This window comes from Mustelus asterias, unplaced genomic scaffold (genome assembly GCF_964213995.1).
Source record: "Mustelus asterias unplaced genomic scaffold, sMusAst1.hap1.1 HAP1_SCAFFOLD_92, whole genome shotgun sequence".
Classification (NCBI taxonomy): Eukaryota; Metazoa; Chordata; class Chondrichthyes; order Carcharhiniformes; family Triakidae; genus Mustelus; species Mustelus asterias.
In genome coordinates this window covers 1027903-1316260 of record NW_027590141.1, presented here as the reverse complement: position 1 = coordinate 1316260, position 288358 = coordinate 1027903, and the positions used below count along the sequence as shown (strand labels likewise).

At 45.7% G+C, this 288358-nt stretch overlaps 9 protein-coding genes, 2 non-coding genes and 1 gene segment (V, D, J or C); 6 read left to right on the top strand and 6 right to left on the bottom strand.

Moving 5' to 3' along the window:
- Window positions 1-1021: 1021 nt before the first annotated feature.
- On the bottom strand, window positions 1022-94260 carry LOC144484127 (uncharacterized). Its single transcript, XM_078202677.1, has 3 exons — window positions 93634-94260; window positions 2478-2634; window positions 1022-2102 (listed from the first exon to the last, which is right to left on the bottom strand). The coding sequence occupies exons 1-3, from the start codon at window positions 94134-94136 to the stop codon at window positions 1323-1325; spliced, it is 1440 nt and encodes a 479-aa protein (XP_078058803.1). The 5' UTR covers window positions 94137-94260; the 3' UTR covers window positions 1022-1322.
- LOC144484102 (uncharacterized) lies at window positions 13883-16839 on the bottom strand. Of its 3 annotated transcripts, none has more exons than XM_078202653.1 (2): window positions 16769-16839; window positions 13883-15351 (listed from the first exon to the last, which is right to left on the bottom strand). In XM_078202653.1, the coding sequence occupies exon 2, from the start codon at window positions 14778-14780 to the stop codon at window positions 14406-14408; it is 375 nt and encodes a 124-aa protein (XP_078058779.1). In that variant the 5' UTR covers window positions 14781-15351; window positions 16769-16839; the 3' UTR covers window positions 13883-14405. The 3 variants fall into 3 exon arrangements, with proteins under 3 accessions (XP_078058779.1, XP_078058780.1, XP_078058781.1); XM_078202654.1 differs by having other exon boundaries at window positions 13890-15351; window positions 16766-16839; XM_078202655.1 differs by lacking the exon at window positions 16769-16839 and adding an exon at window positions 16023-16123 and having other exon boundaries at window positions 13890-15351.
- LOC144484082 (uncharacterized) lies at window positions 52070-53463 on the bottom strand. Its single transcript, XM_078202616.1, has one exon. It carries the CDS (start codon window positions 53354-53356, stop codon window positions 52070-52072), a length of 1287 nt encoding a protein of 428 aa, XP_078058742.1. The 5' UTR covers window positions 53357-53463.
- A 2916-nt stretch (window positions 94261-97176) lies between the features above and the next one.
- On the top strand, window positions 97177-190447 carry LOC144484126 (uncharacterized). The gene is made up of 7 exons (XM_078202675.1): window positions 97177-98861; window positions 99291-99348; window positions 118803-119807; window positions 130105-131121; window positions 181466-181653; window positions 181738-182146; window positions 189433-190447. Exons 1-7 carry the CDS (start codon window positions 97432-97434, stop codon window positions 189805-189807), a joined length of 4482 nt encoding a protein of 1493 aa, XP_078058801.1. The 5' UTR covers window positions 97177-97431; the 3' UTR covers window positions 189808-190447.
- On the top strand, window positions 100046-108089 carry LOC144484094 (uncharacterized). 5 transcript variants are annotated; one of them, XM_078202636.1, is made up of 3 exons: window positions 100046-100098; window positions 100881-100985; window positions 106893-108089. In XM_078202636.1, exon 3 carries the CDS (start codon window positions 107000-107002, stop codon window positions 107867-107869), a length of 870 nt encoding a protein of 289 aa, XP_078058762.1. In that variant the 5' UTR covers window positions 100046-100098; window positions 100881-100985; window positions 106893-106999; the 3' UTR covers window positions 107870-108089. The 5 variants fall into 5 exon arrangements, with proteins under 5 accessions (XP_078058762.1, XP_078058765.1, XP_078058764.1 ...); XM_078202639.1 differs by having other exon boundaries at window positions 100068-100098; window positions 100881-101029; XM_078202638.1 differs by having other exon boundaries at window positions 100068-100225.
- LOC144484096 (uncharacterized) lies at window positions 123673-128080 on the bottom strand. The gene is made up of 2 exons (XM_078202643.1): window positions 127628-128080; window positions 123673-127200 (listed from the first exon to the last, which is right to left on the bottom strand). The coding sequence occupies exon 2, from the start codon at window positions 126519-126521 to the stop codon at window positions 125712-125714; it is 810 nt and encodes a 269-aa protein (XP_078058769.1). The 5' UTR covers window positions 126522-127200; window positions 127628-128080; the 3' UTR covers window positions 123673-125711.
- LOC144484113 (uncharacterized) lies at window positions 144350-157777 on the bottom strand. The gene is made up of 2 exons (XM_078202662.1): window positions 156175-157777; window positions 144350-146873 (listed from the first exon to the last, which is right to left on the bottom strand). The coding sequence occupies exons 1-2, from the start codon at window positions 157315-157317 to the stop codon at window positions 145461-145463; spliced, it is 2556 nt and encodes an 851-aa protein (XP_078058788.1). The 5' UTR covers window positions 157318-157777; the 3' UTR covers window positions 144350-145460.
- LOC144484098 (uncharacterized) lies at window positions 158453-168276 on the top strand. Of its 4 annotated transcripts, none has more exons than XM_078202646.1 (2): window positions 158453-158515; window positions 165969-168270. In XM_078202646.1, the coding sequence occupies exon 2, from the start codon at window positions 166314-166316 to the stop codon at window positions 167070-167072; it is 759 nt and encodes a 252-aa protein (XP_078058772.1). In that variant the 5' UTR covers window positions 158453-158515; window positions 165969-166313; the 3' UTR covers window positions 167073-168270. The 4 variants fall into 4 exon arrangements, with proteins under 4 accessions (XP_078058772.1, XP_078058770.1, XP_078058771.1 ...); XM_078202644.1 differs by lacking the exon at window positions 158453-158515 and adding an exon at window positions 158618-158777 and having other exon boundaries at window positions 165969-168276; XM_078202645.1 differs by lacking the exon at window positions 158453-158515 and adding an exon at window positions 158618-158749.
- Window positions 190448-191501: 1054 nt separating the features above from the next.
- On the top strand, window positions 191502-204365 carry LOC144484125 (uncharacterized). Its single transcript, XM_078202674.1, has 8 exons — window positions 191502-191551; window positions 194636-194896; window positions 194981-196091; window positions 197287-197373; window positions 200458-200580; window positions 202087-202352; window positions 202438-202611; window positions 204320-204365. The coding sequence occupies exons 1-8, from the start codon at window positions 191502-191504 to the stop codon at window positions 204363-204365; spliced, it is 2118 nt and encodes a 705-aa protein (XP_078058800.1).
- Window positions 204366-207856: 3491 nt separating this feature from the next.
- Window positions 207857-225384, bottom strand: LOC144484104 (Ig heavy chain C region-like). The segment is given in 7 exon segments: window positions 207857-209135; window positions 209638-209946; window positions 210867-211178; window positions 212150-212449; window positions 223559-223609; window positions 224833-225138; window positions 225271-225384. Coding segments are annotated over 7 exon segments (1716 nt in total).
- A 51145-nt stretch (window positions 225385-276529) lies between these two features.
- trnap-agg (transfer RNA proline (anticodon AGG)) lies at window positions 276530-276619 on the top strand. Its single transcript is given in 2 exon segments — window positions 276530-276565; window positions 276584-276619. It is a non-coding gene; the product is annotated as a tRNA-Pro (tRNA).
- Window positions 276620-280855: 4236 nt separating this feature from the next.
- trnar-acg (transfer RNA arginine (anticodon ACG)) lies at window positions 280856-280928 on the top strand. The gene has a single exon. It is a non-coding gene; the product is annotated as a tRNA-Arg (tRNA).
- Window positions 280929-288358: the final 7430 nt, after the last annotated feature.

Below are 288358 nucleotides of genomic sequence, written 5' to 3'. Positions count from 1 at the left end.
TGGTAAAAGTGAATATCCCAATTTATTCACTTTATTCCTTCAAGCTGAGGTTTACAAAGTGAAAATTCCGCTGTTTATAGCAGTGACTAAATAAGCAATGACCCACCACATAGCTAGTAATGCAGAATTTATCCCATAGGCAGCTCCTTGGCTCATTGTCTGCTGATGTGTCATCCAGAGCTGTTTTCCTGGCAGTTTGTGTCAGTAGCAGGCTGCCGTTACCATCCACTCTTGGGCAGGGTGAGGAGACAGCTCCGACACCGACCTCAGCTGGAATGGGGATTGAACCAGACATTAGTCCGCAGGCCAGCAATGCTGCAGGAATTGCAAAGGGGCTCCACAGAGGCCCAGAATTAGAAGAGGGGGTTGTGAAGATGGAGGAAGTGTCTGCAAGACATGGGGACATTTTGGATTATCTCAAAATTACAGAATATGGGAGACCAGTCAGAAATGTGTTGAAATTGTCAAGTCTGACGGTAATGTGTGGATGTGGGCTTCAGCAGCAGATGAAGGGCTGCACGGTGGAACAGTGGTTAACACTGCTGCCTAACAGCACTGGGTTTGAATCCAGCCTTGGGTTTCTGTGTGGAGTTTGCACCTTCTCCCTGTGTCTGAGTTTCCTCTGGGTACTTCAGTTTCCTCCTACAGTCCAAAGATGTGCAGGTTAGGTGGATTGGCCATGTTAAATTATCTGTTTGCGTCCAAAGATGTGTAGGTTAGGGGGGTTAGCAGGGTAAATGCACAAGGGTACAGGGCCCATCGAGTCTGCACAGACTCTCCAACAGAGCATCTTACCCAGGCCCTATCCCCGTAGCCCCACATATTTATCCCGCTATTCCACTGTGTTACTTATTCATTACAATAGGGACCAGAGTCTGAGGTTATAAATGGGTGAGTTTACTCCAATAGTAATTCTTTCGACATCTGACAAGTTTACAGCTATTAACATCCTGCCTATCAAATAGCTCCAGTCTACATATGAGAGGGCCAACATTCAGAGCTTTCAAATCCTTATCCTGAAGTTACAAAACAGACTTTAGTCATCGGCCTGCTGATACATCGGCACATTCACACAGGGGTGGATTGGACTGTCATCTGTTTATTATTCATCTTTAGTTCAATACAGTTTCTGAGTGATTTAAATTTAAAACAAGGTCTGCAGGCGTGAAGATTTATTGACACATGAATGAGAGATGCTGTGGGGTATTCTACAAGTCCAACAGGGCTGATTTACATCAGATAAACTCCAACTATCAGTATAAACATTATTTAGTTGGGATGTAATTAACAGCAGCAATAACAGCAGAATCACACCCCTGTGATCACTGGTGAACTCGCTGGTGTCTCACCAGGTTGTATGACTGGGTGAATCTCTTTCCACACATTGAACAAGGGAACGGCTTCTCCTCACTGTGAACTTGTTGGTGTCTCAGCAGAATAGATGACCGGGTGAATCCTTTCCCACACTCAGTGCAGGTGAACGGTTTGTCCTCAGAGTGATTTCGCTGGTGTGCGAGCAGAAGTTTTCTGCTTTTAAAGCTCTTCTCACAGTCAGAACATTTGAACGGTCTCTCATTTGTGTGAACAAGTTGGTGTGAAGTGAGAGAGGATAAACAAGTGAATCCCTTCCCACACACAGGGCAGGTGAACGGCCTCTCCCCAGTGTGAATTCGCTGGTGTACAGAGAGGTCGCCTGATCGCCTGAAGCCAGTCCCGCAGTGAGAACACGTGAATGGTCTCTCGTCAGAGTGAACACGTTGATGGTGACGTAGTTCCTCAGAACTTTTATAGCCCTTCCCGCAGTCTGGACATTTAAACGGTCTCTCTTCACTGTGAACTCGTTGGTGTTTCTGCAGGTTGGATGATCGGTTAAATCCCTTCCCACATTCAGAGCAGGTGAATGGCCTCTCTCCAGTGTGAATGCGCTCATGTGCCACAAGGTGGAATGATGTCCTGAACCCCTTCTGGCAGTGGGAGCAGCTGAACGGTGTGGAACCGGTGTGAATGTACTGGTGCTCCCGGAGTGTGCGTGGAGTTTTAAAACTCTTTCCACACTCAGTGCATTTAAACTCTCTCCTGTCGGTGTGAACCCGCTGGTGTCTCTGCAGGGCAGAGAAATCTGTGAATCCCTTCCCGCACTCAGAGCAGGTGAAAGGCCTCTCCCCTGTGTGAATGTGCCAATGTATCAGCAGGGCCGATGACTGAGTAAATCCTTTTCCACATTCGGAGCAGGTGAACTGCCTCTCCCTGCTGTGAATGCGCTGGTGAATCAACAGGCCAGCTGTCTGAGTGAATCCCTTCCCACACACAGAGCAGGTAAAAGGTCTCTCTCCAGTGTGAGTGCGTTGGTGATTTTGCAGGTCAACTGGATAATTGAATCCTTTCCCACAGTCTCCACATTTATACGGTCTCTCCCTGGTGTGACTGCGCTTGTGTCTCGACAGGCCAGATGATCGATTGAAGCCTTGTCCACATACAGAACACTTGTACAGTGTCTCCTCTCTGTGAATGGTGCTTTTTTCTTCCATGTTCAAAGGCCGATGATGTTTAGATCCTGATGAATCAAAGCTCCCTGTCTGATCGTGATGTGATCCTTGATTTACAATTTTCTGTAATTCCTCACCTTCTAATCCGCTGAAAAATGAATTGAAAACAGAAAGAGAGACAAGCCATAAATATACAAAGACAAAATGTGAAATTGAGTTGAACTAATCTGGTAAATTGTGGGATTCGGACGAGGACATAGTGGATATGAAAGCTGCTGGATTGTGACAAAGCCTCAAACTGTTCACCAATGCACTGAGGGAAAGGAGCCCTCCACCTCTTCAGAGCCAACAACAAGAATCCAGCCTTTATGCGTGAAGAGGGAGAGGTCGGGAGGAGGGTGACGGAGAGAGACTTTATACATCAGCAACTCAACCAGGATTTTGGCAGAATCTCCTCAACCCACAATCTTCCCCACCTGGAAGTACCAGAGCAGCTGGGACATGGGCAAACCAAACAACTTCCTGACTTGGACAAATATCACTGTCCCTTCAACGTGACTGGGTTAAAATTCTAATACTCTTGCATTGTGGGAGCACCTTTACTATATGGACTGCAGAGGTTCAAGAAGAAGAAGGCCAACTATCACCATCACAAAGGACAATTGGTGATTGGTAACGTATCGCTGTCTGTGATAGTAATTCAGGACAAATACCTGGGCCTTTTTTGTTCTTTTGCAAATCTGTATGAAACCTGCAATTTCATAAGATATAGGAGCAGAATTAGACCATTCGGCCCCTCGAGTCCGCTCCGCCATTCAATCATGGCTGATATGCTTCTCATCCCCATTTTCCTGCCTTCTCCCCATAACCTTTCAACCCATAACCAATTAAAAATCTGTCTAACTCCTCCTTAAATTACTCACTGCCCAGCATCCACCGCACTTTGGGGTAGCAAATTCCACAGATGAAAGGAAAACAAGGAAACAAAACCAATGACCGCTACAATCCAGGAGGACAAGGACAGTGGACAGGTGGGGAAAACCACTACCTGGAAGTCCCCCCCCAAGCCACTCAGCATCTTGACTTGGAAATATGTCACTGTTCCTTCAATGTCATTGGATCAAAATCCTGGAATTCCCTCCCTAACAACACTGTGGATGTACCTACACCACATAGACTGCAGCGATTCAAGAAGGCAGCTCACCACCACCTTTTCAAAGGCAATTAAGGATGGCCAATAAATGCTAGTCTAGCCAACGACTAGAATCAATTGAACAATTTAAAAAATGACTTGGAATATCCATCAGAAAACAATCCTGACAGTTACTCAAATAAATACTTCACTCAGTCACACCAGCTTCTGAGTTTATATTTGACTGAAATAGTTGGATTTTGCTGTTGTTTGTGGAAAACTTTGGGACATTTGCGCAGTCCATTACGCAAACTAGCCTCCCATCCATTGACTCCATCTACACTTCCCGCTGCCTCGGAAAAGCAGCCAACATAATCGAGAATGTCACACACCCCGGACATACTCTCTTCAACCTTCTTCTGACAAGAAAAAGGTACAAAAGTCTGAGATCATGTACCAACCGATTCAAGAACACCTTCTTCCCTGCTGCCATCAGACTTTTGAATAGACCTACTTCTCATTAATTTGATCTTTCTCTACAGCCCAACTGTGACTGTAATACTACATTCTGCACTCTCTCCTTTCCTTCCCTATGTACAGTATGCTTTGTCTGTACAGTGCACAAGGAACAATGCTTTTCACTGTACACTAATACATGTGACAATAATAAATCAAATCAAAAAAGAACCCCACACACTCCGGACACACTCTCTTCCACCTTCTTCCATCGGGAAAAAGGATAAAAAAGTCTGAGATCAGGTACCAACTGACTCAAAAACAGCTTAATCCCTACTGCCATCAGAATTTTGAATGGAGCTGACTTATATTAAGTTGATCTTTTGCTACACCCTGGATATGACTGTAACACTACATTCTGCACCCTTTTCTTTCCTTCTCTCCTATCTGCTCTATGAATGGAATGCTTTGTCTGTACAGTGCGCAAGAAATAATAATTTTCACTGTAAACCATAACGTGACAATAATAAATCAAAATTATCCACCAGTTCCCACTTCTGTTCTTTCTGATGAATGAAGGATCTGTGCACAGCTTTTTCGACCCTCCTCCCAATCTCCACATCACAGCAAAAAAATCACCAGTCAATAATAACGACTTTCAATGACGGAGGGTTTACCCAGCATTCGCCGCGGTGGTGAATGTCCCCTATTTACACCAGAGGAAGGTACTGCGCAGCCGCAGTATCGCTCAGTATTGGAGCATGCGCACTGTCAGTCATGGCGATGGGGTGAGTCTCTCTTTTTGTCTCTTTGCCACGGGGAAGGAAACGGAAACTCTGAGGGAGCGATGGAGCCGGCTCTGGAGAAGAAGAGTTTCTAAACACCTGGCGGGTGCCTCAAACCCCGATTGAGATTCGTGTTTGCAGCTCCGGATCTTTTTTCCCCCCGAAACCCAAGTCCAGTCCAACGGCCACCATCTTGGATCAGCGAGAGGCGCATGCGCCAGGGTCTTCATGACGCAACAGTGAGGGCGGGGCTTAGGTTTTACAGTTCCTCCCGGGTCCCAGTTTCCAGCACATCAGCGTGAATATTATTGATTAGTGTCAGAAGGAGGTTTACATTGACACTACAATGAAGTTACTGTGAAAATCCCCCAGTCGCCACACTCCGACACCTGTTCAGGTACACAGAGAGAATTTAGCACGGCCAGTGCACCTAACCAGCACATCTTTCGGACTGTGGGAGGAAACCTGAGCACCTGAAGGAAACCCACACAGACACAGGGATAATGTGCAAACTCTACACAGACAGTGACCCAATCCGGGAACTGAAGCCAGGTCTAACCACTGTGTCACCGTGCCTCCCAGCAAACTGGGCAACAGGTGTCTAAACAGTTTCACCCGCTCCCAGCCTGCAGCTGATGTTTGCAGAAGTCCATGAACCATGTACATATTCAGTGTGAGAGGTTGCAGTCCCTGAAGGAGCTGCTTCTCCACTTTTAGTTCCACTTCTATTCTGCCCCACGCTCCTAATCATTGGCTGCCCATGTGGAGGAGGCTTGGGAGGTCAGAGGATCTTTTCCTGGATCTGCTCTTGGGGCTGGTTAAAACAGTGATTTGTAGATCTGCATGGGGTAACTTGGCTGTCGGCCTCTCTCCCACGGTCTTGTCCATGCTCGTGTGGTCCTGGAGAAGAACCGTGCAGTGTCGACTGGAACACTCGATACCTCCCACAACTCAGGGTACAGAGTGTCTCATAGACACTGGAAACAAAGTTCTGGTTTAGTTGAGATGGAAGTTTGATTGGACCACAAGATTGGGGAAACAAAAGATAAAAGAATATTCCATGGAAACTAGAATTGTCTGTTCTGACTTTCTATCCTGTGCTGACAGCGATACTGACTCTGTCAATATCTTTTACAAGGTCCACGAGGGCGATGAATTGCTGATGGGAAACTGAAACCAAACATCACATCAAGAGCTGACAGAGTCCCTCAATTCATCAGAACCTGAATATCATCGACCTTTAAATGTGGAAGGAGAAATGTTTTTCTCTTTTGGCGGTGAGGAAAGATTTCAAACATCAGTGTGACTGGAAAAGCACCAAGACATACACACACACCTGGGTGAGAGTGTTCCAGTAAACTGACTGAGGAAAGAGCTTTAACCAGTTACACAGCCTGATTTTTTTTAAAAACTCACTATTCACAGCAGAGAGCCAAAGGATGAGAAGATCTTGGAGCAGAATTAGGCCATTGGGCCCATTCAGTCTGCTCACTATTCACTGATCTGATATAATCCTGAATTCCACTTTCCTGCCTTATCCCCATGACCCTTGATTCCTTTACTGAGAAATAATACACACGTTCTTTGTGTGGACAAGGCTTGAACAGATTGTTTAACCTCGACGGACACAAGGACACCCAAGGAAACCACGGAAATGTGGGGACTGTGGGAAGGGATTCAGTTACCCTTCGCTGCTGGAAATACATCGCCGCAGTCACACTGGGGAGAAACCATTCACTTGCTCTGTGCGCAGGAAGGGATTCATTCAGTCATCCCACCTGCTGACCCACCAGCAAGTTCACATTGAAGATGGAAGACAATGTGGAGAAGTGTGAGGTTATGCACTTTGGAAGGAGGAATGGAGGCGTAGACTATTTTCTAAATGGGAAAATGCTTAGGAAATCAGAAACACAAAAGGACTTGGGAGTCCGTGTTCAAGATTCTCTTAAGGTTAACCTGCAGGTTCAGTTGGCAGTTAGGAAGGAAAATGCAATGTTAGCATTCATGTCGAGAGGGCTAGAATACAAGAGCAGGGATGTACTTCTGAAGCTGTCTAAGGCTCTGGTCAGGCTCCATTTGGACTATTATGAGCAGTTTTGGGCCTCGTATCTAAGGAAGGATGTGCTGGCCTTGGAAAGGGTCCAGAGGAGGTTCACAAGAATGATCCCTGGAATGAAGAGCTTGTCGTATGAGGAACGGTTGAGGACTCTGGGTCTGTACTGGTTGGAGTTTAGAAGGATGAGGGGGGATCTTATTGAAACTTACAGGATACTGCGAGGCCTGGATAGTGTGGATGTGGAGAGGATGTTTCCACTAGTAGGAAAAACTAGAACCAGAGGGAACACAACCTCAGGCTAAAGGGATGATCCTTTAAAACAGAGATGAGGAATTTCTTCAGCCAGAGAGTGGTGAATCTGTGGAAGTCTTTGCCGCAGGAGGCTGTTGAGGCCAGGTCATTGAGTGTCTTTAAGACAGAGGTCGATAGGTTCTTGATTAATAAGGGGATCAGCGGTTATTGGGAAAAGGTAGGAGAATGGGGATGAGAAAAATATCAGCCATGATTGAATGGTGGAGCAGACGCAATGGGCCAAGTGGCCTAATTCTGCTCCTATGTCTTATGGTCTTATTGGGAAGAGTGTGGGGTTGGGAGTTATTTAAGACAAAGATTGATATCGGATACAAAGGGAATTTAGCATTATGGGGAGGGTGAAGATCAGGCATGATCTTATTGAGTAGCAGAGCAGGCCTGAAGGGCTGAATGGCCTCTTCCTGCTTCTATTTCTTATGTTTAATCAGCAACTTCCTCATTAGTGTAGAGGTTAGTATCCCCGCCTGTCAGGGGACGCGGTGGTATAGTGGTATCGTCACTGGACTAGCAATCCAGAGACCCAGGGTGATCCTCTGGGAACCCAGGTTCAAATTCCAGCGCGGCAGATGGTGAAATTTGAATTCAATAAAAATATAGAACATAGAACATAGAACATAGAACATTACAGCGCAGAACAGGCCCTTCGGCCCACGATGTTGCACCGACCAGTTAAAAAAAAAAAAAAACTGTGACCCTCCAACCTAAACCAATTTCTTTTCGTCCATGAACCTATCTACGGATCTCTTAAACGCCCCCAAACTAGGCGCATTTACTACTGATGCTGGCAGGGCATTCCAATCCCTCACCACCCTCTGGGTAAAGAACCTACCCCTGACATCGGTTCTATAACTACCCCCCCTCAATTTAAAGCCATGCCCCCTCGTGCTGGATTTCTCCATCAGAGGAAAAAGGCTATCACTATCCACCCTATCTAAACCTCTAATCATCTTATATGTTTCAATAAGATCCCCTCTTAGCCGCCGCCTTTCCAGCGAAAACAATCCCAAATCCCTCAGCCTCTCCTCATAGGATCTCCCCTCCATACCAGGCAACATCCTGGTAAACCTCCTCTGCACCCTCTCCAAAGCCTCCACATCCTTCCTGTAATGTGGGGACCAGAACTGCACACAGTACTCCAAGTGCGGCCGCACCAGAGTTGTGTACAGTTGCAACATAACGCTACGACTCCTAAATTCAATCCCCCTACCAATAAACGCCAAGACACCATATGCCTTCTTAACAACCTTATCTACTTGATTCCCAACTTTCAGGGATCTATGCACACATACACCTAGATCCCTCTGCTCCTCCACACTATTCAAAGTCCTCCCGTTAGCCCTATACTCAACACATCTGTTATTCCTACCAAAGTGAATTACCTCACACTTCTCCGCATTAAACTCCATCCGCCACCTCTCGGCCCAACTTTGCAACCTGTCTAAGTCTTCCTGCAAACTACGACACCCTTCCTCACTGTCTACCACACCACCGACTTTGGTGTCATCAGCAAATTTGCTAATCCACCCAACTATACCCTCATCCAGATCATTAATAAATATTACAAACAGCAGTGGCCCCAAAACAGATCCCTGAGGTACACCACTTGTAACCGCACTCCATGATGAATATTTACTATCAACCACCACCCTCTGTTTCCTATCCGCTAGCCAATTCCTGATCCAATTTCCTAGATCACCCCCAATCCCATACATCTGCATTTTCTGCAGAAGCCTACCATGGTGAACCTTATCAAACGCCTTACTAAAATCCATATATACCACGTCCACTGCCTTGCCCCCATCCACCTCCTTGGTCACTTTCTCAAAAAACTCAATAAGGTTAGTAAGGCACGACCTACCTGCCACAAAACCATGCTGACTATCACCTATCAATTCATTACTCTCCAAATAACTATAAATCCTATCCCTTATAATTTTTTCCAACATCTTGCCGACAACAGAAGTGAGACTCACCGGTCTATAATTCCCGGGGAAGTCTCTGTTCCCCTTCTTAAACAATGGGACAACATTCGCTAACCTCCAATCTTCTGGTACTATACCAGAGGCCAACGACGACCTGAAGATCAGAGCCAGAGGCTCTGCAATCACTTCTCTTGCCTCCCAGAGAATCCTTGGATAAATCCCATCCGGACCAGGGGATTTATCTATTTTCAGACCCTCCAGAATATCCTGCACATCCTCCTTATCAACTGTAATACTGTCTATTCTACTCCCTTGCAACCCAGTGTCCTCCTCAGCTATATTCATGTCCCCTTGCGTGAACACCGAAGAGAAATATTGGTTCAATGCTTCACCAATCTCCTCCGGTTCCACACATAACTTCCCTCTGCCATCTATAACTGGCCCTAAACTTGCCCTAACCAACCTTCTGTTCTTGACATACCTATAGAACGCCTTAGGATTCTCTTTAACCCTATCCGCCAAAGTCTTCTCATGTCCCCTTTTAGCCCTTCTAAGCTCGCTCTTCAACTCCCTCTTAGCCAATCTAAAGCTTTCTAGTGCACTACCCGAGTGCTCACGTCTCATCCGAACATAAGCCTCCTTTTTCTTTTTAACCAACAAAGAAACTTTTTTGGTGCACCACGGTTCCCTAGCCCTACCAATTCCTCCTTGCCTGACAGGGACATACCTATCACAGACTCGCAGTAGCTGCTCCTTGAAAAAACTCCACATGTCGGACGTTCCCAGTCCCTGTAATCTCCTAGTCCAACCTATGTTTCCTAATTCTCTCCTAATAGCCTCATAATTACCCTTCCCCCAGCTAAAACCACTGGCCCGAGGTTCATGCCTATCCCTTTCCATCACTAAGGTGAACGTAACCGAATTGTGGTCACTATCACCAAAATGCACACCAACTTCCAAGTCTAGCACCTGGTCTGGCTCATTTCCCAGCACCAGATCCAATATAGCCTCACCTCTAGTTGGCCTGTCTACATACTGAGTCAAAAAACCTTCCTGCACGCTTTGAACAAAAACTGACCCCTCTAACGAGCTAGAGCTATAACAATTCCAGTCAATATTAGTCAAGTTAAAATCCCCCATAACAATTGCCCTATTACTTTCACTCCTAAGCAGGATTGACTCCGCAATCCTTTCCTCAACCTCTCTAGAACTTTTAGGAGGTCTATAAAAGACTCCCAACAGGGTGACCTCTCCTCTCCTATTTCTAATCTCCGCCCATACTACCTCAACAGATAAGTCCTCATCAAACCTCCTCTCTGACACTGTGATACAATCTCTGACCAATAATGCTACCCCTCCCCCTCTTCTACCTCCTTCCCTACTTCGACTAAAACATTTGAACCCCGGGACCTGCAGCATCCATTCCTGCCCCTGCTCTATCCATGTCTCTGAAATAGCCACAACATCGAAGTCCCAGGTACTGATCCACGCTGCAAGTTCACCCACTTTATTGCGAATACTCCTGGCATTGAAGTATACACATTTCAAACCCTGCTCCACCCCACCTCTGCAATGCCGTGCATTGCAGTCCGCATCCATGCATCCCTCACTTTCAGCCCCACTACTCAGGATCCCTCCCCCCCCCCGAATCAGTTTAAACCTCCTTGCATGGCCTTAGCAAATTTACCCCCCAGGATATTGGTCCCCTTCTGATTAAGGTGTAGACCATCCTTCTCATAGAGGTCACACCTTCCCCAGTACGAGCCCCAATTGCTTAAGTACCTGAACCCCTCCCTCTTGCACCATCCCCTCAGCCATGAATTCAAACCTTCCCTCTCCCTATTCCTCTCTAAACTATCCCGTGGTACAGGCAAGAGTCCAGAGATAACCACTCTGTCAGTCTTGGCCTTTAGTTTCCACCCCAACTCCATAAATCCCTGCCTAATATCCCCTTCCCCTATCCTCCCTATGTCGTGTGTCCCCACATGTACAATAACTTGTGGTTTATCTCCCTCCCCCCTAAGAATCCTGAATACCCTGTCAGACACATCCCGGACCCCAGCCCCTGGTAGGCAACACACCAACCCTGAGTCCCTACCTTTAGTTCCGACCCTCCTATCTGTCCCCTTAATTGTGGAGTCCCCAATCACAAGGCCCAGTCTTTTACAGCCCCTAACCACCTGAGCTTTCTCACTCGGCTCACCCCCAGAGATCTGCTCTCTATGCTCAGTTGATTCCTCCTCAACTGTAGCCTCCAGCACCGAAAACCTATTATGGAGGGGAACCGCCCCAGGGGATTGTCTTCCCGATTGCTTCTTACCCCTCCTCCTGGCATTGACCCAAGCCTCATTTCTAGGAGTTACTATTTCTCTATAACTCCTATCAACTTCCACCTCCGCCTCCCGAATTATGCGGAGTTCCTCTACCTCCCCCTCCAGCTCCTTTACACGCTCCTCCAGAAGCTGCAATCTAATGCACTTCTTACAACTAAAATCTCCTGAAACACTACTGGATTTCCTCACCACATACATCCCACAGGAGATGCAGCATACTGCCTGAACTGCCATCCCTGAAGCCATTACCAGCAAGAAAAAAAGAAAACAAAAAAAAAAAACTTCCCCACACTTCCCCAACTGTCACTCTCCACTGCAGCCCGAGCAGCACAATATGGAATTAAATGTCTGATGATGACCATGAAACCATTGTCAATTGTTGTAAAAACCCATCTGGTTCACCATCTGATCCTTTAGGGAAGGAAATCTGCCATCCTTACCCGGTCTGGCCTACAATGTGACTCCAGATCCTCAGCAATGTGGTCGACTCTTAAATGCCCTCAGAGATGGGCAACAAATGCTGGCCCAGCCAGTGACCCTCACATCCCATGGACGAATAAAAAAAGATTAACCCTCAGTCTGGTTCCCCTCAAACTGCTGAGTGAGTGAAGTTAATCTTCTTTCACAAATTACCAAGACATCAGACTATACGTCAGGACATGAACATTATTTGTTGGTTACAAATTGCAGTTAAATTTGGCACACAGACCCTTTCTAGACATGTCTAAATGTAATCAGAGTTATCCTGCAGTTCAAAACTAATGGGGAGAACTAGTTCACAAAACAAGTAACCAAGGTCCTACAGGATAGTCAGTGATTCACTGTAAGTCAGCCCTAATGGATGCTGAGTATTCATTACAGCAGGGACCAGAGTCTGAGGATATAAACTGTTAAATTTACTTTCAGAATAATTCCTTCAATATCTGACAAGTTAATAACTTTGAACAACCTGTCAAACAGCTCAAAACAACATGTGATTACCAACATTCAGAGCTAACACAGTCTCATCCTAGAGCTGCAAGATTGGACTGTGATCTGTTTATTGTTCATCTTTATTTCAACACGGTTTCTAAATGATATAAATTTAAAATGAGGTTTGCAGACATGACGATCTATTGTTTGAGAGATGCGGTGGGGTACATGCTCAGTCTAACATGGGTAACTGACATTAGAGATCAGCTTCAACTGTCAGAATGAACATGTTTCAGTCCTGGATGGGATTAACAGCACCAATACCTGCAAAATATAACTTCTGTAATCACTGTGAACTCGCTGCTGTGTCACCAGATGGGGTAAGTGAGAGAATCCACTTCCACACTGGGAACAGGTGAATGGTCTCTCCCCAGTGTGAATTTATTGATGGGTCAGCAGGTTGGAGGATCGAGTGAATCTCTTCCCCCACTCGGAGCAGCTGAACGGTCTCTCCCGAGTGTGAACTCGCTGGTGTCCAGTGAGATGAGATGATCGCTTGAATCCAGTCTTACTGTGAGAGCACCTGAATGGTCTCTCCTCAGTGTGAACACGTTGATGTTACTGCAGTTCCCCAGAACTTTTAAAGCACTTCCCACACTCTGGACGTTTAAAAGGTCTCTCGTCAGTGTGAACACGCTGGTGTTTTTTAAAATTCATTTATTAGTCACAAGTAAGGCTTACATTAACACTGCAATGAAGTTACTGTGTAATTCCCCTAGTCGCAACAGTCCAGCGCCTGTTCGGGTCAATGCACCTAAACAGCGCATCTTTCAGAATGTGGGAGGAAACTGGAGCACCCAGAGGAAACTCACGCAGACACGGGGAGAACATGCAAACTCCACACAGACAATGACCCAAGCCGGGAATCGAACCTGGGTCCCTGGCGTTGTGAGGCAGCAGTGTTAACCTACTGTGCCACTGTGCCATCCCCGTGTCTGAAGGTGGGGTTATGTCCTGAAACTCTTCCCACACTGTGAGCAGCTGAACGGTGATCTGCTGCTTCCGGCTTCTTCCCACAATCTCCAACAAAGAAAGCAGCTCCCTCCGCCAGCCACCCACACAACCCGCCCAGATAGATAAAAGCAAAATACTGCGGATGCTGGAATTTCAAACAAAAACAGAAAATGCTGGAAAATCTCAGCAGGTCTGACAGCATCTGTGGCAAGCCAACGTTTTGAGTCTAGATGACCCTTCCTCAGAGCCGATTGACTGCAGGTTCAGAGATGTGGATTCAGGGTTAGGGAAACTGGGAACTTGATCCAGTGGTCTAGCGGAAGGGAGGGAAACAGCAGAGGAATCTGATCAGATTGTCTCAATCTTAGTAACGAAGAAGCTCCATGAGCTCCTCACACTTGTTGGAGGTGAGGATGGAGGAGACAGGGGAGAGGGAGAGCCCTTCAAAAAAAACTAACTTGTTTCAGAGATATTGAAGAGTTGGCATTGTATTTAATACATAGTTGATTTATTTGACATTTATTTTCAATTTCCTAAACCTAGTCTGAGAAGTCTCTCATTGGTCAGAATACGTTGCTTGTAGATCATTTCAAAGGTTTCTCCAGTGGGAACTCAGTGTCCTTTCTGCTGAAATGACACTAAGTGAATCCCATCTGTCATTCGGGGCAGCTGAATGGTCTCTCCCCAGTGAGAAGCTGCTGTTTTGTCGGGGTGGCACGATAGCACAGTGGTTAGCACTGCTGCCTCAAAACGCCAGGGACCTGGGTTCAATTCCTGGTTTGGGTCACTGTCTGTGTGGCGTTTGCACGTTCTCCCCGTGTCTGCGTGGGTTTCCTCCGGGTGCTCTGGTTTCCTCCCACATTCTGAAAGACATGCTGGTTAGGTGCATTGACCCGAGCAGGCACCGGAGTGTGGCAACTAGGGGATTTTCACAATAACTTCATTGCAGTGTTAATGTAAGCTAACTTGTGATGAATAAACTTTACTTTTTTCTACTTTAGGAGGGTGGCTGTTGAGTGAATCCGTTCCCAAACATGGACAAAGTGAATGGTCTCTCCCCAGTGTGAGCTCGTTGGTGTCTCAACAGGTTGGATGACTGAGTGAATCTCTTCCCACACTTGGAGCAGGTGAACGGCCTTTCCCCAGTGTGACTGCGCTGGTGTGTAATGAGGTCAGATGATCGCCTGAACCCAGTCCCGCAGTGAGAGCATCTGAACGGTCTCTCGTCAGTGTGAGTACGGCGATGGGACCCCAGGTCCCAGGAACTTTTAAAGCACTGCCCACAGTCTGAGCATTTAAAAGGTCTCTCATCAGTGTGAACTTGCTGGTGTCTCTGTAGGTGGGAGGACCGAGTGAATCCCTTCCCGCACATGGAGCAGGTAAAAGGCCTCTCCCCAGTGTGAATTTGCTGGTGTGTTAGCAGGTCGGATGACCGAGTGAATCCCTTCCCACACACAGAGCAAGTGAAGAACCGCTCCCCAGTGTGAACTTGCCGATGTGTCAACAGATTGGTAGAATTAATGAATGCTTTTCCACACTCTGAGCAGGTGAACGGTCTCTCCCCAGTGTGAACTCGCTCGTGTGTCCGCAGCGTTGATGACTGAGTGAATCCCTTCCCACACTGAGGGCAGGTGAATGGCGTCTCCCGAGTGTGAATGCATCGATGAGTCTCCAGCTTAGATTGGTAATTGAATCCCTTCCCACAGTCCCCACATTTCCATGATTTTTCCTTGTTATGACTGCATTTATGTTCTAACAGGTCAGATGATTGGTTGAAGCCTCGTCCACACACAGAACATATGCAGATTCTCCCCACTGTGAATGGTGCTTTTTCCTTCCATTTTCAAAATCCAATGATATTCTGGTTAAAATGAGCGACTGTCAGATCTTGATGTAATGCTCACAGTGAGCTTCGTGACTGCAAATCCTCCTGTTCTAATCCCCTGTGAAATTGATTTAAAATAGAAAAAAGGGAATGAGAGAGAATCCACAAAAACACAAACACAGGTCATGAAATTGAGGCCAGCACTAGGAAAAAGTGACCATTAAAACTGGTGCGTTGTCATAACCCAACTGATTCACTCATGTCCTTCACGGAAGGAAACCCGCCACTTGGTCTAAAGTTTTAAAGTTTATTCATTTGTGTCACAAGTAGGCTTACATTAACACTGCAATGAAGTTACTGTGAAAATCCTCTAGTTGCCACACCCGGCGCCTGTTCAGGTACACTGAAGGAAAATTTAGCATGGCCAATGCACCTAACCAGCACGTCTTTCGGACTGTGGGAGGAAACCAGAGAACCCAGAGGAAACCCACGCAGACACGGGGAGAATGTGCAGACTCCATGCAGAAAGTGACCAAAGCCAGGATTCAAACCCGGGTCCCTAGCGCTGTGAGGCAGCAGTGCTAACCACTGTGCCACCCGACCTAGAATGTAGCCTCAATGGGAGGAGGAGAGTTGGGGTGGGGGAGAGGGCCTAGGTAAGACACTCTGTCACAAAGCCGGTGCAGACTTGATGGGCTGAATAGCCTCCTTCTGCACTGTAGGGATTCTATGAATGGACTCAAGGCTGGGTGAAGCATATTTTTAACCCACACGGGAGCCAAGGGTTACCAGTGGTGTGGGTATGCAGGGCAGGGTCAGGAAAGTTGTGTGCACACAAGCCATGATCCTGCTGAATTGAAAGTATTATTGATGGACCGAATGGCCTCTTCCTGAACCTAATTCTGATGTTCCTCTGATGGAGGGACACGTGGCCATGAGCAGATGGTGACCCTGAGCCCGGGCCCGTCGCCACGTCCTGAGCCCGGGCCCGTCACCACACCCTGAACCCGGGCTCGTCACGTGCCCTGAACCCGGGCTCGTCGCCGTGCCCTGAGCCCGGGCCTGTCACCGTGCCCTGAACCCGGGCCCGTCACCGTGCCCTGAACCCGGGCCTGTCACCGCGCCCTGAACCCGGGCCCATCACCGTGCCCCGAACCCGGGCCCTGAACCCGGGCCTGTCGCCGCGCCCTGAACCTGGGCCTGTCACCGTGCCCTGAACCCGGGCCTGTCACCGCGCCCTGTGCTCAGACTGAGGAGACAATGATTTTCTCTCCTGGTAACTGGGACCCTGAAACCCAGCCCACTATCTATTGCGTCACGGGGATAGCCACGCATGCGCCCTGCTCCCTGCTGAACAAAGATGGCGGCAGCGGCACTGGGCCTGATCCCGGGAAAATCCCCACTGCGAAACACCCGGGACCCGCAGGCTCTTATTCCAGTCTTGCGGCCTACAGTGGGTGTTTGTGAAGCCTCCGCTCCCTCCCCACGCCGACTCCCGGCTCCATTCCTCCCTCCGCCCCACCGACTCTCACCACCTGAAAAAACGCGTCTCATGCACTCGGAGCAAAGTGACACCGCGCATGCGTCCCAAAAGAGCACCACGCCTGCGCACTGGACTCCTGTGGAGTGAATAGCGCACCTTCACATCCGCAACGAATGTTGGGTAATAGCAGCGCCATTGAATAATGAACCTGAGGATCAAAATAACGTCACCCAATTAAGAAAAATTACTTTAAAAAAAAATCTCACATTTTTGTGAATCGGTACTCTGTTATGTTCCATTCCTGAAAATTATTTAAACACCTGCTCTCCTCTGCGAATAAGCAGAAGTTTTTTGAACTGAAAGTTTTAAAGTTTATTTATCATACACAAGTAAGGCTTACGTTAACGTTGCAGTGAAGTTACTGTGAAACTTCCCTAGTCGCCACAGTCCGGCACCTGTTTGGTTCAATGAACCTAACCAGGACGTCTTTCAGAATATGGGAGGAAACCCTCGCAGACACGGGAGGAACATGCAAACTCCACAGTGACCCAAGCCAGAAATCGAACCTGGGGCCCTGACGCTGTGAGGCAGCAGTCCTCATCACTGTGCTACTACAGTGCTGTCCTGGCTTTCCAAACTGTTGTCCTATCTCTCCCCCCCCCGCCCCCATCGTAGTGGGTCACATCTCAAACAATGACGAGACAGAGTACAGGAATGAGATAGAGAATCTGGTGAACTGGTGCAATGACAATAATCTCCCCCTCAATGTCAAGTAAACAAAGGAGATTGTCATCGACTTCAGGAAGCATAGTGGAGAACATGCCCCTGTCTACATCAACGGGGACGAAGTAGAAAGGGTCGAGATCCTCAAGTTTTTAGGTGTCCAGATCACCAACAACCTGTCCTGGTCCCCCCATGCAGACACTATAGTTAAGAAAGCCCATCAAGGCCTCTACTTTCTCAGAAGACTAAGGAGATTTGGCATGTCAGCTATGACTCTCACCAACTTTTACAGATGCACCATAGAAAGCATTCTTTCTGGTTGTATCACAGCTTGGTATGGCTCCTGCTCTGCCCAAGGATCTACAAAAGGTCGTGAATGTAGCCCAATCCATCATGCAAACTAGCCTCCCAACTATAGACTCTGTCTATACTTCCTGCTGCCTCGGCAAAGCAGCCAGCATAATTAAGGACCCAACGCACCCCGGAACAATCTCTCTTCCACTTTCTTCCGTCAGGAAAAGATACAAAAGTCTGAGGTCACGTACCATCCGACTCAAGAACAGCTTCTTCCCTGCTGCTGTCAGACTTTTGCATGGACCTACCTCGCATTAAGTTGATCTTTCTCTACACCCAAGCTATGACTGTAACACTACATTCTGCACTCTCTCCTTTCCTTCTCTATGAATGGTATGCTTTGTCTGTATAGCCGCACAAGAAACAATTCTTTTCACTGTATCCCAATAGAACATAGAACACTACAGCACAGAACAGGCCCTTCGGCCCATGATGTTGTGCCGAGCTTTATCTGAAACCAAGATCAAGCTATCCCACTCCCTATCATCCTGGTGTGCTCCATGTGCCTATCCAAAGCCGCTTAAATGTTCCTAAAGTGTCTGACTCCACTATCACTGCAGGCAGTCCATTCCACACCCCAACCACTCGCTGCGTAAAGAATCTACCTCTGATATCCTTCCTATATCTCCCACCATGAACCCTATAGTTATGCCCCCTTGTAATAGCTCCATCCACCAGAGGAAATAGTCTTTGAACGTTCACTCTATCTATCCCCTTCATCATTTCATAAACCTCTATTAAGTCTCCCCTCAGCCTCCTCCGCTCCAGAGAGAACAGCCCCAGCTCCCTGAACCTTTCCTCATAAGACCTACCCTCCAAACCAAGCAGCATCCTGGTAAATCTCCTCTGCACTCTTTCCAGCGCTTCCACATCCTTCTTATACATGAGACAAATCAAATCAAATCACCCACTGCTTCCTCACGGCAGAAAGGAAACCACTCGTTCACTAATTCAAACTCTAAGTGATTATAGATATTGCTGGTAAGAGCCCAGGATAAATTGTTATTTGTAAAGTGAAAACAGGAGTTAGTGAGGAGGGTGATGGTAATAACCAGGAAAGGTGTTTCAGAGGGGATTCCTTGGTATCCACCCAAAACACAGTCATTGTCACAGTTAAACCTTATTTAAACACTTGTCAGGACACGGACCCTGGTGTGACTGTGGTCAAAGAGACTGTACACCATAGGAAAGACTTTCCCTCATCGTTCACAGCAAATAAGGACTTACCCATCCTGCCCGATGAGAGTTTCTATCACAAAGATATCTCTAATTTTACTTGGGCCACACCTTAGAAAATAATTAATTTTGTTTATGCATCAAATTGAACAGATTTCTCTTTCCAGTCTTCAATATGTTAGATGATTACTGTTGTAGGTAAAGATACCTCTCAGTCTATTCGTAGGTCAAAATACATTGGTTTATTTTCACAATTGTGGGAGACCGTCCGGTGCCTAACACGGCCGCAGACCTCTCAGCAAATACAGGTTAAGAACATACATTTATACCCTTCCTTGCACGTCCGCAGTTTCCGAGGCCTCACAGGTTCCCAGGCTGTTGCTTGTGAACCTTGCTGCCTTGGGGTTTTCTTCACGGTTATCCCAAGGCCGTGAGTGTTGTTGTTCTCTGTGAGCACAGGTGGGGTATCTTACTAATGTACAAGGTTACAGTCTTCGCACAAACAAGTTAATTGGCATACAACAATTTATACGTAGGTACTTGTATAATGTATATCGGTACAGGCTATGAATATATATGAAGATATCATTATACGTCACAGAAGGCCGACATGTAGGTTTCCACTGTTACACAGCAAATACATAATTAAAGAATACAAAATGGTGGGTTAGCCAAATTCTTAAACAGAAAAACATACAACAGCTGTGCTCTTATCTGTTCTTGGATACATGAGCATGAAAACACCCAAACGTAAACATGAGTTCCACAGTATTTCTCACAATCCCCAAATATCACAGAATTCACTTTGACACTTTGAGTATTAGAGTTCATGAACCCATTCCCGACTTCACTCCCCCCTTTTGGTCGGGTGCCAGGTGGTCCACACATGGCCCCATGACCAATTCAGAACCACATGTTATCGGCGAATCGGCCTAGCTCCAGCTCCTTTGTCGGGGGGCCTGCCCCCTCTGCCTGTACACTTGCGCCTGCTGTTACTGTTTTGCAACAGGCGTTCAATAATGCCATACAAACACAGCAAGTAATTACAATTACAATTAATACAATCAATCCATGCACCCGGTACGCACCCACGACCCGAACCATTGCCCCAGCCATCCCAGAAGGTAATAATTGTGATATTGGTTCCCCTCATCCTGTATTGTTTTCGCCAGGTGTTTATTATGATCTGCTAAGCGAGTTATATTCTCCGAAGCATCGGGAATATACGTACAGCATTCCGAGCCAACTATGTTCCACCTTGGGAGGCTAGCACATAATCGAGTGCCAATCGGTTCTGTAATGCCACAGTCCGAATAGCTACGACCACTGCTGATGTTTCAGAGACGGCCGTGCTCACCTCCTCGAACCCGTCCTTAGTCTCATTCGCAATTCCCTTTAGGGTCGAGGCCATCCATATAAGTTCCTGTGCTGCCTTTGCTGTCCCATAAAGTGGGTAGGCTATCATGAAGAACCGTTCTGTCTCACAAATGGCTCGCTTAGCCCCAAGGGTGTTGGGGCCTCCAGCGGGTGTTTGTGAATCCCCCCCGCCCACCTCCCAGGGTTTCCTTCCTTCCCAGAGATCAGAGTCCTCATTGATTTGAGGCCAAAGTGTAACCTCTTATTTATTGTCCCCCTCCCCCATCCTCTGATGTGAACCATCCTCCAGTGGCTGAGCCAGGATGGGGCCGTTAACCTGGGCCTGTTCCCGGGAGGGAGGGAGAGAGAAGCCCCGCAGCTGCAAACCAGGGAGCTGACAATGATTCTGAAGGGTTTGCGGATCCACAAAGTGTTTCCAAATCCTCCCAGCCACCGCCTAACGCTGACTCCGCTTCTCCGGGACAAACAAGCGCCAAGGCCAGCAATGACACTGCGCATGCTCCACATCACAATGCCCGGGGACTGATTGACGGCAGCTCCGGACCAATAGGAAGAGGGGGCGGGGCTGGAGGACAGCGCGGGAGTGGCTGATCCTCCAACCAATCAGAGTGAATGAGGGGCGGGGCCAGAAGCATGCGCAGTGCGGGTAATGGCGCGGACGGTCGGTTTTAATTTGGAAGCGAGATCAATACGAGGTAGAGGGCGGCGTGCGGGGAATGATAAATGTGGCGGGTGGGTGGAGAGGCTTTGTAAACATGTTGTTCAATCCCAAACCCCGGAAATGAACTTCCCGGTCCCCCCCCTTTGTACCAAATGGAGCGGCAGCTTGTAGTGTTAGACCCGGGCTGACTGCCGCCATTGAGGCTGCATGTGGGAGGCCGGCAGGGATTGTGATCGGAGAGTGAAGCCCTGACGTCACAATGGAATGGGTGGGGGTGTGATGTCACAATGGAATGGGCGATGGTGTGATGTCACAATGGAATGGGCGATGGTGTGATGTCACAATGGAATGGGTGAGGGTGTGATGTCACAATGGAATGGGTGATGGTGTGACGTCACAATGGAATGGGTGAGGGTGGGACGTCACAATGGAATGGGTGAGGGTGGGACGTCACAATGGAATGGGTGAGGGTGGGACGTCACAATGGAATGGGTGAGGGTGGGACGTCACAATGGAATGGGTGAGGGTGGGACGTCACAATGGAATGGGTGAGGGTGGGACGTCACAATGGAAATGCGAGAGGGTGTGACATCACAATGGAATGGGTGATAGTGTGACGTCACAATGGAATGGGTGAGGGTTCCAGATGAGCTGAGACTGGGCTGGAGTCGGGCGATGGCACTGACATGTGGCCCGGTGGCACAGTGGTTAGTGCAGCTGCCTAACAGCGCCAGGGACCCGGGTTCAATTCCAGCCTCGGGTCGCTGTCTGTGCAGAGTTTCTACATTCTCCCCGTGTCTGTGTGGGTTTCCTCCGGGTGTTCCGGTTTCCTTCCACAGTCCAAAGATGTGCCGGTTAGACGGATTGGCCATGATAAATTGCCGCTTGGTATCAGGGGGATTAACAGGTAAATATGTGGATAGGGCCTGGATGGGATTTTTGTCGGTGCAGGCTCGATGGGCTGAATGGCCTCCTTCAACACTGTATTTTATTAATCATTATTGTTAATTAATTACTATCAATGCTTCTATGAATGAAGGTGGTCTTGATGATGATGTGGACATGTGGCTGGAAGCTCATCTTGGGATGAACTATTTCACCCTGGTTGTCAACAGTGTGGTTCAGCCTCAGACAGTTGCCAGGTGGAGAGATAAAGTTGTTGGCGAGGGAGTGGAGTTTGTAGTGGGGACTGAACACAATGGGTTCAGTCTTCCCAGTATTTATATGAAATAAATTTCTGTTCTTTCAGTACTGGATGTCAGACAAGTCAGGATGGTGTGTGAGTTGGAGAGGAACTTGGAGCTGATCATGTTCACAGGGTTTGGAAATTCTGTCAAAGTTCCTGTTGAGTTGTAGATGTATAAAATCTCTCTCCTCACCTCCGGCCTCTCCTACTTCTCTCTGTTTCCACTCAGGGTGGAGATGCCAGCGTTGGACTGGGGTAAGCACAGTAAGAAGTCTCACAACACCATGTTAAAATCCAACAGGTTAATTTGGTAGAATAAGCCACAGGCTTTCGGAGCACTGCTCCTTCATCAGGTGAGTGAGAGTTCTGTTCACAAACAGGGCACAGAGACACGAACTCAATTTACAAGATAAGATAATGGTTGGAATGTGAGTCTTTACAGGTAATTAAGTCTTAAATGTACTGACAATGTGAGTGGAGAGAGGGTTAAGCACAGGTTAAAGAGATGTGTATTGTCTCCAGCCAGGACAGTTAGTGAGATTTTGCAAGCCCAGGCAAGTCGTGGGGGTTACAGTTAGTGTGAGATGAACTCAAGATCCTGGTTGAGGCCGTCCTCATGTGATTGACAGATCCATGCTCACTGCTTCCTGCCCTGGACGCAGAGAGCTGAAAATTTCCATGCAGGCTGCCAGACAGATAGATGTCCACATTACTGGAGTAAAAATGTGTGGAATATACAGACCAAATTCACTTCATTCCCTACAGTTGCTGCAAGTCCCCAATTTCCCCCAGAATGAGGAAAGAAATGGAAAGGGGGAAACATTGATTTCCTCCCAGATGTTGGACAGAGGAGTAAGTTTCAATCTGAAGCTCATTGGACAACGTCCACAATGCCTGAATCAGCCAATAGGAATCACTCTGCTCCGTGTTCATGTCTCCGGGTTCCAGTGCGCAGGCCCGGGCGCGCGGACCCGGGAGCCCCGCCCCCACCCATTGTTCCCCTCCCCCTGCACCACATCGAGCCAAGATTTCCAGGCAACCGGCTGGCAGCTCCGGCCAGAGCGAGAAGCTGATCAGTGATCTCCCCCTCCCCGGGACTGTAAATGTGCGAGGGAGAGGGGAAGCTGTGCATGTGCAGGGGAGAACCCACCCTCTGATCTTCATGCTGAGGTGTTGACCAATGGGAAGAGTTGGAGGACCGGAAGGACTCTGGTCCTCCAGCCAATCAGAGCGTGGGCTTTGTGTGAATGAAGATTGATCTTCAGACAGACTCAAACCTCCTCCTGTCTCAAACATTGGAGTTTGTTTCTGTAGTGAAGTGGCTTCACGTTCGCCTGAAACGCAGAAGTCCCCGGGTCAGAACCGGGCAGAAACTTGGACTTGTTTCTCTGATACATCTGTGAGTAACACACTTTCTTTTTCCACCACAGTTTGTTCACAGGTTTTTGGCTTCCTGCAGGGAGGAAGGGAAGGGGGAAGGGAAGGGAAGGGAAGGGGGAAGGAAGGTGGGAGGTGAACTGTTGCCTGCCTGCCTGCTGCCTGGCCTGCCTGCCTCTGGAGGGTGTGCTCTCCCCGGAGGGAGGGAGGAAGAGAGGACGAGGAGTGACTGGAGAGGAGGGGGGGGCGAAGCCATTTCAGACTGTCTATTTTTTCCATCTGCAGTGGGGGGGTGAAGATAACAGACTTTAACTGTTTGCGCCCAACAGGGCCCCAAGACCCAAGTCCCCCACCCACTGCTGCTGACCCCAACACCGGCACCCCCTCCCCTCCTGACTGGGGCACCGGCCCCCCCTCCGTGCCTTGTCCCTCGTCTTCCTCCTGCTCCTGACCTCCTCTCTCACTCCAGGGAGAGAGCACCTGGACCCCCATCCACCTACCCTACCCTCCCTTATTTTTCCCTCCTCTTATACGTCGTGCCGTGCATCTGGGCAGTCTCGGGGTGGGCGTAGCACTCCCTTGATTACTATGGCGGCATCGCCAGTGTCGCCGGTGGCAGAGCCTTCTCAGCCCACTTATGCGGGCGTGACGGCTACCAGAGCCCCCGCCGCTCCCAAGGCCCTGCCGCCATTCTCTCTGATCACCAGACAGCTCGGGGTGAAGTGCTACGCCCACCCCGACATGTCCATCGAGGCCTGTGTCAAGGCAATGGCTGGGGTTGTCGGCCCCTCAGCCATTGTCGCGGCCTCGAAGATGTACGGCCGGGCCGTATTTTTCCTGAAGGCCGAGCGGGCGGTCCACCTCGCCCTGGAGAGGGGGCTCACGGTGGGCGGGACGTTCCTGGCGGTGGACCCATTGGAGGCCACCGCCCATAAGATCATGTTATCGAACGTCCCGCCCTTCCTACTGAGTGAGCTCCTCCTCCCCCACCTCCATCTACTGGGGGAGGTCAGGTCCGGGGTGCAGCCGATCCCGCTCGGCCTCCGGGACCCCTCCCTCCGCCACATATACTCCTTCCGGCGCCAGGTTTTTGTCCGCCTGGCCCGGGAGGAGGAACTGGAGGGAGGGTTCAATGTCCCCCACGAGGGGACCACTTACCGGGTCTTTTGGTCCGCGGACGGTGTGCGGTGCCATGCCTGTAAGGAGGTGGGGCACGTGAGGAAAAACTGCCCCGTCTCCAAGGCCGCCGACCACCAACCCAAGGCGGCCGCAGCTGGCACCGCAGCCCCCTCTCCCCCCAAGCGAGTACCATCTGCCCCCCCGCGAGGGGAGGCCACGCCGGCAGCAGCTGCCACCTCAGCTGCCGGCGGGGGGAGAGTGGAGCCTCCGCGTGGCCAGAAGGCCCAGAAGGGCACGACAAAAAAGAAGGGGGTACCGGAACCCCGGCCCCCAAGAAAGACACCCCAACCACCCCGGCAGCCGGCTCGGGGACTACCTCAGTCTCCACCTGCACCCCCCCCCCCCCCCCATCTGCCGGGCCCATGGGCTCTCCGGGGCCGCAGATGCCCAGGATCATGGGCCCGAGCATGGGGGGGGGGGGTTAGCGACCCCGAGCCGTCAAAACTGGCGACGCCGCCACCTCGGGGGGACGTGACGGGGGAGCAGGGGGGGGTGCGGCAAGGCGAAGAGGGGCGGAGGGCGAGGGGCCTCACTTGCCCGAGAGCAGGTTAACAAAAAGAGGCGGGGCCCCTCGGGCACCGTGGAGTTCGAGGTCTGCGTGCCCCTCCCCCCTTGTGAATCATCTCCTGCCGTGCCCCCACCTGTCTTTGTGCCTTGTCCCCTGAAAAAAGGGGGCAAGGCACCCTATAAATCGAAACATGTGCTGCCTCAGTCCCCCGGCGAGGAGTCCCCGGGGCCGGGTGGCAGCGGGGCCCCCACGGCTCTGTTCCACCCGGTCGATTACAACCCGGAGTTCTTCTTTAGCATGTCGGGGGACTGGGGCAACACCCCAATGTTCGTGTCCCTATCATCAGGTGGTCCACGGGAGGAGGCCAAGTGGGTGACGGCCAGGAAGGGTAAAGCTCGGGTGATTGAGAGCACCCCGGTGGATGTGCCCCCACACAACAAGTACTCCTGCCTGAGTACTGTTGGGAGGGACAGCCCGCCTGGGGGAAGCAGCAGTGACCGTGTCTCCGGGGTGGAGTCCGGCCCTGTAACTCAGAGGGCTAAAGAAAAGAGGGGAAGGCAGTATTAATCGGGGACTCGGCAGTCAGGGGGACGGACAGGCGATTTTGCGGAGGCAGGCGGGAGTCTCGGATGGTGGTCTGCCTCCCTGGGGCCGGGATCCAGGATGTCGCTGGGCGAATCCCAGAAATCCTGAGGTGGGAGGGAGAGGAGCCGGAGGTAGCGGTACATATTGGTACCGCTGATGTGGGAAGGAAGGGGGAAGGGGTCATGAAAAGGGAGTATCGGGAATTAGGGAGACAGCTGAGAAGGAGGAAAGCAAAGGTAGTAATCTCAGGATTGCTGCCTGTGCCATGGGAAGGTGAGGACAGGAATGGAGTGAGGTGGAGGATGAATGTGTGGCTGAGGGACTGGTGCAGGGGGCAGGGATTCAGGTTCCTGGACCATTGGGACCTCTTTAGGGGCAAGTGTGACCTGTACACAAAAAACGGGTGGCACTTGAATCCCAGGGGGACCAATATCCTGGCAGGAAGGTTGGCGAAGGCGACTGGGGAGAGTTTAAACTCGATAGGTTGGGGGGAGGGGATCAGAGTGAGGAAGGTCGCTCGCAAACAGAGAAGGGTTATAGGCAGTGCAAGAGGGTGGATGGACAGGGAATTAAGGGGAGAGCTCAGACCATAGGATTGAGATGTGTTTACTTTAATGCCAGGAGTATAGTGAATAAAGGGGATGAGCTCAGAGCGTGGATCGATGCCTGGAAGTATGATGTGGTGGCCATTACGGAGACTTGGATGTCTCAGGGACAGGACTGGATACTCCAGGTGCCGGGATTCAGATGTTTCAGGAAGGACAGGGAGGGAGGCAAGAGAGGGGGTGGAGTGGCACTGCTGATCAGGGATAGTGTCACAGCTGTAGAGAAGGTGTATGCTGTGGAGGGATTGTCCACCGAGTCTCTGTGGGTGGAGGTACAGAGTGCAAAGGGGCCGGTCACTTTGCTGGGAGTTTTCTACAGGCCGCCTAATAGTAACAGGGAGGTGGAGGAGCAGATAGGGTAACAGATCCTGGAGAGATGCAGTAATAGCAGAGTTGTTGTGATGGGAGACTTTAATTTCCCAAACATAGATTGCAATATCCCGAGGGTAAGGGGATTGGATGGGAAAGAGTTCATTAGGTGTGTTCAGGAGGGTTTCCTGACACAGCATGTGGACAAGCCTACAAGAGGAGAGGCTGTACTTGATCTGATACTGACCAATGAACCTGGACAGGTGTCAGATCTCTCAGTGGGAGAGCATCTTGGGGATAGCGGTCATAACTATCTCCTTTAGGCTTGCATTAGAAAAAACGAGAGGATCAGGCAAGCCAGGAAAGTGTTTATATGGAGTAAGGGGAAATATGAAGACATTAGACAGCAAATTAGAGGAGTAAATTGGAAGGAGGTATTCTCAGGGAAATGTACTGAAGAGAGGTGGCAGTTTTTCAAGGAATGCCTGTCTAGAGTTCTACAGAACAATGTTCCGAGCAGACGGGGAGGTGTTGGTCAGTTAAAGGAACCGTGGTGCACGAAAGCTGTGCGGGACCTAGTCGAGAAGAAAAGGAAAGCGTACAAAAGACTCAGAGCTTGGCAAAGATAGGGATTTAGAAGAGTATACGACTTGTCGGAAGGGACTAAAGAAGGAAATTAGGAGAGCCAGAATGGGTCACGAGAAGGCCCTGGCAGGTAGGATTAAGGAGAACCCCAAGGCATTCTATAAATATGTGAAGAGTAAAAGGATGAGACGTGATGGAATAGGGCCTATAAAAGGTGAAGGCGGGAAAGTCTGTACGGAACCAGTAGAAATGGCAGAGGTGCTCAATGAGTATTTTGCCTCTGTTTTCACAGAGGAGAAGGACCTGGGTGGATGTACTGCGGGCTTGTGGTGGACTGAAAAGATTGAGTATGTGGACTTTAAGAAAGAGGTTGTGCTGGAATCTTTGAATGGCATCAAGATAGATAAGTCGCCGGGTCCGGATGGGATGTACCCCAGGTTACTCGGCCTGGGGAGGTTTGTTGCTGGCTTTAAAAAGGGATTGCCTTGGAGGTTTCAGCCTCACTGTTCCACAGAGAGAGCTGAGGGTAAGAGAGAGTGTTTTTTAGTGGAGATTTTTTTTTTTTTTCAGTTAATTTTGTGCGTAAAATCGGAGGGTTTTTTTTTCAAAACCGGAAGTAGGCCTGGGGAGGTTTGTTGCTGGCTTTAAAAGGCAGGCAGCACTTACGAGCGGGCAGTGGAGCAAGTGAAGCAGAGTGGGAGCTGTCAGGGCTTTGGCTCAGAGGGCTTAGGCGGTAAGGGCGAGGCAGGGCAAGTTATTTTTATCCAAACCTATACAGGAAAAGGGTAACTATGAATGATAGGCCAGTTCTGTGCTTCCGCTGTGGGATGTGGGAGTTCCTGGAAACACCTAGCCTCCCGGAGGACCACATTTGTGCCAGGTGCGTGGAACTGCAGCTCCTGAGGGACCGTGTCACGGAACTGGAGCTGCAGATTGCTGACCTTGGTCTAGTCAGGGAGAATGAGAGAATAATTGACACGAGTTATAGGGAACTAGTTACACCGGGGCATCGGGAGGAAGACATGTGGGTCACAGTTAGGAGGAGTAAAGGTCAGAAGGGTAATGTACCAGAGAGTACTCCAGTGGCTGTCTCTCATAATAGGAAGGGCTCGGCGACAGGTGTGAGAGGGGAGGGGAGTGAGCAATTAGTGGAGGGGTCACCCGTGGTTGTCCCCCTCCAAAACAAGCATATTGTTTTGGATAGTGTGGAGGAGGATGACTCTCCAGGGGTAAGCCACAGTGACCAGGTCACTGGCAGAGTCAGGCTCTGTGGCCCAGAAAGGAAAGAGAGGGGTTAGGAGAGAAATAGTGGTGGGGGATGCGTCGGTTAGAGGCACGGACAGGCGATTCTGTGGGTGCAAACGGGACTCCAGGATGGTAGTCTGCCTACCTGGTGCTGGGGTACTGGATGTCTCCAAGCGGATAGGAGGCATCTTAAAAAGCGGAAGATAAAGAAACGGATGTCATTGTACACATTGGTGCAAATGACGTAGATAGGAAGAGCAGGGGGATCCTACGAGAGCAATTCAGGGAGTTGGGAAATAGACTAAAAAGTAGGGCCTCCAGGGTGGCCATCTCTGGGCTGCTCCCAATGCCTCATGCCAGTGAGGCTAAGAATAGGGAGTTAGTACAATTGAATGCTTGGCTAAAGGACTGGTCCAGGAGGGAGGGCTTCATTTTCCTAGTTCAATGGGAAGTTTTCAGGAGAGGATGGCACCTGTACAAGGAGGACGGGTCACAACTAAGTTGGAAGGGCACGAATATCCTGGCTGGGAGTTTTGCTAGTGCAGTTCGGGGGGGTTTAAACTAGTATGGCAGGGGGGTGGGGATCAAAATATTAGGTCTACAAGTGTAGAGGCTGGGGACGAGATTGGGGCTGGGACAAGGCTGGCAAAGAAGAAGTGCACTCTGGGGGAGGATGACCTCACTGGGCCTGGAGGTCTGGAGTGCTTATACTTCAATGCAAGGAGCGTAGCAGGTAAGACAGACGAACTGAGGGCCTTAATGCTCACGAGGAATTTGGATGTGGTTGCGGTGACAGAGACTTGGTTGAAAGAGGGACAGGACTGGCAGCTGAACATTCCGGGGTACAAGTGTTTTAGGTGAGACAGAGGAGGGGCCAAAAGAGGTGGGGGAGTAGCAGTATTAGTTGGAGAGCATATTACAGCGGTGCAGAGGGAGGACAATTCAGAGGGGTTGTGTAACAAGTCACTCTGGGTGGAGCTTAGAAACAGGAAGGGTGCAGTCACTATGTTGGGAGTATACTACAGGCCCCCCAACAGCCCAAGGGAAGTGGGAGTTCGGATATGTCAGGAGATACTGGATAGGTGCAGGAAAAATAGGGTTGTTGTAGTGACTTCAATTTCCCTGGTATAAACTGGAAATCGCTGAGAGCAGGGACTCTGAATGGGGAGGAATTTGTGAAATGCGTACAGGAGAGTTCTTTGGAACAATATGGCAGGGGGGTGGGGATCGACCTCTTTGTTTGACTGGGGGAGAGAGTCTTAGCAGGAGTGCTGAGAGTAAGCAAAGAAGTGATTTAATTATTCATTTAAGGGTATTCCTAGTATATTTCGCGGGCTTTTTTCAGGGTTTTGAATTGAGGAAGTGAGGTCAGCTGAAGGGGATTCTGGGAGGTTGAGTCTTAGTATAAAAGGCAGTTACCTGGGGGGTTCGCAGGGAGCATAAAAAGCCGGCTGCACTATACAGTGGGCAGCGTCGGGAGCGGGCAGTGGAGTGAGTGGGTAGCAGAGTGTGCACTATAAGGGCTTTGGCTCACAGGGCTTAGGCTGAAAGGGCGAGGCAAGGCTAGTTATTTTTTTACCCAACCCTATAAAGAATAAGGGCAGGTATGAGTGATCGGCCAGTTCAGTGCTTCCGATGTGGGATGTGGGAGTTCCTGCAAACACCTAGCTTCCCAGAGGTTCACATATGTGCCAGGTGCGTGGAACTGCAGCTCTTGAGGGACCGTGTCATGGAACTGGAGCTGCAGATCGCTGACCTTAGTCTAGTCAGGGAAAATGGGAGAAAAATTGACAGGAGTTATAGGCAACTAGTTACACCGGGGCATCGGGAGGAAGACACGTGGGTCACAGTTAGGAGGAGTAAAGGGCAGAAGGGTAAAGTACAAGGGAGGACTCCAGTGGTGGTCTCTCAAAATAGGAAGGGCTTGGTGACAGGTGTGAGAGGGGAGGGGAGTGAACAGTTAGAAGAGGTGTCACCTGTGGTTGTCCCACTCCAAAACAGGTACATTGTTTTATAGTGTGGAGGAGTGTGCCTCTCCAGGGGTAAGACACAGTGACCAGGTCACTGGCACACAGTCAGGCTCTGTGGCCCGGAAAGGGAAGAGAGGGGTTAGGAGAGCGATAGTGGTGGGGGATGCATCAGTTAGAGGCACAGACAGGCGATTCTGTGGGGGCGAACAGGACTCCAGGATGGTAGTCTGCCTACCTGGTGCTGGGGTCACGGATGTCTCCAAGCGGATAGGAGGCATATTAAAAGGGGAAGATAATGAAACGGATGTCATTATACACATTGGTGGAAATGACGTAGATAGGAAGAGTAGGGGGATCCTAAGAGAGCAATTCAGGGAGTTGGGAAATAGGTTAAAAAGTAGGGTCACTAGGGTGGCCATCTCTGGGCTGCTCCCAATGCCTCGTGCCAGTGAGGCTAAGAATAGGGAGTTGGTACAAATGAATGCCTGGCTAAAGGACTGGTCCAGGAGGGAGGGCTTCATTTTCATAGATCAATGGGAGGTTTTCAGGAGAGGATGGCACCTGTACAAGAGGGAGGGGTCACAACTAAGTTGGAAGGGCACAAATATCCTGGCTGGGAGCTTTGCTAGTGCAGTTCGGGGGGGTTTAAACTAGTATGGCAGGGGGGTGGGGATCAAACTATTAGGTCTATAAGTGTGGAGGCTGGGGACGAGCTTGGGGCTGGGACAAGGCTGGCAAAGAAGAAGAGCACTCTGGGGGAGGATGACCTCACTGGGCCTGGAGGTCTGGAGTGCTTATACTTCAATGCAAGGAGCGTAGCAGGTAAGACAGACGAACTTGGGGCCTTAATGCGCACGAGGAATTTGGATGTGGTTGCAGTGACAGAGACTTGGTTGAAAGAGGGACAGGACTGGCAGCTGAATATTCCAGGGTACAAGTGTTTTAGGCGAGACAGAGGAGGGGCCAAAAGAGGTGGGGAGTAGCGGTATTAGTTGGAGAGCATATTACAGCGGTGCAGAGGGAGGACAATTCAGAGGGGTCGTGTAACGAGTCACTCTGGGTGGAGCTTAGAAACAGGAAAGGCGCAGTCACTATGTTGGGGGTGTACTACAGGCCCCCCAACAGCCCAAGGGAAGTGGAAGAATGGATATGTCAGGAGATACTGGATAGGTGCAGGAAAAATAGGGTTGTTGTAGTGGGAGACTTCAATTTCCCTGGTATAGACTGGAAATCGCTGAGGACAGGTACTCTGGATGGGGAGGAATTTGTAAAATGTGTACTGGAGGGTTCGTTGGAACAATATGTAAACAGCCCGACTAGAGAGGGGGCTATACTGGACCTGGTACTGGGGAATGAGCCCGGTCAGGTCTTCAAAGTTTTGGTAGGGGAACATGTGGCAAATAGTGACCACAATTCTGTTAGCTTTAGGATAGTGATGGAAAAGGATGAGTGGTGTCCCAAGGGTAAGGTGTTGGATTGGGGGAAGGCTAACTTTAGTGGGATTATGCAGAAATTGGCAGCTGTTGATTGGGAGAGGCTGTTTGAGGATAAATCCACATCTGGCATGTGGGAGTCTTTTAAGGAACAGTTGTTAGGGCCACAGGACAGGCATGTGCCTGTAAAAAAGGATAGGATTCGAGAACTGTGGATAACCAGGGAAATTGAGGGACTGGTCAAAAAGAAAAGAGGCGCATGTTAGGTCCAGGCAGCTAAAAACGGAGGGAGCTCTGGAGGAGTACAAAGAAAGTAGGAAAGAACTCAAACGGGGAATTAGAAGAGCAAAAAGGGGTCACGAAATGTCCTTGGCAGACAGGATTAAGGAGAATCCAAAGGCATTTTATTCATACGTTAGGAACAAAAGGGTTGTCAGGGGAAAAAAAAAAATCAGACCTCAGGGACAAAAGTGGGGAATTATCCTTGGAGCCCAAAGAAGTAGGGGAGATCCTAAATGAATACTTTGCGTCGGTATTCACAATGGAGGGGGATGTGTTGACTGGGAGTGTCTCAGAGGGGAGTGTTGAACCGTTGGAGAAAATCTCCATTACAAGGGAGGAAGTGTTAGGTTTGTTAGAGAATATAAAGACTGACAAATCCCCAGGGCCTGATGGAATCTATCCAAGGCTGCTCAGGGAGACGAGAGATGAAATTGCTGGGCCTCTGACGCAAATCTTTGTCTCGTCACTGGGCACAGGCGAGGTCCCAGAGGATTGGAGGATAGCTAATGTGGTCCCGTTAGTTAACCCGGGTAATTATAGGCCGGTGAGCTTGACGTCCGTGGTGGGGAAGTTGTTGGAGAAGATTCTTAGAGATAGGATGTATGTGCATTTAGAAAGGAATAAACTCATTAACGATAGTCAGCATGGTTTTGAGAGAAGGAGGTCATGCCTCACTAACCTGGTGGAGTTTTTTGAAGAAGTGACCAGAATGGTTGACGAGGGAAGGGCCGTGGATGCCATCTATATGGACTTTAGTAAAGCATTTGACAAAGTCCCTCATGGTAGGTTGGTGAAAAAGGTTGGATCTCATGGGATAAAGGGGGAGGTGGTTGGATGGGTGGAGAACTGGCTTGGTCACAGAAGACAGAGGGTGGTAGTGGAAGGGTCTTTTTCCGGCTGGAGGCCTGTGACTAGTGGTGTTCCGCAGGGCTCTGTATTGGGACCTCTGCTGTTTGTGATTTATATAAACGATCTGGAAGAAGGTGTAACTAGGGTGATCAGTAAGTTTGTGGACGACACAAAATTGGCAGGACTTGCAGATAGTGAGGAGCATTGTCAGAGGCTACAGAAGGATATAGATAGGCTGGAAATTTGGGCAAAGAAATGGCAGATGGAGTTCAATCCTGATGAATGCGAAGTGATGCATTTTGGTAGAAATAATGTAAGGAGGAGCTATACGATAAATGGCAGAACCATAAAGGGTGTAGATATGCAGAGGGACCTGGGTGTGCAAGTCCACAGATAAGACCATAAGACATAGGAGCGGAAGTAAGGCCATTCGGCCCATCGAGTCCACTCCACCATTCAATCATGGTTGATTTCAACTCCATTTACCCGCTCCATTTACCAGTGACGTCACTGGTGGAGAAGGTGGTGAAGAAGGCATATGGCAAGTTGGGGTCTGATGTTGCAGATGTATAGAACGTTGGTTCGGCTGCATTTTGAATAATGTGTCCAGTTCTGGTCGCCACACTACCAGAAGGACATGGAGGCTTTGGAGAGAGTACAGAGGAGGTTTACCAGGATGTTGCTTGGTATGGAGGGGCTTAGTTATGAGGAGAGATTGGGTAAACTGGGGTTGTTCTCCCTGGAAAGATGGAGGATGAGGGGAGACTTAATAGAGGTGTATAACATTATGAAAAGGCATAGATAGGGTAAACGCTGGGAAGCTTTTCCCCAGGTCGGTGGTGACGTTCACGAGGGGTCATAGGTTCAAGGTGAAGGGGGGGGGCGGTTTAACACAGATATCAGAAGGACATATTTTACAGAGGGTGGTGGGGGCCTGGAATGCACTGCTAGGCAAGGTGGTGGAGGCAGACACACTGGTAACGTTTAAGACTTATCTAGATAGCCACATGAACGGAGTGGGAATGGAGGGATACAAAAGAATGGTCTAGTTTGGACCAGGGAGCGGCACGGGCTTGGGGGGCCGAAGGGCCTGTTCTTGTGCTGTATTGTTCTTTGTTCTGTGGGAGACGAGGGAAGAGATTGCAGAGCCTCTGGCGATGATCTTTGCGTCGTCGATGGAGACGGGAGAGGTGCCGGGAGAGGTGCCGGAGGATTGCAGATGTGGTTCCTATTTTCAAGGGGAATAGGGATAGCCCAGCTAATTACCGACCGGTGAGTCTAACCTGGCTGTTCACTGGAAAACTCATTCGGTTGTGTGTGTGTCTGTGCTTTTCCGCGGGGCTGGCCATCCGGCACACGGCCAAAGCCGTCCCAGACCTTAGGACGGTTGTGCTCGGCCCCGAAACTGCACGCAAACTCGAGGCGGCGCAGGCGTGCGGTGGGATCCCGCCCGAGCGTTGGCCAGCCTTGTTGCCGCCAGGTGGCGGAGGTCCCCGCTGGAGGTCCCTCTACGGAGGGATCTCCCCCAATTACGTCGGGGACCTGGGGTGGAGGGTGATGCATGCAGCAGTTCCGCACAACCGTAGGATTCACTGGTTCACGGGCTCCGAAGACTGCCCTTTCTGTGGCCTTGTGGACTCCGTGGACCATGTCTATGTTGTGTGTCTTCGGCTGCACTCCCTTTATGTTTTCCTGAAGAACCTTTTATTGATGTTCTGTTTGCACTTCAGTCCCACGCTCCTGATCTACAGACACCTGGTGCGGGGAGGGGAGGGTCGGGTAGGCGACCTCCTCGTGAACCTGCTCCTGGGCCTGGCGAAACGCGCCATTTACCGGTCCAGGCAGCGGGCGATCGAGGGGGCCGTCCATCCTGACTGTCTTCCCCTCTACCGCGGCTACGTTCGCGGCCAGGTGTCCCTGGAGAGGGAGCATGCGGTGTCCACGGGCGAGGTTGACACCTTCCGCGCCCGTTGGGCAGCGCAGGGGTTGGGGTGCGTTATTGACCCTAATAATCACATTTTAATTTGATGTTTAAGTTTCCTTTGTATTTTGATTTCTGTTCGGGCTGTTCCCCCTCCTTCTGGGGAGCTGCCCCTTTTACTTTGTCCTGATTTAACCCGAGTTTGTTTATTTGGTTTGACCTAAGAAGAGGCCAACATCTGTGAGTAACACACTTTAGAGCTTGCTTGCTGGAGACGCCCGTTTTCTATCGTTTCTGCCGATTTGTTGGCTTCCTGCAAGAAGGAGGGAGGAAGGGGGAGGAAGGTGAGCTATCGCCTGCCTGCCGTCTGCTGGAGGGTGCTCTCTCCCTGGAGGGAGAGGGGGAAAGAGGACACGGAGACACTTTCTTTCTTTACTTTTTTCCACCGACGGGAGGGAAGACTGCACAGCCTCCTCATATCAACATCAGGGGACTGAGTGGGGCTGATGCCCTCATCAGAAGGTCGGTGCCTGAAAGGGAGGTTTGCGGGGGGGAGAAAATTTAGACTGTTTTCCATCTGCAGTGGGTGGGTGGGGAGGGGGTGAAGACACCCTGGACTTAGTTTGCGCCCAAGAGAGTTGGAAGAGTAAAGTCCCCCCACCCACTGCTGCTGCCCCCAACACCGACACCCACCCCCCCTCCCCCCTCCTTCCTCCTGACTGGGGCACCGGCCCTCCTCAGTGCCCTGTCCCTCCTCAGTGCCCTGTCCCTCGGGTGCGATCTACACCTGCGTCCTTGCAGATTGCCACTTTACTGAAACCCGGGAATGGCGGTGATCCGCTTTGCTCCCAAAACAGGTGCAATGGCGATTTAAATTGAATTAATGAACTGCCCGCCCAACTTTCAGCATTTCCCCCTTTACCACCGCGTTTGCCAATCCGGAACCGCGCCGTAATGGACCTGCTCAATAAAAGTCTGAATCGGGGCTCCAGCTTCTGAAGAGTGCGTTCAGTGTTTCCAACGGCTCTCTGACTCAGATCAGTGGTGTGGGGGGGGGGGGGGGGCAGGGGAGAGGAGGGTCAGATCATTCTCTGGTTGGGGGGGGGGGGGGGGGGGTGGAGGAGGAGGACGATCGGTCTGGGTAACGGGGTGGTGGGGGGGGGGGGGGGGGGAGGGTGTTTGATTCTTTACTCAGGAGAGTGGTTGGGGTGTGGAATGGACTACCTGCTGTGCTAGTGGAGTCGGACACTTTAGGAACTTTCAAGCGGTTATTGGATAGGCTCATGGAGCACACCAGGATGACAGAGAGTGAGATAGCTTGATTTTGGTTTTGGACAAAGCTCAGCACAACATCGAGGGCCGAAGGGCCTGTACTGTACTATGTTCTATATAATCCAAGGTTGTCCTCCTCGCTATTTACCACACCACCAATGACAATTTGTTCAATTATATCACACACCCGTCCCTGCTTTCTGTACCTACATTGTCCTTCCACACAGTGAACACAGATGCAAAATACTAATTTAGTACCTCAAATACATCTTCGATTTTTTCTTTAGTTCTAACCTTCTGTGGCAACGCACTGCCTCAATCAGACATTGGGACTCAGAGTTGATGCAGTTTGATGGACAAGTTGTCTTCATTCTGAACAATGGGGAACAAGCTCCTCCCATTCACTGACAATTTGCCCCTTACAAAGATGGTGATCGCCCATCCACACATCACCATCTTTATTGGGGGCAGTCATTAAGATCTCAGGGATCTTTGACCTGCTTGATGCAAATGAGGGAACTGGTGAATTTTCTTTCTGCACTGTGAAGAAGCTGTGATGTGAGTTCCTGACTGATGGGGAATGATCACAGACAGCAGTTCTTAAAGGGAAATGGCAACCCTGAAAACACAATCAGCTCTAGATCCAGAATATTAAACTCCAGCCCAGTTACAGGGGTTGTTAACATCAGCAGAAACAAACCTCAGATGTCAGAATGAATGTGGCTCACTCCTGGATGTGATTAACAGCAGCAGCTACAGCAGAATCCACTCCCTGCACACTCGTGAAGTCGCTGGTGTGTCACCAGGTGGGAGGAGGTAGTGAATCCCTTCCCACACTCTGAGCAGGTGAATGGTCTCTCCCCAGTGTGAGGTCGCTGATGTGCTTTGAGGCTGGATCAATGTCTGAAGCTCTTTCCACAGTTAATGCAGCTGAACGGCCTCTCCTCAGTGTGAACTCTCTGGTGTGTCACTCGGTTGGATGAATTAATGAATCGCTTCCCACACACTGAGCAGGTGAATGGCCGCTCCCCGGTATGAACTCTCCGGTGTAGTTGTAGGTTACACATCTGGACGAATCCCTTCCCACACACAGCAGGTGTACGGTCTCTCAGTGTGAACTCGCTGGTGTAATGTTCGGCAGGATGATGGAGTACATTCCTTCCAACACAGGGCAGTTGAAGGGTCTCTCCCCAGTGTGGGTGCGTCGATGAGTTTCCAGTTTGGATGGGCAAGTGAATGCTTTCCCACAGTCCCCACATATCCACAGTTTCTCTATGGTGTCAGTATCATCATGTCTCTCCATATTGAGTGATTAGTTGAAGCCTCGTCCACACACACAACACATGCACAGATTCACATTGCTGTGAATGGTGTGATCTTTTTACAGGCTGTTGACTGGAAAACTAATTTGGTTGTGTGCGCGTCTCGGTGCTTTTCCAGTCACGCTGAGTCCAGTCATCTTTTCCCACACTCCACATTCAAAGGCTGATGGTGTTCAGGTGCTGCTGAATTGAGCGACTGTTAAATCTTGGTGTGAAACTTGATTCCATTTTGCTGACTGTAAATCTTCCCCTTCAAATATCCTGCAAAAGGAGTTTACAAAACTACTGTCAGTCCAGGATTGAAATTCTGATCAGACAAGTCTAATTTCAAAAAGGAACAACTTTTCTGTTCCTGTTGCCCAAAACAGTAAATCTATGTCCCACTCACTCTCCCTCCTCCGAGTTGAGGGCAGCACGGTGGCAGTGGTTAGCACTGCTGCCTCACAGCACCACAGACCCAAGTTTGATTCCCAGCTTGGGTCACTGTCTGTTTGCACAGTCTCCCCGTGTCTGCATGGGTTTTCTCCAAGTGCTCTGGTTTCCTCCCACAGTCCAAACAGGTGCAGGTTAGGTGGATTGGCTATGCTAAATTACCCTTGGTGTCAGGGGGACTAGCTAGGGTAAATGCATGGGGTAATGGGGATAGGGCGTGGACGGGATTGTGGTCAGTGCAGACTCGATGGGCTGAATGGCCCCCTTCTGCACTGTCAGATTCTATGAGATCTAAATGAAATGTTGCATATTTTTCATGCATCCCAACTACTAATTTTTCCAAATCACTCCAAGGCCTGTTCTTCCCCATCTCTGGAATCGCCTCTAGCATTGCTCCAATTCTGGCTTCCTGCACATTCCCTATTTTAATCACTCCACCATTAGTGACTAGACCTTCAGTGCACAGGGATGACTTCTCAAAGAATTCCTACAGTGCAGAAGGAAAGCATTTGGCCCATCAAGTCTGCACCAACTCTGAATATTTTACCCCTGATCTACACTTGTAACCCACATTTTTAACCCCACTAATCCACCTTACCTGTACATCTTTGTACACGAAGGGGCAAAATAGCATGGCCAATCCCCCCAAGCATCACATCTTTGGACAGTGGGAGGCAACTGGAGCATCCAGAGGAAACCCACAGTCACAGGGATAACGTGCAAACTCCACACAGACAGTGACCCAGGGCTGGAATCGAACCTGGGACCCTGGAGCTGTGAGGCAGCAGTGTTAACCACCCTGATATTAATGGTGTTTTATCAATAGAAGTTGTTGTTGGCTGTAACCCTAAATTCCAGTTTTACACACAGTTTGTTATTAAATCAATCTGATTTTTTTTGTCCCCTGTGGGTTATTCATTTGGTTTCACCCCCAAGAAATACAGTGGCTGTGCATGCGTTGTTCCAAATTACCCTCAATAAAGATGGCGGATGCGCATGCGCTTTGCAGTACGTGGATTCCTATAAAGATGGCGGATATTAACTCGGTCCTGAAGCCTTCGGAAGGCCCAAGGAATTTGCTTTGCTAATTGAGGCCAACACCGGGTGTTTATAAAGCCTCACCACCCACCCACCAACTCCATTTATGTTTCCAGTTTTATTTCGGGCTCTGCATCCGCACTCAGTCTTTGTAAACACATTCCTCTTAGAGTGAAGGGCAAGGCTGGCAGAAGTCAGGAACCCTGGATGACTCGGGTTATTGAGGCCCTGGTCAAGAAGAAGAAAGAGGCACATGACATGCATAGGGAGCTGGGATCAAGTGAATCCCTTGGCGTATAGGGGATGTAGGAGTAGAGTTAAGCGATAAATCAGGAGGGCAAAAAGGGGACACAAGATTGTTTTGGCAGATAAGGCAAAGGAGAATCCAAAGAGCTTCTACAAATACATAAAGGGCAAAAGAGTAACAAGGGAGAGAGTAGGGCCTCTTCAGGATCAACAAGGTCACCTATGTGAGGATCCACAAGAGATGGGTGAGATCCTATATGAATATTTCTCATCAGTATTTACTGTTGAGAAAAGCATGGAACTTGGGGAAATAGTGATGTCTTGAGGAGTGTACATATTACAGAGAAGGAGGTGTTCGAAGTCTTAAAGTGCATCAAGGTAGATAAATCCCCAGGACCTGAAGAAGAGTATCCCAGAACATTGTGCAAGGCTAGGGAGGAAATTGCAGTTCCCCTTGCTGAGATATTTGAATCATCGATAGTCACGGGTGAGGTGCCTGAAGATTGGAGTGTGGCAAATGTTGTGCCTTTGTTTAAAAAGGGCTGCAGGGAAAAGCCTGGGAACTACAGGCCAGTGAGCCTCACATCTGTGGTGGGTAAATTGTTGGAAGGTATTTTGATCCACAGGCATTTAGAGACGCAAGGACTGATTAGGGACAGTTCCGCATAGCTTTGAGTGGAAAATCATGTCTCACAAACTTGACTGAGTTTTTTTGAAGGGGTAACCAAGAAGGTAGATGAGGGGAGTGCAGTTGATGTTATCGACAAAGACTTTAAGCAAGGCCTTTGACAAGGTACCACACGGTAGGTTGTTACAGAAGGTTAAATCTCACGGGATCCAGGGTGAGGTGTCTAAATGGATACAAAATTGGCTTCTTGACAGAATAAGAAGTCTCACAACACCAGGTTAAAGTCCAACAGGTTTATTTGGTAGCCAATACCATAAGCTTTCGGAGCACTGCTCCTTCGTGGAGCAGTGCTCCGAAAGCTTATGGTATTTGCTACCAAATAAACCTGTTGGACTTTAACCTGGTGTTGTGAGACTTCTTATTGTGTTCACCCCAGTCCAACGCCAGCATCTCCACATCATGACTTCTTGACAGAAGCCAGAGGATGGGTTGTAGTGAATTGTTTTTCAAACGGGAGGACTGTGACCAGCGGTGTGCCTCAGGGATCAGTGCTGGGTCCACTGTTATTTGTCATTTATATTCATGATTTGGATGAGAATATGGGCGGCGTGGTTAGTAAGTTTGCAGATGACACTAAGATTAGTGGCATAATGGACAGTGAAGAGAGTTATCTTGATCAATTGGACCAGTGGGCTGACGAATGGCAGATGGAGTTTAATTTGGATAAATGCGAGGTGATGCATCTTGGTAGATCGAACCAGGGCAGGACTTACTCAGTTCAGGAGAGTTATAGAACAAAGATCATGGGGTACAGGTTCATAGCTCCTCGAAAGTGGAGTCACAGATGGACAGAGTGGTGAAGAAGGCATTTGGCATGCTTGGTTTCATCGGTCAGAACATTGAATGCAGAAGTTGGCACAATTTGTTGAAGTTGTACAAGACATTGGTAAGACCACATTTGGAATACTGTGTACAGTTCTGGTCACCCTATTATAGGAAGGATAATATTAAACTAGAAAGTGTGCAGAGAAGTTTTACGAGGATGCTACCAGGACTTGGTGTGAATGACAAGGAGGCGCTGGATAGAGGGAGGGGAGGGTAGGGAAGGCAGGCCCCAGCTCCCCCACTCTCAGGGCACTGAGCTGCACCTGCCTCCCCACAGGCAGCACTAACTCCAGGCCCAAGTGGGCAGGAGGTGGTGAAGCGGATCCTTACCTGGGAGGCACTGACACATTTCCCCCAGGGCTGTGCAGGGCAGGATATCTCAGTGCAGGGGGCCCCACTCTCTCTGAGCCACAGCCCAAGGCACTGACCAGTCCTTCCACACCAACCTAACCTGCTGGCACCAGAGGACCTGCAATTTTCTCCCGAGCCTCCCACTCCATCAAGTCCTGGGGATTTATCTACCTTGATGTACTTTAAGACTTCCAGCACCTCCTTCTCTGCAGCACTATTTTAACCTCAATGAATATAAAATAACATTGTTAGCTATTGAGATAAATTAATTTTAAAAAAAAACACAAATTGCAAATTGATGATCTGCTATGTTAAATTCTCCTGTGGGACTAGAGATTTAGAAACTTTTACTTTATCTCCTCTCTCTCTCCCCTTGACTCTGGCTGGATTCAATCACAGTCACTGGTTCTTCTCGTTCTGTCTCTTCCTGATTCTGAATATTCATTGTTTTACAGAATGATACAGCACAGATGGGAACCATTCAGCTCAGTATGCCTGGAAGATCTATCCAATAAATTCAATAGCCCTGTTGGCAAAGTCAGAACAATAAGGCCACACTTGGAATACTGTGTGCAGTTCTGGTCACCCTATTATAGAAAGGGTATTATTAAACTAGAAAGAGTGCAGAAGAGATTGACTGGGATGCTACCGGACTTGATGGTTTGCGTTATAAGGAGAGGCTGGGACTTTTTTCCTCTGGAGTGCAGGAGGCTGAGGGGTGACCTTATAGAGGTCTATAAAATAATGAGGGGCACAGATCAGCGAGATAGTCAATATCTTTTCCCAAAGGTAGGGGAGTCTAAAACTAGAGGGCAGAGGTTTAAGGTGAGAGGGGAGAGATACAGAAGTGTCCAGAGGGGCAGTTTGTTCACACAGAGGGTGGAGAGTGTCTGGAACAAGCTGCCAGAGTAGTAGTAGAGGCGGGTACAATTTTGTCTTTTAAAAAGCATTGAGACAGTGACATGGGTACGATGGGTACAGAGGGATATGGGCCAAACACGGGCAAATGGGACTAGCTTAGGGGTTTTAAAAAGTGCAGCATGGACAAGTTGGGCCGAAGGGCCTGTTTCCAGGCTGTAAACCTCTGACTCTATAAAAATCCCCATTTAAAACCCGCTCGCTCGAGCTCCTTACCGTCTGCCGCAGGCACTGCGCATGCTCCAGCTCCCAAACCAGGGTGGGGCCGTTAACCTGGGCCTGTTCCCGGGAGGGAGGGAGGGAGAAGCCCCGCAGCTGCAAACCAGGGAGCTGACAGTGATTCTGAAGGGTTTGCGGATCCTCCCCAATCTCCAACCGCCGGCTCCGCCGCTGCGATGTTGACTCCGCCCCCACCAGGTTTTATCTGAGTGTTGGTCCTCCAGCCCCGCCCCTCATTCACTCTGATTGGTTGGAGGACCAGCCGCTCCCGAACGGTCCTCCAGCTCCGCCCCCTCTTCCTATTGGTCCGGAGCTGCCGTCAATCATTCCCCGGGCATTGTGATGTGGAGCATGCGCACTGTCATTGCTGTCCTTGGCGCTTGTTTGTCCCGGAGAAGCGGAGTCAGCGTTAGGCGGTGGCTGGGAGGATTTGGAAACACTTTGTGGATCCGCAAACCCTTCAGAATCATTGTCAGCTCCCTGGTTTGCAGCTGCGGGGCTTCTCCCTCCCGGAACAGGCCCAGGTTAACGGCCCCATCCTGGCTCAGCCACTGGAGGATGGTTCACATCAGAGGATGGGGGAGGGGGACAATAAATAAGAGGTTACACTTTGGCCTCAAATCAATGAGGACTCTGATCTCTGGGAAGGAAGGAAACCCTGGGAGGTGGGCGGGGAGGATTCACAAACACCCGCTGGAGGCCCCAACACCCCCAATAAGACCCATTCGTTTTATTGTCAGTCTGCAGACAGGAGCTGGAGAACTGAACCCAGACAGAGGAGAGGGAGGGAGAAAACTGGGAGTGGAGGAAAGAGATGGTGAGATGGGTTTGGATTTCAGCCCAGGGAGGAGGGAAGAGTGTGTGGGACGGGGATTTACAGATTTGGGGGAACAAGAGAGGAAAAATTGTTCCAGAGAAACTAGAATTGTGTGTTTCGATTTTTTTTCCAATACTGACAGTGGTTTTGTAAACTTCTTTTGCAGAATATTTGAAGTGGAAGTTTTACAGACAGGAAACTCAAATCAAAATTCTTACTAATATTTCACAGTTGGTCAATTTATCAGCACACGAACACTGTCAACCTTAGAATGTGGATGGAGAAATGTTTCTCTGTTCTGTCTGTGGGAAAAGATTTCAAACATCAGTGTGACTGGAAAAGCACCGAGACACATGCACACACCGGAGTGAGAGCGTTCCATTGAACTGACTGTGGAAAGAGATTTAACCAGTTACACAGCTTGAAAAAATATCACACCACTCAAAGTGAGGTGAAACTGCAGATGAATCTTGAACTGATTGTCCAACCCGGAGAGATACAAGGATACTGGCACCATGGAGAAAATATGGAAATGTGGGGACTGTGGGAAGGGATTCCGTTGCCCGTCTGACCTGGAAACTCATCAACGGGTTCACACTGGGGAGAGACCATTCACCTGTTCCACGTGTGGGCAGGGATTTAGCAAGTCATCCACACTGCAGTCACACCTGCGTGTTCACACTGGAGAGAGGCCATTCATCTGCTCTGTGTGTGGGAAAGGATTCACTCAGTCAACCAACTTGCTGACACACCATCGAGTTCACACCAGGGAGAGACCATTTACTTGCTCTGAGTGTGGGAAGGGATTCACTCAGTCATCCAACCTGCTAATACACCAGCGAGTTCACACTGGAGAGAAGTCATTCACCTGCTTTGAGTGTGGGAAGAGATTCACACAGTCATCCAACCAGCGAATTCACACTGGAGAGAGACCGTTCACCTGCTCTGCATGCGGGAAGGGATTCAGCAGATTATCTATCCTGCAGGAGCACCAGCGCGTTCACACCAGGGAGAGGCCATTCACCTGCTCTGTTTGTGGGCAGAGATTTACTTGTTCCTCCCTCCTGCTGAGACACAGGCGAGTTCCCAAGTGATTGCATGAGTTGGATTCTGTTGTTATTGCTGCTGCTAACCGTATCCAGGACTGAAACATGTTTATTCATACAGGATGTTGATGGGAGGTGTGTCTGTCCCATTGTTTGGAGTGAATTGAAATTATGAGTTGAACCATCGAATCCCTACGGTGCAGAAGGAGGCCTTTCGGCCCATCAAATCTGCACTGACTCTTTGGTAAAGGAATCTGTTATTGTTCGTGTTGTTTCCAAGTTACCCATTAGTCATGTAGATTTTATCCTGGGAAATGACATAGTTCACAGTATAGTGTTTAGAAACATAGAAAATAGAAACAGGAGTAGGCCATTCGGCCCTTCAAGCCTGCTCCACTATTCATTTTGATCATAGCTGATCATCAATTTCAATATCCTGATCCCGCCTTCCCCCCCATATCCCTTGCTCCCTTTAGCCCCAAGAGCTATATCTAATTTCTTCTTGAAATCACGCAATGTTTTGGCCTCAACCACTTTCTATGGTAATGAATTCCACAGATTCACCACCCTCTGGGTGAAGATGTTTCTCTTCACCTTAGTCCAGTTCTGGACTCCCCCACCATCGGGAACATTCTTTCTGAATCTACCCTGTCTAATCCTGTTAGAATTTTATACGTTTCTATGAGATCCGCTCTCACTTTTCTAAACCCCAATGAATATCATCCTAACCGACTTAATCTCTCCTCATATGACAGACCTGCCATCCCAGGAATCAGCCTGATAAACCACAACCAGGAACAGTGTACCATTGTTCAGAAGTTATCCATGAGTAAAAACTCCTCAACGATTTGTATTCCAGTTAAAGAATTGATTCAAATAAAAATGCTGATGTATCCACCCCAGTAATAGACAAAGGACTTAAGGCCTCATAGTGACTTTGAAGGGTTGTTAACACTAAACATTGAATTAAATGTGCTTGTCAGTGCTGAGATAATATAGGATATAACAGCAGGAGTTCAATCAAATCAACTGTTCACAGTTGATCATTTAAAATCTCAAAATGATGCGGTTTGTAAATTGTGCAGAAGATTCAATGTATTCATAAAATAAAGATCCAAAATGAGGAAGTTGTTGATATCCCTCTAAAAGAGTTAATAAAATTCATTCTGAATGGCATGAGGAAAAACTGAAGGATTACAGAATGTTGGAATTGTGGGAAGGGATTCAAAGCCCCATTTCAACTGGAAATTCACCGACACATCCACACTGGGAAAAGACCTTTTACCTGCTTTGAGTGTGGGAAGAGATTCACTCAGTCATCACACCTGCAGACACACAAGCGAGTTCATAGTGGGGTGAGGCCATTCACCTGCGCTGAGTGTGAGGAGGGATTCAAGGATTCATCTACCCTGTGGACACACCAGTGAGTTCACACCAGGGAGAGACCATTCACCTGCGCTGAATGTGGGCAAGGATTCATTCAGTTATCCAAGATTTCCACGGTTTCTCCATAGTGTTGCTGTCCTTGTGAATCTACAAGATTGATGATCAACTGAAGCCTCGTCCACACACACACAACACGTGTCCGGTTTCTCCTCACTGCGAATGGTGTGATGTTTTTTCAGGCTGTGTAACTGGTTAAAGCTCTTTCCGCAGTCAGGTCACTGGAACACTCTCAATCGGATATGTGTGTCTCGATGCTTTTCCAGTCACACTGCTGTTTAGAACCTTCTGAAGCAGACAGAACACCATTTCTTTATACACGCTTTCTTCATACACACTCATATAATGATCCAATCAACCTCCTCCATCTGTACATACTTAAACTCAATTCTAGACTGAAAGACCGATGATATTCAGGTCCCTTTGAATTGAGTGAATGTGTCAGGTCTTGACGTGACATTTGGTTTTGAGATTTCTGTCTGCAAATCTTCTCCTTCTCAAAACCTGTAAAAGGAATTTACAAAAGTCATCCCTGTCAATACAGGAGAGAAATTCAGAATACACAATTCCACTTTCAGTTAAATATTGTTTCCTCTCTTGTTTACCAAAAGCTGCAAATCTCAATCACACACATTCCCTCTACTCTCACTCTGCCGTACCTGATATACACCCTCCCAATTCTCCTGAAGATGCTGATTCATGCTGACTGACAGACCCATGCTCACTGCTTCTTGACCTGGAGACCTGAAAACCTTGTTGCAGACTGCTAGACTCAATACAAACACAGAGGTACAGATTCTGGAGGAAAACATATGTTTAATAAACACTGCTGTATTACTTGATCAGAGATTGTCAGAGAGGACTTGATCAGAGAGGTTGTGAATGTAGCCCAATCCATTACGCAACCCAGTCTCCCATCCATTAACTCTGTCTACACTTCCCGCCACCTCAGCAAAGCAGTCAGCGTAATTAAGGACCTCACGCATCCCGGACATTCCCTCTTCCACCTTCCGTCAGGAAAAAGATACAAAAGTCTGAGGTCACGTACCAAATGATTCAAGAACAGCTTCTTCCCTGCTGTCATCAGACTTTTGAATGGACCAACCTTGCATTAGGTTGATCTTTCTCTAAACCCTAGCTATGACTGTAACACTACACTCTGCACTCTCTCCTTTCCTTCTCTATGAACGGTATGCTTTGTCTGTATAGTGCGCAAGAAGCAATACTTCTCACCGTATACTAAGACATGTGACAATAATAAATCAAATCAGATCAAAAAGGATTCACGACCAGGTCATGAAGAACTTCATTGAGGTGCTGAGTGTTCACAAACACAAACTCGCTGCTTATGAGAAAGGTGGAATTAGAGATGATCCAAGATTTCAAACTGAACTGGCTGGACAATTGGAGGAAATAATCTTGTGAGATACAGGGGTACAGAGGGAGAATGGGACTGACTGGATTGCTCTACAGAGAGTCAGTACAGATTCGAACTGACATATTCTGTGCTGTAATGGATCAATGACTGGAAAGGTATGTCACTACAGTGTTATATTACAAACTTGAAATAACAATAAATGAAATTTATCACAGAACCATAAATAATATATCTAATATGCATCTAATAGCAAAACTAGACATAACTCTGTCCTATATAAAATTACTGTCCCACAAAGAATCATAAATTTACACCAAATTACACCAAAAATACCCATATCTGTCATACCTTACTATATTGTCCACTTAAATGTCAACCATCTCCTGGGGGAACCAGCCTTCAATTGTGAACATTCGGAAAGAGGTCACCGTTTTAGCCAGACAAATAAATGTGTCAAACTGAGGGAGTTAAAGAATGTCAATATCTTTAAGAGAGAGAGAGACCTGGGCCAGCCTTGCCAGAGTCTGCAGCCTCCCTGGATTCACTTCCTTTCCCTTCAGTTGCTGCAAGTCCCCAATTTCCCCCAGAATGAGAAAAGAAGTGGAAAGAGGGAGAAAAGAAAGTGTTTTACTCACAGATGTTGGCCTCTTTTAAGGTCAAACCAAATAAACAAACTCAAGTTAAATCAGGACAAAGTAAAAGGGGCAGCTCCCCAAAAGGAGGGGGAAACAGCCCGAACAAAAATCAAAGTACAAAGGAAACTTAAAAACATCAAATCATAATGTGATTATTAGGGTCAATAATGCACCCCAACCCCTGCGGTGCCCAACGGGCGCAGAAGGCGTCAACTGCGCCCGTGGAGGCCAGGTTATTGAGTGTCTTTAAGACAGAGATAGATAGGTTCTTTAGGAAAAAGGGGATCAGGGATTATTTCTCTATACCCTAGCTATGACTGTAACACTACATTCTGCACTCTCTCCTTTTCTTCTCTATGAATGGTATGCTTTGTCTGTGTAGTGTGGAAGAAATAATACTTTTCAGTGTATACTAATACATGTGACAATAATAAATCAAATCAAATCATAGTATTGTATGCTATGGCATTTCAGGTGCTCATCTCAATGCTTGTTCAATGTTGTGAGGGTTCCCGAGCAGCCTGTCACCCGTGTGAATGTGTTTGTGTATCAACAGATACATTTTGCATTCAACTCTCTTCTCACAAACAGGACTTTGAAAGGTTCCTTATCAGTGTGAACAAGTTGATGTGTTTTGAAGTGGGACAACTGAGTGAATCTCTCCCCACGCATGGAGCAGGTGAGTGGTTCTCCTCAGAGTCAATACGCTGGTGGACACTGAGTTCACATGATCACCTGAACCCAGTCCCACAGTGAGAGCTTCTGGATGGGTTCCTGTCAGAGTGAACATGCTGATGGCAAATCAACTCCACAGATTTTAAAACACTTTGTATTATCCATACATTTAAAAGATATTCCATCAGCGTGGACCCACTGGTGTGTTAACAAGGTGAATGAATTAGTGAATTGCTTCCCACACATGAAGCAGGTGAATGACCTCTCCTCGAAGTGAACTCACTAGTTTTGCATCAGGATGACAATCACCTGAACCTCTTCCTGGACTGAGAACAGATGAGTGGAGTGGAACCATGTGAATGCACTGGTGAAGCATCAGTAAATATGGGTTTTTAATGCTCCTGTCACAATCTCAGCATTTAAATAGAATACAAGAGCAGGGATGTACTTCTGAGGCTGTACAAGGCTCTGGTCAGCCCCCAATTGGAGTATTGTGAGCAGTTTTGGGCCCCATATCTAAGGAAGGATGTGCTGGCCTTAGAAAGGGTCCAGAGGAGTTAACAAGAATGATCCCTGGAATGAAGAGCCCCCCCCCCCCCGCCGCCACCCCCCCCCCCCCCCCCCCCGCCGCCGCCCCCCCGCCGCCCCCCCCCCCCCCCGCCGCCCCCCCCCCCCCCGCCGCCCCCCCGCCACCCCCCCCCCCCCCCGCCGCCGCGCCGCCGCGCCCCCCCCCCCCAAATCCAACCCCCAAAATCTTCATTTTAGCTTCTCTGCCGTTTGGCCACTCACATCCTTTATTCTCTCTATGGGCAGCTATTAGCTGGTTTCCCTGGTTTCTGTGGCTATGACTCATCTTTCACTCCCTCACCCTGCAGTATAAATATCTCCCACTTTCTATGCCTTTTAGCTTTGACAAAGGGTCATCTGGACTCGAAACATCAGCTCTTTTTGCTCCTTACAGATGCTGCCAGACCCGCTGAGATTTTCCAGCATTTTCTCTTTTGGTTTCAGATTCCAGCATCCACAGTAATTTGCTTTTATCCAGTAGTTTCTTGCAATCTTGGGCAGAGCAGGAGCCATACCAAGCTGAAATACAACCGGAAAGAATGCTTTCTATGGTGCATTTGTAAAAGTTGGTGAGTGTTGTAGTTGACATGCCAAATTTCCTTCGTCTTCTGAGAAAGTAAAGGCGTTGGTGGGCTTTCTTAACTATAGTCAGCATGGGGGACCAGGACAGGTTGTTGGTGATCTGGACACCTAAAACCTTGAAGCTCTCGACTCTTTCTAGTTCATCCCCATTGATGTAGACATGGGTATGTTCTCCTTTACGCTTCCTGAAGTCGATGACAATCTCCTTCATTTTGTTGACATTGAGGGAGAGATTATTGTTGCTGCACCAGTTCACCAGATTATCTGTCTCATTCTTGTACTCTGTCTTGTAATTGTTTGAGATCCGACCCACTACGGTGGTGTCGTCAGCAAACTTGAAAATCGAATTGGAGGGGAATTTGGCCACACAGTCATAGGTGTATAAGGTGTAGCTAGGGTGCAGAGAAAGATCAACTTGCTGCGAGGTAAGTCCATTCAAAAGTCTGATGGTAGCAGGATAGAAGCTGTTCTTGAGTCGGTTGGTACATGACCTCAGACTTTTGTGTCTTTTCCCCGATGGAAAAAGGTGGAAGAAAGAAGGTCCGGGGTACGTGGGGTCCTTAATTATGCTGGCTGCTTTGCCGAGGCAGTGGTAAGTGTAGACAGAGTCAATGGATTGGAGGCTGGTTTGCATGATGGATTGGGCTACATTCATGATCTTTTGTAGTTTCTTGCATTCTTCAGCTTCTCACATTCATCCCCATTTACCATCCCTCTCTCCCTCCATCCATCCCTCCCTACAACAAGAAACATTCACTCTGCATGGAAGTTTCATCCTCATTCCCCAGTCTGTATTCCAGCCTTTATCACATCCATTCAATTCCCAGATACTTTACAGCAATAGATATTACTGTTCAAACTTTATAATCCCTACAATTTAATATTTGTTGAAGGTGATCGCAGACAGCAGATACATCATTAATTCCACTCCAACCCGAAGCTATGGAGATATATTTATAATTTAGCTCATTTTACAATAAAACCCACACACCAAGCTTCAGATTTGCTTCTGTTATTATTTTAGTGCAGGTGTTATTATTTAAGCAGGTGGATTAGGGTGAGATTGACACCAACTCTTCATGGTCTCAGTCTGTCTCTGTGTTTGTGTGTGTGATAGTGTGTATGTCTGTGTGTCTCTGTTTGTCTGCATGCATCTGTGAACGTGTTTGTGTGTGTCTGCCAGTTTGCCTGTAGCTGTTTGTCTGAGATAGTGTGTATCTGCATATGTATTTGTGAGTTTCCCTGTGTCTGTAAATGTGTGTGCCTGCAAGTTTGCTTGTTGCTGTTTCTGAGATTGTTATCGAGTCTGTGAATAGGTTCATCTGCATTAAAGCATATTACAATAAAAAATAATGGCAACAAGAAAAATACAGCAGCACAATTCTTCAATAAGATCCTTTCATCGTCTGAGAAAATCAGTGATCTCCCAGGTAGAGACCAATTACCTCACAGCACCACAAGAGGGAGCGCCCTCACTGTGTCTGTGTGTTCACTGCAGCAGGAGGAGGGTGGAATGAAGGAATCTTGTGTTGTCAACCTTTTCATGTTTAAGAAATATTTTTGCTAAAAATAAATTGGCCATTCAGTGACTCTGTTCATCCACAATTCTAAAACAAAATGGTAAAAATTATGGTCACTTGAGCCAGGGTTTTATTCTTGGACCCTCCTGTCCAATAGTAACATCAGCTGGGATTGCAACATTCCATCTCCTCTTGGCAGCTCATCTTGTCCAGGGAACCCACCTTCTGTTCTCTTCACCCAATTCCCACTAAACTGCTTTCAGATTTGGGTGAGTTTGTACAAAATAAATAAAGGTCGATATTTAAAACACTTTAGTGAATAAAGGCACAAGATTCCACAGATCCTGAACAAGCAAAATAAACTTTTCCATACACTGTGAGAAAGGTAAAACAATTCACAATATGTCGAAGGTAAAACATTCAAGGACTTTAGAGAGGATGGGGAGATGGGATGGTAGTTTACAGGGCATGTGTCAAGGATATTTTATAGAGAAGTGGGTGACGATATTGGATTTGGAGGAGAGGGAGCTATTGACGATATCAGCTCACAAGAAGAAGTCATGTTGTCGGTAGCTCAGTGGGAATAGGATTGAGGGATCAGGTGGTGGGTCTCATGGACAAGATGAGCTCTAAGAGGACATGAGGGGAGGCGGGAGAGAAACTGCAGAGAGATGAGAGTTCAGAGCTCAGATAAAGGGCAGCGTTAGAGGAGGTTTGTTCCAGTGGGTTAGGGGAAGGAGGGAAGCAGTAGAGGCAGCTGATTGGATTGTCTCAAACTCAGTGACAAAGAAGATTGTGAGTTTTATTCCCAATGAGCACTTGCGGGGAAGTAAGCTGGAAGAGGGACAAAGGGAGAGCAACTCAGAAGGAATTCAGTTGTGCTGATGATGTTAAAAAGATTCACAGTACTGAACACATAGCTAATTTATTTGACTTTTATTCAGAATATTAAACCACATAACTGACTGGAGTTCATTAACATCAACAAAAACAAACCCAATTAACATATTAGAGTCCTGGATAGGATAACAGTAGATTCCAATCACTGTGGTTACTAGTGAATTCTTTGGTGTTTAAGCAGGTAGGATGACTGAGTGAATCCCTTCCCACACTCAGAGCAGGTGAACGGCCTCTCCCCAGTGTGAACTCGCTGGTGTTGCAGCAGGTGGGATGACCGAGTGAATCCCTTTCCACACTCGGAGCAGGTGAATGGTCTCTCCCCAGTGTGGGTGTGCTGGTGTAGAATGAGGTCATATGATCGCCTGAACCCAGTCCCACAGTGAGAGCACCTGAACGGTCTCTCATCAGTGTGAACACGTTGATGGGAAATCAGTTCACCAGAACTTTTATAGCACTTCCCACAGTCAGAGCATTTAAAAGGTCTCTCCCCAGTGTGAGTGCGCTGGTGTGTCAGCAGGGTGGATGAATTAGTGAATCCTTTTCCACACTTGGAGCAGGTGAACGGCCTCTCCCCAGTGTGAACTCTCTGGTGTTGCAGCAGGCGGGATGACCGAGTGAATCCCTTTCCACACTCGGAGCAGGTGAATGGCCTTTCCCCAGTGTGGGTGCGCTGGTGTAGAATGAGGTCATATGATTGCCTGAACCCAGCCTCACAGTGAGAGCACCTGAACGGTCTCTCATCAGTGTGAACACGTTGATGGGACATCAGTTCACCAGAACTTTTATAGCACTTCCCACAGTCAGAGCATTTAAAAGGTCTCTCCCCAGTGTGAATACGCTGGTGTGTCAGTAGATGGGATGGCCGAGTGAATCCCTTTCCACACTCGGAGCAGGTGAATGGCCTCTCCCCAGTGTGCGTGTGCTGGTGTGTCAGTAGATGGGATGACCGAGTGAATCCTTTTCCACACTCAGAGCAGGTGAATGGCCTCTCCCCAGTGTGGGTGCGCTGGTGTACAGTGAGGTGATGTGAATGCCTGAACCCAGTCCCACAGTAAGGGCACCTGAATGGTCTCTCATCAGTGTGAACACGTTGATGGGACAACAGTTCACCAGAACTTTTGAAGCACTTCCAACAGTCTGAGCATTTAAAAGGTCTCTCCCCAGTGTGAACACGTTGATGAGTAAGTAGGTGGGATGACAGAGCGAATCCCTTCCCACACTCAGAGCAGGTGAACGGTCTCTCCCCAGTGTGACTGCGCCGATGAGTTTCCAGCTGGGATGGGGAATTGAATTCCTTCCCACAGTCCACACATTTCTGCAGTTTTTCCATGGAGTGGCTGCATTCATGTTTTGCCAGACCAGATGATCGGCTGAAGCCTCGTCCACACACGGAACACGTGTACAGTGTCTCTCCACTGTGAACGGTGCTTTTTCCTTCCATGTTCAAAATCCACTGATAATCAGTTGCAATAAATTGGGTGACTCTGGCAGATCCTGATCTATTTATTTTCAGTTTCCAGACTGCAAATCGTCCGCTTCTAGTCCCTGTGAAACTGATTTAAAACAGAAAAAAGGGGATTGAGAGAGAACCCAGAGAGAATAGAACTCAGAAAAAAGCAACAATAAAAAAACCCACACAGGAGGCAGGAACCGAGTTCTGCATCCAACACGCAGCCTGATTCAAACCGACTCCTAACTGCTTCTAAACTCGAACCTCTAAAACAATAAAACAGAAACAAAACTCTGTAGAGACTGTATCTGAGACAAAGAAAATAAATACTGGAGATATTCATCAGGCCAGGCAGCCTCTGAGAGTCACAAACAGAATTGAGGGCTCAGGTTGCTGACCTGCCCTCAGTCTGCAATTGAACATTTAGAGTCAGTCATTGACTAATGGCGGTCACAATTCCCACAATGCTTTGCGCCTCAGAAACCCCTCTATTCAAAAGTTGTTCACCGTAATTCACTAATCATAGAATCCTCACAGTGCAGAAAGAGGCCATTCAACCCATCGAGTCTCTACTGACTCTCTGACAGGGTATCTTTCTCAGGCACACACTCTATCTCGGTAACCCCACGCATTTACCCTGCTAATCCCCCTACTGACCTTTCTCTTCACACACTCTGCAACTGCAACATTATGTTCTGCACCCGACTCTTTTCCTTTCCCTCCATGCACTTTATCAAGTTATGTTTTTTTTCTGTATAGCACGGAAGAAATAATAAATTTCACTGTATCCCAGAATGTGCGACAATAATAAATCAAATCAGACCCTCCACACCTTGGGACACTCAGGGACAGGTTTAACATGGTCAATCCAGCTCACATCCTTGGGCTGTGCGAGTAAACCAGAGCATCCAGAGGGCGATTGTGCAAACTCCATACATGAGGTGGACATGCCGGTGTTGGACTCGGGTTGGCACAGGAAGAAGTCTCACAACACCAGGTTAAAGTCCAACAGGTTTATTTGGAACCACGAGCTTTCTGAGTGCTGATGGAGTAGCTTTGAAAAAGGGTCATCTGGACTCGAAACGTCAGCCCTTTTCTCTCCTTACAGATATACCAGACCTGCTGAAAATTTCCAGCTTTTTCTCTTTTGATTTCAGATTCCAGCGTCCGCAGTAATTTGCTTTGATTCCAAATAAACTTATTGGACTTCAACCTGGTGTTGTGAGACTTCTTACTGTGCAAACTCCACACAGTCAACTATCCAGGGCTGGAGTCGAGCCCTGGTGCTATGAGGCAGCAGTGCTAATCACTGTGTCACAGTGAAGGTAGTCTGCTGCCACTTTCAGGAGATAACAATGGGCTGGATGCTGCTCAGAATGTGGAGCACTGCAGCAAAGTACAGAGAGACAGAGACAGAGCAGCAAACTGGACTGAGAAATGGAGTCTGCAGACTGGAACTGGCAGCATGAGGAGAGGTTATTTAGTCTAACACTCACAGCAATCTACAACCCACCCCCATTACCGAGATAGCCAGGCAGAGATGACAAACACTCACCAACACAGCTCCAGTCAAACGTCCCAAGAAAAAAGAGGGAATCTGTGGCAGTTCTTGTCCTGAAATAGCCCCAGGACTGTCACTCAAACCCCAACCCCGCCCAGTTCACAGTTTAGCCTCTCAGCTTGCAGCTTCCTGCACCTTGAGCCAACCCTGCCCAGGTGTGGGAGGGTCTGTGGAACCACAGAGTGGGGGAAGGGGTGACCTCCTGCAGTGTCCCAAATAGTTTCTCCTTCCCCTCCCCCTTGGCGCTCTCAATGTGGATGTGTTGATGTACATTGCAGAGCCTCACTGAGCTGTGGCTGTACCTTATCCTGAGTCACCCCCTCCTCCTGGGTTCAGTGTGTGTGAACTCGCTGCTTATTTCCCTGCTGAACCTTCAATTAAACACAAACAGAAAGTGCTGGAAAACCTCAGCGGGTCTGACAGCATCTGTGATCATCCAGACTCGAAACATTAACTCCATTCTCTCTCCACAGATGCTGTCAGATCTGCTCAGATTTTCCAGCATTTTCTGTTTCAGATTCCAGCACCTGCAGTATTTTGCTTTTATCTTCATTTAAACACGCATTCTTTGATGGCCTTTACCCCCATTGCTCCTTTCCAGAGCTTCCCACCTTCTGCTATTGTCCCTGACTCCCACATTAACCCTGTCATTCCTCCCCTGTACCCCGCTCACCCTGTCTAAACTCAGGCTCAGAGTTTTCCCGCCATCTCCCCCTCCCCCAGCCTCCACATCCCAACACCCGGAATCTCTAACCCAGCGGTTCCAGTTTGTCTGGTTTGAGTTCAGATTTGCCGCAGCACCGACAGGATTTCACTTCAAACCAGCCGGAACTGACTGCTCACAAATCCCCAAATGTTTCTCCAGCAGCCCGGGCTTGTTAATGTTGTTTAAAGTCAGCGCCCAAATGCAGTTACTCTCCTCAGTTTAAAAAACTTCTCCGTTTAATCTAAGGTATTATTCGCGCCAGACACAAATATAAAACAGTGAACATTATCCCCCCACCCTGACCCGAGCTGGGGTGTCCCGAGGAAGAGACATCTGTTCCGGGTGTGACAATTCTTACACATTCTCTGTGACATAAAACAGAAAACGCTGGAAATACTCATGAATGAAAGCAAATTGTTGCTTTTGTCAAGAGAGTCATAGAAACCCTCCAGGTCAGAAGGAGGCCATTCGGCCCATCGAGTCTGCACCGACCACAATCCCACCCAGGCCCTACCCCCACATATTTACCCGCTAATCCCTCTAACCTATGCATTTTAGGATTCTAAGGGGCAATTTTTAACCTGGCCAATCAACCTAACCCGCACATCTTTGGATTGTGGGAGGAAACCGGAGCACCCGGAGGGGACCCACGCAGACACGAGGAGAATGTGCAAACTCCACACAGACAGTGACCCGAGCCGGGAATCGAACCCGGGACCCTGGAGCTCTGAAGCAGCAGTGCTAACCACTGCGCTACCGTGCCGCCCTGGACTCGAAACGGCAGCTCTTTCATCTATTTACCGATGCTGCCAGACCTGCTGAGTTTTTCCAGCATTTTCTCTTTTGGCTGGAAACACTCAACAAGTCAGGCAGCCTCTGTGGAGAGAGAAACAGACTGACTGTGACCTGTCATCGAACTGGGAAATATATTTCCCGCAACTGAAAGAGGTATCTTACAACCTTCGGAACAAAATTGAGTTCAACAATTTTACACCACATTCTCTGCCCCCTTTGCGTTCTGTGTTTCGTTGTTGCTTTCTTCGCCTTTTGTTTTATTTACTTCGTATTCAGACTGCTGCTGTTCACACCTCATCCAGAACATCTTTTGTGACTTTACTTGTCCCATTACCACTCGCTTTGGTATTGAGCCGTGAATCATTTTGTCAGTTTGCAGACCTTTCATTTTGTTCTTCTCCATCTCCCTCTCTCCCTCCTTCACAGGCCTGGCTTTCTCTGTGTGGCACTGGAGAGCGAGCTAGACTTGAGATGTTTGAGACAGAGAGATTGAAATGTTTTTTTCTCTCAGAGGGTCTTTGGTTTCTCTTCCCCAGAGAGCAGTGAAGACAGAGTCATTGAATGTTTTCAAGACTGAGTAAATGGATAAAAGCAAATTACTGCGGATGCTGGAATCTGAAACCAAAAGAGAAAATGCTGGAAAATCTCAGCAGGTCTGGCAGCATCTATAAAGTGAGAAAAGAGTGGACGTTTCGACTCCAGATGACCCTTTGTCAAAGCTAAAAGGCATAGAAAGTGGGAGATATTTATACTGCAGGGTGAGGGAATGAAAAATGAGTCACAGCCACAGAAACTCGGGTAAAGAGCTGCTAATGGCATCCATCGAGAGAATAAAGGGTGTGAATGGCCAACGGCAGAGAAGCTGAAATCAGCTGTGACAGATGAAGATGTGGGGGGAGGGGGAGAGGGAATGGGAAGGAGAGAGGTAAAATGGGAAAAGGGGGGAAGGGAAATAAAAGGGGGAGAAAAGGTAAGGAAAGGATGGAGGTAGACAGGAAAGTGGAGTTGTGGTCGCAATCAGATCAGCCAGGATCTTATCAAATGCTGGAGCAGAGGGGCCACTGCTGCTCCGGATTCATGTGGGTGTTTGACTGTATGTTTCACTCTGTTTCTGTCTCCACAGAAGCTGCCGGGCCTGTTGACTATTTGGGGCTTTGACTATTTTTATTTCAGATTTGAAGCATCTGCAGGATATTCTGTCCATGCAAACCCAACACATCTTTCATTGTTTAATGCAGAGCAGTGCATGTGCACGGTGCTCCCTGTCAACAGGAGAGAATGTTGTGAATTCCTATCCTGGATTGACAGGGATGGATTTTGTAAATTAATTTTATCTGGGTTAGAAGGGAAGGATTTACACACACAAAATTCAAAACCCTGTTTCTTATTTCAATATTGGATTTATGAGTCGCTGGTAAGGTCGCTGCATTTCAAACAGAGCTTGCGAGTGTTTTGAAGTGTTTTCTTTAAAAGTCCCCTTCACTCCTGTGCTACTCAGGAGAAGATTTCACATTCACATTCTCCAGGATAGAGGGGCAAGAGAACGGGCGGCACGGTGGCACAGTGTTCAGCACCACTGCCTCACAGCACCAGGGAAATCATAGAAGCCCTACAGTACAGAAAGAGGCCATTTGGCCCATCGAGTCTGCACCAACCACAATCCCACCCCACCCCTACCCCCTTATCCCTACATATTTACCCGCTAATCCCTCTAACCTACGCATCTCAGGACACTAAGGGGCAATTTTAGCATGGTCAATCAACCTAACCCGCACATTTTTGGACTGAGGGAGGAAACCGGAACACCCGGAGGAAACCCACGCAGACACGAGGAGAATGTGCAAACTCCACACACAGGGGTCCCAGGTTCAATTCTGGCCTCGGGTCACTGTCTGTGTGGAGTTTGCACATTCTCCCCGTGTCTGCGTGGGTTTCCTCCAGGTGCCCTGGTTTCCTCCCACAGTCCAAAGATGTGTGGGCTAGGTTGATTGGCTGTGCTAAATTGCCCCTTAGTGTCAGGGGGATTAGCAGGGTAAATATGTGGCGTTACAGGAATAGGGCCTGGGTGGGATTGTGGTTGGTACACACTCGATGGGTCAAATGGCCTCCTTCTGCACTGTAGGGATTCTATGATTCAGACCAATTGCAGGTGTAGCTTTCTTCCCACCTCACTCTCACAGACTCCAGTGAAGACAGTGTGGAAAGGCTTTGGGACAAGATCAGATCTGGGATGCAGTGAACACCCACTCAGCTCATCGGGTTTGAATTGCTCAGGCCGTCACACTGGCTCAACAAGAATGACAAAGAAGTGAGCAAAATCAGAAACTGTCTCTGGATTGAATGGAGTAGTATTCCTCCTATTGAACCATTCACACTGATGTATCACTGACTGTACCTGTACCAGCTCTCTAACCTGACACATAGTCATATTAAATGGATAAGTGGGCATAGCCTTTAGGTGTTGGTCTGTTAACTACAAGGGAACCATTTCCTTAATTGATTCATGGACATGGGCAGCGCTGGCTGGCCAGCATTTATCGCCCATCCCCAGCTGCCCTTGAGAAGGTGGCGGTGAGCTGCCTTCTTGAAACCCTGCAGTCCATGTGCTGTGGGTTCACCCACAATGCCGTTAGGGAGGAAATTCCAGGATTATGACCCGGTGACTGTGAAGGAACGGTGATACATTTCCAATTTAGGATGGTGAATGGCTTGGAGGGAACTTGCAGGTGGTGGTATTCCCATGTATTTTCTGCCCTTCCGATGAAGGGTCATCTGGACTCAAAGCATTGGGTCTATTCACTCCCCCCAGGTGCTGTCCGACCTGCTGAGATTTTCCACCATATTCTGTTTTTGTTTCACATTCCTGCATCGACAGTATTTTGCTTTTATCTTCTGTCCTTGTCCTTTAAGATGGAAGTGGTTGTGGCTTTGGAAGGTGCTGCCTCAGGAGCCTTGGTGAATTGCTGCAGTGCATCTTCCTTTAGCAATATACTATATCATCTCTCTGGCTTGTTCCACCAACCAAGATCCATACATTGTACATTCAGTAGATTCACTTAATACAATTTTACTTTCTTTAATAATTTGATTGATCATTTGTACGTGAGACTTTAGGGCCTGACCATATGTTGTAAATGTATGGTTAAGATCCGATCTTCAGAGTGGCTAAGTTAATGGTATTAACAACCCTGGTGTTAAAAGCTGTTGAAGCATCATTCATTATACCCCGTTACTGTCTGACATTTTGGATATTATTCCCCTTCCTAATGTGGTTTTGGATAACATCCAGATGAAGATGCTGAGGGGGATTGAGCTTCCATCTTAACGTCCTCCTGACACAATAGCCATGGTACAGGTGCACTTTTCACTTCTTTTTCATCATTGTCCCAGGTCCGCAGCATATTCTTCACCGTGTACGTAACAGTCCTGATCCTTCTCAGCTTCTTCCATTATCTGGGACTCTGAGCTTCACCGAGTTATGAGAAAACCATTTGACTTTTTAGTAAAAACATTTATTATTTTATTTGTGCCACAAATAGGCTTATATTAGCACTGCAATGAAGTTGCTGTGAAAATCCCCTAGTTGCCACACTCCGTGCCTGTTCACGTACACTGGGGGAGAATTTAGTATGGCCAATTCATCTAACCAGCACGTCTTTCAGACTGTGGGAGGAAACTGGAGCACCCAGAGGAAACCCACGCAGACACGCGGTGAACGTGCAAACTCCGCATAGATAGTACCCAAGCCAGGAATTGAACCCAGGTCCCTGGCGCTGTGAGGCAGCAATGCTATCCACTGTGCCCCACCGTGCCGTCCGTTTGCATATTCAATACAACTGACATTATCCACCGTAGTGTATGGTCCCTTATACAGGGGTCCAAACACATCTCCCTTTGCACAATTTCTTACCCTCACTTGGTCTCCAATATGACACTCCTGTGGTTCGATGGGGCTAATAGGGACCTACTCCTGATACTCATGAGAACCAGTGGAAGTTCTTCATTCCACTTTGTGCTGTTCCATCCAGTTATTTTCTGAGAACGAGCTTCATGTGCGGTTCATTCTTTCGACAATTCCCAGCAATTGGTGTGAGCGACTTGCCATCTCCCTCCTTTCAATTTTCCAATTAAACAAAAGCACGGAGGAACAAACTGTTCTCTGGGGCATTCCACATTGCAATGACTCAGCCAAAGTCAACTTCCCAACCCACCAGCAACCTCTTTACATCCAGAATAAATTGTTGTTCCCTTTGAAATTTGCTATTCTTGTATCTGTCATGTTAAGTGAAAAAGTTTCTGCAGCATGGCTCATTTTACAGCAATCCTCTGCACTTACAAAGCGACTATTTAAGAAGCATCGTAAAGAAGGAGAAAGAGGGAGAGAGGCTTATGGAGGGATTTCCAGAGCTTACAGGTGATGACGCTGAAAGCACTGCCACCATCGGTGGAGCAAATGAAATATGGTCACTACAAGAGGCCAGAATTGGAAATGATCTGATGTTTGAGAGTTGTGGGGCTGGAGAAGATTACAAAGATAGGGACGGGCGAGGCCATACAGTGATTGAAAATAAGGATCGAAACTTTAAAACAAGGTGCTGCTTAACCAGGGGCTGATGCAGGAGTGATGTGGTTGTTATTTTGGGGGGAGTGGGGGGAGATGACAACAGATTAAAGGAAAGAGGGACAATACCTGAAGAAAGAAGCGAACCATTAACAATGTAAGCTCACATGGGGATGTTGTGTAGTCAGCAGTTCAGCGAGAATAGGATAGAAGGAACAGGAAGTGGGTCTTGAGGGCAGAGGTCATGAGGGGAGGTGGGAGAATCGAGAGAAAGATACAGATGCAGGACTCAGATAAGGGGTATTTTAGCTCGGTGGGTTAGTGCATGGGATGGACACGGCAGAGGCAACTGTCACTAAGATTGAAATCTTCCAATCAAAGAAGATCCATGAGTTCCTCTCACTTGGAGGTGAGGATGGAGCAGATAGAAAGTCGGAGAATCCTTCAGAAGGAATTAACTTGTGTCAGATATTCAGGCGACTCACATTGTTTAACACAAAGCCAGTTTATTTGACTTTTAGCCAGGAGATTAGCACTTGTATAACTGGACTGGAGGTTAGTAACATCAGCAAAAACAGACCACAAATGAACACAGTTCAATCCTGGACGTGATTAACAATATCCAATCATTGCAATTACTTGTGACCTCGCTGGTGTTTCAACATATGGGACGAATGAGCAAATTTTTTCTTACAGCCAGTGCAAGTGAATGGTTTCTCCCCAGAGTGAACTCGTTCGTGTAACCGAAGATGGGGTGACTGAGTGAATTTCTTCCCACACTGGGAGCAGGTGTACGGCCTCTCCCCAGTGTGAGTGCGCTGGTGGAGAGAGAGTTGATACGAATGCTTGAACCCAGCCTCACAGTGAGAGCACCTGAATGGTCTTTCATCAGAGTGAATGAGCTGATGGCTCCTCAGTTCCCTTGAACTTTTAAAGCATTTCCCGCATTCTGCGCATTTGAAAGGTCTTTCGTCCGTATGAACCTGCTTGTGTCTCAGCAGGATAGATGAACTAGTAAATCCCTTCTCACACACTGAGCAAGTGAATGGTCTCTCCCTCGTGTGAACGCGCTGGTGTTGCTGCAGATGCGCATTGCGATTAAATCCCTTCCCACACTCGGAGCAGTTAAACAGCTTTTCCGCGGTGTGACAGAGTCTATGCGTTTCCAGCTCAGATGGGAAATCAAATTCCTTCCCACAATCCCCACATTTACACAACTTCTTTCCACTATGACTGCGTTTGTGTTTCGACAGGCCAGATGATCGACTGTAGCCTTGTCCACACACAACACACATGAACGGTTTCTCTCCACTGTGAACGCTGCTTTTTTCATCCATGTTCAAAGTAAAATGATAGTCGGGTTACGATAAATTGGGTAATTCTGTCAGATTCTGCTGTGGGTTTGAATGTCCCGGCTGCAAATCCTTCTCTTCAAATATTCTGAGAGATTTAAAACAGAAAAAAAGTGAGAATGAGAAAACCCACAAGATCACAAAGGCAGTTTGTAAAATTGAACGGAATGGATCTGCTGATTTATGGAACCAACATGAGGGCAGGAAACTTGCCACAGCAATGGGATGAGAGAGAAAGAGGTGAGAGAGGCAGAGCGAAGTAGAGATTTTTTATAGATGTACAACTTGACAGGAACAGTGACAGAATCTCCCAAACCCTCAATCTCCACAGTCTAGAATGACTAGGGTAAGCAGCTATATGTGAACATCACCTCCAAGTTGCCCTGCACATCAGCCTGATGTTTAATTTGTCTGACACCAGTCCTCCAATAATAAACTGGGAAATCTGAAGACATTGTCCAATTCCTGGCTGCTGACTTTTCCTCACAACTGTGGCAGAACCAATCTGTATCATTGTGTGTTTTTTTTAATTAATGGGATGTGAGCATTGCCAATGTTTATTGTCCATCCCTAACCATATTGCCAAATAAGGATGGCAGATTTCCTTCCCTAAAGGATATCAGTGAACCAAGATGGGTTGCTACGACAATTGTCATTAGCCTTTTTATATTTTATTTTTATTGAATTCAAATGGCCCCCAGATCTTGGCCTGAGTCTCTGGGCTCCTAGTCCAGCGACAATACCATTACGGGGAGTTGATGGCCAAGTGGTATTGTCACTAGACTATTAATCCAGAAACTCAGCCAACGTTCTGGAGGCCCGGGTTCGAATCCCACCACGGAAAGTGATGGAATTTGAATTCAATAAACAAAAAAATTAGCTGGAATTAAGAATCTACCGATGACCATGTAACCATTGTTGTAAAAACCTATTTGGAAATCTGCCATCCTTACTCCGTCAGGCCTACCCATGACTCCAGAGCCACAGCTATGTGCTTGACTCTCAACTGCCCTCAGGCAATTAGGGATGGGCAATAAATGCTGGTCAGCCAGCAATGACCACATCCCATGAATGAATAATAACACCACCACCTTCCCTCATATTGGACCCCAAGATGAGTTTCTGACCACATTTCCATGTCATCATTAGAATCCTATTTTGGTCAGAGTATCATCAAACTTCACCTTTGCCTCATCTCATTGTCCACTGAAACCCTCATCTTACCCTCACAAGCTTCTGGTTAAGACACCACCTTAATGTTTGAAATGATTTTTCAAATCTCTTCATGGCCTTGACTCTCATGATCTCTATAATCTCCTCCAGATGCACAATGCTGACAAATCACCACTCCTCTAATTCTGGCCTCCTCGCTCTCTACAGCTGTCCACCTCCCTTTCCTCTTTAAAATCTACCTCTTTGACCAAGCTTTTAGATATCTGCCCAAATATTTCCGACCATGGCTGATTGTTAATTGCTAACTCAGCAGGCCGGGTACTGCCTGTGGGGAGAGAAAGAGACAGAATGAACAATTCAGGAAGGTACTGCAGAATGAAATTTGGAGAATAAAAATGGTGCAGGATTTGATGGTCAATAAGCTCAGAAATGGAAGAGAAATTGACTACAGGAAAAAAAAACGTCCTGATGCTGAAAGATGCACGGTGGCACAGTGGTTAGCACTGCTGCCTCACAGCACCAGGGATCCGGGTTGAATTCCAGCCTTGGGTGACTGTCAGTGTGCTGTTTGCACATTCTCCCTGTGCTGGCATGGGTTTCCTCCGGGTGCTCCGGTTTCCTCCCACACTCCAAAAATGTGCAGGTAAGATGGATTGGTCAAACTAAATTGCCCATTACTGTCAGAGGGGTTAGCAGGGTAAATATGTGAGGTTATGGGGATAGGGCCTAGGTGGGATTATTGTTGGTGCAAACTTGATGGGCTGAATGGCCTCCTTCTGCACTGTAGGTATTCCATGATTCTATGCTGTGGGAAGATAAAGCTAGTAATTTTTTTAAAAAGTCATTCACAGAAGGACGAGCCAGCATTTATTGCCCATCCCGAATTGCCCTTGGACTGAGTGGCTTGCTCAGCCATTCCAGAAGACAGATAAGAGTCAACCACATTGCTGAAAATCTGGAGTCACATGTAGGCCAGGCCAGGTAAGGACAGCAGATCTTCTTCCCGAAAGGACATTAGTGAACCAGATAGGTTTTTTACAACAATCGACAATGGTTTCATGGTCATCAGTAGACTTTAAATTCCAGATTTTTTGACTGCATTCAAATATCACCATCAATACATAGTCGGGGGAGGGACAACAGTTGAAACTTCATTTCGACAATCTAACAGTAAAATATTAAACACAGTTAAAACACACCCAGCATTAGAGACAGAGGGAAGTTAGACAATGACAGAAAGGTGATCAGGGAGGGCAGAGGTAAAACTGAGCAATGGATGGACATGGATTCAGATCCAAAGATGTGCGGGTTAGGTTGATTGGCCAGGTTAAAAATTGCCCCTTAGAGTCCTGGGATGCGGAGGTTAGAGGGATTATCGGGTAAAATATGTGGGGGTAGGGCCTGAGTGGGATTGTGGTCGGTGCAGACTCGATGGGCCGAATGGCCTCCTTCTGCACTGTAGGGTTTCTATGATTCTATGATCCACAGTAAAGAAGTCAGACCAGCCACACGTGGAACCTCTCTCAGATAACAGAACACACCACTAAAAACTCTCAGTTTCAGAGGAATGGTCACAAGCACTCACCTCTGAAACAATGCCGCTGTTTTTAAAGATAAATCTGTTGCTGGGAGCTGCAGCTGGAAAGATCAGAAACCAGAGAGAGAGATTTCAAAACTCCCGCCACTGTGGGAACCCCGGAAGTGGGCGTGATGACACCACAATGGTGTGTGCGTGATGGCGTCACCGCATGGTTGCGACTGCGCGATTAGCTCAGAATCTGCACGTGCGCAAACACGTTGACAGGCTGTTCCAATGACGTCACCCAAGGGAAAACTGCGCTTGCGCTGGCAGTGCAGATGCACAGAGGTCTTGCAATTGGATGTTGGGACATTATAACCATAACCTTTTCTTCATGGGATAGGAAATTCTGAATTTAAGAAACATAGAACACTACAGCACAAAACAGGCCCTTCGGCCCCACAAGTTGTGCCAAACATATCCCTACCTTTTAGGCCTACCTATAACGCTCCATCCTATTAAGTCCCATGTACTCATCCAGGAGTCTCTTAAAAGACCCTATTGAGTTTGCCTCCACCACCACTGATGGCAGCCGATTCCACTCGCCCACCACCCTCTGTGTGAAAAACTTCCCCCTAACATAGAGTGCACTCGACACCAGCATCCCCCACGAGGATGGCATTGCTGCAACGGCCTCAGTACTCAATGCCGTCAACTGCCAGTTTCCAGATGCAATTTTACAACTCATCCGCTTCATCCTGGACCACAATATCTTCACCTTCAACAACCAGTTCTTCATCCAGACACACGGAACAGCCCTGGGGACAAAATACGCACCTCAATATGCCAACATCTTCATGCACAGGTTCGAACAAGACTTCTTCACCGCACAGGACCTTCAGCCGATGCTATACACTAGACACATCGATGACATTTTCTTCCTTTGGAGTCATAGTGAGCAATCACTGAAACAACTATATGATGACATCAACAAGTTCCATCCCACCATCTGACTCACCAGGGACTACTCTCCGGAATCGGTTGCATTCTTGGACACACGCATCTCCATTAAGGACGGTCACCTCAGCACCTCACTGTATCGCAAGCCCACGGATAACCTCATGATGCTCCACTTCTCCAGCTTCCACCCTAAACACGTAAAAGAAGCCATCCCCTACGGACAAGCCCTCCGAATACACAGGATCTGCTCGGATGAGGAGGATCGCAACAGGCACCTCCAGACGCTGAAAGATGCCCTCATAAGAACAGGATGTGGCGCTCGACTCATCGATCAACAGTTCCGACACGCCACAGCGAAAAACCGCACGGAGCTCCTCAGAAGACAAACACGGGACACGGTGGACAGAGTACCCTTCGTCATCCAGTACTTCCCCGGAGTGGAGAAGCTACGGCATCTCCTCCGGAGCCTTCAACATGTCATTGGTGAAGACGAACATCTCGCCAAGGCCTTCCCCACACCCCCACTTCTTGCCTTCAAACAACCACGCAACCTCAAACAGACCATTGTCCGCAGCAAACTACCCAGCCTTCAGGAGAACAGTGACCATGACACCACACAACCCTGCCACAGCAACCTCTGCAAGACGTGCCGGATCATCGACACGGATGCCATCATCTCACGTGAGAACACCATCCACCAGGTACACGGTACCTACTCTTGCAACTCGGCCAACGTTGTCTACCTGATACGCTGCAGGAAAGGATGTCCCGAGGCATGGTACATTGGGGAAACCATGCAGACGCTACGACAACGGATGAATGAACACCGCTCGACAATCACCAGGCAAGACTGTTCTCTTCCTGTGGGGGAGCACTTCAGCAGTCACGGACATTCAGCCTTGGATCTTCAGGTAAGCGTTCTCCAAGGTGGCCTTCACGACACACGACAGCGCAGAGTCGCTGAGCAGAAACTGATAGCCAAGTTCCGCACACATGAGGACGGCCTAAACCGGGATGTTGGATTTATGTCACATTATCAGTAACCCCCACAGCTTTCCCGCGATCTTGCAGAATCTTACTAGCTGTTCTGTCTGGAGACAATACACATCTCTTTAACCTGTGTTTAATGTTCCCTCCACCCACATTGTCTGTACCTTTAAGACCTGGCTGGCTGTAGAGATTTGCATTCTAATTAGTATTCTGTAACTTGATTTCTGTGTCTCTGTGCACTGTTGGAGAACAGATATCCACTCCATCTGACGAAGGGGCAGCGCTCCGAAAGCTTATGGTATTTGCAAATAAACCTGTTGGACTTTAACCTGGTGTTGTGAGACTTCTTACTGTGCTTACCCCAGTCCAACGCCAGCATCTCCACATCATGATATAAACCCCACAGTCACTGACACCAATCTCCTCCTATCTGATTATAATGTAGCCCCACATTCTCAGAAAGAATATACACAAGTTTGTTATTTCGATTGGACTTTTTCCATTCCTGAGCTGAGGGGACTTCTGTACCAGACGGGATGGGTAACGTTTGGAGACTCAATTCTCCATCAATTCCCATTCCCCTTCTCTCTGGGGGATAACGGAGCTCTCACTGTGTGTAATGTGCAGGTCAGTAAGAATTCTCAGCAAGGATTAATCAGCACTTTCTAATTGGAGATGTTCATCAGTGGAACCTCTCAGGCATTTGTAGAGTTTGAACCAAAGATCAATTTAGGATTCAAGTAAAAGTTTAATACTTGTGCCAAAATAATTGCTGGTGGAATTCTCTGAATTCAGGGGAATGATCATAGACACATATTCTGAAAGGGAGACTGCAGGCCCAAGAACATAATCAGCCAATTATGGTTAGTAACATCAGATAAAGAAACCTGAATTGTCAGAATGAAATGGTTCAGTACTGGGCATTGTGAATGCCAGCAACATCAGTGGAATCCAAACCCTTCAGTCACTTGTGAACTTGCTGGTGTGTCAGCAGGTGGGCTAGCTGACTGAATCCCCTCTCACACACTGAACAGGTGAATGGCTTCTCCCGGGTGTGAATTCGCTGGTGTGTCAGAAGGTTGGATGAAGTTGTGAACCTTTTCTCACACATGGAACAAATGAATGGTCTCTCGCCAGTGTGAACGCGCTGGTGTGTCAGAAGGTTTGATGAATTAGTGAATCTCTTCTCACACACAGAGCAGGTGAATGGCCTCTCCCCAGTGTGAACTCGCTGGTGTGTCAGCAGCTGGGATAACTGAGTGAATCCCCTCCCACAAACAGGACAGGTGAATGGCTTCTCCCCAGTGTGAACTCGCTGGTGTACCAGTAGCTCGGATGACTGAGTGAATCCCTTCCCACACACACAACAGGGGAACGGTCTCTCCCCTGTGTGAAATCGCTGGTGTCTCAGCAGAGTGGTTGACTGAGTGAATCCCTTCCTGCATACGGAACAGGTGAATGGCTTCTCTCCAGTGTGACTGCGTCGATGAATTTCCAGCAGGGATGGGTATTTGAATCCTTTTCCACAATCCCCACATTTACACGGTTTCTCCATGGTGCTGGTGTCCTTGTTTCTCTCCACATTGGATGGTCAGTTCAAGCCTCGTCCACAAAACACATGTACAGATTCTCTCTGGTTCAAATGTTGTAATTTTTTGCAGGCTTTGCAATTGGTTAAAACAATCCTCCTTCCACATTCAAAGGCCAATGATACTCACTCCGATTCATTGAGTATCAGATGTTTATGTGACATTTGGTTTGCATTTCTCATCTCCAAATCCTCTTCTTCTAATAACCTGATAAGTGAGTTGAAAAAGTCATCATTGTCAGAACAAGATAGAAATTCAGAACAGACAATTCTCATTTGGTGGAATATTTTCTGCTGTAATTCCCCAAAATGACTCTGATCCTGAATTGACGCTTAGTTGATTTTCTTTCTCCACAAATCCTCATATCTCGGAAATGGAGTTTACATGGCGGCACGGCAGCACAGTGGTTAGCACTGCTGCTTCACAGCTCCAGGGAACCAGGGTTCGATTCCCGGCTTGGGTCACTGTCTGTGTGGAGTTTGCACATTCTCCTCGTGTCTGCGTGGGTTTCCTCCGGGTGCTCCGGTTTCCTCCCACAGTCCAAAGATGTGCGGGTTAGGTTGATTGGCCAGGTTAAAAATTGCCCCCTAGAGTCCTGAGATGTGTAGGTTAGAGGGATTAGTGGGTAAATATGTGGGGGTAGGGCCTGGGTGGGATTGTGGTCGGTGCAGACTCGATGGGCCAAATGGCCTCCTTCTGCACTGTAGGGTTTCTATGATGAAAAGTAACCAGCGTCCGTCAAGGATAGAAACTCTGAACAGACAATTCTAGTTTAAAGTTTATTTATTGTCACAAGTAGTCTAACATTAACACTGCAATGAAGTTACTGTGAAAATCCCCTATTCGCCACACTTCAGTGCCTGTTTTGGGTGCACAGAGAGAATTTAGCACGGCCAATGCACCCAACCAGCACATCTTTCAGACTGTGGGAGGGAACCGGAGAACCCGGAGAAAACCCATGCAGACACGGGGAGAGTGTGCAAGCTCCACACAGACAGTGACCCAAGCCGGGAATCAAACCCGGATCCCTCATGCTGTGAGGCAGAGGTGCTCATCATGTTGTCGTTTTCCACTCTTGTTCCTCCAAATCTGTAAATCCCCGTCCCACACACTCTCCTTCCTCCCTGGGCTGAAATCCAAATAAAGTTTTGGATGTTTCTTTCCAGATCCTTTTAACACATTTCAAAACTGGAGATAATTTCATTCATGACTTTTGTCAAAACATGAATCTGAATCACCCAGAATAACAGACGGTTAACCTTGTGTTCCAAACTGTGTGTGTGTGGAGATTTTCTCAGAGGAGCCTCAGTCACCATCACTGAGTCTAACTTTAAATTGCAGATTTTATGAGTTGAATGGATTTGAAGCCCTGTCCCCAGAACATTGTGCTGACTCTCTAAATTACTAATGCAGTGGCATTGCCACTTGGTCAGTGTGTTCCCTTGTTGGTTGTGGGGAGAAGCCGGAAGCGAGGAATAGTGAGTGGGGAATGTTGATTGTTTCACATTGGGCATTTGGAATCCCCCAGCCCAGACACTGACCTCTCACCTCACACCTCACAATGCACCAGTGAATGATTGACGGCGGCTCCGGACCAATAGGAGGAGAAAGGGCGGGGCTGGAGGAAGGAACGCGAACAGCTGGTCCTCCAACCAGGAGGGGGCGAGGCTGGGCTGTGAGTGACGCATGCGCAGTGTCATTAATGGCGATGGGCAGACGGTTCTTGTCGGATCGACAATGAATTAAAGAATGACAAGAACCGGAGGGAGCGATGGATCAGGCGGGGGGAGGTGTTGGCGAGCCTTCATAAACGTGTTATATAAACCGCAAATCCTTGAAAAAGAATTACCGATATCCGGGGATGGTCCCGGCCCTTTGCACAGAGCAGGGCCGCAGCTTTCTCCCAGTTACAGACCCGGGTTAACCGCCGCCATGTTTATCGGGCACTGGCAGGAAGGCGCATGTGCGATCGCCATTTTTATCGGGGGCATTTTGAGCAGGGCGCATGCGCAACCGACATGTTTGTTGAAGGCGTTTGAAATTCTTCCCAGTGACAGAATGTGAACAACTTGTCCATCAAACTGCTTCACTCTTTCACTTCCAATTTCTTACTGATGAGAAAACAACAATATCAGGGCAGTGACAATTATTTATATCCACATTGTGTCTTTAACAAAATAAACTAGTCCCAGACATTTTACAGAAACGTTACAAAGTGACTCTTGACACAGCCATTTGATTTAATTTATTATTGTCGCATATACTGGGATACAGTGAAAATTATTGTTTTTTGTGTGCTATACAGACAAAGAATACCGTACATAGAGTACATAGGGGAGAAGGAAAAGAGAGGGTGCAGAATATAGTGTTGCAATCACAACATGCAGAGAACGGTTAGGTGCATTGACACAAAGAGGCTCTGGAGTGTGGCGACGAGGGGAATTTCACAGTAACTTCACTGCAGTGTTAATGTAAGCCTTCTTGTGACTAATAAATAAACTTTAACCTTAAAGATCAGAACGAGAGTGAAAGATAGAACTAGAGGGCATTCTGGGGACAGCTTGCAAGCCATGCTAAATTCTCCCTCAGTGTACCCAAACAGGTGTCAGAATGTGGTGACTCGGGGATTTTCACAGTAACTTCATTGCAGTGTTAAGGTAAGGCTACCTGTGACACTAATGAATAAACTTATGTCAACTCGCTTTGGCGCTATTTTGTTTAGGTCAGGCAACCAAAAGTTTGGTCAAAGAGTTATCTTTTAAAGCAAGCAGAGGAGGTTGGCAAGCAGAGGGGTTTCACAAAGAAATTCCAGAGCTTGTGGCCCAGGCAACTAAAAGAATGGTCAGCAATGGAGGAACAAATAAATTGGGGAATGTTCAAGAGGCTGGAATATGATGAGTGCAGTGATCTCAGAGGGGTGTGTAGCAAAGGGATCTGTAACTATTTTCTATTATTTTCTTATTAATTACTCATTCTTAAACATCGCTACACAATTATATTGAAATCTCTACCATTATCATTTATTTTCCCCCAACACTAACATGACCAGCAGCAATTATTCCCCATCCCCAGTTACCTGAGTGAAGATGATGTATTATTTTCTTGAACCACTGCAGTCTGTGTGGTGAAGATGCTCTCACAGTGCTGTTAGATAAAGTATTACAGGTTATTCACCCAGTGTTGATGAACAGTTACATCTCCAAATCAACAACAGCAATATGTAAAGTGAGGTTGAGAGCAGTAGATATTTAGGGAGGAAATTCCACAGCCTGGAGCCTGGGTAACTGAAAAAATGGCCAACACTTACATAGCGATTCAAATCAGGAATGTTCAAGTGACCAGAATGAGATGAGTTGCAAAGGTCTTAAAGGTTGTTTAGATGGAGGAGATGACAGAGATAAGGATGATCACAGCCATGCTAGTAAACAAGGATGAGAATTTTAAAATTGAGATGATTATTCACCGAGAGCGTTTACAGGCCAGTGAGCACAGGGGTGATGGGTGAACAAGACGGTGTGAGTAAGCACATGGGCAGCAGAGTTCAGGATGACCTCAAGCTTGCAGGGAGGCTGAAAGTGGGAGTGTGTGATGAGAGTTAAGTCTCGAAGTAACAAAGGAATGGATGAGAGTTTCAGCAGCAGACGAGCTGAGACCAGGGCAGAATCAACCAATGTTACTGAAGTGGGCTCGCTGATGATGCCAATTGTGGTTGGAAGCTCAACACAGGGTCACATAGTTCACTGAATCAGTGCGTCAGACAGCGACCGGAGAGAGGGATGGAGTCAGTGGTGAGGAAAGTGAAGTTTGTCGGGGGGATTGAGGTCAATGACACCCATCTCCCAATATTTAAATGGAAGAAATTTCAGCTAATCCAGTGCTGGATGTCAGACAAGTCAGGAAGGTGTGTGAGTTAGAGCGGAACTTGCAGGTGATGAAATTCACATACTTCGGTTGCCCTGGTCCTTCTAGACATTGGAGGTTGAGAATTTGGAAGATTCTGTCAAAGTTTTGTTTCCGTATTCGGGAGAAAATCCATCTCTTTTGCCTCCTGTCTTTTCTACCCCCTTTCTCTCCCAATAAGGCGAGAGTTTTGTGTGGACCCAGACCAGGTGGCAGGTTACCTGAAGGACATTAATGAACCAGTTTCTTACAACAGTCCAGCAGTTTTCATGGTCATTTTTTCCGAGTGCCAGGCCCAAAAATTACCAGATTCATTCAGCTCAATTTCACAACCTACCTTTCTATCTCACTCTCTTTTTTATTTTAAATCTGTCTCACAGGGTGTTAGAAAGGGAGGATTTGCAGTTGGGAGACTGAAACTGAACATCAGGATCTGTGGAGTCACCCAATTTATCATAACCTGAATAGGATTTTGAACATGGAAGAAACATCAGAGTGGAGAGAAACCGTACACGTGTTCTGTTTGTGGACGAGGTTTCAGCCAATCATCTGGTCTTTCAAGACATAAATGCAGTCACAACAGGGAGAAACCATAGAAATGCAAGGACTGTGGGAAAGGATTTGATTATCCAGTTAGGCTGGAAACTCATTGGCATAGTCACACTGGGGCGAGGCCGTTCACCTGCTCCACATGTGGGAAAGGATTCACTCAGTCATTCGCTATGATGGCAAACCAACATAGTCACACTGGAGAGAGGCTGTTCGCCTGCCCCAAATGTGGGAAGGGATTCGCTCAGTCATCCCACTTGCTGACACACCAGAGAGTTCACATTGGGGAGAGACCGTTCACCTGCTCCGAATGTGGGAAAGGATTCATTCAGTCATCTCACCTGCAGAAACACCAACATAGTCACACTGGGGTGAGGCCATTTACCTGCTTTGACTGTGGGAAGGGATTCACTCAGTCATCCCATCTGCAGAAACACCAGCGAGATCACACTGGGGAGGGACCGTTCACCTGCTCTATGTGTGGGAAGGGATTCACTCAGTCATCTGACTTGCTGTTGCACCAGCAAATTCATTCTGGGGAGAGACCATTCATCTGTTCCCAATGTGGGAAGGGATTAATTCTGTCATCTCACCTGCAGACACACCGAGTTCACATTGATGGTAGACCTTTTAAATGTCCGGATTGTGGACAATGTTATAAAAGCTCCGGGGAACTGATGTATCATCAACGTGTTCACTCTGATCAGAAACTGTTCAGGTGCTCTCACTGTGGGACTGGGTTCAGGCAATCATCTGTCCTCCTTGTACAGCAGTGAATTCACACTAGGGAGAGGCCGTTCATCTGTTCTGACTGTGGGAAGGGATTCGCTCAGTCATCTGACCTGCGAACACACCAACGAATTCACACTGGGGAGAGACCATTCACTTGCCTCAGGTGTGAGAAGGGATTTATTAATTCAACCAACCTGCTGAGACACCGGAACGTTTACATTGCGAGAGAGACCTTTCTTATCCTCCGAATGAGGGAAGAAATTCACTCAGTTATCCTTTAAACACCCAAATGTTCACATTAACTGGAGAACTTGTAAATGCAAAGTCCCAGGCATTGTCATATAGGTTGCCAGGAACTGATGTCCCATCAATGTGTTCACGCTGATGAGGTGTTCTCATTGTGGGACTGGGTTCACTATTCATCTCAACTCACTGCACACCATCAAGTTTACACTGGCGAGAGGTTGTGCACCTGGTGTGAATGTGGAACGGGTTTGCTTATTTAATCCCATGTCCTGAGTCACCAGTGAGTTCTCAACTAACTACCGTGATTGGAGTTTGCTGTTAATCACATCCAGGACTGAACTGGGGTCTGTTTTTGCTGATGTTAATGAACTCCAGCCCAGTTATAGTTAATATTCCTTCATGCCCTCTCAGGCTCATTTCACTCATGAGACTCTCATTCTGCTTCATGCACCCTATTCCCACTGAGCTACTGATCGCTCAATCTCATCATGTTTACTGATACTGTTAACAGTCTCTCTCTCTATATATACATATTGTCCTTCTCTCTTTCAAATCTGCCTTCATTACCCCCTCCCCAATAAAATCAACTCTGAACTCCAATCTCCTTGGAAATTTGTACCCCATCTCTCATCACCCCTTCTTCTGCAAAGTCCCTGTCACCTCTTAAATCCATGTCCATCTTTTCTGGAACTCCATATTTGAATCCCCCCAAAATGTGGTGGATGCTGGGAAATTTACTGTTGCACCAGCACCATTTACTGTTCGTGTGTTAGCAGGTCAGATGACTGAGCGAATCCCTTCCCACAGTCAGAACAGGTGAACGGCCTCTCCCTAGTGTGAATTCACTGCTGTACAAGGAGGACAGATGATTGCCTGAACCCAGTCCCACAGTGAGAGCACCTGAACGGTTTCTGATCAGAGTGAACAAGTTGATGCTACATCAGTTCCCCGGAGCTTTTATAACATTGTCCACAATCCGGACATTTAAAAGGTCTCCCATCAATGTGAACTCATTGGTGTGTCTGCAGGTGAGATGACGGAATGAATCCCTTCCCACATTGGGTACAGATGAATGGTCTCTCCCCAGAGTGAATTTGCTGGTGCACCAGGTAGTAAATTCATGGAGGAGTTAGACAGATTTTTAATTGTAATGGGTTGAAGGGTTATGGGGAGAAGGCAGGAAAATTGGGATGAGGAACATATCAGGCATGATCGAATGGTGGAGCAGACTCGATGGGCCAAATGGCCCAATTCTGCTCCTATATTTTATGAACTTATGAACTCCAATAACATTTCTGTTCCTGCACAATATCAGAATAGCTCTTATCAAACTCATAAATTACATCCTCTGCGAATGTGACAATGGTAAACTTCCCTTCATTGCCCTTCCCACCCAGTCTCAAATCTTTGACACCATTGACCAAACCATCCTCCTTCAATGTCTCACCACTGTTGGTAAGCTGATGGGGCTGCAGATTTCTGATTTCCCTTCTTGTCTATCAAATTGTAGCCAGAGAATCACCTGAAGGAATTGTGAGTATTTGAGTTACATTTTCACACACTCACTCATTGGGTAAGTGACGAGGTGCCATTGAATTTTGAAAGAAAAATGTTCCATTGTCACATTCACAGCGACTCTATCTTGTACACCAGCCCATCTGGATAAGATTAACACAGAAGAATAAAAATATTATAGTCCAGAATGCAAACTCATGGTGGTAAAAACAGTCTGCTAATTACAATTAAAATGCAATGCATTGCACGACAACGCTGTTACTTTGTTACAGACCTCATGACACAGATTCATTGCCAACATTGGCCAACAGCTCCATTGTTGCAGGATGCAGATGATACAGATGAAGAAGTAGGCCATTCAGCCACTCGAGCCTTTTTCACTGTTTAATATGGTCATGACTGATCAGATAATAACCTCAAATCAACATCCCGTCTGCCCACAGTAACCTATCACACCCTTGCTAACCAATAGCATATCCACCTCTGCCTTCAAAATAATGAGACTTTGCTTTCACAACCTTCTCAAGAAATGAGTCCCAAAGACTTATGTTGCTCCAAGTCAAAGCATTTCACCTCATCTTTGTTTTATTGGGTGACCCTTTATTTTTAAGCAGTGACCTCTATTTCTAGATTCTCCAAAAACAGGAAACATCCTCTCCACGTCCACAATCTCAACACCCCTTAGAATATGAAGGGATTTCCCTCTCACTCCTCTAAACTACAGCAGATACAAGTCTAGCCTGTCTAACTTTTCAGCATAAGACAACCCACACATTCCAGGCATTAGTCTGGTGAACATCTGAAATTCCTCCATATATATTCTTTAAACTACATTTTTCCTTAAATAGTATAACCAATACTGTACACATTACGCCAAACATGGTCTTACCAATTGAAGCATAAACTTTTGTATTTAATTCCTCTCACAATAAATGATAACATTCTAAAAGCTATTCTAATTACTTGCTGTACCTGCATACTAGTCTTTTGTGATTCGTGCACTGGAACACCCAAATCCCTCTGCACCTCAGCGCACTGAAATCTCTCCAATTAGATAATAAGCTTTTCCATTCTTACAGGCAAAATGAACAATTTCACATTTTCCCACATTATAGCTCGATCTTTGCCCACTCACTTCATCCATCTATATGTTTTTGTTGCCTCCTTCTGTCCTCTTCACAACTTACTTTCACACTTACTTTTTTGTTATCAACAAATTTGGCAACAATCCCAAACAGACTTTCATCTGAGTCATTTTTATCAATTGTAAAAAGTTAAGGCCGCATCACTGATCCCTCTGGCACACCTCTCATTAGATTTATAGGACCCTGGTTAGACCCCACTTGGAGTACTGCGCGCAGTTCTGGTCACCTCATTACAGGAAAGATGTTGAAGCCATTGAAAGGGTGCAGAGGAGATTTACAAGGATGTTGCCTGGATTGGGGGGCATGCCTTATGAGGATAGGTTGAGGGAGCTTGGTCTCTTCTCCCTGGAGAGACGAAGGATGAGAGGTGACCTGATAGAGGTTTACAAGATGTTGAGAGGTCTGGATAGGGTAGACTCTCAGAGGCTATTTCCAAGGGCTGAAATGGTTGCTACGAGAGGACACAGGTTTAAGGTGCTGGGGGGTAGGTACAGAGGAGATGTCAGGGGTAAGTTTTTCACTCAGAGGGTGGTGGGTGAGTGGAATCGGCTGACGTTGGTGGTGGTGGAGGCAAACTCGTTGGGCTCTTTGAAGAGACTTCTGGATGAGTACATGGGATTTAATGGGATTGAGGGCTATAGATAGGCCTAGAGGTAGGGATATGATCAGCGCAACTTGTGGGCCGAAGGGCCTGTTTGTGCTGTGGCTTTCTATGTTCTATGTTCTATGTTTTATGTTGCTAACCGCACATTGGCTCAGTGGTTAGCACTACTGCCTCACAGTGCCAGGGACCATGGTTTGAATCCAGCCTCGGGTCACAGTTTGTGTGGAGTTTTCATGTTCTCCCTGTGTCTGCGTGGGTTTCCTCTGGGTGCTCTAGTTTCCTCCCTACTCCAAAAATATGCAGGTTAGGTGGATTGGCCATGCTAAATTGTCCCTTAGTGTCCCAAGACATATAGTTTAGGGAGATTAGCGGGGTAAATATGTGGGGTTATGGGAATAGGACCTGGGTGGTATGCTTTGTCGGTGACTCAATGGGCCGAATGGCGCCTTTGAATCTTTGAACCTGCAAAGGACTCACTCACTTTTGGTGTGGCTTTTGCTACCAAATAAACCTGTTGGACTTTAACCTGGTGTTGTTAAACTTCTTACTGTGTTTACCCCAGTCCAACGCCGGCATCTCCACATCATGGTAGGAGAAATACATTGATACTTCTGATTATGCTATCCATATGTGAACAGAATCTCACCTTCACTTCTCCAGATTTAGAGAAAGATTATCTGATACTGGGTCTCTAATGGCAGCAGGATTACCCACAGTCCCGTGCGCCTCGGAAAGCGCTCTACATCGGCGGGTTGTGCGTGTGGCTGGCGCATGCTCGGAGGGAGCAGGTCTCTTTGAGGTGATTTGTGGGGAGAAGCCGGAAGTGGCAGAAGTGAGTGGAGAATGTTCACTGTAAACCCCGCCCCTTCGAGACTGACCTTTCACCTGGCACCTCACAATGCCCGGGGACTGATTGACGGCAGCTCCGGACCAATAGAAACAGAGGGGGGTGAACGGCTGGTCCTCAAACCAATCGGAGTGAATGAGGGGGCGGGGCTGTAACTGAAGCATGCGCAGTGCGGGTGTTGAGCTGCAAGACCTCTTCAGAAATTCCATCCTGTCCTTCCAGTGAAAAGTTTCCTCAACTCCTTTTACAGGGAGTGAGAAAGGGAGGATTTACAGACGGGAAAGTCAGAGCAAACATCACATCAGGTTAGAATAGAATCATAAAATCCGACTGTGCAGAAAGAGGCCATTCGGCCCATCGAGTCTGCACCAACCACAATCCTCCCCAAGGCCATATCCTCATAACCCCACGTGTTTACCCTCCCTAATCCCCCTGACAACAAGGGATAATTTAGCATGGCCAATCCACCTAACCTGCATATCTTTGGACTGTGGGAGGAAACCGGAGCACCCGGAGGAAACCCACGCAGACACAGGGTACAAACTCCACAAAGACAGTGACCCAAGCTGAGAATTGAACCCCGGTCCCTGGCGCTGTGAGGCAGCAGTGCTAACCACTGTGCCACAGTGCTGCCCACAAAGTTTAAATGAGTTTCCACCCTGCTGAGGCACCAGCAGATTCACGTGGGGAGAGGCCATACATCGACTCCGTATGTGGCAAGGGATTCACTCAGTCCTCGGGACTTTGCACACACACCAGGGAATTCTCACTGTGGAGAAAGCATTCAGCAGCTGGTTCTGACAGTCAGTCTTCATCAGGACCTGAATATCATTGGTCTTGAATGTGGAAGGAGAAATGTTTGTTCTGCCCATGGGGAAAGATTTCGAACATCAGTGTGACTGGAAAAGTGCTAAGACACACACACATCCCTGTGAGAGTGTTCCAGTGAACTGACCATGGAAAGCTTTAACCAGTTACAGTCTGAAAAAAACACCACAGCATTCACAGCAAAGAGAAACTGTACTCGTGTGTGTGAATGAGGCTTCAACTGATCATCAAACCAAGAGAGAGACACAAGGACACTGGCACCATGGAGAAAACGTGGAAATGTGGGGACTGTGGGAAGGGATTCAATTATCCATCCCAGCTGGAAATTCATTGACGCAGCCACACTGGGGAGAGACTGTTCACCTGCTCAGTATGAAGAAAATTATTCACTCAGACAACCAAACTCATTTTACACCAGCGAATCCACACTGAGGACAGGCCATTCAGCTGCACTCAATGTGGAACAAAGTTTAAATGCACTTCCACCCTGCTGAGGCACCAGCAGATTCACAGTGGGGAGAGACCATACACCTGCTCTCTATGTGGCAAGGGATTCACTCAGTCTTCGGGACTTTGCACACATCAGAGAATTCACACTGTGGAGAAGCTGTACTTCCTGTGGAAAGAGGTTCAGGCAGTCATCTGAGCTCAATGAACATCAGCAAATTCACACTGGGGAGAGGCCATTCATCTGCTCTGTGTGTGGGAAGGGATTCACTCAGTTATCCCACCTTCTCAGACACCAGCGAGTTCACACTGAGGAGAAACTATTCAACTGCACTTCCTGTGGAAAGAGGTTAAGGCAGTCATCTGACCTCAAAGCACATCAGCGAGTTCACAGTGGGGAGAGGCCATTCATGTGCTCTGAGTGTGGAAAGGCATTCACACGGTCATCCCACCTGCTGACACACCAGCACATTCATAAGTGAATCCAGAGGTTAGATTCCGCTGTTATTGTTGCTGTTCCTGGACTGATAGTCTGACAATATTTGGTTTGTTTCTGTTGATATCAACAAACCACATAACAGTCTGGAGTTTAATATTCTGGAGATGTCATTGACCTTCGGGGCTGCAGTGCCGCTTTTTAAATGCACCATCTGTGATCTTCACACATAATTCAAGAACTCTCAACAGGAACTTGTTCACAATAAAATTATGAACTTTTCCATCAATGCTTAATTGATCTCTGATGCAAAATCTACAATTCAGTGTCTGAGAGGTTCCACTGATTTCTATCTCCAATTAGAAAGGGTTGTTAATTTTTCAGGTGAAAAGAACCAGAAAAAAAAAATGCAAATTGTCTTAAAACTGCACAAGCAACTGCTCACCCATTTTTAATAAAGATTAAAAATCCTGCTAAAAGAAGCAGGGTGATGACGAAGAGTACATGAGGCTCTTGGACAGAGTAGCGCAAAGTGTGGAATGTGTGAAAAGTATCGGAGGCTCCCATTACATCTTTCCTTTAGCTCATGAGGAAGTTACCGTGGGTCGAAAGGTACAAGACAAAGACAAGAAATATTTTTATTCAGAACCTTAAAGACATGGTAACTCGACTTAGTCTTTCTCCAATAATACGCTTAAAGTTTTAAAGTTTATTTATTAGTCACAAGTAAGGCTTACATTAACACTGCAATGAAGTTACTGTGAAAGTCCCCCAGTTGCCACAGTCTGGCACCTGTTCGGGTTACCGCACCTAACCAACATGTCTTTAAGAATGTGGGAGTAAAACAGAGCACCCGGAGGAAACCCACGCAGACACAGGGAGAATGTGCAAACTCCACACAGACAGTGACCCAAGCCGGGAATCGAACCCAGGCCATTGGCACTGTGAATCAGCAGTATTAACCATTGTGCTACCGTGTCGCCCCATGTCAAGGACAAAAGGCTGATTCGAGCCAAAGTCATGGAGAAATAGATAGGGACTGGACCTGGGGCACCAGCTAAGTTTCTGACTGGTAACGAAGGGGAATTTGTTAATGATGAGTTTGGAGACGTGTGTGAAAACATGAGTATTCTGGTCATGAACACGGCAGCTGAAAATCCTTTCAGTGATGGACGCTGTGAAAGGAATCACGCAGTGACCGATGAAATGCTGCAGAAAATCTCAGCTGATCAACCAAACTACAAGTTGATAACTGCACTGGCCTGGACGATTCAGGGAAAGAATTCACTTCAGATGGTTGGAGGATATAATCCCTGTTAATTGGTCCATGGCAGAAATCCCTAATTACCCTCTGTGCCGGGCGATGGACTTCCTGCTTTAGTAGGGATACAATTTGTTCCATTTTTAATCATCAATTATCAGATTGTTTCATGAAAAGAAGTGCTTAAATTGAGAAATTAAGTGGGGATCCGAGAAGAGGCTGTTTGTCATGTAACACTTTGTACAAAATAAGGAAAATCATATTTTGTCTTCGATTCATTGTGAAATATGTTGCTGTGTGTTGTGATGACACCAGTCTGGATTGTTAACGATTGAGAAATTCAAATAGCCAGTCATTAACAAAGAATTATGCTACAAGATTCCACATTTTTAAACAAGACCAAAATTTATTTATAAAACAATATTAAAAACCAGCACTTTAGTTTATAAAGATTTATGGTATGAACCCAGTTCTACATTTTAAATCTTGCCACCAACCAGAGTTCCCTTGTACTTAATATAGTCATAGAGGTTTACAGCATGGAAACAGACCCTTCGGCCCAACTTGTCCATAACCGCCCTCTTTTTTTAAAACTCCGAAGCTAGTCCCAATTGCCCGCATTTAGCCCATCTCTCTCTATACCCATCTTACCCATGTAACTGTCTAAATGCTTTTTAAAAGACAAAGTTTCCCGCCTCTACTACTACCTCTGGCAGCTTGTTCCAGACACTCACCACCCTCTGTGTGAAAAATTGCCCCTCTGGAAACTTCTGTATCTCTCCCCTCTCACCTTAAACCTATGCCCTCCAGTTTTAGACACCCCGACCTTTGGGAAAAGATATTGACTATCTAGCTGATCTATGCCCCTCATTATTTTATAGACCTCCATAAGATCACCTTTCAGCCTTCTACACTCCAGAGAAAAAAGTCCCAGTCTATCCAGCCTCTCCTTATAACTCAATCCATCAAGTCCTGGTAGCATCCTAGTAAATCTTTTCTGCACTGTTTCTAGTTTAATAATGTTCTTTCTATAATGTACACAGTTCTGGTCACCCTATTCCAAGTGTGGCCTTATCAATGTCTTGTACAACTTCAACAAGACGTCCCAACTCCTGTATTCAATGTTCTGACCGATGAAACCAAGCATGCTGAATGCCTTCTTCACCACTCTGTCCACCTGTGACTCCACTTTCAAGGAGCTATGAACATGTACCCCTAGATCTCTCTTTTTTATAACTCTCCCCAACGCCCTACCATTAACTGAGTAAGTCCTGCTAATATCTTTAAGGTTCATTCACTTCTGTTCCTGGGACCATCCTGAAGATATGCCAAAGCTCCCAGAATTCAATTTAATTATCCTCAGTTTTCCAGATATTCTCCAAGCTCCAAGATCTTACAGGGGAGCTGCTATTGTTTTTTGGCTAAAAAAAAAGTCAACCTTTCCATTGAGATCTCAAAACTGTGGACTCCTCAGTTTAAGCATGGGTTTCACTGCCTTCTTGTTGAGGGATTTAAACATTGGGAACACCCCTGGTTCCTAATGACCCTCTAGGCTTCTAGTCTCACAGCTGGTTCACAGCTCCTGGTGCCACAGTTCCTGCTGATTGACCAAGCTGCCTGCAAACTTCCCTGTGAGGCAAAGAAAAAGTCATGAGGGGTCATTCATTGTTTACGTGTCCTCACCATCAGCTCTGACTTGTTGGATCAACAAAGGCTGCTTCTTAACTCTAATTAACACAGGCCTGTTTCCGATACATTTACATCAGAGCTGTGTTTACCAGTTTGTCAACAAATGTTTCCATGTCTCTTCATTTAAAAGAATTCCAATCTCCGACCTATTTTCCAAAACATATGAATGATGAAACTAGATAGTTGCAATAGCTGGCAGGAGCACAATGGGCTGAATGACCTCTGTCTGTGCTCTTTGAGCCTCATGCATTGAAAGGCAGAGGCTTGTCTTCAATTGTGGATGACATTAAAGAAAACAGCGTCTCCTCTTCTCTCTATGTTTAGTTTAATACAAATCTCTTCTGGAAGTGGCAGATAGAATTTAACAAGAAGTGTGACGGATGTGATTTGGCAGAAGGGACAGGGAGAGGCAATATAGACTGAATGACAAGTTCTAAAGAATGAGCAGGGACAGAGGGAGCTGGGGATTCATGTGCAGAGCTCATTGAAGGTTGCAGAGCTGTCAGGAGAAAAATCAGCAAAACAAATGGGATCTTGGGCTTCAGATATAAAGATATTGATTACAAAGGCGGCAAAAGTATGCTGAATGTTTATAAAACTCTGGTGAGGCCACAACTAGAGTTTTGTGTCCAGTTTTGCTCACTGCACTTTAGGATGTGAGGGTCATTGAGAGGGTGCAGAGGAGATTTACCAGAATGGTTCCGGGGTTGAGGAATTGCAGAGTTGTTAAGGGCGTTGTCTAGGGCGGCACGGTAGCACAGTGGTTAGCACTGCTGCTTCACAGCTCCAGGGTCCTGGGTTCGATTCCTGGCTCGGGTCACTGTCTGTGTGGAGTTTGCACATTCTCCTCGTGTCTGCGTGGGTTTCCTCCGGGTGCTCCGGTTTCCTCCCACAGTCCAAAGATGTGCGGGTTAGGTTGATTGGCCAGGTTAAAAATTGCCCCTTAGAGTCCTGAGATGCGTAGGTTAGAGAGATTAGTGGGTAAATATGTGGGGGTAGGGCCTGGGTGGGATTGTGGTCGGTGCAGACTCGATGGGTCGAATGGCCTCCTTCTGCACTGTAGGGTTTCTATGATTTCTATTCTATGATTAAGGCGGAGGAGGAGGCTATTTGGCCCATTGCATCTGCACCAGCTCTCCAAAGGAGCATTATGGCTTGGTGCCATTCCCCTGAACCCAAGCATTTTGTTTCTATTGTAGCTACAAGGTTAGGTTGGAGAAAGTGAGCTTGTTCTTTCTGGAGAAAAGGGGGTTGCAGGGTGATTTGATGGAGGTGCAGAAGTTTATGTTTAGACAAGGTGAACAAAGAAAACCTGTTCCTATTAGCCGATGGTGCAAGGAGGAGGGGGCACAGATTGAAGATTTTGGTCAAGAAATGTAAAGGGGCTGTGAGGAAGAATATTTTTACACTGCGAGTGGCAATGACCTGGAACACTCTGCCCCTGAGGGGAATGGAAGGAGAGAAAACAAACATTTTGGGAATGAAGTTGTGGGAAATAAACTTCCAGGGTTACGGGGATATATTGGGACAATGGGACTGACTGGTTTGCTTTCCAGAGCTGGCACGGATTCAGCAGGTGAATGGCCTCATTTCTTACACTAATGACTCTCTGATCTAAGGAGAGAAATTTCAAGATCTCCAGTCCCTCATCCCTGGTGCCATTCTTATAAATCCACTCTCCAGCTCTCAAAGAACTTTTCTTCAATGGCCCATATACAGGGTTCCATTCTAGAGGGATAGAATTGAAAAGCAGGGAGGTTCTGTTCAACTTGTTCAGAACCAGGGTTAGACTGCACTGGGAGCACTGTCAACATTCATAATCTCCGTTTAGAAAAGTGTAATAGAGGCACTGGAGAAGGAGCAACAAAGATTCACAAGAATAATCCCAGAACTGAGAGGATTTAACCCTCAGGAAAGACTGGGGCTGCTTTTCTCGAGAAAAGAGAAAACTGAAGGGTGACCTGATGGAAGTCTTTAAGATTATGAAGGGGTTCAATAATCCAATAGGGATTTCAGTGAGAAACCTCTTTACCAGCGAGTGGTGAGAATGTGGAACTCACCACCACAGCGAGTGGTTGAGGTGAACAGCATGAATACATTGAAGGGGAAGCTAGATACATACATGAGGGAGAGAGGAATAGAAGGATATGCTGATGGGGGGAGATGAAGAGGGGTGGGTGGAGGCTCATGTGGAGCATAAATACTGACATAGACCAATTGAGCTGACTGGCCCGGCCCTGTGCTGTAGACTCAATGGAACAGAGACAAATGTATTTATTTTAGATCTACCTGTAGTGGTAGAAAAACACTATTTATTATCCAGGGTAAAACATTCCATTAGTTTTTGTGGATCATTTTGTGGAAGTGTGCACTCCCAGGCTCAAAGTGCATCAGCCCATTGGATGCAAAGTCATGAGACCGGCCAGTCCAACAGAGAGAAACCCTCCGACCCTCCCACTTCACCCACTGTCTGAATGAACATGGTTCAGTCCTGGATGCGACTAACAGCAGCAGTAACAGCAGAATCCACTCCTGTCATCACTTATGGATTTGCTGGTGTCTCAGCAGGTTGGATAACTGAGTGAATCCTTTACCACAGTCGGAGCAGATGAATGGCCTCTCCCCAGTGTGAACTCGCTGGTGTAAGCGCAGAGTGTATGAATCACGGAATCGTTTCTCACACTGAGAGCAGGTGACAGTTCTCTCCCTGCTGTCAGCTCGCTGGTGCCTCAGCAAATTAGATAAATGACTGAAACCCTTCCCACACTCATTGCAGGTGAACGGCCTCTCCCCAGTGTGAATTCGCTGGTGTGACTGCAGGTTGGATGAATCACTGAATCCCTTCCCACAGTCAGAGCAGGAGAATGGTCTCTCCCCAGTGTGAACTCGCTGATGTCTCAGTAAGTTGGACAGCTGCGCAAATCCCTTCCCACAGTCTGAGCAGGTGAATGGCCTCTCTCCGACATGACTGCGTTGATGAGTTTCCAGTGCAGAGGGTGTACAAAATCCCCTCCCACAGTCCCCACATTTCCACCGTTTCTCCACACTGCAGGTGTCCTTGTGCCTCTCCCAAGTTCAAGGATCAGCTAAAACCTCATCAACACAAAACACATGTACTATCTCTCCGCATTGTGAATGGTGCGAGGTTTTAACAGACTCTGTCACCACATTAAACTCTTCCACAGTCAGTTCACTGGAACACTCTCACTCGGGTGTGTGTGCGGGTCTTGGTGCTTTTCCAATCACACTGGTGTTTCAAATCTTTTGAAGCAAACTGAACAGACAAACATTTCTCCTTTGAGAGTCAAAGGCCGATGATATTCAGCTCCGAGTGAAGTGAAGGATTCTGGTTGGTCTTGGCATGACGTCTGCTTTGAATTTTCTGCTTCCTAATGTCCTGCAAAAGGAGTTTACAAAAGTCATCACTGTCAGTTGGAATAGAAATTCAGCACAGGCAATTCTAGTTTCTGTGGAACATTCTTTCCTCTCTCATTCTAAGTAAAGCTGTAAATCTCCATCCCACAGATTCCCTCTCTGTTTTCACTCTGCTGTCCCAATGTTCAGCCTCCCAATTCCCCAGAGAGTGACAATTCATGCTGATTGACAGCTCCATGCTCACTGCTTCTTGTCGAGGATGCAGCCCTGAAAATCTAGATGCAAACTGCGAGACTAAAAACTTATGTTTAGATTCAATCTTTTTGGCCAACCAAATACACTAAATCAAATTAACGAGGGAACAAATTAAAATGGGCATCTCCCAAAAGGAGGGCAACCACCCAAAACAAAAGACAAACTGGAAAGGAAATTTAAAACATCAAATCAAATGTGATTAAAGGGGTCAATGATGCACCCCTGTCTCCCTGCGGTGCCCAGCAGACACAGAAGGTGTTAACGGTGCCCTTGGACACCGAATGCTCAGATCCTAGACCAGAATTTGTTGAAAATACAGAGAAAACATCAAAGGGATTAGACAAAGACAACATGGATTTACGAAAGGGAAATCACGCCTCAGAAATATACTGGAGATTTTTGAGGATGTCACCAGTAAAACAGATAAGGTGAACCAGTGGATGCAGTGTATTTAGATTTTCAGACAGCTTTTGATAGAGACACAAATAAAAGATTAGTGTGCAAAATTAAAGACCAAAGAATGGAGTAATATATTGGTATGGATTGAGAATTGGTTAGCAGACATGAAACAGAAAGTGGGAGTAAATGGATCTTTTACAAAGTGGCAGGTGGTGACTGGTGGGGTCATGCAGGGGTTAGTGCTTGGACCCCGGCTACTCACAATATACATCAATAATTTGGATGAGGGAACCAAATGTAATATTTCCAGGTTTGCTGATGACATGAAACTTGGCAGGAATGTGAGTGGTGAGAAGGATGTCAAGAGACTTCAAGGCGATTTAGACAAGTTGAGTGAATGGGTAAATAAGAACATAAGAAATAGGAGCAGGAGTAGGCCATCTCGGCCCTCAAGCCTGCCCCGCCATTCAATAAAATCATGGCTGATCTGAAGTGGATCAGTTCCACTTACCCGCCTGATCCCTATAACCCCTAATTCCCTTACCGATCAGGAATCCATCTATCCGTGATTTAAACATATTCAACGAGGTAGCCTCCACCACCTCAGTGGGCAGAGAATTCTGAGATTCACCACCCTCTGAGAGAAGAAGTTCCTCCTCAACTCTGTCCTAAACTGACCCCCCTTTATTTTGAGGCTGTGCCCTCTAGTTCTAGCTTCCTTTCTAAGTGGAAAGAATCTCTCCACCTCTACCCTGTCCAGCCCCTTCATTATCTTATAGGTCTTTATAAGATCCCCCCTCAGCCTTCTAAATTCCAACGAGTACAAACCCAATCTGCTCAGTCTCTCCTCATAATCAACACCCCTCATAAATATATGGCAGATGCAGTTTAAGACCATAAGACCATAAGACATAGGAGCGGAAGTAAGGCCATTCGGCCCATCGAGTCCACTCCACCATTCAATCATGGTTGATTTCAACTCCATTTACCCGCTCTCTCCCCATAGCCCTTAATTCCTTGAGAAATCAAGAATTTATCAATTTCTGTCTTGAAGACGCTCAACGTCTCGGCCTCCACAGCCCTCTGTGGCAATGAATTCCACAGACCTACCACTCTCTGGCTGAAGAAATTTCTCCTCATCTCTGTTCTAAAGTGACTCCCTTTTATTCTAAGGCTGTGCCCCCGCGTCCTAGTCTCCCCTGCTAATGGAAACAACTTCCCTACGTCCATCCTATCTAAGCCGTTCATTATCTTGTAAGTTTCTATTAGATCTCCCCTCAACCTCCTAAACTCCAATGAATATAATCCCACGATCCTCAGACGTTCATCGTATGTCAGGCCTACCATTCCTGGGATCATCCGTGTGAATCTCCGCTGGACCCGCTCCAGTGCCAGTATGTCCTTCCTGAGGTGTGGGGCCCAAAATTGCTCACAGTACTCCAAATGGGGCCTAACCAGTGCTTTATAAAGCCTCAGAAGTACATCCCTGCTTTTGTATTCCAAGCCTCTTGAGATAAATGACAACATTACATTTGCTTTCTTAATTACGGACTCAACTTGCAAGTTTACCTTTAGAGAATCCTGGACTAGGACTCCCAAGTCCCTTTGCACTTTAGCATTATGAATTTTGTCACCGTTTAGAAAATAGTCCATGCCTCTATTCTTTTTTCCAAAGTGCAAGACCTCGCACTTGCCCACGTTGAATTTCATCAGCCACTTCTTGGACCACTCTCCTAAACTGTCTAAATCTTTCTGCAGCCTCCCCACCTCCTCAATACTACCTGCCCCTCCACCTATCTTTGTATCATCGGCAAACTTGGCCAGAATGCCCCCAGTCCCGTCATCTAGATCGTTAATATATAAAGAGAACAGCTGTGGCCCCAACACTGAACCCTGCGGGACACCACTTGTCACCGGTTGCCATTCTGAGAAAGAACCTTTTATCCCAACTCTCTGCCTTCTGTCTGACAGCCAATCGTCAATCCATGTTAGTACCTTGCCTCGAATACCATGGGCCCTTATTTTACTCAGCAGTCTCCCGTGAGGCACCTTGTCAAAGGCCTTTTGGAAGTCAAGATAGATAACATCCATTGGCTCTCCTTGGTCTAACCTATTTGTTATCTCTTCAAAGAACTCTAACAGGTTTGTCAGGCACGACCTCCCCTTACTAAATCCATGCTGACTTGTCCTAATCCGACCCTGCACTTCCAAGAATTTAGAAATCTCATCCTTAACGAAGGATTCTAGAATTTTGCCAACAACTGAGGTTAGGCTAATTGGCCTATAATTTTCCATCTTTTTTCTTGTTCCCTTCTTGAACAGTGGGGTTACAACAGCGATTTTCCAATCCTCTGGGACTTTCCCTGACTCCAGTGACTTTTGAAAGATCATAACTAACGCCTCCACTATTTCTTCAGCTATCTCCTTTAGAACTCTAGGATGTAGCCCATCTGGGCCCGGAGATTTATCAATTTTCAGACCTTTTAGTTTCTCTAGCACTTTCTCCTTTGTGATGGCAACCATATTCAACTCTGCCCCCTGACTTTCCTGAATTGTTGGGATATTACTCATGTCTTCTACTGTGAAGACTGACGCAAAGTACTTATTAAGTTCCTCAGCTATTTCCTTGTCTCCCATCACTAGATTACCAGCGTCATTTTGGAGCGGCCCAATGTCAACTTTTGCCTCCCGTTTGTTTTTAATGTATTTAAAGAAACTTTTACTATCATTCCTAATGTTACTGGCTAGCCTACCTTCATATTTGATCCTCTCCTTCCTTATTTCTCTCTTTGTTATCCTCTGTTTGTTTTTATATGGATAAATGTGACGTTATCCATTTTGGACGGAGAAACAGGAGAGCAGAGTATAATTTAAAAGGTGATAGATTGGGAAATGTTGATGGACAAAGGGACCTGGGTGCCACTGAAAGCAAGCATGCAAAAACAAGAAGCAGTTAGGAAGGGAGATGGTTTGTTGGCCTTCATTGCAAGAGGACATGAGTACAGGAGCAAGGATGTAGCTGTACAGGGCCTTGGTGAGACCACACCTGGAGGTTTGGTCTCCTTACCTAAGAAATGATATATTTGCCACAGACGAATGCAGCAAAGGTTCATCAGATATGATTCCTGTGCTGGCAGGATTGTCGTATGTGGAGAGATTGGGTTGACTGGGCCTGTATTCACTGGAATTCAGAAGAATGAGACAGGATTTCAGTGAAATGGATAAAATTCTGACAGGCCGGACAGACTGGATGCAGGGATGTCGTTTCCTCTGGCTGGGGGTGTCTGGAACAAGGGATCACAGTCTCAGAATAGGGTTGGGGAGCATTTTCTGTTCATGGCCAGTGTGATCTCCTGGACTCGTTTCGATCGCCTCAGGGGGTCGGAGAGGAATTTCCCAGATTTTTTTTTCCCCATATTGGCCCTGGGGTTTTCACTCTGGGTTTTCGCCTCTCCCTGGAGATCACATGGTCTGGAATGGGGGGGTGGGGGTGAGTTAATAGGTTGTGATGAACAAAGCATCGTAGCTGTGAGGGACAGCTCGGTGGATAGGATATTAGGATGTAGATAGGCTGGAAAATTGGGCGGGGATCCTGGATTCAGGATTCAATCCTGGACCGGGGAGCGGCGCGGGCTTGGAGGGCCGAAGGGCCTGTTCCTGTGCTGTATTGTTCTTTGTTGTTCTTAATACAGGGTGGACCATTTAGGAATGAGACAAGAAGAAACCTCTTCACTCAGAGGGTGGTGAACCTGTGGAATTCTCTACCACAGAAAGCTGTGGAGGCCAAGTCACCAAATATATTTAAGGAGGAAATAGATAGATTTCTAGACTCTAAAAGTGTCGAGGTGTATGGAGAGGGCACGGAGCATGGTGTTGAGATAGAGGAGCAGCCATGATCATATGGAATGGTGGAGGAGGCTCGAAGGGCCAAATGGCCTACGCCTGCTCCTAATTTCATAGAACCATAAAGTGCAGAAGCGGTCCCTCAGCCCATCCAGTCCACTCCGACACATTAGAAACACATGAACTCCCATCTAATCCCATCTGCCTGCACTTGGCCCATAGCCCTGAATGTTATAATGTGCCAAGTGCTCATCCAGATAAAGGGTGTGAGGCAACCTGCCTTTACCTCCCTCCCCGGCACCGTATTCCAGACCATCACCACCCTCTGGGCAAAAATGGTTTTCCTCACATCCCCCCTAAACCTCCAGCGCCTCACCTTGAACCTGTGTCCCTTTGTGACTGACCCTTGAACTTAGGGGAACAGCTGCTCCTCATCCACTCTGTCCATGTCCCTCATAATCTTGTCCACCTTGATCAGGTCACCCCTCAGTCTTCTCTGCTCTAACGGAAACAACCCAAGCCAATCCAACCTCTTTTCATAACTTAAATGTTCCACCCCAAGCAGCATCCTGGTGAATTTCCTCTGCACCCCGTCCAGTGCAATCACATCCTGCTGATAATGTGGTGTCCAGAACTGCACACAGTACTCCAGCTGGGGCCTCATCAAAGTTCTGTACAACACCAACATGATTTTCCTGCTTTTGTAATCTATGCCTCGATTGATAAAGGTAAGTGTCCCATATGCCTTTTTCACCACCCTACTAACATGCCCTTCCACTTTCAGAGATCTGTGGACAAACACACCAAGGTCCCTTTGTTCCACAGAACTTCCTGGTGCCCTACCATTCATTGAATACTTTCTTGTCAAATTACTCCTTCAAAAAAGTGTATCACCTCACACTTGTCAGGGTTAAATTCCATCTGCCACTTATCTGCCCATTTGACCATCTTGTCTATATCATCTTGTAGCCCAAGACACTCAACCTCACTGTTAACTACCTGGCCAATCTTTGCATCATCCGCAAACTTACTAATCCTACTCCCTACATTGATAACTATGTAATTTATATGAATGATGAATAATAGTGGACCCAACACAGATCCCTGTGGTATGCCAAAGGACACCTACTTCCAGTCACTAAAGCAGCCATCAGTCATCACCCTCTGTCTCCTACAACTGAGCCAATTTTGAATCCACTTTATCAAATTACCCTGTATCCCATGTGAATATACCTTCTTTACAAGTCTCCCATGTGGAACCTTGTCAAAGGCTTTGCTGAAATCCATACAAACTACATCGACTGCACTACCCTCCTGTTGTGGGGAAATTTCAAGAAGGCCAATTGTGACTTAACTTAGACAATTCAAAACTCGCAAAGACGTAACAAAATTTATTGAACATAAAACAAACGAAAACAAAAGTACAGCTGACCGGAGACTTCCAAAAGGTTTAAATAGCTCTGAGGCATAGAGCCATCGAACCACTCTGAAAGATCTGAAGTACAGAATCAAATAAAGATCAATTATACTTTTTCATAATGAATTCATTAGCTTAAAATCAATTTCATTTGCCAGTCATACATCAATACAAATCTCTGTCAAGTACCTCAGCCAACCATATGATACTTGATATCATGGTGATAATCTATTCATCCTTCAAATCCGGACGTCTTTCCCTTTTTGGCTCTAACTACATCTCTGTTGCCTGGTAACAGCAGACGCTACCTCAAGGTCAAAATGGACATTCCCTCCAGCTCACTGCCAAGTTGAATAGACATGTGATCCTGCATCCAGGGGCGTGTCTATCCTTGTGTCTGGGCAGTGAATACATCTATTCATAAATGTTGCAGAATACGTACCCTCATCGGAATCCCACTGATAAGACAATTGCTGATTAACCAGTTCCCAGACCTTTGACATTAAATTAATGTCGTTTACCACCATGCCTTTCGGTACCTTTGCTTGACCAAAGTGTACACTACATTAAAATACATTTAAAATATCAGCGTATATGTTTTAAATAATAATTACTTGTTTTGATTCACTTTCTGCATTTACATATGTTGGTAAACTGTTTGTTTTAGCTTGCCCAATAATCATTTAACTCTTTACTGATTTCCTGTCCTCTTAAAGACTGCATTCTGCCTCTAAATCTTATGAGTTGATGAGGAATCCCCTTCCATACCTCGTCAACACACCTGGTCACCTCCTCAAAAAATTCAATCAAATTTGTTAGGCATGACCTCCCTCTGACGAAGCCATGCTGACTATTCCTAATCAAGCTTTCCCTCTCCAAGTGGAGATAGATACTTTCCTTCAGAGGTTTCTTCAATAGCTTCCCTATCACTGACGTGTGACTCACTGGTCTGTAGTTGCCTGGTTTGTTTCTACAATTCTCCTTAAATAGCGGAACCACATTAGCTGTTCTCCAGTCGTCTGGCACCTGTCCCGTCGCCAGAGAGGAATTGAAAATTTGGGTCCGAGTCCCTGCAATCTCCTCCCTTGACTCCCACTGCAGCCTAGGGTACAATTCGTCTGAACCTGGAGATTTATCCATTTTAAAAGGCCTTGTCCTTCTCTATGTCAATTTGCTCAAGACCCTCAGTCTTGGTGGAGCAAGGTCAAGGGGCCAAGTGGCCTACCCCTGCTCTAAATTCGCTTCTGAGAGAAACACCTCGGGTAAATTCAACAAAAGAACCATGTAACAACCACAGCCCATTTCCATGGCAATGTGGCATGCTTTGGGGGTTCCAAACAGAAATAAGAACTAAATATCTCTTCACTTCCTAACACCCTTTCATTCTGTGATCCTTGTAAAATCTGAAAGCAGGTATTTGCAACAAGACTCAAAGAGCATCAGCCCACTGGAGGCAAAGTCGTGAGATCAGCCAGTCCAACATCAAATAATCCTCCCCATTGAGAATGAACAATAAGCAGTCCTGGAGATAATTGAGAGTAGAAACAATATCAGATTCCAGCACCTGTAATCACTTGTGAACTTGCTTGTGTCTCAACAGGATGGATAAAAGAGTGAATCCCTTCCCACACTGAGAGCAGGTGAATGGCCTCTCCCCAGTGTGAACTCGCTGGTGTCTCTCCAGGTTGGATGAATCATTAAATCCCTTCCCACACTGAGAGCAGGAGAAGGGCCACTCACTGGTGTGAACACGCTGGTGTCTCAACAGGTGGGATGACAGAGTGAATCCCTTCCCACAGTCAGAGCAGATGAATGGTCTCTCCCCAGTGTGAACTCGCTGGTGGGTCTGCATGCCAGAAGAATCACTGAATCCTTTCCCACAATGAGAGCAGGTGAATGGCTTCTCTCCGGTGTGAACTCGCTTGTGTCTTAACAGGTTGCATAAAAGAGTGAATCCCTTCCCACACTGAGAGCAGATGAATGGCCTCTCTCCAGTGTGAATGCGCCAATGGTTTTCCAGCTCTGATGGAGCTTTGAATGTCTTCTCACAGTCCCCACATTTCCACGGTTTCTTCATGTTTTAGGTCCCGCTGTATCAATCCAGGTCAGTTTAACAGTTGAAGCCTCATCGACACAACAAACACATGTACAGTCTGTCCCCGCTATGAATGGTGTGATGGTTTTTCAGCCTCTGTAACTGGTTGATATTCTTTCCACAGTTAGTGCACTGGAACACTCTCACTTGGGTGAGACTAGGCAAACATTCCTCCTTCTAGATTCAAAGACTGATGATATTCAGGTCCCAAGGAATCGAGTGACTCTGTCAAATCTAGAACGTCACGTCTGAGATTTCTGTCTGTTAATGCTCCTGTCACAATATCCTGTAAATGTAGTTTACAAATGCCATTACGGTCAGTACAGGATAGAAATTCAGAACTAACAATCCTATTTTCCTCTCTCATTCCCCAAAAGCTGTAAATCTCCATCCCACACACACTCTCCCTCCATTCTCACTCTGCTGTATCTAATATTCACTCTCCCTCCACTCTCACTCTGCTGTATCTAATATTCACCCTCCCAATTCTCCTGAAGGTGCTGATTGAGGCTGATCGACAGATCCATGTTCACTGCTTCCTGTCCTGGACACAGTTGAAAATCTCCATGCAGGCGGCCAGACAGATATACTCAAGATGGCACCGGAGCAAGGTGACTTCTTGCAGACTGTGCCAAGGATACCTTCTAATTTTATCTTTTACACTTGTTCTATGCTTTGAAAACTCGATTCTCTCTGCACCCTAGTTGTGACTGTAACACTACATTCTGCACTCTCTCCTTTCCTTCCCTCCGTACAGTATGCTTTGTCTGCATAGTGCGCAAGAAACAATAGTTTTCACTGTACGTTAATACACGTGACAATAATAAATCAAATCACTGGACTAAAAATGTGTGAAATGTACAGACTGGATTCATTTCCTTTCCCTTCAGTTGCTGCAAGTCCCCAATTTTTCCCAGAATGAAAAAATAAGGTGTTTTACTCACAGATGTTGGCCACAGGAGGAAGTTTGAATCTATCTGAAGCTCAATCTTTGTTCAGAGAGAGGAGGAGGATGAGCAGCAATTTGTTGGACAAACAATGGAGGAACATTCGTGCAGCCATTGACACAAGGCCCGGACTCTGACTGGCTGGAGGACCAGGGCTGATCCGGTCCTCCACGCATTGCCATTGGTCAATCTGCCGCATGTAGACAATAAGGGGGCGGAAACGAGCCCACGTGGGGGTGGGCGGGGCTTTGACTGCCAGCCGCGCTGAGCTGGTGCCCAATCCGCAGTGTGCTGCTTCTGTAACCAGTGATATTGCTGCCAATGGGACACTGTGTGCTGGGAACGCCCCTCTGAGTCATTGTGACGGCACAATGGAGCCCTGCCTCAATCAGCCAACAGCAATCACTCTGCTCCGCGCCAACATCCTTGGATGGATCCCAGTGCGCAGGCCCGGACGCGCGGACATGGGAGCCCCGCCCCCACCCGTTGTGCCCCCTCCCCCGGCACCTCCACGAGCCAAGGTTTCCAGGCACCCGGCACTGAGGGAGAGGGGAAACTGCGCATGTGCAGGGGAGAGCCCGCCCCCTGACCTTCACGCTGAGGTGTTGACCAATGGGAAGAATTGGAGGACCGGAAGGACTCTGGTCCTCCAGCCAATCACAGGACGGGCTTTGTGTGAAAGAAGATTGCGCTTCAGACTGACTGAAACTTCCTCCTGTTTGTTTATTTGGTTTGACCTTAAAAGAGACCAACATCTGTGAGTAAAACACTTTTTTTTCTCCCCCTTTCCATTTCTTTTCTCATTCTGGGGGAAATTGGGGACTTGCAGCAACTGATCACAAGAAATAGAAGCAGGAGAGGCCACCAGGCCCTTCAAGCGACCCTGCCACTCAGTACAATCCTGGCTCATCAATGCCGGCCTCCTTTTGTGAGCCATTTCCCCATCGCCCTCTATTCCTCAATCTATCAAATATTTATCCACCTCCATTTTAAATATTTCTAATGATTCAGCCTCTACCATCCTTTGGAGCAGAGAATTCCAGAGATTCACCACCCTCTGCGAGAAGAAATTTCACCGCACCTCAGTTTTAAATGACTGGCCCTTTAACTTCATAGAAACATAGTAACCCTACAGTACAGAAAGAGGCCATTCGGCCCATCGAGTCTACACCGACCACAATCCCACCCAGGCCCTACCCCCATATCCCTACATATTTACCCACTAATCCCTCTAGCATACACATCTCAGGACTCTAAGGGGCAATTTTTATCATGGCCAATCAACCTAACCCGCACATCTTTGGACTGTGGGAGGAAACCGGAGCACCTGGAGGAAACCCACGCAGACACGAGGAGAATGTGCAAACTCCATACAGACAGTGACCCAAGCTAGGAATCGAACCCAGGTCCTTGGAGCCGTGAAGCAGCAGTGCTAAGCACTGTGCTATCGTGCCGCCCCTGTCAAACGACTCAAGAACAGCTTCTGTCCCTGCTGCTGTCAGACTTTTGAATGGACTTACCTTGCATTAGGTTGCTCTTTCTCTACACCTTTCTCTACAGACTGTAACACTACATTCTGCACTCTCTTGTTTCCTTCTCTATGAATGGTATGCTTTGTCTGTATAGTGCGCAAGAAACAATACTTTTCACTGTATGTTAATATGTGTGACAATAATGAATCAAATCAATCAAATTATATGTTTGAATAAAGTCATCCTCACTCCTCTAAACTCCAAGGAATACAGACCCAGACTATTTAGCCTCTCTGGATAGGACAACTCTATTTGTTCTGACCTCGGTGTCCAGGACAGGAAGCAGTGAGCATGGATCTGTCATTCATCCTGAATCAGCACCATCAGGAGTGTTGGGTGGCTGAATGTTAGATCCGGCAGCGTGAGAATGGAGGGACAATGTGTGGGATGGAGATTTACAGATTTTCATTAATGACAGAGGAAAGGATGTTCCCATAGAAGCGAGAATTGTCTGTTCTGACTGTGATGTTTTTTGTAAATTGTTTTTAAAGGATATCAGAAGAGGAGGAATCACAGACAGAAATCTCAAATGTCACATCTCGATCTGACAGAGTCACGGTCTGTCGGTTTCAAAAGATTTCAAACATCAGTGTGATTGGAAAAGCACCGAGACACACACACACACACACCTAAGTGAGAGTGTTCCAGTGAACTGACTGTGGAAAGAGCTTTAACCAGTGACACAGCCTGAAGAAATATCACACCATTCACAAAAACAAGCAACTGTACCTGCGTTCTGTGTGTGGATGAAGCTTCAACTGATCGTCCAACCTGGACAGACACAAGGACACCAGCACCATGGAGAAACCATGGAAATGTGGGGACTGTGGGAAGGAATTCAGGTTTTCGTCACAACTGGAAATCCATCAGCGCATTCACACTGGGGAGAAGCCATTTACCTGCCCTCAGTGTGGGAAGGGATTCACTCAGTCATCCCACCTGCTGACACACCAGCGAGTTCACACTGGGGAGAGGCCGTTCACCTGCTCTCAGTGTGGGAAGGGATTCACTCGGCTATCCTTCCTACAGTGCCACAAGAGAGTTCACACTGGAGAGAGACCATTCACCTGCTCTCAGTGTGGGAAGGGATTCACTCAGTCATCCCACCTGCAGACACACCAGCGAGTTCACACTGGGGAGAGGCCATTCACGTGCGCTGAGTGTGGGAAGGGATTCATTCGGCTATCCTTCCTACAGTCCCACAAGCGAGTTCACACCGGGGAGAAACCGTTCACCTGTTCTCAGTGTGGAAAGGGATTCAGTGATTCATCCTCCCTGCTGATACACCAGCAAGTTCACACCAGGGAAAAACCATTCACCTGCTCTCAGTGTGGGAAGGGATTCACTCAGTCATCTGACCTGCAGACTCACCGGCGAGTTCACACTGGGGAGAAACCATTCACCTGCTCTCAGTGTGGGGAGGGATTCACTCAGTCATCCTCCCTGCAGACTCACCGGCGAGTTCACACTGGGGAGAAACCGTTCACCTGCTCTCAGTGTGGGAAGGGATTCAGTTATTCATCCCACCTGCGGGTACACCAGCGAGTTCACACTGGGGAGAGGCCATTCACCTGCTCTCAGTGTGGGAAGCGGTTCAGTGATTCATCCCACCTGTGGAGACACCAGCGAGTTCACAGCGGGGAGAGGCCGTTCACCTGCTCTGTGTGCGGGAAGGCATTCACTGATCCATCAACCCTGCAGAGACACCAGCAAGTTCATACTGGGCAGAAGCCATTTATCTGCTCCCAGTGTGGGAAGAGATTCCCTCTCTCATCCCAGCTGCTGACACACCAGAGAGTTCACACTGGGGAGAGACCATTCACCTGCTCTGTGTGTGGGAAGGGATTCACCATGTCAGCCAATCTATTGAGACATCAGCGGGTTCACACTGGGGAGAGGCCATTCACCTGCTCTCAGTGTGGGAAGGGATTCAGCGATTCATCCGCTCTGCAAATACACCAGCGCATTCACACTGGGGAGAGACCATTCACCTGCTTTCAATGTGGGAAGGGATTCACTCAGTTATCCAACCTGCAGATACACCAGCGAATCCACACTGGGGAGAGACCATTCACCTGCTCTCACTGTGGGAAGGTCTTCTCTTGGCTTTTCAAACTGCAGGCACACCAGCAAATCCACACTGGAGAGAAACCGTTCACCTGCTCTCAATGTGGGAAGATATTCAGTGATTCATCCTCCCTGCGGAAACACTGGCGAGTTCACACAGAGTAGGGGTCGTTCACCTGCTCTCAACGTGGGAATGGAATTGCTTACTCATTCCATCTGCTGAGACACCAGCGAGTTCACAAGTGATTCCAGGGTTTGGATTCTGCTGTTATTGTTTCTGCTCTCACTTATGTCCAGGACTGCATTTTGTTTATTCTCTCAGTTGGTCAACGGGGAGAGTCAGAGGGTTTCTTGATGCTGGACTGGCCGGTCTCAGCCTCCAGTGGGCTGATGCTCTTTGAGCCTGGAAGAGCACATTTCTTGTCTTCAAATTTCACAAGGATCACAAGAGTGAAGCACGTTTGTCAGTTCAAAGATATTTCATTCGTAATTCTGTTTGGAACCCCACTGAAGTATGTGACATTTCCATGGAGATGGGCTGTGGTACTTATATGGTTCTTTTGTTTAATTTATCTGGGTGTTTCTCACAGAAGAGAACTAAAATATGAGATCCTGTATCTGAGATGGATTGGGAAACTGCATCAAAAGGTATAATGGGAGATAGGCAATAGCTAATATTTCAGGGATTATTATATGTTGACAAGAGTTAGCTCAGTTGGCTGGATGGCTTGTTTGTGGAGTGGAGGTTCACGGCAGTGCAGAGTCGCTGAGCAGAGACTGATAGCCAGGTTCCGCACACATGAGGATGGCCTCAACCAGGATATTGGGTTCATGTCACACTATCTGTAACCCCCACAACTTGCCTGGATGTGCAAAATCTCACTGGCTGTCCTGTCTGGAGACAATACACATCTCTTTAACCTGTGCTTAATGCTCCCTCCACTCACATTGTCTGTACCTTACAGGCTTGATTAGTTGTAAAGACTCGCATTCCAATTATTATTCATGTAAATTGAGTTTGTGTCTTTGTGCCCTGTTTGTGATCAGAACTCCCACCCACCTGATGAAGGAACAGCCTGTTCCGAAAGCTTGTGGCTTTTGCTACCAAATAAACCTGTTGGACTTTAACCTGGTGTTGTGAGACTTCTTAACAATAATCAGCAAGTCAGCCTGAGTCTGTGGCCACTCTCACCATCTGAAATCGTCACAATGTCTGGCTGATTGACGGCAGCTTCGGACCAATAGAGAGAGAGGGGCGGGGCGGGGCTGGAAGACCGCGCGGGAGCGGCTGGTCCTCCAAGCAATGGGAGTGAATGAGGGGCGGGGCCGGGAGTGAATGAGGGGCGGGGCCGGGCTGGGAGTGAAGCATGCGCAGTGTGGTTAATGGCGGTTGGCGAGGTGATTGTTATGATCCACAATATCTAGGACAAAATAGTGGATGGGAGGGAGCGATGGATCCAGCTACCGGGCGGAGATGTTTCCTAAACATGTTGTGTAACCGCAATCCTCGAAAAAGAGCTTCCAGGTTCCTCCAGCTGCACTGAGTGGGTCTCCAGCTCCGAGTGATCGGTCCGGGTTAACGGCCGCCATCTTTATTGGGGCCAATGTGCAACGGGGATAATGTGGAACAGGGCTGCAACGTGGCCGCCATCTTTGTAGGGGGCAAGTTGTCGAGTGGGAGGAGCTTGTTTCCCATTGTTCAGAATGGAGACAACTTGTCCATCAAATTGCATCAATCCTCTGAGTCCCAATGTCTTATTGATGAGGCAGAGCGGCGGCAGAGAAGGAAAGAAAAATAAATCCTGCTCTCCAGATCCCACTGTCTCATGGGATGTCCTTCCCCATGTGTCTAAAGATCTGCAAGTCTGCTACCAGTCACGCCTTGGCACTGAACGAGGCATGAGCTGTGGGATGTGTCCTGATCACAGACCCAGGTTATTGACCACCAACTTTCACTGGGCAAAGTGCAGAAGGGCATGTGGGCAGTGCTCCCTGTCAGCAGAAGAGAATATGGTGAATTTCCATCCCGGACTGACGGTGATGGATTTGGAAACTCCTTTTACAGGGAGTAAGATGGGGAGAATTTACACCCAGCAAAACTAATACCAAGAAAAATGTTTGTCTCTTCTGAATTGCATTTCTGAACTGACAGTGCTGGGATTTGTAAATTTCTTTTACAGGATATTGGAAGAGGATTTATGGAAAGGTCATCAATATCTGAGAGCGCCATTTGATTAACAGCACCTGGATGTTATCGGTCTTTGAGTGGAAGCATCGGGTTCCAGGTTATTACCACTCACTGCGTAAAATTTCTTCCTCATATCCCCCGGTAGATCTTTTTCAAAATCTTCAATCTGTGTCATAGAAATCATAGAAACCCTGCAGTACAGAAAGAGGCCATTCGGCCCATCGAGTCTGCACCAACCACAATCCCACCCAGGCCCTACCCCCATATCCCTACATATTTTACCCACTAATCCCTCTAACCTACACATCTCAGGACACTAAGAGGCAATTTAAGCATGGCCAATCAACCTAACCCGCGCATCTTTGTCGTGTAATGGGAATAGTTAAACTTTATCTACCTTATCTAAACCTATCATAAATTTGTACACCTCTGCCAAATCTTGCCTCAATCTCCTTTGCTCCAAGGAGAATAACGCCAGTTTCTCCAGCCTAACATTGTAATTATAATCCCTGGATTCATTCAGGTCAATCTCCTCTGCACCCTCTTAAGGAGCCTCACATCCTCCATAATGTGTGGTGATCACTGGTTTGCACAGACCCAGATGTTCTGTGTACCTCCTTGTGATCTCATCTCACACCCACAATTCCACAGTGACATCACCCCCGCTCCCCAGGGATTTCCTCAACTGGGAGACTTTTCTCTGACTCCAGTGTTTCTGATATCTTTCCAGCTGCAGGTCCCAACAGAAGAGTTTAAATTTATAACAGTGAAATTGTTTCACAGATGTATGTTTGTGACCATTGTTCTTCAATTGAGAGTTGTTCGTGCTGAGCTTTGTTCTCTGTGAGAGGTTCCATGTCTTTGTGGCTGGTCTGACTCCTTTACTGTGGATCTGACTCCATGTGCATTCATTGCTCTGTTTCACCTCTGCTTTCCCTGATCATCTCTCGGCCAGTGTCTAACTCCTCTCTCTAATAATGGGTGTATTTCAGCTGTGTTCAGTATTTCACTGTCACTTCTGCCAGTTGTGTCTAAAGAAGGTTCCCAATTGTAATGAATGATGCGCTGCTGGCTTACCAGCTTCCCACAGTATCGTGAATAGTCAGGAATTGTTTTTCCTGTGTTCTCGTCCACTTCTCCTATTTCTGAGGTTACATTACATTTGGCACCATTTTTATTCCACATAGTTCATTCTGCACACCCTGGATCATTGATTCTGTCTTTCTCACCCCAGCTACTGCCTGACCTGCTGAATATTTCCAATATTAGCTCTTTTTAATTCAGATTTCCAGCAGCATCAGTATTGGGCTTTTATTTTATTGCAGACATTTCTGAGTCTAGTAATTGAGAGGAACTACTTAAGAACTAATCTATATCAGGGTGGACCCTTGCCTCCAGTGCAGGTCCTTTTTCGTTGATTCATAGCATCACAGAATGATTACAATACAAGTGCTGTCCTTTAGCATGTTGCACCCTTGTGGCTCTCTGCAAGGACAAGGCAGTTAGACCCATTCCCCTGCCTTTTCCTCACAACCCAGCATTTTCTTTCTCTCCGGGGTCTTGTCCAGTTCCCTTTTCCTTGTTGTATCAGTTGGAGCTGGAATGGAGATATAGGAGAAGCGGTTGGGTTTAACCGCAAAAACTTATGAACTCAGTCGGATCCAGCAATTTCCAATGTGAAATTGTCAGGAGAGTTAGATTCTAGGGAGATCAGGTTGTGAAACAATCACTATCTGTACAAAGGAAAAGGATATTGTTAGAGGAACAGGTATTCCTGCAGATGTGATTTTTCTGTTTCACACATACGTTGACGAAGGGAAGGCGGTAGATGTGGTTTATATGGATTTTAGCAAGGCGTTCGATAAGGTCCCCCATGCAAGGCTTCGAGAAAAAGTGAGAGGGCATGGGATCCAAGGGGCTGCTGCCCTGTGGATCCAGAACTGGCTTGCCCAAAGGAGGCAGAGAGTGGGTATAGATGGGTCTTTTTCTAAATGGAGGTCGGTCACCAGTGGTGTGCCCCAGGGATCTGTTCTGGGACCCTTGCTGTTTGTCATTTTCATAAATGACCTGGATGAGGAAGTAGAGGGGTGGGTTGGTAAGTTTGCCGACGACACGAAGGTTGGTGGGGTTGTGGATAGTCTGGAGGGATGTCAGAAGTTACAGAGGGACATAGATAGGATGCAAGACTGGACAGATGGACTTCAACCCAGATAAATGCGTAGTGGTCCATTTTGGCAGGTCAAATGGGATGAAGGAGTACAATATAAAGGGAAAGACTCTTAGTACCGTAGAGGATCAGAAGGACCTTGGGGTCCGGGTCCATAGGACTCTAAAATCGGCCCCGCAGGTGGAGGAGGTGGTTAAGAAGGCATATGGTGTGCTGGCCTTTATCAATCGAGGGATTGAGTTTAGGAGTCCGGGGATAATGATGCAGCTATATAAGACCCTCGTCAGACCCCACTTGGAGTACTGTGCTCAGTTCTGGTCGCCTCATTACAGGAAGGATGTGGAAAAGGTTGAAAGGGTGCAGAGGAGATTTACAAGGATGTTGCCTGGATTGAGTGGCATGCCTTATGAGGATAGGCTGAGGGAGCTCGGTCTTTTCTCCTCGGAGAGACGTAGGATGAGAGGAGACCTCATAGAGGTATATAAGATGTTGAGAGGCATAGATCGGGTGGACTCTTAGAGGCTTTTTCCCAGGGTGGAAATGGCTGCTACGAGAGGACACAGGTTTAAGGTGCTGGTGGGTAGGTACAGGGGAAATGTTAGGGGGTGGTGGGCGAGTGGAATCGGCTGCCGTCAGCGGTGGTGGAGGCAAACTCAATAGGGTCTTTTAAGAGACCCCTGGATGAGTACATGGGACTTAATAGGATGGAGGGCTATAGGTAGGCCTAAAAGGTAGGGATATGTTCGGCACAACTTGTGGGGTCGAAGGGCCTGTTTTGTGCTGTAGTTTTTCTATGTTTCTATTTCTATATGTTTAAAATTTAATTTTGGAATTTAGGCATCATTAACAAGACCAGCAGCAAATACTCCCCTCTCTAGTTACATGTGGAGAAGATTAATTTTGATCTTCTTGAACCGTTGCAGTCTGTGTGGTGAAGGTGCTGCCACAATGCTGTTAGATAAGGAGATACAGATTATTCACCCAGTGACGATGAAGGAACCGTGAAATATCTCCAAATTAGTAATAACAACGTGTATTGACAGCACTTTTTTTTTGTGCAATGGAACATTTCAGGGTATTTCACAGAGTTCTATGAGGCAACATTTGACACAGTCATATAAAGAGTTATGAGGACAGATGGTTGAGGTTTGATTTGAGGTTTTGAGGAGATAACTGGTGTGATTAGTAAGTTTGCAGACTACACAAAGTTTGATGGATTTGCGGATAGCGATGAGGACCATCAGAGGATACAGCAGGATATAGATCAGTTGGAGACTTGGGTGGAGAGTTGGCAAATGGCGTTTAGTCCTGACAAATGTGAGGTAATGCATTTTGGAAGGTCTAATACAGATAGGAAATGTACAGTAAATGGCAGAACCCTTAAGAGTATTCATAGGCAGAGGTATCTGGGTGTATAGATACACAGGTCATTGAAAGTGGCAACGCAGATGGAAAAGGTAGTCAAGAAGGCATACGGCATGCTTGCCTTCATCAGCCGGGGCATTGAGTTTAAAAATTGGCAAATCATGTTGCAGCTTTATCGAACCTTAGTTAGGCTGCACTTGGAATATAGTGTTCAATTCTGGTCGCCACACTACCAGAAGGATGTGGGTGCTTTGGAGAGGGTACAGAAAAGATTTACCAGGATGTTGCCTGGTGTGGAGGGCATTAGCTATGAGGAGAGGTTGGAGAAACTTGGTTTGTTCTCACTAGAACGACGGAGGTTGAGGGGCGACCTGATAGAAGTCTACAAGATTATGAGGGGCATGGACAGAGTGGATAGTCAGAAGCTTTTTCCCAGGGTGGAAGAGTCAATTACAAGGGGGCACAGGTTTAAGGTGCGAGGGGCAAGGTTTAAAGGAGATGCATGAGGCAAATTTTTTTTTTAGACAGAGGGTGTTGGGTGCCTGGAACTTGCTGCTGGGGGAGGTAGTGGAAGCAGATACAATCATGACTTTTAAGGGCATCTTGACAAATACATGAATGAGATGGGAATAGAGGGATACGGTCCCAGAAGGGTCGGGGGTTTTAGTTCAGTCGGGCAGCATGGTCGCTGCAGCCTTGGAGGGCCGAAGGGCCTGTTCCTGTGCTGTAATTTTCTTTCTTCTTTGTTCTTTGAGAATCTTATAGGAGGAAGGTGAGGGAGAGATGCGGGAGAGGTTTAGGAAGGAAATTTCACAGCTTGTGGGCTTGGCAGCTGAAGATGCAGCCTCCAAAGGTCAAACAGTTTAAAATAAGGAATGGTCAGGGAAAGAAGAGTACAGAGATCTCCAAAGATCCAACTCCACAGATGTGCAGGTTAGGTGGATTGGCCATGCTAAATTGCCCCTTAGTGTCAGGGGGGATTAGCAGGGTAAATATGTGGGGTTATGGGGATAAGGTCTGGGTGGAATTGTTGTCAGTGCAGGATCAATGGGCCAAATGGCCTCCTTCCACATTTAGGAATTCGATGATTCTATCTCAGAGTTTTGAGTGTCTCGAGGAGATTACAGAGATAGGTAGGAGCCATGGAAGAATTTTAAAATAAGCTTGAGAATTTAAAAAGAAATAGTTTGTTTATTGATCTGGAACCTTTGTAGGTCATGATTTTTGATTTGATTTATTATTGTCACATGTATTAACATACAGTGAAAAATATTGTTTCTTGCGTGCTATACAAAGCTATACAAATAGAGAAGGAAACGAGAGAGTGCAGAATGTCGTGTTACAGTCATAGCTAGAGTGGAGAGAAAGATCAACTTAATGCAAGGTAAGTCCATTCAAAAGTCTGACGGCAGCAGGGAAGAAGCTGTTCTTGAGTTGGTTGGTACGTGACCTCAGACTTATGTATCTTTTTCCCAAAGGAAGAAGGTGGAAGAGAGAATGTCCGGGCTGCGTGGGATCCTTAATTATGCTGGTTGCTCTGCCAAGGCAGCGAGAAGTGTAGACAGAGTCAATGGATGGGAGGCTGGGTTGCGTGATGGATTGGGCTACATTCACAACCTTTTGTAGTTCCTTTTGTAGTGCGCACAGGGGTGATGGGTGAACAAGACTTGATGTGAGTAAGCACATGGGCAGCAAAGGTTTGGATGAGCTCAAGTTTACAGAGAGGTTGAATGTGGGAGGCCGGCTGGGAGTGCATTTGGATAATTACATCTAGAGGTAACAAAGGAAAGAATGATTGTTTCAGTAGCAGGTAAGCTGAGACTGGGGTGGAGTCAATGACGTCAGTGACGTGGAAATAGATGCTCTGGGTGATGTTGATATGTGGTTGGAAGCTCATCTCAGTTACACAAAATACTCCCTGGCTGTGAACAGTCTGGTTGAGCCTCAGACTGTTACCAGTGGGAGGGATGGAGTCCATGTCCAGGGGATGGAGTTTGTAGAAGAGACTGAAGGCAATGGCTTTGTACTTCCTAATCTGTAAGTGGATTGTCAGACAAGTCAGTGCAGTGTATGTGTTGGAGAACTTGCAGGTGATAGTGTTCACATAATCCCGCTGCCCTGGTCCTTTGAGGTGAGGAGGTTCAGTGTTTAATGATTCGGTCAAAGTTCTGGCTGAGTGGTTTATGTATAAAATCCCTCTTCTTCGCCTCCTGCCTCTCCACTTCTCTCTTCTTCCCTCTCTCCCTCCTTCTCCTCCCTCAGAGGCCAAAGTCTTGTCCAGACCAGGTGGCAGGTTCCCTCCCCTGTAGGACATTAGTGAATCAGTTGGGTTTTTACAACAATCCAGCAGCTTTCATGGTCATTTTCTTCTCGTGCCGGCCCCAGATTCATTCAGCTCAATTTCACAACCTGCCTTTGTGTTTTGGGGGTTCTCTCTCACTTCCTTTTTTCTGTTTTAAATCAATTTTGCAGAGTAACAGAAGGGAAGGATTGCAGTCATGGAACAGGAAACTAAACATCACATCAAAATCTGAGAGTCAATTATTTTATCGTACCCTGAATATCATTGGATTTTGATCATGGAAGGAAAACGCACTGTTCACAGTGGGGAGAAACTATACACATGTTCTGTGTGTGGACGAGACTTCAACCAACCATCTGCCCTGTCAGAACATCAATGTCACCACACTGAGGAGAAGCCGTGGAAATGTGGGGACTGTGGGAAGGGATTCGATTACCCATCCCAGTTGGAAATTCATCATCGCAGTCACACCGGGGAGAAACCATTCACCTGCTCGGACTGCGGGAAGGGATTTACTAAATCTTCCACCCTGCTGACACACCGGCGCACTCACACTGGGGAGAGACCATTCACCTGCTCCGATTGTGGGAAAGGATTCACTCAGTCATCCAACCTGCTGACCCACCAGCGAGTTCACACCGGCAAGAGACCATTCATCTGCTCAGTGTGTGGGAAGGGATTCACTTTTTCAGCCAACCTGATGACACACCAACAAGTTCACACTGACGTGAGACCTTTTCAATGCCCAGACTGTGGGAAATCTTTTAAAACTTCCCAGGAACTTATGTACCATCAACGTCTTCACACTGAGGAGAGGCCGTTCAGGTGCTCACACTGTGGGACAGGATTCAGACGTTTGTCACATCTCACTGTACACCAGCGCACTCACAGTGGAGAGAAACCATTCACCTGTTCAGAGTGCGGGGAGAGATTCACTCAGTCATCCACTCTGCAGAGACACCAGCGAGTTCACACTGGGGAGAAACCATTCATCTGCTCCAAGTGTGGGAAGAGATTCACTCAGTCATCCACTCTTCATCGACACCAGCGAGTTCACACTGGGGAGAGGCTGTTCATCTGCTCCAAGTGTGGAGAGGGATTCACTAAGTTTCCCAACCTACTGATGCACCAACAGGTTCACAAGTAACTAAAGAGATTGGATCGCATCCAGGCCTGAACCATGTTCATTGGGGTCTGTTGCTGCTGATGTTCATAAACTCCTATCCAGTTATAATAGATAGTATTCTGGATTCAAAATACAATTAAATTAGATTCATTTTAATCAAACACTGGCCAGTTTTTAAAAAATATCTCTAACACAAATCAGATTCTTCTGAAGGGCTCTCCCTCTCCCCTGTCTCCTGCATCCTCACCTCCAACAACTGAGAAGAGCTCAGGAGGTTCTTTGACACAAACATTGAGACAATCTGATCAGCTGCTTCCGCTGCTTCCTCCCTTCCACTGGACCACTGGGGTAAACTGTCTGTTTTTGTCCAGGTTCTGAACTCACATCTCCCTTTGATCCTAATCTCACTAACCTGCAGGACAACCAACTTCCCCATGTCAATAGCTCTCTCTCTCTCTCTCTCCCCCTCTAGCTCACCCACTGTCGCTCCTTCATTATTTATTGTTGTCTTTCCCCCTCTTTATCTCAGAGTATTGCCATCTGTGTTTCTCTCCCCATCTCTCGCTCAGTCTTTATCTCTATATCTGCCTCTGTGTTCTCCCCACCTCTCTACCTTACATACAGATTTGAAAAATACAACCCTACTCTCTCTCTTCTGGCACTGTCTCTCTTAAATCCACCGTCATCAAATCTTTTGACTGCACCACCTTTGCGAATTATTGTGCCATCTCCAACCTGCCTTTCCTCTCCAAAACCCCTGAACTCAGTGTCCCCCGAGGATCTATCCTTGGCCCCTCCTATTTCTCATCCACATGCTGCCACTGGGTGACATTATCCAAAAGCACCGTGTTAGTTTTCACCTGTACACTGACAACACCCAGCTCTACCTCACTCCCATCCCTCTCCATTCCTCCACTGTTACTAAATTACCAAACTGCTCATCCCACATCCAGTACTGAATGAGCAGAAATTTCCTGCAGTTAAAATTCAGGAAGACCAAAATCTTCAGTCACCACGACAAATTCCGTTCCCTAACTGCCCAGTGTGTGTGGTCATAGAATCAGAGAGTTTACAGCACGGAGCAAGGCTCTTCAGCCCAAATTGGTCCATGCCAATGCCCATCTAAACTAACCCCATTTGCCTGCATTTGGCCCATCGCCCTCTAAACCTTTCCTATCCATGCTTCTGTGCAAATGGCTTTTAAATGTTGTCAATGTTCCTGCCTCAACTCCTCCAGCAGCTCATTCCACATACATACCACCCTCTGTTTAAAAAGGTTGCTCCTCAGGTTCCCATTGATTCTTTCCCCTCTTAACTTAAACCTATGCCCTCTAGTTTTCAATTCCCCAACCCTGGGAAAAATAATAAGTGCATTTACTCTATCAATGCCACTCATGATATTATACACCTCTATAAGATCACCCCTCAGTCTCCTATGCTCCAAAGAAAAAAGTCCTAGCCTGTCTAATCTTTCCCTAACTCAGTCCCTTGAGTCCTGGCAACATTCTTGTAAATCTCTTCTGCACTCTTTCCAGTTTAGTAACATCTTTCCTGTAGCAAGGCGACCAAAATTGAACACAGTACTCCGGGTGTGGCGTCACCAATGTCCTGTACAACTGCAACATACTTCCAAACTACTATAATTAATGCACTGACTGATGAAGGCCAGCACACCAAAAGTCTTCACTGTCCTATCTACCTATGACTCCACCTTTAGAAAACCATAGATCTGACCTCCGAAGTCCCTCTGTTCCACGATACTCCTGCAATTCACCATGAAAGCCCAACCTTGATTTGACTTTCCAAAATGCAACACCTCACACTTATTTGTATTGAACTCCATTTGCCATTTCTCAGCCCACTTCCCCAGCTGATCAAGATCCTGCTGCAATTGTTGATAAACTTCCTCACCGTCTACAATAGCACCTATTTTACTGTCATCTGCAAACTTACTGATCATGCCTTGTACATTCTCATCCAAATCGCTGATATCAATTTCAAACAGCAATGGGCCCAGCACTGACCCCTGAGGCACACCACTAGTCACAGGCGCCCAGTCCGAGATGCATCCTTCCACCATTATCCTCTGCTTCCTACCATCAAGCCAATTGTATATCCAATTTGTCAGCTCTCCCTGGATTCCATGTGATCTAACCTTCCAGAGCAGCCCACCATGTAGAACTTAATTAAAGGCCTTACTGAAGTCCATATAGACTGTCTACCGCCCTACCCTCGTCAATCTCCTGGTCACTTCATCAAAGAACTCTAACAAATTTGTGAGGCATGATCTCCCATGCACAAAGCCGTGCTGACTACTCCGAATCAAACCCTGTCTTTCCAAATGTCTGTATATCTTATCCCTCAGAATCCTCTCTAGTAACTTACCCACCACAGATGTTAGACTTACCGGTCTATAATTCCCAGGTTTTTCTTTGCAGCCCTTCTTAAATAAGGCCACAATATTTGCTACCCTCCAGTCAACTGGTACCTCACCGTGGCTAACAATGATGCAAGTATCTCAGCCAGGGCTCCCGCAATTTCTTCTCTAGCCTCACACTGTGTTCTTGGATATACCTGGTCAGGGCCAGGAGATTTATCCACCTTCATACATTTTGACACATCCATCACCTCCTCTATTGTAATGCGAACTTCCCCAATATAATCGGCACTAACTTTCCAAGGTTCCCAAGTCATGTCTTTCTCCACAGTGAACACAAAGGGGAATCAGTGTCCATTGGCTAGTTAAGCACACAAAGTGCCTGGTAGAGTTTAATTGAATATTTCTGCAGACCCCATACACTACAGTGACTTTATCAATAAAGGGTTAAGGAAGTATTCTGTTGTGTTAAGAGAGGATGAATTCTAGAATTGTACATTCATGTCCTGAATCTTCATAATTATCACTTAGCTGGGATGTTTCAGAATGAAAGAATCCCATGTACTTGTCAGTATGGGTTTCCTCCGGGTGCTCCAGTTTCCTCCCACAGTCCGAAAGATGTGTTGGTTGGGTGCATTGGTCGTGCTAAATTCTCCCTCAGTGAACCCGAACAGGCGCCGGAGTGTGGCGACTAGGGGATTCTCACAGAAACATCATTGCAATGTTAATGTAAGCCTACTTGTGACACAAATGTTTAAACTTTAAAACTTGAAAGGGGTCGTGTCCAATGGACCTGTTAAAGACAAATCACTGTGAGATTGACCTGGGGCTTATGTGATCAGGTCTCAGTTTTATGAACAAGGTCTGTATCAGACTGGAGCTGTGTCTTTGATTCTCTGTAGCAGTTGTAGTGTCCTTACTAAATATCCACCACAACTGCAACAGTTAGCCCAGAAATCTCACATTATTGTGATCACAGCCCTTCAAATCGTTACTGATGTAACTACTAAATATTCTGAAATGCAGCTTCTCCACAGCAGAAAGGAAGCCACTCCTCATCAATCCAACTCTGAATGATTGGGGATGTTGCTGGTTAGAGTCCACAATAAACTGCTATTTGTCAGGTGAAGGTAGATCAGCAGCAGGAGTTAGTGAAGAGAGTGATGGTAAGAACCAGGCAGAATGACTCACCAGGAAAGCTGCTTTGGAAGGGATTCCATCCAAAACACAATCAATGTCACCGATATGATAGAGTCCAATTAAACCTGATTTAAAAACTTGTCAGGACTCTCACCCTGATGTGACTTTTTAAAATGCATTCATGGGACATGGGTGTTGCTGGCTGGCCAGCATTTACTGCCCATCTCTAATTGCCTGAGGGCTGTTGAGAGTCAACCACATTGCTCTGGCTCTGGAGTCACATGTGGGCCAGACCAGGTAAGGACGGCAGATTTCCTTCCCTGAAGAATATTAGTGAACCAGATTTCTTTTCTGAAATGGCTGGATGCGAAGCCAAGTCCCATGACTGTGGCCAAAGAGGGTGCAGACCAGAGGAAACTTTCTTTCATCCCTCATAGCATCTCACGTATTTGATATAATGAGGTTTTCTATCACAAGCAGTGTTTAAATTTTACTTCAGTCAATCCTCGAAAGCTTCAAAAAGAATTAGTATATTTGATGGATCAAAGCAGGGAATATTTCTGTTTTTTGAGTGCTCAATATTATACATAATTATGATACCATCAGTGGCTGAGGATGCATCAGGATGTCCATCACCTCCTGAAACTGTGCCTCATCTGTGTCCAAACTAATAAGACCCTGTGAAATGTATTGTTCCATAACACGTCCCATATTATTGATGTTCCCAAGGAAACACTGCAGATTGATTATACAGACCCACGCTCCACATTAAGAGGGGACCGGCAGTTATATATATGTTTACTTATTGGACTGAAGCTTGCGCTGTTTGTAAAAACAATGTAGCAGTCACTACAGCTAAAACCTTGTGGGAACAGATCTTTACCAGATGGGGCTTTCTGGAAAAGGGCAGAGAGTGACAATGGTTCTCATTTCACTGCAGAAACAATGCAGCAGCTGTGTCATCTTGTGGGTCTGGAACAACATTCCCAAATCTACCTGCAATCTAGTGGGATGGTTGAGAGCTTCAATAACTCTGGAGAAACAACATTGAAAAAAGCCATCGTGAAGGGAGCTGATGATCTCGTTAAGGCCAATGACTGGGTCACTGCCTTGCCTGGTATCTCAATGACCATTCACTCCCCTCCTGTTTATGATCCCGGTCACAGTCCATTTCAGGTCATGACGGGTCAGCTAATCCAGATTGTGATTCCCACCGGGGTCCCACTCCCCAATGCTACTCGACAGACTCATGAGCAGTTTTCCAGAATTTCCAACAAATCTTAGCATCCTCCCTGCTACAGACAGTGGAGAGGTTGGATGCTGCCCATCTCAACACCTCCATGGAGGAACACCTCACACATTAATCATTCAACAGGTGATGAGGTCATGTCAAAAACATTGTTAAAAAAAGGTGGGCCAGGTGGAAAATTGGGAAGGTCCACATCGTGTTCTCGATAGATTGGAAAAAACAAATCTGATACTGGCAAATTGGAAATGAAGGAAGGAAACACAATATGTGTTACCATGGAGATGAGTGTAAACTGTACAAAACTAAAAGGTCAGATAAGTAGACGGAGAATAAACACTGTTTGATTTTATCACAGGGACAAGATGCGTATGGTCATTGTGCTCCTGGACTGTGTACAGGCTGAAGTTCTGTTCCTGCCATATGATCCTCCCCAAGACTGTCCTTTCTTGAGCTCCAGACAGGTGATGTCAAACACTCAAGTGGGAAAGACAAAATCTACAACAATGTGTTTAAACCAAAGCTGATTAATTTGAGATATACCCAGTATATTAAGCTTCAGTTCAATTATTATCAGCAGAAATAACACAAATAGTCAGAATGAACATGGTTTAGACCCAAATGTGATTAACAGCAGTAATAACAGCAGAATCCAACTCCTACAGTCACTTGTGAACTTGCTGGTGTCGAACCAGGTTGTTTGACTGAGCAAATCCCTTCCCACAGACACAGCAGGTAAACAACCTCTCCCCAGTGTGAACTCGCTGGTGTCTCAGAAAGTTGGATGAATTGGCGAATCTTTTCCCACATTTGGAGCAGGTGAACGGCCTCTCCCCAGTGTGGGTACGTTGGTGTGACAGCACCTCACGTTTGCTTTTAAAACATTTTTCACAATCAGAACATTTAAAAGGTCTCTGATCAGTGTGAACCAGTTTGTGTACAGCAAGGCGGGATAATCGAGAGAAATTCTTGCCACACATGGAGCAGGCGTATGGTCGTTCCCCAGTGTGAATTCACTGGTGTATCAGAAAGTCAGATGAATGAATGAATCCCTTCCCACATTCGGAACAGGTGAATGGCCTCTCTCCAGTGTGGGTACGTTGGTGTGTCAGCATCTGGTACCTGCTTTTAAAGCTCTTCTCACAGTCAGAACAGCGAAACGATCTCTGATCAGAGTGAACCAGTTGGTGGGCAGTGAGGTGGGTCGACCGAGAGAATCCCTTCCCACACACAGAGCAGTTGAATGGTCTCTCCCCGGTGTGAACTCGCTGGTGTGTCCGCAGGTGGGCTGACTGAGTAAATTCCCTCCCACATGCGGTGCAGGTGAATGGTCTCTCCCCAGTGTGAACTCGCTGGTGTACCCTAAGATCAGATGAATTAATGAATCCCTTCCCACATGTGGAGCAAGTGAACGGTCTCTCCTCAGTGTGAATGTGCTGGTGTCTCAGAAGGTCAGATGACCGAGCGAATCCCTTCCCACACGTGGAGCAGGGGAATGGTTTCTCCCCAGTGTGAGTGTGTTGATGATATTCCAGCCGTGACTGGTATTTGAATTTCTTCCCACAGTCCTCACATTTCCACGGTTTCTCCATGGTGCAGTTGTTCTTATGTCTCTCCAGGTTGGATGATCAGTTGAAGCCTGGTCCACACACAGAATGTGTATGATCTCTCCTCGCTGTGAATGATTTTCAGGCTGTGTAACTGGATAAAAGTCTTTCCACAGTCAGCTCACTGGAACACTCTCACTCGGTGTGTGTGTGTCGGTGCTTTTCCAGTCACATTGATATTTGAAATCTTCTCCCACAGACAGAACAGACAAACATTTCTCCTTCCACATTCAAATATTCAGGTCCTGATAAATTGAGTCACGATAAGATCCTCATAATTGGTTTTACTTTCCTGTCTGTAAATCCTCCTCTTCTAATACCCTGTCAATAGAGTTTATATAAAATTACATAGAACATATAGAATAAAAACAGGTCATTCTGCCCAGCTTGTCTCTGCTGGTGTTGAAACTCCACACACTTCTCCTCCATTGCATCTCCCTCAGCTCAATCTTTCAGTTGGTTTTTCTATTCCTCTCTCTCTCTCTCTCGTGTACTCGTTTAGTTTCCTTTTGAAAGGATCTCAGCCTTTTGCCACAACCACTTCCTTTGGTAATGAATTCCACATTCTAATTATTCTGAGTAAAATAACATCTCCTTATTTCCTAAGTGGATTTAACAGTAACTATCTTGTATTTCTGCCCCCCTGTTTTGGATTCTCCCGCAAATGGAAACATTCTCTCCATATCGACAAGGTTCCACATGGTGGACTGGGCAGCAAAATAAAGATCCAAGAGCAAGTTACATTTTGGATTCAAAATTGCCTCAGTTGCACGAAGTGATGAATGACAGTTGATGTGTGTTTTTTTGTGACTGGAAGATGGTGATGCAGTGGTTATGTAATTGGGCTGTTAATCCAGAGGCTCAGGGTAATGGTCTGGGGAATACATTCAAATCCAACCATGGCCGCTGGTGGAAATTAAATTGAATTAATAAATCTGGAATTGCAAACTAGTCCCTGGGTGAACATGAAATCATTGGCAATTGTTGTAAAAACCCATCCTGTTCACCAATGCCCTTACCTGATCTGGCCTACATGTGAATCCAGACCCACAGCATTGTGGTTGACTTCCAGAACTGCACTCTGAAAAAGCACAGCAAGCCACTCAGCTTAAGAGCCATTAGGACTGAGCAACAATGCTGGTCTTGCCAGTGAGACCCACACCCCACAAAGAATAAAGAAAATCAAAAGGCTGTTTCCAGAAGGGGTTTCATAGGGCTCATTGCTAGGTCCTTCATTCCTGGTTTATATAATTGATTTGAAGTTAAATATAGGTTCACCAATGACACAAAAAAATGTGTGCGCTTGATAGTGAGGCAGAAAACTGGAGGGGAAAACAAGGCAAAGGATTACTGATAAATGGCAGGACTGTGAAAATTGCAGAAGAACAGAGGGATGTTGGAGTGTAAAAGGTCACAGGTACAAGTCGAGAGACAGTAGATTTAAAACTGAGATGAGGAGGAACTACTTCATTCAGAGGGTGGTGAATTTGTGGAACTCGCTGCTCATAGCGCTGTGCAGTCTGAAGCGTTGAATGTTTCAAGGAGATAGATATATTTCTAATTTTAAAAATGTAAGTGGATGTTTACCATTTACATCGATGATTTGGAGTTGGGGACCAAGTGTAGTGTGTCAAAATTCGCAGATGACAATAAGATGAGTGGCAGAGCAAAGAGGACACTGAAAGTCTGCAAAGGGATATAGATAGTCAAAGTGAGTGGGCGAGGGTCTAGCAGATGGAGTACAATGTTGGTAAATGTGAGGTCATCCATTTTGGTAGGAATAACAGCAAAATGGACTATTATTTAAATGGTAAAAAAATTGCAGCATGCTGCCGTGCAGAGGGACCTGGGTGTCCTTGTGCAGGAATCTCAAGGAGTAGGTTTGCAGGTGCAGCAGGTAATGAAGAAGGCAAATGGAATTTTGTCCTTCATTGCTAGAGGGATGGAGTTTAAAAACAGTGAGGTTATGTTGCAGCTGTATAAGGTGCTGCTGAGGCCACACCTGGAGTACTGTGTACAGTTTTGGTCTCCTTACTTGAGAAAGGATATACTGGCACTGAAGGGGGTGCAGAGGAGATTCACTAGGTTGATTCCGGAGTTGAGAGGGTTGGCTTATGAGGAGAGACTGAGTAGACTGGGGCTAGACTCATTGGAATTCAGAAGAATGAGGGGAGATCTTATCGAAATATATAAGATTATGAAGGGAATAAATAAGATAGAAGCAGGGAAGTTGATTCCAATGGCGGGTGAAACTAGAACTAGGGGGCATAGCCTCAAAATAAGGGGAAGCAGATTTAGGACTGAGTTGAGGAGGAACTTCTTCACACAAAGGGTTGTGAATCTGTGGAATTCCCTGCCCAGTGAAGCAGTTGAGGCTACCTCATTGAATGTTTTTAAGGCAAGGATAGATACATTTTTGAACAATAAAGGAGTTAAGGGTTATGGTGAGCGGATGGGTTAGTGGAGTTGAGTCCACAAAAAGATCAGCCATGATCTTATTGAATGGTGGAGCAGATTCGAGGGGCCAGATGGCCTACTCCTGCTCCTAGTTCTTATGTTATGTTTTTTATATGGGGAAGAGGTGGGGAGGTGAATTTGAGACCAGGGAGAGATCAGCCATGATCTGATTGAATGGCGGAGCAGGCTCGAAGGGCTGAATTTGCCTACTTCTGCTCCTAATTCTTATATTCCTATGTCCACAGATCTATCAATGTGCTCGGACAAAGAACAATGCAGTACAGGAAAAGGCCCTTCGGCACACCAAGCCTGCACCGATACGCTGTTTCCATCTCTCTGTTCGCTTCCTGTTCATGCATCTGTCAAGCAGATAATTTCATGAATTACTTGTGACAACATGAATCTGAATCACCCTGACTGACCAGACAGAATCACAGACGTTAACCTTGTGTCCAGAACTGATTTTCTCAGAGGAGCCTCAGTCACCATCATTGAGACTAATTTTGAATTCGAGATTTTATTGATTGAATGGATTTCAAGCCCTGTCCCCATAACAATGTGCTGTCTCTCTGTATTACTTATGCAGTCATGATGTGGAGATGCCGGCGTTGGACTGGGGTGAACACAGTAAGAAGTCTCACAACACCAGGTTAAAGTCCAACAGGTTTATTTGGTAGCAAAAGCCACAGCTTTCGGAGCGCTCTGTGCCCTGTTTGAGAGCAGATTTCCACTCCATCTGACGAAGGGGCAGTGCTCCGAAAGCTAATGGTGTTTGCTACCAAATAAACCTGTTGGACTTTAACCTGGTGTTGTTAAAACTCTTACACTGACATTGCCACTTGGTCAGCGTCCCCCTGCTCTCTTTGTTGGAGTTTGAAGTGGCGGACAGTGATAGTCGTAACCCCCCCCCCCCCCCCCGACGACACTGACCTCTCACCTGACACCTCACAATGCCCGGGGACTGATTGACGGCAGCTCCGGTCCAATAGCAGGAAGGGGCGGGGCTGGAGGAGCGAGCGGCAGCGGCTGGTCCTCCAACCAGACTGAATGAGGGGCGGGGCTGAGTGAAGCATGCGCAGTGTGATTAATGGCGATGGAGAGAGGATTTCTCGGATCCACAATCAGAAAAAGTGGGAATGGCGGGCGGAGGCAGCGATGAATCAGGCGGAGGGATGAGAGAGGCTTCGTAATCATGAACAACAAACCTCTGCAAAAAAAACCGACCGCTATCCGAAGATGGTCCCGGCCGTTTGCACAGAGCAAGGCCGCTGCTTTCTTCCCGCGACAGACCCGGGTTAACTGCCGCCATTTTTATCCGGGCACTACCAATATGGCGCATGCGCGGTTGCCATCTTTATTAGGAGCAATAGCCCTCTATTAGAAGCGCATGCGCAGCCGCCCTCTTTATGAGGGGCAATGATTTTGAAATTCGCCCGAGTGACAGAATGTGAACAACTTGTCCATCAAACTGCTTCGCTCTTTCACTTCCAATTTCTTACTGATGAGGCAGAGCAACGATATAATCATTTGTATCATACAGTCTCTTTAACAAAATATAATATTCCTAGATATTCCTCAAAATTGTTGCAGTTCTTTGAAAAGGGGTGGCAAGTTGTTAGCACTGCTGTCTCACAGCTCCAGCCATGTGTGACTCTGTCCCCTCTTGTCTGCGTGGGTTTTCATCCAGGTGCTCCGGTTTCCTCTCAGTCCAATGATGTGCAGGTTAGCTGGATTGCCATGCTAAATTGCCTCTTAGTGCCCCAAGATATTAGGGGAAGTAACATGATAAATATGTGGGGTTATGGGCATAGGACTTGGGTGGGAAGCTTTGTTGGAGATTCAGTGCAGAGTCCAGACCAGTTGGCAAGTTTCCTTCCCTGAAGCACATGAGTGCATCAATTGAATCAAGCATGTTTCATGGTCACTTTTTCCTCGTGCTGGCCCCACATATTACCAGATTCATTCAGCTCAATTTCACAACCTGCCTTTGTGTTTTTGTAGGTTCTTTCTCACTCCTTTTTTTCTATTTCAAATCAATTTCACAGGGTTTAGAAGAGGACGATTTGCAATTGGGAAACAAACCAAACATCACATCAGGGGCTGATAAAGTCGACCAATTTATCGTAACCTGAACATTGTCATATTTTGAACATGGAAGGAAAAAGCACCGTTCACAGTGGAAATAAATCATACTTGTGTTCTGTGTGTGGACAAGGATTCAATCGATCATCTGGCCTGTCAAAACATAAATGCAGTCATGATGGGGAGAAGCCGTGGAAATGTGAGGAATGTGGGAAGGGATTCAATTACCCATCCCAGCTGGAAACTCATCAGCGCAGTCACACCGGGGAGAGGCCGTTCACCTGCTCTGACTGCGGGAAAGGATTCACAAAGTCATCCACCCTGCTGACACACCAGCGCACACACACTGGGCAGAGGCCATTCACCTGCTCTATGTGTGGGATGGGATTCACTCAATCATCCACACTGCTGACACACCAGCGAATTCACACTGGGGAGAGGCCTTTCACCTGCTCTGACTGTGGGCAGGGATTCACTCACCAATCCACCCTGCTGACACACCAGCGAGTTCACACTAGGCAGAGACCGTTCACCTGCTCTGAGTGTGGGAAAGGATTTATTAATTTATCCAACCTGACGACACACCAAAGAAATCACACTGACGAGAGACCATTTAAATGTCTGGACTGTGGGAAGTGTTATAAAACCTCTCAGAAACTGATGTACCATCAACAAGTTCACACTGACGAGAGACCGTTCAGGTGCTCTCACTGCGGAACTGGGTTCAAGCGATCATCTCATCTCACCGTTCACCAGCGCACTCACACGGGAGATAGACCGTTCACATGCTCTCAGTGTGGGAAGGGATTCACTCAGTCATACATTCTGCTGAGACACCAGCGAGTTCACACTGGAGAGAGACCGTTCACCTGCTCTAGGTGTGGGAAGAGATTCACTCAATCATCAGCACTGCTCAGACACCAGCGAGTTCACACAGGGGAGAGGCTGTTCATCTGCAATGATTGTGGGAAGAGATTCACTCAGTCATCCAACCTGCTGACACACCAGCGAGTTCACACTGGGAAGAGACCATTCACGTGTTCTGAGTGTGGGATGGGATTTACTCAGACATCCAACCTGCTGAGACACCAGCGAGTTCACAATTAACTACAGAGATTGGATTGTGTTTGTCAATCAGATTGAGAACTGAGCTATGTCCATTCGGGTCTGTTTCTGCTGATGTTAATAAACTTCAGGTCAGTTATAGAGGCTAATATTCTGGACAAAAATCAAATATGTTGTCTTTGATTTAAACATGCTTTTTCAAAACATCTTAATATCTCTAACACAAATTAGTTCCTTTTGAAGGACTCTCCCTTTCTCTTGTCTCCTCCATCTTCACCTCTAACAACAAAGTGTGAGGAGCTCATGGAGTTTTTTTGTCACTAAGATTGAGACAATCTGACCAGCTGCCTCTGCTGCTTCCCTCGCTTCCACTAGCCTCTGGGCCAGACTTTCTGTAAAGCTCCTCTGTATCCAAGCTCTGAGCTCACATCTTTTTGCAGTTTCTCTCCTATCTCCTGTCAAACCCTCTCATTGCCCATCGTGTCCATGAGACCTGCTTTCAACTCCCTTTACCCTTTTCCCACTAAACCACTGATAACCCAACTTCCCCACATTACCTGGTACTGTTAATGGACCTGTCTTTTCTGATACTCTCCATCTCACCTGTAATTCACCCTCATCATCCATCCTAAGGAAAAAACCCTTAACCGCACTGTCGTTACAAACTACTGTCCCAACTCCAACCTCCGGTTTCTCTCCAAAGTCCTTGAACTTTGTGTCTCCCAAGGATCTTTCCTTGGCCCCTCCCATTTCCCATGCTGCCACTGGGTGACATCATCCATTGGTTTGGAAGAAGATTGTAAAGTGTACCTTTTTGAGAGCGGAGTTTGGAAACACTCGAGTGACAATAATTTCAGGGGAAATTTGAGGTGAAATCCACAGAGGATCAATTGAGTTGCATCTGCCACTTAGTTTCAGAAGGGGTTGTCTGGTTACAGTCAACCTGTGGGTTTAAAGGGACTGTGTGTTTACTGAGAACATTATAGCATAAGAAATTTTCTACCTGTGTTATCCTTGAAATCTGTGTACATTTGTGAAGGTAAGTGGGAGTGAAGAAGTCTTGTCTTATGATCAAACTCTTCGTATTTAATAAATATTTTATTGTTAAAATCTAATTGGCAGTCCTGTGACTCTGTTCCTCTATGTTTTCAAAGAAAATAAAAGTTATGGTCTTTTGAGCCAGGGTTCCATTCTGGGATCTTCCTGTCCAGCTATAACATCAACTGGGATTGTAACACTCACCATCTTGACTTTGAAATATATCGCTGTTCCTTCGCTGTCACTGGGTCAGAATCCTGGAACTCCCTCCCTAACAGCACTATGGTGTACCTACACCACAGGGATTGCAGCAGTTCTAGAAGGCAGCTCACCAACAGCTTCCCTAGGCCAATTAGAGATGGGCAATAAATGCTGGCCTAGCCGGTGACGCCACGTTTTATTATTCAGGAAAGGCTGTGGGCTTTGGCCTCTGTAAATGAATAAAAAATAAGGTAATATCTGTTTTTAGGCTATTGAATTTCAATGACAGCATTGCCTTCTCCTTTGTTCTTATGTCCTGGGCCTATTCCACGGTTATGCTTGAAGGAATAGAGTCAGCCTGACTCCACTGTGTTACCTCTGACACTGTTTCAATCCCCAAGCTGCTACAGACATCTTTATTAGCTCAAACCAACACATCATTCTCACAGTTTGAGGCCAGTTCTCCTGCACAATTTAACTCATTTTGCAGACATTGCTAATTCCGGCAAGGCTGCGACTTGACTACAATGACCAGCATGCACTCCATTTTGAACCCACAATGCAGTTCAGTGCAGTTCTTCAGATATCCTCGGTCTGGGTTCTTCTATCACCCTCGATGTTCCATGTTACCACCATGAGACAGTCTCCACACAGGGTCCCACCGCAACCCATCTACACTTAATATAAAAGAAATAAGCAAGTTACAACTGATTGGGCCAGCATGGTGGCACAGTTGTTACCACTGCTGCCTCACAGCACCAGGGACCCGGGTTCAATTCCCGGCTTGGGTTACTGTCTGTGTGGAGTTTGCACATCTCCCCGTGTCTGCGTGCATTTCCTCCGGGTGCTCCGGTTTCCTCCCACAGTCCAAAGGTGTGCGGATTACATGGATTGGCCATGCTAAATTACCCCTTAGTGTCAGGGGGACTAACTATTGTAAATGCATGGGGTTATGGGGAGAGGGCCTGAGTGGGATTGTGGTCAGATTGTGGGAAACTTGATGGCCTCCTTCTGCACTGTAGGATTCTATGATTGCACATTGAGATAATACATTGGTTTTCAATTGGGCCATTCTGTTAAAAGCAGGTTGTTACGCTGAAGCTTTATAAAGCAGTGTTTAAACCACAATGTGAGTATTGTGTTCATATCCAGTCAGCACACTTCAGGAAGGATGGGATGGTCCTTGAGAAGGTGCAGAGGAGACTTACCAGAATGGTTCCAGCAATGAGGAATTTTAACTCCAAGCTCAGGTTCGAGAAGCTGAATTTGTTCTACTTGGAATGAAGGAGGTGGAGGGGAGATCTGATAGAGGTGAAAACCATTATGGCAGGTTTGATTTGATTTGATTTATTATCATCCCATGTATTAACATAGTGAAACGTATTGTTTCTTGCGCGCTATACAGACAAAGCATACTGTTCATAGGGAAGGAAACGAGAGAGTGCAGAATGTAGTGTTACAGTCATAGCTAAGGTGTGGAGAAAGATCAACTTAATGCAAGGGAAGTCCATTCAAAAGTCTGACAGCAGCAGGAAAGAAGTTGTTCTCGAATCGGTTGGTATGTGATCTCAAACTTTTGTATCTCTTTCCCGACGTAAGAAGGTGAAAGAGAGAATGTCCGGGGTGCGGGGGGTCCTTAATTATGCTGGCTGCTTTGCCGAGACAGCGGGAAGTGTAGTCAGAGTCAATGGATGGGAGACTGGTTTGCGTGATGGATTTCATGACCTTTTGCAGTTCCTTGCGGTCTTGGTTAGAGCAGGAGCCATACCAAGCTGTGATACAACCAGAAAGAATGCTTTCTGTGGTGCATCTGTAAAAGGTGGTGAGAGTCGTAGCTGACATCCCAAATTTCCTTAGTCTTCTAAGAAAGTAGAGGAATTGGTGGGCTTCCTTAACTAAGTCAATTACTCGGGGCCATAGGTTTAAGGTGTGAGGGGCAAGGCTTAAAGGAGATGTACAAGACAGATTTTTTTACACAGAGTAGTGGGTGCCTGGAACACGTTGCCTGGGGAGGTAGTGGAAGCGGATACGGTAGTGACTTCTAAGGGGCATCTTGGCAAGTACATGAATAGGATGGGAATAGAGGGATATGGTCCCCGGAAGGGTAGAGGGTTTTAGTTAAGTCGGGCAGAATGGTCGGTGCAGGCTTGAAGGGCCAAAGGGCCTGTTCGTGCGCTATAATTTTCTTTGTTCTTTGTTCTATAGTGTCAGCATGGGGGTACCAGGCCAGGTTGTTGGTGATCTGGACACTTGAAGCTCTCGACCCTTTCTACTTCATCTCCATTGATGTAGACAGGGGCATGTTCTCCTCTATGCTTCCTGAAATTGATGACAATCTCCTTCATTTTGTTGACATTGAGGGAGAGATTATTGTTGCCGCACCAGTTCACCAGATTCTCTATCTCGTTCCTGTACTCTGTCTCGTCATTGTTTGAGACTCGACCCACTATGGTGTCATCAGCAAACTTGAAAATCAAGTTGGAGGGGAATTTGGCCACACAGTCATAGGTGTATAAGGAGTATAGAAGGGGGCTGAGAACACAGCCTTGTGGGTTTAGATCAAGTGAAGAAGGAAATTGGTCAGAATCTCGAGACTGTTGGAGGCAAGGCTGCTGATAAACGTAACCTTTAATTACACATTCTTCGAACTATGTACAATACAAGATCAGCATGAGGCTTCACAGAGAACCAACTCTCAGCATGCTCTTGTCATCTGATCATACATCACTGTGTAGAATATTTACAAATTTAACATGAACCCTTTACACTGCACCAAGTCTTTAGTCAGCCCTCCTAACATCCCCTTCTTTGACTCAGTGTCAGTTAATGTTTCTGAGATTCACTTTGGGACACTCTCCTACATTAACGGTCTGATGGAAATGAAAGTTATTTTTAAATCACATTGTAACAGACCGGGGAAGTCAAGATTAAAACAATATCTGGGTAAATGGAGTTAGGTCTCAGATCAGTCCTGACCTCAGTGAATGACAGAACAGGCTCGAGGGGGATAAATGACCTCCTCCTGTTCCTGGTAAACTTGGACTCAGACACCAACTGATGAATGGAAAGTGATGGGAGACCTGGGGAGAAGAGACTTCATCAGAAACCAGCACTGGAGCAGAGTTAGAGAGTGGGAGAATCATGGGGAGAAACTACACAGGAACTGGAGTAGGTTGTTCAGCTCTTCCAGTCTGCTCTGTCATTCAGTTAGACTCTGGCTGATCAATTAGTTTATCATCAAGATTTATTTGATTCTATTCTGTAGATTAAGCTGCAGCTCAGATTTATGGGAAATGAAAGTCAGTAGAAACAAACTCCAACTCTCATAATGTGAACATGTGAATTAGGACCAGGAGAAGGCCATTCGGCCCCTCGATCCTGCACCACTATTCAATAGTGTTCAATCATGTTCAATAGGATCCTGGCTGATCTGATTGTGGTCTGAACTCCACTTTCCTTCTTACCCCTCATACCCTTTGACTCTCTTGTCAATCAAGAATCTATTAAATTCAGACTTCAGAATATTCAGTGAGCCAGCCTCCACCACTCTCTGTGGAAGAGAATTCCACACTGTAACAACCCTCTGAGAGAAAAAGTTTCTTCTCCTCATTAAATGGGAGACCCCTTATTTTTAAACTGTGCCTCTAGTTCTCCTCTCTCTACAATCAACATCTGTCAAGTCCCCTCTGAATTTTATATGTTTCAATCAGATCCTCTCTCATTCTTCTAAACACCAATAGATACAGGCCGAACATGTCCAACTTTTCCTTGTATGATAACTCCCTCATCCCAGGAATCAGTCAAGTAAACCTTCTCTGAACTACTTCTCACACAAGTCCTCTCTTACGTAAGGAGACCAAAACTGTACACCGTGCTCTAGATGTGGTCTCACCAATACCCTGAACAAATGCAGCAAAACATCCCTGCAATAAACAACAATTCATTTACCTTTCTAATCATTTGCTGTGTCCACACACTAATGTTTCCTGATTACAGTACCAGGACACCCAGATCCCTCTGTACCTGCAATCGCTCTCTTTAAATAATCAACTGCTTTTCCATCCTTCCTGTCCAAATGGACAAGTTCACATTATCCAAAAATCTTGTTCCAGCTGCCAACCTTTTACCCACTCACTCACTATGTCGCTTTGCAGGCTTGTTATGGTCATTCACATCTCATTTTTCTACCTACCTTTGTGTCAGCAAATTTTGATCCTGTCATCCACATCATGAAAATAGTTTGTAAATAGTTGAGGCCCCAGCACTGATCCCTGTGGCACTCCACAAGCGACATCTTGCCATCCCAAAAATTACTCCTTTCTCCCTCCTCTCTGTTTCCCATTAGCTAATCAATCCTCTATCCATGCTAATATAAAGAAGCGATGTGGATGGGATGCTAATATGCCTTATGCTATGAATTCTTATTTAGTGTGGTAAACTTTGATGTGTCAAATGCCTGCTGGAAATCTAAATACACCACATCCACAGGTTCCACTTTATCCACATTGCTTGTAACTTCCTCAAAGAAATCCAATAAATCAATTAAAGGTGATTTCCCTTGCACAAAACCATGTTGACTCTGCCTGATTGTACAGAGATTATCCATGTGTGCCACCCTCCCAGCCTCCTTAATAACAGAATGAACATGATTCAGTCCTGCATGGGGTTAGCAGCAACAGCAGAATCCAACCCCTGCAGTGACTTGTGAACTTGCTGGTGTCTCAGCAGGTGGGATGCCTGAGTGAACCTTTTCCCACACATGGAGCAGGTGAATGATCCCTCTCCAGTGTGAATTTGCTGGTGTCTCAGCAGGTCCTTACTGCTTTTAAAACTTTTCTCACACTCAGAACATTTAAAAGGTCTCTGATCAGTGTGGACCAGTTGATGTGCAATGAGCTGGGGTGGCTGAGTGAATCGTTTCCCACATGTGGAGCAAGCGAAGGGTTTCTCCCCAGTGTGAATTCGCTCGTGTATCAGGAGGTGGGCTGAATCAGTGAATCCCTTCCCACACACACAGCAAATGAATGGTTTCTCCCCGGTGTGAACTCGCTGGTGTCTCAGACAGTGGGATGAATGGGTGAATCCCATCTCACACACCGAGCAGGTGAACGGTTTCTCCCCAGTGTGAACTCGCTGGTGTGTCACCAAATCCTGTTTACTTTTAAAGCTCTTCTCACAGTCAGAACACTGAAATGGTCTCTTATCAGAGTGAACTCGCTGGTGTGTTTGCAGCTGGGATAAACGTCCGAATCTCCTCTCACACACGGAGCAGGTGAATGGCTTCTCCCCAGTGTGAGTGCGCTGATGGACTTGTAAATCATTTTTACTTTTAAATCTCTTCTCACAGTCAGAACATTGAAATGGTCTCTGATCAGTGTGAACAAGTTGGTGTGTCAGAAGGTGGGATGACTGAGTGAATCCCTTCCCACACACTGAGCAGGTGAACGGTCTCACCGCCATGTGAGTGCGCTGGTGTCTCAGGAGGTCCTTTGTGCTTTTAAAGCTTTTCTCACATTCAGAACACTGAAACAGTCTCTGATCGGAGTGAACTTGCCGGTGAATCAGGAGGCTTGATATAGCATGACATCCCCTCCCACATTCGAGGCAGGTGAATGGCCTCTCACCAGTGTGAACACGCCGGTGTGTATAGAGGCTGGATGAGTAAGCAAATCCTTTCCCACACTCAGAGCAGGTGAACGGCCTCTCTCCAGTGTGAATGCGACGATGAATATCCAATTCGGACGGGTAATTGAATCCCCTCCCACAGTCCCCACATTTTAATGGTTTCTCTGTGCTGCGGGTGTCCTCATGTGACTCCAGGTTGGATGATGAGTTGAAGCCTCGTTTACACAGAATATGTGTCGGGTCACGACTCACTGAGAATGATGTGATTATTTTTCAGACTTGTTAAACCACTTTCCACATTCAGCACATTGGAAACTCACAGGTGTGTGTGTGTCTCGGTGCTTTTTCAGTCACACTGATGTTTGAAATCTTTGCCCGCAGACAGAATAAACATTTCTCCTTCTGTAGACAAAGGCTGACGATATTCAGTTTCTGATTAATCAAATCACTGAAACAGATCTTGATGTGAAGTTTGGTTTGAGTTTCATATCTGTAAATCTTCCTTCATAATACTCTGCAAAAACAGTTTACAAATACAGGGTACCATCACTGTCAGTCCAGGATAGAAATTCTGAAATTTCTCTGGAACATATTTTCCTCTCTTGTTCCCCAAATCTATAAATCCCTGTCCCACACACTCTCCCTCCTCCCCTGGGCTGAAATCCAAACCCATCTCAACATCTCCACCATTTCTTTCCTCCACTCCATTTTCTCCCTCCCTCTCCTCTGTCTGGGTTCAGTTCTTGATGTGGAAATCTCACTAACTGCCCTGGCTGGAGACAATACACATCTCTTTAACCTGTGCTTAACTCTCCCTCCACTCACATTGTCTGTACCTTTAAGAATTGATTACCTGTAAAGACTCGCATTCCAACCATTATCTTGTAAATTGAGTTTGTGTCAATATATATGCCCCGTTTATGAACACAAGTCCTACTCACCTGATGAAGGAGCAGTGTTCCGAAAGCGAGTGGCTTTTGCTACCAAATAAACCTGTTGGACTTTAACCTGGTGTTGTGAGACTTCTTACTGGGTTCAAATCTCCAGCTGCTGTCTGCAGAATGACAGTAAAACCAATGGGTCTTATTGGGGGTGTTGGGGCCTCCAGCGGGTGTTTGTGAATCCTCCCCGCCCACCTCCCAGGGTTTCCTTCCTTCCCAGAGATCAGAGTCCTCATTGATTTGAGGCCAAAGTGTAACCTCTTATTTATTGTCCCCCTCCCCCATCCTCTGATGTGAACCATCCTCCAGTGGCTGAGCCAGGATGGGGCCGTTAACCTGGGCCTGTTCCCGGGAGGGAGGGAGGGAGGGAGAAACCAGGGAGCTGACAATGATTCTGAAGGGTTTCCAAATCCTCCCAGCCACCGCCTAACGCTGACTCCGCTTCTCCGGGACAAACAAGCGCCAAGGACAGCAATGACACTGCGCATGCTCCACATCACAATGCCCGGGCACTGATTGACGGCAGCTCCGGACCAATAGGAGGAGGGGGCGGGGCTGGAGGACCGAGCGGGAGCGGCTGGTCCTCCAACCAATCGGAGTGAATGAGGGGCGGGATCTGAAGCATGCGCAGTGCGGGTAATGGCGACGGAAAGGCGGATGGTTTTAACCTGGAAGCGAGATCAATACGAGGTAGAGGGCGGCGCGCGGGGAATGATAAATGTGGCGGGTGGGTGGAAAGACTTTGTAAACATGTTGTTCAAACCCAAACCCCGGAAATGAACTTCCCGGTCCCCCCCTTTGTACCCAATGGAGCGGCAGCTTGTAGTGTTAGACCCGGGCTGACTGCCGCCATTGAGGCTGCATGTGGGAGGCCGGCAGGGATTGTGATCGGAGAGTGAAGCCCTGACGTCACAATGGAATGGGTGAGAGTGTGACGTCACAATGGAATGGGTGAGAGCGTGACATCACAATGGAATGGGTGAGGGTGTGATGTCACAATGGAATGGGTGAGGGTGTGATGTCACAATGGAATGGGTGAGGGTTTTCCCACGTCGGTGGTGACATTCACGAGGGCTCATAGGTTCAAGGTGAGGGGGGGAGGTTTAACACGGATACCAGAAGGACGTATTTTACACAGAGGGTGGTGGGGGCCTGGAATGCGCTGCCAGGCAAGGTGGTGGAGCGGACACACTGGGAACGTTTAAGACTTATCTAGATAGCCAAATGAATGGAGTGGGAATGGAGGGATACAAAAGAATGGTCTAGTTTGGACCAGGGAGCGGCGTGGGCCTGGAGGGCCGAAGGGTCTGTTCCTGTGCTGTATTGTTCTTTGGGGACAAGTGAATCACTCTGACTATAAAAAGTGTAAGAAAATACTGAAGAGGGAAATCAGGAGGACAAAAAGAGGGTCTGATATGGATCTGGCAGGTAAGATTAAAGAAAATTCCAAGAGGTTCTATAGCTATATTAAGAGTAAAAGGGTGGCTAGAGAGAGAATAGATCCCCTTAAAAATCAGTCTGGCCATCTGTGTGGGTAGCCGCAGGAGATGGGTGAGATTTTTAATGAATACTTCTCCTCTGTGTTTACTGCGGAGAGCACCATGGGTGCGAAAGAAATAAGGGAAACAAGTGGTGATGTCTTGGGCACACGCATGTTACCTGGGAGGAGGTATCTGCAGCCTTATAAAAGCAAATTACTGCGGATGCTGGAATCTGAAACCAAGAGAGAAAATGCTGGAAAATCTCAGTAGGTCTGGCAGCATCTGTAAGGAGAGAAAAGAGCTGATGTTTCTTGTCTAGATGACCCTTTGTCAAAGCTCTGAAACATCAGTTCTTTTCTCTCCATGCAGATGCTGCCAGACCTGCTGAGAATGGGGAGAGAGTGTGTGGGATGGAGATTTACAGCTTTTGGGGAATGAGAGAGGAAAGAATGTTCCATAGAAATTGTCTGTTCTGAATTTCTATCCTGTACTGACACTGATGACTTTTGGAAACTCATTTTCCAGGATATTGAAAGAGGAATCACAGGCTGAAATCTCAAACGTCACGTCGAGACGTGACAGAGTCATATTCCTTGGGACCTCAATATCATCGGACTTTGAATCCAGAAGGAGAAATGATTGTCCAGTCTGTCGATTTGAAAGGATTTGAAATGTCAGTGTGAGTGAAAAAGCATCAACACACTGCCACACTCGAGTGAGAGTGTTCTAGTGCATGGACTAAAGAGCTTTAACCAGTTACACAGCCTGAATAAATATCACAACATTCACAGCGGGTCGAGACTGTAATCTTGTTCTGTGTGTGGACGAAGTTTCAACTAATTGTCCACTCAAGAGACAGGTAAGGACACCTGCACCATGGAGAAACCATGGAAATGTGCAGACTGTGGGAAGGGATACAGAGCCCCATCAGAGCTGGAAACTCATCGGCGCAGCCACACTGGGGAGAGACCATTCATCTGCTCTCACTGTCGGGAGGGATTTAATCAGTTATCCCACCTGCAGTCACACCAGCGCGTTCACACTGAGGAGAGGCCATTCACCTGCTCGCAGTGTGGGAAGGGATTCATACAGTTATCCAGCCTGCAGACACACCAGCAAGTTCACACTGGAGAGAGGCCGTTCACCTGCTCTCAGTGTGGGAAGGGATTCACTCGGTCATTCCACCTGCAGAGACACCAGCGAGTTCACACTGGGGAGAGGCCATTCACCTGCTCTCAGTGTGGGAAGAGATTCACTCGGTCATCCCACCTGCAGAGACACCAGCGAGTTCACACTGGGGAGAGGCCATTCACCTGTTTTCAGTGTGGGAAGGGATTCACTCAGTCATCCAACCTGCGGACACACGAACGAGTTCACACTGGAGAGAGACCGTTCACCTGCTCTCAGTGTGGGCAAGAATTCACTCAGTTAGCCGACCTGCAGAGACACCAGCTACGTCACACAGGGGAGAGGCCATTCACCTGCTCTCAGTGTGGGAAGGGATTCACTCAGTCATCCCACCTGCGGATACACCAGCGAGTTCACACTGGGGAGAAATCATTCACCTGCTCTCAGTGTGGGAAGGGATTCACTCAGTCATCTGACCTGCGGACACACCAGCGAGTTCACTCAGGAGAGAGGCCGTTCACCTGCTCTCAGTGTGGGGAGGGATTCACTCGGTCAACCCACCTGCAGACACACCAGCAAGTTCACACTGCGGAGAAACCATTCATCTGCTCTCAGTGTGGGAAGGGATTCACAAACTCATCTGATCTGCTGACACACCAGCGAGTTCACACAGGGGAGAGGCCGTTCACCTGCTCTCAGTGTGGGAAGGGATTCACTCGGTCAACCCACCTGCGGACACACCAGCGAGTTCACACTGGGGAGAGGCCATTCACCTGCCCTCAGTGTGGGAAGGGATTCACTCAGTCATCTGACCTGCGGATACACCAGCGAGTTCACACTGGCGAGAGACCATTCACCTGCTCTGTATGTGGGAAGGGATTCAGAGTTTCATCCCACCTGCTGAGACACCAACAAGTTCACGAGTGATTCCAGGGGTTGGATTCTGCTGTTATTGTTTCTGCTCTCAGTTACATCCAGGACTGCATTTTGTTCATTCTCACAGTTGGTCAATGGGGAGGGTCAGAGGGTTTCTTTGTGCTGGACTGGCTGGTCTCAGCCTCCAGTGGGCTGATGCTCTTTGAGTCTTGTTGCGAATACCTGGTTTCAAATGTCACAAGGATCACAGAGTGACAGGGTGTTAGGAGGTTTCGAGATATTTAGTCAGAAGAAAACAGAGGTTGGCAGTGCAAAGGTACATTTCTGAATGGAGGGCTGTGACAAGTGACATTCCTCAGGGATCAGTGCTGGGACTTTTGCTGTTTGTAATATATATAAATGATTTGGAGGAAAATGTAACTGGTTTGATTGGTAAATTTGTGGACAACACAAAGGTTGGTGGAATTGCGGATAGCGATGGGGTCCGACAGAGGATACAGCAGGATATAGATCAGTTGGAGACTTGGGCGGAGAGATGGCAGATGAAGTTGAATCCAGACAATTGTGAGATAATGATGGGAAATATCCAGTAAATGGCAGAACCCTTAAGAGTATTCATAGGCAGAGGGATGTGGGTGTACAGGTACACAGGTCATTGAAAGTGGCAACGCAGGTGGAGAAGGTAGTCAAGAAGGCACACGGCATGCTTGCCTTCATCAGCCGGGACACTGAGTTTAAAAATTGGCAAGTCATGTTGCAGCTTTATAGAACCTTAGTTAAACCGCACTTGGAATCTCGTGTTCAATTCTGGTCACCACTGTACCAGAAGGATGTGGAGGCTTTGGAGAGGGTACAGAAAATATGTATCAGGATGTTGCCTGGTATGGAGGGCATTAGCTATGAGGAGAGGTTGAAGAAACTTGCTTGGTTCTCAGTGGAACGAAGGAGGTTGAGGGGGGCGACCTGATAGAAGTCTACAAGATTTTGAGGGTCATGGACAGAGTGGATAGTCAGAAGCTTTTTCCCAGGGTGGAAGAGTCAGTTACTAGGGGCATAGGTTTAAGGTGCGAGGGGCAAGGTTTAAAGGAGATGTACAAGGCAGGTTTTTTACACAGAGGGTGGTGGGTGCCTGGAACTCGTTGCCGGGGACGGTAGTTGAAGAAGATACGACAGTGACTTTTAAGATGTGTCTTGACAAATATATGAATAGCATAGGAACAGAGGGATATGTTCCCGGAAAGGTCGGGGATTTTAGTTCAGACGGGCAGCATGGTTGCTGCAGGCTTGGAGGGCCAAAGGGCTTGTTTCTGTGCTGTAATTTTCTTTGTTCTTCATTCTGTTTGGAACACCGCAAATATCCATCCAATTTCCTTTTTAATTGTTTATTGTCTCCACTTCCTCCACCCTCGTAGGCAGCGAGTTTCAGGTCATTACCATTCGCTGCATCAGAATATTCTTCCTCACATCTCCCCCACTCCCCCCCCCCCCCCCCCCCCCCGCCCCCGGCCCGGTCCCCTTGCATCTTTGACCCAAAACAAGAAATCTGTGTCCCCCCTCGTCCTTGTCCCTTCAGCTAATGGGAACAGCTTTTCTTTGTCCACCTTATCTCAACCTGTCAGAATCTTGTCCACTTCTATCAAATCTCCCCTCAACCTCCTTTGCTCCAAGGAGAACAACCCCAGCCTGACATTGACAATAAAGAACAAACTAACAGAATATGTTACTGTCTGAAATCAAATGGGAATGTTTAATTTCTGTTTTAAAGATATTGTGGATATATTGTCCTGGACAATAAAGGAATTGGAATAACTCACCTTGGGTGTGGTTGAATGGAAAATATCAATCTGATATCCACCAACAGTCCAGTGAAAGTCTGAAAAATGTACAAAGAACAATACAGCACAGGAACAGGCCCTTCGGCCCTCCAAGCCTGCACTGATCACGTCTTCCTAACTGGACAATCCGTTTGTATCCCTCTATTCCCAGTCTGTTCATGTGGCTATCTCAATAAGTCTTAAATGATCCTAGCATGTCTGCCTCAACCACCTTGCTTGGTAGTGCATTCCAGGCCTCCACCACCCTCTGTGTAAAGTACGTCCCCCACATATCTGTATTGAACCTTGCCCCCCTTACTTTGAACTTGTGACCCCTTGTGTTTGTCATTTCTGACCTGGGAAAAAGCTTCCAACTGTTCACCCTATCTATTCCCTTCATAATTTTATAAACTTCTATAAGGTCGCCCCCTCAACCTCCGTCTTTCCAGGGAGAACAACCCTAGTTTACTCAATCTCTCCTCATAGCTAATACCCTCCATACCAGGCAACATCCTGGTAAACTTTTTCTGCACTCTCTCCAAAGCCTCCACATCCTTCTGGTAGTGTGGCGACCAGAACTGGACACAGTATTCCAAATGTGGCCTAACCAACGTTCTATGTAACTGCCACATCATATGCCAACTTTTATACTCTATGCCCCGTCCAATAAAGGCAAGCATGCCATATGTCTTCTTCACCACCTTTTCCACCTGTGCTGCCACCTTTAAGGATATGTGGACTTGCACACCCAGATCCCTCTGTGTGTATATACTCCTGATGGTTCTGCCATTTATTGTATAGTTCCCCCTGCATTAGATCTACCAAAATGCATCACTTCGCATTTATCTGGAACTCCCACCTACCTGATGAAGTGACAGCCTGTTCCAAAAGCGAGTGGCTTTTGCTACCAAATAAACCTGTTGGACTTTAACCTGGTGTTGTTAGACTTCTTACTGTGTTTCCCCCAGTCCAACACCGGCATCTCCACATCTTAAATTCCATCTGCCATTTCTCCGCCCAATTTTCCAGCCTATCTATATCCTGCTGTATTCTCTGACAATGTTCATCACTATCTGCAACTCCAGCAATCTTTGTGTCGTCCGCAAACTTACTAATCAGCCCAGCGACATCTTCTTCCAAATCATTTATATATATCACAAACAGCAGAGGTCCCAGTACAGAGCCCTGCAGAACACCTGAGTCATGAGGTGGAGATGCCGGCGTTGGACTGGGGTAAACACAGTAAGAGTTTTAACAACACCAGGTTAAAGTCCAACAGGTTTATTTGGTAGCAAATGCCATTAGCTTTCGGAGCGCTGCTCCTTTCGACCACCTGCTCCATCTGACGAAGGAGCAGCGAACAAACAAAGAACAATACAGCACAGGAACAGGCCCTTCAGCTCTCCAAGCCCGCGCCGCTCCCTGGTCCAAACTAGACCATTCTTTTGTACTTCTCCATTCCCACTCCGTTCATGTGGCGATCAAGATAAGTCTTAAACATTCCCAGTGTGTCTGCCTCCACCACCTTGCCCGGCAGCGCATTCCAGGCCCCCACCACCCTCTGTGTAAAATACGTCCCTCTGATATCTGTGTTAAACCTCCTCCTCTTCACCTTGAACCTATGACCCCTCATGAATGTCACCACCGACCTGGGGAAAAGCTTCCCACTGTTCACCCTATCTCTGCCTTTCATAATTTTATACACCTCTATTAGGTCACCCCTCATCCTCCGTCTTTCCAGGGAGAACAACCCCAGTTTACCCAATCTCTTCTCATAACTAAGCCCTTCCATCCCAGACAGCATCCTGGTAAACCTCCTCTGTACTCTCTCTAAAGCCTCCACGTCCTTCCGGTAGTGTGGCGACCAGAACTGGACGCAGTATTCCAAATGCGGCCGAACCAACGTTCTATACAACCGTAACATCAGACCCCAACTTTTATACTCTATGCCCCGTCCTATTAAGGCAAGCATGCCATATGCCTTATTCTCAACCTTCTCCACCTGTGACATCACCTTCAAGGATCTGTGGACTTGCACACCCAGGTCCCTCTGCGTATCTACACCTTTTATGGTTCTGCCATTTATCGTATAGCTCCCCCCTACGTTAGTTCTCCCAAAATGCATCACTTCGCATTGATCAGGATTGAACTCCATCTGCCATTTCTTTGCCCAAATTTCCAGCCCATCTAAATCCTTCTGTAGCCTCTGACAATGTTCCTCACTATCTGCGCTCCGAAAGCTAATGCCATTTGCTACCAAATAAACCTGTTGGACTTTAACCTGGTGTTGTTAAAACTCTTACTGTGAACACCCTAGTCACAGCCCTCCAATCAGAAAAAGACCCCTCCACTGCTACCCTCTGTCTTCTGTGGCGAAGCCAGTTCTGTACCCATCTAGCTAGTTCACCTTTGATCCCGTGAGATTTAACCTTTTGCACCAGCCTGCCATGAGGGACCTTGTCAAATGCTTTACTAAAATCCATGTAGACGACATCCATGGCCCTTCCCTCGTCAATCATTTTTGTCACCTCCTCAAAAAACTCAACCAAATTTCCCTCGTACAAAACCATGTTGTCTATCGCTAATGAGATTATTCAGTTCTAAATGTGTACAGATCCTATCTCTAAGAATCTTCTCCAACAATTTCCCGACCACGGACGTCAAGCTCACTGGCCTATAATTGCCCGGGTTATCCTTGCTACCCTTCTTAAATAACGGGATCACATTTGCTATCCTCCAATCCTCTGGGACCTCACCTGTGTCCAATGAAGAAACAAAGATTTCTGTCAGAGGCCCAGCAATTTCATCTCTTGTCTCTCTCAGTAACTGGAAGTCCCTTCCTCGCAGCACTGTGGATGTACGTACACCTCAGGCATTGCAGCAGTTCAAGAAGGCACCCTTGGGGTTGACCATGGCCAAGGCAGCTACATACAGCCACATATTCTGTTATAATTGAAGGACTGCAGATTGAATGTGAGGCATTGTGGGACTGGACTATCTTGACCATATTCCTGTGACTGCCCGGAAACACGTGTCTATTTTAGTTTATAATTGAGGATTTCTGGGAATAAGTTAAATGCGGAAATATTAACCATAGCCTGGAGGAATTTGGAATAACTGAGAATTTTATCCCCAGATAAAGAACAAAGATTTTGCCAGTGTTTGGGTGGAACGTGTTTGGGGTTTTAAATCAACAAAAGATGTTGCCTCTAAAATCAGTCCTTGTAAGTTGGCTTAAAAAAGGTTAAGTTATAATGAAGGATCTTGCATCTTATTTTAATCAAGAAGTTGTGAGCTTGTAGTGCTCTGTCGCTTTAAGAAGCTATAGCTGCGAGAGAGAATGCTGAGGATTCATTGTTTGAAATTTATGAGCTGTGAGAATCTGTGTGTTTTGTTTGTTTTATGTGGATGTTTGTAGATGTGTTTTATCATTGTTTTGGGCTACATTTGTTACGGTTTATCTTTCTGGTGGATTAACCTGATCTTGAATCTTTAATTAAAGGCATTTTTGGAAGTTTAAAAACAGGATCACAAGAACGCTTAAGTAATTAATTTTGGTTATTGTTGTTGTAAAGCACATGCTAAGTTTCTCTGTTTGTGTATGGATGATATTTGTGGGTTGAACGCTTCAAGCTTTGAGGTTTTCTGTCTGTGATTTAAATCAAACAGATTTTTAACAAAGAAAGTGTGATCAATAAAACTTTTTTTGTTCAGAAGTTATGAACTTGGAGCCATATTTACTGGCCAGAGACAGGATTCCAGGGTATTTTACTAAACATGTGGAAACTTTAATCCGGATACAATTCACCCATGTGAGAATGAGAGTTTTAATTTGTAATGGTTATTTAAAATTTGACACATGTGAAATGATTCTGACCAATCCTGTGTTGGATTGATCTTGGGTTAAACTTCCTGTCAGGTCCAAAGATTTATTCCTGACGCAAGTAACACAAAGAAAAGGAAAATTCTGGAATTGGATACTGAAGAAAAGAGTTTACAAAGAAAGAGTATTAAATAGAAATGTTCCCAGACCATGTGGTCATTAGATTAAAACAAAGGAAGAGTGCTGACGTCCATTTGAGAACTTTTAATCCACCCCATTTCTAACTAAGGGAGTCTATGTACAAAGAAAGACCCCCCCAATGGGGGGTCTGGAAAGCATCATGATAGGGGAACTTGTCCATGAGATGATCACAAAGCCCCATAATGCCCAGATACTAATTTTATTGAACCTATAATGTGTGTAATCTATCACCATTCTGATTGGATTGTGTCCAGCCGGGATGGGCTGAGTAACTGGATAAGAATTGATGATATTCTTTGTTGGGTGGAGTTACACATGATCAGCCCTGTGGCTTCTCCCCGCTGGCGTAACTCAATAAACTGTTTGTCGATTGAATCAGGCACAACACACTGGGTACATTACCACTTCATCCTTGGGAGTGGCCTGATAGGCCGTGGTCCAGACTAAATGTGGCCTTTGGGGGCCTTTCATGAATCACGTGTGTTTGGTCGTTGTAAATGTGCATTCAAAATGGTTGGAAGCACAGACCATGAGTAATATTCCAGCTCCTGTGACAATAGAGAAGCTCTGTCAAATTTTCACAAGCCCTGGGTTACCAGATTGGCTTGTTTCAGATAACGACACTCTGTTTACAAGTGAGGTGTTTCAGGAATTCCTGTAAAGGAATGGTCTACGCCATGTGCGTACTGCACCATTTCATCTGGCTACAAATGGTCTCGCAGAAAGAGCTGTTCAAACACTGAAGGAGGGATTGAAGAGAATGGCAAGCGATACTTTAAGAACAAGCTCTCAAGATTTTTGTTCCAGTTTCGCATCACACCACAATCCACAACTGGACTCTCTCCTGCGGAATTTTTCGGGGAAAGGTTGAAGTCTCATCTGGATCTGCTTCACCCAGATCTCAGAGCAAAAGTGAGCAGGAGACAAGAGAAGAAGGAGGGACACGACTACCGCACCAAAGAGGGGCAGTTCAAACCGGGTGATCAGGTTTACATCAGAAACTTTGGGAGGAACCAAAGGTGGTTACCGGGAATAATTTTAAACCAAAGTGGTCCAGTATCTTGGGTGGTGAGACTGTAAAATGGAAGAGTTGTTCGCAGACACCAAGACCATATTCGCTTGCGGTGTGACCCCGTGTCAGGAACAGTTTCAGAGTCAGCAACCATTACTGAGAACATGGCAGAGGGTCATGCTGCTGTGGATGTTCACCAGGAAATGGTTCCAGCTTTGCCAGTTGACTCTGCTGTGGGAGTGGAAGAGGAATGTTCATGTACAGATTCTCAAACTACCTCTGCACCTCCCATTCCAGAAACACCATTACAAGATTTACCAGTGGTATTGTACAGGTCGCAATGCAACCACAAAGCTCCTGACAGATTTCCGTATTATTAAAGACATTACTTTGTTGTATTTCTGTCCTGATGGGGGATTGAAATTTAAGGGGAGAAGAAGTGTTACAGAGTGTTCTTCTCAACCTCTCTCCCTTCTGAGCACGTGCGGGCTTTGGGCGGGGTTTCAGTCTGCAAGTCCAGGCTGGTTCCAATGCTCCTGTTTCCTTTTGTTTGCCAATGATTTTTAAACTTTGTTATTTATTTATATAAAGAACATCCTGCTTTTAACAATGCATTTGACTACCTTATTTGTGACTGAAGTTCCCACAATTGTAAAGCAGGAGATTAGTTAAATGGACAGCCTGAATTGAGAGACAATTAAATAATAAATGAATCATTAATACAGTTGTTAGGCTGGAAATGTAAATTTGAACACAAAAGTTTATAACGTTTAGAATTATAAAGATATAAAGAATGTTTAAAATGCTGTGGGAATTATAAAATGTTACGTTCTGAGGCCAACAGAATAAAAAAAATAACAAGACTTGTTAGCGTGGCACGGTGCCACAGTGGTTAGCAGTGCTGTCTCACAGTGCCAGGGACCTGGGTTCGATTCCCGGCTTGGGTGACTGTGCGGAGTCTGCACGTTCTCCCCGTGTCTGCATGGGTTTCCTCCGGGTGCTCCAGTTTCCTCCCACAGTCCGAAAGACGTGCTGGTTAGGTGCATTAGCCATGTTAAATTCTCAATCAGTTTATCCGATCAGTCGCCAGAGTGTGGCAACTAAGGGATTTTCATAGTAACTTCATTGCAGTGTTAACGTAAGCTGATTGGTGACACTAATAAATAAACTAATACTTTGTTAACCTTGACTGGAGGGGATGAATCAGTTCCTGTTCAAGATGTCTCAACATTGAATGACTGATGTTAACCAATTATTGGTCAACACTCAGGCAACCCCAAGCTAAGAGATATCGTTTGAGAGAAAGAATTGTCTTAAAATTCAGACAATGTGTGCAACTAGCTAAAAACCAAACCAGTTTCATTATTGACAAGTTATAGACCAATTGGCTAATTCCCAACAATTGGCTGAGGTGGGCTTTCTACATTTTGAAAATATAAAAAAGGGGATTCAAGAAACCAATTTGGTAGTAGTTTTTAAAAGTTCAAGGTTTTTTAAAGTTTATTTATAAGTGTCACACATTCACACTGCAATGAAGTTACTCTGAAAATCCCCCAGTCACCACACTCTGGCACCTGTTCGGGTAAACTGAGGGAGAATTTAGCATGCTCAATGTACCTAACCAGCAAGTCCTTCGGTCTGTGGGAGAAAACCCAGTCAGAGTTTTAACAACACCAGGTTAAAGTCCAACAGGTTTATTTGGTAGCAAATACCATTAGCTTTCGGAGCGCTGCTCCTTCGTCAGATGGAGTGGAAATGTGCTCTCAAACAGGGCACAGAGACACAAAATCAAGTTACAGAATACTGATTAGAATGCGAATCCCTCCAGCCAACCAGATCTTAAAGATACAGACAATGTGGGTGGAGGGAGCATTAAGCACAGGTTAAAGAGATGTGTATTGTCTCCAGACAGGACAGCCCGCAAGTCCAGGAGGCAAGCTGTGGGGGTTACTGATAATGTGACATAAATCCAACATCTGCTCAGCGACTCTGCGCTGTTGTGTGTCATGAAGGCCGCCTTGGAGAATGCTTACCCAAAGATCAGAGGCTGAATGCCCATGACGCACTTCAGCGGTCACGGGCATTTGTCAGGAGAGAAAAGTGCTTACATTTCGAGTCCAGATGACCCTTTGTCAAAGACTGACCTCTGAAGAATTGAGCGAGGGAGGTGGAGAAGAACAAAATGAAAGATCTGCAAACTGACAAAATGTTTCACGGCCCACGACCAAAACGTCTTGCAGAGGTTGCTGTGGCAGGGTTGTGTGGTGTATTGGTCACTGTTCTCCTGAAGGCTGGGTAGTTTGCTGCGGACAATGGTCTGTTTGAGGTTGTGCGGATGTTTGAAGGCAAGATGTGGGGATGGCCTTGGCGAGATGTTCATCTTCATCAATGACATGTTGAAGGCTCCAGAGGAGATGTCGTATCTTCTCCACTCCGGGGAAGTACTGGACGACGAAGGGTACCCTGTCCACCGTGTCCCGTGTTAGTCTTCTGAGGAGGTTGGTGCTATTTTTCGCTGTGGCGCGTCGGAACTGTCAATCAATGAGTCGAGCGCCATATCCTGTTCTTATGAGGGCATCTTTCAGCGTCTAGAGGTGTCTGTTGCGATCCTCCTCATCCGAGCAGATCCTGTGTGTACGGAGGGCTTGTCCGTAGGGGATGGCTTCTTCAACGTGTTTAGGGTGGAAGCTGGAGAAGTGGAGCATCGTGAGGTTTTCCGTGGACTTTGGTACAGTGAGGTGCTGAGGTGACCATCCTTAATGGAGATGCGTGTGTCCAAGAATGCAACCAATTCCGGAGAGTAGTCCATGGTGAGTCTGATGGTGGGATGGAACTTGTTGATGTCATCATATAGTTGTTTCAGTGATTGTTCACCACGAGTCCAAAGGAAGAAAATATCATTGATGTATCTAGTGTATAGCATTGGTTGAAGGTCCTGTGCGGTGAAGAAGTCTTGTTCGAACCTGTGCATGAAGATGTTGGCATATTGAGGTGCGAATTTGGTCCCCATGGCTGTTCCATGTGTCTGGATGAAGAACTGGTCGTTGAAGGTGAAGACATTGTGTCCAGGATGAAGCGGATGAGTTGTAAAATTGCATCTGGAAACTGGCAGTTGTCAGCGTTGAGTACTGAGGCCGTTGCAGCAATGCCATCATCGTGGCGGATGCTGGTGTCGAGTGCCAAGACATCCATTGTGACGAGGAGCGCTCCTGGTTCAACTGCTCCATGTGTGCTGAGTTTCTGTAGGAAGTCCATAGTGTTGCGACAAAAGCTGGGGGTTCTTTGTACAATGGGTTTCAGGATGCCCTCGACGTAGCCGGAGAGGTTCTCGCACAGGGTCCCATTGTCTGATACGATGGGATGGCCGGGTGTGTTGGCCTTGTGTAACTTCGGGAGGCAGTAGAGATCTCCAATGCGGGGAGTACATGGGATGAGAGCACGAAGGGTGCAATCTGGACAGGAAGCAGTGAGCATTGATCTGTCAATATATAGAACAGGGCAGGGGTTTGATCTACAGAGAGCCAGCATTGAATCAGTGGACTGAATGGCCCCATTCTAGACCCTACTGTCTGACTGATCTGAAGAGAGAAATTTAAGCTGCTCCAGTCTCTCAGAGAATCCCTGCAGTATAGGAGGAGGCCATTCGGCCCATTGAGTCTGTACAAATCACGATCCCACCCAGGCTCTATTCCCGTAACCCTACACATTTAGCTTGTTAATCCCCCTGACGCTAGTGTCAATTTAACATGGCCAATCAACCTAACATGCACATCTTTGGACTGTGGGAGGAAACCAGAGCACCCGGAGGAAACCCATGCAGACATGAAGAGAAAGTGCAAACTCCACACAGCCAGTGACCTGAGGCCGGAATTGAACCTGGGTTCCTGGTGCTGTGAGTCAGCAGTGCTAACCAGTGTGCCACGGTGCCGCCAACTAACTGAATTACCTCATCTTAGAATTGTACAGTGCAGAAGAGGCCCTTCGGCACATCGAGTCTGCACCGACACGCAAGAAACACCCGACCTCCCACCAAATCCCATTTACCAGCAACTGGCCCATAGCCTTCAATGTTCTGATTTGCCAGATGCTGATCCAGGTACTTTTTAATGATGTGAGATGCCATTCGTGCAAATCTCCTCTGCACCCTCTCTAAGAACTTCACATCTTCCCTAAGGTCTGGGACATATATAGGGTTCCATTCTCGAGGGATAGAATTGAACAGCAGGGAGGTTATGTTCGACTTGATTGGAAGCGTGATTATACTACACTGGGAATACTGTCAACATTTGTGATCATAGAATCCCTCCAGCGCGGAAGGAGGCCATTCAGCCCGTTGAGTCTTCACCGACTCTCCGAAGGTTCATCCCAGCCAGGTCCACTCCATCCTATTTTCATAACCCCGCATATTTACCACAGCTAATCCACCAAACCTGCTCATCTTTGGAATGTGGGAGGAAACCAGAGCACCCGGAGGAAACCCATGCAGACATGGTGATAATGTGCAAACTTCACACAGACAGTGACCCAAGGCCAGAATCAAACCCAGTCCCTGGCACTGAGGCAGCAGTGCTAACCACTGTAAAAATAGGGGCACTGGAGAAGGAGCAAGAAATATTCACAAGAATAATCTCAGAACTGAGAGCATTTAACCCTCAGGAAAGGCTGGGGCTGCTGATTGTTACAAAGACATTGTCAGCTTAAAAAATATTTATTTTTGATCTTTTACACTGTTCCAATTTGGCTGTACACTGCCCAATTCTGGATCCCAAATTGTTCTTTTAAAGGGTTTGAATTTGGCAGAGATATAACCATCAAGCAAAGACTCAGACACCAAATCAGTCAATTGTATCAAAGTTTATTGATTATAAGCAACTTTTAGAAACTGATCACCTAACTAACAGAGATGGGATGTAGGGTAAAGTTTACTCATCAATGAAACTCCACCAACTCCACACTTTCAAATCAGTGATCATTCCAAGGGACGACAACGTGAACTCCTGGGGCTGACAGAGAAACAGTCACTGCCTCCGAGAAGCACAGGCGGCACCTTCCTGGGGTATCGATGGGCAGGGAATCCATCACTGAACCAGTCCCAGGATGAACTACTCATCTGCCCCTGAGCTTTATTGGAAACGACCTTCACGTTGATAGGAGGAAGCTTGACTATCCCTGAAGATTCAAACCGCTTCTCCTACACTCCATGTTCACAAAGGTGAATCCCAGAAACCCCTCTTTTTAGACTCAAAAGACGTTGTGAGTCCACCTCAGGCAAATGTTTGGAAACGGCGAATTGGTCTATAATTTGTCAATAGAGTCAACTCCATTGGTTCCATTTAATCACGCACAAGGTCTTCAACTTAGGACAATGCCTTCCTTTCAGCTCTGCCTGTTATCTTGATGTCTTTACCGGAGTCCCATTCATTCAGACAGACTCAACAGTCAAGGACAGTGTGTGTGTTCCTGATAGGGAGAGAGTCCAAGGATGCAACTGATTCTGGAGAGTAGTCTGTGGTGAGTCTGATGGTGGGATGGGACTTGTTGATGTCATCATATAGTTGTCTCAGTGATAGTTCGCCAGAAATCCAAAGGAAGAAAATGTCATTGATGTATCTAGTGCATAGCATCGGTTAAAGGTCCTGTGCGGTGAAGAGGTCTTGTTCGAACCTGTGCATGAAGATGTTGGCATATTGAGGTGCGAATTTGGTCCCCATGGCTGTTCCGTGTGTCTAGATGAAAAACTGATTGTTGAAGGTGAGGACGTTGTGTTTGCACATTATCGCCATGTCTGCATGGGTTTCCTCCGGGTGCTCTGGTTTCCTCCCACATTCCAAAGATGAGCAGGTTTGGTGAATTAGCTATGGTAAATATGCGGGGTTATGAGGATAGGATGGAGTGGACCTGAGAGTCCAAGGCTCATCCCATTTCTTTCCCAGCTCTGACACCACCTTAATGTCCTCATAAGCAAAGCTGATGGAGAAATACAGAAATATCCTAAAGTGGCTTCTCATTAACTGCTGATTATTAATAACTTATCCTTCAATTGAAACTTCACTGAGGTTCACTATTTGGTCAGTCATCTGTTTCTGGCTGATTCCTATTGATGTAATAACCCTTCATGAATACATGTGAGTGATGATACTGAACATTAAACGGCTTCTTATCTCTGTGCGAGAACAAAATGACATTTTAACCTTTCATTGCTGTGAATGTAACTGAAATTAACCTGAAAATGGTTGGGTTTCACTAAAATCTAGTGCACAGACTTAGTTACACGACTGGCCTGGCCCAGTGCTGTAGACTCAATGGAACAGAGAAAAATTTATTTATTTTAGAAAAACACTATTTACTATCCAAGATAAATAAATGTCCTTCATCAGCTTTTGTGGATCATTTCACTGGAAATGTGCTCTCCCAGGCGCAAAGAGCATTAGCCTTGGAAGCAAAGTCATGTGATGGGTTAATGCAACAGAAAGAAACCCAACCCTCTGTTAGCAGGGTTTGTGAGGTGGCCGGATATCACCAAAACTTCAGCCAATACAAGGACTCACGAAAGCCAGTGTCCAAGTTTAAAGATGTAACATTTATTTGAAGAGTGCGTCACAGGGAGAGATTATTGAAGAGCCCTCGGCCCCTCCAGACGTAGAGCAGCCTGACATCTCCAATAAACTCCAATGAATACAGTTTCGGATCGATCAATTCTACATTTTTCATATCAAATTCTCCTGCCTTTCATCAGCTTTGAATCAATCTTCCATATACTTAAATCATGAATAACATCTGTCACATACTTTAGACAATTGCATTTTACCCTCTGACATGATGGGATTTCATTGGTCCGTGGAATCCAGATGCTTCCTCCCCTATTGGTGACTCAACTTCCTCTACTGCTTAGCAACGCCAGACGTTAAGGTCAAAGTTAATCTTCCCACTATTTTCCTCCATGTCACCGGCCATATCAGACTGATGCACGTTCTCATGTCTGAGAAGGCATTGTCTTATCCAGACAGAGAATAACTCTGTTCATAAGCAGCCCTGAGAACCTGACTGCTCACAATTCCCGTTAATAAGAACTTGCACATTCTGAGGTTTCATTGTTTCCTAAGAATGAGGCTCTGTCTGAAAGTCCCCAGACCATCAGGCCCGGCGGCAACTTGCTCTTGGCTAAAGCACTCAATCACTCTATAAAAATACAGTCAATACATTTAAAATATCAAAAGATGCGTTTAAATCATAATCACTTGTTTTAAATCTCTTACTGCATTCACACGTGTGTGAACTATTCCCTTGTTAGCTTCTGAGTCTGATTTAGAGTCATTTAACTCAATGCTGGTCGTTCAGTCAGTGTCTTAAATGCCTAATGGTTTAAAATCTTCTCGAACACACTTGGATTTTTTTCCTTTCCCCAACACCCTCCCACTTCACCAACTGTCAGAATGAACATGGTTCAGTCCTGGATGTGATTAATAGCAGCAATAACAGCAGAACCCAACCCTGGTCATCACTTGTGAACTCGCTGGTGTCTCCGCAGGCTGGATGATGTACTGAATCCCTTCCCACACTGAGGGCAGGTGAAGGGTCTCTCCCCAGTGTGAATTCGCTGGTGTCTCTTCAGGGCATTTGAATGTCTGAATCCCTTGTCACACACAGTGCAGATGAACGGCCTCTCCCCAGTGTGAATTCGCTGGTGTCTCTTCAGGCTGCATAACTGAGTGAATCCTTTCCCACAGTCAGAGCAGGTGAACAGTCTCTCCCTGGTGTGAACTCGCTGGTGTGTCAGCAGAATGGTTGAGTGAGTGAATCTTTTCCCACAGTCAGAGCAAGTGAATGGCCTCTCTCCAGTGTGACCTCGCTGGTGTCTCTGCAGGTTGGATAACTGAGTGAATCCCTTCCCACACACAGAGCAGTTGTACGGCCTCTCTCCAGTGTGAACTCGCTGGTGTATCCGCAGGTCAGATAACTGAGTGAATCTCTTCTCACACACAGAGCAGGTGATTGGCTTCTCCCCAGTGTGAACCCGCTGGTGTGTCCTCAGGGTGGATGACCATTTAAATCTCTTTGTGCAGTGAGAGCAGCTGAACGGTCTCTCCTCAGTGTGAATGCGCTGGTGAATCATCAGATCTGCAGCACTTTTGAAGCCACTTCCACAGTCAGAACATTTAAAGGGTCTCTCATTGCTGTGAGTGACTTTGTGTGTCAGCAGGTTGGATGAAGTAGTGAATCCCTTCCCACACACACAGCAGGTGAACGGTTTCTCCCCGGTGTGAACTCGCTGGTGTCTCCGCAGAATGGTTGAGTGAGTGAATCCTTTCCCACAGTCAGAGCAAGTGTACGGCCTCTCCCCAGTGTGAACCCGTTGATGTGTCCACAGGTCAGATAACTGAGTGAATCCTTTCCCACAGTCAGCGCAGGTGAACGGCTTCTCCCCAGTGTGAACTCGCTGGTGTCTCCGCAGGCTGGATGACCATTTAAATCTCTTTGTGCAGTGAGAGCAGCTGAACGGTCTCTCCTCAGTGTGAATGCGCTGGTGGGACATCAGATCCTGTGAGCTTTTGAAGTCACTCCCACAGTCAGAGCATTTAAAGGGTCTCTCACTGGTGTGAGTGAGATTGTGACTCAGCAGACCGGGTAACTGAGTGAATCCCTTCCCACACACAGAACAGGTGAATGGTTTCTCCCCAGTGTGACTGCGTTGATGAGTTTCCAGCTCAGATGGAAACCTGAATCCCTTCCCACAGTCCCCACATTTCCATGGTTTCTCCATGGTGCGGGTGTCCTTGTGACTCTCCTGGTTAAAGCTCTTTCCACACTCAGTGCACTGGAACACTCTCACTCTGGTGTGAGTGTGTCTCGGTGCTTTTCTGGTCACACTGATGTTTAAAATCTTCTGAAGCAGACAGAACAGAGAAGTTTTCTACTTTTGGATTCAAAGGTCGATTATATACATGTCCCAGTGAATTGAGTGACTGTCAGATCTTCAGGTGATCTTCAGGAGAAGTTTGAGATTTCTATCTGTAAATCCTCACCCTCTGATATCCTGTAAAAGGAATTTACAAAAGTCATCATTGTCGGTGCAGGAGACAAATTCAGAACAGACTATTTTAGTTTCTATGGAAAATTCTTTTTTCATTGTTGAAAGTCAGGTCGGATACGTCAAGGTGTTCTATGAAGCTCGCCTGACCTGTAACATTTTACTCCAGGTGTGATTCAACTGACCCTTGAGGAGCTTTTATCGAAAACAAAGTTTAATTAAGAATATTGTTGACATGCACAGCAAGACAATTAGCGAGAACTTTTAGTAATTGCAAACAAGAAACACAACAACCACGATAAGGTACAATGCTTAAGGAATATCTCTAACGTGTTCTAACCAAAGCCAACATCCAATACACAAAACCCTCCTAATAAGCACACTACAGCATAGGTTAATGCCCACTTGTTACAGGTATTCAGCATCCTGGGTTGAATGCTGAAAATCCCTTGGGAAGAAACTCAGAAGTGATTGTAGTCGAATCTGTTCCCCTAAAACACAGTTTCTTTAAGGCAGAACCAAACAAAGAGAAAATACAGACAAAGAGACTGCTTCTTAGCTTGCTGCGAAACTGCTTTCCAAAACGAAACTAAAAGCCGAAAGGAAAAAACTCCGATCACCTGACTGCCACAAACGAATCTGAAAGCCCCATCACCTGACTGCCACAGCTTAGCTCCACCCCGTAATGACATTGCTCAAGCTGTAAGCGGCATGATTTAAAAAAAAATTTTTTTCAAGGTATCATTCAAGGTATGACATAATTCCCCAAAAGCTGTGAATCTCCATCCCACACACTCTCCCTCCATTCTCACTCTGCTGTATCTAATATTCACCCTCCTAATTCTCCTGAAGGTGCTGATTGAGGCTGATTGACAGATCCATGCTCACTGCTTCCTGTCCTGGACACAGAGAGCTGGAAATCTCCATGCAGGCTCCCAGACAGATATATGTCTATCTGACTGGACTAACAATGTGTGGAATGTACAGACTGGATTCACTTCCTTTCCCCTCAGTTGCTGCAAGTCCCCAATTTACCCCAGAATGAGAAAAGAAATGGGGAGAAAAGAAAGGGTTTTACTCACAGATGTGAGTTTAAGGTCAAACCAAATAAACAAACTCAAGTTAAATCAGGACAAAGTGAGGACAAAAGGAGGGGGAGCAGCCCGAACAGAAATCAAAGTACAAAGGAAACTTAAAAACATCAAATTAAAATGTGATTATTAGGGTCGATAATGCACCCCAACCCCTGCGGTGCCCAATGGGCGCGGAAAGCGTCAACCTCGCCCATGGACACCGCATGCTCCCTCTCCAGGGACACCCGGCCACGAACGTAGCCGCGGTAGAGGGGAAGACAGTCAGGATGGACGGCCCCCTCGATCGCCCGTTGCCTGGACTTGTAAATGGCGCGTTTCACCAGGTCCAGGAGCAGGTTCACGAGGAGGTCGCCATCCCGACCCGCCCCTCTCCGCACCAGGTGTCCGTAGATCAGGAGCGTGGGACTGAAGTGTAAACAAAACATTAATAAAAGGTTCTTCAGGAAAACATAAAGGGAGTGCAGCCTAAGACACAAAACATAGACATGGTCCACGGACTCCACAAGGCCACAGAAGGGGCAGTCTTCGGAGCCCGTGAACCAGTGAATCCTACGGTTGTGCGGAACTGCTGCATGCATCACCCTCAACCCCAGGTCCCCGACGTAATTGGGGGAGATCCCTCCGTAGAGGGACCTCCAGCGGGGACCTCCGCCGCCCGGTGGCAACAAGGCCCGCCAAGGTGTATCCGGGCGACAGGCGAGGAGGCGGTAGTGGAGGGTGTGCAGCAGCAGCCCGCACAGGAAACGCCTCCGCGCGGTAGAAAAAGGCACGGAGGGCATTTCCGCGAGGCGGCTCAGGCTGTGGGGCACCTCACCCAGGGGAGGGGGCTGAGGCTTTGGGCCAATGTGGAATTCCGCCCGAACAGGGGAACGCTCAGGCGGGATCCCACCGCACGCCTGCGCCGCCTCGAGTTTGCGTGCACTTTCGGGGCCGAGCACGACCGTCCTAAGGTCTTGAATAACTTTGGCCGCACGCCGGACGGACACCCCCGCGCGCTCAGCACGTCCCTGATCCTGGTCACCCCGGCGTCCACAGCCCTCCTCTCCGCCAGCCACCTGAAGTTATACGGCTGGAGGAGCGGATTCCTGAGCAGCGGCTCTCACACGAGAGCTGCTACTCCTGACGGGGGAGAGCTGCGTCGCGAGGCGTCCGTGTTCCAAACGGTGAGGAGGTCCTGGTAAAAGATGGGCAACTCCTGCAGGGCGGTCGAAGCACGCCCCAGTTCGATATGCAGGAGCTGCACATCATAATTCAGGCCGTGCCACTGGCGGAAGAAATATGGCACACCACTGTGGAGGGGGCTCAACGTAAAGGTACCTCGGCAGAGCCTGGAGGCGGAAGGTCGCTATCTGAGTGCAGAGGCACACCAGACCTTGTCCGCCCTCCTCAAGCGGGAGATACAGAACCGCAGCAGGGACCCAGTGCAGTCGATTGCCCCAGAAGAACCGCAGGAGGATTCTCTGGATATTGGCGACAAAGCCAGGGGGAGGGGTCAAAGGGACCAGCCGGTACCACAGCATGGAGGCGAGCAGCTGGTTTATGACGAGAACCCGCGCCCGTGAATGGTCACAAACACTCACCTCTGAAACAATTTAACTGATTTTAATATTAAAATCTCCTGCTGGAGCCTGCAGCTGGAAAGATATCAGAAGCATTGGCATCAGAGAAAAATCTCCCAGTTGAGGAAATCCCCGGGGAGCGGGGGTGATGTCACTGTGCAATTGTAAGTATGTGATGAGATCACAGACAGGAACACAGAATACCTGGGTCTGTGCAAACCAGTGATCACCACACATTATGGAGGATGTGAGGCTCCTTGACAGGGTGCAGAGGAGATTTATCAAAATGGTTTCAGGGATGAGGAATTATAGTTACAATGTTAGGCTGGATAACTTGGGGTTGTACTCCTTGGAGCAAAGTAGATTGATTGAGGTGTACAAAGGTACATGGAGGTGGCAAAGTTTTCATGCTCTGTTTACACGTGTACAAGCTCTGACTATGGGTCATCCAGTCTCGAAACGTTGGTTCTATTCTCTCTCCACAGATGCTGTCAGATCTGCTGAGATTTTCCAGCATTTATTGTTTTTATTTTCCTTTCTTTTTCCTTCTCTACCACCGCTCTGCCTCATCAATAAGACATTGGGACTCAGGGTTGATGCAGTTTGATGGACAAGTTGTCTCCATTCTGAGCACTGGGGAACAAGCCCCTCCCACTGATTGACAACATTGCCCTCTACAAACATGGCGGCCGCACGTGCGCATTGCTGCATATTGCCCCCAATAAAGATGGCGAACGTTAACCCGGGATGAACACGAGGAGCTGCAGCCCTTCTCGGTACAAACTGGGTCCGGGAAGTTCTCTTCCGCGGTTTTCGGCTTACACAACATGCTTACGCAGCGTTTCCACCCACCTGGGCGATCCATTGCTCTCTCCGTACCTCCAATCACCTCTAACAGATTTCCGAGCCCAGAACAAGAGCCGTTTCCCATCGCCATTACTCACACTGCGCATGCTCCAGTCAAAGCTGGCCCCGCCCCTCGTTCGTTCCCATTGGCTGGAGGACCGACCGCTCCAGGTCGGTCCTCCAGCACTGTCCCCTCTTCCCATTGGTCCGCGCTGCCGTCAATCAGCCGGGCATTGTGACGGTGATTTGCTGCTTGTCCAATAATAACAGTAAGAAGTTTAACAACACCAGGTTAAAGTCCAACAGGTCTATTTGGTAGCAAACGTCACACAAGCTTTCGGAGCCTCAAGCTCCTTCTTCAGGTGAGTGGGAATTCTGTTCACAAACAGAGCTTATAAAGACACAGACTCAATTTACATGAATAATGGTTGGAATGCGAATCCTTGCAGCTAATCAAGTCTTAAAGGTACAAACAATGTGAGTGGAGAGCTTCCACCCTAAACACGTTAAAGAAGCCATCCCCGACGGACAAGCCCTCCGTATACACAGGATCTGCTCGGATGAGGAGGATCGCAACAGGCACCTCCAGACGCTGAAAGATGCCCTCATAAGAACAGGATATGGCGCTCAACTCATCGATCGACAGTTCCGACGCGCCACAGCGAAAAACCGCACCGACCTCCTCAGAAGACAAACACGGGACAAGGTGGACAGAGTACCCTTCATCGTCCAGTACTTCCCCGGAGCGGAGAAGCTACGGCATCTTCTCCGGAGCCATCAACATGTCATTGATGAAGACGAACATCTCACCAAGGCCATCCTCACACCCCCACTTCTTGCCTTCAAACAACCGCACAACCTCAAACAGGCCATTGTCCGCAGCAAACTACCCAGCCTTCAGGAGAACAGTGACCACGACACCACACAACCCTGCCACAGCAACCTCTGCAAGACATGCTGGATCATCGACACAGATGCCATCATCTCACGTGAGAACACCATCCACCAGGTACACGGTACATACTCTTGCAACTCGGCCAACGTTGTCTACCTGATACACTGCAAGAAAGGATGTCCCGAGGCATGGTACATTGGGGAAACCATGCAGACACTGCGACAACGGATGGATGAACACCGCTCGACAATCACCAGGCAAAACTGTTCTCTTCCTGTTGGGGAGCACTTGAGCGGTCACGGGCATTCAGCCTCTGATCTTCGGGTAAGCGTTCTCCAAGGCTGCCTTCACGACACACGACAGCGCAGAGTCGATGAGCAGAAACTGATAGCCAAGTTCCGCACGCGAGGACGGCCTCAACCGGGATATTGGGTTCATGTCACACTATCTGTACTCCCCACAGCTTGCCTGGACTTGCAGAGTCTCACTGGCTGTCCTGTCTGGAGACAATACACATCTCTTTAGCCTGTCTTGATGCTCTCTCCACTCGCATTGTTTGTACCTTTAAGACTTGATTAGCTGTAAGTATTCGCATTCCAACCACTATTCTGTAAATTGAGTTTGTGTCTTTATATGCCCTGTTTGTGAACAGAATTCCCACTCACCTGAAGAAGGAGCTTAAGGCTCCGAAAGCTTGTGGCTTTTTCTACCAAATAAACCTGTTGGACTTTCACCTGGTGTTGTTAAACTTCTTACTGTGCTTACCCAGTCCAACGCCGGCATCTCCACATTAGCAATAACAGAGTCTCAGTGTAACAATGACACACACAGGCTCCAATACAATCAGAGTGGAGATGGGGCACAGAGACAACACAGCAAAGCACTGACTTACTCTGAGTGTAACAAATACAATGTTTGTTCAAATAATAAGAGTCACGTTGCAGTATGTTAGCGAACACAGCATTGGATCCAATGTAATGGTAATACAGTCAGTATCTCGTGCGCCATAACCAAAGTTTCGGTTTCATTTGATAGTGTGAGTGAGTCATGGTCTATTGATATAATGTATTTAAATTCCGATGTGTGTTGCTCTGCCACTGTCAGTATCAGACAATAACCTGTCTGTTATTCCAATTCTGCTGTATTCTACAACTGCAGTTTCAGTGTCTCTGAGGTCATTTTAACTGCAGGTAATCTGACATTAATGGAGACAAGAGGCCCAACAAACATTTGATTATAATAGGAGGACAAAGTGTAAGGGAGCAATGATATTTTAAGGCGTCTGTGTTGTGGTGAGTGTCACTGGGAGGTGAGTGATAAAATACAAGTGGAAACATCATGACAGAGACACATGTGACTGACTCAGCCTGACTGAGAGCTGTTATACTCGAGGCGAGAATATTGAGGACATGGGGAACTCCTGAGATTTCTGATATCTGAGGTGTATCTGTTAGAGGAACTGAAAATAATCAGTTCCTCCTCATGGTTATCTCCAGTTCTCAAGTTACACAGACACACAGGAAAGAGATCTGACAGCTCATCAAACCCAATATTTTAATCTTCTGTTTGAGACACATTATAACCGAAAAGATCAAATCTTAAAACCTTAGGAGAGAAACATTCAGAATGTCACAAAGATGAGTGAACTGTCCAATTAATCCCATTCACCATAACTCTGCCAATTTACCTTCTGCAAGTATTTATCCAATTCCCTTTGAAAGCTCCTATTAAACCTGCTTCTAGCACTTGTCAGTTTGTGCATTCCAGATCATATCAAGTTATTGTGTAAAACATTCTCCTTATCACCCCCTCCAGTTCTGTTGTTAATTAAATTAAATCTCTGTGTTCTCTGCTTACAGACCCTCCTGCACCTAGCAAATCGATTCTCTCCATCGACAGACCCTCGTGCTCCTGGGAGATAATTTCTCTCCATTGACAGTATCATAAATCATTTGTCATTTTAAACACCTCTGTTAAATCTCCCCATCACATTCCCTCATCTAAGATGGATAACGCATGTTTTTCCTGCCCTGAAGAATTATATGGACTCAAAATGTTAACTGTTTCTCTCTCAACAGATGCCGCCGGACCTGCCGGGTTTTTCTGCTTTTCTCCCTGTTTTTCCCTCTGTAAGAAGTTTAACAACACCAGGTTAAAGTCCAACAGGTTTATTTGGTAGCAAAAGCCACACAAGCTTTCGAGGCTCTGAGCCCCTTCTTCAGGTGAGTGGGAATTCTGTTCACAAACAGAACTTATAAGACACAGACTCAATTTACATGAATAATGGTTGGAATGCGAATACTTACAACTAATCCAGTCTTTAAGAAACAAAACAATGGGAGTGGGGAGAGCATCAAGACAGGCTAAAAAGATGTGTATTGTCTCCAGACAAGACAGCCGGTGAAACTCTGCAGGTCCACGCAACTGTGGGAGTTACAAATAGTGTGACATAAATTCTGATTCTAGGATCGCATGATAAAGACTCAGGAGGAAAAAAGCAGAAATATTTATGTGAAATAGTGTGACATAAACCCAATATCCCGGTTGAGGCCGTCCTTGTGTGTGCGGAACCTGGCTATCAGTTTCTGCTCCGCGACTCTGCGCTGTCGTGTGTCGCGAAGGCCGCCTTGGAGAACGCTTACCCGAATAGTAGTCAATCAGAAATTCTTCATGATTTTGAACATCTTGATTAAATAGGAACACACAGAGACTGAGAGAGATACAGAGGAAAGGAGAGACAGAAAGACTGAGAGAAAAATTGAGAAAGATTTTAAAAAGCAGAAAGATGAGGAAGGTCAAAGATAAAAGCTGAGAATCAGAGGAAACAAGCAATACAGAGAGAATGATATACAATCTAAGGGAGCAGGCTATCAGTTCCCAGCTATGGGGAGCAGAGGGAACTCAGTAACTGATCCACAGACACAGCTGGTTATATCTGCGAATGGAAACTCTGAACAGAAATAACTGGCTCATTTGTAAATGTCACCACAATGTGACCTGTGAGACTCTGCCCTGACTCTGTGGACAGATATAGGTCGCACTGACAGATGTTCTCACCAGATTGTGGTCCCTGGATTTATTTTCTGCTCAGAAGTGAGATGTGCGTTTTTGAACCGGCAGCAGAGAAGTTGTGATACCTGAGAATGAAACAGCCGGTGTCAGTTTCATGTTATCACCGTGAACAGTCTTCCTGCCTGTGAGGGTGAACTCACTCTGACAGCATCAAGAACAACCACACAGATTGCTGCCGCTCTCAGCATTACATTCACCCCCATTCCCATTTTAAACAATGAAGAAAGGAGATTATTTGGGTTTTTAACATTCACTGAATTGGGAGATGGACTGAGGGTCATCACTGGGAGAAATGAGGAGGAATTAGAGAACAAATGAGTTTTCCCAAAGAGGGTTATTAGAAAAGAGGCGATTTAAAGTGAGTCAGGGCCTGTCAGAGGCAGTGGGAGAGAGGAACAGAGAGGATTGAATCTCCATCAATTAGATGTTTTCTCAGACAGCGAAGAGATGAAGTGTATTTGTGCTTTTTCAGAGAGAGGTAATGAGAGAGAGAAAACAATGAATAAGTTTAAGCATTATCTGAAATAGGAAGGTTAAATGAGTGAGTGTTTGAAAGAAAGATAGAGAGACAGTAAGTGACGAACACAGTATCTGAGAGGAGAGAGGTTAAGTGAATGTGAGAGAGGAGCGAGGTTAGAGTGTAAGAGAGGTGGAAGGTGAGGTAAGTGTGAGTGAATGCCTGGAGAGAGAGAGAGAAACGTTCAGTAAGTGTTAGAGAGATGAGAGATGTTGAATGATTGAGTTTCTGAGAGAGAGGAGATGTTAAGTGAGTGAATGTCTGAAAGAGAGGAGAGGAGGTTCACACACCCAGGGGTCACTGAGAATGATCAAAATAAGGAGATCACCCAGAAAACTACCAACAGGAAACTTCAGCTGAATACATCACTCATTCTTAAATGGTCAGTCAGGACTCTGGTGCTGCTCAGCTTCTCTCTGTTCTGTTTATAATGGTTAAAGGCTGATAGGAGTGAGGTGTATTTAAAAGGATAGTGTATGGGAAGCACACATCAACAAAACTGAGAATTCTTGGACACACACTGCAGCTCCTTCTCTATCTGGGAATCAAATTGTTGTCTCATTGTCCCAGCAGTTAACAGGGTCCTTTGAACGTCTCCAGCTGCTACTTTGATGCAGACTTCAACCAATTTATTTTAAGCCAGTTTCTGGTCAATAAACCAGGACTGACACACACACGCATTAAAATGTTTTAGACTTTTTTTCATTTTTAGCTTGGAAACCTGAACCTGCCGTTTCACTCTCAGTCAGGAATAGATCCCAGTTTTACACCAATCTTTGACAGCACGTTTCCAGCATTCACCATTGTTCTTCCTGACTCTAAACACAGTTGTAAAGGAGCTTCTGTTCCGTGTCTAGGAGCTCTGAACCATGGAAAAGAACGACTGGGAAACATTTCTTACACACCTCAGGATTCACCCACACGGGGACTTTGCTGTCAGTGAAAAGTGACGAAAAAGACCAAAGTGCTGTGTGACCCTCTCAGCGTGACCCTGAAGGACTGGGTCAAGAATGAAGTTCTGTTCCGACTGTATGATCCTCCCTCAGATTGCCCTTTCTGAGCTCCAGCCTGGTGACGTTAAACACTCAAATGGAAAAGACAAAAATCTACAACAATGATTCAATCAAATGTCTATTTTCACATTTATTCAGAATATCAAACCTCAACAGAAGAAAAAAGTCAGAGAGAACATGATTCAGACCTGGATATGATTAACAGCATCGATAAGTGGAGAATCCAAACCTTGCAGTCGTTTGTGAACTCGCCGGTGTGTTGGCAGGTGGGAGGACTGAACAAATCCCTTTCCACAGACATTACAGGTGAACGGCCTCTCCCCAGTGTGAACTCTCTGGTGGTTCAGAAGATAAGATAAATGAGAAAATCCCTTCCTACAGACAGAGCAGGTAAATGGCCTCTCCCCACTGTGAATTCTCTGATGTGTCAGCAGGTTGGATGACTGACTGAATCCCTTCCCACACATGGAGCAGGTGAACGGCCTCTCCCCAGTGTGAACTCGCTGGTGATTCAATAGGTTGGATGAACGAGTGAATCCCTTCCCACACACGGAGCAAGTGAATGGCCTCTCCTCACTGTGAACCTGCTGGTGTGTCAGAAGGTTGTATGAACGGGTGAATCCCTTCCCACATTCAGAGCAGGTGAACGGTCGATCCCCTGTGTGGAGTTGCTGGTGTATCAGAAGGTTAGATGAATTAATGAATCCCTTCCCACAGTCTGAGCAGGTGAAGGGCCTCTCCCCAGTGTGAATTCTCTGGTGGTTCAATAGGGCAGATGGGCGGCTGAATGCCTTCCCACACACACAGCAGGTGAATGGCCTCTCCCCAGTGTGAGCATATTGGTGCGTCAGCAGATCTTTTTTATTTTTAAAGCTCTTCTCACAGTGGGAACAATTAAAAAGTTTGTTATCAGAGTGAACAAGTTGATGTGTCTGCAAGTGAGATGACTGAATGAATCCTTTCCCACACACAGAGCAGGTGAACGGTCTCTCCCCAGTGTGAATACGTTGGTGCATCAGCAGATCCTTTTTGCATTTAAAACTCTTCTCACAGTCAGAACATGTAAACATTCTCTCATCAGTGTGAACAAGTTGGTGTGTCACAATGTGGGATGAGCGAGTGAATCCCTTCCCACACACAGGGCAGGTGAACGGCCTCTCCCCAGTGTGAACCCGTCGGTGAGTCAGAAGGTTGTATGAATGGGTGAATCCCTTCCCACAAACAGAGCAGGTGAACGGTCTCTCCCCAGTGTGACTGCGCCGATGAACTTCCAGTTGTGATGGGAAACCGAATCCCTTCCCGCACTCCACACATTTCCACGGTTTCTCCATGGTGCTGGTGTCCTTGTGTTTCTCCAGGTTGGATGATCAGTTCAAGCCTCATCCACACACACAACATACACGTAGTTTCACCCTGCTGTGAACTGTGATGTTTTTTCAGGCTGTGTAACTGGTTAAAGCTCTTTCCACATTCAGTTCACTGGAACACTCTCACTCGGGTGTGTTTGTCTCGATGCTTTTCCGGTCATACTGATGTTTAATTTCTTTGACCACAGGCAGAACAGACAAATATTTCTCTTTCTATATTCAAAGACCAATGATATTCAGCTCCAAAGGAACTGAATGACTTTGTCAGATGTGATGTCCGGTTTGAGTTTTCTGTCTGCCAATCTTTCACTTCCAATATCCTGTAAAAACAGTTTAGAAAAGTCATCACTGTCAGAACACGATACAAACTCTGAACAGACAATTCTAGTTTCTCTGGAACATTTTTTCCTTTCTTGTTCCCCCAAATCAGTAAATCCCCGTCCCACACACTCTCCCTCCTCCTTGGGCTGAAATCCAAACCCATCTCACCATTTCTTTCCTCCACTCCCAGTTTTCTCCCTCCCTCTCCTCTGTCTGGGTTCAGTTCTCCAGCTCCTGTCTGCAGACTGACAATAAAACCAATGGGTCTTATTGGGGGTGTTGGGGCCTCCAGCGGGTGTTTGTGAATCCTCCCCGCCCACCTCCCAGGGTTTCCTTCCTTCCCAGAGATCAGAGTCCTCATTGATTTGAGGCCAAAGTGTAACCTCTTATTTATTGTCCCCCTCCCCCATCCTCTGATGTGAACCATCCTCCAGTGGCTGAGCCAGGATGGGGCCGTTAACCTGGGCCTGTTCCCGGGAGGGAGGGAGGGAGAAGCCCCGCAGCTGCAAACCAGGGAGCTGACAATGATTCTGAAGGGTTTGCGGATCCACAAAGTGTTTCCAAATCCTCCCAGCCACCGCCTAACGCTGACTCCGCTTCTCCGGGACAAACAAGCGCCAAGGCCAGCAATGACACTGCGCATGCTCCACATCACAATGCCCGGGGGCTGATTGACGGCAGCTCCGGACCAATAGGAAGAGGGGGCGGGGCTGGAGGACCGAGCGGGAGCGGCTGGTCCTCCAACCAATCGGAGTGAATGAGGGGCGGGACCTGAAGCATGCGCAGTGTGGGTAATGGCGACGGAAGGACGGTTTTGACTCGGAAGCGAGATCAATACGAGGTAGAGGGCGGCGCGCGGGGAATGATAAATGTGGCGGGTGGGTGGAGAGACTTTGTAAACATGTTGTTCAAACCCAAACCCCGGAAATGAACTTCCCGGTCCCTCCCCTTTGTACCAAATGGAGCGGCAGCTTGTAGTGTTCGACCCGGGCTGACTGCCGCCATTGAGGCTGCATGTGGGAGGCCGGCAGGGATTGTGATCGGAGAGTGAAACCCTGACGTCACAATGGAGTGGGTGAGGGTGTGACGTCACAATGGAATGGGTGAGAGTGTGACATCACAATCGAATGATTGAGAGTGTGACGTCACAATGGAATGGGTGAGGGTGTGACGTCACAATGGAATGGGTGAGAGTGTGACGTCACAATGGAATGGGTGAGGGTGGGACGTCACAATGGAATGGGTGAGGGTGTGACGTCACAATGGAATGGGTGAGAGTGTGACATCACAATGGAATGCGTGAGGGTTCCAGATGAGCTGAGACTGGGCTGGAGTCAGGTGATGTCACTGACATGTGGCCCGGTGGCACAGTGGTTAGTGCAGCTGCCTAACAGCACCAGGGACCCGGGTTCAATTCCAGCCTCGGGTCCCTGTCTGTGCAGAGTTTCTACATTCTCTCCGTGTCTGTGTGGGTTTCCTCCGGGTGTTCCGGTTTCCTTCCACAGTCCAAAGGGCCCTGGCAGACATATTTAAAATGTTGGTATCCACGGGTGAGGTGCCGGATGATTGGAGGATAGCTCATGTTGTTCCGTTGTTTAAAAAGGCTCAAAAAGTAATGTGGGAAATTATAGGCCGGTAACTTTGATGTCAGTAGCAGATAAATTATTGGAAGGAGTACGAAGAGATAGGATCTGCAAATAGTTGGATAGACAGGGACTTATTAGGGAGAGTCCAGCTTTGTGCGTGGTCGGTCATGTTTAACCAATCGATTAGAGTTTTTCGAGGAGGTTACCAGGAAAGTGGATGAAGGGAAGGCAGTGGATGTTGTCTACATGGACTTCAGTAACGCCTTTGACAAGGTCCCACATGGGAGGTTAGTTAGGATGGTTCAGTCGCTAGGTATACATGGAGAGGTAGTAAATTGGATTAGACATTGGCTCAATGGACGAAGCCAGAGAGTGGTAGTGGAGGATTGCTTCTCTGATTGGAGGCCTGTGACGAGTGGTGTGCCACATGGATCAGTGCTGGATCCATTGTTGTTTGTCACCGATATCAATGATCTGGATGATAATGTGGTAAATTGGATCAGCAAATTTGTTGTTGATACAAAGATTGGAGGTGTAGTGTTTAGTGAGGAAGGTTTTCAAAGCTTGCAGAGGGATTTGGACCAGCTAGAAAAATGGGCTGAAAAATGGCAGATGGAGTTTAATGCAGACAAGTGTGAGGTATTGCATTTTGGAAGGACAAACCAAGGTAGAACATACAAGGTAAATGGTAGGACACTGAAGAGTGCAGTAGAACAGAGGGATCTGGGAATACAGATACATAATTCCCTAAAAGTGGCGTCACAGGTAGATAGGGTTGTAAAGAATGCTTTTGGTACATTGGCCTTTATAAATTAAAGTATTGAGTAGAAGAGATGGAATGTTATGATGAGGTTGTATAAGACATTGGTGAGGTTGAATTTAGAGTATTGTGTGCAGTTTTGGTCACCTAATTACAGGAAGGATATTAATAAGGTTGAAAGAGTGCAGAGAAGGTTTACAAGGATATTGCCGGGACTTGAGAAACTGAGTTACAGAGAAAGGTTGAATAGGTTAGGACTTTATTCCCTGGAGCGTAGAAGAATGAGGGGAGATTTGATAGAGGTGTATAAAATTATGATGGGTATAGACAGAGTGAATGCAAGCAGGCTTTTTCCACTGAGGCTCGGGGAGAAAAAAACTAGAGGACGTGGGTTAAGGGTGAAGGGGGAAAAGTTTAAAGGGAATATTAGGGGGGACTTCTTCACGCAGAGAGTGATGGGAGTGTGGAATGAGCTGCCAGATGAAGTGGTGAATGCGGGCTCACTTTTAACATTTAAGAAAAACTTGGACAGGTACATGGATGAGAGGGATGTGGAGGGATATGGTCCAGGTGCGGGTCAGTGGGACGAGGCAGAAAAATGGTTTGGCACAGCCAAGAAGGGCCAAAAGGCCTGTTTCTGTGCTGTAATATTCTATGCTTCTATGTGCCGGTTAGAAAGATTGGCCATGATAAATTGCCACTTGCTATCAGGGGGTTAACAGGGAAATATGTGGATAGGGCCTGGATGGGATTGTTGTCGGTGCAGGCTCGATGGGCTGAATGGCCTCCTTCTACACTGTATTTTATGATTCATTATTATTAATTAATTACTATCAATGCTTCTATGAATGAAGGTGGTCTTGATGATGATGTGGACATGTGGCTGGAAGCTCATCTTGGGATGAACTATTTCACCCTGGTTGTGAACAGCCTGGTTCAGCCTCAGACAGTTGCCAGGAGGAGAGATAAAGTTGTTGGCGAGGGAGTGGAGTCTGTAGTGGGGACTGAACACAATGGGTTCAGTCTTCCCAGTATTTATATGAAATAAATTTCTGTTCTTTCAGTACTGGATGTCAGACAAGTCAGGGTGGTGTGTGAGTTGGAGAGGAACTTGGAGCTGATGGTGTTCACAGGGTTTGGAAATTCTGTCAGAGTTCCTGTTGAGTTGTAGATGTATAAAATATCTCTCCTCACCTCCGGCCTCTCCTACTTCTCTCTTTCCACTCAGAGTGTGGAGATGCCGGCGTTGGACTGGGGTAAGCACAGTAAGAAGTCTCACAACACCAGGTTAAAATCCAACAGGTTAATTTGTTAGCATAAGCCACAGGCTTTCGGAGCGCTGCCCCTTCATCAGGTGAGTGGGAGTTCTGTTCACAAACAGGGCACAAAGACACAAACTCAATTTACAAGATAATGGTTGGAATGCGAGTCTTTCCAGGTAATCAAGTCTTAAAGGTACAGACAATGTGAGTGGAGAGAGGGTTAAGCACAGGTTAAAGAGATGTGTATTGTCTCCAGCCAGGACAGTTAGTGAGATTTTGCAAGCCCAGGCAAGTGGTGGGGGTTACAGATAGTGTGTCATGAACTCAAGATCCCGGTTGAGGCCGTCCTCATGTGTGATTGACAGATCCATGCTCACTGCTTCTTGCCCTGGATGCAGAGAGCTGAAAATTTCCATGCAGGCTGCCAGACAGATAAATGTCTACATTACTGGAGGAGAAATGTGTGGAATATACAGACCGAATTCACTTCGTTCCCTTCAGTTGCTGCAAGTCCCCAATTTCCCCCAGAATGAGAAAAGAAATGGAAAGGGGGAAACATTGATTTCCTCCCAGATGTTGCCCAGAGGAGGAAGATTCACTCTGAAGCTCATTGGACAACTTCCACATTGTGATGTAACAATGGAGCCCTGCCTGAATCAGCCAATAGGAATCACTGTGCTCCGTGGTGACGTCTCCGGGTTCCAGTGCGCAGGCCCAGGCGGGTGGACCCTGGAGCCCCGCCCCCACCCATTGTTCCCCTCCCCCTGCACCACATCGAGCCAAGGTTTCCAGGCAACCGGCTGACGGCTCCGGCCAGAGCGAGAAGCCGCTCGGTGAGCTCCCCCTCCGCCCGGCCCGGGACTGCGTATGTCCAAGGGAGGGGGAAGCTGCACATGTGCGGGGGAGAATCCACCCTCTGATCTTCATGCTGAGGTGTTGACCAATGGGAAGAGTTGGAGGACCAGAAGGACTCTGGTTTTCCAGCCAATCAGAGCGCGGGCTTTGTGTGAATGAAGATTGATCTTCAGACAGACTCAAACTTCCTCCTGTCTCCGCATCTGAGGTCCCGGCTGACCTGCGGAGGATGCGAGAATGCCAGGCGGTGTACTCCGCCGCGTCCTCTGCCAGGATCAACTGGGCTAAGTGCTCCGGACTCCTTGTCGGTCCTTGGGAGACGGAGCTCAGGCCTTTCACCTGGAGCAGGACCAACCTCCTCTACTTGGGGGCCCATCTCTGTCCAGCCGAGGAATCCTGGCCGGCGAACTGGTGGGAGCTGGAGGCCAAAGTCTCCGCCCGCCTGAGTCGCTGGACAGGACTGCTCCGAGTGCTGTCCTACGGGGCGCGAGCCCGCGTCATAAACCAGCTGGTCGCCTCCATGCTGTGGTACCGGCTGGTCCCTTTGACCCCTCCCCCTGGCTTTGTCACCGATATCCAGAGAACCCTCCTGCGGTTCTTCTGGGACAATCGACTGCACTGGGTCCCTGCTGCGGTTCTGCATCTCCCGCTTAAGGAGGGCGGACAAGGTCTGGTGTGCCTCCGCACTCAGATAGCGACCTTCCGTCTCCAGGCCCTGCAGAGGTACCTTTACGTTGAGCCCCCTCCACAGTGGTGTGCCATGGCGACGTATTTCTTCCGCCAGTGGCACGGCCTCAATTATGACGTGCAGCTCCTGCATATCGAACTGGGGCGTGCTTCGACCGCCCTGCAGGAGTTGCCCGTCTTTTACCAGGACCTCCTCACTGTCTGGAACATGGTCGCCTCGCGACGCAGCTCCCCCCCGTCAGGAGTAGCGGCTCTCGTGCGAGAGCCGCTGCTCAGGAATCCGCTCCTCCAGCCGTATAACTTCAGGTGGCTGGCGGAGAGGGGGGCCGTGGACGCCGGGGTGACCAGAATCGGGGAAGTGCTTGATGGCGGAGGGGCGGGCTGGATGAGTCCCCGCGTGCTGGCTGAGCGCGCGGGGACGACCGTCTGGCGCGCGGCCAAAGCCATCCTAGACCTTAGGACGGTCGTGCTCGGCCCCGAAACTGCACGCAAACTTGAGGTGGCGCAGGCGTGCGGTGGGATCCCGCCCGAGCGTTCCCCTGTTCGGGCGGAATTCCACATTGGCCCAAAGCCTCAGCCCCCTCCCCTGGGTGAGGTGCCCCACAGCCTGAGCCGCCTCGCGGAAATGTCCTCCGTGCCTTTTTCTACCGCGCGGAGGCGTTTCCTGTGCGGGCTGCTGCTGCACACCTTCCACTACCGCCTCCTCGCCTGTCGCCCGGATACACCTTGGCGGGCCTTGTTGCCGCCGGGCGGCGGAGGTCCCCGCTGGAGGTCCCTCTACGGAAGGATCTCCCCCAATTACGTCGGGGACCTGGGGTGGAAGGTGATGCATGCAGCAGTGCCGCACAACCGTAGGATTCACTGGTTCATGGGCTCCGAAGACTGCCCTTTCTGCGGCCTTGTGGAGTCCGTGGACCATGTCTATGTTGTGTGTCTTAGGCTGCACTCCCTTTATGTTTTCCTGAAGAACCTTTTATTGATGTTTTGTTTACACTTCAGTCCCACGCTCCTGATCTACGGACACCCGGTGCGGAGAGGGGAGGGTCGGGATGGCGACCTCCTCGTGAACCTGCTCCTGGGCCTGGCGAAACGCGCCATTTACCGGTCCAGGCAGCGGGCGATCGAGGGGGCCGTCCATCCTGACTGTCTGCCCCTCTACCGCGGCTACGTTCGCGGCCAGGTGTCCCTGGCGAGGGAGCATGCGGTGTCCACGGGCGAGGTTGACGCTTTCCGCGCCCGCTGGGCACCGCAGGGTTTGGGGTGCGTTATTGACCCTGATAATCACATTTTAATTTGATGTTTTTAAGTTTCCTTTGTACTTTGATTTCTGTTCGGGCTGTTCCCCCTCCTTTTTGGGGAGCTGCCCCTTTTACTTTGTCCTGATTTAACCTGAGTTTGTTTATTTGGTCCTCCAGCCAATCAGAGCTCCCCATTGTCTGAATGCGGAAGTTGGTTGGCCAATGAGCTTCAGACCAAACCTCCTCCTCTCGGCAACATCTGTGAGGAAATGCAAAGGTGTTCTGTCAGTATATTAAGAGCAGGAGGTATCGCTTCTCAGCCTTTTGGCGAAGATCCAGTGTAGTATTGACATGCTGTGCTTGGTTGAAGTCATTTGGTTACATTTTAGCTTAATTTGAAGCAATTTTTACAAGCGGCATCTCGGAATGCACAATGAATAGTCAGATCCTCGGAGGTACAGAGGATCAGAGGGACCTTGGTGCGTATGTTCATAGATCTCTGAAGACAGTAGGACAGCTACATAAGGTGGTTCAGAAGGCACGTGGCATACGTGCCTTTATTAACCAAGGCATTGACTATAATGCCGCACACACAAGGACGGCCTCAACCGGGATATTGGGTTTATGTCACACTATTTGTAACTCCCACAGTTGCGTGGACCTGCAGAGTTTCACTGGCTGTCTTGTCTGGAGACAATACACATCTTTTTAGCCTGTCTTGATGCTCTCTCCACTCCCATTGTTTTGTTTCTTAAAGACTGGATTAGTTGTAAGTATTCGCATTCCAACCATTATTCATATAAATTTAGTCTGTGTCTTTATATGCCCTGTTTGTGAACAGAATTCCCACTCACCTGAAGAAGGGGCTCAGAGCCTCGAAAGCTTGTGTGGCTTTTGCTACCAAATAAACCTGTTGGACTTTAACCTGGTGTTGTTAAACTTCTTATTGACTATAAGGGCAGGGAGGTTATGATGGAGCTGTATAAAACACTGGATAGGCCACACCTGGAGTACTGTGTGCAGTTCTGGTTGCCACACTATGGGAAGGATGTAATTGCACTGGAGAAGGTGAAGAGGAAATTCCCCAGGGTGTTGTCTGGGCTGGAGTGTTTCAGCTATCAAGAGAAACTGGATAGGCTGGCGTTGTTTTTCTTGGAGCAGAGAAGGGTGAGGGGGACCTGATTGAGGTGTATAAAATTCTGAGGGGCACAGATGGAGGGGGACAGGAAGGAACTTTTCTCTTTAGTAGAGGGGGCAATAACCAAAGGCATGGATTTAAGTTCAGGGGCAGTAGGTTTATAGAAGATGTGAGGAAAAACCTTTTCACTCAGACGGTGGTGGGAATCTGGAACTCACTGCCTGAAACATTTAAGAAGTATTTAGATGAGCTCTTGAAATGCCATAGCATACAAGGTTACGCACCAAGAGTGGAAAATGGGATTAGAATAGAAAGGTGTTTGATGGTCGGCGCAAACACGATAGGCTGAAGGGCCTCTTTCCGTGCTGTCAAACTCTATGGCCACCCTCACAGGCAGCAAGTTCAAGACTATCATCAATCACAACCCCCTGTATCTTCACTAACTGAAACAATCCATTTAAAACATTCTTAGTCGAGGAAAGTCGCCATATTTCTGTTATTCTCCTGCATGGAGATTTCCAGCTCTCTGTGTCCAGGACAGGAAGCCGTGAGCATGGATCTGTCAATCAGCCTCAATCAGCACCTTCAGGAGAATTGGGAGGGTGAATATTAGATACAGCAGAGTGAGAATAGAGGGAGAGTGTGTGGGATGGAGATTTACAGTTTTGGGGAATGAGAGAGGAAAGAATGTTCTATAGAAACTAGAATTGTCTGTTCTGAATTTCTATGCTGTACTGACAATGGTGAATTTTTCAAACTCGTTTACAGGATATCAGAAGGTGAGGATTTACAGACAAAAACTCAAAACAAACATCACGTCAGCATTCAATTTATCGGGACCTGAATATCACTGACCTTTGATTCTAGAAGGTGAAATGTTTCTCTGTTCTTTCTGCTTCAGAAGATTCTCAACATCAGTGTGACTGGAAAAGCACCAAGACACACACACACCCGAGTGAGAGTGTTCCAGTGCACTGAGTGTGGAAAGAGCTTTAACCAGTTACACAGCCTGAAAATACATCACAGCATTCACAGCGGGGAGAGACTGTACCCTTGTTCTGTGTGAGATTTAACTGATTGTTTAACCTGGAGAGTCACAAGGACACTTGAACCATGGAGAAACCGTGGAAATGTGGGGACTGTGGGAAGGGATACAATGCCCCATCAGAGCTGGAAACTCATCGACGCAGTCACACTGGAGAGAGACCATTCACCTGCTCTCAATGTGGGAAGGGATTCACTCGGTCATCCCACCTGCAGAGACACCAGCGTGTTCACACTGGGGAGAGGCCATTCACCTGCTCTCAGTGTGGGAAGGGATTCACTCGGTCCTCCCACCTGCTGAGTCACAAAGTCACTCACACCAATGAGAGACCCTTTAAATGTACTGACTGTGGGAGTGGATTTAAAAGTTCTCGAGAACTGAAGTCTCACCAGCGCATTCACACTGAGGAGAGACCGTTCAGCTGCTCTCACTGCACAAAGATGTTTAGAACGACATTCCACCTGCGGAAACACCAGCGAGTTCACACTGGGGAGAGGCCGTTCACCTGCTCTGTGTGTGGGAACGGGTTCACTCAGTTATCCATCCTGCTGAGACACAATCTCATTCACACCAGTGAGAGACCCTTTAAATGTTCTGACTGTGGGAGCGGATTCAAAAGCTCAGTGGATCTGGTGTCCCACCAGCGCATTCACACTGAGGAGCGACCGTTCAGCTGCTCTCACTGCACAATGAGATTTAAATGGTCATCTGCACTGCGGATACACCAGCGAGTTCACACTGGGGAGCGGCCGTTCGCCTGCTCTGTGTGTGGGAAGGGATTGACTCGGTTATCCAACCTGCAGAAACACCAACAGATTCACAAATGATTATCGAGTTGGTTTCTGCTGTTAATCACATCCAGCACTGAACCACGTTCATTCTGACAGTTGGTGAAGTGGAAGGTTGAAGGGTTTTCTTTCTGCTGGACTGGCTGGTTTCACCCCTCTGCTTCCAATGAGCTGATGCTCTTTGAGCCTGGGAGAGCACATTTCCAATGAAATAAGAACACAGAAAATTACATCACAAGAACAGGCCCTCCAAGCCTGCACTGATCATGCTGCCTGACTTAACTAAAACCCCCTACCCTTCCAGCGACCATATTCCCCTATTCCCATCCTATTCATGTATTTGTCCAGATGCCCCTTAAAAGTCACTACCGTATCCGCTTCCACTACCACCCCCGGCAGCGAGTTCCAGGCACCCACCACCCTCTGTGTACAAAATCTGCCTTATACATCTCCTTTAAACCTTGCCCCTCGCTCCTTAAAGCTGTGACTCTTCCACCCTGGGAAAAAGCGTTTGACTATCCATTCTGTCCATGCCCCTCATAATATTGGAGACTTCTATCAGGTCGCTCCTCAACCTCTCTTGTTCCAGTGAGAACAAACCAAGTTTCTCCAACCTCTCATCATAGCTAAACAAACAAATAAACAAAATGATCCACAAAATCTGACGAAAGACATTTATTTTATCCTGGATAGTAAATAGTGTTTTTCCTCCACTGCAAGTAGATCTAAAATAAATACAGAAAGAACTGGAAAAACACAGGTCTGGCAGGCATCTGTGGGGAGGGAAACTGAGTTAATGTTTCACGTCCAATGTAACTCTACTTCAGAACTAGAGGGAGAAATGTGATGGGTTTGATACTGATGAGAAAGGGGGAGGGTCAGGTCGAACAAAAGGGAAAGTCGGGGATTGGTTAGAGGGCGACGAGATTAAATGTCAAAAATGTCCTGGAACAAAAGGCAAAGGGAGAGGTAATGGTTGTCGTGAAGAAAGAAAGCAGTTTTGTCACTAGATTAATTGTATCCTCAATTACTTGCCCCATTTTCTGTCATTATCAGGAATACAATAGAATAATTTCACACCATCCCTTTATCTGATTCTATACAATCCCTGTACAAATGTTGAGGCTAATCAGAGCTGGAAGGTCTCTCTCGCCAGTACATTTATCTTCACTGCACATTCTTTACATACACAGCAATTAAGCTTTTACATTTGACTGCAAATAAAACTCAATCTTTCATTATAACTACTGATTCATTATTGATTCATTAACTTTAACTCAATTATGGCTCACTACTTATTCACCCATCTGTTACTGACTGGTAGCTAATTGTTAGAGTAATCTTTAATTAATACATTTGGTTAATACAAGATACAATGGTTCAAAAATATACTTTGTGAAAGACACAAAGCTTTCTTACTAATCTTGATCAGGTTGAACAATCAGCCTCATTATTGAGCCAGACTTTAGCAGAATATAGTGTCCTCTAACTTATCAAAATGATTGAAGAATTCCTTAATTCCTTGCTCAGCAGTGTCTGGAGGCTTTTAGCTTTATGATATAAAGATCTCATCACATGTTAGAGTTTAACATGGCTTCCTTGACCTAGTTATATTTAACTGTTAATACAGATGAAAGTGATCATTTTCATTTCTGAGGCACCCCGACAGTTTCCCACATCACAACAGTGACTACACTTCAAAATAACTTGACCGTAAAACACTTTCCAAGATCTTGTGGTCATGCAAGAAGCGGCAGAAATGTAATTTCCTTTTTAGAAATAGTCCCCAACTTGGATACATCACACTCAGTCCGCTCATGGAGATCATTAATAAAGACTGAGTCTCAATTTTGAGTGACAACTGTCACTCCATTTCCAAATCCTCTGTGAAAATCCAAACACAATATGTTGTGAAATTATTTGTTTCAAAACAGAATGAGTTGTTGTGATTTGGAATTCACTGCCTGAAAATTGTGCAGGAAGCAAATTAAACTGGATCTTTCAAAAGGGAATTGGACAGATTCGAAATGAAATATGGGATTCATGGAAGAGCTTGTTCAAAGGGATATCATGGGTACAATGGCTGGAATGGCCTCCTTCTCTGCTCTCAGATTCATTTTCATTTGATGAAAGTGGTAAATATCTGGAACCCACTTCCGGCAAGGGGGAGAAGCAGAGATGATGGAATCTTTCCAAAAGGAAATTATATGGGCAATTGAGGGAAATAAACCTACAGGGGTACGGGGATAGAACGGGGCAATGGTTTGATTCACAGGGAACCAGCATGGACTTAATGAGCCAGATGGCCGCATTCGCGACCCTAATTCTTGACTGATCTAAAGAGAGTATAACCTGATGCAAAACCATAAAGCAAATGAAGACAACAGCAAAGGCTGATGGTTAGAAGAGCTAACTCTGTATCAGGCTGAGTACTGTGGGAGGATCAGGCTGAAGGAGTTCTGCACTGAGGAATGGGCACAGGAGCTCATTGATTGGGGGCAGTCGCTCTGCCTCGAACTGACATTGAGTGAACATAGACCCCTGTGTGTTGTGCTCCTGAGAGAAATGCCACCCCCTGAGAGAGGCATGACTCCCTCAGCCTTTGTGACTAAAAGACAGTGATCCATATGACCATAAGATATCAGAGCAGAATTAGGCCATTTGGCCCATCGAGTCTGCTTTGCCATTCAATCATGGCTGATATGATTCTCATCCCCATTCTCCTGCCTTCTCCCCGTAACCTTTGATCCCCTTATTGATCAAGAACCTATCCATCTCTGTCTTAAAGACACTTAATGACCTGGCCTCCACAGCCCTCTGTGCAATGAGTTTCACTTTCGCCACCCTCCTCTCAAGAAATTCCACCTCATCTCAGTTTTAAAGGAGCGTCCCTTCACTCTGAGGTTGTGACCTCGAGTTCTAGTCTGTCCCACTAGTGGAAACATCCTCTCCACGTCCATTCTATCTCGGTCTCTCAGTATTCTGTAAGTTTCAATTAGATCCCCTCTCATCCTTCTGAACTCCATTGACTATAGACCCAGACTCCTCAACTGCTCCTCATATGACAAACCCTTCATTCCTGGGATCATTCCTGTGAACCTCCTTGGACCCCCTCCAAGGCCAGCACACCCTTCCTTAGGTATGGGGCCCAAAACTGCTCACAATATTCCAAATGGGGTCTGACCAGAGCCTGATACCGCCTCAGCAGTACATCACTGCTCTTGTATTCTAGCCCTCTAGAAGTGAATGCTAGCATTGAATTTGCCTTCGTAACTGCCAACTGAACCTGCATGTTAACCTTAAGAGAGTCCAGAACCAGGGCTCCCAAGTCCCTTTGTGCTTGAGATTTCCGAAGCCTTTCACCATTTGGAAAATAGTCTACGTCTTTATTCTTCCGACCAAAGTGCATAACCTCACACTTCCCCACGTTATATTCCATCTGGCACTTCTTTGCCCATTTGCCCAGCCTGTCCAAGTCATTCTGCAGCCTCCCGACTTCCTCAACACTACCCGTCCCTCTACATATCTTTGTATCATCCGCAAATTTAGAAAGGGTCAAGACCTTCAAGTTTTTAGGTGTCCAGATCACCAACAATCTGTCCTGGTCCCCCCATGCTGACACTATAGTTAAGAAAGCCCACAAATGCCTCTACTTTCTCAGAAGATTGAGGAAATTTGGCACGTCAGCTATGACTCTCACCAATTTTTACAGATGCACCACAGAAAGCATTCTTTCTGGTTGTATCACTTCTTGATATGGCTCCTGCTCTGCCCAAGGTCACAAGGAACTACAAAAGGTCGTAGTGTAGCCCAATCCATCATGCAAACTAAGCTGCCATCCATTGACTGTCTACATTTCCCGCTGCCTCGGCAAAGCAGCCAGCATAATTCAGGACCCCACGCACCCCGGATATTCTCTCTTCCACCTTCTTCCATTGGGAAAATGATGCAAAAGCCTGAGGTCACGTACCAACTGACTCAAGAACAGCTTCTTCCCTGCTGCCATCAGACTTTTGAATGGACTTATCTTGCATTAAGTTGCTCTTTCTCTATACCCTAGCTATGACTGTAACACTACATTCTGCACTCTCTCATTTCTTTCTCTATGTACGGTATGCTTTGTGTGTATAGCGCGCAAGAAACAGTACTTTTCACTGTATGCTAATACATGTGACAATAATAAATCAAATCAAAACAAAATCAAATCAAATTAAATTTAGCAATTATGCCCTCATTCCATCTTCCAGATCATTAATCTGTAACAGCGCATGTTCTGTGAATATGTGACTGAAAGCACATCTCAGCCAGTGAGACCCCGAGCAGAAGAAGATAAAGGAGATTTGCAAGTGTTGACCTGCAGGAACAACCAAAGCACAAAGAAAGGTCCCCAAGTCAGGAACTCAGAAATATTGGAACAAAAGCCTATCGGCAGGGAGCCTGATCAATTTGCCTTTTTGGTTTGATTTGATTTACTATTGTCACATGTATTAACATACAGTGAAAAGTTTTGTTTCTTGTGCGCTAAACAGACAAAACATACCATTCATAGAGAAGGAAATGAGAGAGTGCAGAATGTAGTGTTACAGTCACAGCTTGGGTGCAGAGAAAGATCAACTTAATGCAAGGGAAGTCCATTCAAAAGTCTGACAGCAGCAGGGAAAACTCTGTTCTGTTGGTACGTGACCTCAGACTTTTGTATCTTTTTCCCAACGGAAGAAAGGGGAAGAGAGAATGTCCAGGGTGCGTGGGGTGCTTAATTATGCTGGCTGCTTTGCCGAGGCAGCGGGAAGTGTAGACAGAGTCAATGGATGGGAGGCTGGTTTGCGTGATGTATTGGGCTACATTCACTACCTTTGGTAGTTCCTTGCGGTCTTGGGCAGAGCAGGAGCCGTACCAAGCTGTGATATGGTGCATCTGTAAAAGTTGGTGAGAGTCGTAGCTGACATGCCAAATTTCCTTAGTCTTCTGAGAAAGTAGACGAGTTCCTTGCACTGGGTAGTATTTGAGTCCAAGCTGTGAGTTTTGTGTTTTTTAATCAGTATTTTAGCAAGTGCTGAGTAAAAAGGCAGTTTAAATGGTTTTTGAATGTTCGAAGACAATCGGCTTCCAGAAAGTTAAGAAAGGAATAGTTCATTGGTGAACCCGTCAGCATGCAGGTCAGCGGGAGCACCCCCGCACATGCGCAGCTTCCCCTCTCCCTTGGACGTGCGCAGTCCCGGGCCGGGGGGAGGGGGCGATCACCGAGCGGCTTCTCGCTCTGTCCGGAGCCGCCAGCCGGTTGCTTGGAAACCTTGGCTCGAGGAGGTGCAGGGGGAGGGGAACAATGGGTGGGGGCGGGGCTCCCGGGTCCGCCCGGCGGAGATCCCACCCCCTGACCTTGATGCTGAGGGGCTGACCAATGGGAAGAGTTGGAGGACCGGAAGGACACTGGTCCTCCAGCTGATCAGAGCGCTGGCTTTGTGTGAATGAAGATTGATCTTCAGACAGACTGAAACTTCCTCCTGTCGCTAATATCTGTGAGTAAAACACTTTCTTTTCTCCCCCTTTCCATTTCTTTTCTCATTCTGGGGGAAATTGGGGACTTGCAGCAACTGAAGGGAAAGGAAGTGAATCCAGGGAGGCTGCAGACTCTGGAAAGGTTACAGATGAAGACCGGATTCAGGAACAGGACTAGGCCCAGGTATATTTTTGTTTCTCTCTCAAAGACATTGACATCTTTTAGTTCCCTCAGTTTATCTGGCTAATAGGGTAACCTCTTACCCAATGTTCACAATTCAGTTTTCCCAGAAAAGGGCTAACATTTAAATGAACTGTAAATTTGTATGGGAGAGAGATATGTTATTTATGATCCCATATTTTTTGTCTTGAAATATACAGCAGTGTGGCTGCTTTATCAATTTCCAGTGATGCAGAGATTACAACATAGAAGGAAATGCATTTGGCAACTTAAATCCATGCTGACTCTCCGTGGTAGCCATGATGTGGAGATGCCGGCATTGGACTGGGTTGGGCATAGTAAGGAGTCTCACAACACCAGGTTAAAGTCCATCAGGTGAGTGACCTGAGGAAGGATTGCCGTGGTTCCCCGTGGACGGCAAGAAGAGTTCATCAATCAGAATAGAGTCTGAGTCTTGATCTTCCAGGCAGCAAGGCTTTATTAGCTAATACATTTCAATAAAGCCGGGATTTCCAGATGAATCCAAAAAACCAGTGTTCTCACAGTCTTTTTTATCCACATTTAGCTTCATATTTCATCATTCTTATCTTACAGTCAAGGTTTTTTTGTTGCAGACCCCAAGGCCACTTTTCGTTAGCCACCATGGTTTACTCGACCTACGTTATCTGCCTTCTTTCTGATTGGTCACTAATGAATGTGCTATGATATCACTGTGGTTACATCCTGCCTTCTTATCTGAAGTTTATTGTCTAATCAGCCAAGGTTGTTGTTTGTTCAACCATTGTAGGGCATCCTGCTATGCCAAGTCTTTTTTCCCGTTGTCTGACTTTCTCACGTTTATTTAAGAAATTACTTTCAGCTTCTGTGTGTTTGCTTGACTTCTTTCAGCCTTTATGTTCATTTATGTGAGTATCCATGTGTACTGACCTGGTAAGGTATTGTGCACTTAAAAGGGTACAGGTGTATGCTTAATAAGATATGTGATATATGAGAGCTTCTCAAGTAGTGATTATCTCTTCTATGTTAATTATTATCTCCTACTTGTCCTAATAATTATTCCTTCCAATATATGTTGTCTTAATGATTATTCCTTACATATCCCCTCTTTGAGACATCATTGTCTCACTAAACTATTTCTTGATATATTTTCCCAATATATGTCATAGTTATGTTTGGTTTCACGAAATGTGGAGGAGCTTAAGTGTAGGATCAATATCCCTTTTTGTTTATTAATAGCCTAATTGCGAACTGCTCCTCCAGATTTCCTTTCCCTGATAGTTCATTAAAATACATTTTTGCATTAATACATTTCATACACTTTGGACAAACACATCTCTCCCTCCTTGATTTTGCTTGATCATTTAAGTATTTCCCTCTATGCGTATGGTATCTAGGGTCATATTATCTCCTCTTATTTTCAAACTATTGATAATGGTACATGCTGTCCATTGCCCTGTTAATTACACATCGACATAAGCATCCTGCGAATGCTATCCCTACTATTATAAGCAACAGTAACATAAATGATTTAAAAATCCAATCAAACATCCCATTTCCCACCCATCCTAACCATCCAGGTGGGTTATAATCATGGAATTCGTGACCTATCTTTTGGAGTTGGTCAGCTTGTGCCTTGATATGCTTTGCAAGGTTAGTTATATTCTCAGATTTATCTGGTATGTAAATACAGCATTCTTGTTAAAGTATGGCACATGTTCCTCCCTGCGAGGCCAATAGATAGTCCAAAGCCAGTCTATTTTGCAGGGCTACTGTGCGGACTGCCATCAGTTCTGCTGATACTTCTGTCAAGGCTTGCCCTGTTTATCGAGCTTCAGCTGCAGTGATATTAGCCAGTTGTTCCAGGGCTGTGGCCATCAGAATTAACTCGTTTGCCGTTCTTCCTGTCCCATGTAATGGAAAGGCCATCATAAAGAACCAGTCAGTCTTACTGATTGTTCGTTTTGCTCGCGAAGGGTAGCTTCGTAGGGAAGGCATGTGGTGCATATAGGGCACTACATATCCCAGATAACAGGAGCCTGTCCAGTTCACAGGAAGCCAGGGATATGCCTTTGTACCGCATATAAAGTAAGTTCCATTGTAGGCCGTAAAGTTATCAGCCAATGTCATCCAAGGTTGTACAGCTTTTCCTTCCCACATGTTGCTTGATGTGATGTTGCATATTTCAGTCCAGTCTATTTTGAACATACCAGCTGTACTTAAATCTTTCACAGGTGGTTGCCATTCTACAGTTTGCTGACATTTACTTTCTCCAACTCTTGCTCCATCCACATTTTTCTTTAAACAGAAGGATCCTGGTCCATTTGATTTTAGGACCGTCGGTACAGGTGGGAACTGGGAATGGTCGTAGGTTGGTTGGTACCATGTAGCAAACCTGGTCATTCTATACCCAGCTGACTCCCACATTGTCATGTTTCCTCCTTCCCCTGTCTTATTTTGTCTCAATATCCATTCTATAGTTTCTGAAATCTGAAAAGGGAGAGACTGGAGTGGTAGGCCTTCTTGGGAATGGCTTGGGACATGAGTGCAGACCCAACATTTGCTTATGTTCAATCTTTCTGCATACATATATGACATATATAGGTAAGTATTTATATGCGATCTGTCTTCTTCCTGTTCATTTTTACTCTTGCCACCCCTCATACTAAGTACTAGTATTATCCCCATCCATCCTACCCTTACTTTTCCCATGCTATCACAAGGAGGGAGAGTACAATTTATCACAGTTTACACAATTCTTTTCCCGCGCTTAGTCGCCGCTACTACTATTTAGTTTATACAGTCTTTCAGCTTCAATTTCAGTGATTTCTCTTGTTTTGTCAGTTCAGTTGATAGCTCAGTTTCCTGGGTCGAATTCGATGAACCATGAACTTGAGCAGTAGAGTTTGTGTCAACAGTCCTTGTTCCTGAGGAAGGAAAATACTGATCACTGGTATACAAATCAAATTTCCATCTTCTTTTAACGCATTGAAACAGATCTTCCCCTCTTTTGCAGTCTTTAGTGCTACATTGCAAAACAAGGAGCGTCAGTCTCAATCAAAGTTATCATGAGTCTATTCGGTGGGGGTAATTCAACTTGACCCCATTCCTGGACTTCTTGTTCGGGGATTTGTTCATTCTCTATTCGCACTACCATTTGTCGCATCATTAGTCTGGTAATAAAAGATCTCAAAGCAGGCAGTAAACAACAAAAGATTAGTCCAATTATGATTATTACTACTACCATTATAACCCTTGCCTTTGCAAACCATGCTCCCCATTGTCCGAATACATTATCAAGCCAATTCCAAATATTATGGCCAAATCCAGCATTGTCATGCATTTTTTTCCTTAGATTTTGTAATTTGGTCATAGCTTTAGTGCTCACTGTCTGTGGTTTTGGGATTTTCAATACTGCTTCTATCTGCTGGTGAGCTATTCTTTTTTGTCCAACAGTTATTTCCCTTCCAAGGTATTCTACTTTTCTTTGACAGAACTGTAATTTCTTTCTTGACACTTTATGTCCTCCTTTCGCCAGCTTTCCCAGCAGTTTTAAACTTTCTTCCCTACACTGTTCCTTTGTTTCTGTACACAACAACAAGTCATCCACATATTGTATCAGTGTTCCTTCTAGTTGTATCCCTGCCAAATCTGCTCTCAACACTTGGTTGAATACATGTGGGGAGTGTTTGAATCCTTGTGGCATTCTATTGTACTTTCCCTCGTACTTGAAAGCAAATAAGTACTGACTCGCTTGTGCCAAGGGCACACTGAAAAATGCTGAGCATAAGTCTATTAATGTAAACCATCTGCTTTCAGACGGTATGTTAGTCAATAAGGTGTAGGGGTTAGGGACTTCTACTGGCATATTTTCAACTACTTCATTAACTGCTCTCAGGTCGTGTACTAACCTCCACTTTTCCCCATCTGCCTTTTTAACTGGTAATAAGGGTGTGTTACATTTACTTCGGGTTTCTTTTAACACCCCTGCGTCTACTAATCCTCTGATTGTTTCTCTTATGCCTTTTACTGCTTCTGCCTTGATTGGATATTGTGGTTTATAAGGTCCTTGACATCCTGGCTTCAATTTTACTTCGACTGGGGTAGCTGTTTTAACTTTGCCTACATCTGTGTCGTTCTTTGACCACAATTCCTCAGGGAGAGAATCTAAATCTTTTTCTAACTTTGCTCTCCATTCTTGCTCTACTTCTTTATTTTTTAACTCTATTTTTACCTCTTTTGGTCTTCCAGTCATCCTTGCATTAACAGATATTTTCATCATTTGTCCGTCAGTCGACATCCAAATATTCTCATTGTTTGCTTTAATAAATTCCAGTTCCTGCGCCCTAAACGTCATAAGTCCCAAATCCTTTGGTCTGTAATCAGGATTCACCTTTAGCGTAACATGTGGTTCTGTCTCAGGCACTGAGAACCATTTTCTGACCCATTCATTCTTTCTAATTGTGAGGGCTGCTCCCTCTGGTCCGATTAAAATGCTGTCTGAATTTATTTCCTGTTCTTGTCCTGCCTCTTTATTCCACTTCTCCTGTATCTCTGACTGTTGCATTTTATCAAAAATCATTGTGCTATGTAGTTCAGTTTTTGGCCATTCGGCGTCTGGAATCTGTGCCTCTACAAATGTCCCCCAAATTTCCCATACCTGCTTTTTAATTTGTTCTTCTATGTCCCCTAGCCAATATACATTGGCCCACTCTTCTCCCCTTACCCTAATTACGTACATGCCCGTCAGATTAATTCCTTGAGTTGTACACTCTAATTTTAACCCTAACCCTAAGATTGCATCCCGGCCTAACAAATTCAGTGGCGTTTTATTGCATACTAACACAGGCACATGAGTGGTTTTGTTTCCACCGGTGATAGGCACCGGCATCGTCATTTGAGTCAATACTGCTTTCCCCGAGAACCCCATAGTTTTTACAAACTGACCTGACAATGGTAGGTGTCCTGCATATTTTTCTTGTATGCACGTACAAGTAGCTCCTGTATCTATCATCATGGGGATCTCAACCCCCCCTATTCTAACATTGATTACAGGTTCTAGATTTGCTGTGTCCGTTATTTGTACATACTGGCCTACCATTTCGGGGTTCTCTGGGCCTCCCTATAGGAAACTTTGGTGATTTACTGGCCCCTGACTCATTGGGCAGTCACTGGTTGGCACTTGCATCATTTGCTGACTCATTTGTTGTTGACCTCCTTGTCTATAGCTGTTTTGGGGACAATTCCTTTTTATGTGTCCTGTTTCCCCACATCCCCAGCATACCCCTGGAGGGCCAGGTGGTCCTCCCTGCCTGGGGCCTTGATTATATCCTTGGTTTTGTCCCCTCTGGTTCTGATAGGGTGCTTTTCCCTGTCCCTGTCCTTTTCCTCCTGCACTTCCCTTGCTATATTTACATTTTTCATCCCATTCTTCCTTACCCTCCTCCTCTTCACACCTTGCCTCACTGCCTCCTCACCTTTTTTACTCTGTTCTTCCTCCATTTTTCTATTTGCCCATTTTAACACCCTTACCCGAACCATCTCTTCCTCTAACTCTTGCCTCATACGGCGTACGTTATCCAGTTCTCCTTCCACTTTAGCACCTTCTTCTTCCCTTTTTACCTTTCTTTCCACCTCCTGCTTTGCCCATTGTTCGCGGGTCATGTCCCTTTCTTCATATTCCCCCTCAAAATTCACTGTCCCCTTTATTACTGGATACAGCCCAACAAAATCTTGGTTTTCCTTATAAGGGGGCGGGGCTATATGTGGGTCTTTCAATTTTTCCTTTTCCTGAATCTGAACTGGCATTTGCATTTTCCATATGCGCTTTTTCTCTTTTCCTTCCTTTTCAAATAATGTTAGTATCTCCAATTCTTTTTTCCTTTTCTGATTTCTCTTTTGTGATTTATCCCTTAGTTTATAGTTCTTTACCAGTCCTTTCTGATCCTCACATCTTTCTGTACACCAGGTGCCTCCCTCTGGCCACTGTGTGTTTAATTTATTTGTTCTTTTGGTCCATTTTTGGGAGACATGGGCTATGTCTCCTTTCAGGGCTGGGTACTTTTCTCCCAGAATTTCCACCGGTGTCTTAATTTGATATGGCATGTTCTGTTTCTTTGCACTGCCTTGCGGCTTAATATTTTCTGATATGTTGGTATTTGGCACTATTGTTATTTTTATGCGATATACTATTTTCCCTTTTTCTGTCCTTGGACTGTCTTCCCACTGCACTTCCCTGACTGACACCTGTATTTCCAACCGAGGTCTCAGTATTTGCTTCCCTGTTCTTCCCTCTCCTGGTGATAATCCTTTTTCTTCTGCTAGTGGATAATATGCCTCCACTTGCTCACTGATTTCTAACAGAGCCTTACTTGGTCTGATTTCTTCTATTAATTCTGTCAATGTTTCTTCTACTGCTTCACTCGTCCAATTTTTGTATATTATTTCGTCCCAATTTACGTATGGCCACTCCTTATTCACTTCCTCCAAATTAACTCCTTCAGTTATTCTTCTTAGCAGGGCATTTCTCTCACCCTCATACCACTCCCTAAAACCTCCTCTAACTATTTTTACTAGATCTTCTCTAAAAAAATGTGTGTTAACACCACTACTTAAGAAATCTATTACTGCAATATTCCTACGTGATTCATCACTGTCGTGATCCTGCTTTACACTCCACATTTACCAACAGCTGCTTACACCGCTATTCCAGATCAACCTTTTCAGGCTTCTCCTTGTAGCCCCTTTACTTTATTTCACTACCTATCCCCTCACTTCTTCCGGCGATCAACGTAGGTCCTTAATTACTATATGAGGTAGGAGACCAATCTCTCCTAGATCTCTCCTTCCTCTCGGCTGACGTCACTCTCTCCGAGGTCCTGGGTAGGTTTGGACTGGCAGGCTTGCCTACACTTACTCTCCTTGGGCAAGTCGTAACCTGGAAGCCCGCTCCAAACCGCTCGACTAACCTAATTGCATCAATTAGCGTTCGGTTTTTGTAGCGTCTCACTTTTTACCCATTCGTGGACAATACAGTACATAAAACTAAAGCGTGCTTTTTACATGCAAAATTTGCCCTTCCGATCAGACTCAGTCTCTCAATATTTTACACAATTTTAACTTTACCAATGCAGGTTATCTTTTGGGCAGGTGAGATCCAGGACCAGTGGAGAACCGGGTGCGCCAGGCCTCGAAAACCCCTTTCTGACAACAAGGATTTACATGCATGCAAGTCTGCTTACCTTGTTGACAGAAGGCCGGCTGGGGACTTCTCGGTTCCGGTCGGACCACCGTCTCCCTCGATCCCTCCGGGGTTGAGTCACCGGACGACCTCAACTCTACCCTGCTCGCAGCGCCAAATTTGCCGTGGTTCCCCGTGGACGGCAAGAAGAATTCATCAATCAGAATAGAGAGTCTGAGTCTTGATCTTCCAGGCAGCAAGGCTTTATTAGCTAGTACATTTCAATAAAGCCGGGATTTCCAGAATGAATCCAAAAAACCAGTGCTCTCACAGTCCTTTTTATCCACATTTAGCTTCATATTTCATCATTCTTACCTTACAGTCAAGGTTTTTTTGTTGCAGACCCCAAGGCCACTTTTCGTTAGCCACCATGATTTACTAGACCTACGTTATCTGCCTTCTTTCTGTTTTTTCACTAATGAATGTGCTATGATATCACTGTGGTTACATCCTGCCTTCTTATCTGAAGTTTATTGTCTAATCAGCCAAGGTTGTTGCTTGTTCAACCATTGTAGGGCATCCTGCTATGCCAAGTCTTTTTTCCCGTTGTCTGACTTTCTCACGTTTATTTAAGAAATTACTTTCAGCTTCTATGTTCATTTATGCGAGTATCCATGTGTATGCTTAATAAGATATGTGATATATATGAGAACTTCTTAAGTAGTGATTATCTCTTCTATGTTAATTATTATCTCCTACTTGTCCTAATAATTATTCCTTCCAATATATGTTGTCTTAATGATTATTCCTTACAGCAGTTTGATGGGCTGAATGGCCAACTGCAGCTCCTGTTTCTTATAATCTCTATGTGCTGGAGAGGAAGCAGTGAGCATGGATCCGTCAATCAGCCTCAATCAGCACCTTCAGGAGAATGGGAGGGTGAATATTAGATACAGCAGAGTGAGAATGGAGGGAGAGTGTGTGGGATGGAGATTTACAGCTTTTGGGAAATGAGGGAGGAAATAATGTTCCATAGAAACTGGAATTGTGTCTTCTGAATTTCTATCCTGTTCTGACAGTGATGGCTTTAATAAACTCATTTTACAGGATATTGAAAGAGGAATCGCATTCCGAAATCTCAAATGTCACGTCGAGATCTGACAGAGTCATATTCCTTGGGAGCTGAATATCATCGGCCTTTGAATCTAGAAGGAGAAACGTTTGTCCAGTCTGTCGATTTGAAAAGATTTCAAACATCAGTGTGACTGGAAAAGTACCAACACACGGCCACACTCGAGTGAGAGTGTTCTAGTGCACTGACTGAAGAGCTTTAACCAGTTACACAGCCTAAATAAATATCACACCATTCACAGCGGGGAGAGACTGTACTCGTGTTGTGAGTGTGGACAAGACTTCAACTGATTGTCCACCCAAGAGAGAGGCAAGGACACCTGCACCATGGAGAAACCATGGAAATGTGGGGACTGTGGGAAGAGATACAGAACCCCATCCCAGCTGGAAGCTCATCGGCGCAGCCACACTGGGGAGAGGCCGTTCATCTGCTCTCACTGTAGAGAGGGATTCACTCGGTTATCCATCCTGAAGCAACACCAGCGAGTTCACACTGGGGAGAGGCCGTTCACTTGCTCTCAGTGTGGGGAGGGATTCACTCAGGCATCCGCTCTGTGGAGACACAAGCAGGTTCACACTGGGGAGAAACCATTCACCTGCTCCCAGTGTGGGAAGGGATTCACTCGGTTATCCCAGCTGCAGACACACCAGCGAGTTCACACTGGGGAGAGGCCATTCATCTGCTCTCAGTGTAGGGAGGGATTCACTGACTTATCCAGCCTACGGTCACACCAGCGAGTTCACACTGGGGAGAGGCCATTCACCTGCTCTCAGTGTGGGAAGGGATTCACTCAGTCATCCACCCTGCAGAAACACCAGCGAGTTCACACTGGGGAGAAACCGTTCACTTGCTCTCAGTGTGGGAAGGGATTCAGTCAGTCATCCAATCTGCAGATACACCAGCGGGTTCACACTGGGGGGAAACCGTTCACATGCTCTCAGTGTGGGAAGCGATTCACTCTGTCATCCACCCTGCGGAGACACCAGCGAGTTCACACTGGGGAGAAACCATTCACCTGCTCTCAGTGTGGAAGGGGATTCACTCAGTCATCCAATCTGCAGACACACCAGCGAGTTCACACTGGAGAGAGGCCATTCACCTGCTCTCAGTGTGGGAAGGGATTCAGAGTTTCATCCCAGCTGCTGAGACACCAACAGGTTCACGAGTGATTCCAGGGGTTGGATTCTGCTGTTATTGTTTCTGCTCTCAATTACATCCAGGACTGCATTTTGTTCATTCTCACAGTTGGTCAATGGGGAGGGTCAGAGGGTTTCTTTCTGCTGGACTGGCTGGTCTCACAACTTTGCCTCCAGTTGTGAGACCAGCCTGGATGAAAATGTGGATGGGTGGGTTAGTAAGTTTGCAGATGACACAAAGCTAGGCGGAGTTGTAGATAGTGTAAAAGGTTGTCAAAAGATACAGCAGGATATAGATCAGCTACAGATATGGGCGAAGAAATGGCAGATGAAGTTTAATCCGGGCAAGTGTGAGGTGCTGCACGTTGGGATATTAAATGTTAAGGGTAAGTATACAGTTAATGGCAGATCCGTGAACAGCATTGAAGTACAGACGGATCTTGGGGTTCAAGTCCATAGCTCCCTGAATTTGGACACAAGTAGACAAGGTTGTAAAGAAGGCATATGGTATGCTTGCCTTTATTGAGTACAAGAGTCAGGATGATATGTTGCAGCTTTATAAAACGTCGGTTCGGCCTCATTTAAAATATTGCATTCAATTCCGGTTGCCCTCTTACAGAAAGGATGCCGAGGCTTTGAAGAAGGTACAGAGGAGGTTTTCCAGGATGCTGCCTGGATTAGATGATATAAGTTATGACAAACGAGGGTTGTTTTCTCTGGAGCAGCAGAGGGTGAGGGGAGACCTGATAGAAATCTATAAAATTATGAGAGACATTGATAGGGCTGACAGTTAGAATCTTTTTCCCAGAGTTGGTATGTCCAATACCAGGGGACACGCACTGATGGTGAGAGAGGGAAAGTTCAAAGGAGATGCGAGAGATAAGTTTTTTTACACAGAGAGTGGTAGGTGGCTGGAACGCACTGCCAGGGTTGGTGGTGGAGGCAGATACGATAGGGGCATTTAAGGGGCTTTTAAATAAGCACATGAATACATAAGGAATAGAGGAATATGGACCAAGGGCAGGCAGAAACGATTAATTTAATTTGGCATCATGTTCAACACAACATCGTGGGCCAAAACATCTGTTCCTTTGCTGTACTGTTCTATGTTCTATTTGTGATCTCCATTTAGAAAAAGGAAATAGAGGCACTGGAGAAGGAGCAAGAAAGATTCACAAGAATAATCCCAGAACTGTAATCACTTGTGAACTCACTGGTGTTTCACCAAGTTTGCTGACTGAGTGAATCTCTTCCCAGTCAGAGCAGGTGACCAGCCTCTGCCTGGTGTGAATGCGCTGGTGGGGCATCAGGTCTTGAGAGTTTTTGAAGCCAGGCCCACAGTCAGACATTTAAAGGGTCTGTCCCGGATGTGAGTGTTATTGTGTCTGGGCAAGCTGGATAACCGAATAATTCCTTTCGCACTCACCGAGCAGCTGAATGGTCTCTCCCTGGTGTGAACTTGCTGGTGCTTCACCAAGTTTGCTGACTGAGTGACTCCCTTCCCACAGTCAGAGCAGGTGACCAACCTGCTGAAGATATTCTAAACCTTTTTGAGCAGTGAGAGCAGCTGAATGGTCTCTCTTCAGTGTGAATGTGCTGGTGGATCATCAGTTCACAAGAGCTTTTGAACCTGGCCTCTCAGTCAGAGCATTTAAAGGGGCTCTCGTTGGTGTGAGTGACTTTGTGTGTCAGCAAGCTGGATTACTGATTGAAACTCTTCCCAACTCAGAGCAGGTGAACGGACTCTCCCCAGTGTGAACCCACTGGTGTTCCTGCAGGTTTGATGACCTTTTAAATCTCATTGAGCAATGAGAGCAGCTGAACAGTCTCTCCTCAGTGTGAATGCACTGGTGGTCCCTCAGATCCGCAGCACTTTGGAAGCTACTCCCACAGTCAGAGCATTTAAAGGGTTTCTCGCTGTTGTGAGTGCTTTTGTGCTTCAGCAGGTTGGTTGAAGCAGTGAATCCCATCCCACACACAGAGCAGGTGAACGGCCTCTCCCCAGTGTGAACTCGTTGGTGTATTCACAGGTTGGATGATGTTCTAAATCTCTTTGAGCAGTGAGAGCAGCTGAATGGTCTCTCCTCGGTGCGAATGTGCTGGTCGGTCACCAGTTCACCAGAGATTTTGAAACCACTTCCACAGTCAGATCATTTAAAGGGTCTCGCCTTGGTGTGAGTCACTTTGTGTCTCAGCAGGTTTGATGACAGAGTGAATCCTTTCCCACACTCAGAGCAGGCGAATGGTCTCTCCCCAGTGTGAACTCGCTGGTGTCTCTGCAGGTGGGATGACGTTCTAAACCTCTTTGAGCAGAGAGAGCAGCTGAACGGTCTCTCCTCAGTGTGAAAGCGCTGGTGGATCATCAGATCCTGAGATCTTTTAAATCCATTCCCGCAGTCGGAGCACTTAAAGCGTCTCTCATTGGTGTGAGTGACTTTGTGTGTCAGCAGGGTGGATAAATGAGCGAATCCCTTCCCACATACAGTACAGGTAAACGGCCTCTCCCCAGTGTGAACTCGCTGATGTCTCTGCAGTTTGGCTGACAATCTAAACCTCTTTGTGCAGTGAGAGCAGCTGAATGGTTTGTCCTCAGTGTGAATGCGCTGGTGGGACACCAGTTTCTGAGAGGTTTTGAAGCCACTCCCACAGTCAGAGCATTTAAAGGGTCTCTCCTGGGTATGAGTGACTTTGTGTGTCAGCAGGTGGGATGATTGAGTGAATCCCTTCCCACACTGAGAGCAGGCAAATGGCCTCTCTCCAGTGTGAACTCGCTGGTGTGTCCGCAGAGTGGATAACCGAGTGAATCCCTTCCCACACACAGAGCAGGTGAACGGCCTCTCCCCGGTGTGAACTCGCTGGTGCATCTGCAGGGTGGTTAACCGAGTGAATCCCTTCCCACACACAGAGCAGCTAAACGGTTTCTCCCCAGTGTGAATGCGTCGATGAGTTTCCAGCTCAGATGGGGATCTGAATCCCTTTCCACAGTCCCCACATTTGCACGGTTTTTCCATGGTGCGGGTGACCTTGTGACTCTGCAGGTTAAACAATCAGTTAAATCGCACACAGAACACGGGTACAATCTCTCCCCGCTGTGAATGCTGCGATGTATTTTCAGGCTGTGTAACTGGTTAAAGCTCTTTCCACACTCTGCACTGGAACACACTCACTCAGCTGTGCGCTTCCGCACAAAGCCCGCACTCTGATTGGCTGGAGGACCAGAGTCCTTCCGGTCCCCCAACTTGCCCCATTGGTTAACACCGCAACATGAAGGTCAGGGGGTCACGCCCCCCACACATGCGCAGTTTCCCCTCTCCCTTCGACATGCGCAGTCCAGGGTCTTGAGGGGCGAGAACGGACCAGTTTCTCGCTCAGTGACGGAGCCGTCAGTCGGTTGCCTGGAAACCTTGGCTCGAGGAGTTGCAGGGGGAGGGGGAGCAATGGGTGGGGCCTTTCGTGTCCGCGCTCCTGGCCTGCGCACTGGAACCCGGAGACCTGCCCCGAAATGCTGCGTTACATGGAGTGTGGAGCATGCGCGTGGGAGGTCATGGATGTCCCAGCGCATGCGCATGTGCGCTGAAAGAGCGCCAATTTTAAACCTCTGGTCGAAGGTCTGAAAGCTGCGGGCTCGGAAGCGTTGCGCTGGAATTGCGCCAAAACGTCAAAGAGTCATAGTCATAGAGTCACAGAGGTTTACAGCATGGAAACAGACCCTTCGGCCCAACTTGTCCATGCCGCCCTGTTTTTTAAAACCCCTAAGCTAATCCCAATTGCCCGCATCCCTCTGTACCCATCTTACCCATGTAACTATCTAAATGCTTTTTAAAAGATAAAATTGTACCCGCCTCTGCTACTACCTCTGGCAGCTTGTTCCAGACACCTATCACCCGCTGTGTGAAAAAATTGCAGTGAGAAGTTTAACAACACCAGGTTAAAGTTCAGGTGAGTGGGAATTCCCACTCACCTGAAGAAGGGGCTTGGAGATCCGAAAGCTTGTGTGGCTTTTGCCCTCTTTTTATGTCAAACCAAATAAACAAACTCAGATTAAGTCGGGACAAAGTAAAAGGGGCAGCTCCCTAAAAGGACGGGGAACAGCCCGAACAGAAATCAAAGTACAAAGGAAACTTAAAAACATCAAATTAAAATGTGATTATTAGGGTCAATAATGCACCCCAACCCCTGCGGTGCTCAACGGGCGCGGAAGGCGTCAACCGTGCCCATGGCCACCGCATGCTCCCTCTCCAGGGACACCCGGCCGCGAACGTAGCCGCGGTAGAGGGGAAGACAGTCAGGATGGATGGCCTCCTCGATCGCCCGCAGCCTGGACCGGTAAATGGCGCGTTTCGCCAGGCCCAGGAGCAGGTTCACGAGGAGGTCGCCATCCCAACCTTGCCAAATAAACCTGTTGGACTTTAACCTGGTGTTGTTAAACTTCTTACTGTGTTTACCCCAGTCCAACGCCGGCATCTCCACATCATGAAAAAATTGCCCCTCTGGACACGTTTGTATCTCTCCCCTCTCACCTTAAACCTATGCCCTCTAGTTTTAGACTCCCCTACCTTTGGGAAAAGATATTGACTATCTACCTTGTCTATGTCCCTCATTATTTTATAGACCTCTATAAGATCACCCCTCAGCCTCCTACGCTCCAGAGAAAAAAGTCCCAGTCTATCCAGCCTCTCCTTATAACTCAAACCATCAAGTCCCATCAACCCATCAATAGATCGTGAATATCTTTTCCCAATGGTAGGGGAGTCTAAAACTATAGGGCATAGGTGAGAGGGGAGAGATACAAAAGTGTTCAGAGGGCAATTTTTTCACACAGAGGGTGGTGAGTGTCTGGAACAAGCTGCCAGAGGTAGTAGTAGAGGCAGGTACAATTTTGTCTTTTAAAAAGCATTTAGACAGTTACATGGGTAAGATGGGTATAAAGGGATATGGGCCAAAAACGGGCAATTGGGATTAGCTTAGGTGTTTAAAAAAAAGGGCGCCATGAACAAGTTGGGCCGAAGGGCCTGTTTCCATTGTGTAAACCTCTATGACCTCCGGCACTTGCGCTGTTAGGTGAGTTTTTGACCTTATTTATTTGCAGTTTTATTTTTTAATCTAGCTATAGCGCGTAGAGGCAGCAGACATCCTTTGGGTTGTTTTTTTTTGGTACATGTTTCAGAAAGTTGTTTAACATATAAGTAATGCACAGAAGTGAAATAAATTATTTAAAAAATTATTTTTACAACTTTGTCATGCGAAACTATTGCATTGAAAATGTTCGTTCATGTGTAACAAAGTGGATGTCAGTGTCTGGAATGAGTTGCAGCATTTGGATTTTGGAAAACATTTTAAGCAGCTTTTAACCCTATGTTAAGATTCTCCCTGATGCAATGTTGATCCTTGTGTAACCCAGCTACTTCAAAGGCTTCAGGAAATTGTATCCCTTAAATGACATATGCAAGTCTCCTGTAATGTTTGTCCCAATTTCACGCAACATTGATCCTTATGCAACTTGGTTAGTTCAAATGCTTTAGGAAAGTATATCAATTAAGATGACATATACAAGTTTCAAAGCACAGTACAGCACAGGAACAGGCCCTTCGGCCCTCCAAGCCTGCGCTAATCACTTTTACCTATCTAAACCAACCGCTTATATCCCCCTCTTCCTCATTTGTTCATACGCCTATCAAGATGAGCCTTCAATGTGGCTAATGTAACTGCCTCAACCACTTCTCTTGGCAGTGCATTCCGGCCCCCACCATCCTCTGTGTAAAAATAACTTCACCCACACATCTCCACTGAACCATTCCCCCATTATCTTGAACTTGTGCCCCCTTGTAATTGTCACCTTCCAACTGTTCGCCCTATCCATACCCCTCATCATTTTATAAACTTCTATTAGGTCGCCCCTCAGCCTCCGTCTTTCCAGGGAGAACAATCCCACTTTATTCAATCCCTCCTCATAGATAATACCCTCCATACCAGGCAACTTCCTGGTAAACCTTTTCTGCACTCTCTCCAAAGCCTCCACGTCCTTCTGGTAGTGCGGTGAACCCTGCAGATAACGATACAGGGACTGCAGCCTCTCACAGCGAATATATACATGGCCTCTGGACTCCTGTAGGCGGCAAACAGCATCTGCAAATTCACACACTTCCTGGGCACTAGGACCCGGTTAGCAACAGAGAGGCTGAAACCCCACCCACCATAATCGACATCTCGGACAGGGGCGCATGCGCACTCTCCACCCGCCGAACCAAGATGGCGGTCTTTAGTCTCGGTCTGTCTCCGGAGAAAAGACCCGGACCTGCAAATATGGGAGTCGCAGGTTCGTATTCGGGATTTGAGGCCTTCAGCAAGTGTTTAGAAACCCACCCGCCGGCTCCATCGCTCCCTCCGCGTTTCCACATCCTCACCAGAGGGAGGTTTTGTCTGCATCGAAACACTTGATGAATCCACTCTTCGATCGCTTCAATGTGAGAACAAAGAGGGATCTAATTTTACCCAGTCATTGGATAGAGCTCTTGGGGCTAAAGTGGGATCAGGATGTTGAATTTGATGATCAGCCATGATCATAATGAATGTTGGAGCAGGCTGGAAGGGCCGAATGGCCTCCTCTCTGAACGGTATGCTCTGTCTGTATAGCACGCAAGAAACAATATTTTTCACTGGATGTTAATACATGCGACAATAAATCAAATCAGAGACACAAGGATGCTGACACCATGGAGAAACCATGGAACTGTAAGGACTGTGGTAAAGGATTCAGTTCTAGATCCCGGCTGGAATACCATAGACACAGTCACAGTGGGGCCAGCGCCTTGGAGAAACCATGGAAATGTGAGGATTGTGGGAAAGGATTCAATTACCCATCCCTGTTGGACAACCACTGGCGCACTCACACTGGCGAGCGGCCATTCACCTGTTCCGTGTGTGGAAAGGGATTTACTCAGCCAACCGGCCTCATGTTACACCAGCGCATTCACACTGAGGAGAGGCTGTTCAGCTGCACTCGTTGTGGAAAAAGTTTCAGATCTTCATCTGACCTCAGTCAACATCAGCGAGTTCACACTGGGGAGAGGCCATTCACCTGTTCCATGTGTGGGAAGGGATTCACAAAGTCCTCCAACCTGGTGACACACCAGCGAATTCACTCTGAGGAGAAGCCGTTCAGCTGCACGTCCTATGGAAAGAGGTTCAGGTATTCACACAGCCTTGAAGAACACCAGCGAATTCACACTGGGGAGAAGCCTTTCACCTGTTTAGTCTGTGGACAGGGATTCACTCAGTCATCCAGTCTGGTGAGTCATCAGCGAGTTCACACTGGGGAGAGGCCATTCAGCTGCACCTCCTGTGGGAAGAGTTTCAAGCAGTCATGTGCCCTCGTTGAACACCAGCGAGTTCACACTGGTGAGAGACCATTCACCTGCTCGGTGTGTGGGAAGGGATTCACTGTGTCATCCAGCCTCAAGGCACACCAGCAAATTCACACTGAGGAGAAACCATTCAGCTGCTCTGACTGTGGAAAGAGTTTCAGGTCTTCATCTGCTCTCTTTGTACACCAGCGAGTTCACACTGGGGAGAGACCATTCACCTGCTCTGTGTGTGGGAAGGGATTCACTCGGTCCTGTAGCCTAGTGACACATGAGCGAATCCACATGTGACTGAGGGGTTGGATTCTGCTGTTTCTGCTAATGTTCATTACATCCAGGATTGATAGTTGGACAATTTTATGTTTGTTTCTGTTGATATTAACAACCCTACAACTGGCTGAAGTTTAATAATCTGGAGATGTCCCTTTTTAAAGGCACTATCTGTGATCTTTCAGCTGAATTAAAGAACTCTCTCAACAGAAATTTGGTTGCAATAAGACTGAATTTTTTACTTCAATCCTAAATTGATCTTTGATGCAAAATCTACAATTCATTGTCTCCCAAGATAATGGGTTCTCATCAAGTGGAGGTGACTTTTCCAGCTCAGGTACATTCACAGGATGGAGGAAGGTCACTCCAGTGGCTTGGCAACAAGAGCCAACACCAAAAACAACAACCCACAACCAGACCTGAGAACCACTTCACTTGTGGCAAAACCTGCCTCTCACAGATTGGTCCCTTCAGCCATCAGTAACAGAGAAGCAGAGGGTGCGTGGGCCTTCAGGGTCTCAGTGACCAGGAGAGAAAACAATTCTGCACAGAGGGGCGTGAGAGCTTCAGCGGTCACGGGCATTCGGCCTCTGATATTCGGGTAAGCGTTCTCCAAGGCGGCCTTCGCGACACACGACGGCGCAGAGTCGCTGAGCAGAAACTGATAGCCAAGTTCCGCACACACGAGGACGGCCTCAACCGGGATATTGGGTTCATGTCCCACTATTTGTAACCCCCACAGAGTTTCACTGGCTGTCTTGTCTGGAGACAATACACATCTTTTTAGCCTGTCTTGATGCTCTCTCCACTCATGCTGTTTTGTTTCTTAAAGACTTGATTAGTTGTAAGTATTTGCATTCCAACCATTATTCATGTAAATTGAGTTTGTGTCTTTATATGCTCTGTTTGTGAACAGAATTCCCACTCACCTGAAGAAGGGGCTTGCAGCTCCGAAAGCTTGTGTGGCTTTTTCTACCAAATAAACCTGTTGGACTTTAACCTGGTGTTGTTAAACTTCTTACTGTGTTTACCCCAGTCCAATGCCGGCATCTCCACATCATGGGTTCAGTTCTCCAGCTCCTGTCTGCAGACTGACAATAAAACCAATGGGTCTTATTGGGGGTGTTGGGGCCTCCAGCGGGTGTTTGTGAATCCTCCCCGCCCACCTCCCAGGGTTTCCTTCCTTCCCAGAGATCAGAGTCCTCATTGATTTGAGGCCAAAGTGTAACCTCTTATTTATTGTCCCCCTCCCCCATCCTCTGATGTGAACCATCCTCCAGTGGCTGAGCCAGGATGGGGCCGTTAACCTGGGCCTGTTCCCGGGAGGGAGGGAGGGAGAAGCCCCGCAGCTGCAAACCAGGGAGCTGACAATGATTCTGAAGGGTTTGCGGATCCACAAAGTGTTTCCAAATCCTCCCAGCCACCGCCTAACGCTGACTCCGCTTCTCCGGGACAAACAAGCGCCAAGGACAGCAATGACACTGCGCATGCTCCACATCACAATGCCCCGGGGGTGTGATTGACGGCCGCTTGGGACCAATAGGAAGGGGCGGGGCTGGAGGACCCAGCAGGAGCGGCTGGTCCTCCAACCAATCGGAGTGAATGAGGGGCGGGGCTGAGGTGTCCCCATACAACGCACGGGAAGGCGTTCGCATGCGCAGTAATGTTACAGTCTGGAGCATGCGCAGTAAGCAACGGCGTTTGCAACACGCGCAATGTGGGTGATAGCAATCGGAGAGAAGTTCCTCTGTCTCATCAGCAGCCGGTAAGGATGCGGAAACATAGAGGGAGCAATGGAACCGGCGGATGGACGTAGAGGGTTTCTGAATACCTGGTCAAGGCCTCAAATCTCGTAAATGAGCCCGTCGGTCTGTGTTTGCAGCTTCCGGTCTTTTTCCCGAGACGAGACTCAGGTTAACGGCCGCCATCTTGATTCAGCAGGGAGGAGAGCGCATGCGCGATGTCTTGGTGACGCAACACCGAGTGGGCGGGGCTTCATGTTTCTGCTTCCCCTCCAGGTCCTAGCTCCCGGTTCAATAAAACAATGAGCAACAGGTTTTTAAACAGCTTCACCCATCCTCAGGCTGCAGCTGCTGTTTGCAGTCTCGATGAGTCCATGGGCCATGTACGTATTCAGTCTGAGAGGTTGCAAACTCTGTATAGTTACCTAAAGCGGTTACACAGCTTTTGGTTACACTTCAGCCCCAGGCTCCTCATGTTAAAGCGGTTACAGCTTTTGGTTACACTTCAGCCCCAGGCTCCTCATGTTTACATAGAAACATACATAGAAAATAAAAGCTGGGAGTCGGCCGTTCGGCCGTTCGAGCATGCTCCGCCATTCATTCTTGTCATGGCTGATTATCAAATTCAATACCCTGATCCCTGTCGCCCCAAGAGATTTATCTAATTGAAATCAGACTCTACCTCCACTTTTGAAGAACGTGAATCCAAAGATTCATGACCCTCTGAGAGAAAAACATCTCATCTCTGTTTTCAATGGGCAATGTTGTTTTTTAAAACAGCGACCCCCTCGATTCTCCCCTGAGAGTAAACATCCTCTCCAGATCCAAAAGAGAAAATGCTGGAAAGTCTCAGCAGGTCAGGCAGCACCTTTTCTCCCCCTTTGCTTCGCCTTTCCCCCTTTTTCTCAATTTTGCCTCCCTCCAATCCACCCCCCCGCCCCCCCCATCTTCATCCATCACAACTTCTTCAGCTTCTCTGCTGTTTGGCCATTCACGCTTTCTATTCTCTCTATGGACTGCCATTAGCATCCTTTCCCCTGGTTCCTGTGGCTTGGACCCATCTTTCATTCCCTCACAGTGTAAATATCTCCCACTTTCTATGCCTTTTTTATGCTTTGACAAAAGGTAATCTGGACTCGAAGCTTCAGCTCTTTTCTCTCCTCACAGATGCTGCCAGACCTCCTGAGATTTTCCAGCATTTTCTCTTTTGGTTTCAGATTCCAGCATCTGCAGTAATTTGCTTTAACCCTTCTCTCCATATCCACCCTGTCAAGAGTTTTCAGAATCTTGAAGGTTTAAATTAAGTTGCCTCTTACTCTTTTGAAGTCGAGCAGAAGCTAAACTCAAGCAGAGACTGTCTCACTGCTCCTCATCAGACAATCCACCTATTCCAGGTATTAATCTACTAAACCTTCTATGAACTGCTTCTTGTAAAGCAGTTAAGGAATAATATGCACTCATATTTTTTCTTAAATAAGGAAACCAATAATGTACACACTGCTCTAGATATGTCTAACCAATGCCCTGTGCAACTGAAACATAACTTCCCTGCTTTTACTCAATTCCCCTCATAATAAATAATAGTTTTCTGAATTACTTGTACCTGAGACAATATTGCGATTTTCTATCGTGATGGATTTTGGATACTTTTTCTTAAACAGGGGGTTAGAAAGGGAGGATTTACACACAACAAGCTCAAACCAAGAGAAAAATGTTGTCTCTTCTGATATAGGCTTTCTGAATGGGATAAGTAGGTAGATGTGAATGGAATGTTTCCACTTGTTGGTGTTTCTAATACTGGGGACCATGAACAGACAACAGAGACGAATAAATCAACAGGAGGAGATATTTATTTCTTCGGACAGTTGTTAGAATATGGAACTCACTGCGACTGGAAGTGGTTGAGACAAATACCTTAGATGCTTTAAAAAGGAAACCAGATGAGAACATGAGAGAAAAAGGATTAAAAAGTTGAGCTGAAAAGCTGAGTTGAGGTGAGCAGAATGAGAGGAGATTTGTGTGGATTAGAAATTCCAGTACAGATCAGGGCAGGGGTGGGGGGGTGGCGGAAGCAGTGGCACAGTGGAACTATCACTGGACTAGCAATCCAGAGACCCAGGATAATGTTCTGGGGACCGAGGTTCGAATCCCACCACAGCAGATGGTGAAATTTAAATTCAATTAAAAGTCTGATGATGACCATGAAACCATTGTTGATTGTCGTAAAAGCCCATCTGGTTCACTGATGTCCTTTAAGGATGGAAATCTGCTGGCCTTAACTGGTCTGGCCTACATGTAACCCACAGCAATGTGGTTGACTCTCAAATGCCCTGTGAAATGGAGGGCAGTTGGGGATGGGCAATAAATGCTGTCCCAGTCGGTGACGCCCACACCCCGTTAAAAATGAATTTAAAAATTAGACTGGCCTGTTTGTGTTTTGTGTATCTCATGTATTCATAGAATCCCTACAGTGCAGAAGGAGGCCTTTCAGACCACCCCACCCAGGCTATTCCCGTAACCCCACATATTTACCCCGCTAATCTCCCTAACCTACACATCTTGGGACAGAAAGGGGCAACCACCTAACCTGAACATCTTTGGACAGTGGGAGGAAACTGGAGCACCCGGAGGAAACCCACACAGACACGAGGAGAATGCGCAAACTCCATACAGACAGGTAACCAAGGCTACAATCGAACCCAGGTCCCTGGTGCTGTGAGGCAGGAGTACTAACCACTCTGCCATCCATGTAATTCTTTGTAAACTTATTTTGCAGGAAATTGAAGAGAAGGATCTGCAGTCTGGATGATCGAATCTCACGTCTGACAGAGTCAATCAATTCATTGGGATTTGAAGATTTGTACATCTGAAGGGATTTAATTGACCATCTCAGTTGGAAACTGGTGAGAATCTGTTTCCTTGCTCCTCCTGTGGGGAGGGATTGATCAGCTGGAAAACATGCTGACACGACAGCGAGCTCGCAATAGTGAGAGTTCATTCACCTGCTCCGTGTGTGGGAAGAAGTTCATGTGTTCGTCCAACCTGCTGGCTCACCAACTCGATCACATTGATGAGAAGCCTCTTCAAAGCTCTGACTCTGGGGACAGCGTTGAGACGCCTGAGGAACAGGCCCAACACCAGCTCCTTCACATTGACGAGAGACCGTTCAGCTGCTCCCACTGCGGGAAGAGGTTCAGCCAGTCCTCCCGCCTTGCAGAGCACCAGCTCCTTCACACACACGAGAGACCATTCAGCTGCTCTCACTGTGGAGAGTCGTTCAGCGACTCAGTGCATCTCACTGAGCACCAACAAGTTCACACCAAGGACAGGCCATTCAGCTGCTCCCAGTGTGGGAAGAGATTCACTCAGTCCTCCCACTGCACCGTTCACCAACTGGTTCATTCTCAGAAGAGACATTTTAAATGTTTTAAATGTGAGAAGACCTTCAAAAGAAGGATTAGTCTGCTGAGACACCAGGACACTCACACCGGGGAGAAGCCGTACCCCTGTTCTGTTTGTGGGAAGAGATTCGCTCATTCATCTCATCTTCTGACACACAAGCGAGTTCACACTGGGGAGAAGCTGTTCACCTGCTCGGTGTGTGGGAAGGAATTCACTCGGTCTCACTATCTTCTGAGGCACCGGCGAGTTCACACTGGGGAGAGGCCATTCCTCTGCTCCGTGTGTGGGAAGAGGTTTCCTCATTCATCCCAGCTTGTGATACACGAGCGTGTTCACACAGGGGAGAGGCCTTACGTTTGCCCTGTGTGCGGGAAAGCATTTGCTTCTTTACAACACCTGCTGAAACATCGGCCTGTTCACACCGGGGAGAAGCCATTCTCCTGCTCCATTTGTGGCAAGAGATTCACTCAGTCATCTGGCCTGCTGAGACACCAATACATTCACACAGGGGACAGGCCGTTCACCTGCTCTGTGTGTGGGAAGGGATTCATTGGTTCATCCTGCCTGCAGACACACCAGCGAGTTCACACCGGGGAGAAGCCGTTCACCTGCTCTGTGTGTGGGAAGGGATACACGCAGGTATCCAGCCTGCAGAGACACCAGCGAGTTCACACTGCGACAGAACCGTTCACCTGCTCCCTGTGTGGGAAGGGATTCACTGATCCATCCCACCTGCAGAGACACCAGCGAGTTCACACCGGGGAGAAGCCGTTCACCTGCTCTGTGTGTGGGAAGGGATACACTCAGGTATCCAACCTGCAGAGACACCAGCGAGTTCACACCGGGGAGAGGCCGTTCCTGTGCTCTGTGTGTGGGAAGGGATTCGCTCAGTCGTCTGGCCTGCTGAAACACCAACGCATTCACACCGGGGAGAAGCCGTTCACCTGCTCTGTGTGTGGGAAGGGATTCACTGATTCATCCTATATGCTGAAACACCAGCGAGCTCACACTGCGACAGAACCATTCACCTGCTCCCTGTGTGGGAAGGGATTCACTGATCCATCCCGCCTGCAGAGACACCAGCGAGTTCACACTGGGGCAAAACCTTTCAACTGCTCCATATGTGGGAAGGGATTTACTCAGTATTACAGCCTGCTGAAACATAGACGACTTCATGTGTGACCGGCAACGTTGGATTCTGTTGTTTCTGCGCCCTGAGATAAACAATAACAATTGGATGAATAGGGGAGGCAGCGGCACAGTGGAATTATCACTGGACTCAGGGTAAGGCTCTGGGGACCCAGGTTCGAATCCCACCACAGGCAATGGTGAAATTTGAATTCAATTAAAATCTCGAATTAAAAGTCTAATGACAAACCTCAACCATTGTTGATCGTCGTCAAAACCACTCTGGTTCAGTAATGTCCTTTCGGGAAGGAAACCTGCTGTCCTTACCTGGTCTGGCCTACATGTGACTCCAGACCCACAGCAATGTGGTTGACTCTCAAATGCCTTCTGAAATGGAGGCAGTTAGAGATGGGCAAGAAATGCTGGCCCAGCCAGTGACGCCTATATCCAGTAAAAATGAATTTTTTAAAAGTTCCTCAGTATCTCGGTAACCTCCTCCAGCCCCACAACACTCTGTGTAAATACAAGTTGTTGATGATTATGCCCTGAGATAGAAAATGTGAACCCGATTCCCCTCGTCCACCAACACAGCAACTTCTTCATAAAAATTGAAGCACATGGGATTGGGGCGAATGTATTGAGATTGAAAACTTGTTGGCAGACAGGAAATAGAGTACGAGTAAACAGGTCTTTTTCCAACTGGCAGGCAGTGATTATTGGGGTAATGCAGGATCAGTGCTGAGACCCCAGCTAGTCACCTGCCATGGGTCTTCTGTCTTTTTCCCCCCGTTTACAATGCATCATTTTTAAATTGTTGCTTCTTAATATTCTGATTTAAAACCATGGATAAGCTCAAACCACTTTTGGATAACCTGTGACTCCCTGATCAAGAATCTTACCGACCACTGCATGCCATTCTGGTCACCGTATTATAAAAAAGATATCTCGGCACTGGAGAAGGGTACAGAGATGATTTTTAATGATGATATCAGAAACGTAGAAAACAGCTCACCACCACCTTCTCAAGGTCAATCTGAGGTTAGCAATAAATGCTGGCCAAGCTTGCGATGTCCACATCCCATAAATGATTTTTAAACTGTGTGTTTGGTTATCTATCAGGAAAGGATTGACACGCTCACGCTTTCTTGAAAAATTAAGGCTGAGGGGGAACCTAATAGAGGGCTTCAAAATTATAAAAGGTTTTGAAATAATGTTTCCTCTTGTGCAGAAGGGCAAAACTGGAGACCATCAAAACAAGACAGTCGCCAAGAAACCCAATCGGAAATCCAAGATAAATTTCTCCACCCAAAGAGTGGTGAGAATATGGAAATCATGACCACAGGGAGTGAAATGAACAGTATAGATGTCTTTCAGGGGAAGCTCAACAAGTATTTGTGTGTGATTTTATAACTCATTCAGGATTTATTTCAAAAAAACTAAGAACAATAAGGTGACAGGAGATATTTTGAGGCATCTGAGAGTCTGTGTGTGTGTGAGGGTGTCTGTGAGTGTGTGTGTGAGGGTGTCTGTGAGTGTGTGTGTGAGGGTGTCTGTGAGTGTCTGTGTTACTTCTCATTGGTTTCACACCAACCTTCCTCTTTCTGAGCAGACATTCTGGCCCCTGATAAACCCATTGAGTGATTTGAATGGTACAATTCAGAGATTCTTCATCCAGGGTGAAACCACAGGCTGACTGTGTGCTGTGTAAAACCAGACATCTACACAACCTAATCCCACTTCTCCTGGAACAACGTGAAGTGACTACAATTTTCCAGATTGATTTCTTTGCTCTCAATATTCTTTCAGATAGTTCATAAATTCCATGAGTACGTTATCCTTTAACACACCTATGGTGTCCAGTTTAAATACTTTCCTCAGTCTGACCAACATATAGCAATGGGATTGCTGCTATTACAGGGATCCATTCTGTAAATCTGATTCCTGGCTCTCTGGAGTAATGCATTGATCCAGACCTTCCCACTTAACACCAATCCATATCCCCATCTGAGTTCCAGATTTTAACATGATTTCTCAAAACACAGGCAGCAAAGTGGCACAGTGATCAGCAGCGCCAGGGACCTGAGTTCACTTCTGGCCTCAGGTGTTACAAGGAAGCTTACATTAACACTGCAATGAAGTTACTGTGAAAATCCCCCAGTCGTCACGCTTGGCGCCTGTTCAGGTGCACTGAAGGAGAATTTAGCACGGCCAATGCAGCTAAGCAGCATGTCTTCCAGACTGTGGGAGGAAACCTGAGCACCCAGAGGAAACCCATGCAGCTACAGAGAGAACGTGCAAACTCCACACAGTCACCCAAGACTGGAATTGAACCGGATCCCTGGCACTCTGAGGTAGCAGTGCTAACCACTGTGCCACAACTCTCTGTGTGGAGTTTGCACGTTCTCCCTGTGTCTGCATGAGTTTGCTCAGAGTGCTCCAATTTCATCCCACACTCCAAAGATGTGCAGGTTAGGTGGATTGGCCATGGCAAATTGCCTCTTAGTGTATGGGTTGGGGGAATTAATGGGGTAAATACATGTCACACAAAATCCTTCTTCATCTCAAACTATAAATCTCTGTCCCCACAGACTCCCTCCTTCCTAAAGTAAAGTTTATTTATAAGTCACAAGTAAGGCTTACATTAACACTGCAATGAAGTTACTGTGAAATTCCCCTAATTGCCACCATCCGGCACCTGTTCGGGTCAATGCACCTAATCAGCATGTCTTTCAGACTGTGGGAGGAAACTGGAGCACGTGGAGGAACCTCATGCAGGCCTATTGATACGATTGATTGTAACACTAATTTATCCGACTATCCTCCACTTTCTTTTTCCCCAGTTCTCCTCCCCTGAAGGTGCTGACTCTCGGGATCAGTTTCACACTCACCTGCTGCCTTCCCCAATGTCACCCAAGTGTCTAAATCTTTCCACCTGAAGTTAACAAACTGTTTTGTAAAGGGGACATCCCAATCCAATCCAGTGACTCCCCACATGTACTTTGTGTCAGGGTGGGGTCACTGCGCCCCCGACTCCCACTTTCCATCACAGTCCCAGGAGTTTAGAGACTGGGCTCCGGATGAGTAATGGCGGCCGCAGCTCCCACAATTGCCCATGACGGAGAAACCACTCTATCCACCACGCGGGCGGGCCACATTGGACTGCGCATGTCCAGAGGAGAGGGGAAGCTGCGCATGTGCAAAGAGAGCTCACCCCCTGACCTTCATGCTGAAGTGTTAACCAATGGAAAGAGTTGGAGGACCGGAAGGACTCTGGTCCTCCAGCAATCAGAGTGCGGGCGTTTTGTGAATGAACATGGAGATGCAGTCAGACAAAATCTTCCTGCTCTCTCTAATATCTGTGAGTAAAACACTTTCTTTTCTCCCTCTTTCAATTTATTTTCTCATTCTGGGGAAAATTGGGGACTTGCAGCAACTGAAGGGAAAGGAAGTGAATCCAGTCTGTACATTCCACACATTTTTACTCCAGTAATGTAGACATTTATCTATCTGGCAGCCTGCATGGAGATTTTCAGCTCTCTGTGTCCAGGACAGGAAGCAGTGAGCATGGATCTGTCAATCAGCCTCAATCAGCACCTTCAGGAGAATTGGGAGGGTGAATATTAGATACAGCGGAGTGAGAATGGAGGGAGAGTGTGTGGGATGGAGATTCACAGCTTTTGGGGAATGAGGGAGGAAAGAATGTTCCACAGAAAGTAGAATTGTCTGTTCTGAATTTCTATCTTGTATTGACAGTGATGACTTCAATAAATTCCTTTTACAGAATATCAGAAGGTGAGGATTTACAGACAGTAATCTCAAAGCAAATGTCACATCAATATCTGACAGTTATTCAATTCATCATGTCCTGAACATCATCAGCCTTTGTATCTGGAAGGAGAAATATTTCTCTGTTCTTTTTGCTTCTGGAGATTTTAAACATCAGCGTGACTGAGAATTTACCAAGTCTCACGCACACACCCGAGTGAGAGTGTTCCAGTGCACTGACTGTGGAAAGAGCTTTAATCAGTGAAAAAAACATTGCGGCATTCACAGCAGGGAGAGACTGTACCCGTGTTCTGTGTGAGATTTAACTGATTGTTTAACCTGGAGAGTCACAAGGTCACAAGGAAACCTGCACCATGGAGAAACCGTGGAAATGTGGGGACTGTGGGAAGGGATTCAGGTCCCCATTCACACTGGGGAGCGGCCGTTCACCTGCTCTGTGTGTGGGAAGGGATTCTATGATTCATCCAACCTGCAAACACACCAACGAATTCACACAGGGAAGAGACCATTCACCTGTTCTGATTGTGGTACCGGATTTACTCAGTTATGTCATCTGCAGACACACCAGCAAATTCACACTGCGGAGAGACCGTTTACCTGTCCTGTGTGTGGGAAGGGATTCACTGACTTATCCAGCCTGCGGATACACCAGCGAGTACATTCCGGGGAGAGGCCGTTCAACTGTCCTGTGTGTGGGAAAGGATTCACTTGGTTATCCAGCATGCGCAGACACAGAGTCACTCACAGCAATGAGAGACCCTATAAATGCTCTGAATGTGGGAGCGACTTCAAAAGCTCTCAGGTTCTGATGTCCCACCAGCGCATTCACACTGAGGAGAGACCGTTCAGTTGCTCTCACTGCTCAAAGAGATTTAGAATGTCATCCTATCTGCGGGTACACCAGCGAGTTCACACTGGGGAGAAACAATTCACTTGCTCTGCCTGTGGAAAAGGATTCACTCAGTTAACCAATCTGCAGAGACACCAGCGAGTTCATACTGGGGAGAGGCCATTCACCTGCACCTTGTGTGAGAACGGGTTCACTCAGTCATCCCACCTGCAGACACACCAACGAGTTCACAAGTGATCTCAGGGGTTGAATTCTGCTGTTATTGCTGCTGTTAATCACATCCGGGACTGGGCTCATTGGCAGGCTCTTTAACAGAAAGTGAGTCCCTCTAAGGTAATTGGCAAAAGAGCCAGAGGGGGAGATGAGATTTTATTTTTGACACAGCGATGTTAGAAAATGGGGTTCAGGGAGTCAATTAACCCTTTCTCCCCTTTTCCCAAACTCTGAAATGATTCCCAGTGATAACCCTTATTGGTGACAGTGGTTAGATTTTATTCAGTATCAATAAGAGCTGACACAGGCTAATGTCTGAGCAGTCGTATCAAAGTGCAGCAGCATTACCATTACACTCTGGGTAGAAGCAGCATCTCCACGGAAATGCTCCCTGCTCTGCCCCAGATGCCATGGCACCAGTCAATGCAAAATGTAAAACCTCGACAAATCTCTGTGCTCGGTGAAGCCCTTCTTATACTTTGTTACGTCACAAAGTCTATGGAGACTGATTTAACCCAATCATTGCCGAGCCAACATTTGAACAGACCAATTACAAAACCAAATAGTGCAAAGGGACAAGAGGGACATGAGTCCCTGGAAGGTGTTGAAGATAATTTTCTGCAGCAGTGTGTTTCTGCTCCAATGAGAGGGCAGGCACTGCTGGACCTGGTTCTGGGGAATGAGTTGGCCCAAGTGGATCAAATATCAGTGGGAGAGCATTGAGGGGAGAGTGACCATTGTATCATAATGTTCAGGTTGGCCATGGAAAAGGACAAGGAACGATCCAGAACGGGGATAATTAATCAAGGAAAAGCCTCACCTTCGATAGGATGAGAATGGACCTGAGTCGAGTGAGTTGGAATCAAATGTTGGCAGAAAAGCCGCTGGCTGAACAATGGGCCACCTTTAAGGAAAATCTATTGCGGGCAATGTCAGGGTATATTCCCTTTAAGGTGAAGGTTGGAGAACTAAATCCAGGGAACCAAATCGTCAAACCTGGAGAGTTACAAGGCCGTCCATACCCTGAAGATATGATGGAAATGTGGGGATTGTAGGAAAGGATTCCATGCCCCCTGTGAACTGGAAACCCATCGACCCAGGCACAGCAGAAAGAAGCTGTTCATCTAATCTGTGTGGGGGAAGGGATTCATTGATTCATCCACTCTGCAGCAACACCAGCGAGTTCACACTGGGGAGAGGCCATTCACCTGCTCTGTGTGTGGGAAGGGATTCATTGATTCATCCACTCTGCAGCGACACCAGCGAGTTCACACTAGGGAGAGGCCATTCACCTGCTCTGTATGGGGGAAGAGATTCAGTAATTCCTCCATTCTGCTGATATACCAGCAAGTTCACACTGGGGAGAAACCGTTCACTTGTTCTGAGTGTGGGAAGGGACTCAATGACTCATCAACCCTGCTGATATACCAGCGCATTCACACGGGAAAGAGGCCATTCCCCTACTCTGAGTGTAGGAAGGGATTCACTCAGTTATCCAATCTGCTGAGACACCAGTGCACTCCCCACCAATGAGAAAACCTTTAAATGCTCTGATTGTGGGAGTTGTTTCAGAAACTCTGCCGACCTGAAGATCCACCAGTGCATTCATACTGGGGAGAGACCGTTCTGCTGCTCTCACTGCACAAGGAGGTTTCGAACATCATCCAAGCGACTGAGCCATTGGCGAGTTCACACTGGGGAGAGGCCTTTCACCCACCCTGTGTGTGAACATATAGAACACTACAGCACAGAACAGGCCTTTCGGCCGACGATGTTGTGCCGAGCTTTATCCGAAACCAAGATCAAGCTATCCCACTCCCTATCATCCTGGTGTGCTCCATGTGCCTATCCAATAACCGCTTAAATGTTCCTAAAGTGTCTGACTCCACTATCACTGCAGGCAGTCCATTCCACACCCCAACCACTCTCTGCGTAAAGAACCTACCTCTGATATCCTTCCTGTATCTCCCACCACGAACCCTATAGTTATGCCCCCTTGTAATAGCTCCATCCACCCGAGGAAATAGTCTTTGAACGTTCACTCTATCTATCCCCTTCATCATTTTATAAACCTCTATTAAGTCTCCCCTCAGCCTCCTCCGCTCCAGAGAGAACAGCCCTAGCTCCCTCAACCTTTCCTCATAAGACCTACCCTCCAAACCAGGCAGCATCCTGGTAAATTTCCTCTGCACTCTTTCCAGCGCTTCCACATCCTTCTTATAGTGAGGTGACCAGAACTGCACACAATATTCCAAATGTGGTCTCACCAAGGTCCTGTACAGTTGCAGCATAACCCCACGGCTCTTAAACTCCAACCCCTGTTAATAAAAGCTAATGTGTGGATGGGAGTCACTTGGTCATCGGAGCTGCTGGGACACTCGGGCAGTCACACTGATTGGAGCCTTTCTTGATGCTCTGACTGTGGGTGTTAATTGTATCGATTAAGGTGAACTACATGGAGGTTATTGATTGGATCTATAAAGGGACAGTTAGTGATGGTGCCTGGAGTTAGGAGGTATACACCTGTAATGTTTCACTCTGTGAATAAATCTACACCAAATAAAGATTGACTCCATCCTAAGGCTGTCAGGATTATCACATTCATTGCAGCGCAGGTATCTTTCCTCAACTCCAGTAGATGTTCCGACAGTTTCAGGATCCACTTCCTGTTGGAAAGCAGCATCTCAGTAAGTTTCCCTTTGGATCATCGGTTATCCTCACCTGCTCTGTTGTGGGGTAATTTGAGATGGCCAATTATGTTTTAATTTAATGTAAAACTCATGAGGCAGGTATCTCTGTATGTCGTTAAAAAGGGCGGCATGGACATGTTGGGCCGAAGGGCCTGTTTGCATGCTTATACCTCTGTGACTCTATGACTCTATCTCACCTTCCTGATTCTCCCAGATACTGATTACAGATGAGTCAGCCTCCGATTTAAATGGATGAAGGAGATATCATTATGCTGTGTTGTAAAATGCGATTGGCTGAGCAACTTGTCAGGAATTATTATTGATGTATGTTTACTGAACGTAATTGATTCTTAAACTAATATGAGGTCGGAACGATCGGTACGAAAATCTATAATTGATCTGTTATTGATGGTACACGTTAGATGCATCGGAAAGATCCTGCCGCTCGGTTCCAGAGCTATTTAGCCCTTTTGGTCATCTCCAAGCAGCTGATAGTTCTGTTTTTGTTTTAAATAAATGTTCCGTCCTTACACAGAGATATCTGCCACGTGAGTTTTATATCGTCTGTAGTTAAATACAGTATTGGTCATCTCAAATTATCCCATAGCACTCGCCTTAATTTGGAAATTTGTAATCTATTATGTGCTTATGTGAAATGCACCTCAGTCTCTTGGTTTCACCTCATGGTTTGCACCTCTGCTCTGTATGTGTTCTCTATCTAGCTTGTGGCATGTCTGCCTTGTAAGTATTTCATCGGACGAAATATAGAGAGATTCACACTGTTAACCCACGCTGCAGCGACACTGATAGTTTTTTTAAGGGGCAGTGTAAAGGAAACTATCTTCTGCCACACACTGTCCTGCATCGGCCTCTGATGAAACAGAGCCTTTGCTTTTTAGAATTACCTGAAACTCGGTCAGTGACAGACCAGTTTATGAGTGAAATCACCGCGGTTCTTCTCATTCTTCACTCGCTCTGTCTCTGGATTTTATCATAAAAAGGCAGAGATGAAGGTGTCTTTATACGGATTGGCCACTGGGTGGCGCAGTGACTCTTTCCCTGAACGGCCTTGAGTTCAAACACATCCCGCACAGGACTGGGGAACAGACATGTCTGGGAAAGAGGGGAAACCGTATAACATGGAATATGGGGCGGAGTTGATGGGCTTTGGAAAACGGAATTAAGCCAAGCCAGAGATGGTTAAATTTTCATTCAATATTTATTTTAAAAATTCAGAGAATATTTTACAGCGACATTATTTTTTAAAGTTAGAAAAGTGAATTTAACGATCGAGCTTCACATTGAGAACACAACACATGCACAGGGAATCCGTCAATATTTGTACATCTGTTACATACACCAGAAAGAGAAAACAGGACCTTAATAGAAAGAGGAATTAACAAATATGGATAAGGAATGAGAAAAGTTTCTTATTTATACATGATATTTAAACTATGGGGAAACTGTTAACCACAATTACATTATAACAAAAAATGCCTCGTGCTTTTCACTCTGAAAACTGAAATACCGTCTATGATTGTCTCAGTTACAGATTCAGAATGATAAACTGAGAGAATTTTACTGATAGAGTCACCAAGGGCAGATATTGTATTTGTGTCATACGGAGATCATAATAATCAGCTGAGGGAAATCTGCAGCATCCAAAAATCAACCCATCACTTGATCTGTAAAAGAAAGATACAATAATGAAGCAGATGTTTATGATGCGGGACATTAAAGTTAGAGTTTTTAATGGAACATTGAGAGATTTTTCAAATCCATTCTGTCAGTTTGATATGTGAGTGCATTCAATCATCTCACCTTCACCAGAGTGACCGCAGTGCTGTAGAAAATGCTCAGGAAGAACAGGACAATGAATGTGGAAGCCGTTGTCCAGATGTTACTGTTATCATCCTCATTGTCTTCAATCCAGATGCGGTCGGTTGAGTCTAGGGGATGGAGACCAGGATATGAAATTAGATTACTTTATTTATCCAGCTAATGTTATTGTTATTTTTCTTTTCCCAGTTCTCCTTTTTAAACTGATCATTTATTCTTGAACTTAATTTTCAATGTATACCTCCTCTTAAGCTCAGGACACTCAGTAACCGATCTCCGTAACTATTTTCACACCTGATCTTTATTGACATTCCTTGGACAGTCCATGTCAGAAAGCACTGAAGATGTTTAATTGAAAATCAGTTGATTTTTTGACAATTCGGAACTATCCCTTATTGAAGAATATTATCACTGATATCGAGGAACGTTCACTAATCAATGATTATTTTCACAGATGGTTACTGATCTGTAAACTGTGAATGTTGTTGTTTAAGAGTTGGGATGTAATTTCCGATCTGTGCTTCTTTATGGTGGAAATGTTTAGTAGATCGTGAGCTTAATTCAGTTTCTCAACGTGTTTATCTGTTCATTGGACATTGGGATAATAAATCTGTGGATATCTCCATTAAAAAGTCACGTTTAAATTTTACTTTCATCATTTGCCTACCGTTTGTATTGAAGATTTTGCATTTGTGTGCGTGTGCATGAGCATCTCGTGCTCTGCATTAATCTTTGGCTCTGAGTTAATATGTGATTATGAGTGTTAATGTGCGCCTACATTTGCCAGTGATTGTTGATTGTGTAGTTGTGTGTCTGCATCTGTGCGCATATTTTATTCTTTTGTCATTGTGTATATATGACTATTATTGTGTGAAGTCTATGAATATATATTAATGCCACTATTAATGCGTGCACATGTGTTTATGCCTATTGCTATGTGTTAATTTCTGTCACTTTAATAATGTTTGTTTCCCTTTCTGTGGAGTTGCCGGCGTTGGACTGGGGTCGGCACAGTAAGTACTCTCACAGCACCAGGTTAAAGTCCAACAGATTTATTTGGTTGCACGAGCTTTCGGAGCATTGCCCCTTCATCAGGTGACTACTTACTGTTTCCCTTTCTGTGTGCGTCTGTTTCTCCATGTGTCTGTGTGCACGCCTGTTGACATGTCAGTGTATGTATACACGTGTTGAAATTCTTTATAACGGTGCGTTGATGTATATTTGTGTTTCGATGTGTAGTAATGTGTGCTATGGTGTTCTGTTCTGTGAGCATGTTAATGTTTGCGTCTACATGTTTGTGTGTAAATGTTTTGCTGTCCGTTCTTCTGTATGCAGTCTGGTGATTTGTTTATATGTATTTCCATATATGTTTGTGAATGTGTATAACATTGTGTGTCTTTATATCTATATTCCTATCAGCGTGAACGTGTGCTAATATATGTATTTATTTGAGTCTAAGTATGTGCTTGTGTATTTATGTGGGTCTGCATGCGTGTGTATCTGTCTATTGTGTCTATGCATGTATGTGTTTGTGTTTGGGTCTGTACCTACTCACGTATGTGTATGTGTATGTACTTGTGTGTTTCATGTGTACATGTGTGCGTTTGTACATATTTGATTATGTGTGTGTGTGTTGTTGTTTTAGTGTCTGTTTGTACAAGAGCGCGTGTCTATGTGTTCGTATGTGTGTGTGTGTGTATGTGTGCGTGTGTATGTGTGTGTGAGAGAGAGAGAGAGAGAGAGAGAATGGGTGTGTCCCTATGTATATTTGTGTACGGATGTGTTTGTGTATGGGTGTATTTTTGTGTGGGTGTATTTGTGTAAGTGTGTATTTCTGTTTGTGCATGTGTTGCCCATGAGTGCATTTGTGTGTGCATTCTTGTTTCTCTGCATGTGTGTTCGTCTGTGCAAGTATTGAGTGTACCTATGGTGTGTGAAAGTGTATCTGTTGTGTATTTGTGTGTTTCTGTGTCTGTATTTGAATGTGCCTATCCCTATTTCTGTATATGGATGTGTGTGGGGGTATGTGCATGCGTTTGTGTGTGTATATTTACATGTGTCTTTCTGTATTTGTGTGCATATGTGTGAGTATGTGCATTTGTGTGTGCAGTTGTGCATTTGTGTCGATGTGTGTGTATGTGTGTGAGTGTGAGTGTGTGTGTGTGCGCTTATGTGTGTATTTATAATTGTGACAGTTTTGTGGAGTATTGTCAGTGTGTGTATTTTTTAGCTGTTGCTCCAAGTTTCACCACAATCATTAACTAAAAATGATCCAAACAATACGAATAATGGAGCATATTTTCAATATTTTGCTGTATGAATGTAGTTTATGTGAGTGGCACGGTGATATCAGGAGAAAGAATGAAATCATTCATTGATGCATCTCAGAAACATCAGGGACAGAACAGTAAAAACCGGGGAAGATTCAATCATTTGTTTCAATTTGCATTATGGGAAATCAATGCCAGGACATGATTAACAGGAATAAGAGTACAGAAACATTTTAAAATTATGTTGCATAAGTATATATGCATCACATTGATTAAGATAATGATACTTCAAACTCTGCAGCAAATAAACCAGAAGCTAATTTATACTGTTGGCAACTGGGTTCTTTGAGTAGAGAGCTGGTCCCTTCCAAACACGTTACTTGCGAAGAGGGAGGGAGTGAGCTCATAATTTCCCTCACTCTACCCGGTGCCTGATGGTTCTAACCGCTGACGAGGTGGAGGTGAGTGGATTAAATAATGACATTCCTCCTCTTTTCATTAAGGAAGTGGTGGTACATGGGTTAGCTACTGCTCTCCCCTCTCTTTGTTGGGTGAGTAGGAATCCGGTATGTTAACAATTTCACTCTCCCCTCTCTCTGATGGGGGGATTGTTGCTCCATGTTTCTGTGTGACCCTCACTTCAGTTCCCAGTGGGTGTGGTGCAGCAGCTTAAAGCTGACATCAATGGTAAAGGCATGGACAACGAGAGAAGCAGGAACACCGAGATCTAAATTGTGTTTGTCAGAAATGTTGAAATTGTCGGAGTTTTCCTCAGGGAGGAAAGTCGGTGAAGATATTTTGCAGAATCCTGTAATGAATGTGCTCTACTCTGTCTCTAACACAGGGTGTATCTGAGCTGGGTGCACTGGTTCAACAAGGCTTGGGCCCGAGACATGAAAATACCTGACTCAAATCAAAGATACATAGTGGAAGTAAAATTGAAAACCAATCAATTAAGCGTTTGGATATTTCATTTGTCGTTAGAGGAAAATGATTTTATTATTTTTATTGAAGTTTTTAATGTAACCGAGTGATTCTCATTGACATGAATTAACGGTGTCCATCAGTGCAAGGGAAATGTTCACAAAACTGGGTTTACCGCTGGATTTGTCAACTGTTCTGTTGATGATCTTCAAGGGGATGGCTTCATGTCCCACCACACAGGAGTAAGAAGCACCGCTGGACCATTCCTCTGCTGCAATGGATAACAGGCTGTACATGAAGAAGGAGCTATTCCCGCTCTCCGCGACCACCTCGGTGTTCTTATAGTTCCCAGGATTCACCGGCTTGTCGTTGACGGTCCACTTGACGAAGATCTCTCGAGGGGAGAAACGTCTCACTAAGCAGCTGAGGGAGACGAATCTCTGAGCGGAGACTTCTTCTGCCGAGGGCAGGAGGACAGAGACGAACGGTTCCCGCGGATTTGGATCTGCAGAAAATGTACAATAAATGTCAATAAACTGGAGAATTCCGGAGAGAATGTAACCACTGGCGAGATATCAGAAAAATGTGCTTCGCTTTCGATTTTAAATGTTTCCATTTTTGACTTCCAATTTGGAGCAGAGGTGAACACAATTATTTTCTCAAATAACTCAGGGGGCTGGACTGGGAAGTTTCAGAAATTTTACAGCACTGAATCAGGCTATTCGGCCCAACTGATCGGCTTTAATTTTGGTTTTCTGGTTTTTATGCTCCACATCAGGCTCCTCCCTCGTTATTCAATCTAAACCCAATAACATCGCCTTCAGTTCACTTTTCATTCATCAACACATCAAATTTCCCTGTTAAAATATCTACAACCCCCAGTTTTTAGTTAGTGGAGTTTCCACTCAGGGGAGACCATTAATGCACTGAATACTGAATATTGACCAGTACACTGACACTGGAAATAGACACAGTGACGCATTTATTGCTTCAATCTCTCAGCTCACCTGTTTCCTTGTGGATGGATTTTCTTAAAGGAGTCGGCAGATCCTGATGGCTCACCACGCAGTCAAACACAGCCGCACTCAGCCAGGCTTGTGTCGAGATGTTTAAGTTGCTGACCACGCTGTCAGGATCCGCTCCAGGCTTTTCGGCAATCTCTGATTTCAAATACTTCCTGTCTCGGATCCAGGACACGTTGACTCCATAAGGAGCATTAGAAATGATGCAGGTTAAGGTCACGGTCGCCTCCAGTAAGACCTGTTCTATTGGTGGTGGCTGTATCGTCACTGTGGTATCAGGGCACTGGGGAGGATCTGTGAATGAAAAATGAAAATCAACCCTAGTTCCCTCTTCAGAAGCAGGACAGCAGTGTTCAGCCTGAAGGAGACGAAGTTGCCTTCGATATATCAACCTCTAACTATCACCTTTCAACCTCTATGGAGGATGGAAAACCAGCCTGCTCTGTGAAATTATTCTCTTTTTGTTCAAGTATTTTAGCAGCGGTATCATTCTCATGAATCAACATTGCAGTATTCCCCAACAAATATACCATTCCTGAACTCAGGAACCAAGTACTGGCAGTTAGTTTATAAGTAGGGTGGATGCACTTCCCAATATTTTACCCCTATGCTGTGACCTGTGAAACAGTCCGACACCGACTGTCTCTCCAAATCTTACCAGCTGTCTCAGGAAAAAGCTGACATCAAGACCACCTCGCTTACTATATTACTTCAAAATGGAAGGGAACACTATTTCAAGGGGAGGCAGTGGCATGGTGGTGTTGCCAATGGTCTTGTAACCCAGGGCACGACTCTGGGGACACAGATTCGAATCTCACCACTGCAGATGGTGAAATTTGAATTTAGTAAAAATCTATCATTAAAAGTCAAATGATCATCATGAAGCCATTGTTGTAAAAACCCACCTGGTTCACGAATGCCCTTTAGAAAAGTAAATCTGCTGTCTTTATCTGGCCTGGCATGCATGTGACTCCAGATCCACAGCAATGTGGTTGACACTTAAGTGCCCTCAGGGATGGGAAATAAATGCACATCTCATGAAGGAATAACAAAAATTGCTGTTGTGATGAAATTCTGAATGGGGCACTGTCCCAATGCAGCAAACCACATGACAGTAAATTAGAAGTTGTTCTATCTTTGTACTAACTTTAATAGATCCCTAATTTCGATTAACATCGAAATTATATATTTTATCGTCGGTTTGAGTCTCTTACCCAGAGATCCGCTGATGTTCTGACTCTGGGTGAATCCTTGATGAGTGACCTGGCAGGTATAGACCGCTTTGCTGATCCATTCCTGAGCGGAGACTGTCAGCCGACTGCTGGCCGAGAAGTTCCCGTTCACTTCACAGGCGGGAGAGGTGACAATTCCTGAATCCATGGGTTGTCCATTCTTCAGCCACTTCACCGTCATTGACTTTGGCTGGAAATCGATGATTGAACAGACGATGGTTGCAAATTTTCTGCTGGTGATTTCTTCACTGGAACTCACGGTGAGGATAACGGTTGGGGGGAGAACGCGTGGGCCTTCAACAAACAAATGTTCAGACGTTACTTGAAGATTCAATTGACATCAATTAAAATTAGTTCTTTTATTTGAGCACCATAGCTGCCGATTTGAGAATTATATCCATGGTTTGGTTGAATTGGCAGGGAAATGGCGAATGGAATTCAACCGTCAAAAGTGCCACACAATGCATTTGGGGAGGGAAAACAAAGCAAGGCAATAAACTGGAATGTTAAGAGGGATTGAGGAAATGCAAGACCTTAGAGTGCACGTCCACAGGTCCTTGTAGATGGTAGGGCAGCTGGAAAAGTTGATCAAGAAAGCATATCGGATTAGTTCCTCTGTTATGTGAGATATTGAATGCAAAAACAGTGATACAATGATGGAGCTGCATAAAACCTAGTTAGGCCACGTTTGGAGGTTGCTGTACAGTTCTGGTCACCACGTTGCAGGAATAACGTAATGACTCTGGAGAGAGATGAGGTTTACAAGAATGTTGCCAGGGACTGAAAATTCCCGCCATGAGGCGAGATTGGATCGGCAGGGTTTGTTCTCTTTAGGAAAAGAGGAGGCTGAGGCGTGACATAATTGTGGTTCACAAAATAATAAGGGACGTAGGCAGAAATAATTCATTCCCCAAGTGGAGGGCTCAATTACCAGGGAGCATGGTCATTTAAAAGGTATCTGGATCTGCATCTCAAGTGCTTTAAGCTGAAATGCTACGGAGCAAGGGCTGGAAAATAGGCTTACTTTGTCAGGCTTGTTTATTTGTTCTCCCTTTTGGCCAGCACAGACATGATGGGCTAAATGGCCTCATGCTGCACAGTAACATTTCTGTTGTTCTTTGGTTCTGAGCAACTTTTCAGTCAGGAGGCACTTACCTGGATTTTGCATAATTCAATTTTTCAGAGTGCTACATATCAGTTATAACTAAAGCCTTATACAGTTCAATCAGAGCGTTCCTGTCTTGCCCAAGTTCCACAACACTTACATTGCATTCCAATGCTCTTGACCGAGCTGCTGTGTCGAACCTCACACTTGATTTTGCTGCACTCTCCCTCTGACTGGGTGATGGTTAACTGGCTGCTCAAGGTGTAGGTTCCCTTCGCGTTTCTCACTGATGGATAAGTCTTAAATCCAGTGTCGATCAGCTGCCCATTTTTCTTCCAGGTCAGTTTGGAGACATCTGGAGAGTAGTCCATCGCCAAACAGCCGTAGGTGATGGAGCCAGCGGAGTTGTGTTGCTGACAGGAAGAGACGAGGCTGTAGAGAGTGGGCGGAGACGGTGTCGCTGGGAAAGAATAGTCGATTCAACAAGTTAGACTCTTACCTACGTTTATTAATTAATCAAACATATTTATACAAGTATGTTTCTATATTAGGTATAACTCTTGGGGCTAAAGGGATCAGTGGATATGGGTAGTAGGCGGGCTCAGGATATTGATGAGCCGTAATCAAAGTGAATGGTAGAGCAGGGTCAAAGGGCCGAAGAGCCTCCTCTTGCTTCTATTTTCTATGTTTGAACGTCACAATTTGACTAGAATTATGAACTTAAGTTAATATTTCCCGATTAAGACCTACGCACACCTTTGAGCTTCTGTTACTCCTATCATTTGGGAATCGCCATCTTTGGAGAAACTCACATCACTGTCTCCACCTCTATCAGATTGGAAAGAGAAAAAACATTTTGATGTCATCGTAATGACATACCATTCACTGGATTAACAGAGAAGTGTAAAGAGTTTCTCCATTACTTCAGGCACTACCTATTTCTCAAACAACAGCACTTTGTGATGAAGAAGTTGTCTCTTCATTCATATCAGCCACTCGCCTGATGAAAGAGCTCCAAAAGCTCACGATTCCAAATAAGCCTGTTGGAGTTCAACCTGGTGTTGTCAGACTCCTTACTGTGCCCACCCCAACCTAGCGTCGGCATATCCACATTGTAGTTTTGGCTATTGCCTGTGTACAAACTAACTGATGCCCCTTCCTCTCTCCAACTCACTGCCCCTCACTCCACAAAACGAAGATTGGTGACTTTGCTTCAAAACTACCTTCGGAATGAATACTTACTGAATGACCAGGAAACTCTAAATGTGATTACAAATTCAAATAATTGCAACATTGACTAATTGAAGGGTCATACATTAATAGCAAGAGTTGGCCATTCGGGCCCTGACGTCTCCTCCATTATTCACTGAGATTACAGATGATCTGGTTGTGGTGCTAGCTCTATTTTGCACATCCTCACTCCGCCCGTCGATCACCCACTCTCTGCCCATTTTCCCCGACTCTCTGCGCTTTCCCCTGGCTCTCTGCTATTCCCTCTGGCTCTTTTCCCCTTTCACCCGGCTCTCCGCACTTCCACCTGGCTCTCTACACTTCCCTCCAACTCTGTCCCCTCTCCCCCGGCTCCCTGCCCTTTCCCTCAGCTCCCTACCCTTTCCTCTGGCTCTCTGCCCTTTCCCCCTGACTCCCTGCCTTTCCCCTTGACTCTCTGCCCTTTCCTCTGGGCTCTCTTGTACTTTTCCTCGGCTCTCTGTCCTTTCCCCGGCCTCCCTGCCCTTTATCCTGGCTCTCTCCTCTTTCCCTGGTCTCTCTGTCCTTTCTCCTGGTTCTCTGCCCTTTCACCTGGCTCCCTGCCCTTTCTATTAGCTCTCTGCCCTTTCTTCTGGCTCTCTGCGCTTTCTCCTGACTCTCTGCCCTTTCCCGGCTCTCAGCCCTGTTGCCCGGCTGTGGGCCCATTCCCCGGGCTCTCTGCCCTTCCCCCCCGGCTCTCTGCCCTTTAGCACGCCTCCTGTTCTCCCTGGCTCTTTGCCATTGTCCTTGGCCCTGAGCCCCCAGGGATTCCCCCCAGCTCTCCGCATTCGCAGGGCAGCTCCCACATTTGAACACCAAACTGCCGCTTGAGATCTTTCTTCTCTCTCGTTGCAGACCTCCACACACAGGTTTAGCGAGTGTGAGTGAGAGAATGTGAGTGCGTGAGGGTGAGTGATTGAAGGAGTGAGAGTGGATGAGTGATGGCGTGTGAGTGACGGAAGGTGGGTAAGTGAGGGTGAGTGAGTGAAGTTCTTTCAGTGAGGATGAGTGATTGAGGGTGAGTGAGTGAAGGTGGCTGAATGTGTGAGTGAAGGTGGGTGAGTGAGTGTCGGTAAGAGAGAATGAATGAGGGTGAGTGAGTGAGGATGCGTGAAGGTTAGTGAAGGTGGGTGAGTGAGAGCGAGTGAATGAGGGTGAGGAGTGAATGTGACTTAGTAAGTGAGGGTGAGAGAGCGTGAGTAAATGAGGGTGTGTGAGAGAGGGTGGGTGAGTGAAGGTGGCTGAATGTGTGAGTGAAGGTGGGTGAGTGAGTGTCGGTAAGAGAGAATGAATGAGGGTGAGTGAGTGAGGATGCGTGAAGGTTACTGAAGGTGGGTGAGTGAGAGCGAGTGAATGAGGGTGAGGAGTGAATGTGACTTAGTAAGTGAGGGTGAGAGAGTGAGTGAGCTGGGGGGGGTTATTGAGGGTGGTGTGTGAGAGTGTGTGAGGGAGAATGAATGCGGATGGGTGGATGAGTGAAGGTGAGTGAGTAAAGGTGTTTGACTGAGGATGAGTGATTGAGGATCTGTGAGTTAGGGTGGGTGAACGTGAGTGATGGTGAATATGTGAGGGTGTGTGAGTGAATGTAGGTGCGTGAGTCTCAGTGAGTTTGAATGGGTCAGGTGGCGTACGTGAGAGAGAGAGGGTAATTGAGCTTGAGTGTGTGGGGCAACGTCTGGGTGAGTGAGGGTGGGTAAGTGGGGAGAGTGAGTGAGGGTGAGTGAGAGAGATTGAGACTGGATGAGTGAGGGTGGGTAAGTGGACTGAGTGAGTGAGAGTGGGTGAGTGAGGCTGGGTTAGTGGGATGAGTGAACGAAGGTGACTATGAGTGTTGGTGAGTGACTGAGGCTCTGAGTGAGTGACTGAGGGTTAGTGAGTGAGGTTGAGTGAGTGATAGCGTGTGAGTGTGGGTGACTGAGTGACAGTGAGTGAATGAGGGTGTGTGAGGGCGAGTGAGTGTGACTGAGTGAGTGAGTGCTGGTGAGTGAATGAGGGTGTGAATGTGAGTGAATGAGGGTGAGTGAGTGAGGATGGGCGAGAGTGAGAGAGCGAATGTGTGTGAGTGATTTTGAGTGAGTGAGGGTGTGAGGGTGAGTGACTCAGGGTGAATGAGGGTCAGTGAGTTTCTGAGATTGAGTGCGTGAAATTGAGTGCGTGAAATTGAGTGTGTGAAGTTGAGTGTGTGAGGTTGAGTGTGTGAAATTGAGTGTGTGAGGGTGGATGAGTGAGCGAGGGTGAGTGAGTTGGGATGAGTGAGTTGGGATTTGTGAGTGGGGATGAATGAGTGAGAGTGTGTCAGCGAGGGAAGGTGGATAAGTGAGGGTGAGTGAGTCAAGTTCTTTGAGTGAGGATGAGAGATTGAGGGTGAGTGAGTAAGTGTGGATGAGGGTGAGAGAGTCAGTGGGCCACCTCCACCTCTTCCTCTCCATCGATCTTTTCCCGATTCTCCACATTGATCAGCTTTCAGTAGCAGGGATGTGTAAATCACCGGGCAGCTGCTTTAATGTCGGTGTCTTTCTTCAAGAAACACGTACCAGTGAACAAATAGTCAGACTGAGGGAGCTGTAGGGAAGCTGACAGCAAAACTAGGATGGGTCGCACAGGAATCAACCAGTATTGGGAGCCAGGCGGCCTTGGTCTCAGCCAATTCCCTTCTTATTTTTTGGGTTTTTGTGTCCGGTGTAACACATGGAAATTCCTACTTCTGACCTCATGTTGGAGGGAATGTCACTGTTGAAGCAGTAGAAGATTGTTGGTCCCGAAACAATCCCCTGCCGAAATCCTGCAGTGAAATCTGAACTTAGATGTTTGACCTCCAACCACCAATACCATGTTGCTTTGTGCTAAGTATGACTCCAAACAGAGAAGAATTTCCCGCCGATTCTTATTGACTAGTTTTACTCGGGCCCCTTGATCCCACCCTCATTCAAATGCTACCGGGGTGGGGGGCGTATCGGGGTGGGGGGGGGGGGGGTGGCGGTGGCAGTGGCACAGTGATTAGCGCTGCTGCCTCAGAGTTGGATTCCCGACTTGGGTCACTGTCTGTGTGGAGTTTGCAAGTTCCCCCCGTGTCTGTTTGGGTTTCCTTCGGGTGCGCCTGTTTCCTCCCACAGTCCAAAGATGTGTGGGTTCGGTGGATTGGCCGTGCTAAATTGCCCCTTTGTGTCAGGGGGACTAGTTAGGGTAGATACATGTGGTTATGGGGATAGGGCTTTGGTGGGATTGCTATTGGTGCAGACTCGATGGGCTGAATGGCCTCCTTCTGCACTGTAGCATCCTATGATTCTACTCTATGGTGTCCAGGACAGACACTCTGACGTATGTGAGATCGAAAGTGTGTGTGAGAGAGAGAGAGAAAGAGAGAGAGAGAGAGTGTGTGTGTGTGTGTGTCTGTGTGTGTGTGTGTGTGTGTGAGAGAGAGAGCGATAGGGAGAGAGAGAGATAGAGGGAGAGAGAGGTAGAGAGAGAGAGAGAGAGAATGTGTGTGTGAGGATGCCTGTGTATGATAGAATGCGTTTGCACGTGTGTGAGACAGTGGGCTGTGCGTGCAAGAGGAGAGAGTGTGCGTGAGAGAAAGGATGTGTGAGATAATGTGTGTGTGTGAGACAGAATGTGTGTTTGAAGAGTTATTCTTTGTGTGTGAGAGTGTGTCTCTTCTTGAAAATGTATGTGTGTGGAGGGGCGGGGAGAGTGTGTGTGGGGAGTCTGTGTGAAAGAGTACTTCTGTGTGTGAGTGTGTGTATGTTGATGTGAAAAGGAGTGTATCTATTTGAGATACACGATGTCTGTGAAAGAGAGTGTGTGTGCTTGAGGGAGGGTGTGTGTGTGGGAGAGTGTTGTGTTCATGTGAAAGACAGTGTGTGTGAGAGGGAGTGCCTATTGGAAAGCAAAATAATATGTTCATCAGTGTGTGAAACTGTGCATGGGATGGCGTGTGAGTGCGAAAGATGTGTACAATGTGTGTGGGAGATAGAAGCAATGTGGGGTGTTTGAGTGTATGTGTGTGTGTGTGTGTGTGTGTGTGGAGGGGCGGGGAGAGTGTGTGTGAGCGAGAAAAAGTGTGAAACTTAGACAGAATGGATGCGTGAGTGTGTGTGAGTGAAATGACTGTTGAGAGAACATGTGTCTGTGATAGGTGGAGTGTTTAAAGAGCGATACATTGTATATACATGTGTGTTCGAGTGTAAGAGAAGGAGAGACTGTGTGAGAGATTGTGTGCGTGTGAAAGAGAGGGTGTTTGTGAGAGACAGGGTTTGAGAGCAAGATTGTGCATGTGAGACAATGTGTAAGGGGGAGGGTCGGGATGGCGACCTCCTCGTGAACCTGCTCCTGGGCCTGGCGAAACGCGCCATTTACCGGTCCAGGCTGCGGGCGATCGAGGGGGCCGTCCATCCTGACTGTCTTCCCCTCTACCGCGGCTACGGTCGCGGCCAGGTGTCCCTGGAGAGGGAGCATGCGGTGTCCACGGGCGAGGTTGACGCTTTCCGCGCCCGCTGGGCACCGCAGGGGTTGGGGTGCATTATTGGCCCTAATAATCACATTTTAATTTGATGTTTTTAAGTTTCCTTTGTACTTTGATTTCTGTTCGGGCTGTTCCCCCTCCTTTTTGGGGAGCTGCCCCTTTTACTTTGTCCTGATTTAATCTGAGTTTGTTTACTTGGTTTGGTTTGACCTAAAAAGAGGACAATGTGTAAGGGAGTGAGCGTGTGAAATAGAGAGAAATATGTGCCTGTGTGAGAGAATACATGTGCAAGTGTTCGTATGAGTGAGAGAGGGCATCGGAATGTGTGTGAGACGAAGTGAGAGTGTACGGAAGAGGGAATGTGAGAGGCATAGTGCATGTGTGTGTGAGAGAGCGAATGTGTGCGCGAGACTGTGCTTATGGGAGAGACTGTGTCTGTGTGTAAGAGTGTGTGTTAGAGTGTGTGCCTGTTCTATGTTTGTGAGAGAGTGATTGTGAGAGAGCCAGTGTGTGAGAGCAAGAATGTAGAGGTGTGAGATAGTGTGCGCAAGAGAAATAGAAATATGTGCGTGTGTGTGTGTGTGAGAGAGAAAGAGATGCGTGTGCGAGAGGAATTGTGAGAGAGCGTGTGGAGAAATGTGAGACAGCTTGAGCGTGTGTGACAGAGAGTGGGAGAGAGTCCATGTGAGAGTGCGTGCGCGAGAGTGTGAGACTGTGCTGATGTGAGAGTGTGTGTCTGTGTATAAGAGAAAATGGGTGGGTGTGTGGGGATGTGAGCGCTTTTGTGGATGGGGATGTGAGAGATTGATGGAGAGAGCGAGACGATGTATGTATTTGTATTGAGAGAGTGTATGTGTAACGTGAGAGAGAGAATGTGTATGGGTGTGTAAGAGAGACCGTATGAGAGAGAAAGTAAGTGTGAGTATGTATGTGTGTGTGTGTGCATGTGTGAGAGAATATGAGAGTATTTATGTGTGTGAGAGTGTGTGATGTGTATAAGTCTCTATTTGGCTGATTCAGTCTGGAAAAGCACACTCACTCCACACATACTCACCCATTCACACAGTAAGTGGAAGTGACAAGTGAGCACAATACGGAGCGCGGGCTAAGGGTTGGAAAAACATTTAAATCTTTCGCAATCAGTCGCAATTGAATAATTCACCCTACTCAATGAGGGAAACCTGTAAAAACTCAAGAAATATGACACAATCCAGGGCAAAGCCACCCACAAGATTATCCGCCCCCTCATTCACACTATTCGCTCTCTCCATCACTAACAAGCAGTGACAGCAGTGTGTATTATATACAAGATGCACTGCAGCAACTCACCAAGGCTCCATAGTAAACACTGTCCAAACCCGTTGCCTTTATATCCTAACAGGATAAGGGCAGCAGCCACATATGAAGACTACCACCTGCAAGCTCCCCTCCAAGACACACACCATCCTGACTTGAAACAATACCTCAGTTCCTTCTGGGTCAAAATCCTGGAACTTCCACCTAACAGCACGGCGGATGCCTGCAGCATATGGATTGCAGTTATTCAAGGATGCTTTATATCAACACTTTCTCAAGGAACAATTATTGATGATTAAAACTTCTGGCCGAGCAAATGACTCTAAAATGGGTTTAGAAGATTAAAAATAAGATGCAAATGAATTTGACCCTTCAACTGTCATACCAAACAGGTCATGGACTGCTTTACTACGGAGCACAATATAGTAAATCTCACTTTGCATTTGCTCATCGAACATTCCCAAGGCCGGTACATCACTGGTTAAAAATCATCCAAATCTCCCTCTACAATCTGACGTTTCTGCTCTCTCTGATGGTCACAATATGCTTTAGGGATCTCATTTCTGAGACGCCGAGCCAAACATCAAGTCAAACTGTCACATTTCTCACAGATACAAGTTTATTGAAGAAATAAATCAAATTTCACTCCCTGAAATACAGCAGAAGGAACCAGAAGTTTTACAACCAGTCAGGCAGATTCCTGGTCCCAACACAGTGACCACGCGCGCAGAAACAGAACAGACACAAACGGTGCAACAATCGATTTCCCAGCAGGTAGGTATGATCAATCTGTCAATTTAATTCAAACTGTTTGATTCTAATTGATCAATGATCAATTTGCAACAGAAAATCAATAACCTCTTTTAAATAAAACTGATATTCATTTCAAAACTCCTGTCGATTTTAAATTAAGTCTCTCTGTCTGTCTCACTTCTCGAAAACTATGTAAAAATGTAATTTCGCTGAAAATTAGGAATCAAAAATAACAGATTCAGGACAGTTCAATGTCCCCGACAGAGATACAGTGACACAGTAAGGATTAAATAAACCAAGAAACATTTACATTGAAAATCATTACCTGATTCGATCGAATTTCTTAATTAAATGTAATCAACAAAATATTCGAGATAAAACACCTTATCGAGCTAAGCATAGCTGATGAAAGAAAGGTTTTGTCTCTTAATTCATTTTCGATACAATTAAACATTCTCTGAAACGGATGATACTTTGCACGCCCGTGCATTATTCAAGGTATTTTGTTTTGAATTAATTAGCACCAATATTATATTTTGTTTTGTTAATTGCCGGTTACTTTTCCTGTTAGCTGATTTGTACTCCCTAATAAAATCAGTTTTCAATCATTCAAAACTTTCCCTGCCTCGAACATTGTGAAGTAATTAGGTTCCAATTAAATCTTAAACAATAAACTTCAAATTACTGAATGGAAAAATTCAGACATCTGTAATTCATTTGCTTAAATCGAATAACATTGTCATGTTTTTTCATTTCCACTTTTACTCCAAATGCCTTATTATAACCTGCAAACGTGTTAAGAATGCATGTTTCTGAATTTGTATATACTGTAACGGCCTGGCAGTTTGAGGTCAATGAAGCTGCTTCCTAGATTTAATAATTTGGACCATCCATATAATTTAATTACTGAACATATTGTTTAAATTAAGAAGTTCTGAATTAAACAATGAAAAACACAATGAGGACAATTGATTCAAATCCTCTGCAACACTGAAACATGATGCACAAAATAAGTCGAGACTTTTTCTTCAGTATAATATTTAATACTAATTAAACATAATGCTCAAATAGAATCAATTCTTCCATTCTGTCATTTATTCATCCAATAATTCTATTCTATGTTCAGCAGTAATGGGAGACAGGATGTGATTATTAAATGCAGAGCAAATATTACTAATATAAAAATATTATAATATTATAAAAATTAATTATTTGAATTTCAAGTATTAAATTGCAAATCTCTAGCCAGTTTCTGTTGACACCTTACGACAATTCAAACACCATTATATGAACAATTGTTTAGTGTTAGCGAATTCCACCTGTCAGAAAACTGTGTTCACTCTGTCACATTTATTTAAACTGCGGGATTCTAATTGATCAATTTTCAAACTACAACAAAAATCAATAACTTCTTTTAAATTAAACTGATATTCATTTCAAAATTCCCTTCGACTTTTAACTATTTCTCCCTGTCTATCTCAAATTTCGAAAACTAGGCAAAAAAAATATTTTTTTTCTGAAAATGAGCACATCAGATATAACAGATCCAGGGTGTAATGTCCCTAACAGAGGTACAGTGACACAGTAAGAATTGTAATTCATGATTTACTTTAATCTGCAAGCATCAGTTAACATGAATAAAATGCTCAAATATATATTTGTTTTATTTTTTCCGATACCAGTTTGTTTTATCCTGACAAGGATGTTTAAACGCAGTTTGTTTTTTTCATTTAGCTCGAAAAACTGTAACCGCTCAGGATCACCGAGTTGAAACAATACAGAAACAATTGAGAAACACCAAACCATTTCACAAATTTTGGGATGAGATTAGTGATTAATTACCTCTGCATCCAACTACAAATTACTTGGAAGGAATGCTGCGCCTGCACAGAAACAATGTAATAATCGGGCACAAAAATTGCCAAATAGCGTTTTATTGCCAATTATTCTCCAAAACTCAGATTTAAGTGAATGCGAACTTCATCGGGGATATAACAATTAATGCAAAGTATCTTGTTGAACTGAGCGCTGCTGTGGAAACAGCATGTTATCATGGAAATAGTTTCTGGAATTATCACAAAATATTTCCAGCCGAGAAACCTTTCTGGTCATGTTAATTGTATGCAAAGCACAGCAGAACTATTAACGCCGATTAATGCGAAATGATATTAATGGAAAATAATCTTTTGTGAATATGTAGTTATGTTACCGATTAATAACAGTTTGATTTATATTAATTTTACTATCAAACTTGTTAACGAGAAGTTTCTTTTTGCAGCAACTACTTAGTGTCCGATTGAGCGTTGTAAGACATGATTTATTTTAATTTCTAAGTTAGTTAAAATTTATTAAAATGCTGTAATACCTTTATTTTATTTATTTCACAACCTGCTTATTTTCTCCCTACAAGGATTTTCAAACTCATAGATTATTTGCATTTAACCAGAAAACGTGTAACCGCTCACTGCCACCGAGGTTAAACAATGCAGAAACACCAAAACATTTCACACATTTTAAACATTCTTAGTGACCCAACAACAGAACCTCCTCAACAGAAACACACCAAAACACATCAATGAGGGAATGAATCCGTTTCACGGGGACGCAACTCAATTATCCATTCAACAAAATCAAAAATATGATTGCAAGGAAATCTCAATATTCAATCCGGCAAACCAGCTCGTCACCAAATATATGAATGATTGAACTAAACAGAAATTTGGAATAAGAGCAATAGCATTGCGAGGAGGTGGAATATGTCCAACAAATTAAAATTGAAATTTTACCACATTCTATTCATATTGGGTCATATTTCAAACAGATTTCAAACATATTAAAATATTGGGTGGGTAAAAGCTGCAGCCGTCAGATGCCACCGAGGTTAAACATGGCATGTATCCCAAATTGTGAATGCTGTGGTAAACTATGTTTTGGACGAGTGGCATAAACCATGGTTTGGTTTAACCTGCAATTATCAGCTACGATTTAAAAAAATACAAATACAATAAAGCCTGCCTGATTTCTGTCTGCAGGCACGCGTCAAGTAGTTTAAAACCCGCAGACTGTTTGTATTCAATCACAAAGTGTGTAACAGCTCAGTGTCACCGAGTGGAAACAATGCAGAATCTCCGAACCATTTCACAAATTTTACTTATTCAAAGTCACCCAGCCAGACAACCTCCTCACCAGAAACACGCAGCACTGAGGGACTGAACCCCGGTTCATGCAGAAGCAGCTCAATTCTACAAACAGTTGCAACAGAATCAAATTTCACATTGGCAGAAAATCTCAATTTAAAATCCAGCCAATCTGACCATCACCAAAGCAACTAATGATTAAAATAAGCACAACAATGAGATAACAAAACCAGATTGTGATTAAGCGGAACATGTTCGCAACATTAAAGTAGAAACTTTAACACATTTTGTTAATATTGGGTTAGATTTCAAACACTTGTGCAGTAGATGGTGCAACTCGCAGCCACTAGATGTCACCGAGATTAAACATTGAAGAAACGCCGAACTGTTTAACAAAAGGAATGCATTTAAAGTAACCCAGCCACACAATGTCCTCAGCAGATAAACACCAAATCACAACAAGAGACTGAATCACTCAGTATCGCCTTTTGTCAATTAACAGTAGAATTCTATAACCCCCATTTTAAGCAGGATCACATGAAACATTGTAAAGATTTTCAGCACAGAATCCACCAAACCACATTACATTGAACGAATGAATTAATAAAATCGAGAAAAAGTACAAAACAAAAACTCAAATAAAACACTGACTAAATAAATGCATGGTTCTTACCTGCAGTCACCGTCACCATGGTCCCTTGTCCCCAGTAGCCCATGGCGTCACAGTGTCACATTCTCGAGGCTGGGTCATACAATAACCATCTCTGCACAAAATAGACAGAAATCCATCAGTATTTTAAAAATTCACAAGCCAGAGGGAAAGCAAATCACTGCATGTTCATGAAATTATTATTGCACTGGTGGATACCGTTCGCTCTTCGTAAATAACCTTAATGTTTTATATTTCATAGAGGATCACATGATCAAGTTACTGAAAACACCAACTGATAATCAAATAGTTATCATACATTTTCCATATTAATTCTCGCTATTTGTGTAGTGCTGGGACATAAATAATACAGCACTGTAAATAATGCTGGATTGGAAAACAGAGCACTGCCCCAGTCTCGGTCAATTAGTGCTGAGGGGTTTTTGTATCGACAGTAACTGCTGTGCCACCCCAGTTATCACAGTGAGACACAGCATGACAAATACTGTGCCCGACTGCTAACTGTTTAATTTCACTGCTGTCTCAAAAATCTGATTCTGCCTCATCCACGAGCGAGTGACTGAGATATTTCAGCTTGTCCTGGTCATTGTATTTATAAAGGGGATCGGAATGCTTTTAAACTCTCTGTGTAGATTTAGCATATCGGTAAATATAGATTTTATGGGAAGATTTTTATACCTTTTCACAAACTAACATTACTTCCACACATTATTTCACTGAAGCCTCGTTTACTTTGAAACTCCTGCTGTGGTACTGATTACCAATTTGAACAATCTCTTTCCATGAGGTTTTTGTATGAGGATGTCGCTGTGCTCAGCACTGTGACCCCCCTGTAGTATCACAGTGACACACACTCGCACAAAAACTGCACTTACTTTCTGTTCAGTACTGCCGCTCAATATTCACTTCAAATAGACCATTATTTGTGATGTAATTTACACTTCATGCAACAGTTTACAAAACACAATCTAAAAACATCTCCTCCAAGTGTCAGAAATACTAAAACGAGCATTATATCCAGGTGTGTAATTGCTGAAACTGTTAACAGTAAATATAAACAGAGTGAAAAGCTCAGCCCGTTATGTCTGTGTGTTTTCTTGGTTTAATGTTTAATTTTCACTAAGTTGGGTTTGTCAGAAGCGGTTTGTGTTTTCGTTCTGATCACTGTCGTTAGTGTTATATTTAAAACAAGCACTGACCTTCAGGTTATGATGGAAGTTGCTGAATTCCCTCTCGAGCTGTTCTTGTTCGGGTCCATCCCTAGTTCCTCTCGCTGTGGTCTCTTGCACAGTAATAGATGGCGGTGTCTTCGGTCTTCAGCCTCGTCACTTCCAAAGAGAAGATGTTGCTTGAAGTGTCTTTGGACGCAGTAAATCGATCCTTAATTGCTGGGGCGTAGCTGTTGTCAGATGAACTATAGTAGTAAACCAGCCACTCCAGCCCCTGCCCGGGAACCTGTCGGATCCAGTACATGTAAGCGCTGCTAAGAGCGAAGCCGCTGGTTTTACAGGTCAGTGTCAGGGAGCCTCCGGGACGCCCGGTCTCTGCCTCTGGCTGAGTCAACAAAACCTGCGTCTGGACACCTGTAAAAATAGATCAAAAAACCCGAGGATTAATCCTGGTGTAATGATTTTTGACTCTGGAATATTACAGAGATCGACTAAAACTGAGACAGTAACTGTGGGAGACTTGGACAATGAAAAATAACTACTCACCGGATAAGAAAGTCAGCAACAAACTGAGAGTAATCGCCGACCTCATCCTTCTGGTAAATTGGGGGAAATGGTTGTGTCAGGAACTCAGTGAACAAACCAGCTCCCGGACTGTTGGATTCCGGTCCCGGTGAGCGTCATTTAAATACCCGGCAGCAGGGGGCGGCTTTCCAGGCGCCGCCTGTTGATTCCCTTCTGGAGGCGGCGACTGGATCCAGGTCCCACCTTCCACACCCAACAGAATGGACTTCCAGATTTACAATAGGTTAATATTAAAATGGACATTTTATCTGTATCGGGATATTTGTTTGGCTGAATATGTCCATTGTATTGTCTCCATTATTTCTGATGGTGATATTGCAGTTCATCATTTCTTTATTTAAAATAACTAATTCCATTGTAAATATGGTGATTTTATTACCACGCCCCCAAGAAGAACACAAATCTGAAAATGATGAAATAACATTTGTGGAAAATAAAGAGACCGTCAGTCTGTGTTGCAACAATTCCGGGTCTCTGTCACATTACAATAATAAAGCATCATTTATCAGAAGAAGTTTTACCGATTTCTGTAACTAAATGAGGGGGTATGAACAAAGTGATTGCATTTACAGTGTGGATGCCTATCACTGTACAGTTTGGGTTTGGAGATGAGAAGAAACTCTCACACAATACAATGTTTCTCCTTATATTTGTCAAACGACCCCAATCTCGAAGACAGCCCTTTGAAAATAATAAGAATCCCGCCCTCCTGATAATTAAATAGTGAGTTGACAGAGAAACATAAAATTAACCTCGACTTTTGACAGAGAAGTTAATGAATGGAACGGACACGGAGATCAATAAAGTTCTCCTTCAGCATCCAGATCATTGCAGGTCACTCTATCGGCCACCGGCTCTAACATTCGCTGGTATTGCGAACACAAGATATCAGGGCTTTGCGGCACATTGCACAATATCACAAGAATAAATGTTTTATCTTCCATTGAATCAGGTTATGAACTGATCATTTCTCCACTTATTGGCAGCTATGATTGGAACTCTTCAATAACAGGAATCAGATTATACTGTACAATAGAATAGGGTGTTAATCAGGTACAAGAGACGCTGCTGTTTAAATGCGATACAGAACGTTCAGAATATTCCAGGAATTCCCGCTGTTCATGTCAGTTTTATGATGTTCCCTTAATATGATTTCGATGCATTTTATGCCATTGCACTGAATTCAATTGACTGGGGAATTGGGACCATCAACATCTCTCTCTCGCATTTCATGAAGTGGTTAATAAACAGACTTTAATTAGTGGAATGACATTTACTTGGAAGTTATACAAATGAAAAAGCATCTGGTCACTTTATTGTTTTGCGATACTATTTACTCACATAATGAAGAGGCCATTGAATGAAAATATTTGATTAGAATGATTACGATTTAAAATGTGTCATTCTTGTGGGAATGAAACATTTATTGTTTAAATGGCTGAATCCCATTTTGTCCGTTTAGGTTCACGCTAATCTGTCCCGCACAGTATTTGGCAGCAATCCAAACTGCTGTCAAATGCTCAAAGTTATTGACAGGAAGCATCTGGGGGTGTTGTGCAGCAGAACAATGATCTGTTTCCTCAGTACTGACCGCTTGGCTGCAAGCCAACTTAAAACCCTTCACGTTGTCAATCAGGCCTATTTATAAATAAATCTACCCAGCAACAGTACTGCAGGCACTTTACTTTTTTAAAGTTGTAAATCTAGATGAATTTTTCCCATCTCTAATGAAAGGAATTCCATGCAGCTTCTCTGGCACCCTGTTAGCAACAATGATGATTTTTCCAACACATCAGGATATGGTGTTAGATGGATAGAAAGAATTACAGGCAAACTGAGAAATGTCTCAGAGAGACGATACATGAACATGTATGTTTGTATTTTCTTTCCCTTTATCTTTCCATGGGATGTTTGGATGCAAAGACGGCACTTTTTGTCTGTCCCAAATTCCCTTGAACTGACTGGTTTTCTCGGCCACTTCTGAAGATATTAAGGAGTCAGCTATTTTGCTGTCCATCTGGAGTCACATCCTTGTGAGACCAGGTAGCGATGGCAGATTTCACTCATTGGGGAATCAGAGAGGGTCCGATGGTCGCCATTAGTATCTGTTCCATATTTATTAATTGAATTCAAATTCCACCAGCTGCAATGCTCCGATTTAAATCCCTGTCCCCACATCATTGTCCTGGGTCTCTGGATCACTGGGCCAATTAAATTAATATTACGTCACCATCTGCGCAAACAATAAATGAATGACTGTGTTGATGCAGGAATGAATGACCGTTGAATGAATGATATGAATATCAGTTGGATGCCTGAATATTTTGATTGAGGAATCAGTGAACGGATTGATGGATGCATTGTTAAATGGTACTGAAAGATGCTGTTCCACATTCCCATATTTGTACTTGACTGGTTCATAAATTGAAACAGTTCCTTGTTTCCATTTCTGTCAGCCTAATAACTTCAATACTTCCAGAGGGTCTGGGTGAAATCAAACCCGATTTTCGAGGGAGTTAGCAAACTGATCCTCACGAAAAGAAGAGGGCATTTTCCTGCGGCACGGATGGTTCATTTCTCTGCTGATGCTGAATATTCATATCCAAGATCGAAAGAGGGAACATGATTTGGCTGAGGAGGGAGGATTGTAATATTTGAAACATGTGCAGCAAATTACTCACCATGCCCTCACCCAAATTAGTGAAGGTAACAAGCTGTAAAATAAATAATGTGGCAACAGATATATTGTGAAACTCACTGGACAACTACAAGTGTTACATTATTTCCCAAAACCGTGTAATAATGAATCGGGATTTAAAGATTCAGTAAAATCATATTTGGTGCAGGTTGTTTAATTAGTATGATTACTTTGGAAATCATCACACCAGTTATGATTCAGGAGTTTAAAGCGCAGAGTCTGCTGGGTCGCTACTCATGATCCTCGGTCTGTATTCATTCAATTTCCAACTGAATTCTGGGACAGATTTTATCCTTGGTGACAAAAAGGTGTCAATAAATGTTAATATCAATAAATTATTCAAAGCAAAGTTGTATAGAAGGAAATACTGGAAACAAACAGAAAATGCTGGAAAATCTCAGCAGGTCTGACAGCATCTGTGGAGACAGAATAGAGCCAACGTTTCGAGTCTGGATGACGCTTCGGCAGAGTATTCCTGATGCGTTGGAGAGATCATCATTGTTTCTAACAGGGTGTCAGAGAAGCTGCATAACTTTCCTGTGAAATGGGAATAGTTCAAATAGATACTGTTTAATTATATGCACGATTTCGAGCCACACACAAGTTTCATCAATTTACATACCGATCCCAAAAATCAAGTTCTCCATGCTAACTAACCTAATCAACATCTCAATCGCTAACTATATCCTAATCCCTTTCCACCTCATCATTTCCCAATGTCATCACCCTCTTCAATTTCCCCCAAATAAAAAAAAGGGTCATCCCGACTCGAAACTTTGACTCTATTAAATTATAGCTTAGACAGTCGCCCACCTTCCATCAATTAATTTTAAATAGACTAACCTTTGTGAATGAATGAGAATTGGTGAATGCATTTATTAAATTGCGAATGGATGGTCATTGGTGAAAATAATTACTATCTTTCTGAACATTTATGACATTCTCCTTATTTGCTGGAAGATTTAAGGTTTGTAGTTCATTTATTAATGTCACAAGTAGGCTTACATTAACACTGCAATGAAGTCACTGTAAAATCCCTGAGTCGCCACACTGTAGCTTCTGTTCGGGTACACTGAGGGAGAATTTAGCCTGGTCAGTACACATTACCAGCATGCCTTTTCGGACTGTGCAGGAAACTGGACCACCCAGAAGAAATCCACGCATAAACGGGGAGAAAGTACAGACTCCGCACAGACACTGACCCAAGCCGGAACCAAACCAGTGGCCCTGGCACTGTGAGGCAACAGAGCTAACCACTGTGCCACCATGGCACCCATCATTCCATAAGACAGGCATGATTCAAATTTATCACACTTTTTGCAAAGTAAACCGATGGAAGAGACTATTACAACTACCAACATATCTCAGTCATAACATCACGGGTAAGATCTTTGCTGGGGTCACACTTGAAATACATCATCTGCTTGCAGACCGGGTGTTCCTGATGTGCAGTGTAATGACTGTGTTGGAACATTTACTCCAGCCAACAACTTCTCCATGTTCCATATATGTCCATATCTTTAACGTACTTCGGCCAATCTCACGAAGACATTCAACACCGTCAGCAGGGCAAGGAATACAGGATTTTGGTGATAACTGGCTCTACACCAAAGCTCCTAATATCCATTCATGATACAAAACGATAACACACAATGACGAATGGTAGCTTAATGGGCAGCACTTGTGGCAGAACTAACTTTTCAAAAATTGGCCTCCTCAATCATTAGAAAAGGTGACATATGTAAAGGAAGCCAATCTGAATTGGATGTGTTTATTGTGTGTCCATCATGTAGTGTAAATGGAAGGATGCAAGTGATCATTGTGGAATTAATTTGTATAAAACACGATGTGTTTCACACAACACACACACACACCATGATGCTCAATTTGGGTCCCGCACGGAGCACTCGATTCCAGAAATGATTTGGAAAGAGTCCAAATATTGATTTAAAAACATAAATTAAAAGGGTGAATAGAGAGTGCCTGCCCTTGACATCGACACAGCGTCTGACCGTTTGTGGCATCAAGGACCCGAGCGAAACTGCAGTCAATGGGAATCAGGGGGAACAGAGTCCACTGCCTGAGTCATGCTGAGCACAAAGGAAGATGGTTGTTGATGGTCAATCATGCCAGTCACACGCATTGCTGCAGGAATTCTTCAGGTAGTGACCTAGCCCCAAGCTTCAGCCTTCATCAAAGTTCAGAAGTGGGATTTTCACAGGTGATTGCACAAAGTTCCGCACCAGTTGCGACTCCTCAGTTACTGACACAGTCTGTGCCCAAATGCAGTAAGATTTAGAAAACATTCAGTCTTTGGATAATGAATGACAAGGAACATTCATGCACCACAAGTGGCAGGCAATGACAGTCTCCAATGAGGGAGATTCCAAACCACTCCCCATGACATTAAATGGCATTACCCATCGCTGAATTCGCCCATGATCAACATCCTGGGAATTATAATTCGTGAAAATCTGAACGGAGACAGACGTTTAAATCATGTGGCCACAGGAGCAGGTCAGACGCTCGGAGTTCTGCTGTGAACAACGCACCTCCTGAATTCCAAACTCCTATCCATCATCTACAAGGCAAAAGGCTGGAGTATGAACAAATATCACAGAACAGTCAAGCACAGGAACAGGCCCTTCGGCCCACCAAATATATGCCGACACAAATGATTGAATATTCCCTACTTGCCTGACTTGTGCCACTCAAAAGCTCAATGTCATTCTGGAGAAAGTAGCTGGCTCGAAGAACACCCCACCCACCAGCTTCCCAAAGCCTGCCGCCATATTCTCAAAGGAAATCATGGTTTGACAACAAAAGCTGACTTTCCCAGTGACATCAAAATCACATGAAACAATTTTAAACATACCATATCTCTGCCTATATTCAGCTAGCTTCTGCGTCTGTCTATATTACAGTAGGCTGCGCCTGGATCACATTCCAGGAGGTCATGTCTAAGCTTTGTCCTGCACTTGGCTCAATATCAGGTGTTCGTATATGAGACACAGGCCCTGTTTATATTATAATTTCTAAGTTATGGCTGTACTGAGCCATGCTTCTGCTGATCTGACAAGAGGCCGTGTCTCAATTCTTACTGCCTCAGAACATTTGCCACTGCATACTAAACTGGAGCAACTGCTTCATGCATGACACATGGTTCTGTCACAGTTATTTTGCTAATAGTTCATTAGATTTTGATAAACTCGATCCTGTTTGCGTTAATGCTGCACCAGTCCATGTATTTATTTATTTCAGACTACATCACGTCTGAGCTATAATTGCATTTTGCAATACCTCCTAATTGCTGCATTGTCCGTATCTCTGTGTGTGTCAGTCTAGGCCCTGTACCAGTAATTATTACAAATAAACTGGGCTCTGTCTCAGTTTACATCAGTCTAGGTGCTGTATCAGTAATCATTACTAATACACTGGACTCTGTCTCAGTTTACATCTGTCACTGTCCTGTATCTATTAGTAATTATTACTAATGCACTTGACTCCGTCTCACTCTAAAGACATTTAGGTCCTGTATCATTAATTACTGGGCTCTGTCTCAGTTTATATGCATAAGCGCCTATGTCCAGTAAAACTGCACTAGACACTGTCTCAGTTTTATTTTCCTCGACATTGTCATATATATTTGTAATGTTTGTTTCATGGGATGTGGGTGTCACTGAAAAGATCAGCATTTGGCCTTTGACCATCCCCACATGGCACTCGGAAAGAAACCCATTTTTATTTTGCTGGATCAGGGTTTATGTTAAATTAGAGTCTGTCTCTGTTAATACACTGCTAGACTAGAAATCAGTTTATATTGCACAAGCCATACTCTCTGGTTAAGTAATATTTGATCCTGACCCTGTACATATTTCACTAGACTGTGTTAGTGTTATGCCTGTGCTTAACTTTGCCTCTATTTGAATGATGTCTGCATTTATCCGCGGTTCTACGAGAAGAAGAGATATTATGTTGGATGAAAAACAGTGGTCTCTGGCAGGATTCTGAAACAGGCAGTATTGGATCGACAGTATTTGGTCGGTGCGGGGATCCAGTGCCGAAGGGCCTGTTCCTCTGCAGTAACTTTTCTTGTTCTTTGATCTGTGTTGACAGTGCATGCTATACAGGTCTTAGTAACCATTCTCAATGCAGTCAGCAGAAGTAGATTTCAGATAACACTGCTTCTTTTCCTTGTTTAAGAGGATGCAGAGAATTGTGTCCCCCTAAACACTTTCCTCATTACTGGCATTGTCCAGTGCAGTAAAAACTGAGACAGGTCCAATGCAATATAAACGTGGATAGGGTCAAGTGCAGAAATAAGACTCCATCTAGTTTAATACAAACAGACAGGTCTAAATTAATACAAACCGATACAGCGTCTAGTTTGATATAAACTGAAACATGTTGATGCATGATATAAACAAGGACAAGGTCTAATTTAGTATAGTCAGAGAAAGCATCTTGTTTAATATGTGTAGAGATAGGGTCTCGTGCAACATAAACCGAGGCATGACCTTATATAATAGAAGCTGACACAGGGTAAATTTACTGTCTAATAAAGAAGCTGGTTCAATCTCCATGAAATTTGGAGAGACGGCCTACTGCCCCATCAAAAATTCACAGGACAAGAGTAACATGGGGTTAGCTGTAAAGTTCCCCCATGCATTGCCAAATTTAACACTCCCAAGTCAGGAATAGCATGATTTTGATACAAAGTGAACCTCCCTCTCACTATCAAAATCAAACATTCCTGGAAAAGGGAGACTGTCCAGAAAAAGAGTGGAACTCCCTCTACAAAGTCTGCTCAAACACAGTGAAGGCATACAGACCATAGAATCATCGAAACCCTACAGTGCAGAAGGAGGCCATTCGGCCCATCGAGTCTGCACCGACCACAATCCCACCCAGGCCCTCCCCGCTAATCCCTTTTTTTTTACCTGCTAATTTACTCGCTAATCCCTCTAACCTACGCATCCCAGGACTCTAAGGGGCAATTTTTTTTTAACCTGGCCAATCAACCTAACCCACACATCTTTGGACTGTGGGAGGAAACCGGAGCACCTGGAGGAAACCCATGCAGACACGAGGAGAATGTGCAAACTCCACACAGACAGTGACCCAAGCCAGGAATCGAACCCAGGACCCTGGAGCTGTGAAGCAGCAGTGCTAACCACAGTGCTACCGTGCCGCCCAGGGACTCTCTTCTAGGTAAAACCACTTCTGCATTTTTCCTTCAGAGAATCGGGAGGCAAGTTTGAATTGGTGTTCGGTAGAGGGGGAAGGTCCCTCGACACAGTCCATAAAATACACCCAGGTCAGGTACAGCAGAGATTGGATACGGATTAAATCTCCCTTTACAAGTAATATCAAACATTCAAAGGGCAGGTACGTGAGTTTAGATGCAGACTAAATATTCCTCTACAATGTCCAGTCAAACAGTCCAAGGGCAGGGATAAATACAGGGAAAATTTCTTTGGTACTGCCACATCGAATCCTTGTTACGAGGTACAACACAGGTTAGATACAGAGGAAAATGTATAAAATATCCCAAGATCATAGAATGCTCAAGAGATCTTTTAGAGTAAATCTCCCTCATGGATTCCAATTCATTGCGCTGCATTCCTTACAACTCTGGCTGAGAGAATACATTGGGCAACGTTGAATTCAGGTTGTGGAGGGAAGACGATGAACTATCGTGAAGAGACAAGACACAGAACCGGAAGGAGAAAGACAGAGAGAGAGATGAAACACGGAATTTCCACGAACACATTTGCCGTGTTATCACATTTCGGGATCAGATGGATTATTTCCTAATTCTGAACATAGATATTGTCATGATTTTTTTCCTCATATAATCGATGAATAACTAAAGTACAAAAACAATCATTTCTGGAATCCGTTGATCGATTTGCATGTTTGTCTCTATTTCTGTGCTGTGTTGGTGGGGAAATATTTGTTGTGTTTTCGTCAGTCAACAATCTAATCTGGGATTTCTATTTCTGTGTTTATTTACATAAACACCTCACTGTTTACAATGAAATGTTCATGGCAGCAAAAACAGATAAACCGTCACTTATTCATTCGTTTCAACTCAAAATAGCGGTTATTTTAAGAATATTAACAGTTGGTTCAAAATGAATAGAAATATTTTTTAACATACATTACATCAGATGCTATTTAATTAAATGAATAAATACATTCTATTTAAGAATTTGTTCTGAAAGTTCTGATGTCACAATAAATAAAGAATCTGTGAACAGGCTGGTATTCCATTGAACGTTAATTTGATTGATGATCTCAATTGCTTCAACTAGACAAGTTAAAACAAAGAGAACTGATGTGTGAAACATTCCTGTCATAATTAGTGATCAGACTCACACGAGGGAAGAATAAAAAATCCAGTGTGGTTATCACTAAGTGATACAAGTAGCATTGCTGCCTCACAGTGACAGGGAAGCGGGTTCGATTCCAAACTTGGGTGACTGTGTGTGGTTTTTCACATTCGACCATGTCCATGTGAGTTTCCTCCGGTGCTCCGGTTTCCTTCCACAGTCCAAGGATGTACGGGTTATGTGGATTGGTATGATAAATTGCTCCTTTGAGTCCAAGGATGAGCAACGGAGAATCACAGAGTCCCTACAGTGCAGAAGGAGACCATTCGCTTCATCAAGTCTGCACCAGCTGTCCAGCAGGGCATCATTCCCAGGCCCAAGGTGGATTGGCGATTCTAAATTGCCCCTTAGTGTCCAACGATGTGTAGGTTAGAGACATTAGCCTCTGAATATGTGAGGTTGTCGGGATAGGGTGAAGGCTGGGCCTGGATAGGATGCTCTTCTGGAGAGCAGCTGCAGACTTGATGGACCGAATGGCCTCCTGCTGCACTGCACTGGATTCTATGATTCTATGCTGCTATGATCAGCAGAGGAATGAATATATTCGCATTAATCTCTCAGCACTTCCAACGTATTACAACTTTCATTTTGGTAGAGCTTACATTTATAAAACGCTTTACCGGACTTCATGTAGTCCCAAAGTTCTTAAAACTCACTAATATACCTTTGCTGAATTTAGTCACTGCTATCATATTGCAAATACAACAGGTAATGTACGTACAACAAACTCCCACAAACCGAGATGTGATAAATTGCCAGTAAATTTGTGATTTTGTTTGAAGAATCAGTATTAAGGTAGGATATTGGGGAGAACAGCCTTGCTCTTTAGAATTATATCAATGAAATTTTGCATCCTGGCATCGATTTTAAATGTGAATCTGGTTCTCTCTCTGCTTATGCACACTGACCTGCTCAGTAGCATTTGTGTTGCTTTAGTTTTAGATTTCCAGAATCGGCAGCACTTTACACTGTTGTTATTGATCCTCTGGATGTGAGCATCACTGACAAAGCCAACATTTAGTTGTCCCTGCTGAGAAGGCGGTTGTGAACCACCTTGTTGAAACCTGCCCTCTGGATGATTTTATTATTTGTTTTTCCCTAGCAGCTTTGATACAACTGGATGGCCTGCCCGGCAATTTCAGTAGTGGCTAAGAGTCATTTTCATCATAGTGGAATTGGAGTCTATGCAGAACAGACAGGGTAAAGATAGGAATCTTCTGTTTTCAGTTATTTCCAAAGAGACGATGTCGTTTAAAGTATAAAAGCAAATTACTACGGATTCTGGAATTGAAACCAAAAGAGAAAATGCTGGAAAATCTCAGCAGACCTGGCAATATCTGAGGAGAGAAAATAGCTGACATTTCGAATGTTTTGACAAAGGGTCATCTGGAATCGAAAAGTCAGTTCATCTCTCTACTTACAGATGCTGCCAGACTTGCTGAGATTTTCCAGCATTTTCTCTTTCCGTTGTTTGAAGTGTCTTTGGTTGGGTAAATTGATTCTGAATCCCTGGGGCGGAGGAATTGCAGGCTGACCCAAGACTATCGTACTGAAGAAGACACTGTAAACACTGTTCAGGGACCTGTCGGACCCAGACCATCCAGTCACTGCCAACATTGAACGCGTTGGCTTTGCAGGTCAGTCTCAAAGAGTTTCAGGGGCGCCCAGTTTCTGCCTCTCGCTGACTCAACGCAACCTCCGATTCGACACTTGTAAAAATATCTAAAATCCTATGAAAATAAAACGCCACGCACTTCGGACATACTCTCTCACCTTTTCCCATCGAGAACAAGGTACAAAAGTCTGAGGACACGTATAAACCGACTCAAAAACAATTTATTTCCTGCTGCAATCAGACGTTTGAATGGACCTCCGTCGCATTAAGTTCATCTTTCTCTACACCCCAGCTATGACTGCAAAATTTACATTATTCACTCTCTCCCTTCCTTCCCTATATACGTTATGCTCTGACTGTATAGTGCGCAAGAAACAATAATTTACACTGTGTACTAATTAAGTGCCTTTATTTCTGCACCTCTTCACAAGGGAATGGACATAAACAGATGACATTACCTTATCAGGGTAAAGACGTCAGTCTGATTTGCAATAATTCTGTGTCTCTAACACATTACAGCGAAATATAATTCATTGGAAGAATTATTATCGATTTATGTAACTTAATGCTGGGATGATTGTGTTTCAGGTGTGGGTAGCTATCACTGTAATTTGGGACTGGATCTCAGAAGAAGAGAACCAGTGGCCTAGTGTTATTATCGCTAGACAATTAATCCACAAACTCAACTAATGTTCTCAGGACCCGGCTTCGAATCCCGCCACGGCAGATGATGGAATTTAAATTCAGTAAAAACATCTGGAATCAAGAATCTACTTATGACCATGATATCACTGTCGATTGTGTAAAAACCTATCTTGTTCATTAATGTCCTTTAGAGCAGGACATATGCCGTCCTTACCTCATCTAACCTACATGTGATTGCAGAGCCACAGCAATGTGTTTAGCTCTCAACTGCCCTCGACAATGGGTGGGCAATAAATGCTGATCAGCCAGAGGCACCCAAGTCCATAGAATCCCTGCAGTGCAGAAGGAGCATATCGGGCCCGCAGCGACAACGCTCCCACCCAGGCCCTATTCCCATCCCTGCTAATTCATATATTCCCTGCTAATTCACTTGATTCTATGGGACAATTCATCATCGCCAATCAACCTAATCGGCATATCTTTGGACCATGGGAGTAAACAGGCAGACAATTGGAGAATGTGCAGACTACACACAGACAGTGACCCATTCCGGGAATTGAACCGCGGTCCCTGTTGCTGTGAAGCAGCAATGGTAACCACTATGCCACCTTGCCGCCCACGAATAAATTAACAAAATAAACTCCTTATCTGATACAATGTTACACCTTATATTTCCCCAACAGCTCCTTAACCCTGTGAAAATTAACGGTGAAAGGAAACTTCTTGACTTACAATTAAGCATTGAGTTGACAGAGAAACATAAAATTGACATTGACTTTTGACAAAGAAGCTAATGAATGAGAACGGACACGGCAATCAGGAAAGTTCTCCTTCAGCATCCAAGTCATGACAGTTCATTTTATTGGCGAGCAGCTGGTATTGGGAACACAGGATATCAGGACTTTGTGGCATAATGCATAATATCACAAGAATAAATATTTTATCTTTCACTGAACCAGGTTATGAACTGGTCATTTCTTCACTCATTGGCAGTTATGAGAGGGACTGTTAAATAATCGAAACCAGATTATGCTGGACAACAGAACACGTTGTACATCAGGTATAAGTTTTTAATGAGGAGCAGAACATTGAGAATTTTCCAGAAATCCCCGCTGTTCAAGGTAGATATATGATTTTCTTCTACTTTTAATTATTTTCATTTTTGTGCCTTTACACTGACCTCATTGGACTGAGGGATTGGGGACATCAACATATTTTTCCTGCACTTCATGAAGTTGTTCATAAAGAGGCTTTAATTGTTGGAAGGACATTTCTTTGGAGGCTATACAAATGAAATAGCATCAAGTCAATTGACTAGTTTCCGATACTTTTTAATCACATAATGAAAAGTGCATTCATTTAAAATATTTGCTTAGAAGAAAAGCCATTTAAAATGTGCCTTCCTTTTGGGAATAAAACATTTATTGTGTAACTGACGAAGTCCCATGTTATCCTTACAGATTCACGTTAATCTGTCCTACGCAGTATTTGGCAACAGTCCAGCCTGCTGCCAAATACCCAAAAATATTTACAGGAAGCAGCTGAGGGTGTTTGTTCAGTAAATCAAAGATCTGTTTCCTCAGTACTGAACACTTGGCTGCAAGCCAACTTCAAACTCTCAGCATTGTCAATGGGGCCTATTTATAAACAGATCTACCCAGCAACAGTACTGGAGGCAATTTAATTATTTTAAAGTTGCAAACATCTATGAATGTTTGCCATTTCTTCGGAAAAGAAAGTATTCAGCTCCTCTGGCACCTTGTTAGCAACAATGATGATCTCTCCAACACAACAAAACATTGATGGATGGATATTAAAAAAATACCGGCAGATTATGAGAGTTGATTCAGAGAGGTGATATATTTTATACTAGAAAAACATGTATGCTTGTGTTTTATTTCACTTTACCCTTCCATGGGACGTCAGAATCTCTGGAAAGTCCAACATTTATTCCCTTTGCCTAATTTCTCTTGAACTGAGTGGTATACTAGGGCATCTCAGAAGGCATTGCCCAGTTAGTTATATTGCTGTCCGTCTGCAGTCACATCCTGATGAGACCAGGTAGGGATGGCAGTTTTCCTTCATTGGGGAATCAGAGAGGTTTATCTGGTCGCTGTCAGTATGTATTCCAGATTTATTGATTGAATTCAAATTCCACCAGCTGCCAGGGTCGGATTTAATCTCGTGTCTCCACATCATTGGCCCGGGCTTCTGGATTACTGGTACACTGGCATTAATATTACGCCACCATCTACCCAACAATAAAGGAATACTTGCGTTGATGCAGGGATGAACGATAGGTGGATGCCTGAATGTTTTGATTGAGAAATCAGAGAGTGGACGGATTCAATGATGGCTGATATTTTTCTCACCCATATTCTCTTGCCTTTTCCCCATAACCACTGATCCTCTTATTAATCACAAACCCATCTATCTCTGTCTTAAAAACACCCAATGACCTGGCCTCCAACCTTCTACGGCAAGAGATCCACAGATCCACCACACTCTGGCTGAAGAAATTCCTCCTCAGCTCTGTTATAAACGATCGTCCCTTTAGTCTGAGGTTGTGCCCTCTAGTTCTAGTTTTTCCTACGAGTTGAAACATCCTCTCCACGCCCACTCTATCCAGGCCTCGCAGTATCCTGAAAGATTCAATAAGATCCCCCCTCATCTTTCAAAACTCCAACGAGTACAGATCCAGAGGACTCAAACGTTCCTCATACAGCAAGTCTTCATTCCAGGAATCATTCTTGTGAAACTCCACTGGACCCTTTCCATGGCCAGCACATCCTTCCTTAGATATGGGGCCCAAAACTGCTCACAATACTCCAATTGGGTCTGACCAGAGCCTTGTACAGCCTCAGAAGTACATCCCTGCTCTTGTATTCTTGCCCTCTCGACATGAATGCTAACATTGCATTTGTCTTCCTGAACCTGCACTTTAACCTTAAGAGAATCTTGAACAATGACTCCCAAGTCCCTTCGTATTTTTGATTTCCTCAGCATTTTCCCATTTAGAAAATAGTCTATGCCTCCATTCCTCCTTCCAAGCGCGTAACCTCACACTTTTCCAAATTGAATTCCAGCTGCCACAACTTTGCCGACTCTGCTAACCTGTCCAAGCCCTTCTGCAGCCCCCCTGCTTCCTCAATACTACCTGTCCCTCTACATATCTTTGTATCATCTGCAACCTTAGCAACAGTGCCTTCAGTTCCTTCCTCCAAATCGTTAATGCATCCTGTGAAAAGTTGTGGTCCAGGCACTGACCCCTGAGGCACACCACTAGTCACCGGCTGCCATCCTGAGTAAGACCCCTTTATTCCCACTCTCTGCCTTCTGCTAATCAACCAATCCTCTATCCATGACAGGATCTTACCCTTAACACCATGTGCACTTAACTTATTTAACAGTCTCTTTTTCGGCACCTTGTCAAAGGCCTTCTGGAAATCTAAATAAATCATGTCCACTGGCTCTCATTTATCTAACTTCCTTGCTACCTCCTCAAATAACTCTAACAGAATTGTCAGATATTACCTCCCCTTCACAAAGCTGTGCTGACTCAGTCCTACTTTATCATGCCCTTCCATGTACTCTGCGATATCATCTTTAATAATGGAATTTAAAGTCTTGCCAATGAACGAAGCCAGGCTAACCGGCCTATAATTTCTCGTCTGCTGCCTCCCTCCCATCTTAAACAGTGGTGCTGCATTCGCTACTTTCCAGTCCTCTGGTACACTCCCTGCCTCCAGTGATTTCTGAAAGATCACCACCAATGCTTCCACAATTTCCTCAGTTATCTCTTCTAGAACCCTGCAGTGTAGTCCTTCCGGTCCAGGTGATTTATCCACCTTCAGACCTTTCAATTTACCCAGAATCTTCTCCTTAGTGATGGCCACTACAGTCACCTGTGCCCCTGGACTCTCCTGGAGCTCTGGCATTCCACTGGTGTCTTCCACCGTGAAGACTGATGCAAAGTAACTATTCAGTTCCTCTGCCATTGCTTTGTTTCCTATTATTACTTCTCCAGTCTAATTTTCCAGTGGTCCAATGGCAATTTTTGCATCTTTCTTACCTTTTTTTATATTGAAAAAAACTCTCCCTGTCTTATTTCATATTACTACCTAGCTTACACTCATATTTCATCTTCTCCCCCTTATTGCTTTTTTAGTGTCCTCTGCTTGCTTTGAAATGCGTCCCAATCCTCTGGCTTCCCACTAATCTTTGCCGCTTTGTATGCTTTAACTTTTGCTTTAATGCTGTGCTGCAAAATTTAGTCCTTCCAGATTTTCTCGGTGAATTCAATCCCCGAGATATCGGGAACAAATGAACTAAGAGCAGTCTGATTTTTTTTCCATCTGAGGAGGTCATTGACAGGAGCTATCGGCAGGTGGTCACACCGGGACCACGGGAGGAGGGTAACTGGGTAACAGTGAGGAAGGAGAAAGCTCGGGTGATGGTGAGCACCCCGGTGGATGTGCCCCTTAATAATAAGTACTCCTGTCTGAGTACTACTGGGGTGGACAGCCCACCTGGGGGAAGCAGCGGTGGCAGTGTCTCTGGAGCTGAGCCTGGCCCAGTAGTGCAAAGGGGTAAGGAAAGGAGGGTAGTGCTAATTGGGGACTCTACGGTGAGAGGGTCAGATAGGCGTTTTTGCGGACACAGACGGGACTCTCGGATGGTGGTTTGCCTCCCTGGTGCAGGGGTCCGGGATGTCTCTGGTCGAGTCCCAGAAATCCTGAAGGGGGAGGGAGAGGAGCCCAAGGTCGTGATGCATATAGGTACTGCTGACATCGGTAGGAAGAGGGAAGGGATCATGAAAAGAGAATATAGGGAGTTGGGTAGACAGCTGAGAAAGAGGAATGCAAAGGTAGTAATCTCGGGATTGCTGCCTGTGCCGCGGGAGAGTGAGAACAGGAATCGGTGGAGAATTAATGCGTGGCTGAGGGACTGGAGCAAGGGACAAGGATTTGGGTACTTGGATCATTGGGACCTCTTTAGGGGCAGGTGTGACCTGTTTAAAAAAGACGGGTGGCACTTGAATCCCAGGGGGACCAATATCCTGGCGGGAAGGTTGGCTAAGGCTACTGGTGAGACTTTAAACTAGAAAGGTTGGGGGGAGGGAATCGAAATGAGGGGACTGAGAGCGAGGAGGTTAGCTCGCAAATAGATAAGGAATGTAGACAGGGTAAGAGGGAGGTTAGACGAGTGAGGGAGAAGGGAAGTGCTCAGGCTGAAGGTCTGAGATGTGTCTATTTTAATGCCAGGAGTGTAGTGAATAAAGTGGATGAGCTTGGAGCGTGGATTGCTGCTTCGAATTGTGATGTGGTGGCCATTACGGAGACTTGGATGTCTCAGGGACAGGACTGGGTGCTTCAGGTGCCGGGTTTTAGATGTTTCAGGAAGGACAGGGAGGGAGGCAAGAGAGGGGGGGGAGTGGCACTGTTGATCAGGGATAGTGTCACGGCTGTAGAGAAGGTGGACGCCGTGGAGGGACTGACTACGGAATCTCTGTGGGTGGAGGTTAGGAACAGGAAGGGGTCGGTAACTTTGCTGGGTGTTTTCTATAGGCCGCCCAATAGTAACAGAGATGTTGAGGAGCAGATGGGGAAACAGATCCTGGAGAGATGTAGGAATAACAGAGTTGTCGTGATGGGAGATTTTAATTTCCCAAACATAGATTGGAATATCCCTAGGGCTAGGGGTTTGGATGGAGAGGAGTTTGTTAGGTGTGTCCAGGAGAGTTTCCTGACACAGTATGTGGATAAGCCTACTAGAGGAGAGGCTGTTCTTGATCTGGTGCTGGCTAATGAACCTGGACAGGTGGAGGATCTCTCGGTGGGTGAGCATCTTGGGGATAGCGATCATAATTCTATCTCCTTCACGATAGCATTGGAAAGAGATAGGGTCAGGCAGGCTAGGAAAGTGTTTCTCTGGAGTAAAGGGAAATACAGTGTCATCAGGGAGGAAATTAGACGGGTAAATTGGAAGGAGGCATTCTTGGGGAAAAGTGCCGAAGGAAAGTGGAGGATTTTCAAGGAATGTTTGTCTGGAGCTCTGCATGACAACGTTCCGATGAGACAGGGGGGTGTTGGTAGGGTACGGGAACCGTGGTGCACGAAGGTTGTGATGAACCTGGTAAATAAGAAAAGAGAGGCGTACAGAAGGTTCAGAGAGCTAGGAGGTGTTAAGGATTTAGAGGAGTATACGGGATGTAGGAAGGAGCTTAAGAAGGAAATTAGGAGAGCGAGAAGGGGTCATGAGAAGACCTTGGCGGGTAAGATTAAGGAGAATCCCAAGGCTTTCTACAAATATGTCAAGAGTAAAAGGATGAGATGTGAAGGCATAGGACCCTTAAAAGGTGAAGGGGGAAAAGTTTGTGCGGAACCGTTAGAAATGGCGGAGGTGCTTAATGAATACTTTACCTCGGTATTCACGGTGGAAAGGGATCTGGGTGGTTGTACTGCTGGATTGCGGAGGACAGAAAGGATCGAGCATGTGGACATAAAGAAAGAGGATGTGTTGGAACTATTGAATGGCATCAAGGTTGGTAAGTCGCCGGGACCGGATGGGATGTACCCCAGGTTACTGTGGGAGGCGAGGGAGGAGATTGCGGAGCCTTTGGCGATGATCTTTGCATCGTCGATGGAGACGGGAGAGGTTCCGGAGGATTGGAGGATTGCGGATGTGGTCCCTATATTCAAGAAAGGGAACAGGGACAGCCCGGGAAATTACCGACCGGTGAGTCTAACCTCAGTGGTTGGTAAGTTGATGGAGAGGATCCTGAGAGACAGGATTTATGATCATCTAGAGAAGTTTAGTATGATCAAAAGTAGTCAGCACGGCTTTGTCAGGGGCAGGTCGTGCCTTACGAGCCTGGTTGAGTTCTTTGAAAATGTGACCAAGCACATTGACGAAGGAAGAGCGGTGGATGTGGTCTATATGGACTTCAGCAAAGCGTTCGATAAGGTCCCCCATGCAAGACTTCTTGAGAAAGTGAGAGGGCATGGGATCCAAGGGGCTGTTGCCTTGTGGATCCAGAACTGGCTTGCCTGCAGAAGGCAGAGAGTGGCTGTGGAGGGGTCTTTCTCTGCATGGAGGTCAGTGACCAGTGGAGTGCCCCAGGGATCTGTTCTGGGACCCTTGCTGTTTGTCATTTTCATAAATGACCTGGATGAGGAAGTGGAGGGATGGGTTGGTAAGTTTGCTGACGACACCAAGGTAGGTGGTGTTGTGGATAGTTTGGAGGGATGTCAGAAGTTGCAGCGAGACATAGATAGAATGCAGGACTGGGCGGAGAAGTGGCAGATGGACTTCAACCCGGATAAGTGTGTGGTGATCCATTTTGGCAGATCCAATGGGATGGAGCAGCAGTATAAAATGAAGGGTACCATTCTTAGCAGTGTAGAGGATCAGAGGGACCTTGGGGTCCGGGTCCATAGGACTCTTAAATCGGCCTCGCAGGTGGAGGATGCGGTCAAGAAGGCGTATGGCGTACTAGCCTTCATTAATCGAGGGATTGAGTTTAGGAGTCGGGAGATAATGCTGCAGCTTTATAGGACCCTGGTTAGACCCCACTTGGAGTACTGCGCGCAGTTCTGGTCACCTCATTACAGGAAAGATGTTGAAGCCATTGAAAGGGTGCAGAGGAGATTTACAAGGATGTTGCCTGGATTGGGGGGCATGCCTTATGAGGATAGGTTGAGGGAGCTTGGTCTCTTCTCCCTGGAGAGACGAAGGATGAGAGGTGACCTGATAGAGGTTTACAAGATGTTGAGGGGTCTGGATAGGGTGGACTCTCAGAGGCTATTTCCAAGGGCTGAAATGGTTGCTACGAGAGGACACAGGTTTAAGGTGCTGGGGGGTAGGTACAGGGGGGATGTCAGGGGTAAGTTTTTCACTCAGAGGGTGGTGGGTGAGTGGAATCGGCTGACGTCGGTGGTGGTGGAGGCAAACTCGTTGGGGTCTTTTAAGAGACTTCTGGATGAGTACATGGGATTTAATGGGATGGAGGGCTATAGATAGGCCTAGAGGTGGGGATGTGATCGGCGCAACTTGTGGGCCGAAGGGCCTGTTTGTGCTGTGGCTTTCTATGTTCTATGCTCTATGCTGATGGTGACTAGAGTCATACAGTCATAGAGGTTGACAGCATGGACACAAGCATTTCGGCCCAACTTGTCCATGCCGTCCTTTTTATTAACCACTCAGCTTATCCCAATTTCCCGCGTTTGGCCCATAACCCTCTGTACCCATCCTACCCATGTAACTGTCTAAACCCTTTTTAAAAGACAAAATTGTACCCTCCTCTACCACTACCTCTGGCAGCCTGTTCCAGACACTTGCCACACTCTGTGTGAAACAATATCCCCTCTGAACCATTTTGTATCTCTCCACTCTCATCTTAAACCTATGCCCTCTCGTTTTAGACTCCTCTACCATTGGGAAAATATATTGACTATCGAGCTGATCTATGCACTTCATTATTTTATAGACAGCGATAAGATCCCCCCAAGCCTCCTACGCTCCGGAGAAAAATTCCCAGTCTATCCAGCCCCTCCCTACAACTCAAACCAACAAGGCCTCGTAGCATTCTAGTAAAACTTTTCTGCACTCTTTCTAGTTTAATAATATCCGTTCTATAATAGGGTGACCAGAACTGTACACAGCATTCCAAGTGTAGCCTCACCGATGTCTTCAAAATCTTCAAATCCAAGATGGAAAGAGGGATTAGGTTGAGGGGGGAGGATTGTAATATTTGGAACATGTGGCCCTTTCTAGTGCAACAAATCACTCAACATATCACCTATGTGAAGGTAACAGGCTAAACAGGTAACAGGCTATGTGAAGGTAACAGGCTAAAAAAATAATGAGGCAATTGAAATATTGTGAAACTCACTGGACAGACTCAAATGGTAAATGACTTTCCAGTACTCTGTAAGTGTGCAAGGGTGGCATGGTGTCATAGTGGTTAGCCCTGCTGCCTCAGAAAGCCAGGGACCCGGGTTCAATTCCGTCCTCGGGTCACTGTATTTGTGGAGTTTGCAATTTCTCTCCGTGTCTGTGTGGATTTCCTCCGGGTACTCTAGTTTCCTCCTGCCGTCCGAACATGTGCAGGTCAGGTTGATTGGCCATGCTGAATTAACCCTCGTGTCAGGGGCATTAGTGGGGTTAATATGAGGGGTCACGGGAACAGGGCCTGGGTAGGATTGAGGTCGCTCCAGACTCGATGGGCCCAATGGTCTCATTCTGCACTGTAGATTCTTTGTTCTATGAATAATTAATCTGGATCTTAAGATTCTATAACGTCATATTAGATATTATAAATTATATATAACATTAGATACAGGTCCTTTCAGTTATACAGTCACTTTAAAAATGGTTACACACTCCAGTTATATATCAGGGGTTTATGTGTGATGATGAGCTGATTACGTGTCAATAAAGCGCAGAGGCTGCTGGGTAGCTGCTCATTATCCTCGGTCTGATTTGATTCGACTTCCCGCTGAATTCTGAGACAGATTTGATTCTTTGGTGACAGAAAGGCCAAAGTGACCTCAATAAATTTGAATCTCAATAAACTACAATAAATAAACTGCAACTATATTTGTACCAAATAAAATGCTGAAAATAATTTGTGAAATATTTATTTATTTTTGTGATTTGAAGATTATTAGTTATATGAGCGCCAGGCAATGACCATCTCCAAAAAGAGAGAATCTACCCATTGCTCCTTGTCATTCAATGATATTACGATACTGAATCACCCACTATGAATATCGTCGGGGTTACCATTGGCTAATCGCTGAATTAACTAGATATGTAAATGCTGCGGCTGGAATATCAGGTCAGCTTGCTGTGAGTAACTCACCTCCTGACTCCCCAAACCTGTCCACCACCTATAAAACAACAACTCATTAATGTAATAGAGTTCTCTCCACTTGCTAGAATGAGTGCAACTCAAACAATATTCAAGAAGCTTTATAGCATTCAGGACAAAGCAGGCGGCTTGACTGGCATAGCATTTGCAAATGCTCACTCCCTCCACCACCGACAAACAACAGCAGAATTGTACATCATCCACAAGTTTCACTTCAGGAACTCACCAAGACTTCTTATGCAACACCTTCCAACCACAGGACTGTCACCATTTGGAAGGACAGGGGTAAGAGTTACCTGGGAATATCACGTGTAAATTCCACTCGAAGTCAGTCATATAACTGACTTGGAAAAATATCGCCCTTCCTTCACTGTCGCTCGATTGAAATCCTGGAACACCCTCTGTAACAGCACTGTGTGAGTACATACACCAGAGGCTTCGCAGCAATTCAAGAAGGTAGCTCCCCACCAGCTTACTAAGGGCAATTAGGGATAGGCAACAAATGTTGACCTAGCCAGCAACGATCACATCCCTTAAATTAAAACGTAAATATATGAATGTTTATGAATGGTTGATAACTGGTGAACAAAATTATGCAACTTTGTGAATGGATGGCAATTGGTGAAAATAAATACCAACTTTATGAACATTTATGATCTTCTCTTTTGTAATGGAAGATAGGATGCGCGCCGCAGGAGATGCATGATTCAAAAGCACAACACTACCGGGGAAGAAAATGCTGCCAGAGGACATTGAAACAACTATAGATATATATACATCATTGCCACTGACACATCTGAAAACATTCATCTGTTTGAAGATCCGGATTATCCTGAAGCACAATGTATTGTTTTTAATGGAAGATTGACTCTGGAAAATATCTGCTTTATATGCCCTATGTACTTATCTTTACCTTCGTCAATCTGATCAAGACATACAACACCGGAAGCAGAGCAGGGACTACCATATTTGGGAAAAAGGCGCTCTCCATCAAAACTCCTCAGTCTCATTCATGACACAGAAAACGACAACATAAAACCACAATTGGTAGCTTCATGGGCAGCATTTGTAACAGAGCCAACCTCTCAAAAATTGTCCTTCTCAGTCATCAACAAAGGTGACATTTGAAAAAGAAACCATTCTGAATTTGATGTGTTTACTCTGCGTCTATTTTTTATTTTCAATGGAAGGACGCCGGTTATCATTGTGAAATTGATTTGTAAACAATATGACGTTTTTCAGAAAACGCACACACTCACACACACACACACACACACACACACACACACACACACACACACATTCACACACATTTTCCTTCAACTTAAGATTCCATCTTTGTTTCCTGGGGGGCTTAAGAGACAATTACCCCAACTGTCTTTCAGATGGAATGAAGAACAAATACATTTTCCCCAGCACCATGTTTGCTGAACTGAACATTAAAGGTCCCATTGTCTCCAACAGCGCCCTGGTCAGTATTCCTCCTTCTAACCAAAATGAACAAATATACATTACCATGGATTGAGGCATTATGCTTTGATGCTGACCTGGCATCATAGGAACATAGGAGCAGAAGTTCCCCTCCAAGCCACTCACCATCCTGACATGGAAATATATCGCCGTTCCTTCACAATCGCTGAGTCAAAATCCTTAAATTTCCTCCCTAACGGCATTGTGGGTCTACCCACAGAACATGTACTGCAGCGATTCAAGAAGGCAGCTCACCATAACCTTCTCAAGGGCAACTAGGTATGGGGAATAAATGTTGACCAGCCAGCGAAGCCCATGTCCCAAGCATGAATAAAAAAAGCAGACGCAGGCCATTCAGCTTCTCGAACTCGCCACCCATTCATAAGATCATCGCTGATCTGTGGCCAAACCCTATGTACCTGCGCTTGGCCCATATCCCTTGATACCCCTGTTCAATAAAAAAATCGATCTCAGAGATAAATCTAACAATTGAACCAGCACCCACTGGCCTTTGCAGAAGAGAGTTCCAAAAGTCCACCACTCTCTGTGCGTAGAAATACTTTCCATCAGCTCTCCTGAACGGCTTGGCCCTGTTTTTTTTAAATTATGGCTCTTTATTCTAGAGCCTTCAACTTATTGATCCGCCCGATCCTACCCGTAATATTTTGTAGATTTTTGTCAGAACACCCCTCAACCTTCTGAATTCGAGAGGAAAAGTCCCAATTTGTCTAATTTCTCCTCGCAACTTTACCCCTAAAGGCCAGGTCTAATTCTTGTGAACGTGCGTTCAACTCCCTCCAGGACCAAAATCTTTGCAAAGGTGTGGTGCCTAAACCTGTGCACAGTACTCCAGGTGGGCTCTAACCAGGATTTTGCATAATTGCAGCATAACATCTGCATCCCTATACTCCAGTCCTTTAGATACAAAGGCCAGAATTCCGTTGACCTGCTTGACTATTTTCTGCATCAGTTCGTGGCATTTTAAGAAGCTATTCACTTGAACACCCAAATCTCGCTGGGCATCCACTAAATTTTACTTTCTGCCTTCTAAAAACTACCTTGAACTATCATTTGGATTATTTGACTTTTTGTGTCATTATCTAAGCCGTTATGAATATTATAAATAATTGAGACCTCAAGACAGATTCCCGCGGGACACAACTTAACCTGTATTATTCAGCAACGTACATCTCATCTATAATTCGTTGCACCTTAAATTTGGGCACTTTCTGCAGAAGGGGATGTGGTCTTACATTTATGAATGTGAATTCTTTGTATATTACTGTCATAAATCATACCTGACAGCGATATATTTACAGTAACTGTAATTGCAGAATTTTGCCAGCAGATGGAATTGGCACCTTGATGGTTTACATTACATGAAGAAGGCACTGCCTCAATAAATACTACACTGGACCCTAACTTTGCAGTTCTGCCACATGCAGTCCTGAATGGTGATGGACATTTAAACAAGTAACTGCAGCAGGAGCCTCAAACGAAATGGAAAAGAAACAAGACTGAAACAATTGCTACTATGTTCAGGCAGAAGATGTTCCATCTCTGCCTTCCCCTGATGCCCCGAACATCACAGATGCCAGTCTCCAAGGAGGTCAATTCATTCAACATGCTACGAGAGGACACAGGTTTAAGGTGCTGGGGGGTAGGTACAGGGGAAATGTTAGGGGTAAGTTTTTCACACAGAGGGTGGTGGGCGACTGGAATCGGCTGCCGTCAGTGGTGGTGGAGGCAAACTCAATAGGGTCTTTTAAGAGACTCCTGGATGTGTACATGGGACTTAATAGGATGGAGGGTTACAGGTAGGCCTAAAAGATAGGGATATGTTCGGTACAACTTGTGGGGCCGAAGGGCCTGTTTTGTGCTGTAGTTTTCTATGTTTCTATGTTTCTATAACATTGAGGATAGGAACAGGAGTAGACCATTCAGCCCCTGGAGCCCGCTCCGCCATGCAATATGATCATGATTGATCTGTGGCCTAACCTTGTGCTGAAAGCATTGGATACTGCAAAGATTATGGATCCTGACAATATTTCAGCAATAATAATAACGGTTTGTGCTCTGGAGCTAGCTGAGCCATCGCCAATCTATTCAAGTATAGCTGTATCACGGTCACATACACAACAGTGTGAAAATTGGCAGACGTGACCTGTTTCTGAAGGCAGGACAAACCCAACCCGACCAATTATCGCCCAATGCGTCCTCACTCGATCAACGTTATGGTAAGTATGAAGGATCATCTAAAAAAATAATAATAATATAATAATATCAATACTGCTACAACTACAAATAATAGTAATCTGCTCAATGATGCTCTGTTAGGGTCCCACTGGGGGCACTCAGTTCCAGAAATCATTTAAGCTTAGTCCAAATCTAGTGGAAATAGCTGCTTTAATGAGGTGAGGTGAGAGTGCCGGCCCTCGACATCAACACAGCACTTAACCGATTCTGGCATCAAGACGCCCGAGCAAAGCTGCAGTCAATGGGGATCCGGGGAAAAAAACATTCCACTGGCTTCAGTCAAACCGAGCACAGAGTAAGATGGCTGTGGCAGTTGAAAGCCAATCATCTCAGTCACAGGGCATTTGCTGAAGGAACTCCTCAGGATAGTGCCCTCGGCCTAATATTCACGCTTCAATACAAGCTCAGAAGTGGGATGTTCACTGATGATTGCACGATGTTCAGCACATTTACAACTTCTCAGATACTGAGGCAGTCCGTGTCCGTAAGCAGAAAGACTTAGAAAACATTCAGGCTTTGGCTGTGAAGTGGCATGTGACATTCACGCCACCGAGGTGACAGGCAATGACCCTTTCAAGTAAGAGAGATTGCAATCATCTCCGCTTGCCGTTAATTGAATGACTACAGCTGAAACCCCACTATCATCATTCTGGGAATTGCCATTGATGGAAAATTGAACTGGGACAGCCATGTCAATAATATTGCGACAAAACAGGTCAGAGGCTGGGAATTGTGCGTGGAGTAACTCACCTCCTGACTTCCCAAACCCTATCCATCATATAAAGGCAAAAGTCAGGATTGTGATTGATTATTCTCCACTTGCCTGGCGTGTGGTACTGAAGCAACACCCAAAAAGTTCGAAACCACGCAGCAAAAAGCAGGCGGCTGGAAGAACACCCCACCAACCACTTTAAACATTCACTCTCTGCATCACAGATGTACAACTCTAGCCGTGTGAACCATATACAACTTGTATAGCAGCAACATAATCCTTTGGTAGCAACTTCCAAACACATTAACTCTGACACTAAAATGGCAAGGGCAGCAGATGCAGGAGAATACAATTATCTGCAAATGCCCATGAAACCTCCATACCGTCTTGACTGGGATCTATATCACTATTTTTTCAGTGTCAATGGATGAAAATCTTGCAACTCCCTTCCTATCAGCACTGTATGTGTACTTACTCATATGGAATGCAACGATTTAAGAAGAGGGCTCACTAGCACATTCCCAAAGGAAAAAATAGAAGTGGCAACAAATCCTACGTTACCAGTGACAGCAAAACCTCATTAAATGATTTTGAACAGGTCATATCTCTGGAACGTTCAACTAGCCCCCACGTCTGTTTGTATTTCAACAGGCCATGTCCCAGCCTCATTACAGCATGTCCTGTCTCTGTTATTCCTGTACTCGGCTCATTATCAGTTGTTCATAAGTGAAGCCAAAGCCTGTTTACACGATGGTTTCTGAATTATGACTGTGTTGAAATATGTTTCAGTTAATCAGGGCGGCACGGTGGCACAGTGCCAGGGACCCGGGTTCAATTCCCAACATGGGTGACTGTCTGTGTGGAGTCGGCACGTTTTCCTTATGTCTGCGTGGGTTTCCTCCGGGTGCTCCGGTTTCCACTCACCGCCCGAAAGAGGTGGTGACTTGGTGCATTTTGGCCATGCTAAATTCTCCCTCGGTGTACTCAAACAGGCACCGGAGTGTGACCACTCGGGGTTCTTCACAGTAAATTCATTGCAGTGTGAATGAAAGCCGACTTATGACACTAATAAATAAGCTTTAAATCTTTAATCTGGGAAGAGACTGTGTCTGAACTGCATCAGAACCTTTATCTGTGACTCCGATACTGGAGCAACATCCGTCTTGCGTTACACAAGTTTCGGTCACTATCATTACTCTAATGGTTCATTAGATCTAATAAAGTTGACACTGTTTTAGTTAATGCTGCACAAGTGCATGTATTTGTTTATTCAACACTGTGCCCTGCCTCTGTTATTATTGCATTACGTGATCCCTCTAATTTGCTTCATTGTCCATATCTCAGTGTCTACCAGTCTAGATCACATATTAATAATTATTACCAACGCGCTAGACTCTTTCTGAGTTTATATCAGTCATAATATCGTATCTCTAGTCATTAATAACACACTAATTTCTGTCTCAGTTTTTATCAGCCTAGGTACTGCATCAGTAATGACCATTAACACACTGGACTCTGTCTCAGTTTATGTCAGTCCAGATTCTATATCAGTAATTACTGCTAATGCGCTAAGCTCTGTCTCCATTAATATCGGTTTAGGCCTGTATCAGTAATTGACACTATGTGTCAGTTTATATCGCACAAGTAACTGCATTCGGTTAAATTGCACTAGACACCATCTCAGTTTTTCTTGTATTCGTTGATGTCATTCATATTTTTCAAATATTTATTTCATGGGATGTGGGTGTCTCTGGTAAGGCCAGTATTTCGCCTTTAACTTCCCACAAAGCACTCGGCACGACCTCATTTCTATTTCACTGCATCAGGCCCCTGTTTATATTAAAATAGATCCTGTCTCTGTTAATACTCCGCTTGACCAGAGCTTAGTTTATGATGCACTAGACCCAATCCCTGTTTATATGACATTTGATCCTGACTCTGTCTCTATTTCGCGAGACCAGGTCACTGTTATTACTGCACTATAGTATTCCTCTGTCTGAACTATGGCTCCATGAACATTACTCCACGGTTCTGTGAGGTACAGAGATAATATGATGCATAAATATGCTGGGCTATAAACATCTGTATTCAGCAGGATCTTGAAACGGAAAATATTGGATCGACAGTGTATGCTGCGCAGGGTTTGATATCTATTTTCAATGCATCAGTAGAGTGAGCTTTCAAATATCACTTCTTCTTTTCCAGTTCCCAAGACTTGTCTCCATCCGTCAGAGTTGTACCTGTAGGAGGATGCAGAGAATCATGTTCCCATAGCCACTTTTCACATTATTGCGCATTGTCCAGTGCAGTAATAACTGAGTCCGTGCCCAATATAAAATGAACATGGACATGGTCAAGTGCATCCAGTTTAGTACAGAGACAGATCTACATGACTAAAAGCAGAGTCATTGTCGATCTCAATATGAACAGAGACATGGTGACGTGTAATATAAACAGAGACAGCATCTAGTTTATTATAAACAGAAAGTACGTCTAGTGTAATGTGAACAGAGACAAAATCTTCTTTAATATAAACCGAAACAGGGATTAGTTAATTTAACATTAGCAGGGCAAGGTTTACAATGGGGGGAGAGGTAATTATGATGCGCTTAGGCAAGAATTAGGGGGCATAAGTTGGGAACAGAAACTGTCAGGGAAAGGCACTAATGAAAAGTGGAACTTTTTCAAGGAACAAATACTGGGTGTCCTTGATAGCTATGTCCCTGTCAGGCAGGGAGGAAATGGCCGAGTGAGGGAACCGTGGTTCACGAAAGAGGTGGAATGTCTTGTGAAAAGGAAGAGGGAAGCTTATGTAGGGATGAGGAAACAAGGTTCAGATGGCTCGACTGAAGGTTACAAGTTAGCAAGGAACGAGCTGAAAAAGGGGCAGAGGAGAGCAAGGAGGGGACATGAGAAGTCCTTGGCGGGTCGGATCAAGGAAAACCCCAAGGCTTTTTACTCTTATGTGAGGAATAAAAGAATGACCAGGGTGAGGTTAGGGCCGGTCAAGGACAGTCGTGGGAACTTGTGTATGGAGTCAGTAGAGATAGGCGAGGTGATGGATGAATACTTTTCTTCAGTGTTCACCAAGGAGAGGGGCCATGTTTTTGAGGAAGAGAAGGTGTTACAGGCTAATAGGCTGGAGGAAATCAATGTTCGGAGGGAGGATGTCCTGGCAGTTTTGAATAAACTGAAGGTCGATAAGTCCCCTGGGCCTGATGAAATATATCCTAGGATTCTTTGGGAGGCAAGGGATGAGATTGCGAAGTCTTTGGCTTTGATCTTTGGGTCCTCGCTGTCCACGGGGATGGTGCCAGAGGACTGGAGAATGGCGAAAGTTGTTCCTCTGTTTAAGAAAGGGAATAGAAATGACGCTGGTAATTATAGACCGGTTAGTCTTACTTCGGTGGTTGGTTCATTGATGGAAAAGGTCCTGAGGGATGGGATTTACGACCATTTAGAAAGACGCGGATTAATCCGGGATAGTCAGCACGGATTCGTGAAGGGCAAGTCGTGCCTCACAAATTTGATTGAATTTTTTGAGGAGGTAACTAAGTGTGTTGATGAAGGTAGGGCAGTTGATGTCATATACATGGATTTTAGTAAGGCGTTTGATAAGGTCCCCCATGGTCGGCTTATGATGAAAGTGAGGAGGTGTGGGATAGGGGGAAAGTTGGCCGATTGGATAGGTAACTGGCTGTCTGATCGAAGACAGAGGGTGGTGGTGGATGGAAAATTTTCGGATTGGAGGCAGGTTGCTAGCGGAGTGCCACAGGGATCAGTGCTTGGTCCTCTGCTCTTTGTGATTTTTATTAATGACTTAGAGGAGGGGGGTGAAAGGTGGATCAGTAAATTTGCTGATGACACCAAGATTGGTGGAGTCGTGGATGAGGTGGAGGGCTGTTGTAGGCTGCAAACAGACATAGATAGGATGCAAAGCTGGGCTGAAAAATGGCAAATGGAGTTTAACCCTGATAAATGTGAGGTGATTCATTTTGGTAGGACTGATTTAAATGTGGCTTACAGGGTCAAAGGTAGGGTTCTGAAGACTGGAGGAACAGAGAGATTTGGGGTCCATATCCACAGATCTCTAAAGGTTGCCACTCAAGTGGATAGTGCTGTGAAGAAGGCCTATAGTGTGTTAGCTTTTATTAACAGGGGGTAGGAGTTTAAGAGCCATGGGGTTATGCTGCAACTGTACAGGACCTTGGTGAGACCACATTTGGAATATTGTGTGCAGTTCTGGTCACCTCACTATAAGAAGGATGTGGAAGCGCTGGAAAGAGTGCAGAGGAGATTTACCAGGATGCTGCCTGGTTTGGAGGGTAGGTCTTATGAGGAAAGGTTGAGGGAGCTAGGGCTGTTCTCTCTGGAGCGGAGGAGGCTGAGGGGAGACTTGATAGAGGTTTATAAAATGATGAAGGGGATAGATAGAGTGAACGTTCAAAGACTATTTCGTCGGGTGGATGGAGCTATTACAAGGGGGCATAACTGTAGGGTTCGTGGTGGGAGATATAGGAAGGATATCAGAGGTAGGTTCTTTACGCAGAGAGTGGTTGGGGTGTGGAATGGACTGCGTGCAGTGATAGTGGAGTCAGACACTTTAGGAACATTTAAGCGGTTATTGGATAGGCACATGGAGCACACCAGGATGATAGGGAGTGGGATAGCTTGATCTTGGTTTCAGATGAATGTCGGCACAACATCGTGGGCCGAAGGGCCTGTTCTGTGCTGCACTGTTCTATGTTCTATGTTCTAGAGACAGGTCACAGATGAGTGCAATATAGAGACACGGCCTAGTGCCCCATCAAATATTCCAAGGGCAGGTGTAGCATGTGTTTCGGCTCCGAATGTAAAGCTCCCTCCACAGTGCAACATTAAACACTCTCAAACAGGTGTAGCACTGGATTGATAAAAAGTGAAACTCCATCCACACTATCTCAATCAAGCATTTCCAGCAAATGAAGACTGTTTAGAAACAGTAAAAACCTCTCTACACTGTCCATTGAAACAATTGGACGCTGGGACAGAACGGGTTCGATACAGGAAATGATCAAGATACATATTGGAGAAAAGCTCCCTCTATAGATTGAATTAAATCCATTTAGTTAGAGGCCCGAAAATAGACCTGAGAGAATACATTTGCTGGAGTTTGACTTGATGTTGTTGAGTAAAGACAATGACCCATCGTGGAGAGACAAAACAAGACCCAGAATCAGAGAGGAGAAAGACAAAGACAGATAAAGCACATTAAATCGCCGCGTCCTTTTATTTTGTGATTAGAGGGAATCTTTCCTAATTTTGAACATTGATAATCATAGCTTGTTTTGTGCATATAACTGATGAAAAAATATGTCCAAAAAACAATCACAACTGGAATCCAATGATTGATTTGCATGTTTGTCTCTATTTCTGTGCTGTGTTGATGGGGAAATATTTGTTGCGTTTTTGTCAATCAATAAATCTAATCTGGGATTTCTATTTCTGTGTTTATTTACAGAAACACCTCACTGGTTACAATGAGATGTTCATGGCAGCAAAACCAGATAAACCGTCATTTATTCATTAGTTTCAATTCAACATAGCGGTTTATTTTAAGTATATTGACAGCAGGTTCAACATCAGTAGAAACTTCGTGAATACCCATTCGACCAGACGCTATTTAATTCAAATAAAAAAATACCCGCTAATCAAGAATTTGTTCTGAAAGTTCTGATGTCAGAATAAATAAAACATGTTTGAAAAGGCTGGTATTCCACTGAATGTCAATTTGATTGATGATTTAATCTACTAAAACTAGACACGTTAAAACATCAGCCAGAGGAGTGACGAAATCGCATTAATCTCAGAGCTTTTAACATATCAATTCTTGCATTTTTTAATATTAACATTTGGAAAGGCCTTGCATTTTCATAGCGCTTTACCTGACGTTAGGCCGTCCCAAACCATTTAAAACTCACTGATATATTGTCGCTGAAGTTATTCACTGCTGTAATGTTGGACATACAACAAGGATTTGGTGCACAGCAAGCTCCCACAAACGAGATGTGATAAATGAACAGTAATTTTGTGATTTTAGTTGAAGAATGGGTGGCCAGGATACTGGGCAGAACAGTCCTGTTATATCGAATTTACATTCTGTCATCGGCGTGAAATGAGAATCTGTTTCACCCACTGCTAATGCCCACTGACCTGCCTTTTTTGTTGTATTACTTTTAGATTTCCGGAATTCGCAGTAGTTTGCACTGTTCTATTCATTCTCTGGATATGGGCATCACTGACAAAGTAGCATTAATTGCCCATACTGAGAAGGCGGTTGCGAACTACCTTTTTGTAATAATTGCCCTCTGGTCGGTTTTATTTGTGTTTGACTTTCTGCAGCAGCTTTGAAACAACTGAATGGCTGTTTCGTCAATTTCAGAGGCACGTAAGGGTCAGCTTCATCACTGTGGAACTGGAGTCACATGTAGGACAGACAGGCTAAACATAGCTTTTTTTATTGATTCGTGGGACTTGCACATTACTGGCTGGCCAGCATTTGTTGCCCATCTCCAGTTGCCCTTAGAGGGCAGTTGAGAGTCAACCACATTGCTGTGACTCTGGAGTCACATGTCGGTCAAACAAGGTAAGAACGGCAGATTTCGTTCCCTAAAGGGACATTAGTAAACAAGATGGGTTTTTACAACTATCAACAATGGTCTCATAGTCATCAATAGATTCTTAATTCCAGATAGTTTTTATTGATTTCAAGTTCCACCATCTGCCCTGGCGATTTGAACTCAGGGCCTCAGAACATTGACTGAACATTAGTTACATAGAAATTAGGAGCCGGAGGAGGCCATTCGACCCTGATCCACCAGTCTTCATGATTATGGATTATTTCCTATCTCAAGGCCACATTAATGGATTCTGCTCACACCCCCGATACCATTAAAATCTATTCACAAATCGATTTATTTCTTGAATCTATTCAGTGGCATGACATCCAAAGCCTCAGTGCTCAAGCGCTCCGTATGTTCACTAGTCTCTGTAGTGAAGAAATATTTCCTCATTTCTGTCCTAACTTGGCTCCCCTATGTCTTGAGACTGCATCCCTGGTTTCATACTACGTAACCAGCGAAAACGTCCTTCCTTCATCTCGCCTGCCCAGTCCTGTTAGAATTCCTTTAATTATTCGTAAGTTCATTGATTATCAATGTCACAAGTAGACATACACTGCAATGACGTTACTGTGAAAAGGCCCGATGGCCACACTCCAGCGCCTGTTCAGGTACGCTGTGGGAAAATTTAGCATGGCCAATGCACCTAATCAGCACGTCTTTCGGACTGTGGGAGGAAAACGGAGCACCCGAAGGAAACCCACGCAGATAAGGGGAGAAGGTGCAGTCTCTGCACAGACAGTGACCTAAGGTGGGAATCGAACCCAGGTCCCTGGCATTGTGAGGCAGCCGTGCTAGCCACTGTGTCACTGCATCGCCCTCATTTTTTATGCTTTGAATGCTGCAATCACAATTTTACGTATTTCAATCAGATCTCCTCTCATCCTTCTGAACTCGAGTGAATACATGAGGTGGAGATGCTCGCGTTGCACTAGGGTGGGCACAGTAAGAAGTCTCGCAACGCCAGGTTAAAGTCCAAGATGTTTACTTGGAATCACGAGCTTTCCGAGCGCTGCTCCTTCATCAGGTCAATCAAGTGAATACAGGCCCGGTGGAAGCAATTTCGCCTTACAGGACAGTCCCACCAATCCGTGTATCAGCTGCACTCGCCAGAGACCCTTTCTTAGGTCGGGAGATCAAATCTATACGCATTACTCCAGATGTGGTCTGATGAAGACCAGGCATTACTGCAGTAAGACTTCACTAATTCCGAACTCAAATCTTCTTGCAACGAAGGCCTTCCCAATTGCTTGCTGTACATACCTCTCCGATTTCATTGTTTGGTGTAAAAGGATACCCAGATCAATTTGTACATCACACTTCCAAATATATATTGTTTTGTGCTTTGCACACGCATATAACTGTACATTTAGCCACGTTGTATTGCATCTGCCACATGTTCACCCATTCACACAACTTGTCCAGATCACATTGAAGACCCTTGCATTCTCCTCTCAGCTCACAAGTCACTGCATCCTCCTCATAGCTCACAGTTATGCATCGCCAACCGCTTAGGACATTTTACATTTGATTTCCTTATCCAAATCACACGGTGGCACAGCATTGGGGACCGGGTTCGATTCCCAGCTTGGGGCATTTTCTGTACGGAGACTGCACATTCTCCCCGTGCTTACGTGGATTTCTTCTGGGTGCCCCGGTTTCCTCCAACATCCGAAGGACGTGCAGCTCAGGGACATTGGCCATGCTAACCTCTCCCTCAGTGCACCCGAACAGGCGCTGGAGTGTGGTGACTCGGGGTTTTTCACAGTAACTTCATTGCAGTGTTACCGTAAGCCTTCATGTGACTAATAAATAATATAAGTTGGGATCCTGAAGTACCCCACCAGTCGCTGACTGCCACTCGGAAAAAGACCCATGTATTTCCATTCTCTGTTTCTTGTCTGTCAACGAATTCTACACAAATGTCAATACATTATTCCCTATCCCACGTGCTTTAATTTCATCTACTAATATTTTACGAGGAACCGTCTCAAATGTCTTCTGAAAGTGCAAATGCACCACGTACATGCACGCTGACATAGGTAGGAAGACGGAAGGGGTAATGAAAAGAGAATATAGGGAGTTAGGTAGACAGTTGGGAAGGAGGAACGCAAAGGTTGTCATCTCAGGATTGCTGCCTGTGCCAGGGGAAAGTGAGAGCAGGAATGGGGTGAGGTGGAGGATGAATGTGTGGCTGAGGGACTGGAGCGGGGGGCAAGGATTCAGTTTCCTGGATTATTGGGACCTCTTTAGGGGAAGGTGTGACCTGTACAAAAACGACGGGTGGCACTTGAATCCTAGGGAGACAAATATCCTGGCAGGAAGGTTGGCTAAGGCTACTGGGGAGACTTTAAACTAGAAAGGTTGGGGGGAGGGAATCGTGACGAGGTGACTGAGAGCGAGGAGGCTAGCCCGCAAATAGAGAAGGATTGTACACAGTGTAAGAGGGAGAATAGACGGGTGATGGAGAAGGGGAGAGCTCAAACCAAAGGTTTGAGATATGTCTATTTTAATGCCAGGAGTGTAGTGAATAAAGTGGATGAGCTTAGAGTGTGGATCGATGCTTGGAAGTGTGATGTGGTGGCCATTACGGAGACTTGGGGACAGGGACAGGACTGGATACTTCAGGTGCCGGGTTTCAGATGTTTCAGAAAGGACAGACAGGGAGGCAAAAGAGGGGGGTGGGGAGTGGCACTGCTGATCAGGAATAGTGTCAGAGCTGCAGAGAATGTGGAAGCCGTGGAGGGATTGTCTACGGAGTCTCTGTGGGTGGAAGTTCGGAGCGGGAAGGGGTCGATAACTTTGCTGGGTGTTTTGTACAGGCCGCCCAATAGTAACAGGGATGTTGAGGAGCAGATAGGGAACAGATCCTGGAGAGATGTAGGAATAACAGGGTTGTCGTGATGGGAGACTTTAATTTCCCAAACATCGATTGGAATATCCATAGAGTAAGGGGTTTGGATGGGGAGGGGTTTGTTAGGTGTGTTCAGGAGCGTTGCCTGACACAGCATGTGGATAAGCCTACAAGAGGAGAGGCTGTACTCGACCTGGTACTGGCTAATGAGCCAGTACCAGATGTCGGATCTCTCAGTGGGGGAGCATCTTGGGGATAGTGATCATTACTCTATCTCCTTTACGCAAGCATTGGAAAGAGATAGGATCAGGCAAGCTAGGAAAGTGTTTATCTGGAGTAACGGGAAATATGAAGCCATCAGGCAGGAGATTAGATGTGTAAATTGGAAGGAGGCATTCTCGAGGAAAAGTACTGAAGTAAGGTGGCAGATTTTCAAGGAATGTTTGCCTCGAGTTCTGCATGACAACGTTCCGATGAGAGAGGGAGGTGTTGGTAGGTTACGGGAACCATGGTGCACGAAAGCTGCGCTGAACCTAGTGAGAAAGAAAAGGAAAGCGTACAAAAGCTTCAGAGCGCAAGGCGATGATAGGGATCTAGATGAGTAGACGGCTTGTCGGAACGAAAGAAATTAGGAGAGCCAGAAGGGGTCACGAGAAGGCCTTGGCAGTTAAGATTAAGGAGAACCCGAAGGCGTTCTATAAATATGTGAAGAGTAAAAGGATGAGATGTGATGGAATAGGAATTATAAAAGGTGAAGGTGAGATAGTCTGTACAGAACCGGAAGAAATAGCAGAGGTGCTTAATGAATATTTTACCTCGGTATTCACGGTGGAAAAAGACCTGGGTGGTTGTACTACAGGACTGAGGTGGGCTGAAAAGATTGAGTATGTGGACATTAAGAAAGAGGATGTGTTGGAAATTTTGAATAGCATCAAGATAGATAAGTCGCCGGGACCGGATGGGATGTACCCCAGGTTACTGTGGGAGGTGAGGGAAGAGATTGCAGAGCCTCTGGTGATGATCTTTGCGTCGTCGATGGAGACGGGAGAGGTTCTGGAGGATTGGACGATTGCGGATGTGTTTCCTATATTCAAGGAAGGGAATAGGGATCGCCCAGGAAATTACCGACCGGTGAGTCTAACCTCAGTGGTTGGTAAGTTGATGGAGAAGATCCTGGGGGACAGGATTTATGAACATTTAGAGGAGTTTCGTATGCTCAAACGTAGTCAGCACGGCCTTGTCAAAGGCAAATCGTGCCTTACAAGACTGGTGGAGTTCGTTGAAAATGTGACTAAACACATTGACGAAGGAAAAGCGGTAGATGTGGTTTACATGGACTTCAGCAAGGCGTTCGATAAGGTACCCCATGCAAGACTTCTCAAGAAAGTGAGAGGGCATGGGATGCAAGGGGCAGTTGCCTTGTGGATTCAGAACTGGCTTGCCTGCAGAAGGCAGAGAGTGGTTGTAGACGGGTAATTTTCTGAATGGAGGTCGGTCACCAGTGGAGTGCCCCAGGGATCTGTTCTGGGACCCTTGCTGTCTGTCATTTTCATAAATGACCTGGATGAGGAAGTGGAGGGATGGGTTGGTAAGTTTGCCGACGACACGAAGGTTGGTGGTGTTGTGGATAGGTTGGACGCATGTCAGAAGCTGTAGTGTGACATTGATAGGATGCAAGACTGGGGAGAGAAGTGGCAGATGGACTTCAAACAGGATAAATGTGTAGTGGTCCATTTTGGCATGTCGAATGGGATGAAGGAGTATAATATCAAGTGTACGACTCTTAGCAGTGTAGAGGATCAAAAGACCTTGGGGCCCAGGTCCATAGGACTCTTAAATCGACCTCGCAGGTAGAGGGGGTGGTTAAGAAGGCGTATGGTGTGCTGGCCTTCATCAATCGAGGGATTGAGTTTAGAAGTCAGGAGATAATAATGCAGCTTTATAAGACCCTCGTCAGACCCCACTTGGAGTACTGTGCTCAGTTCTAGTCGCCTCATTACAGGAGGGATGTGGAAATGATTGAAAAGGTGCAGAGAAGATTTACAAGGCTGTTGCCTGGATTGGTTGGCATGCCTTATGAGGATAGGCTGAGGGAGCTCGGTCTTTTCTCCTTGGAGAGATGAAGGCTGAGAGGTGACCTGAAAGAGGTGTACATGATGTTGAGAGGTATAGATCGGGTGGATTCTCGGAGGCTTTTTTCCAGGGCTGAAATGGCTGCTCCGAGAGGACACGTGTTTAAGGTGCTGGGGAGTAGGTACAGAGGAGATGTCAGGGGTAGGTTTTTCACTCAGAGGGTGGTGGGCGAGTGGAATCGGCTGCCATCAGTGGTGGTGGAGGCAAACTCGATAGGGTCTTTTAAGAGACTTCTGGATGAGTACATGGGACTTAACAGGGTTGAGGGTTATAGATAAGCCTATATATAAGCCTAGGTAGGTAGCGGCATGACCGGCGCAACTTGTGGGCCGAAGGGCCTGTTTGTACTGTATTTCTTTCTATGTTTCTATGTTCTATGTACCCTGGTTCCCTCCCCCCTCCCTCCATCCCCCCCCCGCCCCGCCCCCCTCACTATTCTATTACTTACAGCCTCAGAAAATGCAAGTAGGTTTGTTAAGAATGACATATCTTCCTTAAGCCCATGCTGGCTTCATCAAATTCCGTTAATGCTTTCCAAATATTTTGCTATCATGTCTTTGATAACAGTCTCTAACATCTTCGCTTATGCTAAAGTCAGGCTGTAATTCAACATTTTTACTCTCCCTTCCTTTGTACACATTGGGATTTCATTTGTCACCCTCTAATCTATAGGAACTGATCCAGAGTGTATAGAATTTTAGAGGATGACACCAATGCACCCAATATTTTCAGGGCCATTTTCATTCATACTCTGGGATGTAGATTCTCAGGCCTTAGTGATTTATCAGCATTTCACCCCATTAATTTCCCCAGCATGATTTTGCTACTAACACTGGTGTTCTTCAATGCCAACCAGCTCTTGGTTCCCTAACATTTCTGGGAGGATATTTGTGTCCCCTTTTGTGAAGATGGAGTCAAACTTTGTGTTCTATTCATCCAACATTTCTTTGTTCCCCATTATAATTTCCCTGGATTCTGACTGGAAGCTACCTAATTTGTCTTAACTAATCTTTGTCTCTTCAGATATTCAGAGAAGCTTGTACAATTAGTTTCTCTGCTTCCTGCCATTATACTTTCATTCTCTCTTTCCCCCCTCGCACATTGTGTCTTCTTTTGTTGAATTTTAAAACATTCCAAACCCTCAGGCTTGTTGCTTCTTCTGGCAATTTTATATGTCTTACAAGTAAGAAGTAAAATTTTCTCTCCTAAAATACATCAGAGAAGAAGATGAACTTTGCCGAAATATGATTGTTATTAATTAGACAACGATGTTTGATTCAGCTTAATCAATTAATTGAATTGAAATTCCCCAGTTGCTGGGGTGGAATTTGAACCCTTGCCCGCAGAGCATTACTTCAACCTTCTGGAATACAAGCTTAATAATAATATTGTATGCTACACCTTGGACTGAAATATCATCACATCCAATAATGGAACAACTGAACATTCAGCACTTTGTCACAGGTTGTATCATGAGCTCAGGTATCTGTTGTGGGAATTGAGCACATTACCATTTGACTCAAAAATGATGTTGATTCCACTGGGATAAGACTGTTAACCGATCACAGTTTTGTGTTTTGACATAACATTGAGCTCAGTGTGTCTAAACTCTGAGATCTGTGTCCAATATTTCACTGATGCATTTAATTGTCAGAAGCAAGTCTTTTCTTAGCCTTGAATCTTAGTCTGACACGATGCCATTGATTACTGAGAATCCATGTGAAAGTTCCATCAATTCCTAAAATGACATCGGGAAACATGCGAGGCAGAAGGTCGTATGGAGCTTGACGTTCATCATGCGTGAGCCGCACTATCAGAACAGCTGAACGCGGAGTTTCTTTCCTTTGGAACAGTGCAGTTTATGGGAGATTTAGTATAGGAGTTCAAAGTTATGAATGAGAATGTTTTGCTCATTATGATGAAAACGCTATCCATTGGCAATAGGGCCAGTATGCAGAAGACCCTGCTTTATTAATTATTAATTAACTGAATCAATCCTCTGATTACATTACACTGGTCCATGCTTCTATTTATGTTGTACCAGACCCAGTCTTTAATGATATGGTAGTGGACCCTGTCTCTCTTTATACTACATTCGGTCGTTTTTCTTGTTATGCTACACTCAGCCATTTCTCTATTTATGCTACATTAGGTCATCTCAATTAGTCCTACAGTGGACCACAGATCTGATTATATTACGTCGGATCCCATCTCTTTTTACATTACACAGGATTTGTCTCTTTACATTACATCAGAGCCTGTCTCTGTTAATCCAACATGCGACCATGAATATGTTGCCTGTCGAGATATTATCAATCACGATATATGTGGGTGTGCCTGTCCGATACCAATCATTCTTCTTTGAAACAGTAGGTTTATCTTTTGCTAATATCTATAAGTAGCTGTGAGAAACGTCTAATCACTGTGCTGTTGTATGGGTAATATTTAGCGTGAACGTTATAACAATTTCTCAGTGATAAACTGGCATTGAGGGACAGGTCAATATGAACAATAGTGCAGTGCTCTTTGCAATATATTTAGGAACCTCTGTTATGATGCATTTTATTCGTTGTAGATTGTGTTGCACTATGTCAATTTGCTGCAGATTTTAGCGATAAAGATTGTTTCGCCTGTCTTATTTTATTAATAGCATTCAACTGATACACTGACAGCATGAGACAGAATTTTGTACTCACAATATCGCCAGATGGGCTCCCACAGGCTAATTTTCTAACCAATGGTTAATTGTTCATCTGTTTCAGAGAGAAATAAAACGAAATGGCCACAGAACAAGTTATGTTTGAATAGAATTTAAATATATATATTTTCTGCAATTTCCATTCTTATCTTCAAAATTATTTTTCAGTTTGGGATGTGTTAATCTGCCCAGGCCCTAAGCTCTGTTATTACCTCCCTAAATCTCCTTATCTCACTTTCCTCGTCTAAATCAATGCATAAAACTGTCCCTGTATTGATCGTCCTTTTAGTAATCTGTTCAAATATCTCCTTGCTCAAAAACAAGATACTGCGGATGCATGGGATCTGAAAAATGAACTGCCAGAAACACTCAGCAGATCATTCATCATAAATGGAGTGATATTAGTGCACTTGTCCATCTGTCTCTCTCTCTCTCCTCCCTCAGTCAACACTGCAGTTCATCCTCTAGGATTCTTAGCATTAGATCACATATCGTTATTACTGAATTAGGCTATGATTCCGAGGAACATATTAATGGCCATTTTTGTATTATTGCTTACTATGCGACGATGTATATGCTTAAATTTCACTATATATTGAGTTTAGTTTTATTACACTGCCCCTCCTTCTGTTATTACTGCATTTCACCATGTAATTTTTTTTATTGCACAGGAGTTGTCTCAGTCATGTCTGTACGACACCATATCTCGTTTTATCTTTCTTTCTGCACTATATAACGCAACCTGAAGTTTAATTTATTAACGGACTGGGCCTTGATCTATAAGGGCTACAATTAACCCTGTCTCAGTTAGTACTGTACTTGACGATGTTCGCTGCAATAACCCATTTGGTGCAGTCTTATACAGTAATACACTAGGCCATGCCTCTTTATGTACTGCATTTGATTCATTTGAATCATTATTGCAATATACCTTGTATCTGTTTACATTACATTACGTGCCGCTTCCTTTATATTACATGAAGGCATGCCGTGATATATGCTACAATTAATCATTTCTGAGCTGTTGTTGCTCAGTCAATAGTCCACATATGTTACATTAGGTTCCATCTCAGATATTATTTTTGGTAGGTTGTATGTCATGCACTACTGAGCACACCCGTACCTCACGTTGCATTACATTGGGTCCGAATAAAAAAGCAGGCAATGCCTCAGTTACTAATTTCTATAAAATGCGTCTGATGGATGGAAAAAGAGGAAGACCAAGCTAGCTGGATGGCGCAGTGGTTAGCAGTGGTTAGCACTGCTGCTTCACAGTGCTGGGGACTCGAGTTCGATTCCTGGCTTGGTCACTATATATGTGGAGTTTGTACGTTCTCCCTGTGTCTGTGTCGGTTTCCTTCCACATTCCAAAGATGTGCTAGTTAGGTGCATTGGGAATGTCAAATTCCCCCTCAGTGTACCCGACCAGCTGCCAGAGTGTGGCGACTGGGGGATTCTCAGAGCCGCTTCATTGCAGTGCTAATGCAAGCCGACATGTGACTAATAAATTAACTTTGAATAAACAGATACTAACTTAAGAAATGAAACGTATTAGTGTGGATGAAAGGGGTTGGAAGTATGCATTTCATCTTGTTAATAAATATTCGGTGTTGCACATCATATCTAGTTGCTCACGTATTGTGTGCAATAATTTGTTGAAAGCTTGGGATGAATCTTGTAACATCCTCTTGTTCAAAAGAAATTGAGGAATACAATAAACGTATGCCACGTTGGACTGCAAATGGATACTCAGGGACAATTCAGCATGACCACTCCTCCTAACCTGCACATCTTTGGACTGCAGGAGGAAAGCGGTAAACTTGGCGGAAACCCACGCACACAATTTGCAAAAACCAGACAGACAGTTACACAAGGCCGAAGTGGACCCTATGCCCATAACAATGTGAGGTACCAGTCATAACTCCTATGTAAATAATTGCAATTAGTTTTAAGCATTTTATGGTAATTTGTTCAGTATTTACCTGCACATTCTTTGCCTCAGTCAATGCCTAAAGTTAATGAACTGCTCTGGACGCTCTTGAATGTAATATACAGCTGGCCATTCCACTGCCAAGGCATTGCATCTTTCAAACTCATTGAACTTCTCTCCTCTCTTTCTCTGTCTCAGACAAGACCTAAATCGGAAAACCTCTCTTCTCTCTCTCAATCTCCTTTAGCTCACTTACACAGGTACCCATGAGCCGGATCTGGCTGCTCGTTCAAAAATGTTTAACTTTCATGCTTAAGGCAACTTGTGACTGAAAAGATGAAACACAACAATCCCAACAGAGGAAAATTCAGTGCCGAAAACAGACCAGTTCACTCTTTTATACGCTCTCCTCGATTTCACTCACACAACACCGAACACACTTAAACTTTCCATTTTAGAACACCTGTGCGGGGAAAATGTAGCTTTAATTTTCACTCTTTTCTCTCAGCGATAATCTTCAATCCATCTTCCTTTCAATTAACCTACCTAAACCCCAAATATGATCATTTTCTTGATTCATTAAAATGGCAATCGAAGTGAATGTAATGCTGCGACCGGCAGCAATTCTGTGACTGTTTTTGAAGCTTTCAGAATGAGTTCACCCTCGCAGGCAGGAAGACTGTTCACGGTGATAACATTAAACTGGCCCCGTTTGTTTCATTCTCAGGTAATATAACTTCCTGATTCTTGTTGCCAGTTCCAAACCACACATCTCACTTCTGAGCAGAAAATAAATCCAGGGGCCACAATCTGACGAGAACATCTGTCAGTGCGGCCTATATCTGTCCACAGAGCCAGGGCAGAGTGATAAAGATCACATTGTGGTGACATTTACAAATGAGTCTGTTGTGATCTGTTCAGAGTTTCCATTCCAGGACATAACTGGATGGTCAGTGGATCAGTCACTGAGCTCTCCCAGGTTTCGTGAAGAAAGGAAATGATAGCTGTTAGCTTGCATTGTTCGATCATTTTCTCTCCATCTGCAATTTATTTTTTGTTCTTCAGCTTTTATCTGTCAGCACCCCGTTTTTCTTTCTCCTAACTCTCCCGGTGTCTCTGTCTCTCTCTATCTCCTTGCCAGTGTATTGAACACTTTTATTCGTGTTCAAAATCATGACGTTTTGAGTGGGGTAATTAAAGAGAGGATATTTCAACTGGGAGGACGGTCAGCAACCAGTGGGCACAGATTTATTTTATTGAGCAGAGAGACAGAAATGTGATTGTTTACTTTTACACAAGAGTTGTTGAGGACTGGAATGAACAGCTTCAGAGGGTGATCGAATCAGATTTCACAGTAACTTTGAAAATAAATTAGATATATCCTTCATGGAGTAAAATGTGAAGGATTTTCGAGAACAGGTCCATTTTAATGGTTCTTATGCATCATTGTCCTAGCATCGTTTTTGAGTCTCCCGCTGTCCTTCATTGAGACTGAATAAGATGCAATATTTATACAGCTGTCGTCTTGTGCTAATCTTATCTTTTGGCAGCACGTGTGTGTGTGTGTGTGTGTATGTGCGTGCGTGTGTGTGTGTGTGTGTGTGCGTGCGTGCGTGCGTGTGTGTGTGTGTGTGTGTGTGTGTGTGTGTGCGCGGTGGGGGGGGGGGGGGAGAGGGGGGGGGATGGGAGGGTTGGTGGTGGACATTTGCCAGGAACGATTCCGAAATTCAATTATTCAATTCTATTTACAAGCCATCACTTTGAACAAATTAGCATTGGATCGAACTTGTTTCGGAAAAGTGCAATAATCCTTAACAGTTATTGCACTATTCGTTTTGCCTCCGATGATATTTTCATACTTCGTCTTTTCAGTCTTCACATGTCCCAATTCTGACTGGAAATGTGGAACTGTTTGTAAGAATGAGAAGGAGCATGTTATTTTCTGTTCCTCTGACAGATTCACCATTGTTACCTCAGATAACAGAATTTTTTGGAGTCCACCATGATTGATCCCCCTGGGAATAACAGCTCTTTGTCCGGTGGAGTCAGTCACTCTTGCGGCTGTCATCGGTTTCCAATCCGTGTTTGCCACACAAATCCCTGCATCACTCGTCATGACAAGGAAACCTGCGCAAGGCCCTCGAAAAGATATGCTTCCTTATATCAGGTCCCAGTCTGACTCCGGGCCTAGCTGTCTCTGTTAGTGAAACACCGGGGCCGGCCATTCAAATTATAATATTCTAATTCTCTATGATTATTTTCGGAAACCGTTACCCAATCAGTTGTGAATTGGAACCTATATCTGGTTTTGCTACGTTTGACGCCTGCCAGTTATTATTGGACAATTTACTTTTTTCTAGAATGATCACACGGAACAAACTGTTTATTTAAATGTTATATCATGTTCTGTCTCTCTTATTCTATATATCTAATACATTAGCTTACATGACTCTCCCGGCCAGTTTATGTTATCATTGCGCCAGCACATCTGTCTATATTAGATTAGATTCTGTCTCTGTTGTTACTGCATAATTTTTAATCATTTATGGGATGTGGGCATCACTGGCATCTGTTGCCCTTCCCTAATTGCCCCTGACAAAGTGATGATGAGCTACCATCTTGAACAGTTACTGTCCATGTTCACCAGGCAATATTACTGTTTGTATCACACAAGGTCTGACCACCCTCATAATATACCTGACCCTGATTCGTCATGTTACCGAGATTGTACAACCTATACACAGTAGAAAATATTTAGGATGGTTACCATGGAATTGGCGAATGTAACGGTTAAACAGAAATATTGCTCCATCTCTGGAGAACAGCAGATGTTTCAATCCTTTGCATTAATAGGAATAAGAAGTCTGAGAATTACAGGTGTAATTATCTCCTGTCGGCTATATATCCACGGTCACTTCCGCCATCATTTTCACAAATCAGCACATAATTGAGTCGAAAATCAGGAACTTTAGTGAGACACGAAGAGGATCAATTTCCAGTAATCTCCTCGTCATCGAGATGTGATTTATCCATTTTCCAACAGATTTTTAAAGACAGATAAGTCAACGCTGGGAGCAAAATAATCAGATTGAAATCGTTTTGTGTGCAAGAGCACACAGCAGAATGGTTGTCAATAAATAGTTACATATTAAATGTTCTTCAGTTGAAATACCTGAACTGTCTGGTGTTTTCATACACTCATGGAAGGCAGAGATGGACTGAAGGTTATCACTTGAAGGGAAATTGCTAAAAGATATCATTTCTCCAAAGGGGGTAATTGGAAAAAAGAATATTTAAAAGAAATAAGCACTCAAATGTCTAAGCAAGGTATGATATGATAATTCTTAGACATAGAACCATAGAATCCCTGGAGTTCAGAAAAAGACCATCTGGCTCACCGAGTTTGCATCCCACCCAGGCCCTCCCCTCTGCCCTATCCCCGTTAGCCCCACACATTTACCATGGCGAATCCACATACCCTATGGACAATAACGGGCAATTTTGCACAGCCAATCCATCTAATACGATCTGTTGTATTATGAACGAAGGACGGGTTTTGTGCAGTAATACAGAGACAGAGTCGAGTGCACCAATTATTGATACAGCACGTGTACTAATATGAATGCAGACTGGGTCCAGTTCAGTGCTTACTGAGAGCGGGTATAGAACAAAGAAAGATTACAGCACAGGAACAGGCACTTCGGCCCTCCAAGCCTGCACCGACCATGCTGCCCGACTTAACTAAAACCCCCTACGATTCCGAAGACCATATCCCTCTATTCCCATCTCATTCATGTACTTTCCTAGACGCCCCTTAAATGTCACTACCGTGCCGGCTTCCACTACCTCCCCCGGCAACGAGTTCCAGGCACCCACCACTCTCTGTGCAAAACATCTGCCTCGTACATCTCTTTTAAAACTTGCCCCTCGCACCTTAAACCTGTGCCCCCGCGTAATTGACTCTTCCACCCTGGGAAAAAGCTTCTGACTATCCACTCTGTCCATGCCTCTTATAATCTTGTAGACTTCTATCAGATCTCCCCTCAACCTTCGTCGCTCCAGTGAGAACAAACCAAGTTTCTCCAACCTCTCCTCATAGCTAATGCCCTCCATACCAGGCAACATCCTGGTAAATCTTTTCTGTACCCTCTCCAGAGCCTCCACATCCTTCTGGTAGTGTGGCGACCAGAATTGACCGTACATTCCAACTGCGGCCTAACTAAGATTCTATAAAGCGTCAACATGAGTTGCCAATTTTTAAACTCAACGCACCGGCCGATGAAGGCAAGCATGCCGTATGCCTTCTTGACTACCTTCTCCACCTGCATTGCCACTTTCAGTGACCTGTGTACCTGTACACCCAGATCCCTTTGCCTATCAATACTCCTAAGGGTTCTGCCATTTACTGTAAATTTCCTATCTGTATTAGACCTTCCAAAATGCATTACCTCACATTTGTCCGGAATTTGTATAGCGCAGCACTAACCAGCGTGATGTTTTCTCACATAGACAGAAACATGAATTACGCAGCTGTAACAAAGTCACGGTTTATTCCAATGTAAGCAGAGACAATGTGTACTATAATTTAAACTGAGACAGGTTCTAGTGTAATGTAATCTCACTTGGACGCTATTAGAATATAGGGATATAATCTAGGGTGATATAAACAGAGATGTGACCCAGTGGAATAAAAAGTGAGGCAATGCAGAGTAAAGCAATAATTGAGAGAGGAGAATGTGTAAAATGAACAGTGGTATGGTTTGGCGCATTAATAAAGGACACAGCAGCTAGCGCAATAAAACTCCACCTGTTCAATCGGTTCAAATGCTGTTGAATCTGATTCTGGGCATTGTATGATATAAACTGAGACAAAGCTGATGCAATAATTTCAAACTAAGGCTTCAGATTGATAAAAGATTTGACAGGGACATTAGAGCAATAAACGAGTCATGAAATAGAACAATAATTAGAGACAGGATATTATTCGGTATAAACAGGGAGGTGGACTGGTGCAGCAGTGATTGAGGTATAGTCGAGGTTTCTTTATACGTTGCAGGTTCCAGCAATGTAATATCAAATGAGGCTTGGTACGGTATAATGACAACTGGGATTTTGCTGAGTATAGAATCAATTGAGAATTATTGTCATGTAATCAGAAATATGATTTTCTGTCACATAAACTGGGTCTAGTTTAGGATGGATAAAGACTGCATCTATTGCAGCAATAACAGAGACGATCTGTTTCGCGTCGTGCCAAAGAGCACGGTTTCACTGCCATCTCCTGGACGTCCTTTGCTATTGCAGATGTTATGAAATACTGATTTTCGTTGCTGTTTCTTATTCTTTCATGGGGTGTACACACAGCTGGCAAGGCCAGCACAATTTGGCAATCGCGAGTACTCTGAATTCATTGGTTTCCGAGATCATCACAGAAGTCATGTAAGCGCCAAACACGTGTGGGCCTTGAGTCAGCTATGGGCCAGACTGGGAAATGATGGATGGTTTCCTTTTCTGCTGGGCATTAGAGGATCTGTTATATTACTTGTATTGGCCGCAATTACGGAACGAGGTTTAAATTCAAAATTGCAATTGCATTTCAAAACCCACTTTCTTTTGCAGTTAGATTTGAACATATACCTTGAGAAAATTGCCTCCCCTCAGAAATCCTCTCCCAGTGATATTACCACTTTGCCACTGACTTCATTTTCCACACTGATAGACTATTTACAGGAGAGAAGAAGGCCATTTTGAAGCATCATGTATGTGCTGGTCCTCTAAAGGAGCAATTCGTCCAATAACACTCTATACCCGACAGTCCAGCATTTTGTTCAATTCCAGACAATAATCCAATCCCATTTTGAAACCATCAATTGGCGCTCCCTGAACCATACTCTGAAACAGCAGATTGCAGGTCTGAATCAGTCACTGTCCGAAAATGTTTTTCGTTATGACTCCATGCTTCTTTCACCAATTAACTTCAACCCGCGCCCTCTGTTACAAAATCCACCTGCTATTGAACAATTCCTCTCTATCTACTCTGTCAAGACCCCTCAGGATTTTGAAGGCCTCAATGGGATCACATCAGCAACTTCCTGTCAAGGAAATCAGCCCGAACCTCACAAATATATTTTCGCAACTGAAGTTTCTGATCTCTGGAACTAATCTCGTATTTTCCCCCTGCATCCAGCCTATTGACTTTACATTTCTCCTTACGTTTGGTGCCCAGAATTTGACGCAATTTTTCAGTTGACTATTTTCCAGTGCTTTTAACAAATTTAGCATAACTTCCTTGCTTCTGTATTCTTTTCCCCAACAGACAAAGACTGTTAACTATTTTATTTTCCACTGTCTTCCACCATGAATGATTTGTGCACATATTCATTCAGGTCCCTCGGCGTCTTACCGCCACTTTCATAGCGTTTTCATCATTTCCTTTTGTCTCTTCACATTCTGCTTAACAAAACTAATCATGTAACTTTACATGCAATCAATTAAATCTCCCAATTGCAGGACAATTCCACAAATTCGTTTTTTTTTCGTTCTGAAGTTCTGCTCGGTCTTCTGATGGGTTGGCAATGTTTCCATGTTTTGCATTATACACAGATTTTGAAAGTCTGACCTCCATCCCAAGCTCTCGGCCATTACTATGCCGGGAAGATCAAGAGTCATATAACCTGTTCCTGGCACCTTCACTACAAACTTTGTTCTAGTCCGAAAAACAGTTATGAGTTGTTTCCTGGCACTCAGCCAATTTCCTATCCGTGTTCGTCCTATCCATTTTATTCCCTGCTCTCCACATTTACTCACAAGCTGTGATGCAGCACCATATCACATGACCCTTGGACGCCCATTAAGAGAAATACCCTCACAAACCATCTCTGTTGTTCAGCATTAAACTCAAGCAAGTTGACGAAAAACGATTTGATCTGAACAAATGCATTCTGGCTGAATTTGTCAAAAAGCATTAAAGTGGGATGATTTCTGCAGTGATGAAGGCAGTGAAGATATGGATGCTATATCTGCTGACGACACTAGGATAGACCGGAAAATTGGGCATTGGCGAGGGCATTGGATATATCTCGAATATTGTGTACACTACTTCTCTCCTTATCTTAAGAAATATGTTAATGCATTAGAAAAAGTTCAGAGGAGTTTTACGAAACCATCACCAGCTATCTGCTTGGTTATCTTTCTGAGTGATTGTCCGTGTGTCTCGTGGAACAAGCTGCCAGAAGTATTAGTAGATGCCGTTACAAGTTTATCTTTTAAAAAGCATTTAGATAGTATATGGGTAGGATGGGTATAGAGGGATATGGGCCAAATGCGGGCAATTGGGATTAGCTGAGGGGTTTAAACAAAAAAGGGCGGCATGGACAAGTTGGGCCGGAGGGCCTGTTTCCATGCTGTAAACCTCCATGTCTTTATGACTCTATGTTTGAGTCGATCGGTTTGGGAATCTATCACTTAGTTTACTTGCCTCTGTGTTGCTTCTGTGCAGTATCCGAGGCTTCCAGTGAACACGGAGGTGGAGGTATTCATGCATTATCATGGTTAGCAACGCAAACTAATAGGTGTCAGAAATCTGCAGAATATTTCTGGATTTATAACGAGGGACGTTAGAATTGATGTCACTGTCTGGGCATATATCTATATGGTTATATATCCTTATTCGTGTTGGTCTTTCCACGTGACCGTGTGTGTATCTGTTCTCCGCATGTCTGCTGGGCTTCCTCGGGTGCTGTGGTTTCCTCCAACAGTCCAAAGATGTGCGGATTAGGTGGATTGGCCAGGCTAAATTGACCCTTAGTGGCAGGGAGATTAAGTGTGCGGTTACGGGAATAGGGCCTCGGTGGAATAGTGGTCGGTACAGACTCTCTGGGCCGAATGGCCTCCTTCTGTTCTTTAGGGGTTCTATGATTCTATGATCTCTATAAGTGTCAGTCTTTTCAGGTTGCCGTGTGTGTACCTGTTTCCAATATGCGGCTGTGCTGTCCACGGGAGAGCGCTCTCTGATCACTTACGAAAGTTCACAACCCCTTTCTAAAGGAATTGTCTGTTTGAAGATGTAAAGATGGGCGGAGAGATGGAGTCCCCTTGGACCTCATAGCATCCCCCTGACTGTTTCAACATCTCCAATTGCAGATCTGATTCAGACAGTGATCAGTCTCTCTGTTTCTGGTGTTCAGTCTCGAACCATGGGGGTGAAACTCTGTCTCACTCTGGTTATTGTCCTGATTGCAGGTTTGTCATTTTGAACTTCTGCGTGACATCTGCCAGTCACCAGATTCATTCCCCATTTCCATCTCGAGGGGATTATTCCATTGTTGTTACTCCTTCTAACCCACTGCGTGTCTGTTGCCTATTTTCAGACATCAGTAACGGTGACTCAGTGTCCCAGTCAAAACAAGGAGTTCAAGCAGCAGAGGGTGAAGACACAGCAATACCCTGCAGTTACTCGGGATCGAGTTTAACGATGCAACATTACCTGTTCTGGTATCGCCAGTATACACACCGAGCTCCTCATTGACTGCTCAGAGCCGCTAATGTACCGAAACGGCTCCAGGTTTCTTATACTGCAGCGGGAATCTCAACCTGAAACAAAATTCTTTTCACTTGCCCATGAAAGATTAGAAGGTGACAGACAGCGCCGAGTATTACTGTGCACTGAGAGCCACAGTGAATGAGGCTCCCGCGGGCCTCAGACAAAATCTGGCACAGGTCGATAATCAATGATTCGCTGTCAGGACAACACATGGGGTTAAACTTCAGAGAAAATTTACTCATAGTGAACGTGACAATACAGCCCCGTCTGAGTGTTTTCTCTCACTGAGGTTACTGATTGTCACTGTTGGGAAATTTGACATGTTTTTACTCATATTACTATCACATCAAGTCCAATCGCTCCCCGATCCTTTCACACAAACCCGCAGATCTCCCAGGTGAACCATGTCATCAGTCTGTACTTTAAATGTTCCAGATCTTTTAACTGTCTGACAGACAACACCTTTCAAAAGTGATCAAATATCAAAGGCAGACTCAGAGTTGTCACATTTTGAAGTCGCTGGGTTAAAATAATTGACTGTAACATGTGTGCTTTATAAACAAAAGCCCCCAGTTGCAAACAGTCGAGGTTACAACATTGGACGGATATTTTGCTGGAACTTAAAGTCCACAAATGCCGATGCGGTGAGTTATTTAAACAATTTCGGCGTTCACTCAAGGTGTCAGAACTGCTTTGTAGAAAGCTAAACAATTTTTATTTCGCTACCGGCTGACGTGCAGGCTCGTTGGTCTAGGGGTATGATTCTCGCTTAGGGTGTCGCAGTTCATTAGCATGCGAGAGGTCCCGGGTTCAAATCCCGGACAAGCCCCTCATTTGTTTCTTTTTGACCAAGTCAGATATTGTGATTTGTTTCAGGTGCAAAGGGCTTTCTGCTGACTGGCTCCGAAAAAGAGTCAACGAGGCACAGAGTTTTACAGCACGGAAAGAGCCCACTCGGACACCCACATGTGACATCTGGACGGGAAACGTTAGTTCTGATTCTCGCTCCACAGATAGTGCCAGAAATACTGGCATAACCCAGTATTTTCTGTTTCTATTTCATATTTCGAAAGTCCGCAGTGTGCTGCATTATATAAGACTGTAGGTTTTGGGCTGACAAGTGGCAAGTAACATTCGCGCCACACAAATGCCAGACAATGTCCATCACCTTAAGAGAAAATCTAACCACCGTCTCTTGACTGTCAATAGTTTTTCCACCACTGAATCCCCCGCTGTTAACATCCTTACGGTTACCATTGACCAGATACTCAATTGGACTCGCCACATAAACACAATGGCTACAAGAGCAGGTCAGAGGCCAGGAATACTGTGGCGAATAACTCACCTCCTGACTCCCCAGAGTCTGTCCACCATCTACAAGGCACAAGTCAGGAGCGTGATGGAATATTCCCACCTCGCCTGGATGGGTGCAGCTCCAAAAACACTCAAGAAGATTGACATTATCCAGGACAAAGCAGCCCGCTTGATTGGCACCACATCTACAAGCATTCAATACCACCGCAGCCGATGCTCAGTAGCAGCGATGTGTATCTAAAAGATACACAGCAGCAATTCACCAAAGATCCTTAGACAGCACCTTCGAAACCCACGACCACTTCCATACAGAAGGAAAAGGGTAGTAGACACATGGGAACATCACCACCTGCAAGTTCTCCTCCAAGTCACTCACCATCCTGACTTGGAATTATATTGCCATTCCTTAGCATGGCCTTATTCTGTGGTGTACTCATTTTCTGATTTAGTGCGTACCTCACCCTGAGGCCGTGAACCGCAAAGTATTTTCTCATTTCTCATTTCTGTCATCTCTCCCTCAATGTCAACAAAATGGAGATTGTCATTGACTTCAGAAAGCGTAGAGTAGAACATGCCCCTGCCTCCATCAAAGGGGACGAAGTGGAATGGGTCAAGAGGTTCAGGTTTTTAGGTCTCCAGATCACCAACAACCTGTCCTGGCCTCCCATGCCGACACTATGGTGAAGAAAGCCCATCAACGCCTCTACTTTCTCAGAAGACTTAGGAAATTTGGCATGTCAGCTCCGACTGTCACCAAGTTTTACAGGTGCACCATAGAAAACACTCTTTCTAGTTGTATCACAGCTTGGTATGGCTCCTGCTGTGCCCAAGACCGCAATAAACTACAAAGGGTCGTGAATGTAGCCCAATCCATCACTCAAACCAGCCTCCCATCCATTGATACTGTCGAGGCTTCCTGCTGCCTCGGCAAAGCAGCCAGCATAGTTAAGGACCGCACGCACCCCGGACATTCTCTCTCCCACCTTCTTCCTTCGAGAGAAAGATACAGAAGTCTGAGGTCACGTACTAGCCGACTCAAGAACAGCTTGTTCCCTGCTGCCATCATAATTTTGAATGGACATTATCTTGCATTAAGTTGATCTTTCTCTACACCATGACAATGACTGTAATACCACATTCTGCACTCTCCCGTTTCCTTCTCTATGAACGGTACGCTTTGCCTGTATAGCGCGCAAGAAAAAATGCTTTTCACTGTATACTAATACATGTGACAATAATAAATAAAACCAAATCAAATCATTTCATTTCTCCTGACGTCCAGACTATTCCTGTTGCTACATTTCCTCCCTCCTGAGTTTCAGTCGTTTCAAATTCCCACATTTTTCACCTTTTCCTGTTGTAATGAAAGGCCATGGACGTAAAAGATGAGCTTTGTTTCCCTGTCCACAAATTCTGCCTGAATTCCTAAGTTTCTGCATCATCTTCCGCCTTCGCTGCAGTTATCTGATCGGTTTTGAATGGCCCAGAGAGCATCTTTTCTTTCAATCAGTGGCTGCTTATAGGCTCCTTGGTGTAGGGGTATGAATCGCATTTTGGTATGCCTTAACCACCGAGATCCCGAGTTGAAATCCGAGACTAACCCTACTGTTTCTTCTTATCCCTGTTACATCAAAACATCGAACCCAGGAGTAGGTCATTGGAACATCATCTCCCATTCATTGTTGTCATGCCTGATAATCAAATTCAATACCCTGATCCGCCAGTTAGCACCAAGAGTATATTAAACTTCTCTTGAAATCATAGTGTTCGGCCTCAACTACTTTCTGTGGGAGAGAACTCTGCAGATTCACCACTCTCTGGCTGAAGGAAGTCTCATCATCTCAGCCGTTATCCTCAAACTATTATCCCGAGTTCTGGACTCCCCACTAAAGAGAACATTCTTTCTGAATCTACCCTGTTTCATCCGGTCAGAATGTTATAAGGTTCCATTAGAATCATAGATTCCCTGCAGTACAGAACGAGGCCAATTCGGCCCATCAAGTCTGTACTGACCGCAACCCCATCCAGGCCCCACTCCTGTAACTACGTGCATTCACCCTGCTAATACCCCTGACACTAGGGCCAATTTAACACGGTCAATCAACATTAGCCGCACATCTTTGGACAATGGGAGGAAACCGGAACACCCGGAGGAAACCCATGCAGATACGGGGAAAATGTGCAAACTCAACACAGACAGCGACCCGATGCCAGATTTGAACCTCGGACCCTGGCGTTTTGAGGCGGCAGTGCTAACCAATGTACCACCCAAAACATATCTGCCCAGAAATAGCCAGGATTAGTTGGCAAGAAATGCATTTGCCAATGTTGGACACCTAAGTGTTAAAATAAGCCGCATCCCAGAAGTGACTCGAACACATGCTCCCTGGTTTAGGAAGCCAGTGCCTTACGCGTTAGGTTACTGGGACTATCGGTGAGCTACTGCTGCAACTTAAAAAAGCTGTATATCTCCATCCACATAGACAGTGACTAACCCCAGAATCGAAACCAGGTCCCTGGTATTGTGAGCCAGCAGAACTAGCCACTGTGCCGCCCTCTCCCACGAAGATTTGATCAGATTTCATGAGCTGCAGATTTTGTTTTTTTCTTTGCATTGCAGACTTTGGGATTGGTCCACATGGGGTTTCGTTTGAGAACCTGAGCACAAACTGTGAGGAAACTATCAGCACAACACACTCGCTCGAAAATAAATATATGATCAACAGGGTTGGCTATGTAACTTGACGTTCATTTTATCTCCATTCACCTCTTCAGCTGGCCCCATGATTATGGGTTCAGGGAGCTGCCTGGATGTTTCTTTTTGTTCATGTGGGTGTCGCTGGCTAGATCAGCATGCACTGCCCATCAGTATTTAGCCTTGAGAAAGTTGTGGTGAGCTGCCTTCTTGAAAGGTTGTAATGCATTTGTACAGGAACACTTACAGTGCTGTTAGGGAGGGAAGTCCACGAATTTGTCCCAATGACAGTGAAGGAACGGCGATATATTTCCAAATCAGAATGCTGAGGGAATTGAGGGTGGTGTTGGCTGTGTGGCGTTGGAGGGGGGAGGGGGGAGAGGGGGCGGGGGGGGGGGGGCGGTTGGCAGGGGAGCTGCCAGGTGGAAGCGGTCTTGGGTTTGGGAGATGCTGTCTAAAGTGCCTTTGGTGGATTCCTGCACCATGCAGACAAGTGGAGAATATTCTATCGCACTCCTGACTTGTGCCACGTCGATCGTGGACTGTTTTGTGGGAGTCGGGAGGTGAGTTACTCCCACAGGATTCCCATCCTCTGCCCTGCTCTTTTAGCCACTGAATAAACTGATAACATGCGTGCTGAGTCAGAATAGGTGTGTCTTCTTTCCTGCTCAGTTTGTCGTGAATTTTCCGCACTTTTGTCTTTTCCTGAATGTATTTTGAGGCTCAAGTAAGGGCCAATGCCATATGATTGTAAGATACTACATTCAGGTAATATTCAATCGTGGATTCACTAGCGGGAGGGGTACGGTTTCGAGTCATGTTGTTGACGCTGGATTGATAAAGCAGAGAAGCAGGCTGAAGCTTTGGGAACCAGGGTTCGAATTCCAACACAGCAGATTAACTCAATTCAAGGCAAAGTAGAATTACTGTAAGTGAGTAGAGAAAATTTTAATTATGTAATATTTCCTCACAAAAACGAATATGTTTTGACCATGTTTCTGCCGATTTTGAAGCCTCGGACCGATATATAAACATTGCTGCACGCTGCTTTGCCATGGGCCAGTGGCGCAATGGATAACGCGTCTGACTACGGATCAGAAAATTCCAGGTTCGACTCCTGGCTGGCTCTGTGTGATAATTTAACAGTAGTTCACAAACTCCATGTTCGTGTGGGTGAAAAATGTGTGTTGACAAATTTTGGACCAATTCAGAGAAATGTTGACCAAATGCAGTCAGCTTCTATGATGAAATTTATCTTAGCTAATGATTGTTCAAAAAAGTGTTGACTATTTTAAGAAAAAAAATACTGATAAACTTCAATTAAGTTTTTTTTAAAAAAATAGTTTATTTAAATGACGAATTCTCGTTAAAGTATTCGGGGAAAATATGTTAGCAAGTTTAAGCTACTCTTTAAAAAGTTGGAAATTTCTCGAAAAATATGAGGAAACATTACATTTTTCAAAATGGTGAAAACATTTTCTAAAAAGTTGATGAACCCTGATTAAACATGTTTAATTTTAAGAAGCAAAATACACAGAAATGTTTTTTAAAAGTTGACAAATTTCAGTTAAATCAGATGGAGGAATTTCTTTGGAGTAAGTTTAGTTTTGAAAAGTTCAAATTAGCCAGAAGTTTCTGGTTTGTGATGCTGGGATTGTTGTCCATTGGAGCGAAGGAGATTGAGGAGCGATTTAATCGAGGTGGACTAGATTAGGGCAAGTTTAGAGGGGGAGGGGCAAATTTTAAGATATTGGGCAAGGCGGGGGCGAAGAAGATTTGGAAGCAACATTTTTTCCACAGCGAGTGCTCAGGACCTGGAACTCATTGCCTCCGAGAGTGTTGGATGCGGTCAATTTAGGTAATAGAAATTCTGAGGTGGACATGGACTTCCTGAGAAAGAAGATGGGTCTCCAGGAACATTGTTTAGGCAGGTAGATGGATCTCCTCGGTGACATTGAATCTGAAGATCAACCAGTGGAAGCACACCCCTTCCCCGGCCACCGCCCCCACCCGCTGTTGAGAACAGTACAGCACAGGAAACAGGCCCTTCGGCCCTCCAAAATGTTTGACAAGAACCCCGCTGATATTAAATGCAAGGGCATCAAAATCAAAAAGGGTATTTTGGAACATTCGTTCTTCGTTGTAGATATTTTCAATTTCATATAACGTGAAAAAGGATATGCAAAATATTCAGACTGTTGAATGGGAACTCCCGACATTGTTACAAGGACAACATTAACCATTTACCTCATTGTCACCACCTCAGAAGCTGTCTTGGCTCAAGGGCCAACATTGCGGTGAATCCTCGTTTCGGTCCCGCTGTGGGGAAAACAACTTCATTAATTCACTGGCCCTGCTCTGACGTAATAAACTGGAGAACAAAGGGTCTGTGAGCTGATTGGATGAATTGGAGAATCAGGGACATGATTGGACGTCACCAGTTGATTCGTTTGGGAATTAACCAATCGCTGGAGAGACCGGAAATACATGTAAATATCTTCACCCAAACAATTACAGATTGAACCCATTCTGTTTAATTCCGCAATAAACTCGCTGCAAACATGTTGGGTATCATTTTGTATTCGTTTCTCACTGTTTCAGCTCTTTTGCCTGGTAAGGCTACAAGGGACATAAACTTCTTCTTGCAAGCGATGTCGACAGTAATTTAGGTCCGCTTTGCTGTAGATGATAATGTGATCCGTGTTCTGATGTTATGAGTTACAATAGAATGATAATAACACCTTAACTTTCAATATTTCTACATTTCTGCCGGTGTCACTACTGGAGACTCAATATCAAAGGAGCCGGTTACAGCGATGAAGTTTGAATGGGACTCAAAGAACAAAGAACAAAGAAAGTTACAGGCTCTTAGGCCCTCCAAGCCTGCACCGATCATGTTGCCCGACTGAACTAAAACCCGCTATCCTTCCGGGGACCATATCCCTCTATTCCCATCTTACTCATATATTTGTCCGGACGCACCTTAAATGTCACTATCGTATCTCTTTCCACTACCTCCCCCGGCAGCGTGTTCCAGGCACCCATCACACTCGGTGTAAAACACTTACCTCATTAATCTCCTTTAAACCATGCCCCTCGCACCTTAAACCTATGCCCCTTAGTAATTGACTCTTCCACCCTGGGAAAAACCTTCTGACTATCCACTCTAGCCATGCCCCTCAGAATCTTGTAGACTTGTATCAGGTCGTCCCTCAACCTCCGTCGTTCAAGTGACAACAAACCAAGTTTCTCCAACCTCTCTTCTTAGCTAATGGGCGGCATGGTAGCACAGTGGTTAGCAGTGCTTCTTCACAGCTCCAGGGACCTGGGTTTGATTCCCGGCTTTGGTCACGGTCTGTGGCGTAAGCACATTCTCCTCGTGTCAGCGTGGGTTTCCTCCAGGTGCTCGGATTTCCTCCCACAGTCCAAAAATGTGCGGGTTAGGTTTATTAGTCATGCTAAAATTGCCCCTTAGAGTTCTGAGATGCGTAGGTTTGAGGGATTAACGTGTACATGTGGGGGTAGGGTCTGGGTGGGATTGTGGTCAGTGCAGACTCGATGGGCCGAATGGCCTCCTTCTGTACTGCAGGGTTTCTATGATTCTGATGCTCTCCATGCCAGGCAACATCCTGGTAAATCTTTTCTGCACCCTCTCCAAAGCCTCAACATCGTTCTGGTAGTGTGGCGACCAAAATTGAAAATTATATTCCAAGTACGGCCTAACTAACGTGCTATAAAGCTGCAATATGACTCGCCATTTTTTAAACTCAATGCCCCGGTGACCAATAGGTTAACTGCATAGCAGCTGGTGCATATTACATTCAATTGTATCGCCAGGACCGGGAGAAGGTTCCCAGCAAAAAGAACGGAGAAAGCCCCCATCTTCTTGATCTATATCTCTTATTATGGAGATATTTCCAGTGCAAAGGGCGTGGGAACACTATTTTCTGCATATATCGAGAGGTCGAAAAGCGAGGGGAACTTCAGCATGTGTGAGCTGTGGCTGTCGGACAGCGCGGTGTATTACTGTGGGCTGAGAGACGCAATGACAGAAACCAGAGGGAGCCTGGTATGAAAAAAAAAACATTGCCCCAGAGTGACAAGATGAACGGAGCAGAGAATGGTAATAATATTGGGCTATAAATAGAGCATGATTCACTCTGTGGTGCTTCTATACATTTTCGGTATTGCTGATACTCACAACAGGAGAGGCGATGGCCGAGGGGGTATTATCCTGAGACTATTAATCCAGAAACTCAGCGAATGTTGCGCGGACCCGATTCAATGAAAACAATATCGACAACTAAGAATCTACTGACGACCATGAAGCCATTGTCGATTGTCGGAAAAACCCACTTTGTTCACTCATGTACTTTGGGGAATGAAATCTGCCGTCCTTACCTGGTCTGGCCTACACGTGACTCCAAAGCCAAAACAATGTGGTTGATCTCAACTACCGATGGACAACTAGTGGTATCCATGTCCCACACACAGAAAAAATTCACTGGAATCACTGTTAAAACTGTCCTGATAATAAGGCTAATGGACGTATTGAGAAAAAAAAAACAAGGACAGAACTATTTAGCCTCCATTAGCTTCCGGGTCACAGTAAGAAAATAAGGGTTTTTTGTGGAATGTCAATTATTGAGCATGTTCAAAAAAATCAACAGCTTTTGGAAGCCGAATGGCATTAAGCGCTATGCAGATAGCGCGGGAAAGTGGCGTTCAGGCTGGTCAGCCCTGATCTAACTGAATGACGAAGCAGAATCGAAGGACAGAATGGCCTACTGCTGTTCCCATGTTCCTGTACCCCATTTTTCTACATTCTTCCCCAAGTCAATCGCTAAATGTGTAAGTTCTCTCTGTAAGGATGATTATGTTAATCCAGCTCACGGTGCGTCTGGTTACTGTCTGTTATCTCACCACCTGGGTGTCACACAGCACCACTGGAGACAGAAGGGAGGGAGCTGAGAACATACGAAAAAGGAAGCTGATTATTGAAGGCTGGGATTAGACCGGATAAAATCAAACACGCAGCTCCCCTTTTACAGAGCGACAGCGGCAATGCAGCTGCTGTGGGGATCATTCCTGACAGGTAATTACGTGCAAAAAACATTGCACTGTTTCACACGTTTCCCAAGCTTGGTTCCAGACCACAAATTAATCATACGCCCTTCTGACCATTTTCTGTGTTGTTATTTCCATATTTGAGACATGGAGATTCTGTCACCCAGCCGCTCACATCAGATGTTAAGAGAGAAGGCGAGATCGTGTTTTTAACGTGTAGCAATGAAACCAAGCACGCTGAATGTCTTCTTCACCACTCTGTCCACCTGTGACTCCACTTTCAAGGAGCAGAGAGCGACTATAGGCTGTACTGGTACCGACAACATCCAGACACACAGCCCGTGTTTATAGTGCGGAAAGATACTGATAGTTATGAAAATAAAGCATATGTTTTTAAAAGTCGCTTCTATGTAGCTAATGTCGCTCTGTAGGAGGTAGCTAAAAATGGATACAAAATTGGCTTGATGACAGAAGCCACAGGGCGGTTGTAGAGGGTTGTTTTTTAAACTGGAGGCCTGTGACCAGCGTTGTGCCTCAGGGATCAGTGCTGGGTCCACTGTTATTTGTCATTTATATTAATTATTTAGGTGAGAAAAAAGGAGGCATGTTTAGGAAGTTTGCAGATGACACGAAGATTGGTGGCACAGTGGACAGTGAAGAAGGTTATCTCGGATTGCAACGGGATCTTGATAAATTGGGCCAGTGGGCTCACGAATGGCAGATGGAGTTTACTTTAGATAAATGCGAGGTTATGCATTTTGGTAGATTGAACCAGGGCAGGACTTACTCAGTTAATGGTAGGTCATTGAGAAGAGTTACAGAGCAAAGGGATCTAGAGGTACAGGTTCATAGCTCCTTGAAAGTGGAGCCACAGGTGGACAGAGTGGTGAAGAAGACATTCAGCGTGCGTGGTTTCATTGCTCAGAACATTGAATACAGGGGTTGGAACGTCTTGTTGAAGTTGTACAAGACATTGGTAAGGCTACACTTGGAATACTGTGTACAGTTCTGTTCACCCTATTATAGAAATATATTATTAAACTAGAAAGAGTGCAGGAAAGATTTACTAGGATGCTACCGAGACTTGATGGTTTGAGCTATAAGGAGAGGCTGGATAGACTGGGACATTTTTCTCTGGAACGTAGAAGGCTGAGGGGTGATCTTATAGAGGTCTATAAAATAATGAGGGGCATGGTTCATCGAGATAGTCAATATTTTTTCCCAAAGGTAGGGGAGTCTAAAACTAGAGGGCACAGGGATTCAAGGAATATATGAAGTCAACAATATAAAGTACAATCTGATATGGGAAAGGTTTATCCTGAAACATCTACTCGATTGAACTGCGATTGTAGAGCATCAGGCCACTGGTTCATTTAAATAAGTTTAAATTTGGGGCACAGGTCAGGGCACAGTTGGTTATGCAGAGAGTGGTCATCATTTACAATGCAATTTGATCAATGTAACAGAGTCCAAAACAAACATAGTGGTCTCCTAACAAGTAAGGCAAATTATAAGGATGTTTGCAGATTTCTGAATTGGTGACTTATGATGAGAATAATGAAAGTACCCATTCCCCAGTGCCATGCGACTTCTTGATTGATTAGCTGCAGTGGTCATGAATACGTGATGCTCTGTTGGTGCTGAGTGGTAAATGGCTTTCTTTCTGGAGATTCAATGTATTCATTATATGTTCAAAATATGTTTCTGCCAAATCTTTCCTGATTTGTATTATTGTTACTGTGATGCAACCTGTAGATTTTAGGACTCCTGTGAAATTGAATGCGAGTTGTTTTCTACATAGATAGCTTTGAAATTTGCTGTTGAGTGCAATGACCTCGGCCTCAAATGCTTTCCCCAAAATCAGAAATGCTGAATTTTATGACGCAATGTCAGGAAAGAAACGTTCCCACTTTGACACCGTGCACATATTAGCATCTGCTGCAGTTTACAACAGAATTTAGTTGGTTTAATAGGTGCAGACTAACATAGTTAATCACCATCTGAAACATGTCTAATAGTGGTGCGTGCTCAAAAATACACAATGCCCTGTATGAACGCAAAGAAACATTAAACTAAATAAAAATACTATCTGTTTCGCGTCGTAAATAAAAGGACTTCATTGTGTCCCTATACCATCACCCCCGCCCCCCCCCCCCCCCCACGCCCCCTCCACTGACTATAACAGTACACATAAGGATTAGAATGGCTAGTTTCCAAGGTGCAGGTTAGTGTCACGTTACTTTCCTCCTTAACAGATATTTCAGGACCCAGTTGTTCCACTTTGTCTTGGTGGCTCCATTCTAAAAGAAATAACAACAATAATGAGAATCAGAGTCAGCCTCATGTTGAGCGATACAATTATCATCTCCACCATCACTGTTGCTTTAGCAACAATAACATCTGGGTTGCAGCAGTCAGGAGGAGCATGTAGTTTTACTGGGAAGGAAAAAAACTTTCTGAGGACTGAAATAATGATGAGGATCTGAGCGAGACAGTTTTCCATGATCCTCCTCAGTCTGTAACTCAGCAGTGAGAGGAATCCTCCGTCAGAGACAGAAACACAGATCCCCGTCCCATTGCACTGCTCATCCAACCTCAATGAGAGGAATGGCGCAACTTCAGCAATCTGTCCAATCACACAATCGGGTCAGAGTGAGAGCAGCAAACGGAAGCTGTGGGCGGGGTACCGCAGATTCAATATTGAGTGAAGCGTGCGGTGACTCTCAGCGGCACTCGGAACTGTTGGGCGGAAATAGAACCAGTTGAAACTACAGAAGTCTCTTATCATCCTGCGCCTACTCACTTTTCAGGGTGTCTAACAATAAATAAAGCGACTGCGACATGAAGCAAGGAGAACCATAGAATCTTTGAAAGGCAAATTGGTCATCCGGCGTATCTATGTTTCCTTGGAGGAGTTCTCCAAATCATCCAATTCTCCCCGCAGCTCCGTGAAATCTCTGCTGAACTAACTTTGCTCTCAAGAGTACAAGCCCGGTCTCTATAACCTCACCACAAAACTGAATTTCCTCATCCCTGGAAAGGCGGAGGATTGAGCGGAGATTTTGGAAAATATTGTCAGTTGGCAGATGGGGAAAATGGAGCAGGAAGCAAACCAGAAAACACTGCCCCAGCTTTGCGAATCTTTAGAAACTGTTTGGGAACTGGAATCAGAGGAGATTGAAGGGTTGACTGACTGAGCAGAGACAATCAAGGCAACCTTCCATTCTTTAAGAGGCTGGAACGTTGACTCTGATGTTTTCAGTAAAATTAACTGATCAGAGACATTGAAAGGATTCTCGTTACTGCACATCAGCAATTCAAACCGAATATCAATTTCGGAACAGTCAGAATATTTGGTTTCAGACAAGACACCGAAAGGCTTGAATGGAGACGGCGCCGGTTGTTGGAGAGCCGGTTCCCGATGACATGGATGTGTCTGCAATGGGGGGTCTCTGACTATTGGACTTAACTTGTATCTGCAGCTAACCCATT

Excerpts from the sequence above, each read along its gene's own strand:
- LOC144484126 (XM_078202675.1), top strand. The coding sequence starts at position 97,432 with ATGGAGAAACCATGGAAATGTGGGGACTGTGGGAAGGAATTCAGGTTT. Across the intron at positions 99,349-118,802 it reads TTGGGAAACTGCATCAAAAG|CCTGAACATTGTCATATTTT; the intron begins GTATAATGGGAG and ends AATTTATCGTAA. Across the intron at positions 119,808-130,104 it reads CATTCACGTGTTCTGAGTGT|GGATTTAATCAGTTATCCCA; the intron begins GGGATGGGATTT and ends CACTGTCGGGAG.
- LOC144484113 (XM_078202662.1), bottom strand. The coding sequence starts at position 157,317 with ATGGAGAAACCGTGGAAATGTGTGGAGTGCGGGAAGGGATTCGGTTTC. Across the intron at positions 146,874-156,174 it reads ATGCTGTTAATCATATCCAG|AAAACTTCTCTGTTCTGTCT; the intron begins GTCTGAATCATG and ends ATCCAAAAGTAG.
- LOC144484082 (XM_078202616.1), bottom strand. The coding sequence starts at position 53,356 with ATGGAAGGAAAAAGCACCGTTCACAGTGGAGAGACACTGTACACGTGT.
- LOC144484096 (XM_078202643.1), bottom strand. The coding sequence starts at position 126,521 with ATGGCGGTGAGACCGTTCACCTGCTCAGTGTGTGGGAAGGGATTCACT.
- LOC144484094 (XM_078202636.1), top strand. The coding sequence starts at position 107,000 with ATGGAAGGAAAACGCACTGTTCACAGTGGGGAGAAACTATACACATGT.
- LOC144484098 (XM_078202644.1), top strand. The coding sequence starts at position 166,314 with ATGGAGAAACCGTGGAAATGTGGGGACTGTGGGAAGGGATACAATGCC.
- LOC144484125 (XM_078202674.1), top strand. The coding sequence starts at position 191,502 with ATGTGGGTGATAGCAATCGGAGAGAAGTTCCTCTGTCTCATCAGCAGC. Across the intron at positions 194,897-194,980 it reads TGTGGGAAGAGATTCACTCA|AAGGATTAGTCTGCTGAGAC; the intron begins GTCCTCCCACTG and ends GACCTTCAAAAG. Across the intron at positions 197,374-200,457 it reads ATTTCTCCACCCAAAGAGTG|AAGGGATTCACTGACTTATC; the intron begins GTGAGAATATGG and ends CCTGTGTGTGGG.
- LOC144484127 (XM_078202677.1), bottom strand. The coding sequence starts at position 94,136 with ATGAAGAAACCGTGGAAATGTGGGGACTGTGAGAAGACATTCAAAGCT. Across the intron at positions 2,635-93,633 it reads AGACACAAGCAAGTTCACAA|CGGATTAGAAGGTGAGGAAT; the intron begins GTGATTACAGGT and ends TTCATTTTTCAG. Across the intron at positions 2,103-2,477 it reads AGACACTGTACAAGTGTTCT|AGACACCAGCGGGTTCACAC; the intron begins GTATGTGGACAA and ends TCTGCCCTGCAG.
- LOC144484102 (XM_078202653.1), bottom strand. The coding sequence starts at position 14,780 with ATGTGCGGGAAGGGATTCACTCGGTCCTCCCACCTACAGAGACACCAG.